The sequence below is a fragment of the Onychostruthus taczanowskii genome, unplaced genomic scaffold, assembly GCF_017590055.1.
Source record: "Onychostruthus taczanowskii isolate IOZ18803 unplaced genomic scaffold, ASM1759005v1 scaffold69, whole genome shotgun sequence".
In the NCBI taxonomy this organism is placed as follows: domain Eukaryota; kingdom Metazoa; phylum Chordata; class Aves; order Passeriformes; family Passeridae; genus Onychostruthus; species Onychostruthus taczanowskii.
In genome coordinates this window covers 2792415-3080772 of record NW_024504676.1, presented here as the reverse complement: position 1 = coordinate 3080772, position 288358 = coordinate 2792415, and the positions used below count along the sequence as shown (strand labels likewise).

The 288358-nt window shown below is 41.6% G+C and overlaps 3 protein-coding genes across 18 annotated transcripts; all 3 read left to right on the top strand.

Moving 5' to 3' along the window:
- Positions 1 to 22411: 22411 nt before the first annotated feature.
- CUNH11orf24 (chromosome unknown C11orf24 homolog) lies at positions 22412 to 43154 on the top strand. Of its 3 annotated transcripts, none has more exons than XM_041421198.1 (6): positions 22412 to 22557; positions 23299 to 23421; positions 26731 to 26827; positions 38851 to 39089; positions 40104 to 40220; positions 41357 to 43154. In XM_041421198.1, the coding sequence occupies exons 4-6, from the start codon at positions 38933 to 38935 to the stop codon at positions 42505 to 42507; spliced, it is 1425 nt and encodes a 474-aa protein (XP_041277132.1). In that variant the 5' UTR covers positions 22412 to 22557; positions 23299 to 23421; positions 26731 to 26827; positions 38851 to 38932; the 3' UTR covers positions 42508 to 43154. The 3 variants fall into 3 exon arrangements, with proteins under 3 accessions (XP_041277132.1, XP_041277134.1, XP_041277133.1); XM_041421199.1 differs by lacking the exon at positions 22412 to 22557 and adding an exon at positions 22596 to 22745; XM_041421200.1 differs by lacking the exon at positions 26731 to 26827.
- A 38001-nt stretch (positions 43155 to 81155) lies between these two features.
- On the top strand, positions 81156 to 216106 carry LRP5 (LDL receptor related protein 5). Of its 3 annotated transcripts, XM_041421113.1 has the most exons (24): positions 81156 to 81414; positions 112335 to 112731; positions 127524 to 127721; positions 131274 to 131470; positions 133135 to 133266; positions 148345 to 148741; positions 149228 to 149399; positions 183077 to 183293; positions 184767 to 185056; positions 187047 to 187273; positions 187586 to 187770; positions 190012 to 190335; positions 191158 to 191360; positions 191656 to 191867; positions 193746 to 193936; positions 197320 to 197529; positions 199641 to 199766; positions 202823 to 203059; positions 203614 to 203724; positions 206359 to 206595; positions 207838 to 207977; positions 210837 to 210934; positions 211418 to 211702; positions 215037 to 216106. In XM_041421113.1, the coding sequence occupies exons 1-23, from the start codon at positions 81321 to 81323 to the stop codon at positions 211677 to 211679; spliced, it is 4857 nt and encodes a 1618-aa protein (XP_041277047.1). In that variant the 5' UTR covers positions 81156 to 81320; the 3' UTR covers positions 211680 to 211702; positions 215037 to 216106. The 3 variants fall into 3 exon arrangements, with proteins under 3 accessions (XP_041277047.1, XP_041277048.1, XP_041277046.1); XM_041421114.1 differs by having other exon boundaries at positions 112335 to 112486; positions 211418 to 216106; XM_041421112.1 differs by having other exon boundaries at positions 211418 to 216106.
- A 20441-nt stretch (positions 216107 to 236547) lies between these two features.
- PPP6R3 (protein phosphatase 6 regulatory subunit 3) lies at positions 236548 to 287095 on the top strand. 12 transcript variants are annotated; one of them, XM_041421193.1, is made up of 25 exons: positions 236559 to 236695; positions 249845 to 250016; positions 255272 to 255399; positions 257396 to 257628; positions 258633 to 258819; positions 259636 to 259773; positions 260308 to 260373; positions 261259 to 261371; positions 261836 to 261949; positions 262598 to 262727; positions 263826 to 263978; positions 265895 to 266044; positions 266600 to 266664; positions 269095 to 269210; positions 269652 to 269737; positions 270924 to 271010; positions 272655 to 272701; positions 274640 to 274694; positions 275367 to 275497; positions 276318 to 276436; positions 277770 to 277923; positions 278985 to 279091; positions 280002 to 280152; positions 283378 to 283500; positions 285461 to 287095. In XM_041421193.1, the coding sequence occupies exons 3-25, from the start codon at positions 255388 to 255390 to the stop codon at positions 285510 to 285512; spliced, it is 2589 nt and encodes an 862-aa protein (XP_041277127.1). In that variant the 5' UTR covers positions 236559 to 236695; positions 249845 to 250016; positions 255272 to 255387; the 3' UTR covers positions 285513 to 287095. The 12 variants fall into 12 exon arrangements, with proteins under 12 accessions (XP_041277123.1, XP_041277127.1, XP_041277119.1 ...); XM_041421185.1 differs by having other exon boundaries at positions 272604 to 272701; XM_041421187.1 differs by having other exon boundaries at positions 236579 to 236695; positions 249934 to 250016; positions 272604 to 272701.
- The last annotated feature ends 1263 nt before the right edge of the window (positions 287096 to 288358 follow it).

Below are 288358 nucleotides of genomic sequence, written 5' to 3'. Positions count from 1 at the left end.
GTGTGACCCCTGGTTCCTGTGCGGATCCTGTGTCCACATTTCCCTGCTGTGGGCTCACTAACACAAGGTGTCTGGGCATACAAGTGTAGTCATGCTTCTGTGTCTTGCCTGAGCTGTGGGAAACAAAAACTTTGCTCTTTGCCATTCAGTTTGTCCTTCCTGAGGTGGCAGGGACCCTCTCAGACCCTGCTGAGGTGATGCACAGGGAAACAAGCAGGGCACAGGGAGGAGCTGAGCTTCCACATGTAAGGTGATGGTGGAAGGTGTGCCTTTCCTCTCATTCCTAATCTATGAGGGTCCTATTTGGTAGCACTGCCTTTTTTGCGGGAGGAGGTGAGGCCCTTTATGAAGCCTCTTCTGAAAAATTGCTCTATCTGTGAGGGGACAGCTTCTGCCTTGCAGTGAGGATCAAGGTACCTCAGTCACAGAGAGCTGATGTGTGACACCAGTCTGTTTGCATGCTGCTCATGAAGCAAGGAAGGTTTATCTGCTCTTGAAGCTGCTTTGTTACATTTAGATTTTTAGTTAAGTTTCCCTAAAATAAGAGGAAGCAGGGGAGGAAATACTGTCCTCTGCCTACAGCCTTTTTCCAGACACCAGGATGCCCCAAGGGGCTGAGATGCCCAGGGGAACAGGTTCTTCCAGCAAGCCAGGAGAAATCATCTTCCTAGTGATTCTAAATGGGTAGCATTCAGAATCTGGTCCTGATCTCCCTGCAAGCTCTTTGTGCATGTGCTCTGGGGAGAACTTTCCCTGTTCCCTTCCAGCTTTATAATCCCCTGGGCCTGTTAATAAAAAGAAGCCACAAGACATGCAGCTGTTGCAGTGAAACACAGCAAAAAACTTCCCCAAAAGACAATATTTATCCAAGGCAATAAGGAGGAGCTTCCTTATTTTGCAAAGCTATCAGTTTTGCACCTCTCTATCTTTTACACTTATTTCCAGGCTGCACAAGCTGTGTGACCTGTCATTGTTTGATTAGAGGGATTGTTTTGCCTTCCAGCAAAAATACCAGTTATTGCTAATTTTCTTTTACTGCTAAAGAGAGAACTTTGCTTGAGGGAAGCCTGATGTTGAAGGCTGTGAGACTCTCCCATCTCTCTGAGGAGCTTCCTCCTCACACCTATGGCTACACCAACCTCCTCCTTCCCTGGCTTCCATTCATCTGACCCAGAGTCTGTTTTCCTTCCCAAAGAACAATGGGATGTCATCCATAGAGAGGCAGTTACCCTACAGATGGGATGTCCTTATAAACCCCCTCCAGACCAGTCTTAGCCCATGTTGTCCTGCTAAGGTGACCAAGGTCTTGCCATGGCCTCTCTGCCAGGGTAGCATTGTTGACAGGTTTTGGGGTGAGATTTTTCCCACCACCTCTGAAATAATCCAGTGATCATGTGCTGGAGGATGACAGCAGAATGGCAGTGATGGCAAGACTGATCATGCTAGGTTGGATACACACACAAGCTGACAGCCCAGCCACAGGATCAGGGCAGGAAGATGGGATGGCTGTGGATTTGAGCACTTTGAGGGGTGTGAAAGGCATGAAAGGAAATGGTTACTGATTAGAGACCAGCTAGAAGCTGTGAGTGAGGCCTCCAGCTTCATGTTGCCCATCTTCATAATGGAAGTGCCTGCAGAATTCAACCTTTTTTGTGGGAGTGGAGCCAAGTAAGGAACCCCACCATTCCTTCTGGAGCAGTTCAGGGGTCTCTCCTCAGCAATATATCCTTGGCCAATGGCTACTCTATGAAAGCTGGGACAAGCCTGAATTTCATCTCTTGTTTATGCCAGGGCTCCCTTAGGATAAAGAAAGCTGCTGCATTTTCTCACCCTCTAAAGGCATTTCTGTGTATGGGGAAACAAGGGAGGAATCTGCATCCATGAGGCTGGGCAAACTGTGGTCCACTGATTGGGAAGGAAAATCCCAGGGAAATCTCTTCCAGCTGCTTTTGATCACTCATGGCTTCTAAACAAGACATTTTGTTCCTCAGGGCACGAGGGAGATTGGGTACATTCTCCTCAGAGCCCAACCCTACATCAAGCACAAGGAAGGTATTTCCCAATAGTGTCTCCCCCTTCCCAGCTGAATTCAAGGGCAGATCCGGAGTTTTTCCTCAGCCACTGAGGATGTGGCAAGGCTGCCTGCCTAGTAAGACACAAGGTCTCAGGCTGGTTGTCCCTGTTCCAAGCCCTATGGAGCTGCTGACATCCCTGCATTTCAGATTTTGGACTGAACAGCTCCAATCCACAGATTGTGAATGACTCAAATGCTCTTCATCAGCAGTTGTTGACTCCTTCCCTTTTACTTTCCAGGAAGGGGGAAGAGACTGATTTATTCACTTTGCTGGGGTGGCAAAGGACAGAAACAAACTGCAAAAAGGAACAGCATATTCCAAAATTATTCAAATCCTGAGGTTTACTGCATGCAATCTGCCCTTCCAGGATTTCAGCCCTCTCATGAGTGGTATCTTAATTTGCATCCAATTATGAATAAAGTGTGCACCATTTAACTCTGTAAGGCAATTCTCACAAACTGACATGTGAGATGCTCCTCATAGCTTAATGATAACTGGTTGCAGAAAGCTGCTGCAGCTCTGTGTGTGGTTGTAGCATTGCTTTTCAGAGAGCTCAGACTGCTCATCTTTGTCACATGTTCCATGCTGCAAACTTCTCAGGGAAATTTTTATTTTGAAGAGTGAAAAAAGAGGAAAGGAGAAAGTGAGAAGTCAATTTTTTTAAAGGCATGTCATGCAAACCCCCCTCACTGTGCTGCTGAAGTCCTCAGTGAAGTTTTATTGGTAATATTTCCTTTTACCATAATGATAATTAGAGGTATCAACGATTTTACTGTGCATGGTGCAAACATTATAAATTGCCTCTCCCAGACTCTCAAATTACCAATAATCTAACAGTCTGATGTTAGCAAATCTGAAACCACCAAGTAGCTAGGAATTTATCACCCCAGAGAGAAAGAGATCACTGATCACTTCCCCCACAGGCTCAAGCCTTTCACTCAGTCCCCTATGCAGTGTCTTCTTTTTCCTTTAAGAAAACAGAGCAAACCAAAATTCTATGCCATGACCCAGGATTCAACTCCAGGGACTGTTGGTAGGGAGCCGAGCCTGGACTGTGGAAATCTTGCAGCAAGTGGCATTTTGCAGCCAGGCAGCCTTCATTTTGGGGTGGGTGCATCTGTCCAGAGCTGTGTATACTGCCAGCCCAGCCTCTTAAAAGCTTTTATTAAACAAATTCCAAAGGAATGCTGCCAGGACACCACAATCAGCACTGCTAAGATTTTTTAAAAATCACTCCAATGCCATTATTTGAAGGATATTTTGTATTTCTGCCATTCTTTTTGCTGAGAGGTGGTGACAGCCATGGAGAGATGCATTTGTAAACCTTCATAATTCTCTCCTGGCTAAGGCCAAGACAATAGCCTGTCCTTATCTCAGAGAGCAGTTGAATTAATGGTGATGTCAGTCAATGGATTCTTGATTTTGTTGATTCCTCTCCAGCTCAGTCACCAGCCTCCAAGGAGGATATGGGGTTCAAACTGTCATGTCGCCAATAGTTTTTACAAAATTTTCGTGTGTCACGCTGATATGATTGAGTTTTGCAAACAGCCAATTTGCCAGTCCTCCAGTAAAAAAAGCCACAAGTCTCACTTCTTTCCTGCCTCAGATAATCCATATTTTAGCCTCTGGGGAGCTGGTAGGCCCAAATTCTGAAGCAAATGCTAATTAAACAGCTGTATTTCAGCCATACAGGACTCGTAACAAAAGGCAACAGCTGTGTGAAAAATTTTCCCCCTTCAGTGCTGAAGTTGGTGAGCTGAGCAAAACTTATTGCATCCTGCATTCCTTCCCTTTGCACAGTGCAGAGCACCACGTGGGCCTTGGGTTCTGACCATGCTGGAGCATGACAAGCAAGGGGGACTGGAGCTGCCCTTCTGACAAGTAAGAAAAGGTGCACCATCCTCAAACAACTCTATCCCCTCCTGAGAGGTCAGCTCCCCGTGGAAAAAGGGGATGTGCTCTTTTGGGTGATGGGGAAGGGTTAAATCAGTTGAAAAAATGAGGCTGAAATCTTGTCCTTTTTATTTTTGGGAATGAGGAATGGAGTGTTTTTTCCTCAGCTTGGTATTTTTTCATTACAAATAAAGCCAAGTACCACCAGGTTTTTCCTCTAAAGTGATGCAGAAATGGATGAGTTAATACCATTGTAACATGACAGATGCCAAGAGAATTCATTTGAAGAGGACTGATGAGAAAAAAGGCACAACCATATTTTCTTCTGTCAACACTTAATCAATTTGTATTTTCAATGAAGAACTGGGAGAATAAACTCTGAAAAGAGGTCACAAGTCATCCAGAACCATGGGGGATCTCCCACCCCTCTTGCTGTGCCTGTGGCTCCATGTGTCTTGGTTACTTGGTCATTTTATTTGGGTGCTGCAGCTGGATCATCTGACAGAGGTCTGAGCTGCCAGCCTCAAGGATGCCCTAGTGAAGCTAGAGCAATCAGTTCCAACCTCCTTGGCATTTCCAGCAGCCTACTTGAGTGCAGCAGGTACCTATAGCAAGGTTAGAGGCTCTGAGGTCAGAGCCTCTAAAACCATGCAGGCACCTTCTAACAAAACAGCATCTGTAGATGCAGATGAGGCCTCAGCTCAAAACAAAGCAGCAGTTTTTAGCTTCTGGTAAACACCATCCCTACAGGAGAAAGGCAATTTCATTTTCCTGCCTGGCTGAATGACCTAGTAAAGCAATCCAGCTCTTGTCAAGTGTCCCTTACCAATACAGAAGCAGTGTGGGCCCCCAGTGCCCAGTCCTTCTGCAGCAGTGCCTCATTTCTGACTGACAGACAAACCTTGCTGTAGTTTCAGCTGCAGGGCTCTCCTCCCCCTCGAGGGCCTTTTGCTCTCATAAACTACCCTCTCTTTGCTCTTGTGTCCTGTGCTTTGTGGTGTGAGTTTGACACTCCCTGGTTGATTTACAGCCTTCTGCCTGCTCCTACAAGGTATATCAGGACAGGACTGAAGGGCCAAGGATGAATGCAAATGGAGCTCCTGGGCCCGTGGGCAGAGGTTGTGTATGCTTGGATCAATTAAGATCTACAGCTGTCACTCCACAGCTACCTGAAAGGAGGCTGTAGGGAGCTGGTGGTCAGTCTCTTCTCCCTGGTAACCAGCAACAGGACGAGAGGAAATGCCCTCAAGTTGTGCAGGGAGGTTTAAATTAGGTATTAGGAAAATTTCTTCCCTGAAAGGGTGGTCAGGTGTTGAAAGAGACTGCTCAGGGAAGACTTGGAATCATTATCCCTGGAAGTGTTCAAAAGGCAACTGGGGATAGGGTTTAGTGGAGAACATGGCAGGTGCTGGGTGAATGGTTGGACTTTACAGTCTTAGATGTTTTCTCCAACCTTGATAATTCTGTGTCTCTGCTCCAAATGAGCAGTTGTAGAAGTTGTGAATTTTGGGTACAGTGAGAGCCTCCTGGCAGTGGGCAATTGCAGGCAGAGGAAGAAGAGCCCAAGAACAGATCAACAGAGTGTGAGGGTTTTCACAGCCTCCAAAAATGTATGGGTTTTGTATTTTATGTCCTGAATCTGTCCATCCTTTCCTGTCCAGAATCCAACACATTCTGCTGTGGGCAGTTCTGCAGTGTCACTACACATCATGGGAAAAGCTCCTGTTCTCCCTGAACATTATGAATCTGTTGTCTCTTGCCTTTGAGTTCTCTGAGATTTTTTTTTGAGAGGAGGCAGAAGTTAGTTATCTTTTCTAATTTCTTCCATACCATCTGAACTACTGATTTCATGATTTCAGTGGGCACAGAATGGCTGAAGGCTGCAAACTCTGTGTGCTCTGACTGGTCAGCAAACATGCAGTGGATTGGTAGCAGACTTCTCTCTGCCTTTGAATGAGGAAGTAATGAGGTGATTTTTGTAACTTGATGGCATGGAGGGAAAGGGATGGAGGTACCCAGACAGATGCCTCTCTCCATTATTGCAACTACTAGACTCTTTCAGACAAAAGAGAGCTAACAGCACTGTGAAACCATGGCCTCTCTTGCCTTATCCCAGCCTGGCTGGTTGCCAGGCCAGATAGGCAGATGAAGTCCCACTGCATCTCTTTGCTTGCTATGGCCTGATGCCGAAAAATGCACTTTTTCAGTCCATGTTCTTGCATGCAACTCATCTCCTGAGCCAGGGAAATTCAGTTTGAGACAGGGAGTGACATTCAGCTGTGTTCTTGTCTTCTCCACAAAAATGAGTACTTCTTTATATGTTTGCTTTTTAAAAAAAGTCAGGGCTTCAGGAAAACCATCTGTCCTCTCCCTAAAATACTGGGATTTACAAACACTGAGACTTTGGCCTCAGTGTTAAAGGTCACTGGAATAAGCTGCACCTCTCTGCTCTCTCTCCAGTTGCTTATTCTTTCAATTCTACCCTTCAACTCTGAATGTGTCCCTGGATATTATTCCTTCAGACAGCCAGTCCCCAGCAGCTTAGAGGATACTCCTGCTTGCACAAGAGCAGCTGGATCTTCTCTGCATGCCTGCAAGGCTAAAACCCGCTGATTATTTCATGGGAAAAGATGGGAGGGAGAGACCCGGAGAGCCAGAACAGAATAGCTTAACTCCTACACTGCTGGATCTCATACCCCACTGCTGTGCTGGGGACCTGGCAGAGTGTGTGCAGGTTGGGACACACCCAGGTGCTGCCTGGATGCCTCACTTTTCAAAGAATAGTTGGTGGAAGGGAAAGAGGTGAGTGGTACCAAGCAGCAGGGAAAGAAATGCAGCTTGAAAAAAGCACAGCACCTGCAGGTTTGAGAGGAGACAGCAGAGAGGAGCTGGGAGATGCTGCTGCATTTCTTTACAAGGGGAAAAACACCAGGGCTGGGTATCCTTTCTGAAAGGTTCCTGTTGTAGTCACACCGGACTTTTTCTCACCTGGAATAATTTTCTACTTTCAGAGGAAGCAACATTGTTGCTCTTAAAGGGTCAGGCTGGTATGGAGAGTGAGCCAAAGAACCAGTTCTTTGAGGAGGGCCCCTGGGTGCCCCGCAGATGGTGAGGACAACAAGCAAGTAGCCTGCAGTGGGTGAGCAGAAGTGGTCAGGTGGTGGCACAGTTCCTTAGAAGAAAAGCCCCTCTGTTCTCTCCCTCAAAGTCTCCTGCAGTATTTGGAACCTTCAGTCCTCTCCAGAGCTCTGCCTGATCCAGAGGCCTTCTGCCTTGCTTTGGTGAGCAGGAAAATCCCTCGGGGAGAATTTGCTCCTTTACTCCTTTAGCTTGGCTGTCTGCTGGGCTTCGTCCCGTCCTCAGCCCCAGGCACCGTGCAGCTCCAGGCTGGACCCCATTCCTTCGTTCCCCTCACCCCCTCCCTTGCAGCACTGCCCTCCAGCTGTGCCTTTGCCAGAGTGCCAGCGCAGGCTCTCCAAAACGGCCCTGACGCTCTGCAAGGAGACTCGGGGATTATTTGCAGTGCCCTCCCTGTCCAGATCGCTCTCGTGTTCGCCACCTCTTGAGTGCAGCCATGTGGGATGCGGCATGTGAGCTTTTTGGTGTCCCCCGAGTCGGGAGCAGCAGCCCTACACCCTATTTGCAAATGAGCGCCCTCCACCCGCTGCGCTTCTCTCCCTCCAGTGCCAGCCCTACTGCTCCTCCCATGCACGGAGGGAAGGCTGCTTTGCTGGGCACAGACGCGTCCCTGCAGGACAGGGGAGGATGAACTGCAGATCCCTCGGCAGTGTTCCCTCCTCCTCCCTGCCAGCAGCATCAGCCTGGCGGAACTTGGAGCCGAGCTGTCACAATGTGAGTGGGAAGTGGCAGCACAAAGGGACTCGCAGCCCGTATGGATCTGCCCACCGTGCTGCCTCCTCGCTCCCTTCATGCCCATGCTGTGCCTGGCTTCCATGGCAGGAGGAGAGGAGGGTGAGAGGAAGAGATGCAGATGGGGCAGTGCCCCGCAGTGAGTGCTGTGTGACCCCCACACCCGAGAGCCTCCGAGCCATCGACCACCAGCCTGTTTGATGGCTCTGGGTGCAAGCCAGCTCGGTATGGGGGTGTGCGTGAGGAGAAATGTGTCCTTGGGATGACACCCCACAGCGAATGTTACAACGCCACTTGCCCCTCCCAGAAGAGAAGTTCCAGCATGTCTCGCTCAGATCTCCCTGCCGGCCGCTTCATCCCGAGTTCACCGCACTTGGTGGAAGCAGTTCAGCCAGCTTTGGATTGCATCTGTGTCAGCGGGGAGCAGCAAAGCCTGCCAGCTGACGTGGGAGATGCCAGCAAACCAGTGGCGCCCTCTCCTGCCTTATCCTTCCTTTTCGGTTTGCAGCCGAGTCTTCGCTGTCTTTACAGGGTTTTGTGGGATAAAGTGCCGCCCCGGGAAAGCAAAACTTAGCGCATCCTCTTGGAGACCTCTTCTTTCACAGCAGTTTGCAAGCCACCACTCTTACGTACGGTTTGGCATCTTTTCCCCTTTTGCTTCTTATTTCCATCTAACAGTCTTTATAATCGTGCAGACTCATTTATTTCCTTTGTCGTGTGTTCCTGACGAGAGATTTCCTGGCTCCTAGCTTGGATTGAGGTCTGAGCAGATCCTGCGCGCACCTATCCTGCCCCAGCAGTCCTGATGGTGGCAGCTGAGCTCTTCCTACCTGCAGCGCACCCTGGGCTTTGTTTGGAGCTGCCTGGTGCGTGGAGCTGTACAAATCCACGCCGGTGTGCAGTGGGAAGGGAGAGGTCTGATTCCTTTGGTACGGGGCTTGCAATGACAGCTGTGGGGTCCTGCAGCAATGAACCAGTCCCAGCCTGACACAAATGGACCCTGCAAACTCAGGGGTAGGAAGTGAATTTGCAAGGGGATTTTTAATCTATATAAACACCATTTGAGATAGTATTATTTCATAGCAAGTGATCAGATTTAAAGGGGAGAGAGGACATTTTGTCATTGAGTGTAGTAGTTATAAAATGAGAATATGATGCAGGTTGGGAGGCCAAGGTTGTTTTATTTCCACCCAGATCTCATGTGTGAATACAGAACACTGCAGTGAAAAAAACATGCACGTTACTCTGCATATGATTCCCCTGTGAGGTGCCTCTCTGTTTAGGCAGAGTTTTCCAGCAGTCAGTTGTCCTTCATAACCTGAGCAGCTAATGCTGCAACCCAGATGCCCAGAAAGTTGTCTATTATTGTGGTTATTGCCATAAATGAAAACTTCCAGCTTAAGGAGGAGTGGCAATAGCTATTACATGGTACTAAAGGCAGTGGTTCCAGTAGCAAATGATGAAGCCTAAGAAAACTTGAGGCTTGAGATCATGGGAAATACAGGAACCTCTGACCTTGTATAGTCTGCACATTTTTTTTCTGCCAGCTGATGCTAAATCTACATCTGCTTTGAATAGCAGAGAGGGAAGAGGTTGGCTAACAAAGGGTGAAGTCAGGATGTCCACTGTTCTGTGTCCTTGCTCTGAAGTTTGGCAGTGCTGTTGGAGACCTTCAAGCCATTCTGTTTTCTTTTGGCAGCCACTGCAGTCCAGCCCTGAGGGAGGACCTTGCTAGCTGATTTGGGATGTGGTTTTATTGCATAGATGCTGACTCAGATGGTTTACAAGGGTAAATTCTGAACCTCATCTACCTGCTACTGTTTCCTTAGATGTCTGGGGAGTAAGAGCATGGGAGCAGACCATCTGTCATCCCCAAATCAAAAGAAATATTTGAAAAGTTCACTTGGAAACAGAAATGTTCATTGGCTAGGGGTGAAATGTGGGACTCTTACACTTGAATAAGCCCATATGGAATGGTATTGGCAGGAGCCAGCACTCTCTAGGGCATACAGACATGCTGCATTACACATCTGAAATGCATGGCCGTGCATGAAGACTGCCAGAGTCAGGAAGAAACAGCTGCAAAAGGAGCACCAGATTTTTGATGTAATATGTACTGCCTTCCATTGGATCAGAAACAAAACCTGTGGGGAAGAGGGAGAGCTGTCCATTCAGCATGGCTTTCCATGGTAAAATGGTCACTCCTCCTGCTAGCCTTCAGCAAGGGATTAGATTCCTCAGCAAAATGACACCTCACAACCTACACCCCAGGAACACCCACCCAGGACACAAGCTGCAAAGACAGAGTAAAATTTGTAAATCCCTGTTGGATTTGGGGCTTTCAGCCCTGCTATGTCACTGTGAACCCAGGAATTGCCAAGGAGTGCCAATATTTTCTAATATAAGTTGTGGATAACTGAGATGGTTAATTACATATCAATTCACTCTGCTTGACCATTGAAAGTTGTTAGATACAGACAGAGTGACAAAAGGCTGAGCTCAGCTGTCACTTGGTGGTGAAGCAGGGCTAGTGCCCTTTGGTAGTGGTAGTGGAACAAATAGGTTGGGAGGAGGTGTTCTACCTGCTCAGTGAGAATCTGGCTGGAGATTCAAGAAGTGGCTTTAAGGTTCAGGCTCCTCAAGGGAGAGTAAAGCTGGGGGATGGAGAGAGTGACCATGAGCATAATATGCACTAGCTCAACATTAAACATCTTGAAATACTATGGGTTTGTTTTTGCCTAAAACCACAGCACTCTACTTGTTACTGTAGGCTACAAGGTATGCTTGTTCTTAGGCTTTTTTCTCTGACCTTAAGAATTATAAATCTGTCTTATTGCTACTGGGTGAAAGCTCAGGTATCTAAATCACTATTATGAAACTGGGAATAATCTGAAAAAAAGCCCTATTTCATGACTGCAAAATAGCCAGAGCTGACAATGTTGCAGATAACTCAGGTCCAAAGCATCTCAGTTAATTTCCAAAGGTTCCTCTCCTGCATTTCCTCCTCCTAAAGGCTCCTGACTTCTCTGATGTGGGTGATCTTGATTAATAATGCAGAGATGTGTGAGAAGGCAAAAGCAGCATCAGTCCCTAGAGGCAGTTCAATAAAGCAACAAATGGTTTTCTCCCGAGGTGTGTATTTATCCTGACGGTGCTGTGATGAGACAGATAAAAAGCCAGGTAGGAAGGCTGGTTCCTGGTGACTCCTGGAGCAACAGCCATCAAATGGTTTTCTCCCGAGGTGTGTATTTATCCTGACGGTGCTGAGACAGATAAAAAGCTAGGTAGGAAGGCTGGTTCTGGTGACTCCTGGAGCAACAGCCATGTTTTATGGCTCCCTTCTGTCTCATGACAGATTATAGTTTTGCCATCTCCTCTTCCTCAGCAGAAGCACTGATGAGATCCTGGCTCCTTACAGTCTCAGCTCCTCAGAACTCAGCAGCAGAGAACACAAGCATTCTGTCCCACGGGCCCCAGCCACTCTGGAGAGTATGACTTTAAACTTCACTTTAAGGGGGAGCCAGAGCAGCAAATATGTAGTTGAAGACTAAAAAGAAATTATTGGAATGGGAACCTCTGTGTCAGTTCTGTGGCTGCTTAGCCATAGTAGCCGAACGTGCATGGATTAGCAGACATAGTCTAAATTCTCTTGCTGTGGTAATTTATACAAGATGCATGATATCCTACCGGATGAAATGATCCCTGATTAGCTCACTCCCCTGTTTTCTATTCACATTGCTCAGATGTGTTTCAGTGCTGGCAGAGGTAGCAGTGCAGTAATACAGGTTCTCAGTGTGGATAAAATGGCATTGCTCTGTTCCCTTCAGAAAACCAGCCCATCTTCTCACACCCAGGTCCAGACTAGGATTCTCCTGTTCCCTCCTGTTCTGAACAAACCCTTGATCCACCACCAATGTAACTCTGCTCTGTCTTCCTGCATCTCACTGGCAGGAGCTGGTCCAACCAGCCACCCCTCAACACCCCTCTGACTCTTGTACAGACAGTGTTGCTGCTCTTGGCTCCTCAGTACCATTATTAATGGGAGCTCATTATTCCAAGGCCTTTTTGACTCTGGGCTCTACCTCCAGCTTTAGGATTGCAGCACCTCCTGGGCTGGGAATCAAGGGGCTGAGAATGTGTTTGTCAGCGCTGGCTATGCGGCATCCAGCAATGCATGCAGGCAAAATGGAAATATGTGAGAAGCAACATTAGCAGAATGTGCAGAGGGACAGACTCTGATGGCATACATGAACCTTCACACCGTGACAAGTACTCTCAGTGCATGCAGTGGCAACCAGCTCAAATGAAACTTAACAGGAACCAAAAGGAAAAAAGCAGCTTGACAACTCAAACCCTTGGCAAAATGAAACCAATGTGAAAGCACATCTGCAAAAAATATGGCAAATTAACAACCTACTCATTAACAAATTCTCTTGTGATGAGTAATGTCTCCTGGCACCTAGCAAGCAGTCAACCTCAAGCTAGCAGAAGTCAGAAGGATGTTGAATAATCCTGTTTTTGTATCAGGTCATCCTCCTCATTCTGGAGGCGTGTGTCTCCCCGGCTCTTTTAGAGGCTCTAGCCCTTTCAAAGGGAAAGCTGCAAGCTGTGGTTGCAATCCATGAATATGATCCCTGAAATGTAGTTTATTTCTTTCAAGGGTGCTGGCACTTTTTTTGCAGGAACTCAAATTTTCACTTTCCCTTTTGCTCTCTACCGTATTGAACCAGAGTTAATACATTACTCTAGGTAAGTTAGAAACTAAAGGTGGTTTGTGATCTGCTAAAAACTTGGGAATTTTTTTCTGGCCTTTTGGGTAACTGTGTGAACTGCTCAAAGTATTGCCTAACTTGCTTGGACTGCTGAAGTTTGATGTGGCTTTAGGATGTAAGGAAAACCAGTGGCTGTGTGCAGCCATTAACAAATGGAGGGCCACTGAGCTCAGGGGCCAGCAAGGGCAGATTTTTTTCCACTGTGTTATGTAGTTGCTCAATGAGTTGTGCAACCACTCAGGGTTTAGAAGGACTGCACCCATTACCTTATTAATTCAAATAGCATGCTGGCAGCCTCAGATAAAGGGGAACTAACAACCTCCTGCAGTGTCAGGGATTTGTTTGCATTGTTTTCTATGCCAACAACTGTGAACATTTTCCCTGGAGTGAAGAAACTTCCTCTAGTTGGGTTCTTTCTGACAACCAGACGAGCAGAGGAGTGGCATGTGGCCATATTGCTTCATGCTGATAGGCAAAAAAGGCCTGTAAGTATATTCGTTTGCTCAAGAACTTTTCTGATGTGATTATGCTTTTTTTCCCTATGCATTTGCAGGATCAGGGATGTTGAGTCCTCTCTTTCTCACTTTTGATGAGACCAAGGAGGTGCCTAACACAGAGATATGACTCATGACTTTACATCTGATTGCCAGTTGCCAGCCCTGAATAATTCCCAGGTTCCTTTTCCTGCATTCCTCCTATAAACAGCTCTCCAGGGTACACAGATCTTTGAGACAAGCTTCCAAGCCACCTGCTCTCTTCTCACCTGCTGTTCTTTTTCTCTTGGCGTGAAATGTCTGGCTAAGGTTTCTGTCCTGAAGGATCTAACAGCTGCTGAACTGGGTTATCATCCACAGAGAAAGGAGCTGGGGAAGCACAGAGACCAGTGACTTAGCTCTAATTTTTTCGTCTCCAAGACAGGAACATTCATGAGACTAAAAGGCAAGAAAAGAAGCTTTGTTTGAATTGTCAACTTTGTGTTGTGTCTCCCCTTCCCTCAAGAGTGATCAATCTACCTGGCTTCTGCCAGCCCAAAATGAATTCTTAGTACCCAACAAAACAGAGTTTTCCCCCTGCACCAGCACAGACCTCCCGTTAACTCACCCTGACGTTGTATTAACTGGTTTTGCTAAGTCTTTTGCAAGGCACCATATATATGTGTTCAGCTTGTGTTTCTTCACATCCACCAAATCCCTATCCAAGATGCAGCCTGTACTTTTCTGTCCTCTACATCACCTCTTGTCAGCTTAGGATTAAACCCTTACTTCTTGGAGTTTGTCTTTCCACATTACTATATTAAAAGGTACTCAGACTGAATTACTTGCCTACGGCCAAGTAATCCAGCCCATGCTGTATGACTGATGGTGGAAGATATTTCTCTGGAGCCTGCTTGGAGTTGTGCAGAGTTAAACCACCTGGAAGTATTGTACTGCCCTTAGGTACAGCTGTCAGATGGTGGAGTGTGATAATTTCTATTATTTGTATCCTTTTCTTCCCTCTCTATCCTCTTTCTTCTTAAAAGAGCACCAGATTTATTCTGAGTACACTATGCACCCATTGCAATGAGACCTGGTGGAATTTGGTGTAAGACTGTTTCTCAGGGAGCCATTCAAGAGCTTCTGCTTAAACTCTATTTTTCCCTCCCCTTCCATAATAGAACACCTTTCCTTCTCTTTGTAGTGGATTCCATCTCTCATTAGCAAATACCCTTTGAGCCAATTTGTATTGCTGGAGAGCAAGCCTGGACCAAAGGAGTTTCCACACTTCTGATTTGGGAACTAGAGATTACAAAAGGGGTCAGTCCAGAGCAACAGGCAGGAAGGTTTAGCTGTTGACTAGATCAGTGGTCTCCCAATTGGGGTGTGTGTACACAGCTATTCAAAACTTTTCTACTGATAGTGGTATGCAAGATCAAAAATGTTTGGAGACCATGGATCTACATTTACTACAACACACCCCCTCCATGTTGTTCTGTCTGGAGGGTCTTAGCTCTACATGTCCAAGGAGCCTACAGGATTAGCCATTGCAAGAGCACTTTAATCTTGGTTATGAACAGAAAGACCGCAGAGACAGGATGGCCACATGAAAAAGACATCACCAGGGCAAGATCTCTGATGACTGAGTTTCTGCATATACACAAGACAGAGGCAATTATTTGCCCTGTGGACAAGCAGATTTCCAAGGGCTGGCATGAGTCAATGTTTGCCAAGTGGTTGTTTTCTGTTTTCAGGGTGATTCTCTGAAGACCTGAACATGAATGCTGACAGATGGTATAGTGAATGTGAGTGTTTTTAGCATAAGAACACACATTTTAGTACCATTTAGAAAGCAACACTTATGCTTATAAAGGGCAACAGATATCTTGCCCCATTAATATGGACATTTTTGCACACTTGTACTTGGCTGTTGTGTTAGGCAGCATTCTGCATTCACATCAAGTCTGTCATCTTAATGGAAGTAAAAGATGCGAGGCCAAAGAAGACATACATCTGTGCACTGATGATTTAGGGACATGGATGTACTTTAGTGCATATGTTTTTTGGAAACTTTTCTACTATTTCTACCATCATCTAGGTGTGTGGTTTCAGGGTAAGAAAATGGGTGCCACCTCTAAACAACTGACATTTTGAAGTGATTACCACTGGGTTTCAGAGTTAAATGACCTAGTTGTAAGGAGGGAGGCAGTGCACACTTTCTGTCAGTTTGAGAGAGGTAGAAGAGACACTGCTATGACCAGAGGATGTAGTGCAGCTGTAAGATCAAGCAGCTGGAAGTTCATTGAAAAGCACTTTGCTAGTTCTGAAGGTATCACTATGGAGCAAAGAGGAAGGACACACCAAACTGAAGGAAAGGTAACAGAAGCAGTAGCTGGTGACAGTCTCTTCTTCTGCACTGTTTGTGTGAAGTGGTCTTTGGCAGTGTAGGTAGCAATGGAGGCCCATTTTCTGTGTCTCCAGCAGCCTGGGGAAACTTGCAAGCAGCACAGGTTGCAATCTGAAACTCAGATTGCTTTGGAACTGTGTTGCAGAGAGTGGTGGGGCAGGCACAAAGCATCCCATCTTGCCTCAAAAATGTGCAGCAGTTGGTGGGGCACTGAGCAAGGCTCCCCTGCCAGCTTGCTCCCACATTACACTGGCCCCTTGGACAGCCTCCAAGTACTTATCAGCAGCTGCTCTCTTGAGATGTGCAGGAGATCTGGTGCAGCAGGAGGAGATGGTCTGTCACCAAAGTGGCACGAGGGTGGGCCTTTATCAAAGACATTCATTTTGTCTGACAGGATGGCAATAGGTTAATCAAGCAGAAAAAGCAGTGAGCAGAAGATACTTTAACCCTTTTCTGCTTCCTTGCAGGCTCTGGAAAGGGGCACCCTCATATGGCACCATTAGTGGTCAGCTCTCAGGTGACTAAGGAGATGATTATTTTGGAAAATAAGCACCAGAAAGTTTGCTAATGGCTAACTGCCCTCTCTTGCCCTATGTGTACCTGATCTCAGGAGGAGACTGGCACCATGCTCTGCTGTTCTCCAGCCCCTGTGGACACTCCATGGACTCCTATTTAAAAAATGTGAATGTTCATGCACGTGCTGTATCATTATGTTCTTCCATCAGTATTTCTACTATTTAGACTTTCTGTAGTTTGTTTGGGCTAAGTTTTTCTTTTTTTAGCAAAATCTACAGATACAGACTGTGATAGCTTGGTAATGCCTCTTTGTGTGCAGGGATGCCTCAGAATTTGTCTGAATCCAGTCAAAAGGCTTTATCTTAAAATAACCAGCTTTTTTCTTTTGTAGCACAACAAACCAAAACCACACCTGCTCCACACTGAGTTAATTTGTGCAGGCTCCTGGTCACCTCCTGTTTTAATATCGCAGCTATAAACCCTGGAGTGGAAAGGTGATGGTCAGAAATGGTGACTTGCAGAAATGCCACCAGACACAAGGCTGAAAGTAACACTGTAAAGCATTGCTTTAATGATCTTTGTTTCTTTGGGTTATGCAAATAGCTACAGCCTTTTCCTTCTGTGCCTGTCTAAGGCCAGAAGGCTGATGGCTCAATGGAGGCTGTTAACGTGGCAAGTAGAGAGAAAATGATGGAAAATTCATTGGCAAATCCACAGCTTGCAAACACACAGGCTGAAAATAAAGCAAACAAACACCAACAGCAACATTTGCAGAGTATTCATCCAGTTCTGACTTCACCTGTATATAATCTTCAGATGTTCTTGGCATCAGATCAAGATCCTGGTTTGTGTTGTGAGCAGGGAGGGAGGAGGACTGAAGCAGGAAGTCCAGTGTTTGACTTGAATATGTTGGACTCAAAATCAGGTGTGGTGCAGTCTGCCACCTATTCGATTGAGAAAGTAGCATTTGAGCTTGACTCGTTATTACTGATCATCTTTTAAAGCAAGAAAACCCCTGCTTTCGGCATAAAGGATATAGGCTCCAGTTCCAGATTATTCTTTTTATGCACTGCTAATCCCTCAAGCAAAAATCCCCCTGGCATAGCTCTAGGCGAAGATTTGGTAGCTACTGTCATTATTACATTTTTTTGTCTTTTCATAATGGCGGTTCCCTGTTCTCTGCCACTCCACCCAAACCCCCACTCTTTCCACTGTATGGATTCTTGCTTATGTTGCTTTTCCAGCATTACTTTCTGAAGGGGTTACCTCTTGATCCCAAATACATTCTTTCCACCAGCTTGGGCTGTTCTGCAAAAAAAGGAAGCAGCCGGTGCAAAGCATTCTAGCGTGAGTCAGAAATCCTTATGGATGAGCTGAAGAGAGCGGAGCAGAAACCAGGTCAACAGCAGCCCTCATGAGAATTTAGCTGTGTCCCTGGAGTGGCCATTCTGATCCATCCTCCAGCCCTTCTACTCCCTGTACAGTCACACCTACGCCAGGAAGGGTGTGCATAGAGTCTTGGTATGGACAAGGCAGGTTGTACTGACCAGCAACAGCATGTTTCACTTTTCCTTAGGAAAAATCCATAAATTCACTTACTGGAAGTGTTTTCCACGCACATTAGTGAAGCAAAGCCTGTCTGCCCCCTTTCAGAATCGTGTTTTGCATGTGAGGACCAGCTTTTGTGTGTGTCTGTACAATAAGCATGGGACAAGTCCCACATCTCTCTCAGCACGGACATTACAAACAGAAGCAGAAAACACCACATTCTCCCCCTTGTGGTGATGTCGGAGTCTCTGCGTCAGGAGAAATCCAAATGCTAGGAAAACCAACAACAATTCCCACAACAATCCCACAAAAGTGAATTTGGACACTTTGGAATTGGAATTCATCAGGCAAGCTCCAGTTCTGGTTTATTATATAACCCTCCAGGATGTATAGGTATATACAGGATCTATAGGTATAGGATGGCAGAAGTGTGTACCTGGCCACATAAATGGAGCACAGCTGCCAACTGCAGCCCAGAGGTGAGCTACAACAGCACTCCCATCCAGACTTCACAACGTCTTCCATGGATGAAGTGTTCATTTGTGCTTGCCAAAGAGATTTTCCTGGCTGCAGCGTGTTGGCAGGGCTGTGGTTAAAAACTTCTCAAGAGCAGCTTTCTGCCTTGTGCCATGACCCCAAAGCAATTTTAAGTTTTCTGATACCCCCTTTCTGCCATACCCCGTGTGCAATTCGTGGCTCTCTTTGGTCCCCAGGTTCTCTCCATTTTCAGCCAGACTTAGTTAAAAGTTGGAAGAGACAGAAAGACAGCTAAGTAAAGACAGGTGGGCGCAGGACATTGGAACACATTGCCCCGTGATGTCAGGTACAATACACATCTGACAATGCACTGCTAGAAATATCTTTTAGGCTGCTTCTGTGAGGAGGTAATGTATATTTAACTGTGCTTCAGAGATTCCCATGGCTTCTGAGAGGAAGGATTTCTGGCAGAGTGTGATATGCATTTTTCATGGCAAAGCTGCAGTAACATGATGCCAGTGGCACTGCTCTAGGAGATTGAACATAAACAGGAGCATCCTGATGGGTCCCAAGTAATGTTATAATGTTGTAAAGTGCTGTGGGGGCACAGAGAAGATAATTCATAGCTGTTTGCATGCATTTAATGCTTTATAGTAATTACAAATCCAGGCAATTCAACGGTCTCTACTTGTGACCAGTTCTTTAATTTGGTGTATATTTTAAAAATTAAATTACATGAGAGTTTTGGCTTTAAAGCAAGTTTAAAAAGAGGTTTTGGGATTTAATTACGAAATTTTTAAAGTGACTACTATCAGTGGATGGGAAATCCTCTGCTCAAATATGAGGAGTTAATCTCAGTGAAATTTAGATAAGTTTATGCACATTATCACTTCTAAGGGCACTTGTTTCACATTTCCATATGTTTTCTCACATACACCAAAACCAATTTAGAATGATAGTCAAGATTTGTATGCAGTATCTTGCTTGAGGAAGCCAAAATGCTCTGAAAAAGCTTAAAAATTAGAAGAGCTGGCCAGACTCATGATTTGGTGGGACTGGATTCAGGGCTGGGAAAGATGCAGGATCAGAAACAAATCCAGTTATCTTCATGATTATTGTACCAAAGCAAGCCATTGTACACTTGGCTGCTGGAGAACAAGGACTCTCTTTCCCCAGCTAAAATGTCTCTTTTGTCAGCCTAGGAAAACCAGTGCTCCTGCAGTCTGTGCTGCCTCAGTTGCACAGATGCCTATTCCAGCACTGGTATTTTGCAGAGAATGTAATTCCCAAGGAATGTATTTCCTTATCACACCACTGTCTTAAAAAATAAAGCTCCAAAGAATCATCATGGAAATTTTTTTTTCACAATGTGATTTTCATTAGTAATTTATTCAGTCTGGCAGATGCCAGCATGCAAACTGTGCAAAGAGCAAATCTCTTCCTCCAAGTGTAAATATTTATAGATCATATTAAATGGTATTTAGTACTATGCAAACATATTGTCAACAGTTCTAGCCAGATTCTTCCCTAATCGCAGCCTGGGAGTCGGCACAGGCATGTCCTCCATGAGAAGATGGTTATCAGAAAAAATAATAGCAGGCTAAATAGGTTCTTGGCTTAATTAAGACTGGAGTTTATACCAGAGGTGAATCTGGCCTACCCCAAGTTAAAACTGTTATAGCAGCTTGGATGTACCACACACAGAGCTGGAAAGATGATGCTTCCCCGGGGGAACAGCTTTCCCAAGCAGGCTGGGAACCTCTTTTGGCACTGGACAAAATGGGCCATTACAATGCAGGGCAGGGAGTTTCTACCTTTTATATGTTCTAATGTAGTTCCACATTTTCTTAGACATAATAGGAGATGTATAACTATTCCTCAATTTGCATTAACTGGCTACATTTATTTGAATAGTCCAGAAGAGAAAATATTCCCTATTCAAATCACCATCTGTTCTTAAAACAGAAAAGTGTTATTTCTCAAACACAGATCTGCCTTTTGGTTTCCAGCTCAGCCAGTGCAAAGTCCCTGAATGGGTTAATGTCTGGGACACAGCTGGACTATACTGTAGCCATTTGTGTTTAAACTAATGTCCTAAAATCTCCTTTCCTGCACCTCCAGCCCAAAACCTTTTGATAGCATTTTTTATATCCCATAATCTCTACTCTCCTGACAATCTGGAATAAATGCAAACCAACTGAAAGCTCATTTATATTCTATGAAAACCTGCTATTGCAAGCATGTCTTAGCACCCTGGCTTTTCACACAAGGCATGTAAAGTTGTAAAGATTCAAGACTGTTCTCTGGGTGTCCCAAATGAAACAGTCCAACTGACTTTCTCCATGCATTGCAGGGAGACAGGCGACTGAGGGCAGGTTCATGACATCCCATTCTCTTTGGCTGCACGATCACAGCTTCTCTATGGGCATTTTTTTTTTCTCCTGAGACTGTTTTTCCCAAAAATGTGCTTGTTTTCCACTGCACCAACCCTAAGGGCCACAAGTCCTTGTGCTTTGCTCGACAGCTTCACAATATTTCCTCCACCATTGTGCTTGGTCCTGCCAGATAATCTGTCCTACAGCAGACAGCCCCCCTCCCCCCTTCAACTGTCCCTTCTAATTCTCTTCCATTGCAGAGCTTCCTTCTCCCTTCCTCCTCCTCTGGAAAGGAGGGGAGGGAATATTTCAGTAAATGCTGGTATCCTACATGAATGATGGAATGATATATCTACACAATGTATACAGACAGACATGTTTTAAATGGACTACCTAATGCCAGCTTTGCATTTTGTCTATTTTTAATTAACTGATGGACCAGGGTTTCAGCTCTTCCGCCTCCTCCTCCTCACTGCTCATTTTGAAAAGCAAATTTTTATGTTCTAAAATTACATTGGAATGTGTGAATGATTTTGGCATCACCTTCATCTACGGCCAGATTAGCAGTAGCAGACAAATCCATACATGACTTGAAGGAACAAGGATTCCTTCCTCACCTGTTTAATGGTACAGTTGAATGTGAAGCAGCTCAGAGTCTGGACTGTCTCTGTGTGTGCACAAGGCTGGTTTTTGCATGTTTGTTTTTTTTTTTTTTTTTTTTTTTTTTTTTTTTTTTTTTATGGCTCTTTTTTCATGGCATCACAGAATGGTTTCAGCTGGAAGAGATTTTAAAGATCACCCAGTTCCCACCCCCATGCCATGGACAGGGACACCTTCCACTAGACCAAGTTGCTCAGGGCTCCATCCAGCCTGGCCTGGAACACTGACAGGGATGGGGCATCCACAGCTTCTCTGGGAGAACTGATCCAGTGACTCACCACGTCCACAGTAAAGAATTTTTTCCAGTGTCTAATGCCTCGCTGGGCAATCTGGGAATAACCCAAAGGAGCTGAATTCAGCTTGCTCAGAAATGGGCACCCGTGGTTTCTTGAGGTCTGCACCTGATGCCATCTCGTGGAGCCAGCTCCACACGTCAGAGTGCAGCTCAGATATTTATATCATGTATGTGTCTGTATGTACATGAGCAGTACATGGTCTATAAATATTCAAAGCTCTGCTGCTGGTAGGGTTTGCCCCAAGCAGCTGGGGCTGCTGATGTGCAAACTTTTGCCATAGACAGCAATACTCAAACAACAAAACAATTGTCAAAGAGCTGACTTCTGGTCTTTGATTTAGTATTTATTTCAGCAGCAATCTCTGTTTAGGCAATGCTGACGGCAGTGGACTGGTGTGTCCTTAAAGCAAAGACTTGCACAGTGTAGGGGTTCCATGGGAACAGGGATGTTTGGATTGTGGTGGAATGTGTTTCTCATACTCCAGGACAGCAAGACGCTGTTAGCCAGTACATTTTTTTTTTTTTTTTCTCCTGCTGGGTGATGAAAATGAACCATGCAATAGTTTGGGCTGGAAGGGGCTTTCAAGCTCATCCAGCTCCAGCCCCGCTGCCGCGGCAGGGACACCTCCCGCCAGCCCAGGCTGCCCAGAGCCGCGTCCAGCCCGGCGTCGGCACCGCGCACAACGGGCCGGCACCGACGGGAGCTCGCCGAGGCCGCTCCCGCTGCTGTGCCACCACCCGCAGCCGGAGCGCACGGCATGAAAACCCAGGAGGAGCAGGGAAACAGCGCGGTGTGAGCACAGCTTCTCGCCGCTGTGCCCTGGACAGAACTGCAAGGACACCATTCAGCGATAAGCCGCGGGTAGCTCACACCCAGCCGGGACCGCTCCGGGGCCGCGGTGCCCCGTCACTTCCGCGGGCAGCGCCCGCCCTGCCCCGGGCCTTTCCCGGGCGCTTCCCGGGGCCTTTCCGGGGCGACCGCCGAGGGGCGGGCCCCGCGCGGAGGGCGGGCTCGGGGAGCCGGGCCAATGGGCTCGGGCGAGGCGGGGCCGGGCCGTGGCATGTGGCGGGGCCGCGGGTCTCCGGCGTTTCTTCCTTTCCCTTCCTGGGCTCTTCCCTGTCCGACCCTGTCCGCGGGGCCGCGCCGGCGCCTCTCCCTCCCCGCGGCCGCCTCCTCCGCCGGACCCCGCCACGTCGTGAGTTACGGGCGGGCGGTGACTCCTGCTGGGCCTGGGGGGGCGCGGGCGGGCGGGACGCGGTGCCGGGCTCTCCGCGGGCGGGGAGCGCGGCCCGCGAGCGGCGAGCGGCGGCTCGGAGCCGTTCCCGTGAACCGCCACATAAGTTGCGAGTGCGTTTGTGGCACGAGTTGCGAACCGATGCTGCGGTGAGTTGCAGCCCTGCCCCCGCAGCAGGAGCGCTGCGGTCTGTGGACGCTTGTAGGTGTTTTGTTGGTGGGGAGGCGGGAGCGGGGAGAGCTGGGTCTCATTGCGGGGAAGAGGTGGTTGACTCAGCAAGTAACTCGCCGCCGGACTGTGGCATTTTTAGGCCCTATGGACCACCTCAAAGATCCGGTGTCTGTAGGAGTCGCCACCCTTAGGCACGGCATCACTGATATGTAAATATATCGTGTGTCCGAATAAATAATGTTGAGCGTGTGCAAGTGAGGTTAGGCTGGTAAGTGGCATCCTGTGGTATTGCACTGAAGTGTTTTTCAATTTATCCTAGCTGAAGGTTTTCAGAGGATTTAACTGTACCTGTGCAATGTTAGCAAGGTGTCAGCTGGAGTCCAAGAAATAGCAGGAGGAATAAACACCGTTCTTTGACCAAGCTCTGCAATATGGCATTCTGTGGGGATGTCCTCTTGCAGTGGATCTTTTTCTGGTGGATTCGGCAAATCCTTTAACTTTCCCCTCTGTCTCCAAAACTTTGTTTTCTAGGATTGGCAAAGAAAGCTCCCGTCACAGGACCGTGTCAAGTAATGTGCCTTGGTGCCCTGCACGTTAGCTGACTGAATCCCTGCCAGACTTGGTCATGCAACACCACTGCTCTTTCCTGCTAAAGTGAGTTATCTGACTGCTTGCTGGAGGGACAAACCCAAGAAATCCTCCCCACCTTAAGACAGATTGCCACGTAGTTTTGATGAGCAATGTAAACTTGCTGATAGGGAACATTTGGTGCCCTTTAGTCCTCAGAGGGTTTATGACTGAGCAGTAGCTTTGAAAACTAGCATGCAGGTTAATGCAATGTTTTTGTCTCAAAAGTGCATGTATTTTTGTATTATTCTAATCTATCTACCATAATCAACCACTACTGTGTATGTTAATGCAGTCCATTATGTGACAATGGATAGTTTAGAAGGAAACCATCAATTTTTATTAGCTTTCATGTCTGTAGTAGATTTGTGCATGTGTTGGGTGTGTTTGCTGCTTGATTCTGGCTTTTATGTGTATATGATGCATGCATACACGCATGTATTGTTTTAGTACTTTTTTGGAAGAAGTTCCAGGCTACACGTCTCTTAACGTGTTGGTGAGGACATCTTTATTTTTTGTTTTTAATTGCAAATTCCCTGCTGGATTTATAAACCCATCTGCCAGGAAACAGACTTTGCATCTGGTTAGCTATTATTGAAATCCTTATTGGCACATCCACACAACCTGAAGCCTCTGCTTTCTAAGGGAAGTCTCCTGGCACAGGCTTTTTGAAGGCTACATGAGTAATTTGCAAGCAAACTTTCAAGCTTTGGAGATGAAAAACTTCAATGCTGAAGACCTGGTGATGTATTTAAAATGTCTGGATTGCAGGAAATGTACTAGCAGACTTTTCACTTGTATGTTACCACCTAAATTTTCAAGTGAGAACGTTTCAGGGACATTAAGGAATGGAGATGTTTGTGCGTTGGAAAGCAGGAGGAAAAAGCAGTCAATTCACCAGGACTTGCAGGTAGTTGCTCAGCTGCTGTGCATTGCAGAGCAATGATGACCCACACCAGCTGGCCATTTGTCCTTGTTTCAGTTGGGATGGCATGCTTTTCTGAAGGAAATGTCTGTACCTATGTACACAGCTGGTTCAAAGTTCATTTGTGAGGTACATGAGATACCCTTCCCACCCCTGTCCAAGATAGTAATTGTAGGGTAAAACTCCACGGGTTGTGCTGAACCAGCAGCCAGACCAGTTGATCTTTATGACTTTTTCTTCCTCCTGCCCTTAAAAGGGCTGGGAGGGCTGTGTGTGCTTTTGCTGGATACCATCTGACACTGTGTGCTCTGGCTCAGCAAGGTTGTTCTGCAGGTGTAATCCTTTGTCATAGCCCACATGTCAATGACACCAGGCTGTCTGGGTGTGGGAAGGGCTCCCAGGGGGCTGTTGACTTGGTTGATAGCAGAGCCAAGAAGTCCTGTGAAATAAACTGCTGTTGAGCCCTCTGTTGCTTAATGGAGGCAAGCATTTGATGTGTTCATTCCTCCAGTCATTGCTAGTTTCCTTCCTACAGCTTAGACTGGGGGAGTTAGTGAAGGAGTTGTGAATTGGCAGCTGGAGTCTAAGGATGCTTCTGGCACTGCAGGGACAGTGACAGTGCTGAAAATTAGTGCAGGCAGCACCTGGTTGTGCATTTTGGGTTCACAGCTTTAGAATGCTGGCAATCCAAGAGAGCCCCCATGCAGGTGAGGTGCTCAGGGTGCTTGTGGGGCAGCAATTCATTCAGGAAAGGACAGCTTATCTCCTCCATGTTATGGATATTCCCTTCTTGAAGTAATGTCTGCACGGACATTTCTGCCTGGTTCTGTGAACAACGTACACAGTGAAAGTAAGTAGCAGAAGTGAGAACTGCAGAAGTGGGCTCTAATGCTCAGTGGAACTACATGATTGTCTTGCTGGTGTGTAAAGTAGCACTTGGCTGCTTGCTGTTTTGCTGTCTGGCTTGTGCATTGCTCTGGTTCTGTAGGTGAATACCTTGCATTTAGCTGAGGGGCTCTGCTTTGCTTTTCTTGTGATTTCACTGGAATGAAGTTTCCTCAGGGCAGTTTGGAATGTCCATCACCATAGATGCCAAAACATCTGAGACTGTTTCATTTCCTTTGCTGGCTTTATTTTTCTTTGCTGTTCTGGGCACAGCCTCCTCAAGGCTCAGATCTTGGGTTTTAGTGCTGAGAGGTAGGCGTGCTGCTGCCTGGTGCTGTCAGAGAGGATGGGACTGAAACCCTGTCTCCAGTGGTGGCATTGCCATGGTGGGAGGGCTAGTCTTTAAACAGCCTTTGCAGAACGTCAGGTCTGGAAGGACAGTGTGTGTGTGTCTGGATTCTTCATCACGTCCTTTCCTCCCGTTGCACAGAACTCATCAACCATTTGGAAAGCATGCTGAGTGCTTGTTTGGTTGGTTGCTTTCTTGCAGGACGATGTGCTGTAAAGAAAAGAACAGAAGGTAGAGAGCCAAGGATACAGATACTTGTTTATTTGCAGCCAGCTGCCCAGTCCCCCAGGGTGGCAGGACCCACAGTCCATTTGTACATCTTGCACCTGCTTGAGGAACCAGCTGGTCCCCCATTTGAGCAGGAAGTTTGGCCTGTGCTGGCAGAGTGGGTTGCAGGGGTGTGCCTGGATTCTCTGTGCATCATCACAGCTCCTGGCACCTTTGCTTGGGGAGACTCAATGAGTTTTGCCCCCTAAAGGACAGCTAAATTGTATTCTGCAGATGTGGCCATGGGGTGCCCAAGCCCCCACAGCTACCTCTGTTGTTCCCTAAGTACACAGAGAGGGAAGGAGAGGTGGTCTGTGTACAAGAGTCTTTTTATTAACTTATTGAGACATTCAGCAAGTGCCCTTCACTGCTTCTGCTAACAGTGACTGCCCAGGAGGGCATTAGGACTGCCTTCCCTGGCTCCACCTGACTCTGGCTTGGTGCCAAGCCCAGAGAACTACTTATGCAATAGTCCAGCAAAACATGTCAGTATATATTTCTCATGTGTCCTGGTTTCAGATTTTTTTTTTTAAAGAAGGGGTGAAGGAGAGTGGCTGATAAAATTTGTGTTGAATTTTACATGTATGTTTGTGTTGGATTTATATTTGTTTGGCTTGAAGAGACTTTGCGGCACTTTAACTAAATCTGTTTTTAAATCCACTTAAGTTAAACTCCTACTACAACTAGTGTGTGGAGACCAGGATGAAATCTCATTAATTTTAATAGGATTAAGCATGTTCTTTTGCTGAGTCTTCTGCTCTATCTTTTTTGTTTGGCTTTTCTATATAGAAACCAGGATAAACTTTTCCACTCTTCCACCTCTTTATGAAAATGCTTTGACAGGCTCACAGAAATGTCTCTCTGGTTGCATATAATAACATTTTACACTTTTTTTTCCCTATGCTTTCAGCTGTAGTCCTACTGTATCCAGGCTTTTATTGGCTTTTGCTTTCCCTAAAGGCGCAATAATTCCTGACAGCAAGAAAACAGTTACAAGTGTTTGCATGGTAAGTTTCTACACTCAAAATCATTATTTTTGCTTCTGGTCTCTCTGGATAGATTTGAAACTGCTGTAAAACAAGCCAATTAGTAGAGAGAAGCTCTGTAGGAGTCAGCAGGAACTGAGCATGTGCAGATGGATGAGGGCAAAATTAATTTCTGTTCTCCAACCAGGAATAAACTGAAGTACAGGAAATAAAGGTAGAAGTGGTCTGAATGCAAATTGGTTTGAAGGGTAATATTTGGGGTCTGTCTAAGATGAAACAACCATTAACTGGAGAGGAGGCTGCTTCATGCATTTGTGCTGCCTCTTTACTTCCACATTTCTCAGTGTACATCATGCCCTGAATATCAATATTGATATAGGAATTTGATTTGTTTGTAATTTATGTTATAGGAACACTCCTCTTCCCTCTCTCCATCTGAAAAGACAAATCCCCCAGCAGGTATTTCTGGATGTTCCTGAGGTGCTCCTAATGACACTACGTATGTGCTTTCATAGGAAAAGCTGACTGTCTTGTACCTGTGTATTAAGCTGGATTTCAAGAGACTTGATTTACATTTTCACTTCCAGCTCTGATCAGTTCCTCCTGTAGCTATACACAAATGACTCAGTCTTTTGACACCCCTTTTCCCACCCTGTGAGATAAGGGAGGGTTGATCTACCTTGCCTGTGCTCTGCTCTTTTGAGCTGATGCCCTGTTGTGCTGTGAACTAAAGCATATTGCAAAGGTTGGCTGGTGTTTTTGTGTCAGCAAAACTCCTCTAAACCATCAGTCCTTCTGATGAAACTTTACGTCATCAGTGTGTTGTCTTGCTGACAGTAGCATCTAGATTGAAGCTCCTGTATCTAATTAGAAAAGGAGAATGTGATGGGGAAAAAAAAGTGTTCTGGGTTGGCTTTTTTTTCCATAAGGTAAACAGAGATCAGCTTATTAATGGGGTTAAAGATGGGGAATTCTGACAGGTGAGAAATGCCCAGTGATACCTTGAAATTCTCTATGGACAAGCAAAGAGTATTTATTCCCCTCATAAAAGGGTTAGGCTTGGAAGGGACCTTAAATACCAACTAGTTCCAAACCCCCCTGTCATGGGCAGAGATGATCAGGCTGCTCAGGGCTCCCTCCAGCCTGGCCTTGAACACTTCCAGCGAAGGGATATCTACAATTTCTCTGAGCACCCTGTGCCAGTGCCTTAACACCCTCACAGTGAAGAACTTATGCCTAGCATCTAACCTCAATCTCTCCTTATCCTGTCACTATCTTCTCCTGTAAAATGTCCATCTTGCTCTTTTTTATATGCCCCCTTTAAGTACTGAAAGACCACAGTGAGGTCTCCCCAGAATCTTTTCTTCTCCAGGGTGAACAACCCCAGCTCTCAGCCTGTCTTCATAGGAGAGGTGCTGGGCACAGCACTCCAGGTGAGGTCTCACCAGAGCACAGGTGAGAGGCAGAATTCCTTCCTGTGACCTACTGGCCATGCTGCTCTTGATGCAGCCCAGGCTTTCTAGGCTGTAAGCATGCATTGCTGAGACATAAATAATATCTTCATCTATGATGATGGTTTTTTAAGGGAATGTCAGCAGTTTATATTTGCATTGTGGAAGTGGCAGGACCCATGTGTTGAGGCTGTAATGACCATCTCTGGGGGGGCTGGAGGAGATGTGTGCTATGGCTGAAATGCATCACTGACATTGTCTGGGATATCCCTGACTCCAGTGGGCTCATTTTGGGTGGTGAAGCCAGCAAAGGAATGCAATGTCATGAGCCTGCTGGTGGCTACACAACTAAATTCTGTGCAGGTCCCAGCTTCCACAGGTTCTCCTGGACTTATTCTCACATATGAAGTTAAGCATGGGCTTTGTGTGTTTGAAGAATTACTGCCTAAGACAGATATGCTAATGTGGAAACAGTTGAGGCTGTAATGACCACCTCTGGGGGGGCTGGAGGAGACGTGTGCTATGGCTGAAATGCATCACTGACACTGTCTGATAACATTCTTCAGGGACACTGCATGAGTTTGAGAAGCTCGTGGCCTGGTCTGAGCTCTAATGCAGATGGCTTTTGTTACCAGCTGACTTGGTTAGCAAAAGCAGGAACTTGTTTGTGTTTGCTGTTTAGGAAATAGCTTTTGAGTGAATCCCATGTATTCATAGATTCCTGTTTGTTGCTTTTCTGTCCATTGCAAAGGGAGGCAGGATTTCTAGGCTTTGAAAATCTTGTAATGTATAGAAGCTGGGTGTATATTAATGCAATGAAATATGAAATGTGTGAATTAACAGCTGTAACAGAGGTGGGTTTCCAGTGCTGATAATAAATCCTCTTACGGAATATCTGAATGAAAGTGTTTAAAAATAAAATAAAAGTTAAAAAAAAAAAATATACAGAAAATGCTGGTGAGCTGGGGGATTTTGGTTCCTTTTTTTTTTTTTTTCCCTGCAGGTTTTGGCAATATTAGTAAGCAGTTCTTTCTGGGTGGTATGTTCTGCACTTGGTCTTTGACCCCTCTGAAAGTGGAAACAGATGTAATGCAAACTGTGGAGTAGGCAACCTGTCCCCTGGGAGCTGACTGAAAACAAACCCCTCTACTGAATGAGTTCTTAAGTTATTGCATGTCTTGGGAGAAATTTGTTTGCAGTAAATCAGTAAGATAACACCTGCAGAGGTCCCTTCTGGAATTAAAATACATGCTCCAAAATTGTGATGAACAGCTGACTCAGGCGTTCACATTTACAGTTGCTTCTTAGCAAGATGCAGTGAATGCCATCCAGTGAACACAGGGCTGTAACATACAGGATTTCATACAGAGATTCATCTGCATAAAAGATGTCTGGGTGAAGGAGAGAATTTGTAAATAAAATATGTGAACAAATTTATTTCAGTATTTTTGTCTCCTCTCCAGGAATGTTACTGCTGGAGGGAAGTGCTCTAGAAAGCAAAGACTGAAATGGTGGGCATGCCATTTAAATGGTTAGAGATGGTTTGATTTTGTAGATGTTAATATTCATCTGCATAGGTGTAGAGAGTTTTCTGTCTTGGCCTATAGGTGCTAGAGGGTTTGTTAAGCAAGATCCTCTTCAAATAGCTGTCAGAAAAGAAAGGCATATAAACCCAGCACTAACCCCAAAATCCTCAACACATGATCCTCACTGCAGTGCAGTTTTTCTGCTCGGCTGTCAGCTTGGGCACATGTACCTTAAGATATATTCCAGGCAATTTAAGTGAAAGTGGCCTTCTCCATTATATCCCAAGAAGATGCTGGTTCTAAACTGCCCAAAGCAGAGAAGGAACCTGAAGAGAAGACTCTGGTCCTCTGACCCATTGCTCTCTGGAGTTTTCTCTGATCTCTTCTGGAAACTTTCAGATTTTTGGATGATTTTAAGAAGCAAACACACCTCAGCAGCTGACAGTTGTGGTGCCAAACATGCATTGTGTCACTCTGAGATTCCTGACATTCTTTAGGGATGACTGCTGCTTATAGGGCAGTTCTTGGTTTACTGCAAGCTGCAGCTTTTGAGGAAAGCAGCATTGGTGCCACTTCACCTTGTGTTCTGAGGCACTCTAGTGGTGGGATTTAACCCCTCTGCTTCATTACACTTGGACAGGAGCAAGAGCAGCTGAGAGGGCAGGGGCACGTTTGTGGGTTTGAGGTCCCTACAACCAACTGATGGGACTCTTCAGCCTTCAGCTTGGACTTGTTAGTCTGGTCTCTAGTTCTGAGGGTCCTAAACTTTGTTTAAAGGATGAGGCTGAAGAAGTGTTGTACCTCAGTGCTGGCTGCCTGGGTTCTCACTTTTCTGCATTTATAGCCATTTCTCATTCCAGTCTTGCAGAGTCTCTAGCAGCAAACAATTTGAAACAAAAGGTATTGTTTGATAGGTAGAAGTGCATGTTAATTCAAGTGTGAATTCTTTAATTCTTGGCACATCTTTTGTTTTGTATCTGATGTCATTCAGTCACAGACTGTTCCACCTGTTGATTCCTGACCTGCAATGGTGATCTGCTGATCTGATGATATTGGACAGGTTTGTACTGGAGTACACTGGAGCTGAAGTCTTCAGAACACCAGTCAGAAGCAAGCAGTGAGAGTTACTGCTGGGAATGTGGTTTTCCACCTGCTTGTCCTTTGCCTTATTTTTGTTGTCAGAGCTTGGACAACCTCTCCTGGGGAGACTTGGCCTAGATAATTAGTGTGTGGTGAGCTCATCTTTGAACCAGGATCTATCTTGTTGGTAGTTTGGCTTTTCTAGTTCACTGTTCCCCTTATTACAGGATTGGGGCATCTTTGGCATAAAATTAGTAGCCAGAAGTTTCTAATAGGTTCAGTCTTCCTGCTGCTTCTAGGTCACAGCTTCTGGAGGAGTAAGAATAACCTCTTGGTTTTGTTACAAGTTCGGGTGTTAAAATTTGAGAGAGAGATTTCAACTTTGGGGTTTTTTTCTATGTTTGTTGCTGTATTGCTGAGGAAAAATTGAAGAGTGATATTATCACAGAGGCATCTGAGATGGCTTCTGAAAATATCTGTATTTGTAACCCCCTCTGTCCAGTCAAATACAGAACACTTTGAACATTTGTGAATGGTAGAAGTTAAAAGTAGAAGTTAAACTCATGTTTGTGGTAGTTGTAATCTCTCTTGGTGAGCTGCTCTGCTCACTTTCTGTAGATGCCCATGACATTCAGGTGACCCCCAGCATAGCTTTGTTAGCCACATCAGCAGCAGACAGACAGATAGACAGCTTTTATATCGAGCTCAGAAAGGTCTGGAAGAACCTGCTGTTGCCTGTGCAGTCCCTCTTCCATGAGTGAGGGGCTCTGGGGTACTGGAAGAACTTTCAGAAGCTCAAACCAAGGTTATTTTACTTTGATTGAATAATCAGTTTTTGAGTATCGAGACTCAAAACAGTAATAAAGAGTTACTCTGAAATGGAAAAGAGGGAACCTAGAACAGGGTAAGGAGGCACAGCTGCTGCCCTGCTGGTTTGTAGGAGATGAGACCCAAGAGCTGGGCTGAAGGACTTCTGCAGATGCTGCCTTGGCAGCTCATGAGGGTCAGGAGAGGGAAGGATGTTTTTCCTTTAGGTTCTGATTACAGATGGGTTTAAATTCACATTGGAGCATGACCTGAAGGCTTGCTGGCTAAGAAGAACCTGCCACAGGGAAGACCAGCAAGGATGAGGAGAGCTGCTACTCCATTTGATTCTTTCTTTGTTTGCCAAAAAAAAATAGATTTGGCTAAGCTTTCCCACCCACCCTGCCCTGTGATTTCCACACCTTTCAAGCTGTCAAAATCACAAAGCAGGGGTGCATGTGCCAACAAACTTTATTTGGTATTGCTGTAAGTGTATTCCTGCCTTGGAGACTTTAGGAAGAATCTCTTCTTTGTCCTAACATATGTATGGTGAAAACCTCCCCAGTGCCATATTTCATTGAGATAAGCTGGAGTGTCTTTTTGCTGCATCTCACCTGGGAGAACTTCCATATGAAAATGCCTTTGTTTTTTAACTTGAGTTGCTTGCTTAAATAAGGGAAACGTCCTATAATCTAGGAGCCTTCAGGTTCTTTTGCTTCTAAAGATAACTGGAGGTGGAGCCACATGTGTTTGGATTTTTTAAAAATTTGTGTTTGTTTTCCATATTTCAGGATATGCACAAAGATCTGACTTCCTTGAAGAAGGGAGGAATAGCCAAGAAAGTTTCCCTTTCTTCCAGTTGTTTTAGGGCTGAGCAGACATTCCCTTTCAGTCATAGCACTGGGGTCATGTTTTAGCTGTTTCCAGGCTCTCTGAACTTAGGATTCTTGAGTTTCTGAGCTCCCACAGTTTTGCCTGATGCATTTGTAATGTAAGGTGGCATTTTTGCTGTGTGTAACCCTACTGAAAGCCATGCACAGACTTAAATTCCTGAGCAAAGATGCAGAAGCTTGTGTTCTGGATGGAGGTATGTCCTGTGTTCCCATGGGCCTAAAATTAATATTCAGCTACATGAGCCTGTAGAGGAGCTTAGTGAGTTTTCAGAAATATCTGGAGTGGAAGATAACATTTCAGTGAAACTTGAATTGATCTGGATTGCCAGGAATTTGCTGACTGTGGTAAAATTCTGCAGGGCAGGAGGTGGGTGGGTGACCAGACTTCAGCACATTGGCACTTGCTCCAGAAGTAACATTTGGTTATTTGTACCTTCAGGCTGAAGTCGCTGCTTGCTGAGTCTCTGTTAGCTCCACACTTGTCAGTTTTGGATTCAGTAGCACCTCAGGCTCAGTTTATTTCTGTGCATGTGGAATGTGCTGGTTCCATCCCTCAGCAAGCATGAAGCACCTGCACTGCAGAGTACCTGCTTCTGCAGGCACTTAGAGGAACCAACATCAGCAGCTGGCCTTTTACCCTTCGTGGTGAACTTTGCTCTGTGTTAGTTCAAGGGCTGCAGAGTTCATGTGGGAGCCCACTGGGATGGTTCCTTTGAGGGTCTTGTTGAAAGCTGGTTAATTTGAAACACATGGTGTGAACTGCCCTGCATATGATCTCCAGTTCCCATGAGACAGCAACAGTCTGAAAACTTCTATCTGCTTGGAGTGCAGACCAGATTAGGGAAGGTTGCAGTTGAGCCACAGTACACATTTTTATTGCTTAAAGGTATTTTTGTTGACAGATTTATTGTTCAGCCACAGCTTTATGCAGTTAGCTTTTGGCAGCTTGCTTTTCTGTATATTAAAACGAGATTGTTTCAGATATTTCAAAACAAGGCACATTTTCATAAATCAAATAGCTGTCTGATCATTTTTCACAGGAAAAATGTTTTGCTGAGTAGTTCTGCTCAGCATCAGAACTGCAGCACATGGCACTAATATGAGTGAGAAAGGATGATGGATGGGTGGTGCTGGTTTGGGAGTTTTAGACTTTAACATTTATTTCTTCAGAAGCAAAGTGTGATGACCATGAATAGTGGCAGTGTGGATTGTCCTCAGCTGTATGAGCTGTCTGCCTGGTGCCCTGAGAGAGGAACCAAGTGGGCAGTCAAGGAACAGAGAGATGGAGATGGGTAAAGCTGGCAGGAGCAGCTTTGCAGCTTGTCAATAACTTTGGTGGGCAGCCAAAGGAACATGGTGGCTCTAAAGCTGCTGTTCAGAGAATCATGTAACTTCACCTGGTCATACTCAGCTGACATTGGGTCAGCCTCATGTGCCTTGGTGTTGCCCCTTCTGACACCAAACCTATCTACACGTGTATCTTCAGTCTTGGAGAGAAGCTTGGGAAGTAAAATTCAGTGCAGAATTCCCTGTCTCCTGTATTCTTGCCTTGATTTACAAAATGAGATGTGCTTGTCTTGCCTTAGCAAAATCTGGTTTAATTCTGTTTTTCTAAAGAGAGAAATGTTGCACTTTTTCAGACAGCTGACATGTCAAGTGATTAGCAGCAAATGCAAGTGGGAAACAGGCCTTATGCCTTCTCAGTTTGGTGGGAGAGTAACATTGTTGTCTGCAAAAGGTATTCCACCCCTGTTTTCCTTGCTTTGTTGTTATACTGAAGATAGAATATTTCTTTGCAACTCCAACCTTATTTCATACCTAGTCTATGCACACTTGTGAGTATGAATTTTGAGCAGCACTTGGTCTTCAGTGATAGCTCAAAGGAGCATGTGTTGCCCTAAATTATTTGCATTGCACGCTTTGTACCTGTGATCTCTAACACCCACATTCCCTCTTTTTGTGGTTGGTTGTTTGGTGTTTTTTTTTTTTTTTTTTTTTTGTTTGTTTTGTCTAGTTCTATATCTCTCTTCACCCTGGTGCAGTCGCTGCATGCACCTTGCAGCTGCTTAACCAGGAACAGCTGAGGCTGCTGGTGGTGGGACATGGAGGCAAGGGATTTATATTCCAAGGGCTTCTGTCTGCTTTTGCAACATCATCCCAATCATTGTTCTTTGAAATAATGATTTTTTTTTTTATTATTTGTATAAATTCCTTGGCTTAAGCACTGTGAGATCAGCAAGAAGTGAGGCACTCTTCTGAAACCCAGCAGGCAGTGCCCTCTGGGTATGTGTGTGTATTGCAAAGTCATCAGTCATTCAGTTGTTGACTCGAAGTTATTCTGGTTTGCCAGCGTGCTTATTCCCTGCTGAGTTACAGCCACAGATAACAAAAGTGAACTTTGTATTTTTCAGTGTAGTCTTTTCCCAGATTTTATTTGTTGATGTCTTTTGTGGTTTGGTTTTGCTTTGGTTTGGCTTTGAATTTCCTTGGGGATGTTCTGTAGGCAGAGAAGGTAGTGCTTGAGAAATGAATTTTGCCCCAATTTCTCAAAATTCCTTCTGAGGGGATCAGTAGCATTCGTCCCTTGCACTGTGCTGTCCAGACAGCTCAACATGGTTTGGACGAGAAGGTTTAGTGAGTGTTGTTTTGGGATGCAGGTGCAGGGGGTGGGTGCTCGAAGGGTCTCTGAGTGCAGATGGAGCCATGTGGCACTGGCTGGAAGTGTGACAGGCAGTCAGAAGTACAGCTGATTGCTTGTGATAGCAGAGGGCAGTTGTTAAGCTGGGAAAGGTGATCTCCAACTAGTTGTAACTCCTGTTCTGGATGAATGGAATTGGCTAAGGTGGAAGAGGCCAAAAAAACCCATACCTCTAGATATTTAATACAGCATCCCAAGCCTCATCTGTAGTGCATTAAGGTATGGCTGCAACTGGTTATCCTCTCATTGGTCTTGGAAAGGAGCTGTTTCCTTGTCTGATACACTCACAGTCTCTGCATTGTGTTTGTCTGCTTCACACACTTGCTCTGCAGTCTGCAGAGGGATTTTTACAATTGGCTAAAGGATGTTGAAAAGTATTTTCAACTTATAATCTTGTATTGACTGCCTTCGGGGAGGTATTGCCAGTTGGTCCCTGAGGAGACTATGTTTAGTGAGAGGCAAAGTGGGGACAAATCTCTTGTTCATGAGCTTGGCATGTCCCCCTAAACCAATGCTGACCTAATCCAGAAAGGCTGCCAGGTACTTTGGAAGGGGTGAGAGTCCTTTTCTGGGGTTTAGTTTTGCTCTGCAGTTGTTGCAGTTAAGTGGAACCAAAGTCAGCTGTGATGGGAAGGACTTCTAGTGAATTGATGTGGTTGGGGATACAAAACATCTCTTTGCATAGGGGATGCATGTTAATGCAACAGCTTCTAGCTACTGGTGTGAACATTTGATCTTGCAAATATATGTAGTTCTTGAGTTGATTGAGATTAATATTTTATTTGTCCTAGGACTGAGATTTTAATGAAAATAATGATAGTATCTTTTATAGCTATAATCCTGTTATAGCTGCAGTTTCAAAATGCAGTGCAAGATGTTTAATCTTAGAAGGTGGTTATTAGAATTTAAAAATTATTACTTAAGGTATGAAAAACCTCCTACAATAAATGTTTAGTGTTAGGATTAACAGCAATGAATACATACTAGTTTATTTGAAACAGTGTATGCATACATTATTACATGGGTACTCATTCTCCGGGTTACTTCTTAAGTTGTAAAATGATGCTTCTTATAAACCCTGGACCTTGAAAAGGGATATAAGCTGCATTCTTTAAAATGTGAAATACATTAATGATGGGTTTTTTTCTTTTATGTTTGTGAGTTAAGTATTGCTTTCTGAATCCCTTCCTATGAACTATGTGAAGTTTTCAAAAAGTGCACACTTTGGCACCGTGTGGTGGGAGTGCAGGTTGCCAGACAGTGCTCTGAGGTGAAGTACCTGTAGTGTCTTTGAGGGAACCCAATTCACTTGCTTTAAGTTGAAGGATTTGGGGTTTAAAGGAAGTCCTTGCTGACTGCTCTAGGAAAATCTCTTGTGGGCAGAATATTTTTTCCCCCTTGCTCCCAGTCTTACCAACTGCAGCTTTCAATGGTTAATCTACAACATATGCAAGGAGTGACAGTAAGAGTGTGATAAAGGCTGAGCCAAACTTGTAGAAGTGCCCTGCAGTTTGGGGCAGTGGGAGAATTATTGGAAATTGGCTTGGCTGAACAACCCAAATTAGTATTGCCAATTCCCTGATGAGAATGTGGGGCTGCTTTCCTGAGAGGCCGATGCTGGTGTAGCATGTTGCAAAGGCTGTGCTGGTATTGCACAGGTCATTTCCTCTCCTCTCCTGATCCTTTCAACTTTGCTAAGGTGCACTTGGAAGAAGAAGTGATAAGGGAAGAGCAAAGTCAGTCTGTGCTGTGCTTGCCCAGTGTGTATTGGGAGAGAGGCCCCGGTGGAGCTGGGCACCGCGCATAGTCCCTGGTGCATAGGACTAGGCGGGGCTGCTGAGCTGCCTTTCCCTGCCAGGACTTCTGTTCCCAGGTCAGATCTAGAACTATTTCCAGCTGCCAGGTGAGATGACTCAGGCTTGAACTTCTGGCTGCCCTGAGAAACCTGCTCACACAAACTGAGCCTGATGCTGTGCACACTTGCTCCAGGGAGAAAGCTGCAGAGGGGTGCAAGGGCCCTACAGTCATTTTGGGCTTCCCATCTCTCTGGGAGAGCAGAAGATCTAAAAATGCTCCATCTGTTTTCAACAGGTAAAATAACTCTTTTTACTCAAATAAATAGGCAGGAAGGAGACTCTTGAGTTCCTCGGGGAACTTGAAAGTTGACTAGGAAAAGTGAATTTGAGGCACTGCATTTTAGTATCAAATTTTGTCCCCATCTTTGGCTCTTTGGTAGTCCAGTGTGGACCTGTATATTGTGTGTCCTCTGAGAAGTTTGAGGTAGCTCTTTATATTTAATCTTTTTTTAGATAAGGTGGTTTTGAAGCCAAAACTCTGTTGTCCTGTTTGGGGCTTTAGGATATAGCAGAAGAAAAATTGGAAGCAAAAGTTTAATGGTACAAAGCATCAAAATATTGCAATCTGAGTCACAGCTAACAAACGTTATTTGGGGCTTTTTTGGAGGAGAAATAGCTCTTAGATTCTTAAATTCACAAGCATGGTTGAAAATGGAGTTCTCACGGTTGAAACTGAGGCTTCTAGCCTGGATGGCTAAATTAGGGTCTTACGCACATTGCTGAGGGCTGTTGGGTGTTCTTCACTGAGGTATTTATACCATTCACACATGCTGCTCATCCTGTGTTGTGAACTGCCTTTGCAGTCATCGCATCCATCTCGGAGATGTCACACAAAGCTGAATCTCAGCACTCTCTGAAGGCTGTCACATTTCTCTTCATAACTTCAGGATGGCGACTAAAGCTTGCTTAAGTGAGAAGGAGGAGGATTGCCCTTAAAAATTACTTGGGGGAAGAGGCTTACAATAGGTCTAGTTCAGACTGAAGTGTTTGGAAGTTCAAACAAAGCTCTAAAAACCTCAGAACCAAGAGGGTAAATGCATATAGGAGCTGCTAATCTGCTCTGATGTCAGTGGGAGCTGTTTCAGTGTCTTCAGTGACAAAAGCCCCTCCACTGGGTCAAAGTCACATGTGTGCATTAATAGTGAAGGAAATACATTATCTGTTGTTTTATGTGGGGAAATGAAGGCTTACTGTGGGTGTGAATATTCTTCAGTAACAGCTGTGTCTGTGTGATGTCTTGGAAGACTGGAAGTAGTGGTTTTCAATAAAAATTTCTTTGGGCTTTTTGTAATGAGTAGGAAAGCCAAAGCACAAGTCAACCTTGGTTACTTGGTTTTGACTGACTTGGTGTAAAGGCAGGACCAGGACTGTAGTTCCCTTATTATCAGTGTGCTCAAACTGGTGAAAACTCTTCTGCTGAGCCTGGTCACAACATTAAGGGTCCCAGAATGAGTCCAAAGACATCATATCTGTGCTTCCACATGGTTCTGGGCTTTGAGATTGACTTTGTACACATGACTTTTGACTTAAGCTGTTCTCCATTGGGACATGAAGGAAGGAGAGCAAAGTACCTTTTCCAAAGAAAGAGCCTCTCTGGGAAGCTGGGAAAGGTCTATACTCCTCCTGCCTCTGAGCCCTTGCTTGTTTGTGATGCCTAATGATACTTGCCTGCCTTTTGTATGTTTTTATTTTCCGTTCCTGCTCATAGGGGTATAAATGGTTCTCTTTTTTTATAGGTAAATTGCAGTGGATCTGAAGTTGATATAAGAGAGAATTTCTTTGGGGAAGAGAAACTTCCCTGTAAGGCCAACCCTGAAGATGTGGACTGCTGTTGTGTTCTTCCTGCTGATTTCCATCTGTATATGTGAACACCGGTTTTCTGTCCTGAAAGGGAGAGGAGTCCATGTAGTGCAAATAAACAGGCTTACAAGTGAAGAGCAATGCAGGCAGGCCTGTCAGAGCCCAGGTGCTTCAGGTGAGGTTCTTGTCCCTTGGATGGAATTCCAGCTGCATTTTCTGCTCCTTGAAGGTCTCTGCTGCTCCTTTGACTTTCTTTTTTAATTCCAGTTGTTTACAGGCATTTACAGTTACAGCTGCTATGTGTGGTGCTGAATAACTTCTGACAGCTTTGGTTAAATTGAATCCAGGACAACTGCTTCCCAGGGCCCTTGGAGCTTCCATAGGAAACAGCATGTGCTGTTGGTGTGCACTGATGGCGTGCAAAGTGTTGGGTCACTTGAATTGAAGAAATTATTCCCTGCTGCCAGATGTTTGCAAGTGAGCAGTGCTGATGTAGACAGCTGCACTAGAATGAGTAATCTTTGCTCCCTGGTACTTGTGTGTGTTTTCTGCCTTAGAAGAAACCACTTTGTCCTGCAACCAAGCACAGGGTTAAATCTGTTGAGGTAAAAGCCTTCTCACTACCTCTGAGATATCTTCACAAAGAATTAAACTTCTAGAAGAGTCTTCTATTTGTCTTTATGAAGGTCCCAATCCTGTCTAGGCAGATGAGAAAGCTTGTAGCTCCTACAAAAGCTGGTGCTGCTGTGGTGAAGATGAGGCCTGGGCTTAGGTGGATGAATATCTGACACTTGAGATGGATAGGAACCTAATAAAGATGCTGGTTTTGATGCCACTAATGGTCATTTTCCTCATTAAGACATATAGATGAATTTACATGGGTCCTAGCTGTAGTGCCCTTTGTTTGTCTCTGTCTGGTGAGTGAATTGCTGTTGTCAGGAGATGCTGGTACCAGAAGACGAACAGGTGGGTAGGCTACATTGGCAGTGTTGGTTTCATTGGCTTTCTTTGTGTTTTTTCACTAAGGCTGAGTCAGGATCCTTTAAGGCCAGACCTTCTAGATATTGTGTGTTTTGGGGCTTTTTTTGGTTTAGTGTTTTTTTTGTCCTTTTTTTTCAAGTGTTTAGAGTGCCAGAGCAATGTCTGTGGTATCCTGTGTGCAGCAATCCATTTTCTCTGCTGTTTTCAGGGAGCCATCACTGTAATTGGTCTGTGCCCTACCAGAATCACTGCCTCCTCCTGCAGTGTCACCAGCTGAGTGTGTGCCAGAATGCTGGAGAAGAAGACATCAAAGACCTGCTTGCAGGTAAAGCTGTGTTTCAACCTTCTGGGAAATCTAGAATCCTGATTCTTTTGCTTTAAATGCCTACATTTAACCCTTGACAGGCTTTCAGCTGTGGAAGATGGGTTATGAAATGCCTGCAGGGTGATTCTGTAGGTACAGTTCACTGGAGTAACTGTTTCACTTTGTCCTGGGGACTCTGGCACTTGCAGGAGTGCAGGATGTGTCTTTGAATAGTTTTTGTAACGCTTAGTGAGTAACAGTTTGTCTCCATGTTGAAGACATCATTCATTCAAGCCATTTGCACGCCACATGCTGTCCTCGTGAAAATAAAGGCATAACAGATGTATTTATATCTTTTTTTCAGAGAAATGAAAATGTCCTGGCATTGTTTTTCTCTCAGATTGCCAGGATTTTGTTCCAGAGTCAACAGACTGCTTCTTTAATCAGAGCAGCAATTGCTCATGGTGACTTTGCAGTGCCAGGGTATTCAGTTTTAATAAAGTGACACAATAACAAAATGGAGCTTATTTATAATTGGGAAGTCAACCTTCTAAAGTTTGTTTCAAGAGTTCACTGTACCCAAGTTTGTTTGTGGTTCTTTTTGGTTGGCAAAGGTTTCTCTTCAATGTAACAACTGGATTTGTGATAAGCAGATGGGATTTATGTCACTATAAATCTAGCTTACTTAGTTGTGAAGGAAATTATCCTGATGTATGAAGGTGTAAGTAGAAATTTCTGTTCAGTTTTGACAAGTGAAAATCACGAATCTAGGCACAAAGGCTTTGTCGATGTGTAACTTTGAAAGCATGAATCCTCTTCTCAGGAACTGACATTTGTAAGGCTGCTGCTGTTGATACTTCTGCATTGTAGCTCTCTACTTCATTACTCCCCTTTTGTGAAATTAACTCCCTGGCTGGGCAAATATGAGAGGTCTGTGGCAGAAAAAAACAAACCAAAACCCTCAAAGGGATTATGTGCAATAAAGGCTAGGGGGTCTTGAGTTTTCATGTTATTACTGAATTCAGGACTGATTTATTCCACTTGTACTGTGTGTACTGCAGAATATGTGTTCTGGTTTGCATGTTGGGGGTTGAGGTTAGGTTTGAGCTTGAGAGTTTTTTATTCTTACAAAAGTAATTTGTTTTGTCTTTCGGAAGAAATTGTCAGCAGCAAACGGGAACCAGGCTTGTTTCACCACCAGAGCCATCCCCAGAAGAGGGAGAGGATGCTGAATGCACGGATTGACCAACACAGTGTGGAAAACACGTTTTCTTTAATTGCTCAGACTCACAATATTAGTTTGAGGCACTTGCCTGGGGTTGAGAAGAGAGACGTCACAAGTGCAAGCAATGTTACAAGCAATGCTACCACCACTGCCCCTGCCGTGACAGCAAGCATTACAAATGCAACTTTCTCTACCACTTACGAAGCAACTGCCAAAGCTTCAAACACCCCTGGAGGTTCTGATATCTCTACTACAGCCATATCATCCTCTGCCTTTTCTCCCCCTCATGATAACGTCTCTGCTCCCATTTCCAGCAGTGTCACCCAGATGGTGACGACCAGCCAAAAATTAGGTAGTAGTAGCTCTGTTCCAGTGTTGTCCCCCACTTCTGCTCCCCGTACTGTTCCTTCTGAAGCAGGTACTCAAGCACAGCAGCCTGGGTCAGGTACCACCAGCAGCAGTGCTCCTCACCCTGACAGCCTCCCCACTGCTGGAGCTGACCTGAAGATGCTGACCACAGCACTGACCACAGCACTGACCACCCCCATCCCACGGGATGCAGGAACATCTTCCAGCGCTTCCACGCATGCCACAGCACCCATCCCAACAGAGAGTTCTCACTCTGTGAATCCAGTGCATGCTGGCACGTCACCAGGTCTAAAGCCAGAGGCAACTACAGCCACAGCATCCTTGAATGAATCAGCTTCTCCTCTGGGCTCTACAACAGGTGCCATGGTTTTAACTACAACCTCTGCAGTAGCAACTACAACTGAACGTGGGCTAAAGTCAACATCTGATGTCTTTTCAACAGCCATGGCTCCAACAGATGCAGCCAAAACAACAGCTTCAGGCCTCACAGAAACTCAGGACACAGACAACGAGTATCTTCTCATTGCTGCCGAGCCCCTGACTCAGTACATAGTGGATAAAAGTTCACTACTTGCAGTGCTTTTAGTTGGTACGTTCTTTTTCTTAACTGTTTTAGTTCTTTTCCTCATGCAGGCCTATGAGAGCTACAAGAAGAAAGATTACACACAAGTGGATTACCTGATCAATGGAATGTATGCGGACTCAGAGATGTGAAGAGGTGGGGATAAATAGTAGGCAAGAGATGGAAAGGAGATTAAAGGTCTGCATGACTTGTTTTTCCTTTCTGTCTGCCTATAACACAAACTGAAAGTGCTTCCAAATTTCTAGTGCAATTGAGGAGAAATGCCATGTACTGTATTAAGAAAAAATAATAATTTTTTATTCAACTGTGCAACAGGTTGCTGTAAAACCATAAAAAAAGGAATAATTTTTAACATTTTCATAATGCACAGTAGCTTTGGCCATTATAATTCATTGCAAAACAAATCTAACAAGGTGTGAGTTGCCATCCTCTGAAAATGCTGTAGTGCTTTTCAGCTGTTTACAGTGCACGTTGTGTTTCATTTGTTTCACGTGTGCTCCTCTGAAAACAGAGCAAAGGATGCTGTCACCTTTTATGAAGTGCTCCCAAATAGCCAGATGAGAAGTGTGGAGTACTGTTGCAACAGGGGACTTCTAATCCAGTGTGCGTCATATTTCAGTGTGCTTCTTGCTTATGAAGAGGTCTGTTTACAAGGTATTGTAAACTCTGTTTACTGCTAACCCAAGGTATCTTTTCACCACGGAGTGGATTACTGTGCCTCTGCACTTAAATGATCTTATTTTTATATTCAGTTAATAAACGGAGCCCTGGAAGGGCAGATCTTCTTGTGTTCCTCGTTTCATTGCTGTTCCTCCCAGTCCCAAAGCAAGCAAATGGGCTTTTGGGGCTCAAGTAAATTATCTCCACTTCAGTATTCCAGGTGTGGAGGCTTTGAAGACCTTGCTGAAAGCATGGATATGTCACAGAAGATACTGATCATCTTCCCCAGTACTGCTTCTATAATTTAAAGCTATTATGCTGTCAGTCTCCCAGGTGTGCAGACCCACTTACTGCTTATTATCTTTCATACTTAGAGCATTGGCCTCTGTTTTGGTTTTTCTTTTAGGACCTGCACAGTGTTGTTAGTATTTTGGAAACTTAATTGCACATGCAGTTGCAACTTGGCTCCTAAGATCTGTAGCTGAGAGAATGAGTAGAAAACACTTGATTTTTAAGCAAGTATTCTTCAGTGATTAGTGCATCTTATTTGGATGACATGTAAATACCAATAGCAAAGTGCTGGACTGAGGTGTGTTGTGGTTTTTGTAATCATATTGGTAGTTTGTCTCTCACTTTGAATTAGTTGACTCTTCTTTAATCCAGCTTGCACGTAATCTTGAGTGAGAGTTGATAGTAACAAACCTCAGAATTTGAGCTGCTAAGTTCTAGTTTGATTATTTTTTCAAGTTTTTGGACTTTTAGAATTTGGGGGGAGCCTTTACCCTGGAAGAGGCTGCTTTGTAGCTGACTTCATTGTCAGTTGAGAATGCTGTGAAAACAGCTGCAGAGAGCACAAGCAGCAACACAGCCAAGGGGTTATTTGAACAAAATTGACTGGAGAGATTTTCCTCAATCTTACCCAACACAAATTTTGAGGGCAAAACTCCAGCAAGTAGAGTGTGTTGGGGAAAGAGACCGCTTTGGAAGCGAGATCCCTTGGTTTTCATCATCAGGTGGCATTTAGCAGTACTTTTGCAGGCACCTTGTCTGCATGCCAGTAGGCAACAGGTTAGAGCATCTCTCAGGGTAAAGGGGTAGTGTGGTTTGGGGAGTCTTCCTCCTTGGGAAGTTTGACGCATAAGCTACAAAATTTATTCCATGTTTCCCCGGGGGGGAGCAGAATTTTTGAGGGTCTCAGTTTTATTGTATTTTAAGATTACTATTAATTGGTTTGCCCTGAGCAGAAGGGAACTGAATTCCGATTTCTCCGTCTTCCAGGAACCACCCATGTAGAGCATCTGTGCAAACAAGGTGCTGGGAACATCCCCCAGCACAGCTGGGGAGTTGCAGCCTGTTGAGGTGCTTGGGATTGTGTTGAGCTGTTAGCATGTCTGGCAGATGCTGCTCTGCATCCACCAAGTCCAGAGATTTATCTTTACATAGTGATTTCAGGTTGTGCCTTAATTGCAGGTGAGTCACTAACCACAGACCTAAGCATGTGGTCTTGAGCTCTGCTCCAGATGCTGAGATAAGAGCTGTCTGCTGGCTCCCTGCCATCTCCCAAGTAGGAAGATGAGCTTTACCTCAGACTCAGCTCACTTCTTTTCCTTGTTTAGGCACCTTGGATAAATGCATTTTGATAGGACAAATCCAGGCAGTAGTGCTCTTCCTTCTCTGTCTGTGTAGTGAATTCCTGCCTTTAGGAAGTGCCTTCCTGCATAAAGGATCACTTCTTACAAAGTGTTGCTGCTTTTCTGCTGGTTCTCTGCAGTATTTTTGGGGTTTTTTTCTAAGTTGCCTGAGCCATTTCCACAAATACAAACTATAATCATCAGACTTGTGATTGCTTATCCTGCAAATGGGGAAATTTCTGATGAACTTTGCATCCACTGTGGCCTTTTGTCTTTTGGTCTCTCTGGATCTATTCACAGAGCTGAAGCTGGACACCAGATTTTGTGGACTGGAAATTTGTGAAGTTGCATTGGTATTTACTTTCCTCTTTGAAGAGATATTAGAATCTAGTACTGATTTCTTTGAGAGACTAGGAAGGGAAGGGAGAGGAAAGTGACATTACTTGAAAGAAACCCTTGAGTTTTTTCTAAAATTTGAAGATTGGTGTATTAAAAACAAATAAAACCCTTCAGGGATAATTTACATGGGAATGATATAATTACAAGAGTTGGAATTGAGTTACAGCTCTGTTTACAGGAGTCTTGGGGAGTTTCTCATGGACATAGTGAGAATATTACAAGTACATCATGGCTAAATGAAACCACCACTATAAAAATCTTTGTGGCATTTTAGCAGGTCCTTACAGGAAGGTAAGTATTCATCAGAATCTTGATGCAGTTCCCACAGCCGTGGTATGTTTACATCCAGGTCTCCTCATCAGATACTGGCACAGCCTGTCTTTTCTGTTCTTACTTGAGTTATTGCACTTCCAGGTCTGAATTACTTTCTCAATAGAAGCTGAGCCTTTTACTGTAAGGCTGAGCACCAGAATGAGTCTTACCTCAGTGCATTTCTGCATACAAGGGGAGATCTTTGTTTGCCATGGAGTCACAGAATGATTTGCGTTAGAAGGAACCTTTAAAACTTATCTAGTTTTAACCCCCCTGCTATGGCAGGGACATTTTCTACTAGACTAGGTTTCTCAGAGCCCTGTCTAACCTGACCATGAAGGTTTCCAGGGATAGAGCAACCACCACCTCTGAGCAACTTGTTGAAGTGTTTTACTACCCTCATAATGAAAAATTTCTTCTTTATATCTAGTGTGAATCTACCATTTTAATTTAAAACTATTACTGCTTGTCTTATCTCAATGGTGCTCAAATTGCAGTGCCAGCTGAAGTAGGTTTTTCTTTGCAGCCCAATGGTCTCATAATAGCTCAGTTTAGGCATTTAAAAACAAACAAACAAAAGAACCCCAAATCGTGAAAATCTGGGCTGGAGCCTTGGCTCTGAAAGGCTAGGCGTGTTTTCTGGCTTGTACATTGAGACCCAGTTGTAAAGATTTGTCAACTTCGATGTGTTGTGTCTAGCTACTTGTAAGCCTTGAAGAAGGAGAGCAGTGGGCAGTGAAAGGTGGGTTGCATGTGCAGTTTTCTAAAGGGCTCTTCTGTAGTGGTGACTTGATCTGCAAATCTAAAGCTATTAGGATTTCTTCCCTTCTGGCTCTGAGCTGGAGGGCACCAGCAGCAAACATCCACTTGGTTGTTTCTACCTCCATGCTGTTGTTTCTTTCTGGGCTAAAATCATCCTCCTGGAATGGCTTCCCTTGTTTTGCTTTTGATGCCCCACATGGTGGCCCATCTACTGCATTTCATGGTGTACTGTTGAAGTAGTTAATAGTATCTTGAGGGAGAATATGCAACATCTTTGGAAGTTTGCTTGCAGAATTCACAATATAACAATAGATAGGGTCCTACCAGGTTATCTAGAACACATCTGCCAAGGACGTGCCAAGAACAACATTCTGCTGGTTTGATGCATATTGGGATTCAACCTGTTGTATGGCCTAAAACAGGAACATCCTGGAATTAAATTTAGATTAGATTAATTCTAAATGCCACCTCCCTTTTGTTTAAGTACCTGTGCTAGAAGGATGTTGCTCTAGACAGAAGAGAAGAAAGGAAACAATGGAGTATTAAAACATTTAAAGGAATAGTAGGAAAGAAGAACTTTGCAATTGCAAATATGAGTTTGCAATATGCCATGAAGTGTCCAGAGAATTAAAGAGCATATGCAGAGCTCTTTAGCAGGACCTTTAAAGCAGCTATTGCATGTGCTTGGAAAATGCTCAGGAAGGTCTGGAAATTGAGGTATCATGGTGCTGGTTTCTCTGGATTTGTCTGGTGGCTGCTTATTTTTGGCATCAAAAAAGGAAACCTGAGCCCTTCTCTGCTGAAGCGTTTCTGAGGGCTTTTTCCACTGTGGGTTCTCTGGTATGCAGTAAAGGCAAGTGTCCTTAGTTCAGCTGGGTGAGAGTTAATTTTCCTTTAACTAACTGGTACAGTGCCATGTTTTGGATTTCATATGACAAAAACATTGACAATACTCTGATATTTTAGTTGTCGCAAGCCAGGGGCTGCTTGGTACTCAGTTGCCAGCTGGGGTTAAGCTGTGACAGCGAGTTCAGATTGCGACATCTCCCTGACCAGGGCAGCTCCAGCTGCCTCCTTTCCGTGGCCTCCGAGTCTCCTGAAACTTCATTTCCTTTGTTGTGCTTGGCTGAAGTTGGCCCGTGGGTTCAAAGGCAAATGCTTTCATCTTGCACGAAGTATGGGCTCGTAAGATGGTGTTTTTCCTAGAAGAAACCAGGCTGAAGAACAGCAAAGCCTAGAGCTGTATTGATTCCTGTCTGCTGGAAGGACTAGGTAGTTCAGGGTTAGGCATTGCTTAGACTTTTTGGGCTCGTTGGATCGCTGGTTATAGTGGGGAAAGCTGGTCTTTGCTCTACAGCGTTTGGGGTCGATGTCCTTGCAGTTTCACATCCTTGGATCTTGTGTTTCTGTGCAGCTGCTGGGCTGGGTGATGTGTTTAGAGCAGCCCTGCCTTGGCTGAGAAATGCCAGCAGGTTGTGCTGCGGGGCTCCACAAGAGCTGCTCTGTTCAGCCTCCCTCTGGCAGGGAAACCCCAGAGGATCTGGGAAAAAGTCTCTGCCTGATCCGGGGCTTCCTGGTTAGCCCTGGGTGATGTTCAGCTTGTGCTCTGGCTGGAGTTATGTTTGTACTGCGATGTTTGAAGGAGAGGTTCTGCAAGCACGCAGAACTTGCCCAGCATCCTGCTGGTCCAAATTAAATGGGCTAAAGCTGTTTGGACTGGATTACACCATCTGTTTGAAAAAGCAAACAAATAACTTGTCTTCACAAAAGTGGCTAAAATATTTTAACTCTTTCAAGCTGGGACAGGCGAAACCAATTACACTGTTTTTGAGGGTCATGGACTTATGCAACTTGTTTCTGTTCTTTACAGCAGATGATATAGCCAAAGCTTGTGAGTATGAATACTGCTACATCTTTCACATAACTCTTACAACATTGGGGAACTGAAAAGAAAGGAGGAGGGATTTATTCAGCTGGAAAAAGCTCACATTTATAAGTGACTATCATGGCTAGTTAAAACAAAAACAACCAATCAAGATTTAACCACATTCTAAAGTTTAAATTAATCTCTGCTCTCAAATGTTGAGATTGCAGTCACTGCTGCAGATTACAAAGTGGGAATTTTCAAAAGTATGTTATGATTTCTCACAAGTGCTGCACCCACTCTAGGCATTTTCCTGAGCAACTTTGCTCATCCTTGGTCACTGCAGTTAAGCTGAGCTCAGCACTAATGACCAACATGGGCTGTACCATGGGGCAGAAGTTCCCCTGCTCTTGCAAAACTGAAACCTTTTACTGCAGTAGAGGGGCGGGGATGTGCACAGTGGCTGCTAGCTTGTCCTGCATCCTCGTGGCATCAGGCAGTGACAAGACTGTCCTTAGCCTGGTGTGGTGCCTTGTGTGATCCAGGTGATGCCAGGGAGCAGATGAGCCTGTAAAGTACCAGAAGAGAGAGTTGGCTTTGCTGATATTGGTGCACAGGCAGTTCTGTTGGGGAGCAGCTGAAATCCTTGCTGATGACTTTTACCAGAACAAAGTGAAGCTTGTTATGTAGGGAGGTGCTAATACAGTTGTTCAAGGGCCAGAGGGTAAATGGGAGCGACTTTGGATGAGCTGTGGACTTCTGACCAGCTCAGCTATGGGCACTTGCTGCTGGCAGAAGACAGCTCTAGGCTGATTCCTCCTACAGGCATCCTGGTGAGTATTCCCAACAGTGAGAGAGCAGCAGCAGTGCTGTGTATGCTACAGCCAGTGCCTACAAGTTTCAGGCAAAAAGCTGTCTAATCAGCAGGAAAAAAAGCCAGCTGTCCAAACTCATTCTTCTGATTGCTGGGTCAAAGTATACTACAGAGATGTTGTAAGAGCTCAAGGCAAGTTGTTTTCAGCTTTTTTCCCCCCAATTTATTGATTTTTTTACATATACCTACATGTCTTCAGTATTTAGACTGAAGTAGTATGGGGCTAAAGATCTTCAGAACACCATGACCTTCCCTGCTAATGGCGCCCTGGAGTGGGTCAGTTTTCAATGGAGCTTTCCTTAGCTGGGGTTTTAAGTCCCCAGCATCTCACAGAGGGTCAGGCAGATTCCTGTGGTCCAAAACTGCCTTGGGAATTTTTGTGGAAACTTTTATATTTTTCATCCTACTTCAGTCTGCAAGGAGAAGTAGAGAGACTTATTGGAGTTGACCAATAAATCTCTCTACTTCTCCTTGCAGACGTCACACCACAACAGAGACTCTTCTGCAGGAAAGAGCAATCTGATACACCAGCAGTTTGTGACATGCAGTGAGCACCCATTTGGAAGGAAATGGTGAGCCTCATGAACACAGTCTCCATGCCTCTCCCAAATCACACAGTCCTGGGGCCTGTTTATAGCCAAACGTAAAACTTTTTCCAAATATGAACTCACCTGTTGAAAGTCACATCCATGTGAATCAAAGCAGGAAGGGGAGCAGTGGCTGAAAGGGATGGAGGGCTCCACGTGGGCAGCAGATGCACATGGCTTGCAGTAGGACAACCCATGTGGTTTTTTCCAGCTGTGAGCCTTGGTTCTGCCATCAGTGTGTGTGAGGCTCGGTAGAGTGTACTTTTTGTTGAATGTTTGCAGTTTTGTTTGACAGCGGGAAATGCTGGAAAATGTTAGTGAGAGCTGTTAAACCCTGTAATGATCTCCTAAGGGAAGGAGTAGCATCCCTACAGGAGTTTAAATCCTTACAGACCTTACGTAGCATAGGAAAAATCCCGGCAATGAAAGGATGACCTGAGAACTCTTCTGTGGAGAAACAATGAATGATGTGAGCTGGAGAGATCGGTGTGTGTGCTAAAGGTAAAGGAAGATCAGGAATTTCCATGAAGAACAATCCTTCCATAACTGGACTGGGCTATTATTCTTCATGCTTCTGGGTGTACATGATTGTTGGCCAGATAAAAGCAAAATATTCCTTTGAATGCATTTGTACAGAACTGTCTGCAGACGGAATGAAAAGCCAGAACAGAAACATTCTTTGAGGTACATGCTATTTGTGCTCAAGTCAATTGTCTCCCCATTGAGTTGCTGGCTAAAAACACTGGGTTGAGTGAGATCCAGAGTCACAGAGCCACAGGACTGGGTAAAGGTTTGCTACATTACCATGTCCTTCTCTCAACTTAACTTTAAAGCTATTCTGATGCCTGTCACTAAGGAGAGAGCGCTGCAGCAGTGAGGTGGGGCTGCCTCATGTCCCCTCCATGGTATGTGGGTGCCCACTGCGGCTGTTCCTTCCCACCCTCAAAGTGTGTGTTCATGTGGGCATGTCTTGGTCTAGGAATTGTCCCACAACAACTTTGAAGTATATATTCTTCAACTATTGCCAACACAGATGCCATGGCTCTTTTCAAAGGAAAGTGCAAGATCTCTCTTTCAAAGGAAAGTGCAAGATCTCTTGTCTCCTCCACATCTCTGAATCTGGCTCCAGCCCTGAGCTGTGAGGTTTAATATTCCTTCATGTCTTGTCATTTCCTGCCAAAAATGACCAGCAAGGTGCCAGAGGAAGGCTAATTCTTATTCTGAGATATATTACACTACAAATCCTTTATAATTAAGACTAAGCTCCACTTATCAAATGTCCATGTACCTTTTCCCAGGACTGCCATGTGGTATCTGTTCTCTCTCCATGGGTTTCCTGGGCATTCCAGTGGGATAAGGAGGCCATGATGTAGATGAGACTAATAATAAACCTGCACTAAAAGCAGCTGCATTGTGGAGGAACTTTAAGCCCAAAAGCAAAGCAGGCAGGGACAGTTTTAACTGCAATGTGCTCTTTAATTGAAACCTGGGCTGGAGCTGACCTGCCTGCCTTGTGATACTGTGTGGGCTGGGTGGAGATGTTGTTAACCTACTGCTATAATATTTACACAGATAAATTTAGCATCTGACATGGAGAAAATGATTTTCTGTACAACATTTTGGCTTGGACCACCTATGTACTCTGGGAGAGAGGAGATTGCATGAGTGCTTTTGCATGGGTCCTTTGCAAGTTTCCCACGCTCCTGACAGGTAAACTGGGTAAGAGTAAGCAGTACCGCTGGGGATGGTGCATTTTAAATCACTTTACCTTGTCTTTTGCTCATCCCCCAGCTAGAACAGCCTTGTTGAAGGCTTTTTTCCAGTGCAGATCCCTCTTGTTGGGTGCTTATGTAGGCTTCACAAGAGACCCTTACCACTAATAGCTGGCTTTGAATTGCACTGCTGGAACTCAGCAAGGGTGTGGGACAGAGAGAGCTACCTGTGCTGCAAGCTGAGGTGGGGCTGAGGTGCCAAGGCAGGCTGGAAGTGGAAGGCTGAGATGGACAGGTTTGTGTTTTTGGAGGGTTTTTTTTTGCAAGGTTTCCAATGTGCCTGCCCAATACATTTTATCTACAGCTGTCACTTACTGGGAAGTGCTGCAGCATCACCTTTTTGAGCCAGCAAAACTCAGAGAGAAAGGGGTGTCTTCAGAGAAAGACCCTGCTAGGAAGGCCTGTGGGCTGATTTGTTGGAACAGCTCAGGCAAATGAAGACTGGGTGCTGATTTCATTGGGACCTCCTGAGGTGCCTCCTTATTCATTGGATCTGGACCACAAGCTAAAGCAGAAGGTTTCTGGAGCACAGCTGCTGCTCAGCAGCAGGGGTGAGCAGTAGCTGCCCTACCAAGCACAGCTGGTTTGTGTTAGTGGGTCCTGATAACAACTTCCTCTTCCCCTGGTGGCCTGACACTTGTGGGGCCAGAGCTGCTGGCTGTCCTTGGCACTGCTTTCTGGGGATCTGTGTGTGCAGGCAGCAGAAGGGGGTCACTGGTATTTTAGCTTTAGTTACTGGTATTTTAGTTTTGGAAGCCTCAGGGGAGGCTTCCCCTGTTGAGTCAGAAGAGAAGGGGACAGGAGAACTGAAAATAAGCTGATGGGTGGCTGTTCTTTCTCTGTGGCTCTCGTGGCTTTATTCACCAGAATCAGGGAGGGCAGAAAAAGGGAGTGTTCAGCAAGCTGTGTAAAACAAGCTGTTTTGAAGTAGGGAACAGAAGGAAGAGGTCCTTGAAGTTTTGTGTCAAGCACCCCATCTGTTGAATTTTGGCTGCCTGCTCAGCAAGAGCGCTCCTTGCACGGACAGGCTGATGAAGAGCACCAGGTTCCCTTGCTTGTGAGACTGGCTGGAGATGTGGGCCTGGACAGCTGGAAAGCAGCAGCTGTGGGATGGGTGAGAGCATGGAGGGGTGAGTGGCTGTACCTTGTTCCTCCCAGATACAGGTGTCTGGAAATGAGTAATGTGAATTTCAGTGACAAGAGCCAGCCTTGCTGTTTGTGCTCTGAAACACTTACTGGTGGGGTCTGTCCTCCATCTTTCTGTGGCTGTCACACAAAGGCCAGAGGTATTTTACATCTGGGAACAAAGAAGTAAGAGATTCTTCCTTAATGTTGCACTTCCCAGATTAGCTGGCACAGAATTGTGCTACGGAGCATTTACCCTTCAAGTACATAAAAAGAAGAAAAGCTGACCAGCCCCTCCTATGCAATATGGGGTTTATTATTTGATGTTTAATTATTTAAAATATTTTAGCCATGGTCACCGCTGCATTAGGCTGGAACCATACATATATTGAGATGCTGCACGGCTTAAAGTGCTCATGACCTGTACAGCTTGGACAGCTTTGGGGTACAACAGAGCAGATGGGGAGAAATGGCAACTAACTTAGGGAGGCACAGGAGGAGAGTGGTGAAGTCAAGAGAATTGACTGGGCCTCTCATGTCCAGTTTCCTGCTTCCCACCCCATCCCTGACAATACAGTTTCTCCTGTTTTAACACAAGAAGGATCTGTGGTAAGGGGGAAAGGAAACAGAAGCTGTCCTGCTCTCAGTCTGGCACTGCAGCTTTCCACAAGGCACTGGCTCCCTGTCAGAGATGTCAACCCCAAACAAAACTGTTCAGGATGTTTGCTCAGTGTGCTGTGCCACAGCAGTCCATGTTGGCTATAAAGCTGAACAGACCACTCAGGGTGGCTTGGAAGAGAAACAAACTGCCTGCCAGGAAACACACCTTCATTTATTTAAACCTTTATTTATTGCCAGGCTAGGTGAAAATGTGTACAGGTTTTCCATTGCAAGAAACAATGGATACTTCACATAGCAGGAAAGCAAATATGGTACCAAGGCCCAGTGTGCCTTAGAAGGACAAGAGATGGTCTGCTGAGTACAAGCACCTAAAATCCATGGATTTTCATAAAGATCTGTTTCTAACCTTTTCTGGACTGGGGGTAGCCATTGCAAAACCAAGGGACTTTTCATTGTCTGATATGCCATCTCCTGCCAGCTGGATAAGAGCCTTGTGCTGAACCTGTGGCTCCATGCTGCTGTTCTGTCAGCTGCAGGCCCTTTTTGAGCTGGCAGCTCATCAGGTGTTTGTTCCCAGGTGTTGCTGCCTCATCTGCTGTGCACTGATTCAGCTGTTTCTGCTGCTCTACTCTGTACTGAATTAAGAGCAGGATTTTTTGGGCATAGGTGCTGATTGCTTTTCTACTTTTTTCAAACCAAAATCAGGAACAGGTTTTCTTCCAGCATCATCTTCCCCTCTTCAGGAGTTGGATGCAATATTTCCTTCAAATCACCTTTCTTTGAACTCAAGAACAGGCTCGGAAAAAGAGAGAGTCTTTTCTAGCATTCAAGGGCCATGACCTCTATCACCATTGCTGCTATTGAGTGGTTATTGCCTAAGACACTCATCTCTGGATTTATTCCTGGATTTTAAGTAGCAGATTCTGAGTAGGTTAGCTCAGTAGGCATTGATGTGATTCAGCTAATTTGAGATGTGTTTTTACTGGAAAACTAACAAGTTACATGTGTGAGCCAACATTAAGGTTCCCTTTTCTTGGTGAAGTGAGTGATTGCTCAAGACAAGGTGACAGAATATTTATTTTAACTTTTAAATCATAGCAACAGTTGTATTTTCCCCCGCCTACTTGCTGTCTTAAAACTAAAAAACAGCTGAACCAAACTTTCCAAAAAGTTTTCTGGCAGAAACCAGGAAGGGCAAAATTCCACCTGAAAAGGTTGAAATTGCTTATGACTGAAAAGAGCCACTTGGGAATAGAAGTGAGAGCAGTCCATATGTGCTTCTCTTTTAATATTAACAGTAATAAGAGTCCTAGATGGTCAAGGAGTGATTTATAGCTGCTTCAGCTACCTAAGAAGATGCCAAAAATCTGTCATATTGACAGACCTTGTCAGTATAAGACAGCATTGCACAACAGCTCTTCAGAAGTAGAGAAAACTGGTTTCTGGTGAAAATTGAATTAAGTAAAGGGAACCATAATTATTGCAGCTGGAATATGGCCTAGCCAGTAAGATTTTTAAAACTTTGCTTGCTGTGACCTCTGTCAAAAGTGGTCTATTCTCTACTTTGCATCTCACACAGAAATCTCTGAGAGCAGAGATTAGCTGGCACTGTGCAAAGGTACAGAGTTCAACCTGGGAAGGGAATCATCAAGTAAAATTCAAATGCCACCTTTGGCAGCACAAGGTATTTTATTGGCAGCTGTTTATTCAAGTGTTGACTCAGCCCAGTTTTTGAGATCTAACAAGATTGAGATCCCTAAGGGTTTATGGCCATGGGCATTAATAAGGCAATCTAATTAAGAGATAATTAAGTCACATTTATTAAATTCCTAATTAAGCAGCCAACTGTAAATTTGTTAAGTAAGGAATGCTCAGTTGGGATTATTCACTTTCCACACCCTAGCAAAAGGTTAAAATGGGGGGAAAGAACTCCAAAAAAAATCCTCCCCCTTCTGAAATATGATTTATAGTTTAGGTGTGGTGCTTGTGGAGGAAGCAAAGACTAAACATCTCTGCCCTGCTGAAGTAGAAGGAGAGCATTTCCAGAAAGATTCCCTCCTCCTAGCAGTGATAGCACAGTGAGAATGAATGTATCTGCATAGGTGCTGCTCCTTGGGAAGGAGAGAAATGCAAATCTGAAGATGGGATCACTGTTTGCCTCCCTTGGTGTTGGGTTAAGCTCAGCTCTACTATGAACTCATGGCCTCAAGTCTTAACTAAGACCACAACCAGTCCTGGACTTGTCCAGGATATGGTATCTGATGAGGAAAAAAAAAAAAAAAAGAGATGTAGAGAAATAAGAGTTTTCTATTCCTGTTTCACAGATAAGGAAAAATAGGATGTAAGAAGAACTGATGACATACCCAAGATGACTTCGGGAGCCCATAACTGAACACTCGACTGAAGGCCTCTGTGCAACCTCCCTGAAACAGCAGGTGCTACCTCTGTACTGAGGCCTGGCTTATCCTCTGTCTGTGATAGTTCTCTGCTCTAACTCTCCACTAGCTTCAGCTCTTTCCAGGAATCCCAAACAGGCCAGTTTTCCTCTGCTTAAACTCAACAGCAACAAAAAAAAGCCAGGTAAATTGGCATTTACGGACCTGGGAATCCAGAAGAAAAATGTGCCAGTATTATCTCAGGTCTTTTGTTTGCTGATGTGGAGAGGAGGATGACGGGAGAGGACTCCAGCAATGCCCATGAACCTTGCACAGAGCTGGCGAGGGCGCGGTGATTGCGCTGGGTTTGGCCACACCTTGGGGAGTGGATGGGAGGCAGCAGCATTTGGCCTGGGGCTCTGGGGCAGACTTCTAGGTGGAGCCTCGTAATCTTCCTTTCCTGCTCCTCCTAGCTACTGACAGCAGTCCTGGGAGCTCTTCTGGGTTACTAATTTGCCTCCCAAACTGTGTTTCTTTCCTGAAGACTCTTTTGGACCATAGCGCTAAGATAAATGTCTTGCCACAAGGTTTAGCTTCCCTCTCTCTGGTTTATGTTTGAAGGAGTGGACACACTCATAGCTGTAGACAGCTGGTGTGTTTGGACTGATTATAGCCATCTCTGAGATTTAGTTTCTCTTGTTTGTCTGTCTGGTTCAGTCTCCTCAGTTTTCCAGAAGAAGATGACAAAAATGCTGATGGACTTACAGGAATGGTTAATCGTCTAGGGCACTGGCACAGGTCCAGGTTTACCAACTGCTAAACTGTGGCTCTGTTTAACAGCCAAACTGGCAGCAAATTCCAGTTTCAAGCTATTTAAACACCTGGCCTGTCTGGGAGTTGTTTCCTTCAGCAGTCAGAGTCAGGAATATGTGATTTCCAGAACAAATGAGGATTATTTTCCTTTCTTGCACGCGCCATGGCTGGAGATCATATCCCAGGCTAGCATAGATCAAAACAGTAACTGAAGGATAAAAGTGTTAGACATATAAGCCTAACACAGCAATAACCAGTTTATGAATAGTTTTGTCCCTTCTGCCTTTCCTGGTGCCTCTGTCTTTGCCTTCTACTGTGTTATGGATTCCTCAGTCTATAACAGGACCTATAGCTGTAATAAAATTTTCAGGCAGAGCTGAGTCTGCTTCTTGCTGTCCTGAGTCCAATAAACTACAGTCATCAAGTTTCAGGCTTTCTTTGGCTTGCCTAATTTTGAGAGGCCCCTTGCTTCTCACAGGCTGGGCTTTAAGGACAGCTCGAGGTGCTCCAGGGCTCTCAAACTCTTAACAGCCCAAAGCAGAGAGCCAGTGCTGTGGATGGGCTTGTGTAAAGCAGGCTGAGCTCACAATGTAGGGGTTTAGATAAAGTTTCCAGTTAGTTTTATCATTTTTCGGTGTCTTTTGTCCTTCACCATTGCAGAGAATACAGGCCAAAGAGAACTGGCCATGCTGCTTTTCTTCACCTTCCCCAGCCTGGGCAGTCTCAAAGAAGATCCAGTGACAAGGTGAGTTGTGAAGATGATTGTTGGACACAATGATTCTAAAGGTCTTTTCCAAACGGAACAATTCCATCATTTAATGAATAAATCCTGAGGATGGAGCAGAAGCACTGTGGTGTGGACACAGTTTATGCTGCTTCATCACTTGCATCTAGTCCAGCTCTGGATTCACCTTCAGACCTTCTCTAAGGAAAGCTGGTCTGGTCAGATAGGCTGGGTGAGGGACAGAACATGGAATTAGGGACTGAGACTACAAGCTGGATGAATGCAGACAAGGAGCATGTTTTCTTTTGTCCTGTCCTTTTCCCCTTTCAAGTAGCAGGACCATCACTCAGAGTAGTATTTTCTTGGCAAAACTGACAGATCATTTTGCTGTCCTCTGTTGAGCTAGGTCCGTGGTTTTGTAGGAAGGGATGGTCCTGGGCAGCAGGCAGGGCTGTCTTTGAAACACCAGGAATGCTATCCAACACCGAAGCCTTCTTTCATATGAACTTGAATTTCTTTATATGAATTTGCACTTGCAGAAGCTGAGGGATTCTTGTCACTTTTGTAGATTTATATTCACAAACACATACTAAGAACACATTCTGCCCCACCCTTCCTTTTTGTTTTCTTTCTGTTAGCTTTCTCCATATGAATTCTGGTTTCTAATGATACTCTTTCTGGTTATCAAGCCTCCTTTTCTGTACACCCTTCCTCCTGCCTCTTTCATAGCCTAAGCCAAAAATATTTGTCTACCACAAGTGATCAATGCCAGATTTGTTGTGTGGGCAGGATTAACAGTGAGGGATAACAAAATAGAGGCAAGTTGATGCTTCACTAAAAATAGACCTGCTGCAGAAGGTAGAAACTGTTTCCTCATGTTGAAGCTAAAGGAAAATTAATAGAGCAATTGGGACGAATTTGGGAAATGATTCTTGGTGAACCACATCCTTCCTGCACTCAGTAGAGGAGGCAGAGGATGACACAGATTTGAAGCAAGCACAGCAGTGCTGAGAGGGTTGGTGTTTGCAGCCATTAATAACTGAACCTGCCTGTCATTTGGCTTTATTGTAAGTGGCTAGAGCACTACTGCCCACGACAAAGCTGGCAATTTTGGGCATCTTCCTTTCTGGATGAGCCAGAATCTATGTGGATCTCAGCCTCAAGTGGAGATGACAGATTGTGCAGAGAGAGGGACTGTGACAAGGTTTCTTTCTTGCATGCTTGTCTGTTTTACATGCAGTGTTTTACATTCTGGATCAAGCCCTGAGACTTAATCCAGCTATTTAATTGCATATAATTTAATCTGTTGTCCTGTAAATCATGTTCTCTCCTGTAAACCATCTGACCAAAATGATGTTTTCATCCTTTTAATACAGCAGGTTATAGCAGCCAATTCCCAAGGCAGCACCTGTTATGTAATTATAGCTAATAGATTATTACCTGCAAGCACCACTGTTGCCAGCATGGGGAAGAAACCTGTGCCAGAAATGAGACATTTCTGATGTCGGGAAACTGGAGGTGGCTGCAGGACAGGGAGAATGACTGGCGCATATTTCTTTGAAGGCAATTTGCAGTGAGAGCAAGAGAGAAATGATGATATAAAAAGTCCTGGGATAAAGTTAAAAATGTGCACTCCTTTGCTAGTCAGGTTACTGCATCAGGATATGGCCGTCTGGGGCCCCCAAAATAGGACCAACCTGCTGAAGTAGGTCCAGAGGAGGGCCACAAAAATGACAGAGGGCTGGAGCACCTCTCTTGTGGGGGAAGGCTGAGAGACCTGGGGTTGTTCAGCCTGGAGAAGAGAAGGCTCCAGGAGACCTTATTGTGGCCTTTCAATATTAAAAGGGGGCTTATAAGGGGGCCTGTTGCAAAATAGGACAAAAAGTTGTGGTTTTAAACTAAAAGACAGGGTAGGTTTAAATTACATATTAGGAAAACATTCTTTACTCTAAAGGTGGTGAGACACTGGGGGAGGTTGCTCAGAGAAGCCCCATCCCAGGCAGTGCTCAAGGCCAGGCTGGATGTGGCTTTGAGCAGCCTGGTGTAGTGGAAAGTGTCCCTGCACATGACAGAGGTGTTCAGTCTAAGATTAAGGCTCACCCAAACCATTCTAAGATATTAGTATGTGACAACTTGTGTTTATCATATCCTTGTCAGTGGCAATGGCAAGCCCTCTATTTTGAAAAGTAGGTTCATCTAAACTCTTGTCATATCACCCCTTAGTCTTCCATTTAACAGCTTAGAGGAAAACTGGATCCCACTGATGCTGGTAGATGAACCAATCACTACTTGAATAATTGATTTCCTATGATGATTCCAGTGATGCCCACTGATGATGAATTAGGCAGAGGACTTGTAATGAGGGGAGTAGTTGAATGTCTGTAAATGCAGTGAATCTCCTGGGTGGGCAGAAGCAAGAGTGCAGGTTTGTGCCCTGAGCAGGGAGGAGGCCAGCAAAACTCAGCTGTGACACTGCCCCAGAATCTGTTTTGCCAAACAAACATGATGTGGGCTGGCCAGCCTAGCACATGTGCTAGACAGATGGTCAGCCTACACTCAACTCTCAACTAGCAGCAAAGCAATATTTTTTGCCTGGTGGGCATGAAACAGGGGAGGTGAAGGATTTTTAACTGAAAGTATCACAGTGAACACTGAACATATATTACTGGAAAAAGAGTTGTATCAGTTCTGCTCTTATTAGAGCAGCTTATCATCACCAGTGCAGATTTCCCTCCTCTCCTACTGCTGAGTGTTTATCAAGTGAGGTGTAGCAGTTCTTTTGAACATTCTCAGGAGGCATTAGAAATGCCAACGTGATAAAACGTAACATTGTCTAAGGGCAGCTCTGACCCCCCTCGTGTATTGCCTCCTCTATACTTCTCATTCTTTAGTCTTTGCTGATTTCAGTCTTGGCTTCTTGAATCCATGGGAGTCCTAGACATGTAGCCTGGAAAAGACATGATAAATCATGCCATTCTCCCTATGAGCAGAGGTGGGATCAACATACCTGGACCACCCCGTAGACTTTATCAAGACATCTTGACAATGATTTGTTTACACCTGTTCCTGAAGATCCTACACGAAGAGGATTCTGCATCTGTTTCTACTATCATGCTTAAACTAACTTTACAATTAAGAAATTTTATTGGAATTATTAACTCAAGTCCTGCTTTTTATAAATGTAGCCTTTTATATTCTTCTCTGGGCAGAGAACAACTTGAACAATGTAATTTTGTTTTAAAAGTTTGTAGTTAAAGTGTTTTACCATATAGTCCTAATTTTCTTCCTGTGAGGCAAAACAAGTGTGTTCTTTCCAACTTTTTTCTTTGTCATAATTCCTCAGCTATCAATATTGTTCATTTTCCTTTAACTAGATCACATTTTGAGTGAGAGAGTTTTGAGAGAGGTTAAAACTCTGCTAAGGTAAAGATCTATAATTGTAGAAAGACCCTTTAATACCAACCCACACAAAACAGTGGTGGGTGTCTCATACATCCAGTAATGAATAGGGAAAATTTAAAAATTTGGATATGCTTCCTCCATAAGGCACACTCAGCTTTCAGCAATCAGTGGTTTAGAAACTTCCTGAACTGGGGGTTGCATTTCTACCACCACATTTAATAGACCCTGATGGGCTAATTTAATTGACTGGAAAAGAGATTAGACAAATTTTATGGTTAATCTTCAAAGCATCTGGTGACATTGAGTTCCTCAATTTACGTGCTATCCACACGAAAAACATATTTCCCACAGCTTGTCTCAGATGTGTTTGCCTGGAAGCTTAACCACTGCTCCCACCCCTTTTATTCCCCATCAGCTCTTGCATTCTGAGAAATAGCAAGTGTCCTCCATATCATGCATGTTTGCTTAGACCTGTGGCAGCACTGGTTTGTTTTTTTTTTTTTTTTCTAGAAACAAAAGTATATCACTGCTGAAATCCTAGAATAAAATGGACCTTCTCAAGAGAAACTATGACAATTGGTCAGCACTCCTGGCTCTCATCTCACAAGATATGCAACCAAAAGTTTGCTTTGGTGTTGTCCACTTCTGCTTTAGTAGTGCATTGTAAATCACTTAAATCCTTCTTTGCAGGGTCTCATAGGTGACTCCTTGGCATACGGGATGTTGGGTTCCAGAAGCTGTCTGGGAGTCGGATGATAATCTGTCTCCTGGTAGCACACTCAGCCTTGTGTCCCTGTGCTATGCTGTGACACCAGAGGAAGATGGAGGGAAAATTTCTTGGTGGATCTCATTTGGGCTCTCCTGTTTGTCTGCAAGCTTTCCAAGCCACTGCTGTAGGCTGAGGACTGCCCCTGCATGGTGCTCCAAGGATGGAGGGGTTCTGCTGCAGCTATTGCCTCTGTGTGTGTATTTGGACAGGTCAAGTTCTAAGACTAGATGCCCTAAAACTCTTACAGCTCCACAAGGTTCTCAGCAGAGGTTACCATAGTCTCTTGCCTCTCTTCCAAGCATGACTTGAATTCATGGCTTTGGGTGTGACCGTATAACTTCTAGCACCTTGTAAAAGGGAGTTCTTGCATCTCAACAAAGCAGCATGGCTGCTGGTGAGAGGAATGTAATAACCTCTTCTCTTTTCCCCTCCCCTTCCTGAAAATAGTGGGTCTTTCCTGTTCTTTATGTGTGTTTTATCATTCACTCTTACTTGCAAATATTGAATACATACACTTTTCTGAAACAGCAGAATGGCAAGACCTGGTCCAAGAGTTAGCAGGATGGCTCTGCATGATTGTGCCTGGACTGAAGTGACCTGTTGGTTTAACACTGCTCTGGAAGACTGAAGAGCTATGGTGTTCTGTGCCAGGACAAGTCCTGCTTCATGGACTGTTTCTGGAAGAGCACAGTAAATACCTGTTATGGGGTTTTATGAGGTTTTAGAAAAGAGGTTGCACATTTTTTAATTCTTGAGGGTAATGAAAGATCAAGAAGTATATTATGATTATAGCTTGAAATCACCAAACCTGTCTTTTTTTCCCCCATCTTGACTATTTCTTGACCCAATCTAAAACATCTTTCCTGCACAGAAGTGTCCCACACACTTTCCTCCCAAAGAGATCCACCCTGATTGTTCTGTTTCAGTAATGTTATAGGTCTGATTCAGTAAAAAAGGAATTTCTGTACAGATGTGTCTATAGATAACATGAAAATGGTTTTCTTCTCTTCCTTTTCCTACTTATTCTCCATAGCTTACTCAGGAAAATTATGAGGAATCTTCCAGAGAGAGCAGCTGGGTGCTGGAGCTGGTAAGTGTAGGGTGGTGTAGAAATCATACATCGGCCCTGCATCTCTACTAAAGGGTAATAAAGTTGTGTGTAAGACAGGAAATCATAGACCAAATATTGGCAACCACATCCTATGTAGATTTTGCCGAGATTGGCTTTGATTGCCAACTGGTGGCCAGAAGCTGTCTCTGATTCAGTTCTTCCCTAAGGCCACCCACCTGGTGGCTCAGAGGCACTGGAGCAGCCAGATTGGTTGTGGCCACAGCAATGCTCGAGCCAAAGGTCAAGTGAGCGTCTCCTGCCAACACAGAATGGGCTGATTCCTTCTTTTTGGTAGATTTGTATTAGGTAAGAAATTAGGAGTGCTGTGGGTAAAAGAGTTGGATATATTGATTTACCTCTTTCTGCTGGAAGAGTGCAGATATCAGGGTTTGCCGATAGTCTGTGAAAATCTGTTGTGAGGGTGGGTAGGAGCAAGTGTTTCCAAACCCCCCCTCTGGGGACTTCTGCTAACAGACTCATCAACTCCCTGCAGTAAATTGGCCAAGGACCTCACTGGGAGGTGGAATTTGAGATAGTGGCAGATGTGGCTGGGATTTCCCTGCTTAACAAAAATAAAGCTGCAGGTGCAAGCTCTAGAGAGTCCCATGAAGGCTGGTGTTTGCTACTAATGGCCTCTAGGTACTCTGGTGAGATGGAGCTTCCTGGGATATCTGAGTGATTTTCAGATCACCTAGAGCAAGGAGGAGGTGGCAAGGGAGTGATCTCTCCATAGTACATGATCTATCATGCTGCCTGTGTAGCAAAGTAGCTGGACTGAGAAGGAGAACCAGGTCGAAGTTAAAAAGCAGGAAAACTTGCTTTTGGCAGTCAGGCTGATAAAAAACTTTCTAAGCCTCCAGAATTCCAGTGTTATGGAAATTGTTGCCTGAAGATAGCTTGAAGGAGGACAAACCTTGTGGTGGTAGTCTTAATACATCCTGGCTATTCAAGAAATAGTGTTTTTAAAGCTCTGATGGGAGAAGAGGCTGCTTTTTGACCTTCCTCTGCTTGGCTTTGATTTCAGACTTCCCCTTGCTTGTTTGTATAATATTGGAGCAAACTTTGATAACTTAATTTGCTGGCTCGAAGCTCAAACAACTGGCAAAAAAGGTCAGGAAAGAAAGTACAGTGCTACTGCTTTCCCCTGGCTGGTGGCCACTCCTTCTCCTTATCACTGAGGCCATTGGTAGCCCAGATTGCCCTTGTTCTTGTAACAAAGGTTGCTGGGTAGGAGGAGAATTGAGCAGCAAAAGGCAGACAAGACCCCAGGAGCAATTTTCAGGAGTATGTATTAAAGCTCAGGCCAGACCAAGGGGTGAGCACAGCCTGCATAAGAAACCTTCTCTGTGAAGGGCTGCACAGACTATGCCTATATACATCCCTGTGCTCCCCTCACCATTTCCAGACTGCAGTCTGTGAGCGTGATATGTGGTGGAGTGGGATCCAGCTCGTGGGAGGCTTCCACTAACCTCCATCACCAGCCTCATCCTTGGCAGTGACTGAGAAGAGCTGGAGGAGAGAAAGAGGAGCAGAATGGTGGTGTGGGTACCAGTCATCATCCATGGAAAGGTACCCCATTGGATACCCTAGGACCTGTCTGGAACCCCTGTGTGGCAGCTGAGGGCTGTGTGGGAATCCATCTAGTTCATTCAGAGATCACTGTGGTACTTAAAGCCACTTCATTACAAAAGCACACATTGACAGGCACTGCTCGTGCCTGAACTCATCCTGTATGTCTTGGCTATGTCAGTGGCTGGCATAAAGTGGTTTTTTCCTCTTGTGAGTGGCAAGATTTACAGATGATCACTCAGTGGAGTTTGTAGAGTCGTTCAGGTGCTTGCATGTTTGTCTTCATGCTTTTCAGAGTGCAGTCTACAAAAATCTATTTAATTGCTTTTGTGTGTGCAAAGGCCAAGTTCAAGACCCAGCTTTTTGCAGTCAAACCAAAGGGATAAAATGTTCATTGGTTCACAGTACGGCCCCTATCCCTTTTCTTTTTATTGAAACTTAGGCTAAATTACCCAGACTGCTTCTCTTTGCAGAACCGGGCCTGAAATATCCAAAGTCCAGGCCTTCCCTCTGAATTTTGCCATACTAGTTTCTGGGAAAAGCTGTCAGAAAACAGAATGCAAAGTAAAACACAGGAGAGGAGAGTGTTTACCACCTGCCTGTTTTTAAACAGGGGTCCACCTGCTGCGAAGGTCCAGTACAGTTCAGAAGGATTCTTGTTGTGTCACGGTGATTTTCCTATCTCTACTTCAAACCACCCTCTGCAGTCTTTTTCAGAGAAGGGAAAATGTCCTACTCCGCTCCACAGAAGCTACTTATAGCAATGTTCATGGTGCTGGAGAGCTGTCAACTTTGCTAAGTGGTGAGGCAGGGGGGAAGCAGATACTTGAGATAAGAATAGTAAGTGAAATCTTAAATTTGACAGGCTTGTCAAGGAGGAAATTACAGCTTGGAGGAGGAAAAGTGGTTGTGTTTTGAATTTTCTGTAGTAAATATAAAGTCTGGGGGTTTTGGCGGTGAGGAGGCAGTTCCACCAGGAATGTGTAAAGCTTTGTTTTGGACATGCCTGCCACAGCTGTTTTTCATTATAACAGAGCAAGAGGAGCACTTGGTGACAAGGAAACCTTGTTTACTATGGTAGAACTGGTGTAGAAGATGCAGGAAAGTAGGTGGACATGAGTGTGGAGGGAGCCTGGAAGAAACTGGAAATCTCTTAAGTCCAGGTGGCATCTAAATTAATTTGGCAAAAGGTTACTCTTTCTTCCCCATCTCCACTGAAATAACGACTTGCTGACCTCACCTGGCAGTAACTGCAGTGCAGTTCCCAGCTGTGCCAGAGGCTGGGCGCTTGTTTTTCATGGGCTGTGATTAAGAATGTGATGCTTATTTTTTAAATTTTATTCTAAGTTCTGCTCTCAGGCCAGCTTGAACTTGTACTGTGGAAGTAGTGCTAGTATTTATGGCTGCTTTGCTGGGTTTCTATCAAGATTTCTGCCAGAAGGTGCGGAGGGTAAAAGGGGAGGTGAGGGATGTGCAGGAGAGCTCTGTGAACCTAGAAATGTGCCAGCACACAGGCATGTACTATCACCTGCTGCTCACAGGAGGCAGAGGTGTGAAATAATGTGTGCAGGGCCAGGCAACAGGCTGCAGTCAAAGCACGAGCAGCGCAGCCACGTCTCAGCCCTTCCTGCTGGACTCTGCACTGCTCTGCATAAGGTGTCCTACTCATTCCCTGCTCCTCCACATGGAGCATCAGCTTCTCTTTCTGTAGGATGTGTTCATGTAAACTGAATGGAATTTGCAATGGAAACAGAAGAGAGATAGACCTTACCCTCTTCTCCTGCCCCATCCAGAGTACTGAGAAGGTTTGGTACTGTACCAGTAATACCAATGATAAGTTTGGCAAAGGGAGGGTCTGAGCCACCAGAAATAACAGTATTGCAGGCACAGGATGTTCTGGTCTCAGTTTTGAGGAAAACTCTCAGTGCATTGTCCTAGTGTTGGAACACAGCTGTCCAGCAGGACTGACACTGAGACATTCTCTAACTGTGCTGTGCATTTCCTCCTGGATGGGGCCTCTTGGATGAGCTTCTGTGCAGCTGCTTCACTGGATTTCAGTAATGACCCAGATGTGAGCCATCCTCACCTCAGCAAAGCACCTCAAGCTGCTTTGGCTGTTGGAAAGACCTTCCCCAGGGGAAAAGGGGACACTTTCCTGTGCCCGAGTGAAGTGTGGTCAGCTGTCCTGATGTTACAAATGCAAAGCAGCTGGGCTCACATTTCTCAGGTGTGACCCCCAGGACCAATCTGTCCATACTTAGTGCACTCAGATGTTTAAGATACTCAGCCCTTTATTTTGATGCTTCTCTGATTGCCAGGCTAATTTAAATACCTGTCCTCAAGAAGAGAATGCTGAAGCACTTCTGAACATTGCTTGTTCAACTCGTAGCTAGCAGTTTGTAAGAGATTTAGCCTGTAGCTGCCTGGGCAGGTGTCAGAATGAATCTGTTCTCCTATGGATCAGCTGGAGCCTTCAGTGCCTAGTAAGAGAGAGGATCTGATTTGAAAAGTTACCTGGACATGGGAGTCCAGTAAAGGGTCTTGACCAGTAGAGATTCTCTGGTGTCTAAGAACAGTTTAGGTCTTGCCTCTCCCTTCCTCTTTGTGGGAATACAAGGCACCTATTTCTATGAACTCGTGCAATTTGGTATCTCTGAGCCCTCACTTCTTCTGTGGAGACTGACAAAGAGTTTTAAAATATTTCAGAAGGAAAAAGAAATTATGGGTAGCAGACAGGCACAACTGAACACACAATTCTGTTTCTGAGCACTTATGGCCATTTAAGAGGGCCATGATGCTCCTATAATTGTTTGTGTAAGATATCAGGATATTTCACTTTTCCTAATTGTACTGTTATTTAGACAGAAGGGGTGAATGACTTTTGCCACTTCTTGAAGTGACATTCTTAGCAATGATAATATCCGAACATACAGAGGTATCATGTTATTGAAAGCTGTTTGCTCCCACCTCTTCCAGAATGGATTGTGCCCACCATTTATAAGCTCTGCCAAAATCCTTTTGGATACTTTCTTATTGTTACAGAGCAAATAAAGGAGAGTTCCTAGTGCAGACAGCAGGGAAATAAGGTCAGAGCCAAAAGCTGTTCTGCTCCCTGTGGGCACGCTGGTGTGATAATGGGGAGCAGGGCAGCCAGTGGATAAGCCAGGTCAGTGCCAGAGAGCCAGCCTGATGACCACCTCTGCTACCAGGGGTCTGGTGCTGGATCCTTATGGTGCTATCACAGTGCCAAAAGCCTGGGTCAGGGGAGCCATGGAGCCAAAGTAAATATTTTAGCAAAGGCTGATGAGCACAGACTGCCTCTGTAACATCACGGGTTCTCAGAAATTTGAGTGCTAAGACCTTTAGCTCTTTTCATTTCTGCAATAACAAAAAAATCTGCTCAGGTGACCTTTTCTTTCCTCTCTCTTTTCCCTCATCCCTTTTCTTTCAATCTTTCTTTTTTTCCCCCTTAGCTCCCAAATCACGATTATTAATTACCTACAAGGGCTAAAAATAAAGGTGAGAAATTGGAAGAAGTTTTCTTGCTTCTTTTATTTTTCACATTCAGATTCACTTGAGGCTAGAGCACAAGGTAAGCAATGGGCTTTGTGTCCTTGCTCTTGCAGTCAGTCCAGAGGATGTACCATGGTGGCAGAGGAGAAGGTGGTGATAAAGCACTGCTCAATGAGCCTGGATGTTGCTTCTCTGGATATCTCTTCCTTTTGGCTCCCCAGCCTGCAATATTGCAAAGAAGAGTAGGTCTGGCTTCTGCTTCCCAGCCAGCTGAAATGCCACAGGATGTGGCTTCTCGTTTTTGCCTCTCTAGTCCTTTGGGAACAAAACCTTCATGTTCCAAATACAGGCACTTCAGAGAGGAGGCATAGGCAGATTTCTCCATGCTTGCCTCTCTGTTTTCCCCCTTTGACCAAGCAGCACTACACTGGATTATTTTCACAGATTCTTGCTTAAGTTAACTGCCACAGATTTACCCATCACTTGCCTTCTTTTCCTTTCAAATTATTCACAGACTAAGGCATACCTTTTAGTTCAAATCCCAGGAGTCCTCATATTTTATAGTAAGTAGACACATGGTTGTATTTCAGCCTGCAGTTTTTAGAGGTCTGGAAACAAACATTTGGCTTTTCTTAATGCCAAGCTGCTTAATAACCTGTTACAGCCTACACCTACTAATGCTCTCAGACGTTATGCCCCTTCATAGATGCTTTTTTCCCTGGCATGCCTTCTTGAGGTTGATTTTTAAAATTTTTTATTTTAGGCTTAGCAGATAAAGTGCAAGGTCTTTTTTTGCAAGTACCACTTGAAACTTTCCACTTTGGCTTGTTATTGCCCAATTGCTAAGAATCTTATTTCCTGCTGTGTTTTTCTCTTTATTGACATTTGGTTTTGGGTACTTCCTGAGTTATGGTGTCTCCTCACAATAGCAGCAGACGTCACCATGGCTTGTCTTGTGGCACAGACTGTATAGAGCAAAGCAGAATTGCCCACTGTGCCCATTCCTATGAGCTGGCAGTGCATCATGAAATTCCTTTAGTGCACAAAATGTAAAGACAGGCTGATTTTCATGAGAGGAGCTGATGGAACCTGTGTGTAGCTGTTGTGTAGTGGGCTTTACTGGCAGAATTGAGTGCACTTCAGAGATTGCAGCAAGATTAATTCCCACCCTTTTATAGGTAGGCAAACCAAAGCACATATAAAAGTTATTCAGCAGATCAGGTGCTGAACTGAGAATACAATCAGAATATAACTCTCCAGCCTCTCGGGCCTGCGGCTTCCTCCTTTCCCTGAGTGGAGAGGGTTCATGAACAAGCATGATCAAAAATGCCAAAAAACTATGCCTTGACTAGGCTATTTCATGGCAACTAATGTTGACATCTTCTGTTTTTTTGTTTTGGTGTTTTTTGGGTTTTTTTTGGTTGTTTTTTTGTTTGTTTGTTTGTTTGTTTGTTTTTTTTTCCCCAAGGCTCACACAGCAAATGGGAGAAAATAGAAAGGGTTGGAATGTGTAACACTGTAATATTTCTCATCTAAACCCCAGGCACCCATCTTACTGTGATTTGATGCCTGAGCTGTTCACCAAGGGCAGGGAGGGTAGGTTATTCTTCCCTTTACAGCAGCTAATACTGTTCTCACTTCTCCTCTCAGTCCTCCTTCCTTTTGGCTGCCAGTACTGCTAAACACTGCAGCTGCTGATTCAGTTTTTACAATAAATACCCCAATCACTCTGTAATATTTTCATCCAGACCATATTTTTTGCCAAGGTCACATGAAATACTGTTAAAGCCCTCAGCAGAGTCAGTGTATGTGGTTTTTTCTGCTTGCCTGGTCTCTCTACAAGGTCTTTGTCATAGAAAGAAGCACACTTCATTGGATCTGTTTGTGACGGATGAGGGTGGGATTTTAACTACCTCCCCAATACTGGGTAGATGCTCCCACACGGTTTGTCAGTTTTTCTCTGAGTTGAAGTTCAACAAAGCAACCCATAATTCTGACTCCTCCCTTTCCCCTTTTCTGAGATGGTCATTGTCTTTACAACTCTTCTGGAAGCATCCTCATCCTGCACAAACTGTCAGGTGCCACTTCAGATGGCTCTGAGGGTTCTTCTAAATTCCTCTAGATTAATTTCATCCAACAAAAAGCTATATAGCTTATCTATCTTGTTCTTTATGAATTCTAACTTGAGGTTAAATATTACTGATATTGCTGGTATTAATTTTGTTGACTGCCTGATCTGTATTGGTTTTTTAATAGACACTGAAGCAAAAAAAAAAAATCATTAAACACTTCCTTGCTTTTAGTAATGTTTAATAAGAGCTTGCAATGCCTCTTAATAGATCTGTTCATCATTTCTTCTCCTTTTCCTTTTACTAAGATTGTACAAATGCAAGGTTTAACATGGTTTTTCCTCTGTTAGTTGTATGTTACTTTCTGCCATGGCCTCTCTGATTTTCATCTCTGTACATCTGTACCATCATTGCTTGTAATTTTTATCTCTTTTTCCAGAATCTACATGCGTCCTCTCTGTGGAGGAGGTTGCTGAAGAACCATAAGATTTAGTCCCTTTGTCCATGCCATTTATGCATTAGGACAGTTTGTGAGTTGGATGTGCTTTGTTTAAGGACTGGAGGCTCCTATGAACTTTTTACCTCACAGGAGCTGAATCATTTTCATTTGATTTCATATTCAACAACTTATTTTGCTCTTCCCACTTTTTCTTCTCCTAAGGCTCTGAGACTTTATCGTTTGCTCCTTCTCTACCAATTTCTTTCCTTGCTTTTCTGTTTCACTGCCCTTTACTACTGTCAGCATCAAATACTCCTCTGAGTGATTTCAGACATTTTGCATTTGCAGTATTTCTTTTTGCATAGGGCTGAACAACCTGTGGAGCAGCCTGTGCTCTTGTGTCAGCTCATTCCTTGCTTCTCCTGATTACAACAGGTAACCACTGTCATGTTTCAGTTTGGCTAAAGTTTCATAATTTGGTTTCTAAATTGTTTTCTTATGGCCTGAATTCACCCCAACCTTCTCTGCCCTCTCCGTCAGATCTTATTCCAATTTACCAGCCACACTGAGGAGTTAAAATGCTTGTTTTACAAAATCCCTCAGGGAAGAGAGTAGCAAAGAAAACTCAGAAATGGTGGATGTGTGTGTGGTGGAGGGTTGTGAAAATCAGTATAGCAACATTAACTTCAAGGCTAGCCTGTTCCTGAAGTGAAGTCAGTAAACTGAAGATAGAGCTGGTAGAAGTTTCTTGTGAAGACCCCATTTTGCTCTTGAGTGAAGACGATGAAGACATTAACTCAGTCACATCCTCCTTGCCAGCAGAGTGTTCTGCTGCATTGGCTGAAACAATTGTTTTCATCTCATAGAAGTCCAAAAAGTAATGAAACTTTAATCCTTCTGTTTCCTAAGCAGAACATCATGTGTTCTTTATTTTAATTGGATTGAGGCCATGCTGATACTTCATTAGTACAACTATGAGCCTTACATAAATTCTTGTGCGTAAGTTCTGATCTCCTAAATGGTGTTTCAGCTTCATGTTCCTGTGGCTGTGCGTCCCTGCTGTATTATTCTGTCAAAAATCCTGCCTAACATGTATTTGTGTTAGGCAAATAGTGTATTTTTGACATGTACTTTTATTATCAGATGAAGATGGGTGGAGGAAAACTGTAAGGTCCACAATATGACCAGTATCTGATGATAGAATTATTTGGGTTGAAAGGGACGTTTTAAAGATCATAAAGTCTAATGCCCCTGCATTGAGCAGGGGCACCTTCATCGACATCAGGTTGCTCTGAGCCCTAGAAGGATCTGTTCCATGACCTTCCCTGGCACAGAGGTGAGGCTGACAGTTCACAGGATCTCCCTTTCTACAAGATGGGTGCAATGTTTCCTTTTTTCACCTGTGACTTCACCTGACTGCCATGATTTTTCAAATACCATGGGGAGTGGCTTGACAACCACATCCACCAAGTCCCTTGGGACTTTGGGATGCATTTTGTCAGGTCCCATGGACTTAGGCATGTTTCAGCTGATTCCTCAGGTGGCCTCAAACCTGATCCCCTCTTACAGTGGGAGGGACTTTGCTCCCTCAGTCCCTGCCTTGCCCTCTCAAGAGGTGTGGGAAGAGTGATAAGGCAAAAAATGGAGCACCTTGTCTGTTGGTCCCAGTTTGCCGGTGAAGTTCATCAGAAGTAGTAATTTTTTTTTATACCCTTTTCTGGCAGATATACCTGTGGAAGCCCTTCTTAGTATTCTTTGGGTCCCTTGACAAGTTCAGCTCCAGCCACACTTTAGCCTTGCTGACCCCATCTCTACACATACAAGCAATATCCCTCTATTCTTCCCAGGTTACCTCTCCCTGTTTCCACTGACTGTGCATTTCCTTCTTGCCCTTTTACTTTGACCACTAGGTCTTGAGTCATGGATGAGTCAAGACCTTTCTGATTTCTCATGTGTGGGGATCAAGAATTCTTGTGCTCTGTAGAGAGCGTTCTTAAAGACCTGCCAGCTCTGCTCTGCTCCGTTGTCCCCAAGGGCACTTTCCAGGGGATCTTATTCAACTTAGAAAGCAAAACTCAAGAAATTTGCTTTCCAAAAATTCAGTGGCCTGACTTTACTCTGCCTGACCCACATTTCTGAGAACTGTGAACTCCACCAATGCAGGATCACTGCAGTCCAGGCTGACTCCAGTCTTGATGTCACCGATTAGATCACTTGTGCTGGTGAATAACAGGTCTGGTATTGCATCTCCTTTGGCAGGGATTTATTACCTGGCTTGCCTGGCTTAAGGATTTACCCTCAATGCATTCCAAGACTTTCCTGGATCACCCACAGCTTGCTCTGCTATTTTTTCCAGCGGATGGCATTTGTTGAAGTCCCCCAGCAGGATGATAGCTCTGATCATGACACTAAGTTTCTCTTCTGGATGCTATAGGTTTGTAAGGTGCAAATTATTTGAAGAACTTAACAGATGCAGAAAATCCAGCCCCAAAACCGGTTTGTAAGAATTGATGCTTAGAGGGTAGAGAAGCTCACAGAAATAGTGTTGTTGTGTTTGCTTATCACAGTGCATACAGTTCATCCTGTTCAGTTCTGGTGTTTACAACAGAAATTCAACAGCCACCTGCTGGCACATAAGAGTTTGAAACTCAAATTAACTCTGAAGTGAGAACAGGTCTTGTAGTTCTCTACGAACAAAAGTTTGTTAATTTTATAATTAATCCTGGACTGTCTGAAAAAGAAAATTAACATTCTTTCACTAGCGCTGACAGACCAAAAGCAGCTCAGGTTTTCATCACCAGAATTATGACTCTTCCAGGAGCAGCAGCAATCCTTATTACAGCTGGATACTGCCCATTGCAGTGAGCTCCTTGTCACTGACCGGAGCTCCCTCCAGCTGCTGACACTGCTCTGCTTTGGTTCAATGGTCCAAAAAAAAAACAAAAAAAACAACCCAAAAAAAAGTGAAAAGCCAATTAATGATGCTAAAACCCTCTGTGTTCCCTAACGAAAAGCGCCACAAGCCCTGGCTGTGCCGTGGCAGGCGGCGGGGCTGTGCGAGGCCGCGGCTCCCACGGCGGCCGTCTGCAGGAGCTGGGCCCCGGGCCGGCCTCGGGACGCCTCACACCGCGGCACGCCGGGCTCAGCTGCCCTCGGCCCTGCCGACACAGCTCCGGCCGCCGGATGAGCCACACAGCACACCAAGGACAGGCAATGTGCACTCGCAGCCCGGAAAGCCGAACGTGCCCTGGGCTGCATCCAAAGCAGCGAGTGAGGGAGGTGATTGTGCCCCTCTGCTCCGCTGGGGTGAGAGCCCAGCTGCGGTGCCGTGTCCCCCTCTGGGGTCCCCAGGACGGACAGGACATCAGCCTGGTGGAGCAACTCCAGAGGAGGGTCACCAAGTCCATCAGGGTAATGGAGCACCTGTCCTGTGGGGAACGGCTGAGAGAATTGGGGTTTTTCAACCTGGAGAAGAGAAGGCTCTGAAGCGACTTAATTCTGGCCTTCCAATACAGGAGGGGAGCTCACAGGAAAGATGGAGAGCAATTTTTAGACAGCATATAGTAACAGGACAAGGGGGAATGGCTCCTAACTAAAAGAGAGTAGGTTTAGTTTAGATACTAGGAAAAAAAATTATTGTGAGGGTGGTGAGGCGCTGGCACAGGTTGCCCAGAGAAGCTGTGGATGCCACATCCCTGTCTGTGTTCAAGGCCAGGCTGGATGGGGCTCTGAGTAACCTGGTCTAGTGGAAGGTGTTCTTGACCATAACTCTTCTTTAAGGTCCTTTCCAACCCACATCATTCTAGGATTCTATATACTTTCATTTGTTTTGAAGTGCAGACCAGGTACTGTTTAAGATAATGTTAAATGCAATGAATTTTCATGTGTATTGACATCTAGGAACACATTAGTCTTATAGGAAACTTCATCAGGGATTTTTCCCCCTCTAGGTTACACTAGTCTGCAACTTTCCCCCACAGACCACTTTTCTCTTTTTTTTCCTCCCTTCTACTTTTGCCTGGTTTGGCAGTCATCAGGAGCATACCGTGCAATCCCAGAACTGCTCTTAGCATTGTCAGTGAGCAGATGGCAGGTAGAACTGATGTAACTGCATTCAAGGTTGGTTTCAACACCCACCATTTTAATATCTAAATAGTCATGGCACTGAGCCATATCATAAGGGCCTTTCCCACTGCATACAGTGGAAAGATTTCTATCTTGCTGGGACAGAGCAAGTCTTGCCTGGCATCTTAACCACCCACAAGGTAACTAGTTGAGCATGGTTTTACCCCTACTTCATAAGATTTTTTGTATTTCAGAAAGAGCAGCTTTCAAAAGTAAAAGAAACTTCTAATGCTGAAAATGTCAAAAAACCTACCTCAGTCTGTGACCTTGTCAGTAATCTATTTCAGGGAGCACATCACCACCAGGTTGTTCTGATACTCTTTCTACATCTTCTAGTCTTACTTGGCTGATGATTTTAATGGTGGAAATGAGCTTTGTCACTGAAGGTATGAATGGGTATGACAATCATGTATTCCTGTCATGCACTGCTATTTTACATGTGTGGATCAACCTCAGCTGGTTGGGATGTAAAGTGAGACAGAACATGACAGTTATAGGAATACAAATTGTGTTTATTATTCCTTCAAAAAAACCTCTTGTTGCTCTCCTCAGTACCCAGACACTTGTGAAGTACAGATGTATTTGGAGCAGTGCAGGGGCCTGTAAATATGCTACCCTAAATCACATCAATTTTCCATGACCCATTCAGCATCTGTTCTTGTATTCTCAAGGTGGTTCTGTGCGATGCCAACTGCATTTGGAGAAAGAGCAGCATGAGGAGCTTGTTCCCGTGCTGTGGTGAGACTCCACCTGGGGTACTGCATCCAGCTCTGGGCTTCCAGGCACAGGAAAGGCTGTTGGACCTGCTGGAGTGGCTCCAGAGGAGGGCTGCAAAAATTATTAAAGGACTGAAGCACCCATGCTATGAGGAAATGCTGAGAGAATTGGAGTTCAACCTGGAGAAGAAAAGACTGGGGGGACTTTGTTATAGTCTTTCTTTGTTATTAAAGGGGTCTTCTAAGAGAGATGGGGCCAGACTGTTTAGCAGGGCCTGCTGCAATAGGACAAGGTTTTAAACTAACAGAGGATAGATTCTGACTAGTTATAAGCATCCTGATTTCAGCTGGTATAGGGTTCATTTTCTTCCTAGTAGCTGGCACAGTGCTGTGTTTTGGATTTATTATGAGAACAGTGTGATGCCACTGATATTTTAGTTACTGCTAAATAGTGTGACTCTAACTAAAGGACTTGCTGGTTTCCCATGCTCTGCCAGCGAGGAAGCACACAAGAAAGGAGGGAGCATGGCCAGGACAGCTGATCCAAACTGGCCAAAGAGATGTTCCATATCTTAAAATGTCAGGCTCAGTATAAAAACTGGGAGAAGTTGGTCTGGAGCCACCAATCACTGCTGGAGGTCGGGCTGGGCATTGTTCAGCAGGTGATGGGCAGCAGTATTGTGCATCACCTGTGTTTCTTGGGCTTTACTCCTCTCTCCTTTTCATTGCTATTATTAGTGTTGTTATTGTTATTATAATTGTTATTGTTATTATGTTTTGTTTTAATTCACTTATTAAGCTGTTCTTATCTCAGTCCATGAGTTTTGTTTGTTTTCTGATTCTCTTCCCCACAGGGTGATGGGAGGGAATGAGCAAGCAGCTGCATGATACTAGTTTCAGGCTGGGATTAAACCACCACAATATAAGAAAGAAATGTTTTCTATTGAGAGTAATAAAACATTGGGACAGGTTGCCCAGAGAGGTGGTAGATACCCAATCACTGGAACATTCAAGGTCAGGTTGGAAAGGGCTCTGAGCAGCCTGGTTTAGTTGAAGGTATCCCTGCTTATTGCAGGGGTATTGGATTAAATAATTTTAAAAAGATCCCTTCCAACCCAAACAATTCTGTGATTAATTTAGCTCTTTTTTTTTTTATTGTTTCTTCAATATTTATCTGTGATGACTTCTTTAATATTTGCTATTGCTTTTGCTACAGAAATATTGATGTTGCTTTTAATAAAAGATAGTCCTTCACAATTTGCCTTTACAGGGCAAAGAAGAGGACTCCTGCTTTGGGACACTTGAAGATGGTCATCTTTTTCTCCCCCTGCAATCAATTTCCATGCCCCTTCACAATATTTCCTCTTTTTGATATAGAACTTTGATGACTAATAGTTAATTTTGCAAGCAGCTTTGCAAATGTTGTTGTCATAGGGGTTCTAAAGAAAAACTTTAGCTCATACAGTGCAGGGAAATGCAGTGACTGCTGTTCTGGTAGCTGTAGCAGGGAGTGTAGTTGTAACCAGAAAAGTATTCAGAGTCCAAGAATCACCACTGAAAAAACCCACTGAACTATTTTTGTGTTTTCAGAACTTTTTATGGTGACATGTTTCTCAGGCAGTGTCAGCCCCTCTGTTCCTGATGTTGCTAACCAGCATGAGGTTTTGGGAACTGGCTCTTTACACTCCCTGTCTCACTTACATGTTCTTTAAGTTAGATAGCAGTGGGGCTTCTGTCAGACTTTTTTTTAATATTAGTTTTCCTCTTGCAAACCTATGTGAGCCATCTCTCTCTGCATCTCTCATATCTGCCAGGAAGCTTCTGTCCTGAAGCCTCTGTTCCCTTGGCTTGCAGTGTCTCCTGATTTCCCTGTATTTGAGTTACTGGCATGTGTGTCCCATTTATCCCTCTTGGAGCAGAAACTGCTGGCAGATGGACCCTGGGTATTGCACAAAATCTCAAGCAGTGGCAAATGCTAAGAGAGTGCCATTCTCTGCCTTGTTTTTTCTGTGGTCCCACCTAGGTTGCTTGCAGCACTGTTTTCCCTTAAAAAAATGCCATAACTATTTGAGAAACGCCCCCCCCCTTTTTTTTTTTTTTTTTTTGTTGATCTGCCAGTCCTGTTTGTGACTCCATAACCGACCTCACTGGGGTCACCACACTGGAAACGCTGGGGTTGCAATTCAGGTGTGGCACTGGAGCCCTCTCTGTGCCAGAAAGTTTCCAGCTTGCACTGCTATAAGGTAAGATAATCATGTGCCTAATGCTCTCCAGTTATACCTATAATACACCTGTGCTCTGCCACATGGCTGCCTGAAAAGTGTCATTTTCTTCAATATTTAACCTTTCACTGCGGGTCCTAAGATTTTCAAGCTTTTTCAACCCTAAAGATTTCCCAACAAGCATAAATTCCTGTATAAAGATTTTAAATGCTATAAAGTTTGACTTCCTTTTCATAGTTTCTTTTAGGACTGCTTTAAAAGGGCCCTACAACCCACAGGCTGAAAGAGCATTGATTTTAATCTGTCTGCATGGCACACTGTGGTGGTTTAACTGTTAGTTCATGTCAGAGTTCATCTGGGGAGGGGGAAAAAAACTGTCACACAAAGCTGGGTTGCTGAAATAGGGAATAATTAGTTTGAAAAAATTGGGCTATTGTCCTTACACAATGCCAGGGAAACTGCATGATACAAACGAAGTTATTATTTTTCTTACTGTCATTTTCTTTATGGGTAAGAAGGTGGTAATGCTGACACTTTCCTGCCCTTTCAGTCAAATTAAGGAGTGGCAATGCAGTGATTTAGGTTTACATGTAAAGTATTATTTAGCACCTAAAAACCCACCTTTCCAAAGCAACACCTAAATGCCCCATGCAGCCTCAGAACCAAACTCACCCCTTACCAAGACTACTTCAGATTTCTGCTCAGGAGGGGTAATCTTAACTACAACTGAATGCATAGATATGTTTTTCTCAGTGTGTCTATTTCTTTGAGAAGATGAGGCAACTTGTATCCAGATAATACTTTTTGACTTGTTCTAGATTACCTGTAAACATTTTCTTTTCTGATACAGGGTGCTAGAGAATAGAGGTCCCTGCACATAATTAGGTGGAGACTGCTTTCTAGCTGGAAGCTGGGAGTGAAAGGGTGAAGAAGTGTATTTGAGATGCAGATAGAGGAAAATTATTTTGTCATATGGCCTTAGAAGTAAAGGAGTAAAATGCTTTGATGGTGTTGTTATTTTTCACTGATCACTTTACCTTTCCTTTGCAAAGCACCAAAGTCTATCCAGATCTAGTGACTTCATCTTCACTAAACTGCACTGTCCCAGAGGAATAAAGATGTGTGTCTTGGTACTGATATTCACCATGAAATAAACCTGGGTGTCAGTTGCAAAACACTTTAGGGCCTTCTGCAGTTGTCATTAAATGTTAGCTCCACAGGAGCTCAGACAGCTCTGGCAGCTGGGAGAGAAGGATACTGTAAACTGGGGTAGGAAGGAGAAATCCAGGAGGAGTAAACATGCAGAAACATCTGGAGCATTTCAGTCAAACCAAGTTTCCCAGCTGTGGTGCTCAGACACAGCTCTTTGTTTTCCCTCCTTTATCTCTATGTGTCCTTCCTTTCCCCACCAGGAATGGCAATGGAAGAATGCAGGAACTGACCTGCTTTTACACCTTGGCAGGGGAGGGCTGGGCTCCCACTCTGGATTTCCTCCCTTTCCTGCTTCCTACAATCGGGCTCCAAACTTGCTGCAGTTTCTGTCAAACTGTAAACAGAAATTATGAAAGTTAGGAAAACTATTCCCTCTGCTCCTTGTTGTAGGAAGAGAAATTGACAAAATGTTGTAGGAAGAGAAACTGACAAAATGTTAGACTGTGACTTGCCCAGAATCACACAAGAAATATTAGATTAAATGGGGCATTGGCTTTTTTGTTTTTGCATTCTTGGACACTGTGAGATGCAGCAGTATTAAAAGAGATCCCTCTTTCTTCAATTAAAATAAGGGATAGAATTATGCTTACACTAACCTGATATGTGTTTTTTGTTTATTTTTACACTGGTTTTTAATTTCTTGCAAAAATATGTACATTGGACATTTTGGGAATGTCACAGCTTTGCCTCCCCCAGTTTTGCTGGAGGGATTTGTGCAGGGCTGGAAGAGAGATGGAAGGCATCTTGCTCAGCTCATGACTTCAGATTTGCACAACTTTAACTGCCTCCAAATTCCTCTTGCAATATATTATCTAAACTTAAGATGGCATCTTCTGGATTGGAGAAAGACTGTGTTCCTGGCTGCTACTGCATTTGCCATCACTTTAAATGAATGTCTTTAATGTTTTTTAGCAGAGGTGTTATGGTCAAAGCCCCAAAGATGTGTTCTGCTAAGATTCTCTTCCCTAGTTGCCTGCCTCCATGGCCTGATCTCTCTTCTCATTTTGTTTTAGACTGTGAGTCAGTCTATTACTCAATCTGCTAATTGCTCACATGCTGCTATCTCTCCCTTTTGGTATAAACTGCTGCCATTCCTAACTTGACCATGCAGTTTGACAGGGTCAGGTAGGGGGATAATCATCTCTTGGATGGAGCAGGGATAACAGCAGGCTATTGCATCCTAGTATGGGACCTTAGGACCCAAGTTACCGAGTGCTGGAAGCAGCTGAAAGAGAACTTGCTGCCGCCCTCCAGGAGCCTGTGGGCAGATTCAGCTCACCCCCTCCACATGGCTTGGCACTGGCATTGGAGTGATGGATAGGTCATCTCAGCAGCTGACCTCTGATCCTGTTAGGGCCAGGGAACTCTGTTGCTCTGGTGCTGTTGAGGCCATCACAGGACAGCTGGGCTCTCCCTCCAGGCACACAAACCAGTTTTGTATATGGCCCCCAAGCTGTTAGGGTTTGGGATGGGAACCCCACTGTTCCCCACTGCCTGGTGCAAGTACAACTGCTTCATGTGGCCTTTCTTTGCCTCTAACTTCGATTAACCCCACTTACTGTGATGCCAGGACTGCTGGGTAATTTCCACAATGCAGGAGGTTAGAGCCATCAAAAGTAAAGTCCAATCACTGCCTTCAACAAAGAAATCTTTCTTCCAGTTATTTCTCTGGTCTTGGGCAATTTCTTTAAGCAGATGCAAAACAAAACCCTCATTCAGTTGGTGTTCACACAAAGTTTTTCCATTAATGATTTACAGCAGCCTAGATTTGGGTTCCAGTTTATTACAGATCTATCACCAAAGGCCAACTTCTGCTTTTTCTGCCTTCAAGGAAGCTGAGATTTTTCTAGGTTTTAAACGCCACTTAAATGAGCCCTCTTTAAAATACATGTTATCTGTATGTTAAACCAGAAACAAGAGAGAGAAGAAAACTTTTCTTCCCCCTTTACAGGTGATCTTTAATGTCAGCACTATAAGTCCTTTGTAACCTCTTGAATTTTTAAACTGCTTTCTGAGCTAAGTTGAATATTGCTGACTTTAGAAACAAACCAAATCAAAACACTCTGCCTTTTCCCTCACAGGGGAGGTCTGCAATGGAGTAACCAACAGGAATTAAACTAATTCTTGAATATTTGATCCTGGTATTTGAGTTGGGCAGGGGTCCATGGGGCACCAAGAAGAAATCTCAGCTGCTGCTCTAGCACCTACAGCAAAGCAGATAAATTAGTACGTGACAACAGGGCAACCTGGATATCACTAATCTCTGAAATGTAATGAAACTATTAAAATGTGACATCCATTTGCTAAGTGCTTGCTTGTGATTTATGGCTCTTGCTCTGAGACTTGCAAAAAACATTTAAAGTGGATGCTGGGTAGACCCTTGTGATTTCCACCTCTATACAAGGCCGTCTAGCAATCCTTTTTCTTATTGTCAAATCAGTGTCAGCACAAGGACGCTGATGCCCAAAAATGGACACTTAAATGAAAATTCTTGGCTTATGCCGTTTGGTTTCATCCCTGTGGGAGAGACGGGGGCAGTATCTGGTCTGTGAAAGGCGCGGGATGTCTCAGTGTGAGCCGGGTGCTTCTCAGCCCCCTGTACCTGCCCCGGCACAAACCAAGCCCCACGTCCAAGTGCAGTTTCTGCCTCTTTCCTGGTGCTAATGTGTTTATAGGAGCAGGTGGCATGCTTAACAGAGAGGGGGGGAAAGGCAACAAAAGACTGTTGTTGAATGCATTTTTCTTTGAAAACTAGTGTTTTGTGGAAGAGTGACTTAATAAAATGTTTGTTTTGGTGGGAGGAGAAAGACAAGAACGAACCTCCATTCGGGAAGAAAACAGCCACTCTTTTTCCTGGAGACAGAAAAAGGGGCGGGCGTCCCCGCTGTTAACTTCCAAATCCACCAGCGCAAGGTTGCTTTTTGCACACGCAGCGAGCCATCTTCTCCAGCCTTCCCGGCTGGTTCTGGAGTAATTGCTCCAGCAGGAACGAGTTAACAAGATAAGGCCCCGGAGCCCCACCTCCTCCCCGCGCGGCCAGGTGTTCCCACTCGTGGGACGCGCCGCGGCGGGACGGTGCGCCCCCACCCGCTCCCGGGATGCGGTGCGAGCCGGGATCCTCCATCCCAGCCCCCTCCCTGGCGGCGTGAGGAGGAGGAGGAGGGTCGGCTGCAGCGCCTCCCCCCTTCCCCGCCTCCCTCCTCGCCGAGCGCAGCGCCCCGAGCATGGAGCCTGCCTGAGACGCTCCGTGCGCTCGGCAGCTGCTGCGGCGGCACAACATGGAGGCGGCGGCGGCCGCGCCGCTCCCGCTGCTGCTGCTGCTGCGGCTCCTCGCCGCCTCGGTGCTGCGCTGCGAGCCGGGCTCGGCCGGGGGTAAGCTCGTCGGGGCGTCGCGGGGCCCGGGAGGGCCGGGAGGCGAGCGCCGCTGTCCCTTTTGTTGTCGGACTTGGGCAAACTTTCCCCCGCGCTCCGCCGGGAGTGCGGCGGGGAGGGGCGGGAGCGGGGCCAGGCTCCCGCGGAGGCGCAGGACGCGCACATGGGCGAGACGGGCCGGGAGGCTGCCTGCGCCGGTTCCCCCCCAAAACTATTGCTTCTTGCCACTCTTTCCTGCAAAAAGGGTGCGCAGGAAAAGGAGGCCTCTCCTCCCTGTTCCCTCGGGACGTATCCCGCTTGGGGGCGAGGCGGTTTTCCCTCAGGGGTGGCTCAGGTAAACGCGCACAGTTGCAAAAAGAGAGACAAAAGTCGCCCACCCCCCTCGCCCCCCCGACTCCTGTCCTTCCGCGGTCCCGGGCAGGGATTTCTGTGGAGTTCGGAGGGGTCGGTGTCGGGTGTCGCTCAAACTCTTGGCCGGGCCGGGGAGGGGGTGGGGGGAAGGCGAGTTTGGTGTGCGTGCCCCGTGTTCCCCCCTCGCCCCGGTCCGGTGTGAGGCTGCGGCGGAGGCACCGGCGGGACGCGGCGCGCGGGGGTCCGGCCCGGCCCGGCCCGGTACCGCGGGCCGTGCCGGAGCTGCAGTCCGGGTGCCCCGTCCCGGGCACGGAGCCTGCCCTCCGCTTTCCCTTGGCCGTCCCGTTTTTAAGTGAGTGTGCTAATCGTTTTAAATCACAAATAAACGGAGGCGGTGCTGTGCCTGCAGCATCCGTGGGGAGCGGGACGGTGTCCGTTCCTCCGTTCCTCCTGCGTGCGGCTTCGCTCCCGACTTTGTCTCGCCCGGGACGAGGAGTTCGGGCTGCATGTGCAAGGCTTCTGTTTTTTTGCTGCTGCATGTGGTCTGCCTGGATGCATCACCCCGGTGCTTGAGCAAGCCGAAGCCTGGTTGTTGCGATTTCCTAGGTAGTTTGGAAAACTCGGCAGTGTGGCCAAGGCTGTCAGAACATCACCTCAGGGCCTCTTTTTATTAGGCCACCCACCTTTTCAAACCTCCTGTAATTATTAGAACTGTCATTTGGAGCAAGAGAACAGACCATATTCTGCTGGCATCATCATTCTATATTTTTAGTTGGAGCTCTGTGTGGGTGTGTATTATGTATTGCTTATTCTGTCTGGATTATATCAAAAAGATACCCTTCATATCCCTTCATATCGCAGGGTCCACCTCCTCCATACACGCTGCCACCGTCTTTTAAAAATGTTTCTGAAAACCTGAAATGTGGTTTGTTCCTTTCTGAACACTTATGTTTGTGTGGAGATGGTCACATTCCTGCTTCACTGAATGAAGCTAATGTAGCTTTTGTGAGGGGTGGAGGGTGGAAATTGACTTCTAGGGCTCTTGTATGAAGACTCCTTAAAAGATTTCCTTACATTTACTTGAAAGGTTCTAATAGAAAAATCCCTTTTTAAAAAAGGGATAACTTTGCATTTGGAATTAGGAAAATAATAGTTCATGATAAAACTAAGGAGTAAGTTCTAACTTGGAGTTTGGTTTTCTTTCACCTCGTTTGAGAGACAGTGATTAATTTAATATTGTGTATGTTTGATATGAGCAGTCACCTTCCTTAACATGCATGGAAGAACTGGGCTACAAATGTACCATTTTTAATAATTAGTTAAGGAGTCTTAGTTACAGATCTTAATGACATTGCCTTTCTTCTGCCTATTTATTAGGAAGGTTTTGTTGTGTTGATGTGGACAGTACTTTTAAGGACAGTGCATCTGTCCTTTGAGAAGGAGCATGGATGCACTATGAGAGGCTCTGCATAGATTTAATTCCCGTTCTGAGAATCCCTCTGTAAGGAGATGCCTGACTTTTAGCTATTAAAAGTATTTTGATGTGCTTATCTTACAAATATGTAAATGCATCTGTGCACGATTGGGGATCTGCTGGGAGCTTCTGCAGCGCTGCAGCTTCACTGAAGTTTGGCATGTTGTAATAGATCTTGAATACTTTGGCTGTGAAATAATTTTGCTGCAGAGCTCTAAGTTCTTGCTCTGTATGTGGTGGTGTCAGGAGTGGTTTTATTTATGTGGCTTGAAATAATGATAAAACTGTTTTGGATATGGCTTGTACTTGACTCATTTCACTATGAAAAGACAAAATGATCCTTGCTTTGGTCCTTCCTTGAAGGGAGGAATTTCTTGCTCATGCAAAGTATTTAATGCTCTTTCATTTTTGTGAAAATACCGTAAGTTATGGATTCTTACTATTGCACAGTGGCTATTTCATGTGGGAGTCTTAAAATGCTCAAGTAAGTTGAGATAATTCTTGCTTAAGAGCTATCTCAAGCCAAAATTATTTTTACTTAAACTCACAAATGCTTGCTTAACTGTGTCTTGTCATGCACTTGAATGTTTCCCAAAATAGTGAGATTGTATCTTAGTTTTCTTTAATGTAACAACTATTTGCCTGATACCTGCAAACACAGGATACAGAGAGGTGAAGAGAGAAGTGTGACACAGGGAAGTGGGATGGTTGCAAATATTTGAAACTAGGGATGCAGCGTGAAATAAAAAATGCATTTGAGCACAACCAACCCTAAAATGACTTTCAATCCATACTGTTTACATGAGATGACCTATAGCTAGTGAAACCTGTTGCTGTGGTTAAATGTAGAAGGTAGCAGGAAAAATCACTTACTAATTTTATGATGGGGAAATGTGCTGTGTAGGAGTCCTCAAGTGCATTTCAGTGCCATTTCAGTCAGTCTGTCATTGATTTAGGGGGCTGGTCACTATTTTCTTAGTAACTATTACTAGCATGATGTGAGGGTCTGTCACAAATTATGGTCATAAATCCTCTTGAAATAGTGAGGAAATAATGAAAGTTCAGGTTGACTGTGAAGTTTAAGTTCATACTTTCAAAGCACTGAGTCTTCTTTCTCCAGGGAAAGTTAAATAGGTTTCACTGTCTTTAGGTATGGTATGTGAACTGATTTGTTACTGTTTAATTTTAAATTAAATTATATATATTTATTTTAAAGCACACAGAGAAGCTTTAAAATCACTCATACTATAGATGCCTGAAATACACAGATCAGCATGACACACAAAGTCGGTACTTAGCAGAACATGAATGTATTTCATCGATACCCCAGCATAAGTTCCACCCTTGCCTCTTGCTGCTTTAACTAAGAATTTTTATTTTAGTTGTTTATAATGTAGTTGTTGGTAAAACAGGCTTTGGGGTTTGTCCCAGCTGTAAATTTTCTCAGTCCTTCATGTTTCTCAAATAAGGCAAGCCAAGGTAACTTTTTAGCAAACAGATTGTTTCTGGGAACTTGTTATCCTTTAGTGTTAGGGTAAGATTTGGCAGCGTAACAAGAAATAAAGGTTACAAAACCTCTCCTGGAATATAGACACACCTGACTTACTATATAAGACTGTCTACTGCAACTCTGCTTCTAGTTAAAAATTAACCAGCCCTGTACATTTCAAAGCAATTCTCTCTCTTTTTGTCAAAACAGAAATAAATTGGTGAATTTCAATTGGTGGTGCTCAGAAACAGCTATAATAGCAAGGTTTAGTTTCATGTTAGAGTATTTCTTGTAAACTTACTGCATTGTGTGAAAGCAGCCTGCCATCTTGAGACTGAGGACAATAGTTAGGTTTAAATTCCTTCTTAGAATGAAGAGAAATAAAGTTACCTACAATACCATCTTTCTAAGAAATCCTCTTATTTTTTTCCTTATGTGTGTAACCCAAGGGCTATTAAACAGTCAAAATGTTTGACTTTTGCAAGTTCATAATTTCTATAGGGATTTGATGTGGCTGGAAAAAACCCCACAGCCCTGAGAGCCTTGAAAGAAATGGGTGTTATTTTCTGCTCAAGACCTCTGTGGAGAACTCAAATAAGTACCAACCTGAGCTTCAGGGGTGGAATGACAGTAGAACCATTATCCTCCCAAGTTGTGGCACAGGGCAGCAACGATGCAGCTATACTGTGCACAGTGGAAAACAGCATTTTCGTGAGATTTTGAGGCATGTGGAGTGTTCTCTTTTTTTTGGTACTCTTTCTGAAAGGATATGTCTAACAACACTGCAAGTTCACTTAGGACAAGAGCAAAGAAATAGGATGATGGCTAGGGGTGCTGGCTAGGCAACCCCATGTGCTGTTTGGACACACTTGAGGTCTTTGTGAAGAAGGCAAAGATGTGCCATCTCCTGATAGTTCACATCTGGGACATCCAAACTGGAAAAAGTACTTCTGGAGAGTCCTACTGCCATTAAGTTAGGCTATGGAAAAGCTCATGATAGAGTCAAAGGATATTTTTAGCAATTCTTGAGATTTTGTGTGATGAAACAGTTGTGGTGAGAGCAGGAAAGAAAATGGGAACTATGTCCCACAAAGTATTGTTCAGTACAGTTGTTTGTTTGGAGCTTACGGGCCAACAATTCTTCTGGTTTCTTCTCTCAGAAAAATTGAATGTGGAACTTAGCAGTGTCTGATCTTTGTGGTATCTGTTTACTAAAGATTTAAACTATCTGTTAAGCCACACAATTTGACTGAGAAGCTCCAAAGAGTGTAAGGAGTGGGTGATGGGCTGGTAAGGATGTTGAGTGTCTATGTAATAAACAAGATTTTTAATTTACCTGTTCTTTCCTTTATTCTTGTTTGGCTCACACTTTGCCTGCCAGCACAGACAGATGTAAGGTGTCATTTTGTATTGATGTTAAATTCATGGACAACTTTTGCAAGGATGCCAATAAATTGACACATACTTGATTTAAATTGGTGTGTTTGCTCTGGATGATAAAAGTGTTAAAGCAATTGAAACTGCTTTCAAACCAATAAATAATTTGTGGTGTGTTAGATTAACTTAATGGAAATAGCCTAGTGGGAAAAGAGCTTTCTTGACTGTAAATCAGCTACAGAATTGTCTTCATTTCACAGTATGAAGGCTTTTTGCTATTGCAATAAACAGCACTGGCAGCAGATGCAGTAGTAAGTTATTGGTGAGATTGTCAATGTTCTGAGAAGCTCGAATGTTGGCATGTGTGTTTAAAGTGTGCCTGGTTAATAATATAATAACTGTTGAATTCTGTTTGGCACTTTTACTTTTTGAAATGCTGTATGTATTTTTAGCTAATTCTGAATGTTCTGCAAGGATGGCATCTGTTATTTATCTATTATGCATAAGGAAATTGAGCTTCCCCAGTTAAAGTTCACTTACTTTAAACAGTAACAAAAGTTGTCTTTGTTAAGGTAGGCAGAATTTTTGAGCTCTGGTCTTCCTGTTGAGACTATGGATGTAAACCAGGTAATTGTTCAGTAAATCATGAGTGGTGTTCCTGAGCTGTCATGAAAGGTGATGCAACTGGAGAAATGAAGTTGCAAGTGTGTTAGGGTGTAACTCTCCCCTCTACTATGGAAAGTAGAAAAAGGGAAACTCTATTTCTGGTTTTTATTTGGTTACACAAAGGTCTTGATTTTCACGTTTTTCTCATGAATTATTGTTAAAGGGTGTATGGTGTTCTGTGAAAGTGCAGTTTTTTTGGTTTGGTAGTTCTGTCCTTACAGGACACCTGTTGGCCTGAGTTGTCTGAGAGGGAGATAAATGACTGAGTTACTTATCTTGACATATCTTCATGTGGCTTAGAATTTGATAACATTTTGTAATGGTGATTCCAGAGGTTCTCTCTTGCCCTTTCTTTAAATGCCATGACTACATTTTGTTTATTTCACCATGTTGTTGCATTAAATGTCATGAATGATACATTTTTTAATACAGGTTTTTGAAGTGACTTGGTGCAATGATTGCTAAGATGATAAATTAACCCTGGGGGATTCTTGATCCTCAGCCTTCAAGAATTAGATTGGAGGTAGGAGGGGGCAGTCAGTAGAGACAGAAGCTTGACTCCTCCTTTCTGTGGTGTTTTCAAGAGTAAAGCAAGGCCAGGGAGTGTGAGGGAGTGTTGTGTGCTTTGTGTTTCTGCACCTCTGGGCTGATGAGGAGCAGCAGTGGATTGAATGAACCTGCCTAGTGAACTTCTTGGCTTTGGGGCTTGTGAATCAAATACTGTTACTATAATGTGATTTTGCAGATGTTCATTTTCTTTTCTGCTGTTCAGTGCTGGTTTTAACTAAATAAAAAAAAAAGGAGTAGAGAATCTGAGAAGACTCAGATGATGAAAGTGTATAGTGCGGCTATAATCTATCGGTTGTTGATACATCATTTGAGAACTTCTCTGAAATTCTGTGTGTATTTATGGCTTAAGCCATATAGTCCAGGGCTTGAATTAGGCACAGATTATGCCTAACAGCTGTAATACACTTCAATCCTGGTCAATAATTTCAGCATGCCTTCTGTGGAAATTGTATTTGCAGTTTCATGGATGCTTTTTCCAGTCCTTGTACTATTTTTCATTACTTTTGCACAAACACATTATTTTCTGTTCTTCTAGACTGAAGTACTAGCTGGGATTAAGAAGGGGAAAAAAGTCTTTAGAACACAAAAAATGTAATTAAGTGGTGTGATTTGCTTTTGATTTTTTTTTTCTTGTTATCACAAAACATCATGCTGTAGAGTATGGCCATCAAGAAGGTCAAGTTGCTTCCTTTTGGGCTTGCTGTAGGAGATGAAATGCTTTTTTAGTGGACTTTCTATGATGGTGGTGATCAGAACTACCTTGTTTGTCCTTAGTATGTGCTGTGAAGCAAACAGCTGGGCTGTGCATGGGGTAGGTGAAGATTTCACAGGAATCCCACCACAATGCATCTCTGGGGGCTTTCTGGATTATGCCACCTGTATCTTGATTTCTTGTAGTTTTGATTTCTTTTCTCCTTGTTTCTCAGACTTCCTAAATAACATGTCCTTTAAATCTGTTCTTTCAGGTAAGCCTGAAGGGTATTTTTGGTGACATTAAGTGAGTGGTTTGCCAGCGGCATTATTGTTATGAGACTTTGCTGTTCCTTGCACCCACTGGGGTGCTTGGGCACTTTGTCATGTTGTTTTCCTTCAGCCCATCATTTCTGGGGTGTTGTGAAAGCTGTGGCATGTTCCTGTGTAACCAGACTTTGTCTGAAGAGGCTGTTGGGTGTTGAAATCTGTGTGTCAAGTTTAAGAAAGTCTTCTAAGCTGATTTCTCTAGTTTTAGTTCTAGAAGTGGAGCATAAACGATACTCAAGGCGATGTGAAAGGCCTTATCTCTTTACTGTAATTGTTATTGCTCAAGGGTTATTTTCAAATAACAAGGGACAGTTTCTGCAAGTTTTTGTGCAGATACAAAAATAAGATTTTTTGGGGCAAAAAGTGATTGCTTTAAAAGGACAGTTGAAAAGCTGTGGTATTTGGAAATGTTTCTGCTGCATATTTGTCTTCACAATACTGTTTTTAGTTCTGTGGTGGTTTGACCTTGTCTGGATGCCAGGTGCTCACCAAAGCTGCTCTATCTCCCCTTTTCGACTGGACAAGGGAGAGAAAGTTTAACAAAAGGCTCATGGATGGAGGTAAAGACAGGCAGAGATCACTCACCGATTACTGTTATGGGCAAAACAAACTCAGCTTGGGGAAATTAGTTGAATTTATTACCAATCAAATCAGAGTAGGATAATGAGAAGTAAAACAACATCTTAAAAATACCTATCCCTCACCTCTACTTTTCTGCCTGGCTTATTTAATTTTATTCCTGTTTTTCTCCCTCCTCACTGCCAGCAGTGCAGGGGGACAAGGAAAGAGGGCTGCAGTCAGTTCCATGTTGTTATCTACACAATAACTTGTTTTTCCTTGTTAATTTCCCCGGGAACTCTCCCACCATCACCCATGGGCCTGGCCTTGGCCAGCAGTGGGTCCATGCTGGAGTTGCCTGGCATTGGCTGTATGGGACATGGGGGAAACTTCCAGCAGCTTCTCACAGAAACCAGCCCTGTACCCCGTTCTGTCACCAAAACATTGCCACACCAACCCAGTACAGGCTCAGCCACTTAGACCAGAGTCTTGCTGATGTCAGGAAAATATATTCTGAAATAGAGCTGTCTTTTTATCTGTTTTCCATTTTTTTATAGAGAAAGAGAAAAAGCGAGAGTTTGCCTCTTGGATAACCGTTTGTCTCTGGTGATGACAGTGAATGACTTAAGGAAGAAAAGGAATGGGAGGTTATGAGATTTATTCTCTGCTGTAGTATAACTAGGCAATGTCTATATAACATACTTGGTATTCTTTCTTAGCACTTGAAGCTAATACAAAAGTCATTATGCTGTTTCTTGAACTTCTCAAACCAGCGGAACTTAAAACCCAAACCCCTAATGCTTTGTTTTGTAGAAGGTGTCACCTTTGGCCACTGAATCATAAATTACCCAGTGTTAGATGTGTATTGGTCCCTACTTACATTGTGCATATTGTTCCAAGAGCTTTGGAGGCTTTGTGTAACTAGTTCTTTCAAAGAAAGTGTCACTTTTGTATTCTGTCCCCTTTAAGGAAGTTTACTCATGACCACCAAGTTTCCTATTTTCTCTGTCACCTTTTGCATTGTTTTCAGTTATTGAAAACGTTCTGGTTTTAGAAAAAAGCTCAGAATAGAGTTGCCTGCCATATAGGAATTAATTTTGACACAAAATATTATATAAATGATACAAATAGTTTTGCTTTAGATTTTTCCCTGATTGCTTCCTCTGCTTGAAATTCAGCAGCTTGAAGTATGAGGTGTGTAAGCATCTATGGTTTTTTTTCCCCAAAGGGAAAGTGTTTTAACCTCAGAAATCTGTATTGCTGACTTACCTGGATGTGTCTATCCCAAAAAGTATAAAACCAAATTAAACTGCTGAGTTATTTGTGTTCCCAAGTGAGAGCTAAGAGGATGAAAATGCACATGGGTGGCATTTTCCACTTAGAAAGTCTGCCCAGCTGTGGATGATTAAAAAAAAATCTATACATTATCTGCGTCTTCAAAAGCTGAGTAAAAGAAATATGTAGTTAGGGGGAATTTTGGTCTGTCTGGGTTTTAACAGTATGTTTTTTACTGTCTGAATGTGGTAGACTATTACTTATGTTCTAAATCTCCAGTTTGCAGGTGTTCAGTGATAGAAAGGGCATACTCAGTTGCACATCTGGACTTACTTAGGCAAGCTACATAGTGAGAGTAGGTAGGGTGTGGCCGATGCAGTCAAAATTATTGTGCAGCCTCAATATATTGGAATTGAATAATTTGCAGTCCTTCCCTGCCCCTAAAAATGAATTTGGATTTTCATCTCATCTGGCCTACCTTCATCAGCCCTCCCATCCTGAGGTATGAAACCCCTGGCTCAATATCAGCTGTGGCTTTGGAATCTGAACAGGAGGAGGAGGTTTTCTATGATGCTGTTAAAAAGGTGCACTTTTCAATTGCAAAAGCACCTTTTGGTTCCTTCTGTTAGTCACCTTATGGTTACTAACAGAAGGAACCCTCCTTTAAAGAGCAAGGATGTATTCCTTGGGGCTTTTTGAATAGAGTAACTGAATTCTTAAGGGTCCCCATAACTTAGTTTCTGTGAGCATTGTAGCTAACGGTGAAATGTGGAGGAATGCACAGACACCAGCAGAAATGTGTTGGGTATACTTGCAGTGAATGAACCATGATCTGCAGGTGTTTGGTAAGAGTTGCAGACAGCTCGAGTGAGCCCTGTAGCTTGTGTGTAGCTACCAGACCATTCAGTTCTCCTGGAGCAGAGACAGAGTTGCCCCTAGTTCAGAAAAATGCTGACCTAGGCAGAAATAATATTCTGCAAGGTCCTGGCTAGTTTATGGTGAAGTATTTACTCAGGGAAGGGTGTGAGACTTTGGGGGCACAGGGTGGTGGTGGTGGGGAGGTTTTCCTCATATGTCTGTGTGTGAGCATGTGTGCAATAAGTATCTGTGTTCTCACATGCTCACACACTTGGTTAACCAGTTTCTCCTGCTCTGTTTTTTCCCCTTTCATTCTAATGGCTGTGTTATTGAATAACCTCCTGTTTCTGAAAAAAAAAGTCTCCATAAGCCAGAAAACCACAACCATACTTTTTGTGTAGACTTGAATGCTTGATGTTAGCTGTTGATACAGAATTTTAAAGAGGAGAGTTTCACAGTTACCAAGTTTGGGACTGGAATTCAGTATACCTGGATTTGGTTTTGGTTGGCATGCGTTACTAAAGCATGCCCTGACGTCTCTGAACTCTCAGCATTTTATCTGACAACAGGTGAGTGATACTGAAATGGTCTCTGAATGCATCTTGGAGTGTTTTACACATGAAGCACCTCAGAGTCTTCTCCTGTGCATATGGTTTTTAACTAACCATCTAGGAGTGAACCTGCTTTGTTTGACTCCATTGCAATGACTGTTGTTCCATTAGAGGCATGAAGCCTCAAACTAACAGGATGATGAGTAAAATATTCCTTAAAAGGCAGGGCAATGAGTATTTATTCATCAGAATTGTATGCTTTACAATTTCTGCATGCAGTATCACTTTCCTATATTGGTAGTATTTCTTCTTGACTTGAAAGCTCTTCTAGGCAGAGATCTTGTATATTGTTTTTAGAACTTCTGCTTCCTTCCTTTGTGTTGTTCCCCCCTCTCCCCCAACTGTGTGAAGAACCAAGGTTGCTAAAGGCTGAAATGTCTGTAGGTGAGTAATGTTTATTACCCAGTGGTCAAGAGAGCTCTTGGGAACTTGTTTAGGTTACTTCCCTAAGTAGGATGTTAAGGCAGCATCATTGAATGAAAGGCAGAAAACCAAACCCTAAAGAAAACAAAAAAGCAGCCCCAAACTACCCTTCTATTTCTGGCAGTTTGGAGAAGCTGCCTGCTGTCACTTTAGCATGTGGCTCCACTAACATTTTCTGCCCATGACAGAATTGTTAAAACTGGAGGAGCTGCAGCTGAGTGTGTGTTTGAGGATTGCTGCTTTTCATTCAGTCTAGGGCACAATGGAGAGAGGATGAGCATGTGGAAATACTTTGCTTGTGGCCTCTGTTGATGCTATCTCTCAGCTTGCATGGTCCAAGATTTTCATTGTTACCTGCAAAAGATGTAAGTGATCTAGGATTCATTTACCTTGGGTATTACCCACCTTGACACATCTGGTCCTTCACCATCTTGTGACAGTAATTAGTTAATGGAAAAGGACTCTGGTTGCTGATTCCCAGGTTGTGGAACTCCTGGCATATGGAAATAGAGCACATCTGGTGCTGGTCCTCAGAGGCAGAATACAGCCAGCCCAGAGATTATTGCATGTGGGGAATGATGCAAGTGACTTGTTTTCTCTGAACAATGGCTATGGGATCTTTGTGAGTGTTGGCCTCTTGCCTGTTGGGTGTTTTGGTTTTGTTTTTCTGGGTTTTTTTCCTGAGGAAGTCTGTGTGCAATGAGGGAGGATGTGGAGTACTGTAAAGTCTTGATACAGCTGACTTGGTCCACCAAGCAGTCTTTACTTCTTGACAATGGTGCTCTTATATATGCAAAATCCCTGCTTCTACCACTGTAGAAAACACTTGGTAGATACAGGTACAGGGGTCCTGTCTTTTGTGCTTTTCTGACTCCTGGGATTCTGTGCAGTCAGTGTTGCAGGGCCATAGCAGAAAGTTTTCTTTCTAAAGGAGATGTACTGAAGTGTTCAACTTTGAGGAACTTACTTGGGGCCTGTTAGAATCTCCCTCCTTGTACAGATTATAAGGCTTTTGTAGGGTAACAAAACTTGCTTTGTTTGAGGTAGAACATGAATTCAAAATCTAACAGCTATTCCACAATTACTTCCCCTGGGCTGCTTGTATTTTGGAATGGTTTCCCCACAAAGATTAGTTCTGGAATACTTTATTATGTTCTTATATTTGTCTTGGTCTTGGAACTCATTTCACACTGTGGGGATTGAGAGTGAGTTACAGGCTCATGTTACTGAATCTGAGCATCTGCTGGTCACATCTTGATGTAAACTTTTTCATTATCATGGTTGTTTATAACATGTCACATTTCCATTCACTTGTTGATAGCCTCTTAGGACTCTTTTGTCCACAAATGGTGGTTTCTGAGGAGGGAAGCCTTCCAAGAGTGTGTGGGAACACTTTGGGTCACATGGCAAGAGAATCCTTCAGGCACATTTGGCCCTTGATTGACAGTGAGGCAGAGGTGGGTGGGAGGAATTGTTTGAATGGACAACAGGAAAAATGTTGATTTGTTTGGGAAGCCACAGTGTAGGACAGGTACACTCAACCGGTGTACTAGTGTGGGGTAGGAATTCATTCTGTTACTTGTAAATTCTACTGTTCTGTTCTTTAATTACAGTTAAATTCTCCAGGTGTTTAGATCCCTGACCATTAGTTGTGAGGAAGCTGCTTTACATATTCTTTCCTGCTTATTTTGAATCTGTAACAGCAGGTTTGTTTGGTTTTTTGTTGTGTGGATTGGTGGTTTTTCTTTTTTTTTTTTTTCTTTTTTTGGTTGTTTTGGTTGAGTGGGTTTTTTTTGTTTTTTTTTTTTTACTCATTTAAATTTTATGAATAAAACCTTGGTCTGTGTTGGAAACTAAAATGATTCAGGTGTCTCTTTGCTGATGCACAAGTGCCACTGCTTTTGCAAACCCCTGTGTTGGTAGGAAGTGCTGAGTGGGTCAGTAAAGCTTCACAGCACTTGAGGGACGATGTTCCATTACTAATGAGAAGCTTTTGCATGGTTTCTCAAGTCTTGGGCATCAACTGGAGATTGTGGTGAGGTTGCAGGGATAAAAATATAACATGTCAGCTGTTGTGCTCTGAATTACAGCTGCATGCAGTGCTGTCTCCTGTGCAGCTTGTCTTCTGCTTTGTTGTGAGGCAGAAGCAGTACACCAAAATTCTACAAAAACCTCCAACTTTCTCCAGGAACTAATTTTGATAATTTTTTTTCTTTTTAAACTGAAATGCTTTGTATGCAAGAATAGAGCAGTCAAGCACAGTGGGGGATGTTTAAATGTTATGTGCACACACTTAAAACTGCAAAAAGACATTTTAGCACCAGTTTGTTATTCTAAAGTCTGAATTAATGTTGGCTGTTTATAAAAGGGAATGGACTTCACAGGGTTATTTTCGTATTTAAACTTCAGCAGGACACTGGGAACAGATTACTGTGAGTATTTGAGTAACTTGTGTTTGCTTAGTGTGCTTGGCAACATTTCTTTTAATGAAAGTTTAGCTTTTAAGCTATTCAAATTCAATTCCAAAACTTTGGCCTTCACTGGGAAGGTAAGATGACTGTGAAGAAAAATCAGTGAAGGTTTTTTTTTTTTTTGGTGTTTTTGTTTTTTTTTTTTTTTTGTTTTTTTTTTTTTTTTTTTTTTGTGGTTGTTTTTTTTTTTTTTTTTTTTTTGTGGTTGTTTTTTTTTTTTTTTTTTTTTGGGGGGGGGGGGGGATTTTTTTTTGCAGTTATTGATGTGTATGATGTCAGTTAAAATCTCTCTTGTGTATGTGGCCAGAAGTGACTGTGTTTTATTATCTTTTTTCAGAAAGACTTTGAAACATGGAATGTTAATTTATTCAAAGCCTTGTCATAAATATTGCTTAATCCTCAGAGGAAGATTTTGGCTGGGATGATCCCAAAAGACTGACAAATAGATGAGTGTACAGCAGATAGGCTGGCAGAGGATGCTTTCTCCCACATTTGGCTGAGCATGTGCCAAGTGGATGGTCAGACTCTGCTGGATCCTACAGATCTCCCAACTTCAGCTCCACCTGTTACCCTGGCCAAGCAGTAATGGTTTCAAAATTCTTCCCAGAGTCCGAAAAGGCACAAAACTTCCTAGTTCTGACAGCTGCAAGTTCATGTTAAAAAACCAAGATTTCCTGAAACTCATCTATTGGCTACCTCAAAGAACATCTCTCTCTATCTTTGTAAGATTGCCACTAGCAGAAAAAGCCTGAATTTTATTTATTTGCAGTTTATTCTTTAGATTGTAGTTATTTTTTACTCTTCCCCAGAGGCTTATTTGACACAGAACACAACAACCAATTCCCTTACTGCTTCTAAATCCTGGAGAATGGTTGTGTGGGTTTTGTTCCCCCCTCTAATACAATATATAGTCACAGATCATGCAAAAGAAGTTGCAGCAATGGAATACCATTCAGTGACTTTACTTATTTTATATATTTTAGAGCCTAATGGGAACTTTTGGTAACTGATGCTGTTACACTAAGCCAGAAGGAGCTTGTTGGCAATACCTGGTGTAGATTTGGACAAGGCTGTGTTTCAAATGGAGTGTTTTGCCCAGTGGTTTCAGTCGAAGCAGCATTCTGCTTCAATTCTGTGCTCCTTCTAGTGACAGCACAAAAATGTGTGGCCATGTAGTAAACTAGGCCTGAAAGTAACCTGCTTAGTTATCTTCTGTTTTGTGGGATGTCTTATCCTTACTCATTGTTTTAATTATTATTTTAACTTCCTTCTGTTCTTCTGACACCAGTCTCCCCCTTCATCAAACATATTATTAATAAATCCCTGCATCAGAGAGGAGAAAGAGGGAGACTGATCAATGACATAGGCTAAAATGGGACTTAAATCAAATTTTGTCTAGTCTAATAAAACTGTGATACTGAAAGATCAAGGATTTGATGGGTCTAACATATTCAGCTTTGAAGGAAGGATGGTGCCACATGTTTTTATGCAATTCACATGTTGCATAGCCTGTGACATTGGGGGTTCTTTTTAAAAAAAAAAATCTAAGCTCTGTGCGTTATTTGTGCAAGTCTTTTAATTGTTTGTGCTGCACCTCATTAGTGACAAGAATAGCATCTTGGAGAATCTTCTGAGCAATGCAGAAACGGAGCATGTGTTCGCATTTATAGTGTGATGTGATGTGAAGGAGGGTTAATTGTATGGATTAACTGTTCTCTGGAGTAGATAGATGTTTTCTCCTTTGATGTTGTGGTGTCCTTGGACAATTAATGCACGAGCTGAAGTTTTTGGTTTGAAAATTTTGCCTTAAGTAGCCTTTAGGAATGTTTAGTGTCATTTGATGTCAAGTCTTATTATCTCATTAGCATACATATATGTGAGTGTGTGTGTTATGTATGTGTATATCTATATAAAAATGTCCTCTGCATTATGAGGTTTTATAAAGGAAACAACTTAATGCTATAATCAGTGGAACACATTCTTGAGAGGTTTTAGATGCCCTAACTTCCTCCAAGTAAAACTTAAGAAAGCTGATGTTTCTCGTATGTTGATAATAACATTGGGGAAATAACGCATCTTCTCATTACAGAGAGCTTCTTGGTGCACAACAGTGAGTTGGTGATAATGACTTGTAGTTACTGGCCCCTGGGTGGCTTTTATAAAGTGAGTTGGTGGTTTTGAATCTCCTTGCTGCAGAGGTGATAACATGTATTGCACAGTACTGCTCTACATGGCAAGTACTGGTCACAGCAAAGGAGACAAAACCCTCTGAATTGTCCTCAAAAGTGAGTTACTTCCTTCACCCAAGTGAAGTCTCTTGATATCAAGGGTGACCCATATTGCCCATAGCAATTAATAGAAGACTGACACAAGTTTGGAGTTCTGGATTTTAGGTCCCCATTTTAGAGGAGAAAAAGTTTTAATTTTCAGTTCTGTACCAAATGAGCTTGGTAAAAGACTTTCCTATTTCCACTTGGTGCTACTATTGTTGCAATAGTACAGTATTTTCTGTAAGGACAAGGTGATGATTGCCTGAACTCTGAGCAATCACTTAGTTACAGGAGCTACCTAAGTTTAGTATAGAAGTGAAGAGGAACTGTGCTTTGAGTTAGTGTTTGTTTGATGTGGCTTGGGGTGTTTTGTTGTTGTTCATTTTGTTGGTAGGTGGGGTTTTTTTGCTATTTTTGAGGAGAAAGCAGTTTTTCTTAAAAAGTGAATGATTTTGTGGTCTAGTTTACTTCTAGTTTTTATAGAAGGTAGATTTTTCTCTAGTTTAACAATGCTCTGGCTGTTCAGCCTTCTCTTTCAGAGAGTACATCAAAGGTCAGATGAATGCAGATAACATGTTGAATTTTCTTGCATTTCACAATGAAATTTAAGGTGTCTTCTGTTTCTGTCTTTTGTTTTGAAACTATTCACATAAGCCTTACATTTGGAGCATAATATATTTTTAAGCAAATCTTCAATCTTCAGTATGTAGGGGAAAAAGCCGTTCGCTTTGCATGTAAATCTGTGGGTTAAATTTGGTTTATAAGCCCCTATTGTATTATAAGAGGGCAGATGTTTGTTTTGTATTTAGTCATTGTCATTCCTACCTGGAGGGAGTTAAATGCAAATGCTCATTTCTTGCATGCACTTCATGTTTATTAACAGTCTGCTGCACAGTTTTGGTTATAAAAAGTTAAAATGCAGTTGGTACTTGACAGTGTGCTGGTGTCTGACATTTCTGGATTGGAAACATGATTTTAGGCTGTGGGTCACACATAGCTTTCTGTATTAACAATTGTATTTTGTGGTGTTTTTAATAAGTAAAAGGATATGCACATATTTAATAGGGAGGATGGGATCCAGGACATTTTTACTCCAAAACAGTCTGCAACAGCTGGAAATAGAAGAGGTGTAAAACTGGTTGTAAGAAGCTTACTGTGCTAAAAGGCTTTCACCAGACAGAGGAAAGGCACTGCTCCTTAGTCCAGCTGTGTGTTCAGTGTTGGGCAGAGCATTGCTGTGGTGAGTGTGTTAGGTGTGCTCTGCCTCGGACTCCCAGTCTGAAGGACTGCAGTATTTGGTAGTTTGTCTCAACTAGTGTGTGTGGTTGAAATAGTTGTTTGGAATACCATTCTCTGAAATTCCCTGGATGTTTTCCAGACACCAAGAGAGAAATGTTCCTGCTGTGAAAGTCCTGGGTCATATCTTCATTGCTGAAACAGGTGTTATTACTACACTGATACTGCAATCTTGATGTGAAATTCCTGTAGAGTCAGTGCAATTCCGTGCAGCTGATGAAATCTTGGGTGAGGAGTGAAATAATGCCGCTGACTTTTTACTTGATGTAAAATTTCCAGTTCTCCTTGGGCACCTTTACATTAAAATAGCTATGTCAATGGAAAATTTACATCTTTCTCTTCAGCAATGAAGGCACAGCCAAGCAGTGCAAATGAAGGGTGGAAAAAGGCAATATGGTGCATGAGACAGGATGATCAGGTCACTCATGGCCATACATTGTTGGAGTTAGTTTTGCTACAGTATAAACAAATGCATTTTGTTCTGCCCTCCATGATGCTGCTTCCTTGTGTAATGCTAACAGGCTTGTGCCCTTCCTTCTGCAGAAATCCTGTTGTTGTTTATCAGAAATCCTGTTTCTTATTTGCAGTACACCTTGTTTAGCCTGCAAAGGAAGGGAGATTTGGGGTGGCTGAGATCATTCCTAAACCATCCATCGTAGTAAAATCCCTGCCTTTTTTACAAAAAGAATTGCAAGGTAGCTTGAGGTATGAAGAAATATAAGTTACTCTGCCTGGAGAAAAACCACTGGCTATGGTTCTACTGTGGTCCTGATTAGCATGCTGGGCTCTTGCCTTGGATGTGCTGTGGACTGCATGACCCTTAATCCTGGTCCTCTGTGGGTTTCCTTTCGTTCTTTGCCTTGTGTTTCTAGACAGCAGGTTTGTCAGCTGTGACAGTCCTTCCCAGTGTGTCCACATGGAGTCTTTCAGGGTGCAAATCACAATTCTGGCTTGTAGGTGTCTCCTAGTATGAATGACCACAGTTCATGTTGTGTAAAGTTTGTTGTTTCCTTTTTTTCCCCCACCTTGTTTCTCTGCAGGGACGAATTTTACTTTCTTCTGATCCCCCCTTTCCCCTGCTTTATAATGAATTTCAGGTTTTTTTAGACATTCATTTCCTTTCTTGTTTGGGAAAGGCAGATATGTGTTGGGTTAAAACAATAATTAGGCTTGCCTGTTTATACAGGTGCGGAAATCATGTAGAAGAAAAAGGAAGAATTAAGTCTTGAAATGATCTGGGAAGAAAGAAATAAATTTTTTCTTTTTATTTCGTAGCTCTTTTTGCAGTTGACCTGCTGTGGAAGTCTAAGTGCACTGTGCTTGTCTGGTACCTCTCCTACCTTGTGTTTCTGTAATATGAGAGTATTCTACAACATTGTGACAGCTTCTCTTGCCTATGCAGTGCAGGCAGTTAATTTCTTATGCCACTTAGATGTTATTGAGACTCACATGAAAATTTCAAGAGGCAAATAAGGCTAACTTGAAAATAGTTTGTTGTAGCTCTACATGGAAATATTTAAAAATCTTTAGCATGGGAGTTTGTGCATGGCTAGGTTTGTGCCTAAAGCATAGCAGACCTGTGCATACCAATGTATTCTTTTTTTTTAAGCACAAAACCTCTTCTAAAGCTCCTTCCCCTGAGCACTGTGTGGACAAGACGGGAGAAGGTGCTCTGCAGGTCTGTCTGCAATATTCTGTCTGCAGCTGAGCTGGGCAAAGTTGCCTTATTGCTTTTTATGAAATGTATATGCCTTTTAAAACCAAGATCCTTTTGACAGGATCAGCTCAAGGAAAGCAACTGTGTGTGCAGTCAAATGGGCAGATTTCAGGACACCAAAACATCTGAGGGCTAATGGGAGTCTGGGGGATGGGGAGTAACTGGGAAGGGGCAGGAATGGGTGACCAGTTCAATCAGAACAAAACCCATCTGACCCAGCCCAATGCAAAGGGCATATTTAAATCAAGATCCCTCGTAACACAGTGTAGCTGCAGTTTGATTTGCACAGTTTCTGGGGTTTTGCAATTTTACAGCTTTCTCTTGGGGCACCATGCCAGCACTTCTTTAATATTGTTTTTAGTATCTTTTGTGTTCTTCATCCTTGATTTTGTCGTAACACAGTGTAGCTGCAGTTTGATTTGCACAGTTTCTGGGGTTTTGCAATTTTACAGCTTTCTCTTGGGGCACCATGCCAGCACTTAATATTGTTTTTAGTATCTTTTTTTGTGTTCTTCATCCTTCATTTTACACCACAGTATCAATAGATGCACATCACACAATTCTGCAGACACCAAGGAGAGCAACCAGTTGATAATCTTGAGATGATACAGAGTAGTAATTAACTGTAAAGACAACAAAACAAAAAAGTTAAACAGCTCCTGTGTAATTTACCTTTTAAGGCCCCAAATTTTCATTGCCTCTCAGGTTTTCTTAATTTTTAAATAATTATCTAGACTCAAAACCTTTTCCAAAGTCCAAATAAGGTATTCTGGGGCTGAATTCTAAAACATGTTTCCCATCTTGCACACACTAACTACCTGTCTATAAATTTAGGTATGAACTAATGCAGTCTCCTTTCTTTTGAATTTTATCAACACTTCTCAAAATGTGGAGGCTCTTTTATTCTGGAGGATTTGAGCTGACAACTGTATTTTCTGGAAATGTCCTTAAATTCTATGTTGTGGAGAGACAAATAACACAGATTATTATTTTATGTTTCTTCAGCTAAGCTACCAGAAGATCTTTTTTGTAGTTCCATCACTACAAACACTGCAGAAAACTTGCATGACAAATGCTGACCTTAAAAAGATAAAAGGAGCCATAAGGAATTGATTTGGTTGCATCAATGTTCTTGGCTAAAGCAGAGTCGTCCTCTGCAAGGAGTGATCTGCAAAGCTTGGAACAGGTTGTTCTGTTTATTTGCTGCTGTCAAGGTGGTAAATTAGGTATTACCAGTCATATAAGTACAAGCACAAGGTTACAGATTTCATTATCTGAAATAACCTTTTTCACCTCATCCTCTTTTTTCCTCCTTCCTAACAAGCTCTCACAAAACCTAAATCTTGAATATTTGACTGGAACGTAGTATGCACAAAATACAGAAGTTGTGTCTACAACTTGGCACTAAAAACTTCTCTTAACTTTACACCCTCTAAAGCTCAGTATCATGTAGCAGGTTCCATTTAACAAGGTGGTTTTATTTGGGAATATTCTCAAGTGTTAGAAGAAAACCATGACAAATTGTGGAACCTACATTTGAGACTTTACTGCATTTTTGTTCCAATGAGTAACATTTGTCAGCAGCTGAATCCAGTACATGCTATTTCTGAGTCTCTTTTTCTGCAATTTGCAAATACAGTACATATTGTACCTTTGGTGGAAATAGAAATAAAATATCTTTTTTTTCAGCTTTTTAAAGATTTGTGTCTTTTGGAGTTAACATCTGGAACTGGAACTAAAACTTGGAAACAATTCAGATCAGAAACAAGCATACCTTTGTCAAGCCTGTATTTGTTTAAGTCCTGGATAAAATTTGCAAGCCAAATTTTCCAAATTATATAGAACCACTATTTTATCCATTAAAAGTTTGGAACCCTCATCACTGTGTAATCTACTATTATTGGCCAGACAGCTGTCTGCCAAACCAAGGAGGAATACTGAAAAAGAAAAAACAACAGAAAAGAACCTTGCTCCCATTGACATCCAGAATCTAAAAAGGGGACAGTGCAGGGTTATTTTCCATTCATGGATTGACCTGAACTGTTGTTCCCAGAAAAAGTCATGTTTAGATGTTCAAGGAAGTCACCCTTTTGTCCTCATTCTTCTAAACCAGTTTATGCAGAAGTAGGACAAATCTTCAGTTTCCTCTGCAGTTTTAAAATTGTGGAGCATATCATGGGGGTAGGGGGAAATCCACGCCTATTGCATTTAGAATAACAACAGGAAAATTGTTGCCATGTACTCTGCATCACAGAATGTGAAACATCCGAGTATATTTTTTTCCTGTCACATCCCCCAACCCTATTTTTAAGCACTGCCTTCGGCACTTACCCATTTTGGAAAGCCCAACAGCAGTATCGTGTAAGACACTACTTCAGTGCCACTTCTGCTTATTCTAAAATCAGAAAATACCAGAAATCTCAGTGGACAGGCTGTATCCCACTTTTGTGGGTACAAGCAGAGTGCCATATTAATTCTCACAAAGAAAACTGTCGTGAGTCCTGTGTGGAATATGGTGAACATTGTTATGGAATTGGAGCTATTGTTGGTGAAGCTAATGGCATTAGGCAAAATGCAGGTTTGTACTTTAAAGAATCCTTAAGCAAAATGTGAAACCTCACTGACAAAACAATGAACGTGCTGTTGAAGTGAATGTGCCTGTGATAAGAATCTCTCTCTCTATGATGATTGCTTCTCAGTGACTTGTTGAGTGATTGGCCTCAGAACATGGTTGTCAGAGACTTCTGAACTGAGCTTCTGGCAGAGGTAGGGACACTATGGGCTTTAGCATGAGAAACGCTATAAAGCAATACTCCTCTTCCTTCAATGTAAGTAATTTGTTGTTAAAGGTTCCCATACCATTAGTTTTCTTGGCCCGGTGTTATAAACTGTAAATGCTCACAGCATCTTCCACTCTTCGGGGCAGCAGCACATAGGCCATAGCTTTGCACAGCTGGAGGAGGTGAACATCCAGAGCAGTAATCTGTGATGGCTCTGTAGATGTTGCTTGGTACATCTTGAAATAGCAGGTGGTGTGTGGGAACTGTGACAGCCTTCCTTGTGCCACACTGTTCTTTATTTAACACCGAGGAGGGCTGGAGGCTGGCTGTGGTGCCAGCGCATCACCCACGTGTGTGCAATGGGTCTCTGCTTTCCAGTTCCTCTGTTTCAACACTGTGTTGGACTCAAACATCCCCGTGCAGACCTGTGAAGTACTGCTGCCTACTTGTCCTTAGAGAAGGGAAGTTTTCACCTTTCTTGTGGGGTTTACTGACTTCATTTAGAGTGAGATTTTTGGTGGAGCTTTGACCATCATCACTGAAGTTTGATGGAAATTGTCAGTTTACGCTCCCTTGGAGTTCAGTGCAGGTTCTAATCTCCAACCAGCACCGAACTCAAAAGCTGACTTGTAAGATTGCTCAGTTTAGCAGCCATTTTCAAAGTACTAGTTTCCAGGGCTCGTTGGTGGTGTCTGTCTGAAGCCAATTCCCTAATCCCCAGTAGATGGTATATTTGTTATATACTTATATATAACATATATATAATATATATAATATATATATAACTTATATATATATATACTTAAATACAAAGCTGTCATGTGTGTTGTGGTTCTTGAATAGCAAATTGCAGCAGAAGCCTCAGAAGAACAAACGAGTGGTTGTGAACAGTATACTGCTTTTGGGAAAATCTCATGTATATTTTAACCTCTGTAAAAAGCTCAGGTGAGAACTTTCCTGAGGTCAGGAAGATGTGGGGGTTCAGACTGCAGAGATTTTATCTGCTTAACCTTAGCTAGTCAGGATTGCATGAGGCTGCAATGCTCAGAACTGTTTGGCTGAACACCAGTTGTGCATTGCGCAGAGGGATGTTGCCAAGAACCAGTTTTGTAATAATGTTTAGAAATTTCCTCTAACAATACAGACCAAATAAAAATTGCTTTATGATCTAGTGAATCATGTTCTCTAAATGTTTAAAGGGCTTGCAAGGCTTATCTGATGAGTATCTCATTGTAAGTTGATGTGTCCCCAAATCACAGCTGATATTTTGGGTTTTGTTTAGTTTTTCAGTAGATCTTTAAATATGTTCTGTATGCTGCTTGGTGGTCCTTGTAGTGTTGTCAGCTCACATGGGCTTGGCTGTCGTCCTTTCCAGCTGCTAAAGCTGCGTTAGAAGATGAAATATGCTGTCCTATGTAACCAATTTCAGTATTTGCTACACCAGTACTGAGGGCAGTCTGCGAGAGCCATTGCCTGGTGCACCAGGAGAGGCATTTCTGTGGTGTGCTTAATGGGTGGTCCTGGGAAAAGAGAGAGAGCTTGAGAAACCTTCCTTTAAAGTAATGTGTCCACATAAAAGTGGTCTTGAACACATGTAGCTTGCTTCCAGGATCTGCAGAGATGCAAGTGTACTGAGGTATGCCCACTGAATTCACTAACTTGGCTGCTTTGACATGTGAATTTCTTTTTTACTTGAAGTAGGTTATATAACTAGAAACAGGACAGGAGAATAATGAATAAGTTCAGAGCATGTTGTTGGATATTTTAAAAATGTTTAATTGCCACCCAGCTAAGTAGAACAAATCCTAAATTTCATAATTTGCATAGAACACCTTTGCTGGACTTCTTCAGAGCATGCTCTTCAGGGGCATACTTTGGCATCTCTTGATCAAGAGAAATGAACTAATTTTGGCCAGTGGAGATGAAATGGTATATAGTCAGTGCTATATTTTGTTGTTACTGCTAACATTATTATTTAAAAAGTAGGCTGCCAAACAAAACTAGTGGTCTGAAGTAACTCTCATCCTCCTAAAACCCTGTCATTATTGTGTGTGTGGGAACCCTATGCAATGTGAAAAATATAACAAGATCTTCAAAAGACTTGCTGCTTGTTTGTTTCTAAAATAAAACAAAAGTAGCTCAAAGGTTATTTAACATTATTTTAACATTACTGTTTGATAAAGGTACTAAATTAATCTGTTTCGGGATGGCAACAGAAACAGTGATGTGAGTTTCTGGGAAGTTCAAAAGTATTTTGTGTAAAATCTGGCATAAACACAATCAATCCCAGACCCCCTTAATCAAGATTTTCAGTGAAGCAGTATGGGGAGTGCAGTCCACTGAGCTATTTTTAATTTTTGTAAAAAAATTTTGTACATTAATTTTTGATTCCAAGATCCAAAAAAGAAACTGCTTTCCTGAGGCAGGAATTAACTGTACAAAAACTGTACCTGAGGAGTGGCTATCCAACTGCTGTTAAAATTCACCTTTTGCAAGCAGTTTTGACTTCAGTATCTTCAGAGCATGTTCCTTTCTACATTGTGTCTGCATTCTATTCCCCATCAATGAATGCCACAAAAGCCTAACCTGATCTAGTTTCTTCAGTGTGTCCTTTCTCCACTGGCTAAGAAAAAATGAACTTCAGCCTCTTGTAAAAGTGTTTGCTGATTGGTCTGTTTTACTATATTTTTATCTCACACCCTTCCCAGCTCCTCTTCTTGATGAGAGCAAGCTTCATATGTTTTCTAAACCCACTTAAACCTTTTTTTATATACTTTCTGTGGACCCTTTCCAGCTTTCTGCTGCTAAACCAGATGTCCTTTAAACTTGCGTAATTTATTTACATAACCCACTTCCAAATATATTTGTGGCTAAAGCCATGTCACTTCTTGTAGGTACATTAGTGGATGTACAGCCCTGCTTCTACCTTAGCCTGATAGCAAACAGATCTGAGCTCTGAGATCCTGTCTTGTGGTATTCAAGATAATACTTAGCATAAAAAACCAAAATATGTTTTATAGTATGGGGTACTAGCATGGACTGGATTACTGCACACCATTGTATGCCTGACCATTTGAATAATTTAAAATGTAGGCTGGTAAAGAGGAAAGCTTACAAAAATTTCCTGCTGTACACAACATGTGTAAATGTATGATATTCTTAGTGGTCTCATCCTGAACTTTGGACCTTGATTCTAAGTAAAATCCGATAAAATGGAAATGAATCCTCCTTATTTGATAACCAGAACATCTCATGGTTTGGAAAGCAAAATTCCTATCAAATGGATTGATCAGTAAGGGTTAGAGGAATGGGATGTAATTTGGAGAAGGAGTGTATTTGGCTCTTCAAGTAGTGCTATAAACCAGCCATCACTGAGAGGATCAGCTCACAGAAAGAAGTCTTAGCCATTCAGGAATGAAAAGCTGAGTGCATCACTGAGCCTTTTGTTGGAATATCTTCAAGTGTCTTACTTGAGCATGAGTGGCTTCACTGCAGCCCTTTGAGATAATTAATAGCAGAAGGAAGGGCACGTTTGTAGCAGGAGGAATGAGTTTTACAAATTGTTGGCGTGAGATTCCTGTTCAAGTTCTTTGCTAAAGGGGAAGAAATGTGTGGGAGTGAAACCAAGGAGTCCTGATTTTTTTTTTTTAGTCTTGTGCCCTAAAACTGCTGCCACCACCTTGAAGCAAGAATGTTCTGTAATTTAGTTATTACTGGGAATTCACTTTATTTTCGATAATGTGTTTTGAGGATGACAGCCATAGCCCTGTGTTCTTCAGAGGACTCTGCCTGTCAAGCTGAAACTTGGATTGAGTACGTGCAGTTAGGACAGGAAGATCAACATTCAGTCTTATCTTCTGACGTTGATGATTTCCCAGCACAGGAAGGACATTGACCTGCTGCAGAGTCCAGAGATGATTAGAGGGATGGAGGACCACTCCTACAAGGACAGGTAGTGAGAATTGGGGTTGTTCAACATGGAGAAAAGAAGGTATTGAAGAAGATCTAGCTGTGCCTGAAGAGGCCTACAAGCAAGATGGAGAGAGACTTTTTATGAGAACATGTAGTGACAGGCCAAAGAGGAATGGCTTCAAACTGAAAGAGAGTGGGCTTAGATTGGATATTAAGCAGAAATTTCTTTACTGTGAGGGTGGTGAGGCACAGGAACAGGTTGCCAGAGAAGCTGTGGGTGCCCCATCCCTATCAGTGTTCAAGGCCAGGCTGGATGAGGCTTTGAGAGACCTATTCAAAAGGTCTCCCCGCCCATGGCAGGGGGAGTTAAAAATGGGTGATCTTTAAGGTCTCTTCCAACACAAACCTTTCTGTGATTCTATGACATCCAAGGTCTAAGCCTCCATATGCTCCAGGGGGTTAGAGCTGGACAAGAGGCATCACTATGTGTTGTAGAAGTGGTTTCTCCAATTAATTTATGGATTAGGACCCTACTTACACAGTCTTGTTTCTGCATAGCAGCTATTTTTAAGTGTAGAGAGCTGATGCATGCTAATTCCATATCCTGCCTAAGAGTTTCCATAACATGGTGCAGCCTTGGGTGCAAAAGTTTTCACATGTTTGTTTTTTACCATCTTGCATGCCTGTGGTAGGGGTGTGTGGGGTTTTTTTTCTCTTTGGTAATAAATGTTTTTGTGGTTTGGGACATTGACTGCTGCAAGAATTATGCTATTCTCTCTGTCCAGCCGTACAGATGGCTTAACCACAGAGATCTCCATTGCAATTGTCCTGTTAAGGTTTGAAATAATATTTAAAATATAAGTTGGTGCGCATGCTGTAATTTTGGATGGCTATTTTCGCTTGTATGGTTATTAAAATGAGACCCTTGTTTTGTTTTGTGTTGTGTGCCAGGTTCCCAAGATCCTCAGTTGCTTTTCTTAAAATCACAGTTAAACCTTTCCATGAACTTCAGCCTAGTTAACCAGTTAAAGAACTGGTAAGATAGGCTTTTCTCCTGTGCTATACATAGGATTTGTGTTTGTTCTGTGCTTCTGGTGCTTTCAAGGGTAGAAGTCATGCATGTGCCTCAGTATTCTGATGTCTTTCTATTTTGGCTTTAAGGGGAAGGAGACAAAATGTAGGCATGTCAACAAGTATGAAGCAGTAGTATAAATATAACTTTTTAAAACTATTGCTTAACTTGTCTTAGAAGTGTTGCAGCTTTGCAAAAAAAACAACAACTGATGACAAATACACTGTTGATTATCATCCATGATCATCTTAGTCTTAATATGTATGTTGAGCCCTGTCAAACTGATTTTTAGAAAGTTATTACTAAAACTAATAGTAAAGACCATATAGTGCACTTTTTAGTTGTTTATTCCATGTCAGTTTACTGATGCTAACGGGTACCCCTGAAGCATTTAGTAAAATTGAAGTGCTCTAAATGGGCACAGGAAGATGATGACTGAATTCAGAAACTGATACTGTTTATGGTGATCAACCAAATAAATTATACAAAAGTGTACAAATCCTCCAGTCTTATTATGTCTTCACAAAACAACTTTCCTGATGCAGGTGAAACAATTAAAATTTAGTAAATGGCCACAGACAAGGAATGAGCATTTAAAGGATCAAAGGCAAAGCTGGAAATTGAACCCTTGCTTGATTCCTACCCTGCCTGATCAGGAGTGTTTCCTTTTCTGCAGTTAATGGACTGATGAGAAGCTCTGTTTTCACACAGTTGTACAATAGGCTTCTGTGTAGATAGTTCACTACATTGTCAAGTCAAGGGTGTTTTCCACTTAGCAGAAAACCACAGGAAAATTGGTGGGTTTTTGCACAGAAATAATATGTCTTTCTAGAATGAAGTGGTTTTGATCAAGTACTGCACAATCCAAATAAGATTGTAGAATTGCTGCAAGATGAAATTCTGTAACTTTGTGTAGTTCAGGCTGTTATCTGTTTAGTTTATTCGAAAATTTGTGGGATTTCAGGTTTTTTCCTTTTGTTTTGTCCAAAGACCGGGAGCTGCAGCTATGTACAGAGGTTTTAAATATTGCCTATTATGGAAAAATATGAACTGTTCTAATTTTACTGAAAAAGAATACTTTTTTTTGTGACTACATTAAAATGTCATTTCAATTGGGTGGTAATAGACTGGATATAAACAGTTTATCCTCCACATTCAGCATTCATCCTTTCACTGTTTATTCTTCTATTTTTTCAAAATAGAAATGGTGTTTCCCTTTTCAAGCAATTTGCAGTTACCAAGAATATTGCTGATCAAAATAGAGCATAACATTCAGTGTTCCTTTGAGTGTCTTGACCTTCTGAACGTGGAATACCTTCTCAAGGAAGGGATATTTCCTCCTGTGAAACAAATAAGCTCATTTGAAGGTTAATGGTAGTCAGTTATTGCTGCTTTTTGGGTCTCCCCCATCCCTCTCCTCAGAAACTCCTGTTAACTTGCTTTCCAGTTGGCTTTGCTTTCTCAAGAGTTGTGCAGTAAAGAACTAAATGCATCAAGGATAAGAATGTTCTGTGGACCATCAAGCCTAGTTCAGGACTGAGAAGACAGCATGATTTAGAAGGAGATTAGTCTTCGTAACCTCATGAAGTTTTGATTCTACTTTCCTGTGGGATTCAAAATAAACTTGTACCATGTATGGATGGGATGACCTGGAATCTCTAGCATGGTTTATTGATGGCACAGCAAATCCAGTGTTTTGTCAATGCCATTTGTTTTGATGCTTTTTGACCTTTGTTTCTCATTCTCGTGCCTTAAAAACCCTGTTGGTTGTCATTTTGTAGAGTATGAATATATCTTGTGAATTGCTAAACTGTTGAGCTTAGTAACTTTATGAAATGGAATGCTATGTGTCTATCTAGAAACACATTTGTTGTCTTAGCTGCCTCTTTCAGATTTACTGCTTATTAACTGGGAAAGATGAAAATTTGAAAAGTTCTGTGAACTTTTCTTGGGACATCTTGGAAATTGTGTTTCCAAGCTGCAAAGTTACTAGAAGCTGCAGAGTTACTAGAACTGACTTTGCCTGCTAATGAGCCATCACATTCTGACCTGAAGTGATACATACAAGACAGTGAAAGCAGAGCATTTAAGTACTTTTCTGACTTTTGCTTTATTTTTTTTTATTTATATGAGTGACATGGGCTTTCTTCAGCAGCATGTCAAGCAAGAATTGCTGTACAGAAGCAGATCACTTGTTTTTGTTGGCGTTTTTGTCTTTTTCTTGTTTGTTTGTGTGTTTATTTTCCTAACCAGTATTGCTCTAAAAGGGTTCTGTAACCATTTAAAAAATAAAAGTAATTTAAGTAAGAATAAGTACAATACAATTTTAAATAATAATAAATTTAATAACATTTAATAAAATAGGCTGGTGGGGAGGAGCAGAGAAGTGAATATAGTTTTCAGAATCAGAGTTCTGCCTTCTCTTTTTGTCTCTCCCAAAGGAAGTGGACTCCTTACTTGTTCTTAAAGGGGATCAAGCCTGGTCATTTTCAATAATCAATCAGTTTACAGGAGTGTATAGTGCAGTGAAGTTGTGACACAGTTGCAAGCAGGGCAGTGTGATTTCCCTGCTGGGTGCCCATGGCCAGCACAGTGTGGCTGCACTTCAATCAGGACATCTCTGAAGGACAGAAGTGACAGAGAGCACAGCAGTTAATGCCTTATCTGCCTGCTGCTGCCCTGCTGTGTACATCAGCAGGGAAGAAATCTGTTGAAAGGGATGGGGAGCTGGGATAATGTTGATACTGATTGGATTAGACATTTTTCATGTCTGATCTTTAGTTAAGAAGCTGTTGAGTTCCTCTGCTGTTGATTGGACTTGATATTTCAGGATAGTTTTTCTTTTGTAGTAGCATTAATAATGCCTTCAGCCTGGAAATGTCTAGATGAAAATCCATCTATTCAGATTCCTCTAAACATGTTTTTGGGACAATATTTTAAAAAAATTGTACATGGACTTTTTACAGCTTCGATCTTTGACTGGATGTGGGGCTGGTTTTGTGAGGCAGTGTGCATAACTTGAGAAGGTCTCTGCCCCAAAGAATTTGTGACTTAGAGCCCTCTAACATGAAACTTCCCAAGTGTTCAAATGGTTTTATACAGTGCCACTTAAAACAGATGTGGCTATGGGGAACCAGTGATCTGCAGAGAAGAAAACAAGCCCTTGGTATTTTAGACTTTTCTTGTCTGTTTGCAATAACTAACCTGTCAGATTTTCCTGATACTATTCCTAGTATTTTTAAAGATGACGGAGAGAAGGACTTGGCAAGCCAGCAAAATTAAATAGGAGGGATACTTAGACATCATTTCTTAACAAGTAATTCTCCTCAAGCTGTATAAACTTTCTTGGGTTAAATATTGTAGAGAAAAAAGATACTCCATCTTCAGTGAAACATTAATGATAAAAGTTGGTCCTCTTTGCTGTCCAGGACCCTCACTTAAACCACCAGGTGATGTAAATTACATCAGCAAACTCTTCCTTCAAAAAGCAAAATAAAACAATCTCTTTCCTGGCTTGGGGGGGGGGGGAAGGCCATGGAGAATAATAATAAAAACTCTGAATTTTTATGCATGGTTTTGAGTTAATCTGAAGTTGAGTTGTTTATTCTGACTGAGGTCCTTGGCCTGCACATAAACGTGTTAGCTGTTGTCAAGGATGTGCAGAGGCATACACTCTCCAGTGAGAATGTAGTCAGAGCCAGAATTCACGAGACTGGCAACAGCATCTGACAGGGCTGCCAGCATTGCAGACCTGCAATTCAGACACTGTATAAACTGTCTTATTTTTTTAAATGTGCAGGAGAAATTGAATCTGAAAGACAATATCAAGAAATAACTCTTACACATTACATACAGTAACATGAATTTAAAACTGAAACTATTTATATGACAGGCTTGAACCATAGAAGATATAATATATGCTGCTCTATTTTATGTGTTGTTCCTTGAGTAGCAAGTGATGGGACCTGTGCTGACTGTGCATTGGAGGCAGCACGTCGGATGCAGTGGTTGCATGTGGAGCTGGGAGTCAGCAGGTGACTGCTGTGGAGCTCCAGCAGCTACTGCTTGAGTTAGAAAAATTGGGGAAGCTGGGAAACCTTTGTCCTTTTGCTCTCGCTGCCTCTTTCAGCTAACAGCAGTTTTCACAAACACCCCCAACCCATGCCATTGTCTGCCTTCAAACTCTGTGTTGAATTTCTCTTGCTGTGGTGCAGGAGAGAAGACAGGAGTTCTGAAACTCTTTCACGGTGTTTGCTGTTTGGGAGGGTGCTTGGTAGGAGCATTTCAGGGTGCTGTGTCTAGTGCTGCTGGCTTTCAGCCTGCTGCTAAAAGGCAGCAGAGCTTGCTTTCTGTGTGTTTTTACTTATTCAACTGGTTGAACCAAGCTTTTAAACCATGAACACTTAATTTGTTCTCATTTGTCTGTTGTTAGAGCAACAGGCAGAAGGTGTTGTTGAAGGTAGTGTTGAAAGGTCTTGATGTGAACTCCTAACTATGTGGAAGATGCTTCTCACATCCCCTAGATAAAGAATTGGGCCTGCTCTTCCATCTCTGTTTTACACCCCTGTCTGACATACGGAAGGAAGAGGTTTTTAGATACAGTGACACTTCTGTACTCCCTGCCCTGCTGGTCTGGGAGAAGAAATCCTCCTGAGCCACATCCATAGTCAGCTGTTGAACATCTGTAGGTGCCTACAGTGCTAACATGTTTTCATTTTTCCCTTCTGCAGCGTCTCCCTTTCTGCTGTTTGCCAACCGGCGGGATGTGCGGCTGGTGGATGCTGGAGGCACGAAGCTGGAGTCCACGGTGGTGGTCAGTGGTTTAGAGGATGCTGCTGCGGTCGACTTCCAGTACTCACAAGGCATCGTTTTCTGGACAGATGTGAGTGAAGAAGCCATCAAGCAAACTTACATTAACCAAACTGGGAATGTGGTGCAGAATGTCATCATTTCTGGTCTGGTTTCCCCGGACGGCCTGGCGTGTGATTGGATTGGGAAAAAACTTTACTGGACGGATTCAGAAACCAATAGGATAGAAGTAGCTAATCTCAATGGAACATCTAGAAAAGTCCTCTTCTGGCAAGATCTTGATCAGCCCAGGGCAATAGCTTTGGATCCGGCTCATGGGTAAATATTAATTTGACTTAAATGCTTAAATGAATACTGTGGTGATTTATGTTGAGTTTTTAGTTTTGAAAAGAAAAGGAACAACACATAGCCTTTTGTTTCACTTAACATTTTCTTGAGGTGTTCTTCTCAAGATCTGTAACTGAACATATGTTTGAGCTTAAATATTTTGTGGCAAGAAATGGCAACCCAGACCTTGAGCCAAAAAGAAAAATACAGCTGGTTCTTAGGTGCCAAGCCAAATATTCAACCAGTATAATTACCTGGCTTATCCTGTTGCACTTTGGAAAAATAATTAATTTTCCAAGCATTTTATTATTATTATTTTCTCAGTTATCTTGTTTAGTAAGTTAAATTTGATTTTATATGTGATGTCTATTTACAAGATGTGCAAGTCTGCATGTGATGAAACAGGAATTCTCACTTGCTATGCCCTGGTAAACAAAATCAGGATATTTTTTAAGTGATGATGTTGATTAATAATGTTTGTGCCAGCAAGGGAAAGAATCCAGGTGAAACTGGATTCTCAATGCTGTAAAGTGAACATGCTAAGAAGTGGTAAGAGTGCAGGCTGCATGTGTCAGTTCTAGTGCTCCTAAAAATACTTGTGTATGTGCATGATTCCTCCCTCTCTCTTCAGTCCTCTCCAGGGTTTCACATGTGCTGTTTGCTCTCCCAGTGCACAAGCAGTGCTGGTGTTGTGTCCTTTGGGCCTGGCATTTATGGCAGTGATGACTGAAGATGTGCTGTGCTAGATGGACCCTCATGAAAACCAGGAAAGAGAACTCAAGTGCATTTCTCTTGTATGCAGGGATCCACACAAATGGGCTGGTTTGCCTCTGATCTGCTGCCATTTTCACTATACTTTCTCAGAGATCACTTTATCTTCCTCTAGGGTATACATAGTAGGTTTCTTATCTGTAGGAAAATCTGGTGTTAACTGATATTTTCACAAAATTCACAGGATGACCAGGTTTGAAGAGACCTTTAAGGTCATCAACCCATGCCCTAACACCTCAACTAAACCATGGCATCGAGAGCCACATCCAGTCTTTTTTTAAACACATCCAGGGATGGTGACTCCACCACCTCCCCAGGCAGGCATTCCAGTAGTTTATCACTCTTTGTTTCAAAGGAAGTATATGTTGGATATTAGGAAAAAGTGAAAAACTTTTTCCTATTATCAGACCTAACTTTCCCTTGACACAGCCTGAGACTGTGTCCTCTGGTTCTGTCAGTTGCTGCTTGGAGAAAAAGACCAACACCAACCTGACTACAGCCACCTTTTAGGAGACTGAGTCTGTTCTCTTTGCAAAATGATGCTGAGCAAGGGCTTAGTATAAACCATAAAAATAAAGTATTTGGTGGTTTATCCTGCTCTGGGAGCTGGACAATGTCTTGAGAAACTACCTGCTTCAAGTGTGCGAGTAGTGAAGATGGAAACGAGGCAACAGAGGCCAATTTAAGATCACCATGTCAGCACCTTCCATGCCACAGACTGGAACTGTGGTTGTCTTTGCAGTGTTTCCTGCATAAGATTTTCCAGATGAATGTGAGGTGTTACAGGTACATTTATGATTAATACATAAAGGGCACACAAAGGCTAAATGAAACGGTGTGTACCCAAAGAAACAAAATCCTTAGTTTTGTTGACATGTCAAATGCTGGAGTGCCTGTATCCTTCAGATAATGGCTGGAAAGGTACAGCCATTACCAGTGGAAGGGGAACTGGAGTGACTTTGTTGGGCCAAAGGACTTTTCAAGAGGGGTCCTAATCCTCCTAACCCTGCCTTCCTTACAGATGCCTTTAGGTGAAAGGAATTCTCCCCACAGCAAATTATTCTGTAGAGGGGTTTTAAATAAATTAACAGGAATCCTGTTGTATCCTGACAGCAAGTATTCTATGCAGAATTAATTAATTAATGTTGATTAATTAGATGTAGAGTTCATTAGTATATTTAAAGAGAGAATATGATGTTAAATTGAGTATTTCATGGTGAGGTGGATTACAGAGTGTGGTATGGCACTTTGCATGAAATGCCAGTGCCAGGTTTACTTTTCCTAAGTGGATGCAGTTCCTTGCCTTTTGACTGATTCTTTAAGTGTTGAATCAAAGACAGGTTTGCCTGAAAAACTAATATATTAAACTTGAAAGAAAATTTTAAAAATCAGACATCACATATATTTGTGGAATAAAACATTCAGGTTTGCTTTTACAATCACTTCATTTCAGCTGGTAGTTCTGAAATATTTCCTAGGTGCATCTGTGAAATGGTGATTTTGGCACAGCAGGCTCTGGGGTTGAGCTCACACAGAACCATGTGTTCCTTGTTCCAGGTATTCTCAGGGGAAGAAGAGTGGGTGACAGTAGGAGAAAAGAACCATTTAGTAATACCTTTTTGTCTTTTTTTAATAAGCTTTTGAAATCAGGTGGCTAATACTGTTCCTACAACTGTCAGAACAGTATTAGATCAGAGCACCTGAGTAAGTTTGTGGGGTTTTTTCCTGGATCATGAAATGTGAAGCAGTTCAGACTAGGATTCTTAAAACTGGTTGTGGCTAGTCATTTGCTTTCAGTTTGGAAGAATTTCTATTCCACAGAGGTAATTTTGTCCCTTTAGAAGTTTCTACTAAAAAATTGAGGGTGGGAAGCTTAGAAAATGAGGAAGAAAATTTCATTAGTCTACTTTGGTTTCCAGAAGCAAAATGAGACAAATAAGCAGATTGCAAATGCTTAGTTGATACTATTAGTACCCAAACATGGGTTTGTCTAGAATGCTGCAAGTCAAACAAATCTAATCTCTCTTGAGACAATAACATGTTGTCATGCAGAATGGTGACACCTTCTCTTGTCTTTTAGCCTTAGTAAGGCTGTTCTGCAGAGGCGGATTAAGGACTGTGTGTTGGGGTGTTTACAGTGGGGTGTTATGCCCAGAGTGGTGTTTGCTTAATAAGCAGATTTTATTCCATTTTGAGCATGATTCTTCAAGACCTAGACTAGTTTGAGAGAATAGAGAAGAACATACTGAATATACAGTCATCATCTCTCAGGAACACCAGAAGTGTAATGGCCAAGCCTTAGGAGATGGGAGAGGGGCTAAGTTGACTTCTGGAGTTTCCTTTTGAAGCCTGATTTTCTGTGATTTCCAATTGACATTCATTGATTTTTCAGATGTTCTGATGGGCTTCCTAAGTAGTATGTCAGATGGTTGTGGTGTAGTGACATTTTTAAAGAGAACTGCATCTTTTGCACACTCAGCCTGTCTTCCTTCTTTAAAGGCAGTGATTATCTCACGGTTATGAAAGAGAGATTCCTCTCCCCTAATGATCATTCAGTGCATTCCTAAAATTTCATTTTTTAAGGCAAGCTGTGGGACACTTAAAGCTTATGTGTGGGTCTGTCTTCTTCCCAGAGCTAGTGAAAATTATTCATTGTACCAGGTCTTCTGACACTCTGAAAGAGTATCATAATTAACAAGAGTTGGCTTAATATGTAACATCATTCTTTTCCATACACAATAAAACTTTCTTGCTGAACCCACTGTATATTCTTGGAATTAGAGGAAGCAGAATATGTGATAATCCAATTATTCTTCCCTGACATGAAGGATAAACTAAGAAAACAGAGGACAGTACGACACATTTTTCTATAAATTTGCTGGTGCTTTGTTTTGAACATTTAGATCCCAGTCATGCTGTAGGCTTTGTTAAGCTAAGTTTATATAATGGAGGACTTTAGGCTAAATTCTTGGTATTGTTTGTAGAACATTAGCATTTATGTACATTGTTGATAGGTAGACTGCCGATGGGGGATTCAGTAGTGTTGGTATTATTAATTTTGAGTTTGGCACCATTGCCTAAGTCTTTATATGTTTTCAGGATAGCAACTTCTAACAAATCTGAACTTAGTGAACATAAAGATTTTACTCAAGCCCAGCTGAAAGAGCTAGCTCAAATTCCCTGCGATGCCATGCAAAAAACTTAAAGTGTCATGAACACTGTCTGAAGAAGGAGGAATGTATTTAAAAAACAAGTTTTTATCATGTGTTGTGGCAAGCAAACTTCAGTTTCCTGAAATCTTCAAAAGAATGCATGAATGAGTAGCCAAAACAAATGATTTAATTCTCAGTCCTGTAGTGAAGGTCTTAGATCTGAACACCCTAGAATGTGTGTTGATAAGGGTCATTGAATCTATGGCATAAAAATCTCAATTCTTGCTACCCTCTCCATTTTACACAGGGCTCTGATTCTGAAGATCTGTAGCATATCCATAATCCTCATACCTAATATTCACTAAATGCTTAATGAAGTAGTTAGTTCACATTATGAAAGTCTTCAATGTGTTAGAGATACTTACTTTGGTATATATAAATCTTGAATTTGTTCCTACATCACCTACTGTGATGGCTGCTGTATTGCCTTCTGGAGTGAGCTTATTGCCCAAGTCCAGGCTGTATTTTCTATAGCTTGCCTTGCTCAGCAGACGGTAATGCTTGAGAAATTTCTGCCCCCTCTGTTTGCTGAAAGCACAAAGAGGTAAATGAGACATCTGTGAAATGTTTGTGAAATCGTTATTTTAAGGAAAGATGAAAATTGCTTGCCTCAAGAAAAGGTGTGCTGTCTTGTGGGTTTTTTGGTGTGGGCATAACCACAGTCATTGCTTGGTGTAGTCACTGGGGTTGTTCAATTTGCCATACCTGAGCTGGCCTGCTGACTCTGGTGGGATCTGTAGGAATGGTGTTTGTGAAAGAGGAGAGTAAGGACCTTTGACTGGTTTGACTGAAGAAAAACTGCAAACTGCTGTCTACATTTCCTCCCTCATTTTAATTCTTAAAAACTCTTCCATGGCATAGTGTGGGGCTGTTGGGCCGAGGGAGTGCTGGTGTCAGTGGACCACCCCAGAAGCTGACTTCATTTATGGAGCAATCTTCTTTTGAAATAGCAAAGCTTCGGGGGAAGGAAGTAAGATACAATTTGGAATGCAGCAATAAGAAAAAAATTACTGAGTACTAAAAATAAATCATCTGTTTTGGCATTCTGCAGAATGGCTATTAGTTCAGAGATTTAAACAAGCCTAATCATGTCTGAACAGCATTAAGGGATTGTATGCCATAGCCTGGCTTAGCCATTGCCTCAGGTTGTTTATGGCAAATTAGCCAAAATCTGCAATCAGTGCCTGTTATTGACCTGAAGTATATTTGGCACCAAAGAAAGGATTAGATGGTAAGTGCACCAAATGGGATACTAAAAAATGGGTATATAGAAGGGACAGCTATCACAATTAGAAAGCTTCCAGTTCAGAGTCCAAACCTAAAAGCCTCAGACATGCCTAGCTGTTGATCCACTGTTTCCTCAGTGTCACAGCAAAGCCATGAACAAGACCTGGAGCTGTTCTAACTCACAACTGTGTTTATGTCAGCACTGCAGACTGCAGTGGTGTGTGCTGATGATTCACCAGGCCCTGGGTCCCACACAGCAGCATGGCAGGTACTAAAGGTTAAGCATGTTGGCCTGATGGGTTGGAATTATTGAGATCTGTATGAGCTGCAGTCGACTGAGGCTTCTGATACAAATAAGCGTGAATGATGACATCTTTTAAGCAGTGTGTCTTCTGGTCTTAATCTCCTTTGGAATAGTTGAGAGGAGAGAGAATACTGAAGAAAAACTTTTGACTGTTGCAAGTGGTGGAGAAGAAAAGCAAGAAACATCCTCTGAGTAAAGACTGTGCTTTTAAGAAACCCTAACTCGTGGCTGCTTGGTTAAAATGCAGAAGATGCCCGGGTTTTGAGTGAAACATGCTTATTGCTGCCTGAAAGCTAGAGATTACTTTATATCCTGTGTGCTTCTAGTTAGTAATTAATTGCAAGTATAAAATTATTTTGAAGCTTTTGGTTAGTTATTTGAAACTCTGTAATATATGAGTAGCAGAATTATTATCTTAAAATGAAAGAAAAGTACTCAACTGTAAAATTGGTTCACAGTCATATCCAGTATCTTGGTATGGCAGTAATTTCTGGGACTTGGAAAGCTTTTGATATGCGTCTCCAAATAGCTGCAAATAGTCTCATGCATAAGAAACTTGAGGTTTTTGTGGGAATTGTTTTTTACTCTAAATTTCAGATGATTGTCCTTGATGGTGACAGCCTTTCTTTAAATAGTTTATTAGTCTCCTCTGCTTATTTCTCCCTTTTCCTGCTCATAGATATAACTAAAGGGCATATATTGTTCAAAACGTTTTGCTTCATTTGAGGGCAGACCTGCCTGTTCAGAGATGATGGAAAAAAAGTCATTTACTTCTTCCCGTAGCCCTCAAAATTGCATGGGAAAGAAGTGGAAATGTGTAGATTTCTTTAAAACTCCCACTGAACTCCCTCCCCTGTTTGCTCTCTTCTATTGCTGCAGTTTCTGTGACTCCTCGTGTCCTGGGTCCTGGAGACTGATACTTCTTTGCCCTGTACACATTAAGTTTGGGAATTATATTCTTCTAAATTTCTACACCATTTCTTGAGGGAACAGAATCACAGAATAATGAGGTTGGAAGAGACCTCTAAGATTATCGAGTCCAACCTATGCCCTAACACCTCAACTAGACTGTAGCATCAAGTGCCATGTCCAATCTTTTTTTAAACACATCCAGAGATTATGATTCTGCCACTTCCCTGGGAAGAGCATTCCAGTGCTTTATTATTCTTTCAGTGAAAAATTTTTTCCTAATATCCAACCTGTACCTTCCCGGATGTAGTTCGAGACTGTGTCCTCTTGTTCTGTCAGTTCCTGCCCTATGGAAGAGACTGACCCTTACTTGTCTACAACCTCCCTTCAGGAAGTTGTAGAGAGCAATAAGGTCACCTCTAAGCCTCCTCTTCTCCAGGCTAAACAACCCCAGCTCCTTGAAACATTCCTCACTGGGCTTGTGTTCCAAGCCCCTCACCAGCCTTGCTGCCCTCCTCTGGACACGCTCAAGCATCCCAACATCCTTCCTAAACTGAGGGGCCCAGAACTGGACACAGAAGGAACAGTAGGATGGCTTTAGTTGTCACAGTGCCAGTGTGTGTTGCAGTGGTTTCTTGGGTGAAGTCAGGAATGCACTGGTACCAAAGAGGTGATGGAAGCTCTTTGATTAGATGATGTAATTGTGTGCATTTTATAGCTGTATAGTGTGGAGATCATGGCATATGCAACATGTTGGTCTGGCTGGACTGGCACTGTTCTGTTCGTCATGAATGAGTTGCTTTGGTTTAACTCAAAATACGTTTCTAATTTTTTTTTCATGTAAAATTAAGCATTAGTATAAGCTGAAGGAAGAATTTTTCCACGTAACCTGCTGAGGGTGTTCTCAGGGTTTTGTTTGTTACTGTGTTTGAAATTACAAGGGTGCAAGTGAACATGCTTAAGTTCCATGCCTTGACAATTTCCTGTCTTTAGATGGAGTGTACCTTTCACAAAACATTGAGTTAAAGTGCATCAGCACAGTAAAACATAAGATGCCTTGGTTTGAGCTAAACATTTGAGCAGTTGTGAGATCTGTGGATTAGAGAGCCACCAGCACCTGATTTACACAGTTGGATTACTGTTGCTCAATACATTTGCTGCACCCCATCTTCCATTAAGTCAGTCCAATGTGTAGATACAATTTTTTTACTGTCCCAATATGTTTTAATTCAGTGTTTCATTATGGAGAGAGGAAGAAATGTAGGTTTAACTTCAGGTGGATGTAGTGAAGTAATGACTGGGTCTAGCTCACAAGATGATGGAGAGTTCAGCAGTTCATTCTGCACTTTTTCCTGTGAGGATACCCTGAATTTTGAGTGTCTGCAGTGTGTCTGAAAATGGGTTGAATGTTAGATTTGGACTGTTTTTTCCATTCCTAAAATAAATCACATTTTGTGAAAGAAGAAAGGCACCTGGGGTCAATCCACTGACCATGGGACAGCCCTTGCTGTCAGGAAAGCCAAGAGCACTCCTGGGCTTCCTCAGGAGGAGTGCTGTCATCAGGTCAAGAGCCTCCCTCTCTGCTCAGAGCTGGTGAAACGACTCTTGGAGTGCTGTGCCCAGTTCTGGCTCCTCAGCAGGAGAGAGATGTGGACATGCTGCTGTGAGCTGGTCAGAGGGCCACAGAGATCAAGGACACCTTACCCCACTGTGTGTTTTCAAAGAATAAATCAGAATAAAAGACATTGTAGGAAAACTGTAGTGGAGAAGACTGGTCCTCAAGGGTTTTGTTTGCTTTGTACACATTTTTCAATACAATGTGATTAGTTGTAATGATTACCTGCTGTGGCATATCTTTGGGTTTGATGGAATGATTTTGTTGAGGAGATCCAGGTCTCAAAATTCAGTGCCTGAAACAAAGAAACAAAAAATTGAAAAAAAGTGATTTGCAGCTTAATACTATGCGAGGTAGACATTCTTTTCTTCTGTAAACAGTTGGGGATATTTAATTTCACAGTGGAGTTTTTGTAGCTTTAAAGGTGGGATGGGGGAAGTAAGTTTTAAATGTGCAGGAATCTAAACTTCATAGCAATTTCCTGTAAACTCCTGTTTTGTGCCACGGGCTTGTGTAAGTTCAAGAGCATTGTTGAAATTGGAGAAGTTTGTACTGATTTATATCATCTGTACAACTGGCCCCTTTTGTGTAAGCAGGTTATGTAAGGTTTGGCAACTGTTCTGCATTTTGGGAGATGGAAAAAGTGTTTGGGCAATGTTGGCTGCTTTTTATTATGTCTGTGATACCTTCCAGCTCAGATGGCTGATTGGCTGCTCTTGGAGGGCACAGCCCTGATTTCTAATCTTTGTGAAAATGATGACAAGAGACATGAAACTCTGGCTAATACGAAATGAAGAAATGACCTGCAGCTTTAAGACTGAGGGGAAGTATGGTCTTCATCCTGGTTTTGCTCCTGCACCTGAAATTTTAAAATGAGTTAAGCGGGGGAAAGAAAAAAAAAAAAACCCACCCAAAAACAAAGCCAACAAAAACCCCCACTGGGGTGCAGTTTGCCAACTTCAAAATCTGTTTGTTTTTGCAAGGTGGTTTACAGTCCCATTCTTCTGATAGGAGGGAAGCACCATTTAAGCCCTGCTTTACTGTGGTAATTTATATGCCAAAACCCAGGGACTTGTTGGCTGCAATTGAATTGCATTTAATAAAGTTCTGACTAGAAAGCTTGGTTGTGAAGCTTGCAGCTTACATATAGATCTACATATTTGTAATATATGTTACATATTTGTAATACATGTAACACATTACATGTACGTGCTTACATATAGAGCAGTAACTGAGTTTTATGTACTCTCTTGGGTCTGGTGCTTCTGGCTACTGGACTGGATGGACTTTTGGTGGCTGTGTGTTCAGAAGAAAGTGTACATTTACACTATGGCTTTGATGGAGCTTTGGCTCTTGCTCTGCTTTGTTCCAGCTCGTTTCTTTGGTGTAGCAAAGTGGTGTAGCAGATCAGTTCAGTGACAGTATTGGTGCAAGTGCTGTGAGATTATTATTTGATGTCAGTCTCTTTTTCACCCTGCTTCTCTTCCTTTCTGCCTTGGAAGTCTGGAATTAAGGTTTAAAACCAGTGATGGGGGGAGACACTTAAGCATCTCTGAAGAACTAGATAAAGTAACCCACAAATTTGTCCAAGGTCTGCTTTTTGTTTAGAGCTTCTGTCGTGCTGTTTAGTTACTTTCTTTTTTTCCTAAAGGGTATTGATTTGCAATAGCTGCTTAGCAGTGAATTTTGCTCACAAGGCCTTTTTTTTTTTTTCCCCCCCTCTCATTAGCTCTTTAGGAATTCATGTTTTCATTTTCTTTGACAGCCTCAGTGCTGTTAGACTTTTGTTGACCTGTTGCCGTGCAGGGAGGATATAAAACTCCTCAGATGCCAGTCCTAAAATGTGATCGATCTAATGTGTACAAAGATACTGGTTTTGATAATTTTAGTTTCTTACGATTGTTATTGCATGCCCTGTCCCAGGGGTATTTAAAACTCTGGAATTTACATTTTAAAACACCACCACCACCATCAAGAAATCAACCAAACAAAAAAACTACCCAAATGCTTGCCTTAGGCTCTTCATTGTTATTCAGTGTGCATCTTTTCAGCTGGCTTCAAAAACTGGGAGGCATAATAGCACAGGTAGTGCCAGACTGAGATTCTTTGCTTAGTCTGCTTATTTTTCTGAAATGTTATCTGGGCTAAATACAGGGTTTCTTTTTTAAATGATAGGGATTGTTAATATGCTGGACACCTGGAAAATAGGTTCTATTTGAAAAACAAAAAATCCAGTCCTGAACCATCATTTGTCCCAGAAACATTGATGATGTCTTGACTGTTTGAAAGTGCTTGTTTTATATTGAGTTCAATAAGAGATATGGACTCTTGAGCATTCTTTAAAAAATAAGTTCAGGAGAGCCTTTTTTTCCTCTCTACGAAAATAATATGTCAGTTATCACTCCAGGCTCCTGAATGAAGGTTAATTTAAATGAGGATGAATCAAAATCAGTTCCTGCATATAAACTGTTAAAGCATGCAGATTGATTTCTTTCTCTGAGAAGCCACTTGGAGCTTTTTGCCATATTCTTCCCCTGCCCATAAAGCCCAACTAAAAGTGTCTGCTTTTGTGTAAGAATTGATCCTGGAGTCTGGAGGCATTTGAAAGATGCAAGCTGTAAGGCCTAATTATGACTTCAGGACATTACTATGTCCAAAATCTTTAATTTCTCCACTGTTTTTCCTGTAGTTCTTTTTCTCTGAACCAGTTAGTGCAAGCAGATTTCAGGACTTTTGACTTTTGACAGGAGACTAATATTTTTAATGAGATCCATGGGTTATTTCAAGGATAGCTAGCCTTTGTCTTTTTCTTCATCACAAATCATAGCAAGGAGGCTTTCCCCCTGCCCCAAAAATTTCTCTTATTACTGTTCCAGTTAAGTTTGCAGTGCTGGTTTAGCTAAGCTTGTAGGATTTACAACTTGGGTAATAAAACTTCTGTCTTCAGGTGACTCTGTGTTCCAGCCAGAACAGTGTATTTTTGACTTAGCTTGAACTAGCTTTGTCACTCAAAATAGAAGAGGGCAAGAAAAGGGAAAACTTGACACTTTGTGCATTCTTGGAAGTCCCTCACAGGCATGCAGTTAAAACATGACATTTTATGGCCTGTTAGAGTCTCATGTCCCGTGCTCTGTTGTGCCTTGTGCTGCAAAAAAAAAGTCAAAAGAGCCAGGATGTTAGGCTAGAGAAAGGTGGAAGAGGAGGGATGGAAATAACTGCCCTAGCTAAGACTCAAAGGTGACTTGGCATGGGGGAGTTGATGAGAAGTGCCTTTCTCTGGGCAAGTTTCACAGGAGGCTTCAGATGGCTGATTGCTGCTGTTGTTTGCTTCTTCTGTTTAAGCACCACTGCTGCAGAAACTTTGGGAAGACTGATTATTTGCTAAGGTAACTGAAAGGTTTTGAGTTTTCTTGGTTTTTTCCTTGTAGAATACTAATGTCAACACCAGGGGTGGGCACCAGGGAAGATGTGCTTCATTTGGCAGTGGTATGGTTTTAAACGGGCTCGCTTAGACCAGAGAAGATCCGTCCTGCTGTAGGAGCAGCTTCTTACATTGATTTCTAAACTCCCAGTTCAGGGTCTTGATGAGCTAAGAGATCTGCAAACCAGAGCAAATTTCCTAGAATACTTGGCAATTCAGCACCTGCTGCCTGATGGAAGGATGGAAACCTCTTTGAAAAGGATGCAAAAATTGTTTGCCATTCCGTGGCTTGGTGTGTGCTCTTGTGATGGACCATGGGATTCTGTAGAGCACACAGAGGGAAGAAAACTTTTACCTCCTTAGGAGTTTGATTAGTGCAGAGATTCAATACACTCTGAAAAGTTCACTGAGCAGATCAGCTTTATGGTACCTGAGGGATTGCAGAGACAGCCTGCTGTCAGGACAAGGTGGTGGCAGGGTATGTTGCTTTAGAAAAGCCCACCTGAGAGAGAAGTGCTTTGAAGGAAGGCTGCCTGTATTCTGATTGTTCTCCATGTTGTCTAAGTGCATCTTCATCCTGCTGACCCTTTGTGGTGCAGTTATTTTGCTAATACCACATAGTATTAAACCTTTGAGTAACACTGAGCTCGGTCCCTGCTAATGAGCTGAAATTTAGAGATGTAATTTTCCCGTGCCAAGTTTGTGTGTGAATTTGAAAGTACTACATTTGTACAGCGGTCTCTGTGGGGCCAAGGGTAAACACACATCACCTGTGAAATTAAACAACATTATTTTGTGGGAAGTGGCTCTTCAACTGGAGCTCCTTTAATATCATAGAAAAGCCATGAGGGCCCTTTGGTTTACAGATTTATTTTTTTTCCTTCATCTGAATGCATTGAGAGTTCAGGCTAAAATTTTAACGTAAGGCCTGAGGAGAGGAATTTTGTTCCATGATAATTTAGGGGATCTATTTTCATTCTTTTAACCTGCTCTAAGGGTTTAACAGGACTTAGCTAGTTTTGTCTCCTTTGTTTTTTCTTTTAGGTAACTTGATGGGATTTTTCATTTTGGTCTAAGCTCCTTTTTAGTCTGCACTTACTCATTTCAATGGTACACATGATATGGCCCAAAGTCACTTCTAATAGCCACATTTTTCTTCATTCAACAGTCTTTTGTCTGTCTTTATTCCTGTGGAGTTGGATGCTGGTGGTGCAAGCTAGCGCAGATGAGCTGGATCAGACAACTGATTTGACCTGACCAAAACCGGGTATCTGGCCATATCAGTTTCACTGTGTGATTCAGCAGCTGGTTGTACAAACAGGTTTTTTATGTCTGCTTTTCTCTGTCTTTAGTTGTTTGTCAATAGCTGCTTCCCCACACAGTCTGAGTTGCCACAAATTACAGCCTGACTTGTTAAGGAAAACCAAAATGAATGGCAATTTACATTCATAGGTTGTCCTCTGAACTGGGGCAGCTCTCAGCTACTGCTGCTGCTTTTTCAGGAGCTGTCAGTCTATCCTGGTTGCTGGAGCTGAGGAAGCTTTGGGAAGGTATCTGGGGATGTGATTGTGCCTCAGCCACTCTAATGTGAGCTGTCTCAGAAACCTTCAGACTCACCTGCATGGAAGTCTTTTATTTCAGCTAGAAACCTGGTTTGACCTCACACTGAGGTTTATGTGTATTGTGATACAAGTGAGCAATTTCTATCTGTCTCTATCTGCATGGTTATCTGTATTCCCTCTTTAGTGGGGTAAACTGCTCATGATTATATGTGCTGCGGTGTAGGTGCTGTGACTGCCCTGGAACTGGAGAGCTGCCTTAATTGGGGTGGAGGATGCACATGGAGATCAGGGCATTTTAAGGTTAAGTGCTGTAAGGGACATTCGGTGGTGGTGACTGTAGAGCTGCCTGTTCCTCCTTGGCTGAAATGATGGCCCAGCTGCAGCTAAAGCAGCTCCAGAGCCTCTGCAGTTTTCAGGGGGATCTTGCTCTGCGAAGGGGAGAGCAAGATCCCCCTGCAGAGGAACATGACAGCAATTACAAATGTTGTCCCTACATCATCCCTGAAGTGTGGACAGGATTCCCTCTCATAAACTAAAGCCTAAAGCTTTTTTTGTATAAGTGTGTTTTCTCAATTCACATTCATTGACTTCCTTCGTGGCTCCTACTGTGATTGCACAGCGAGTGCTGTCTTCTCAGGGGAGCTAAGGGTCTGAGATAAGCCAGGCTGTGAAACATCTGGCTAAGCATTGTGCAGGACTGAATAGATGTCTCTTTACCATGCTTCTCTGGAGCTCCAGTGTTAGGACGTCTCAGCTCAGATGCAACTCAATGCTCTTGCCCAGCTGGTGCCCGTCTGCTGCTCCTGTTGATCTAATACTGTGTGCGGAACCTGGGGAGGTGATGGGTCCTGTGCACAGATCCCTGGTTATGTTTGAGAGCTTCCTCAGGGCAAAGGCTTTCTCACACAGACCCGTGGCCCAAAAGGCTGTCATGGCATTGGGAGTTTCTCTGTGTGTTTCTCTGAGCACCCTGAGGCAGCTGGGCTAGGAGCTGGCTGTTGTGTTTGCATGTGGAATTGCAGGCTGGATGTGTGGTGCTGGGTGATGTTTACCAGCTGTGAGCTGGCTGTCCTCTTCTTGCCAGACCATTTCTCTTGTAGCTGGACAATCTCAGCTTTTCATACAGATGTTGTGTGATTTGTCACACTTTGATCTGGTCTTTTCCAACTGGTACACGCTGTTAATCTATTGTGAGTCTGTTCAGGCTACTTACATTGCCCGTAGGTGGAGTGACAGGGAAACTGGAACATGAATGGGAATGGGGAAAAAAATTCCAAAAATTTAATGTCTTTGTAAGTCTTCACAGATTTGTGATTTATTTTTTGACAGAAACAAATTTCAGGACGCTTGATTTTTTATTTTTTTTTTTTCTCTATGGATTTGCAAAAGGAGGTTAAGCTGTGGTCATTACCTGCTTGGATAGGTAATTAGTTGCTTCAGAATGTGATATAGGATATTAACTTGTAGTAACTGACCACACAGGGATGATACTCAGTTGTAAATGCTTATAACAGTCAGGTACTGCTCAGCATTGGAAGACAATGGTAAATACACAGAGGCAAAACTTGTGAGATGGTTTAATGAAGGACTTGCTTTGTGCCCTGTGGGCCTGCAGTTTGATTTGCTTTAATAAGTGTGTGAAAGTTTTGGGAGTAAACAGTGGTGTCTATACCCTGCTGTACGTATGTGCCATTAGAGGCTTTGCAAAGAGCTGCTATCCCAGTGTGTCTTGTGGCCTCATTTGTGTGTGTGTCTCTTTCAGATACATGTACTGGACTGACTGGGGTGAAACCCCCCGAATAGAACGGGCAGGAATGGACAGCAGCATGCGGAAGATAATTGTTGATTCTGACATTTACTGGCCAAATGGACTCACAATAGATCTCGACGAACAGAAACTTTACTGGGCTGATGCAAAACTGAGTTTCATTCATAGGGCAAATCTGGATGGTTCCTTTAGGTAAGCTTCCTTTGGTCTATAATAAGGTGTACGTTATTTTTCACTTTCTGTGTTCATTTTGAAATGAAACTTTTTTCCCCAGTAGTCTAGAATAATGCCAATACCTTATTGGTTTTTTTTAATGCAGTTCTTAATAGGCTTGCAATAAATAACCTCACATAATATAAAACTGGTTTTAAGTGTAAGACTATTTGTATCAATATTTCACTATAAACTGTTCACAGCCTTCTTGTACAGCAGGATTCTTCTTTTTTTAGGTTCTTACTTGTCTTGAAAATAGTTGGAGATGCTTATTCTTGACCCTAGACAATATAACATTTAACTTGTGACTGGGATTTTACAGTATTGTCAATGGTTTGGGTTTTTTTTACCAACAAGAAATACACATTGAGACACTCGGCCATAGCCCCATCCAGAGATGTCCTTATGTTATGCCTATTAATTAACTAATTTGGGGATGTTTCAAACAACAAACAGTTAGGAAGCAGATTTTCCTAAAGCTTGCTGGAAAGCACAGTGGTGCTGCTGTCCATGTGTGCTGTTAGGTTTTGGCTTCTGTAGACATGGAGAAGTGACACTTCAGGCAGGGCAGACTTAGGCATTTGAGACTGCATCTTCAGTTCTGTGCAGTGCTCAATGGGCAGGTTGTGTTGGTCCTGAAGGGTGAGTGTCACATGCAGTAAAGTGTCCTGCCAAAATAATCTCTGCTTTGTTGTCTGGCTTTGGTCTTCAGGTAGTTTTAAATGACATTTTCATTTTCATGATTTCATAACATTTTAAATGCCTGTGTCAATAAAATTGTTTTGCCTTGGTGAAAAGTTGGAGGAGTTCTATTTTACGCATTTCTGTGTAATAGAATAATATGCCTTCCCTCCCCAAAAAAAAATTTTCCATGGTGTTTTTCATTTTTTTTTTACTGAGTTGCATTCTATGCCTGATTTTCACAGTCATAAAAGAGCAATAACAATATTGACATCCTTTATAAAACACTCTCAAGTTCCTTTGAGAGCGCTGTGTAAGAGCTGGATAATGGTGGCATTGTAGTAAGTGACAAGTATTGACTGACAGTCCAGAGCAGAGATGAGGGAAAAGGCCTTTGTGGAAGGCAGTGGTAGCTCCAAGTCTGGCTGCAGGTTCATAGACAGAAAGAAAGATTTTCATATGATTCAGCATGAATATGTTTGTCTGGTTTGGGGGTGAGTGGCAGATTTTAAGGTTTCCAGGCTGTTTCTGAGGTTTTCATGCACATACAAATTGTACAGACTTTACTTGCATGTGTGTGAATGTTGAAGTTGTAATTGGCAAGTAAAATCTATTCTGCTCATTTTAAGGTAGAGAAAAGCCACCTGAAAGGGAGCAAAACTTTGAATACACTAATTCCAGCAATCTATCCAAATTGCTTTGTGATAGATCAATGCCTCACCTCCCAAACAGATTTCTGTTGGACCATAAATCAAATAGTGTTTTAGAAAAAAAAAGTGTTTTGCATTAAGAAAAACTTGACTCACTCTTGCATATTTTACTGAGCTGCTAGAGCATGTAAATGCACACTTGAGGTCAGAATATCCCTGTGCAGGGTGCATTCTGGAAGTTCCTGATGTCTGACTGTGTGTGAACTTTTAGGTGTTGTCCAGCATAATAGCTCTGAAAGTGTTATGGATATTAATAAAATGCCATGAAGATTGATCTTAATCATAACTCCTTTTAAATGAAATTTTAAATGAAATTTTTATTTATTCCCTTTTCCATTCCACTCATCAATGTTGAAACAGACGTATGTGAAGTTGGGACTCCTGGATTCTGGTGTTAAGGAATACTTCAGCAAGGGCTTAGACATGATGGTAACTTTTGAAGTTGTTTCTGTTCCTTAAACATGGAGCAAGTTTCACTCATCCATGACAATAAAGAAATCTGTGATGTTTCAAATGCTTCCACCCCTCCCATCCCAGAATCCATTCAGGATTACCTCAAAATCTAAATAAAAAGGAAATTTGCATTCTGTGTGGTGGATTAATGTTACTGGAGCAATCTGCCTCTTAGCAAGCTGCAGTTTGCACCCACATTTTCTGGAACTGTTTCAAGGGATGTAATTACAGGAGAAAGGGAGACTTGATATCTAAGAATGATGGAAATAGGGACAATATGTAGTGGAAAGCAGCTGTTACAATATTAGGATACAGCCACTGCTGTTATTAGTTAAGAGAGAACAGCAATGGTGAGAGTGGAGAGAGAAAGTGAAATTAGTGGTTTTGTTTGTTCTGTTGTGTTTTCTGGTAAGAAGTAGGGGTGATTAGACAAAATTTTTAGAACAGTTTCAATTTTTTCTCTAGAAGAGAAAGATTATTAATAAGTTTGTTTTCTCATGTATTTGCTGGTAGTTTGTGCATGTGTCAGTCTGTTTTAAACCTTTCCATGTCTGAATATATACCAAGAATTTTGGGAGTGTTTTTTATTCCCTTCTACCCTGGAAAATGCAGATAATTACCTATGCTGCTTAAAATGAAACAGTCCTTTCCCTGCCAAATGTTAGTTGGTTTTTGTTTTTCCTTAAACATCTTCAGTGGAAAAACCCCCACTAAATGCAGATTTAATAGAGGTATAAGAAAATTAAGTTCCTCATTTTCCTTCAGGATGACACTGAGACTTCAGCTTTCTTCAAGTCATATGATGAAAATTTTGAATAATGCTTTGCTGTGTCACAGCACTGGTTTGAAAGGTGTGTGCATACCTTGTGTATACATAAAATGCTTGGGTTTTGTGAAAACTGAGTACCTCGTGTTTTGACTGAGAAATTGTCCAGGGTCTTTTCTCTGACTTAATAAATATCTTCAAAACTACTGAATCTAAATTATTTACATTTATTGCAACAGGTATAAATTTTGGGATCCTGTGAAAGCATGTTAGAAATGTCATGTGTTTTGTGGCTTCCAGTTCATCTAATTCTCAGAGGTGTGGCTGTATGTCATTGAAAAAACATCTCAAATGTTCCTGATTTGTATTAATTATAAGCATTTTGTTTTAGGAAAAGTATAACTACCTTTGCTTTACATTAAAAATCAATCTGAAAAATACTTACTTCTGCTGCAAAGTTAAGAGGGGGTCATTTAATAAGACTTATAGGACGTTTCTGCCTTTTTCTGCTAGGAGAAAATACTGAGTGCAGCTGAAGTTCTGGGCAAAGATGTCATATACTGCTGTAATCAGAGAAGCACTCTGTGGACCTAAGTTTCCTTGAGAAGTCACTTGTGTTTGGGTATTTGCACAGCTCCTGAAGTTAAGGAACTTAAGGTGTCAGTGTAGAGCCTGAATCAGATACTTTGATGCTCTGAAGCCCAGTGTATTTGTATCCTTATTGCTGTGAAGGGGTAAAACCTTATTTTACATTTTCCAGTCTGCTTGTCGCTTTATCACCAGGTGAATCTCTTGGTCCCGTGAATTTGTTGAAAGACAGCACTTCCTACATGAGTTTCTACAGAGCCAATTTTTTTCATGTGTGCGTGGTAAAAAGTGGAAGCAATCCATGTTTTAATCCTTACTCTTTCTCCCAAAAAGGCAAAAGGTTGTTGAAGGTAGCCTTACTCATCCCTTTGCCCTGACGCTGTCTGGGGACACGCTGTACTGGACGGACTGGCAGACACGCTCCATCCACGCCTGCAACAAAAGGACGGGAGAGAAGAGGAGGGAGATCCTGTCTGCCCTCTACTCGCCTATGGACATCCAGGTCCTGAGCCCTGACCGGCAGCCCTACTGTACGTCCTGCTTCCCCTCAAACCCTGCTTGCCTGGTGCTTCTCTGTCAGGGAGAATGTCAGGGCAGTGTGGAGTTTCAAAGTTCTGCACGCTTCTCGAAGGGTTGGTTGCTGAAGGTAGAAGTGCCTGAATCCTGTTCCTTGCTTTGAGTATTCCAGCCTGAATGGGTGTGAACTCACCATCCCACATGGTAGCAAAATCCAGTGCAGTACTTCAGTGAGTTCTTTTGGTTTGGAATATTTGAACAGGGATGGTATCAACTTACCTGGCATATTTTTAATGGTATTGCTTTAAAGACTTCTGTCAGAAATAATTACTTTTTTTAATAAATAAAATTGCTCCAAAAAATATAATGTTCATATTGTACTTATAAGTGCCATTTTTGCAGTCCAAACTTGATCATGGTTATCTTCAATACATATTAAACAGCTTGTGCATGTCTTAGTATGGAAGGGTTTTAGTTTTGAGCTTTCACATGGGCAGACACGTGCCTCTGTTTTTCTATACATTCTCTGGTGCTACTTCAAAGGAAGTAGAGTATTGAAATTGAGTAGAGCTGCATGTATTTTGTATGTTCATGTGATTCCATGTGGCAGGAGGTTTTGGAGTTTTTTTAGGATTGTGAGAATGGGACTTAAAATCAGTGTTGCAAAATGTATATAATTGAGTAGCTCTGGGAAGAATCAACTCTTGTCCAGAGGAAATACTCTTGCCGTTTGGACTGGCTTCTTTCTTTATGCCAGCTGTAAAATCTGCTTCCCTAAAGATAACATTTGTTATTCTGGTGAAGTTAATAGGATGTCAGTAAACAGGCCTGAAAGTAATCAAAAGGAGTTTGGAGATCATCTTGGGGATGGAACATGTGCAAGTTTTCCTTGAGGTTGCTGGGTATGCACAGCACCCTGGTCTATCTCACAGCTCCAGATAAGAGTTTGTCTGTGCTGAATTCTTGTCATTGCTTTTAGCTCCAGGAATGTCCCAGCCTTGGGTCTTAGCATTTGAGTCAGTCACAAAGAAAATACAGCACACAGAGAAAGAAGCATATGCTGAAAATAGCTCAGATGCCATTGACTTCATTAAGATCAGGCTTGGAAACCTTCCTCACCATTTTTTTTTTTTTTTTTGCTATGTGAGTGTCAGTGGAAGTAACAAAAGTCAAATTAGCCAGACATTTTGTGCTTTTATATTAAAGTGGTAGTAAAGTAGTTCAGATGATGATTCAAACAACGGTTTTGCAGAAATCTTGCAAAAGTTGCAAGTAGTTTTTATAAATGGCAATTTTTGCCAATAATTACTCATTAATACACTTTCATTTCTTTTTTTCCCCATCTAAAGGAGAAAGGAGTGTTCAGTTGTCATATGTCCATCCCTGTCCTGTACATGCAACAGTACTGTAATGCAGGAATTGTACAAATTGTTGTTTTCTTTTCTTTCCTTGAACTGGTCATCCCATTAGTTGCATACATCTCAATTTAGGTGCCCCTAGAGTTAAGATGGTGGGGACGGGGAGGGGATGGAATCAAGCATTTTATATTGTGATTTCTCTGGTTTTTAGCACTAAAGCTTATGCCAGTCATTTGGGATGTGTAATTTCTTCCTCGTGGAGAAAACAGAGCTTATGGTCTTCTAGAAAAATTAGAATAAATCTGCTTTGTTTCTTGAAGTTCACACTCCATGTGAAGAAAACAACGGTGGTTGCTCCCATCTTTGCCTGCTGTCTCCAAGGGACCCCTTCTACAGCTGTGCCTGTCCCACTGGTGTGCAGCTGGAAGACGATGGCAGGACGTGCAAAGCAGGTAGGAGCTTGGCTTTTTTTCTGCAGTCACAGGGTTGGTGTGGTTTGGGTTCCCTGACCAGAGCTGATCCTTGAAGAACTGAGTTGAGAGGAGCTGCCTGATAAACTGAAATGTCATTTTGCGTACAGACCTCCCACCAAGCTACCAAAGAGAGTGGTTTTTATGAACTAAAGTAATCCCTTGTAGTAGAAATGAGAGAATTTTGTCTGTGTTTAGGGCTGACAGTTCTCTGTAGGAATGAAGTAGTATGTGGAACCCATTTCTGAAGGATTTTATTAGAAGTAAGTTAAAGTAGGACATCTTTCCATTTGGACAGTGGAGAAATTTCTGCTCCCTCCCGTTCATTCTCCAGAACAGGTCTATGATAAAGTAGTGGTGGCTGAGTTGTTATCAAAAAATACTGTTCTAGGTGATGTCCCTGAGAAGTGGGAAAGGGTTGTGTATCACCAGTAAAAAGCTGTTTAGAGAATAATAGCTGGAGTATACCTTTTAATTAGAAAGTGTAACTAGATGCATATTTTGTATCCACAGGTTGAATGAGCCCTGTGGTATACTTTAAAAAATTGGTTTTTTCATTGATTGAGAAGTCTTTTTTAAAGATGCATCTTACAAATACAGGCAACTAACACTGAAATGGTGATAGAAGACCAGGAGGCAAGATTTTGGAGAGTGTTCTGCTGACTCTGCTGCCTGTCTCCAGTGTGCTTCTGAGCCTAGTTTAATAATATAACCATTTTCTGATGTGGCTTGATTCCTCTGTGTACTAGAGCACGCATAAGAGATGCCTTTCATTTGTGAACCAGAAGCACGATTTAAAAACTGAATCTCCAGGGTTTAAGGTCTGGTTTTATTAGCTCATCCTACTCTAATTGAAAGGCTTATAAGGTAGTTTTGCAGCTGCTAAGAGACTTTTCCCTTTACTCCTTCCAACTTTGGAAAGTTTTCCTTTCACAGCTTTTAAAAACCGCTCACTGAATGCTTAGGACAATCTTTTTAGACGTTCATATTGACCTCATGTTTCTGGCAGTGGGAATGAAGGTCAGCCTGCTTTTGGCAGATAGCACAAGCAGGACTGACTGCTTATACTGTGCTTTCACCTTTCCATTGTCAGGCCAGACAGTCTGCCAAGGGTTTTCTGTCAAAGGAGGGCAAAAAAGTGGGATGAGAACAGGAAATCTGGTTTTGCATAAGAATGTAGCTTTTTTGTTCAGTTTTATGGATTATTTCTTTCCCAAGCTCCACATCTTTTGTTGCCCTGTCTGCCTTATGCCAATATCCATGTGCTTCTCTTTCCCATCTTGCTAATTAACTCCTTGGTTGCAAGGAACTGACTTTTTGTTCTCCACACGAGCCCTTTGTAGTGGTGTTGTAGCAGGAGCTGCAGACCCACGGGTGTTGACCACCTCTTCATTTTGTTCCCTGTTGGCTTGGGCAGAGGAGCAAAAGCACACAGTCACTAGGGCATATGAGCTTCTTTGATTTCAGGCTGTTCAGTGAATCTCACAAAAGCTGCTGGGGATTTATCTGCAGAAGGGAAAAGCATTCTGTTCTCAAAATCCCTGTCCACATGGGGAGTTTACTGGTGCAAATATAACTATAGAATGTTACTGTATATATCTGTCAGAATGAATTCTTGAACAGAAAAGCCCTGAGGTACTTAGGTGATTTAGCTCTCTTGAATATTGAAGTGTGCATTAATAATGTTCAGATGAGAGCACTCTGTAGCTCTTACAAATGGTTAAAGGCCTAGGTAATTAACAAAAAGTATGAATTCATGGGCAGGCTGTGCCAGTATTTCCCTTGCTGAGTTACACCTGTATGTAATAAAACTCTGAAACTCTAGATTTTTATGCTTTGACTGAACTAATCATTGATATGCTGGAACCTTAAGTATTTTGCCTACGTTAAAATAATAGTTCATTTTCCAAAGTTTTAGCATTTTGTGTTCATTCTTGCTTTCTCTCTGGTTTTAAAGAATTGCTCTCAATAATTTTTTTTAAATTACCTTTTTACAGTAATAATGGATGACAGATAGATAGCAAGCAACTGGCATCAAGTGCATGTTCTCCTCTGGGAATGTGTATGTGTTTTGTGCAGGTGAATAGGTAAATTTATTGTTTTGCAGACTTGTGGTGCTAGGTCTGTTTTCCTCTGTTGGCTTGAAAATGTTCTGCACTACCTTGAAGTTCCCATATCAACAAGCAAGGGAATTATAACTTTGGAAAGTAAATCAGCTGCTCCTGACCATGTACTCCTAGCAAACATTCAAGCTCTGGTCTTTGAAATGACTTAGGAGGCTGTGTTGGACCACTGTTGTCTTGTTGGATGTGTCAAATACATGATTTTAGATGGGTGTCTGAACCTAATCTTGCTGGCATAGAAGGTAATGAAGTCACAGTTGGTAAAGCCTATCAGAGTCTGATGTGTTCTGATGTCAGGTTCTGGTTGTGCCTGTGGAGAGTGGCCTGCTCAGTGGGAACTGGTAACACCTTGTGACTTAAGAATAACTGACTAGTGAAATTTCACATCTCCAAATGGAGCTTCAGTTCTTAGACTAGGTAGTTTTCTGGATTTGTGTTTTGTTTGTTTGTTTTGTTAATTTGTTTGAAAGCCGTTCCTAAGCTGACTTGAGCAATCGCCTGAATATTTGAGAAAGAAACCAAAATTTGGTTGCAGTCTTTTAGAAGGGTTGTGTAATTCTTCCAGCAAATAGGCCAGTTAAAAGCAGAGCAAGAGGGTGGAAGTTTCACAAGCTTGGGGACCTTCTTTTAGTAATTTTGCTGACTTAGGACTATCCTGAATTTTTTCCTGCTTTCATTGCTTAACGATCACATTGATTTTCTTTATGAACAGAATTATTTTGATTCATGAGTCTTCTGTTTGTGTGCAATATCTCCTTTCAAGAGCTTGTTCTTTCTCCTTCTCTCCTGGGGTTCCGTTCCTAGGATTTAATGAGTTCTGTTGTTGGGCATGTGGTAGCTTGTAGTGTTGTGAGAAAGACAAATGTATTAATAGGTACTGTCTTGTCTCTAACAGGAAATGATTTGCTCCATTTTTACCCAGCAGGGCAGATACTTCAGGTGATACCTGTTACCTCTTTTGAGCAGATTGACCTTCCTCATGCTCCTCATTGTGCACCGTGAATGACATGAGTTTATCTGTTTCTCCAGCTCTGGTGCACCTTTGGTGCAATTTGTACCACTTGAAGTTCGTGTTTCCAGATGAAATGGAGCTGGATCTTTGCACCCTGCTCTGCCTTTGTGGAGCAGGTTTGTTTTGCTTTGCTGGGCAAAGCTGCAGTCTCAAAATATTGGATGATTCCCCCTGCTTTTTGCTTCCTTCTGTGGCTTGACCATATGGTTCAGGTCAGTCACATTCAGGGAAGTCTAGATGTTTTTTGTGCATTGTGCCTGCTGTGATTCAACCCTGATCCCAGTCTCTTATACAGCAGCTATGTGTCTGCATCCTTCCCAAGACTGAGCTGCTTTTGTAAACAGCATTCAGCAGCATGTTTCTCTTATATTTCTGGAAAATGTATAATTTCTTTCTGCTATGTTCAGTGTCACTGGCATACAGCTATCACTGCAGGCCTTCTAAAGGAATGACAAAAGCCACATCTTTTTTCTTAGTGGATATATTTCCTGTAAGCAGTCACTCTGACTTCCTAAATTCCCTCTGCCTGTCAGAGTTGCATTCCCAAAGGTTCTTACTCTCATTGCACATAATTTTCTGATATTGTAGTATCAAGTTAGTCAAAGTAGATGAACTAGAATTAGTTGGATAGCATTTTAAAACCTATTATCCATGGCTGATGCCTGCAAAATATTTTCAGTATTCCACACCTTGCTCTCCCAAGTCTTTACTAGCTTGGCTCTATTGTGATGAAGCTGTAATAGGTAGGATAAACTGGGACTTCAGCTAATGTTCTTTTTTATTCTATTTTTTTAACTTCAGCAAGGCCACTCAGAGCTACACAATGTCAGAATTAGTCCAGCTCCATGCAGCTTCTGGAAGCTTCTGGACCCCTAGTTTTAAAAAAAATATTTCTCAGGATTTTATTTTGCTTCTCATTAAATATGTAATGCTTGCTGCAGTATATAGATAAAATATTTCAGTAAGTGCTACAGAATTTTACTTTACTCATTATGCAAATTCATTGCAGCATTTTCACATGGCCTGGATATCATTAATTCTTGATCCATTTTACATATATAAATTCCTCTCTTACCAAATTTAAATCTGTATTAAGAGGAACCTTTTTTTACTTCCACATAAAAATGTAAACCAAAACAAGCCAAGCCTTTCTGTGACACTGGAATCTCTTGGAGATTTCATTTTATTCTTATATATTCTGTTTGTGTTGGGAAAGGTCATGATTCTGTTGCCTTTCTTGTGTTTGAAAGCAATGAGAGAGGCCTCTTGGTAAGAAGGCATAAGGGTGGTTGAGGTATAGATGTATTTGCATGCCATGCAAAGAGTAGATGATAAATGCAACATCCAAGTTTGCCATAGTTTTGGAGAAATGCTTTTGATATTTTGAATTTTGCAGAAAGAAGTGATGCCTGGAAGTAAGGGCAGTGCTAACTAAAGTATGTTGCTTTAGTACACTAGGCATTGGCTCAGTATAGATCTAAACAGGGGGTGTCTGGACAATGTTCTTGATCAGAAGGTTTAGTTTTAGGTGGTCCTGCAAAGAGCAGGCAGCTGGACTCAGTAGTCCTTTACAGCTTGAGGTATTCTGTGATTTTACTTAGACCCAAGCAAAACTGTCTCCAGGAAGGGCTATAAAACCATAAATGATCCTCTGCCATAGGTGAAGACAAAGAATTTGGCTGCAAAAGCAACCATATCAAAATGGTACTTTAGCTTCTGCTCACACTGATATTATTACTGAACTCAGAAAAAGTGAATGCCCATGTGCTGGGGCACAGATTTGTGAGCTGATGCTATCATATGGTAATGGAGCAATCAATTAACAATGCTGTGCTTGGTAATGGATTGCTCCTGTAAGGGGTCTTCTCCTAAAGGGAGATTAGGGATAAATATCCACGATTGCATTGAATCCTGCTACTGACTCGCCTTAATGCTGAGGTGGCTGGCAAGTTTCACAGTGAATCTACCCTTACAGAAAAGGGGGTTTGCACTGCTTGAGATGTGGAAATTAAACTCTTGCTGTGCATCAGCATGAGCATTCCTTAAAGCCAGCATGAGAACTGCTGCTGTATATTGAGCTTTAAGCATAATGTGAGTCAAATGAATAAGTTACTTATTTTTAGAACCTTTTATATATTCAGTGGCAGGAGTTTGGTTGTTTTAAAGTGGTAACAGGGAGAATTTCTTGCCTCTTCTGCTCCCACTCCTCAAATATACCTCAGTTGATAGGTACTTTGTAGAAATCTGGCTCCTTTTAGATGTCTCAGTCTAGATGTTGTAACTAGCCAGCTGCTTTTTGCAATAATATTGTCCCTGCTATGTCAGAATGTAAGTGGCCATTTGAGACATGGTACATTGACCTCAACTCGCCAGAGGCATTTCTCCAGTGGAAGGCAACTGTTCTTTGCTTGAAAATGGGAGAGTTTGGATGTGAGTTAGTCTTGTGTGGTCTTAGAAGTTGTAGGGCTTCTGCCAGGAAGGTGTGACAGTTTCTCAAATAAATGAAGAAATTCTGCTCTCCCAAATGAAAACCAGAAAAAAGCATGCACATTTTCATAACTGGAAAAGAAAGTACTTGCTCCAGGTGTTTGAAGAGTCAGCTATGCTTTTCTGTCCTTGATCCTGTTGTTGAGGCAGTTGATCAGGGTTGGCTACTGTTCCCAGGGTCTTATTTCTCTTTGCCATTCTGCATGTTGTGAAATAGAAAACTGTTTTTGGAACCTGCTGGCTAATACTGCATAATACGTATAGTGTTTTTTTAATATGCAGGAGATAGAAGAGTATGAAAGAAGAAATGCTAAGGCAGTTTCTTCTCATCTCCTGTGGATTTCTGGTGCACATCATGTTTTAAAAGTTTTGTCTGCGGTTCCTTGGTGAGCAATCATGAATTTATTACAGCAGCTAAGCCTCCAAGCAAGACAAGCTGGCAGACAAATACCTTCATGGTGAAGTACTTACTTCATACCATTTAACCACCAAAGATTTCTTTGCTAGCATGTCTTCCTGATAAATAAGAGGAATGGTATGGATTAATCCAGACTTTCTGATGAAGTAGATCAACCACTAATTTGAGAGAAACAGCCTTTTTGAGAAAGAGAAGGGTCAGGAAGATATTTGTTACTTGGGATAACTGCTGTATATTCAGTTCTTTCGAATACCCGATAAAGCTTCTGCTGGCATTGTGTGAATAACTGTCTGTAGTATTTAGCACTTGGAAGAGAAACCTGGTGTATCAGTAGATAAACTCTGATTACATTCTATCACTGATTTGTAGCTGTATTGGGAAGCAGCACTCATGTCCTGATCTGTTTGTCATGAGATAAAAAAGCAAGAAGAAAACTGTATTTTACCTTATTTCCTACAAGCTTGACGGCCAGCTGCATATCTGTCTCTCCCTGTTGACACCTCTGTGATTGAAATGCAGCTGTGGAGAACCATGGGCTTGGTTGCAAGGTGCTTTGATTTCTTAGGTGTCTTCTGCCCTGTGCTTGGTGTTTGACTACTGTAGGTTGACGTTATCCAGAAGCTGGATGACTTTTTCTTCACTCCCTCTCTCCCTATTGCACTCCCAGAGGTGTGTTGTACTTCCTTTGCTTATCCAGGAAGTGTTGAAACTGAAAGTTTATAATTAAAAACTGTTCAGTAATGGGTACCTGAGAGTCTGGGAAATCTAGAGGAAAGTATACCTCTTCTACTTCATTTCGTGAGTGGATTTTTCGCTTTCATTCATGTGTAGATCTTTGTTTTGAGTCTGTTTTCCCCTTGCTTTATTTAGTGTGTTATGTTGATGAGTTTATTTGATTTACATTAAAAGATTACATTATTTTCTATTCATAGCAACTTCTATGCTTCTCAATGGGGACTACTTTGTGTAGTGACAAAATGAAATAGCCTCATATGGAAGTGGCCTTATTTATAATTTCACTGGATAAAAGCCATTAGAAACATGCCATAAGGAACAAACCTGGAGGGAGTGAGGAGCATTCTTGAAGGTCTGCCACATCATCTTCTGTTGCCGGTGGTTTTCACATAGCTCTGTTGTCGGTGGTTTTCCTGGGCTATGGTGAATGAAACTTTCTTTTCAAGCTTTGTTGGTGCATGTTTCAAATTGATGACTACTTTCCAGGACTCTGAAACACTGTCTAGTTAGAGCTTATTTTTGTGGTTAGGGGTTTTTTATTTTGGTTTTTTTTTTTTGGGGTGTGCGTATAAAGGAAATAGCGAAGCTCTCCCTTTTCAGCTCTGTTGAGTCTCTGGATTGAATCTGGTTTTATGCTGCAAAAGAACCACACCCTGGGTCTGCACTGAAAAGGTTTGCATGTAAACTTTGTTATCTTGCATTCCCTTTGTGCTGGGAACATAGAGAGGCAAAGTCACCAAGACCCAGTGATAACTGCCTAAGCTGCTGTGGCTTGACTGCTTCTTGCAGCATTGGGTGGCTGTCTCTCTGTTTTACTGCATCAGTGTGAGATTGAGACTCTCCCTAGATTTTCAAACCCTAATTTGCAGCTGTTTGCATCTTTTTTTTGTCTGTTTTATTTTGCTGTTTTGCTTTTTTCTTGATTGTGTCAGCTCAGAATTGAATTTTCTGGGCCTCCATCAGACTTGGCACATAGTAAATAATGCTTAAATTTCAAAGCACTGCACAGTTTTCAGCCTCAGAGAGGGCTCATGGGGTGTAAATATTTATTTCTGTTTGTATAAAGGATGACAGCAGTGCAAAGAAACTTAATATGTTCAAGGTCTCTCTGAATGGGAAACATCTGCAATTAGAAGTCAATAGAAGTGGGATTGTAGAAAACCTATTGTATTTCTGTTCATTTTTAAAACATATCAATTATGTATTTTGTTGAGTGGTAATGAATTTTTGATTATTGTCTCTGTGCATTTGAGGTGCTAGTGCCAAAACTCTGTTTAACAGAAACTAGATGGTAAAATGATGTCAGTTCCAAAGTCAGTGATTTCTTATTCTGAGGCAGTGGAATTGTGTATCTCCAGCAGAGAGCAGGTACACATAAACTTTTAAAACCTTGCTTTGTGAGGAAACACCACAATCCAAAGCATACCCTTTTTTCTAGTTGTAGGGATTTTTGGTAGACTTTTTCTTGGCCCATCCTTCTTCCTAGGGCTTGCAGTGTGCTGTTATTAAGAATTCTGTGCAAAGGGATGTTAATTTTTTTTGTTGTTAATAAAGAATAGAAGCTGGGAGTATGATATCCATAAGGTAATAGATTTACCACTTAACGTTTCCAACTTTCTCTTCTCTTTTTTTAAAGCACACAGAGACTATGCAGACCCCAGGGCAGGTTAAGACTTAATTGTTCAAGTGGCTTGAGCTCTTTGGATGAAACCTGGATGAAAGGGCAGCTTCTTTGCTTGGTATGGCAGTAGCCAGATGGCTGTGCTGACCTTTTATTCTGGCTAATACCAATGCATTTATGACTTATATTAATGCTGTTTTGAGTAAAGCTTCCTAAGTGTTGTCTACTCTGTCAGTAGTAACTTCCCAAACCTTTGTGCTCACAAGTATAGTACTGGGCATGTAAAACTGAACGTGTCTCACAGAAGCTTTGTCCTAAACTAGAACATTTGATTTCTGTCTTGCAACAGCTTTTTCTGGAAGAAACATTACTTTTGTCCCAGTCAGCTGCTTTGTGCTAATGATCTTATCAGCTGTGCAGTTTAACTAATATTCCATTTGTGGGATTTCATTTTGGTGGCTGCGTGAATGTGTCAAAACTCTGATTTGTAGGTGTTTTTTCTGGTTCAGGCAAAGTTAGCAGTCTGCTGCAATGATAGTGGAAGAAACAGGAGACAACAGCTTTTCCCTGTACCATGCAGACAGAAATGATGTAATTTATGAGTTACGTAAGTGCTCTGGTATTTCCGTTCTTTGTCACAATTGTTAGTTTTCCTTATGCTTACTTACCTTTCAATTAAATCAAGTCCTGTCTGAATGTGGACACTCAAAACATTCTTTGAAAGAAACCTTTCCTGTCTCTATTTTGCTGGTTGCACACTCCCACTGCATGCGGGCCTTGGTTTAAAATTGCACTGCAGTGTCCACTTGGAGAGGGCATGGCCAGCCTTTCCCAGCCCACCACGGTCACACAGTAAGAAGAAGCAGTCCTGTCTTCCTCTCGGACTGAAAGATAAATAAAGGCCTGGACTGGAATGCATAGTGCTGTTCATGTTGCAACTGGCTCTAGTAAGGCAACCAAGGAGAAGGTATAAAAAGATTTTCAGTTTATTTCTAGGTATTGCTAAAGTTTCTTTCAACTCCTTAAATATTACTGTTTTCTGAGGAGGCTGAGGAACAAGAAGGGGGTTTTACAGAGTTTTGTTGATTTGTATCCTGTCAGTTTGATTACATAATTTTTCTTTTGGTGTGAAGAGTGACTAATGTTAAACCCTTGTGCAAGGTGTCGTAGTTGTTTTGAATATTGGAAAGATTAAACAGCATGGCAGTGTTACCTGTATTCATTTGCTCCATGTTTTCTCCCAAGACCATACTCTGGCCCCCTTTTGCCATACGCTGGAAGTTTGCTGGATAATTCAGTGTATTGCAGCAACCAACAAAATCCCTTGCTTTTTTGATAAATCTTTTTTGTTTATCATGAGTTCTGAGGTAGCTGTGCTCAAGCAGTTTGTAAGGGAGTTGCCTGCAGTCAAAGTACTTCCAACACACTCTTTTCAAAAAGCACTTAAACCGTTTTGTTCTTTGGAGCAGAGCTAAAACCTTTCCTGTTTTTGGAGTGTATCTGATTTTCTTCCCACAAGTCTAGAGATTTCCAGAGTTGTTTGTAATGAGACTGAGTCTGTACATGCAGGTGCATGCTCATGCATATACATAAAACTGGGGGATGAGTCCTACAATAGGTCATTGTTCTAGCCTAATTAGCAGACAGACAAATGGGAAAGGAATAGCGTGGCCTTTTCTGGCAAAGATTAACAGAGGCAGCCACTGCAGTCCACATGTTTAGGTTGGGTGAATAAATTGGAGCATTTGTTACTGTGTTATAGATGTCTTGTTACTTGTCAAATGTGAAGTGGGCCAAGGGAAGAATAAAAAAGGGTCTTGTCAAGCTGGTGAGATGGCCTGTTTTGCTGCTGTCAGCTCTGATTGCAGTTAGTTTTGCAAACAGAATACAGTTGCCATTTCCAGCAGTGAAGCATGAATTTTTAATAACAAAAGCACAAACCAACCAAATCAAGGCAAGAATGATATCCTACCATAGATATTAAAAGTACTGATTTCTGGGTATGGCAGGAAAGCATCTTGTGTAAGTGATCAAAAAAAAAAGGTCTCCTAACTGGTTTCTCTAAGATTTATTAATTGCAAATAGAGTTTAGAGTATTTTTTTTCTTTTTTTTTTCTTTGTTTTCTTTATTTTCTTTGGTTTTTTTTCCCTGTAAACTCAGATGTTGTTCTGATGCCCCATCCCTGGAAGAGTTCAGGGCCAGGTTGGGTGGGACTCTGAGCAACCTGATCTAGAGGGTGACATCCCTGCCTCTGACAGAAGGGGTTGGAATTAGATGATCTTCAAGGTCCCTTCCAACCCAAACCTTTCTGTGGCTCATCAGCTCTTATGGTTATTAGATCTACTAAAAATTTCTCTTGAAGATCTGCAGAAAGCTTGAGATGAATAGAATAGAGAAAAATAAGCGGTTCAAAATTTAAACCAGTTGAAAAAGTAAAACAATTTGAATTTGGGTATTTTAAAATGCTTTCTAATTGGAAATTTTAGATTGTTCTAGTTCCTCCTGGGTTTGCATAGCAGACTTCTCATAAACTTCTGCTGAAGTGTTTGGTTGCTGCAGTTGTGATGTTGGAATAGCTTGCATTTCCCGCTCCCCTCCAAAACGCTTTTGTTCATTGTGTGGTGTTATAAATGACCATGTTGTAACAGTTAGCAGTTCTGTTGGAAATCTCTTGATCATGTGGTTAGAGAAGTGACTGCAGCGAGAGAGGTTTTGAAGATGAAGTTAATTAAATGTCTGTTATAGCACTTTAGCACTAGGTAAATAGCTGGCTGTAATGTGTTAAGCAGATTCTAGGGTATCTAGGATAACCCTGGGCAAGTCACAGCACAACACTTCTGCAGCCTTGAAAACATTCCTACCAACATTAATAATCAAAATACCTCCATGATACAGATAAAACTAATGAGCCAGACAAGCGTGTTTGTCCAGGTTTTTAGAGAGAACCAGTGTCAAGTTCTCGTCTCTTGGTGTTGTGCTCAGAGCCCCCTGCCAACTCTTTCTCTCTAGCAGAAATTTGTTAATGGAGTCAAATACAGTTATAACCAACTGTAATTTTAAAGTGTGTTGTAATAAAAGACAGGATTTTTTGCACCTATCAAAAACTGTCTCCGATAACAATCTATACAGGCTTTCAACTGGGGGGTATAATGTCATGGTACATGCTGTGGTTACATTTTCTCTGTTCACTTGTTTTTTCATGTTCAAGGATGTAGGTGCATTTCTATAAAGAGTCTTTTTGTGTAATATTTCACTTGATTTTAAGCATCCCTACGGAATTAGCCAGGTAGCCCATTCCCTTTACTATTTCTTTTTCCTCACAGGCCTCAGTAAAGGTATGTTAGAAAATAGAAGAAATTACCAAGAGGCATCTCATTCAACTACCAACAAAATGTCCCAATTGTCAATGGAAGATTTTCTTCTTGTTTGCTAGGTCAGCAGGGAGAAGTTTTCCTGTTTATTTTTAGCGTATATGTCCATGGGACAGAACTGAGGTTGGGAATGTATCTGCAGTACTGTTTGCTTGGAGAAAAAGAGCAGCTGAATGTGTCAGAAACAAATAGTTTCTTTTGAATTGCAAGAAGATTCTAGTCATGTAGTTGTTTCAATGTGGCTGGGCTGTCCTGTTCCTGGTCAAAACAGTGCTCTGCGTGCAGATAAGGACGTGGTCTTATGCAGAGGTGAGTCTAATAGATCTGAGTCTAATTATTGCTGCTGTGAGGAAGTGAAGGCTGTTTTGGTACTGCTTGTGAGTTTTAGGGAGTGTTAACAGTGTCTTTCAGCCTGTTGTCTAGTCAGCATTTCTAGACACAATCTGGGCCTTAGACTGATGGTTCCTTCCTCTGAACTTGTTTATAGTGAACCAAGGTGACCCTGCAATCCCTTGTGTGAAGAGGCAAAACATATGCATTTGATTCTTATCTGGTTGTTCCCATGCAATGAGGCTTGTAGTGTTGGTTATCCTAGAAATACATGTAATATTGGTAATTGTTGTGTTATCACTTGCTAGGCGTGTATTTGATGGTCCTCTGCTTCGCAGTACTTGTACTTCAGTGTTAAGGTTATGATTGCAGACACATTTATGTAGTAGAAATTCAGAGGCTAAGATGGATATAAACTTGAGTGCTCTTGGTATATGAGCAGCTTCCATGCTGTTCCTTGAGTATTAGCCACCTCTCTTGGACTCCTCTTCCCTCTAAGGCATGTTCCCACAAGATTGTTTCAAGAAGATGCCTGAAGAGATCAGTTATCTCTTCAGGACCTGACTCAGGACGCTGTTTCTTTGCAGGATCCTTTGCTGCACCGTGTCATGGTCACTGCAGCCAAGGCTGCCCCCCACATTCACAACCCAGCCAGTTCTTTGTTCTTGGTTAGTGCAAGGTCCAGCAGCACATCTTTCCTCACTGGCCTCTCCACCACCTGTGTTAGAAAGTTGACATCAGTGCTCTGCAGGAGCCTCATGCACTGTGTGTGCTCAGCTCCCCCAGCAGAGATGGGGGGCTGAAGTCACCCATAAGAACCAGGGTGTGTGACTGTGAGGCTCCTTCCAGCTGTCTGTAAAAACCTCATCCACTTGCTCCTCCTGATCTGGTGTCCTGTAACAAACACCCACAGCACTGTCACCCTGCCTGCTCTGCTCTTTAATCCTAACTCCTAAGCTCTTGACTCGCTCATCATCCTCCCTGAGACAGAGGGCCATATGTTGTTCCAGGTGTTCTCTTAAATAAAAAGTGACTCCAACACCTCGACTGTCCTTTAAAATGTGTAATTGAAAACCCTTCTGTGTCTCTACAACTCTTAAATGACCAGATACGTCACCCTTTCCCATGTTGAGTTCTGAGGCCTGAATTTTTACTTAACTTTCACTAAACAGTTTTTATTTTGATTCCCATAATGAAATATTTCAGAAGCATACAAGCTAGACATAAAACTTTGTTACTTGATGTATTTGGTTCTGCTGTAGATGCTGTGTATCTCTTGCTTTGCTGTCATGAATGCATAGGCTTTCATTCCTCCCTTTTCTCCAGGGTTTTTTTCAGCTCTGAGTTGTTGTTTCTCTCTTCTACCTAAGCCTTGCCTCAAAGTGATGCTGTCCTTACCAGACCTTGTCAGCTGATGCTGATTGGGAGCAGCATTCTTGCTGGAGCCCCTCACTGTGCCAGCACAAGTGTTTGTGGAGCTCTGCAGGTCTGGTTGTTAACTTAGGCTGATGGCTTCATTTCTACTGAGTTAGTTTTTGTTTGGATCAGGTCTTTGGTGTGGTTTGCAGCACACAGCCATGGTACAAGGCCATGCTGTGCTTGCACGTGAGACCAGGTGATACAGAAGTGAGAACGAGCAGCCCATGGCAAGGAGGAGAGCAGCACTGCTTCATCTGAGAGTTGTGATGGTTTGAGGTAGTTTGAAGTGCTTAAATGATATTAAAATATTACTCTTTTAGATCCTTTCTGTCATTGTACACTTGTGCCTTGAGTGCTATTTCTTTCCAGAGCTTCTGAGATATGTGGAGGCTAAACCCTGATTTCCAAACTCAAAGCCAAATCCAGCACCCATAGTGAATGTAAATTTGGTTGTGTTGTGCAATAGATTCAATTTCTCTGTCTCCAGAACTACATAGGAATGCCTAGGTATGAAATATTTCAGAATAAGAAGAATGTTCTCATTAGGATTTGAATTTCTGTTATTCTTAGTGGGCTCAAAAGATATGTCCCCATGTTGGCCATTTTCATTCAATCTCAGCTGTTGGGGGAAACTGGAAATTGCCAGCTCCTAGTGGTGTTTGCTGGTCTGGATGAAATAAAACAAATTACTTTTATTTAGGTTTCCAGTTTTAGAGTATTGCTAAACAATAAAATTTCCTTGTCAGTTTTCAAAATTCCCAGCATAAACTTGGTAACAGAAATAGGAAAAGCCCCACATACTTCTCTTTTTGTACTGAAGAAGGCATGGGTGGATGTGGGGAAACTTTATGAAGCAACTGCACATTTTGCTGTCTGTCCTTGTTTTTGCACTAATAAAAGAAGTTTCCACTTCAGTGTCAGACAACACTGAAGATGCCATTTGTCCTTGAAATGTACTCCAAGTTGTTGTTTGGCACCCTTTCCACAAGCAGGAAAACTTTGCAGTGGGGAAAAAGAATAGAGGAGAGAAAAGAGCAACAATCCTATTGCCTTAAAATTGTTTTGCGTCATCTGTGGCCAAATGATAAATACTTGCTGTGGTTGTGACTTGTTTTCTTGTTGGACTGTCTGGAGTAAATCATTAATGGAATTTGTTTACAAAATACTCCAGTCTTCTGTTAGCCCCTGTCATTTACTGCGTAGGGCATGTGTGAAAACTTGTCTGGTGCACTGATGGAGCTAGTGAGACATTTGACTGAGCAAGTCTCTATAATGTGATGAAATATGTGGACCTACACCCACCAAATTTTATTTTTTTTAGCTTCTAGAGACAGATTGCTATCGTCTGTGTTAGTTTAGAAGGCTGGGAGAAATTGTCGTCTAAAATACAAGCAAGTCTGTATTTTCATGAAAGCTTGATGTCCTTATTTAAGGAAATCTCTTCTTGTTACAGCAACAGTAGCAGTACACAGCCTGCTGTGCTCTACTGAAATCTTCGCATCAGTACCAAGGGAAATGATGCCATGAGTGCTTTTCTCCCCAGGTGCTGAGGAAGTCCTGCTGCTCGCCAGAAGAACTGACTTGAGGAGGATTTCCCTGGACATGCCGGATTTCACTGACATTATTCTGCAGATAGACAACATCAGACACGCGATCGCCATCGACTATGACCCTGTGGAAGGCTACATCTACTGGACTGATGATGATGTCCGGGCCATTCGTCGGGCCTATCTCGATGGCACTGGAGCCCAGACTCTGGTGACCACGGAGATCAACCATCCAGATGGGATTGCTGTGGACTGGGTGGCCAGGAACCTCTACTGGACTGACACTGGCACAGACCGCATCGAAGTGACGCGGCTGAACGGGACGTCGAGGAAGATTCTTATCTCAGAAAACCTAGATGAACCTCGAGCCATAGTGCTCAATCCTGTAATGGGGTAAGTTTGGTGCTTAGTGGGAGCCCTGGGGTAGGTCTTGGCATCCAGCTTATGGTCTCCTGAAAGCGAAAGCATGCAAATTGCAGGATGATGCCTGTACCGTTTGTCAGATATTCAGGAAATGACTGGTTTTCCCTTGATTCATCCCTTCAATAACTGTGTGCATAAAAGGTGACGTCTAAATATAATGTTCTTCAATGAACCTATTCATTGGGTGTTTGGTTGCATTTTCTTTTCTCTGCATCTTCAGTGTTATCCTAACTATGAAGGAATTGGGCCACTGCATATTTTCAGTAGTTTAATTTATTTACTGCTCAAACTTTATATTGTCTTCACTGATTACTGTTTAAGCTGGCTTGTTTGCTGCTGCTGGGGAAGCAAAAAGCAAATTCTTTCAAAAGCAACCCAGACCTTAACTCTTGTCTTGCCTGTTGCATGCATTAACTGTTCCCTTTTTAAAAAAAAATTTATTATTTTTATTTACAGTTACATGTATTGGACAGACTGGGGTGAAAGTCCAAAGATAGAATGTGCTTATTTGGATGGCTCAGAAAGGCGAGTTCTGGTGAATACTTCTCTTGGGTGGCCTAATGGCTTGGCACTGGATCTTGAGAAAAACAAGCTTTACTGGGGAGATGCAAAAACAGATAAAATAGAGGTGAGTAACAGAGCCATACTTGGGTGCATTTGTAGGAAACAAGTGCAGTTCTTATATGCAGCTTTGTCTTGGGTATGTTTACCCATTTTTGGAGTAGTCTGTTGTTTCATTAATATTAAAATGATACTTAGCATAACAAGACATATTTGAGAAGAAAGGAAGTACATTCATGTGGTTCAGAAAATTTCTGCAAGAAATGGTATGTTTGTTATGCCTACATTGCTCCAAGTGTAATTTAATTGCTTGAAATCTCAGGTTTTACCTGAGGCTTTTGCAACAAATTGGGACAATCAGGTAAAATTTGTATAAAAGATGTTTTGGCTTGTCTGTGGTGCTTGGAACTGCTATCTAAAATTGCTGGATGCAGAAGACACTGCAAGGTTCTTGTACAGGAGCCAGTGGATATGGAGGCCCTGGAAAGCCATATTTCAGGATGTTAATGATTATGTGATGTCTGGATTTGTGGACAGGAAGTAAATTTTAATGTGCCCACTGCTTTGAAAACAATATAGGCAGTCCGTGCCTGAATTTGAGGAGGGAAATTTCTACCTTGGTCACAGCCTGAGAAATCAATTGAGTTTTAATGTTGTTTGGGGTAGTAGCATATGCAACATTTTTTGATAAATAATTTAGATAAATAGACTTTGAGGAATGACTCCTTTCTAAAGATTTTGCCATCAGGAAGAGAGGAAACTAGAATGTCTGCTAGCTCCAGAAATTTAATTTCAGTGTTTGGCAGTAGCTAATACTGGGTTTGACGACTGCCAGAAAGATCCTGTCTCCCCTTACCTTTCAGCTTGCAGGATGGGGAACATTCCAGATGCCACCTTTTATAGCTGGGGCTGCCTTGTGTTTCCAGGGGTTAAGCATTCTTTTCAGTCTGTCTTACTTCACTGTCAGGCAGCAAATCCAGCAATCCTGTTTGGTTTGACTTCAAAGTCTAAGAAAACCAGAGAAACCAATGTAAGGGCTTTTTATTCTCTCAGTTTTTCTTTCATGCTACTCTACTGGCCCTAATACGCACGAAACTTCACTCTATGTCATTTGAGGTGGGGCATTTCCAGTTTCACTTGCTGCTGCAGTCATTCAGCATAAACTCATTTTCCCGTGCTTGTGTGTTGTTGCCAAGAGCATGCCATTTTAGCAGCAGCCACTGTGTCTCAGTGATTTGTTCTGTATGTATGCATGTTGCATCCACAGCTTGTCAGAAACAAAAATCAGCTGACTTCAAGTTGAGGATACATATTTATATTTTATACTGTAGTTGACCCAGCTGGGTATTGGGATTTCTCTTTTTTCCCAACAGACACCTAAAACTAGCTTGAAGCATGTTACTGGATAAATTTAGTTTCTGTTATCACCTAAAATCAGCATAAATGGGATGGCAGATAGTAAACTTAACTATTTTGTAGCTCATTAGGTAGCAAAAGGAAAAAAAAAGATTATGATGTTTTAGGTGGTTTACTCTCTTGCTACACTTCAAGGAGGGAGTTCTTGCTTCATCTTAAATGACGTTCAGATTTATGCTGAGTGCTCCTGAAGAAGGAAGTCTTGCAACCAAGTATTTTGTCCCTACACAGTTCAGAAAGTTTCACTCTGCAGCTGCGTTGTACTGCAGAAGGCAAAGAAGGTTCTGCCTTGTCTGTGCTGAAGATGGGATCCCAAATTGCTGTTAGATGGTAATTGAGAATTGCTTTCATCACATGGCATGCCTTCAGCTGCTTTCTACAGAGAACAAAACACGACAGTGAATGTAGCTTGTGCATATTTGTCTGTGTCTCTGCTTGGTATTCTGCTCTGGCTTCTGGTATTCTAGATCTCCAGGGAGTCATCTTACTCTCACTGGGAAGGCCTGTTTGAATTTAAAGTTCTTAAACAGTGAATGAACTTTGTACAGCTTGGAAATTCGATAAGCTGAAGGCATCTGTCCTGTTTTTCCTGGACCTCTGGTCTGAAGTGCCCTGTGAATGTCCCTGGGTGGGTGGGTTGGTTTCAGGGGTGGTTTTGTTCAGTTCTGGTAACAGACTGTGACATTACTTTTGGGTGCACTCTTCCTCAGTTAGAAGATGATCTCTGCAGAGCTGTTGAAGTTACACCAAGCATCACTCTAGACCAGGAGACTGTTTTATTTGTGCATGGAGAACTTCACAGGGTGAAAGCAGCAGTTTACCCTTTCCTGTCAAAACCCTTTGCTAACCTTCCCATCTGCAACATTCAACTGCAACACAAAGGGCCCAGTCACTTTGCAAGCTGTTTGCATCCTGGAGAAACCACTTGGCAGGGCTTGTCAAAATTTTGTGTGACAGGAGCCTACGGGGCTTTCGCTGCAAATTTGGCACCCTGTGGCAACACTGTTCCCAGGTTTTATTTTTTAAAATTACTTTGACAAAGAGTATGGCAAATAGAAAACAGATAGCAAATTTTGAGTCGTGTCTGTCAAAATCATGTGTTTGTCCACACAGCTTCAGCTACAAGTAAAGGGCATGGATTAATCCAACTGAACTTTGGATTTTACTGCCGGAGAAAAGTTACTTTCCAGGAACAAACAGCAGATTAATAAGGATTACAGGATTCCAGCAGAGAGAGAAGCAAAGGCCCACGTGTATAGTTTCCTAATTCTTCTTTTAAAAAATTTATGGCAAGCCAGGTTTTCCCATGTATTATTTCTTCAGTATTTGCTTAAAGTGCCTAAGGTATAGTTGCATAATGAGCAATTATGAAATTTTCAGCTGCCTGTCATTATGTATGCATTTTAGTTGAGCTTGTGCAATATTCTTGGAATAAGCATTCAGCAGACTATCCCTTCTGGCAGCTTCCCCTCGTCGCCCTCTTCCCTTTCCCCTTACTTGACAAATGTCCTTCATTTGTTTTTTTTGTGTGGGAGATCCATAGTCACATAACTATCACATACACAATAACATATCACAGACAGTAAGTCTTTGCAAGTTTATAGGGTGTTTTAAGTCAGCACTAGATGATGATCAATGGAGCTCACTGGAATTTCTTTCCCAGGTGCAGTTGTGTGGGCTGCCCTTGAGTTTTCAGGAAACAAGCTTTATAATTAGTGTTTTGTTGATCACATTCTACATAAATAATGTAAAAGGCTATTTGGAACAATTTGCAACTTAAATATAGGAGTAGAATTTGTAGAAGTCAGTTGTACTGGGGAGAAAAAAATAATAATTAAACTAACTTAAAGCTACTTTTTCAAAACAAGTCGAAGTATACTTCACATGTTACACTTTATTTTCCAGTTATTTGACCTAAAAGATGCAGTATTTAGTTTATACATGAAACATTTTCTCATAACTGATATATTTTGTGTGTGTGTGTTTCATTTTTCAGCAAAGGATTAGAATAACCTATGCAATGTAATAAACTACTTGGAAGATATTCTATACTGGTTTACTGAAACAGGCAAATCTTATAGGGAGAAATCTAATTTAAACTTATTGCCACATGCTAATTAGCTGTAAAAAAATCTCAAAGCGTTGTTTTCTATAAATATAAATGCATTTCAGAAGACCTAGTTTATACTTCTATTAATGTAAATAATTCCCACACTGCATATTTCTATTAATATATGAGAACAGAAAAGTTAAATGAATATAGAATTAAGGAATGCAGGATCTCTGTAACTGAAAGAGCAGATCTTCAATCTTAGATGAGTCTAAATAGGCAGGTGCATTAATAAAATGACTTTGATTTATAATAGTGAGGGAGCCTTAATTTCAGTGGGGTTTTTTGAAACTTTTCAGTGACATTCCATTTAATTTAAAACTCTGGCAAAGAAATGTTACGAATTGAAGCTTACACTGTGGTCCTTAGATGAATGAGATATGTATCTCCTATACTTTTTACTGCATTCTATATTTTTTACTTCTGATAAATTGGTAGATAACATTCTTTCCAGCTGCAAGTGCTACATATGTGAAGTGATATACAGCACACGATGTTGACATACAGTGTGTTAATGTTGAATAGCATATGTAGGAATTGGGCTGGCAAACCTGGTGCTCATCCCCGCAGTTCTTAGAGCTCTGTTCAGCTCTGTATTCCTGCAGCTCCTTTGGATGCTGCCACTTCTGGTTTTCTGTTTGCAATGCACTGCTCTTCTGACTGGCATTAAGCTCTGCTGTTGGAGAAGTGGCATGCTTGTGGCTGTTGGATATGGTTTTTTGTTGGGGATTGTCTTTGTGGTTTGTAAGCATTATAAACCTCTCTGCTGTTATTAATCTGAAGTAGCTGTCAGGTGTAAAAGCCATAATGAGAGATGCAGGACTCCAGGCAGCTCTTCCAAATGCAGTTTATTGCATCCAAGACGTTACAGCAGTCCAGGGTCGTGGGCGACAGAGCCTGTGCCTACAGCTGTCAGCTCCAGCTGCGTGCAGGCCTGGAGACCCTTAGTTTAGGTTACAAATGCATTATATACTTTTCTTTGCTGAGCATCTTAATACAGTAGAATCCATCTATACCTTAACCTTTATCTGTAGCTAACTACTGTAATTACCATATTCATGTTACTATTCTCCAACCACTAAAAGTTAGTACTTTACAGTTTAAGCTAGAAGTTGTTTTTCAGTTTTCTTGCAGTGGAAAATTCTGAGACCTTTTTTCTACTTGCAACATTGGCAGGCTTGTTTGCCTGTGCTATCTTTCTGCTTGGTAAAAACATCATCTTGTTTGAGGTGGGTTTATCCTTTGCTCTAAGCCATAAAACCCCTTCTAACTAACATACCCTTTGCCTCCTTGGTTATCCAGTAAGACTGGCTCAGCAATTCTTTTCTTCTATATCAAAACTTGCTTTCATTTCTATTCCTTCTTCAGATTCTACATTCAAAAATCTTTCTGCCAAGCATCCATATCTGTGAAACTCTTGTCAAGCTCTCATCCTTCCCAACAGTCAGGCCTCCGTATCGCTCTGTGTTTAGCTTGAGGAACCATGAATGCTGTTGTAGGTGGATGGGGGATTTTTTTGTTTCACTTGAAGGGCGCTGCTCAACCAACTTTTATCACATGAGAGCTCTGTTTGTAGCAGCGTCCAAGATCTGGTATTTAACCAACTATCTTTTAAGCTTCTGGAGGGGTATAATCTATACTGGTGAGCTTGAGACCAGATTTAGACCAGGAGCCATGTAGCCATTATAGAATGGATAGAAGGAGTCATTTGGAGGAAGGACTACATTAAACTGTTGTTACAGGGTTCTTTTTTTACTGAAAGAGTTAAAGTAATGCAATTGTCTGCCTGGGGAGGTAGTGGAGTCACCATCCCTGGATGTGTTTAAAAAAAAGATTGGATGTGCCACTTGGTGCCGTGGTTTTGTTGAGGTTTTAGCGCATGGGTTGGACTCAATAGTCTTGAAAGTTTCTCCCAGCCTAGTGATTCTGTGGATTCTGTGATAGTTCTTAGACTTTGTTAAGACTGATGATAAATCAGTTATGTTTGCTTTTCCCAGAGGGACTTTTCTGGGGTGGAACACAGGCTTTCAGAGAGGGAAGAGAGCTGTATCTTCGACTAAAATAAACTCTATCTCTGCAAAATTATGTACAGCCTCACAGCGGTGTGCACCTGTAGGAAGAAGAAGGAAACCTGGCAGCCAGGGGAAGAGGATCTTTATTCTCTCTTATTTAAGAATCCCCATTCTCTCATCTGTCTGTTGGCTGTGCTCTCCTTGCAACAACAGACTCCTCACCAGATTTGGGGTCAGGAGTGAGCACCTGAGTTCAGACTCCCAGGGATGTCTCAACTTCCTCTGCAAGGAAGAATTTTCTGCTCATGCATATTTGGAATGATCTTGACTGCTTTGCTGTCATAGAAATGATGTTGCAGTTTGTCCAGCCCTATACACTCCAGGCTGTAGTGTGGAACAGACTGGTGAGATGTCACACAATGATCTGCAATGTTCAGCAGGTCAGACTGGTGAGTGATTTCAGATCTTAATGGCTTTTACTGAATTTAAACTCTTCTGAGTCTGTTACATGTTTCTAAACCCTGAACTGTGGTTCAGGATTTCCTGATGTGATACTACCTCTTTCTGGAACACAGAAATAATGCCAGTCTCTATCTGCCAACAAACAACGCACATATCCTGTTCAGGAGCACAGAGCCTTCTAGCTCCACTCTTCTAATTACAAGATAAGTTTGTGTTTTGCTTACTGCTTAATTAGGCATTTCAATATGTTATTTTATACCTTGCACCACATGAACTTTGTTTACTTCTAAGAGGATTTTTGCCAAGTATGTGAGCCGTTGAAGAAAGTCAGATCCAGTTTCACAGAATTAGATGTTTTAGCTCAGAAGAGAAGGGTGACACATTTCTGCTCTAAGCTAAGTAGAAAGAAAGTGTTCACAGAGCAGAAGACTCATTGACCAAAGGGAAGAAGATAAACTTATGAAAGTGAATTTCCTCCTGTTCCTTTTCAGTGTTAGCTGCCAGGTGAACTTGCATCTGAGCCCTGAGCAAGTGAAAGGTATGACAGTGTTGAAGAAGAAAGTGTTTATTGTAAGGAACACACACAAGCTGTGGCTGGTTCCATCCTGTGTTTGGCAGTGTTGCTCTTGTAGATACATAAAACTTTTCATTCTTCAGCAAAATTTTCTTGAGAAAATTTTTTTTCTGCTGTTCTGGGTGGGATAGGATGGGGAGGGATGGTGGAGTGCCTCTGCAGGTGAGTGATGACCTAGACTCAGTTAGTTTGGTCTTTATCACCTTTTGGCTGAAATGCAGCAGCCCAGTTGACAGGGGTATGGGGGCTTCAGTCCTCAAGGTATGTACCATGTCTCCTTGGCAGCATGAGGTGCCATGAGCACATTCTTAATTCTTTAAGCTGGCATTTCCCAGATAACTAACTACAAATCAAATTCAAGATGCCAGTTCTTTTCTTCACAGCCTAGGCCATACATATGGAAAAGGCAGCTACGTGTCTGAAGTGAAGACTGTTGTCTGGGCTACTGTTGAGCATAAATGGATTTTCCATAATAAAGGCAAATCTTTTCTGTAGTAAAAAGAATTTTTTCTTAGAGGTTGTGCTGAGATACTGGATTAGCCTTCTCTCTTTCCCCCTTCCCCAATTTTCAGGAACTGAGAAAACATCAAGGGGTTCTGTTTCTCTGTTCGAAGTGCAAGGTTCATATTAGTTGACCTTGCCTTCAGCATCATAAATAACCAGAAATTCTCATCTGCAAAGAAGTAGAGCAAAACCAGCCTTGCAGCAATACCCCATTGTGTAGAAGCAGTTGCAGCAGGGACTTCTTGTCCCACCTCGATACAGGAGATGATGTGGCCTGTGTTAGTCATGTCACTTAATGCACTAGCAGAAAACTCTCAAATAATGTTTTGATTGAATGAGATCCCTTCATAGGATGGTTTTGATCAAACATTCTCTTCAACTTTTATATGCCCTGTTTGGTACTGTATCAAATAGCTTCAAAGTGAAAAAAATACGCAGTTTAAATATTCCTTTGAGTCTTTCCACTCTCAAATTTCTACCAGTATGAACTTACATTAATCTATAATGATTTGTGATTTATTAGAGCTGCTGTATTGCCATAAAACCCTCTAAATCTTGTGTAATTATCCAGGAACTCTTTTGTTTTGTACTCTTTTAAAGGGACAACTTAAAAAAGAAGCAACTGACAGGCAGTTTCTAAATTTGGTCTTTGTGGAGTGCTCAGAAATTACTTCTGTATGTGCAGCTTTTGCCATATTTATTGAGAGGAAATCCTGAGGATGTATTAAACTACAAAGTTGAAGAATTACTTGAATTTTACATGTTTGGGGCTCTCCTTTCTCCCTGAAGAATTATTTTAGGCTATCTGATTTCAAATCACCCTTTTCCTCTTGCTAGGGAGAGAATTCTGCTTTACTTCCACTGCTGGGATCAGCTTCCTGTATTTAAAAGAGGGATTTTGTATGTAGTAGTACAAAGGCTTCTGTACCTGTGGAGTGTGGAAATGAGCCCTCCTTTAAGAGAACCTGATGTATATTCTAGCACAGAACAAGTATGTGTTTTTCCAATTGCTGAGAAAAAGTTGGCTTCTGTGGGACTTGGAGTAACTTTGAGTTTGTCAGACTAGCAGGTAGGGTAGTTGAGAGAGGTTTTAACTTGGTAACCTTCTTGAACTTACTGGCTATATTGTTTGCCAATAGCTATGAGTGATTTCCTTTAAATGCTGTTACCTTTTATGATTTCATTTTCCTACTTTCTTCTGTATTTTCCCAAGAAAAATGCTCAATTTGCCATAGAGCTTACCTCTGACCTGAGGTAAGGTGATTTTTACTGCCCAGGAGTTGTGATCTCATGAATAATGTCTTATACCAGTGTTGGAAGAGACTTGTTTCTCTGATGTTTTGAAGATAGGTGATTGCCAATGTGCCGTAGTTTGGAAATTAACTTTTCACTGGGAAAAAAGTTCTCCCCCTGCTCTTGTTTGAACCCTTTCTTGGTGTTTAGTGACGTTAGGTGTGAAGTTCTTAAATGAAGAATACAGAAATATTTTTGCCACAAACACAAATTCCAGCCTCCTGTTTCAGCTTTGTTCATTTTTTTAAGGCCATCTGCATTAGTGACGGTATTTCACAACACCACAGAACATCATATTGGAATGTTCCAGATGGGTTGTCTTGAGCAACGCTGGGAGGGCAGGTGATGGTACCACAGGTGCCTGTCAGCACAAATTTCTGCAATTTTTGCTTGGGAAACACATGAAACGTGGATGCTGTAAAGAAACAGGTAACCTGGCTGGGCTGGCCTGGTAAGGCTCCCATGCTGCTGGAGAGCTCACACTACAAATAAAAGTCTGGAACTTGCTTTTCATGCCACATCTTATTAGTGAAATTTTGAAAGCTGTCAGTACCATTTTTAGACTCATATCATCCAGGCCTAAGGAGAGAGAAATCTAACAGACACAGATGACAGCCACCAGCAGCCTACCCTAGTTCTCCCAAGGTTGCCTGCAGTGGTGGGAAATTTTTCTGATAAATGTCGGTAGTGTGGATGAGACCAAAGGTTTTTGTGTCTATTTATCCTTTCTAAAAATTCTTCAGTGCACTGATGGGATAGCAGTCACTCAAAGGAAGACTTCCTTTGCTTGGCTTGATTGACCAGAGTCATTCTGTGGGAAAGGATGCTAACTTATTCTAAACTGGAGGTGACCCTGGCCTTTTTGTGAGCAATAAAGACATAATAGAGGCCCAGTTAGGGTTCAGCGGAACCCCCACAGCCATCTGCACACTTCATTGGCAGAAGTGGCTTTCACTTGAACTTGCATTTGACAAGTGTTTTCTGTCTCTTTCTCATTCAGAAGGGTCCTTCAAAGCCAAGTAATTGAAATGCTTTCACCCCTCACTCCTTTTTCTCCTTCCCCCAGACTTGCTTAAATTGCAGGGCAACTGGCATTTTACTCAGTGTTAAATGAGTAAAAATGCATACACTTCCAAAGCTCCCACTTTCTTTCCCTTCCCATAGGGAAGTTTCTAAATAAAAATCCACCCTCTTTTCCATACTCTCCAGCACCAGCTTCATAAAGGAAAAGTGGGGGGGAAAAAGTTTCTGTTGCAAGATGCGTACCGTTTTTCTCCCTCCCTCCCTCCCTCTTTTTTTTTTTTCCCCTGTGGGTTTTTTTTTTCCTCCTCATCAGGCTGGACTTTTTGAAATGAAACACAAATCAGGTCTCTGGAATAAAAGGTTGTGAGTATGCCTTGTGGCATTTGGAATGAGGCTATTCACTGCCTGAATGACTATAAATAGAAAGCAAGGAGCTGCGTATTTCTCAGTTCAGACTCCCTGCAAAGAAGCGCCCTTCCCAGTTAAAGGGTGACTTTTTGAAAGAAGCCTTGTTCCTTGAGCTGAATTGAATTGCTCCAGGAATTCTTCTCCTTGCAGCTTGCATAAAAGGCGTTAATCTCTAATTTATTTCTCCTTTTAAAAGGCAGTGTACTCCATCATAAATGTATATTCTTAGCCATGTTGCCAGATATGCCTGTCATGTCTGTACAGAGTTGCACGTAAAAAAATTCTGAGTGCAGAACATTGTTCTGGGCAATTTTTGTGCCTGAAAGCCTTCTTTTTGGCTCTGGGCCAGCTGTCGGCTCCCTTTTTATCTGGTATTCATTCTTTAGTGGGAAGGCTAAATTAGCAGCACTCAGGTTTTTGTGGCTTTTTTTTTTTAAGGGATCGAGGAACAGAATGGGAATTGTGATTGATTTTTATAATAAAAGATTTGATTCTCCCCGCACACTTGTGATGTTGCCGATGGTAAGAGCTCCCATAGGTTACTGTTGCAGCTCTGCAGACAATTTGTTTGGCTGATTTGGCTGTTAAAAAATGCTGATAAATATCCCGTGTTGCGCAGTTATGTAAATGTAATGCAATCATTTTTCTTCTGCACCCCTTTTCAGAAAGACTGTAGTGTTGAAGAAAGACACATAGTAGATGGGAGGAAAATGTTTGACAGGTTTGTGAGTTGGCAGTGTTAAAGATCCTAGCACTCAAGCTGTTGGATTGGCTTTTTTTCTCTTTTTCCCCCCTTTTTTCTCCCCCCCCCCCTTTTTTTTTCTTTTTCTCCTCCTCTTTTTTCTTCCACCCTTTCCCCTTTTTTTATCCTAACACAGTGGTGTTTTGTGTGGTGTTATTTTGAAAGCTGCTTCTTATTTTCTCCTCAGACCTTTTGTTTCACATTTTTTTCTACTTTCAAAAACTAGCAAGGGCAGCCTTTCTCATAGTCTTCTTTTCCCTGTTCATAGTTTTTAGAGAATGGGTCTATAGATTCTTTGCATTGCTCTTTCCATTACTTACGGAAACCTAGCTGTGTGAGTGGTTTTTCTCTTCCTTTGTTTAACAGAGGAATTAAAAGGTTGACAAATACCTTGGTTTTTTTAAAGCCCAGCTTGTCCATGGTTTCCAGTGGTTTTTGCATTAGTGCTAATGTAAAAATGAGAGCAACAGCAGACAGGAAATAAGGGGAGCAGTATGTCAGTGCTATTCACATTTCTAGTAGAAGGGAGGAAAAGCAGAAAAAGAAATGTGCTCTTCAGCAAGACCAGAAAAGCAGTTTTTAAGCACTTGCCAATTAGACTAAGGAGATAAGAGATTCTATCATATTTAATTTCTTTGTAGTTTTCTAAATTGTAAATTTCTTAGCTTAAAACTGATGGTCAATGCCAATTGATTTTTTCATAGCTGGACAAATGAATAACAAACTTTGTAGACAAATACTGTCAAGTTGGTAGTTTCCTCCTCTTGATTCCGACTATTGGGACATCTTGATCCTTGTCATTTCATCATTGTAATTTTACCTTTATAAATCCCCTTGAGCAGAGCTCTTAGTTTAGAAAGACAAGTGATTGCTCAGGTTATATTTTATATTATACTTTCCAGATAAAAAAACCATGCATTTTTCCTAGATTAGCTATTGCATTGGTTTATTTTTAATTATGTTGTCCACTAGTTCGTGGTTATATGAAAATTTGGATTATGTGTTTTTAAATTTATTGATAAGAATATTTTATGTGTTTAAAAGTAAAACATCATGATTTGTAAAATGGGTGGTAAGGACAGAGTGCATTTTTTTCCTAGTTATGGATCTGGTTTTATTCCTTGTTAAAATATGAAACTTTTTTGGCAAATTTAAGGCAAGATGAAACTTTCCAGGAAGCACTTCATTAGAACCAAGACAGTTGTTTCTAAAGTAAAACTGGCCTCCTTTTTGTCAAAGATATTAATATTTTAGTCTTATTTTGAAAACTCCAATGCTGTCACCTAGCAGGTGAAGCACTGGAGAGGCCCTAGTGACAAAAGCTGTGTCCTTGGAGAGAAGTCAGGTGAGATCTGTCTCTAGGAAAGTAGCAGTGGTTTTTTGTTCCTCTTCCCTGGGGTTCCTCCTTTCCAGGCTGGTTCAGGCAGTGAGGTTGTGGGCCCAGCTACCCTGCTGTCACCTTCCATTCCTGTAGCCTGGCCATCTGTTCAAGGCCCCAGCCCCAGTTCTGCATGAGCAAAGTCCCCACTCAAGCCCCATGCCTCTTGAGACCATCTCAGAATGGATCTTTGTTTTATCAGATAATCAGAATTGACAAACTCCATGCCTCAATTTCACCAATGTCTGTGATGAAAGATCTGGTTTGGTTTCAGGTCTCGCTTCCCTTAGTAGTTAGAAGGGTTTTACAAATTGTGCTCAAACCATGTGGATGGTCAGTCCTCTAATTCACCTTCTGGCCCTCGCTGCTCTCATATCTGAGTGCTTCTTAACCCAGAAACCATGGCTGTTTGTCTCAACCAAATTCTTTGCTACCTGTGAACAATAAAAGTGATGTAATTGCCTTTCCCAGTGAGGTAAGATATAAATAAAAATGTTTCTTTTATTTTAACACTGTTTTTACTGAATCCTTCTGTGTTCCTTTGGTTTTGTCTTTGCTTTACTTTTCTCCAGTCTGACCATGTGAGGCAGCAGTATTGTTAGCTCCCGTGGCTCCAGCTGCGTTCCTGTAGGAGTCAGGAGGTTTCTGTGTCTTGTGTGAAACCAAGAAAACATATTCACCTTGGCCACATCTGGAGGCATGGCACTGTTGTCTGAGGTGATACAGAAAATCCTTTCTTAAGAGGTACTTGATGTGCCTTGTATGTGTCCGCAGACTCAGAAGGATCTGGGGTTAGGAAGGAATATTCCCTGTAATTTGCTGTCCAGCCTGATGCATGGTCCTGTTCCTGTTAGCATGGTGTAGAAGTGGGAGCTGTGCATCTGTGTGGCAGTGTAGGTGTCATCCACTTTGCCTGTGGCATGAGGATGGGTGACATTCAGTGCCACTAGAGGGACCTCAGTGTGGAGCAGTGTATGACTTTACCTGGACTCCATGTTCTTAAATGGTTTGGAGATGGACATCTGTGAACCATTTGATGAATTGGTGATTTGGCAGGTGTCAGGTTTTTTTGTTGGAAGGGAAAACAAGTTGTGTTTCTTTTTTGAAAAAGAGCTCTGTGCTTTCCACTGATAAATGCTCTTGTCATACAGCAGCATAGGATAATCTACATAGATCTTGTTCTAGCTGTATAACCCTTTCTGAACTCTTAAATCTCTGGTGCAGGCTCATCCTCAGTGGGAATAATAGAACTACCCAAGTCTGTTGTTAGATCAGAATATTAATGGGTGGCATATTACTAAATCAAAGCAGCAAAAATGGTTTAAAGAGAAGCTGCAACCAGCAGCTGAATGTAGAGCCAGTACTCCCTGCATGTAGCAACATGAAGCAGGACCTGGACTGAAAGCACAGAAATGTGTCTTTGATAAAATGCAAGTGAAATATTTGCCATGAGCATTAAAAAGATAATTGTTTCGGTTTGTTTGCACAGCTCCCACAAAAACAACTTAAGCAAATTTTCAACACCTAGATTGTCAGTGCCTGGACAGCTTGTGTAGAAACCACTGCAGCTGGGAAATCTTGTGCCTGTGAATTTATGCTTAGAATGGAAATTACTCTTGAAGGCTGTGTTGTGCTTTGGAAATTTCTGTTAGTCCAGACTGAAAAAAAAGTACAAGAAATGTACATTGCCCTGCTGAATTCCTACTTAAAAATGGAAAGACCAGCCTAAGGTGTGACATTACCTTGGCAATTCAGAAAAGTTGGGCACAGAAGAATGAGCAATTAATGCCAGATTCCCTGGGGAATCTTGGAGGTGACAGAGATCAGAACCAGAACTTTCTGAAGATTCTCCCAGAGGAGTGATTGCAAGACTCCTGGGTTTGGGGTTTGGTTTTGTTGTTTGTTTTGGTTTTTTTTTCCTTACAGGCAGGTTGTGTTTAGCAGAAGTTTAATAAGGTCCAGCCTTGGATTTTTTCCCCCTAGGGAGAGATTGTATTTTGCAGCAACTTTCCAGAGCATCTTGTGAGGCGGTGAAACATAAGTACTTCCCATTTAGAGAAGGATTAAAGTTTGTACCACCCAGTTCTGCAAAGCTGAAGAGCTCTTGTGAAGGGCAGTGATGTTCCTTGCTTGACTTCACAGATTATTAAATTGAGACCTTTAGTGAACTGCTGGGAGATGGTCAGATTTGGGTCTTGGGCCAGGTCTAGGAGTTGGGCAGGTTAGGAGTTTGGAAGAAGTGTCCCTCAGCCGGTGTGAGGGCCAGGGAGGTCATTTGCTCAGAGCACTTGTGTTATCCTGAGAGCACCATCACTCCTCCTTCCTTCAGCATGAGATGTTCCTCTGCTAGTGGGTGTTTCTGGCAGAGCTGCGCTGGGGAAATCTTCCAGCATAAAGTAGATCCCCAGGGGACAAAAGTAGGTGGTACTTGTTCTGACTTGCTGCAAGACCTTTGGCTGAGTGTTTCAGCATCTTGTGCCCCTGTGGTGGAAGAAGGATAGTGTTTTTCAGCTTGTTAAAGCCTTACTCATTCAAGGTCTATGAAATGCTACATAAATGCAAACTTGCTGTTGCCAGCAGATGAGATTTAAGGCATCTTTGCAGAGTGCCACTGCCTCTCCTCTGGTCTCTGCTCTCTCTTCTGTATGGTTTGACTTATGCTTTGAATGTTCTGATCTTGTGAATCCACCTTAGAGGACCCAGCACCAGACCAAATGTCAAAATTGTTCTCAGTGGGAGCATTTGCCTTTCGCTTCTGGCATGGCCATACAGGCAAGCAAAGCAACACTGTGTGCTCCTTGTCTTGGATATTTTGTAGTCATGCCATTATGGAATGTGGGTCTGTGGATTTTGTGTGGTGCTTATGCATGGGCGGGGTTTTGTTTTGGTGTGAAGGTAACACCCTTGGGACAGTTCTACCTTGTCTGTCTCCTGTTTGTTCCCACTATGGGGGCAGTTCACAGGGAGGAGGAATCTCATGTGTCCCACAGAACCAGTGCACCTGATGTCATCCCTGTGTGGTCAAGAGCTTCTCATCCATGGTTTTTATTGTCTTCTACTTCTGACATCCACAAGACAACTGTCCTTTTTTTCCCCCTTCCCTTCATTTTCATAGTTATCAGTTGCCTGTTGATTGTGCTACAATGTATGAAAGTCAGTGCTGGCCGTTCTCATTTTTAAGAACACAGGTCGTATCAGTCTGTGCCTTCATTATCTATTTCCTGGCTTTTGAAAGTTTGGATTTCTGACTGTAATAAAGCACCCAGTAGCACAGGACAGCTTTGTCAGTGCAAAGTTCAAGTTGGTTTTGTTGGTGGATATCCCATCTTGACAAAGAAGTTGAAAACACATAACAAATTATTCTGAAAAGATGAAAGATTGCCAGTGAGGTTTTGGAAGGGGAAGATGGCTGAGGTCAAAGATAATTTGCTGCTATAGATTGATGATGAAACACAAACCATTTAGTGGTGGGGCAGCAGACAGATTCTTAAATATGTCTTGTCTCCAAAGTGGGATACTCATGCTGTGAGTTAATTTCTTTTTCTCCAGATTAAACTTGGTACAAATGCACATTTTTCTGTGCCAAAACAAGCAGTTGTACAAGAGGATGATGAGGCCCTTTGCATCTGTACGCTGTTAACATCTGACAGGTTTGTGTCAGCACATGAGATTCCAGCAGTTAATTCCAATAACATCCAGGGTCTTGCTTGTCTTTGAGTTCTTGAGCAACAAATCCATTGGTGAATCAACTTGAGAACCACTGTCTTTTTTAGCCTTGGTGATTTAAAGTAAATTGACTTGAGCTTTTCCATTAGAGACCCCAGCAGAGAGTAAAATGAAATTAATTTCAATAAGTTCTCAGATATCTTCTGCTTTGGAGAGGTGAGTACAGACAAGCCAAAAGCATCTCGCTTGTCAACTTCTCACCCTGGTACCTTTCCAAATAAGTGGGTTAAACTTTTCACCCTAGCTTTTTGCAATTACTTTTGTGTTCATGTTGCAGCTTCTTTTGACAGCTCCTTAGAGAACCAATGGAGTAGGCAGTGCCAGCTGTTCACAGTCAGGGCATAAAAAAAGAGTCTCATGTGTTGAATATAGAGATGGAACTCCGACATAGGCATTAAGATACAGGCAGTGGAAGGTCATGGGAAGTCTCCTATCTATGATCAAACCAGCTTCACCTTCCTTTTTGAGAGGAATTTCCTCTAAATATCTAATAGTTTACTTCATAACGGCTGCATAGTCCAAGCATTTCCAAAATTTGAAATATTATTTGTGTGTAAATGGCCAATTCTTTTATAAAAAAAAAAAAGAATTGGGGTTGGATGTACTGAACAAATTCACCACAGGCAGTCTTTGAGCAAATTACTTGATTTTTTTACTCACAATTGACATGAAATTGGCAAACATAAACACTGTGATCCAAGTCAGGAAACTGTGTTATCCTTAATCTAAACAAACAAACCAACCTTCCCTATATCCAGAGAAACTTCTCAGATGATAAGCCATCAAGTCTAAATACAGTCCCAGCTTTAAACAGGAAACTGATATTTTTGTAGTCACAGTGGCTGCCTCCTCCCATGTCCTCGTCCTCAAAACCCCCAAACGTTTCCAATAGATGTGTGGAATGCTTGTTAAAGATGCTGTTCTTTTAAGTCAACTTGGTATCTAGGGGTAAAAATTTCATTATTTTGGTCTGTTTCAATGCTCTGTCTTGCTTTCAGCCACATTTACTAAAACCAGGGGAAGAGGTTCTCCATGAGCCTGTACCTCTGCTGACACACAGGGTGCTCTGTGCATCCCTGGCTTGTCATCTTTGCATCTGTGACCTGGCTTGTCATCCTTGCTGCCAGTGAGCTGGGAACTGAGGCTCAGACATGGCCTTGAGCCATTTTCTGTAGCAGGTAAAATGTGTTTGATGTGTTCAGCTGGGGCTGTCGCAGTGCCAGGCACACGGGACTGGGGGTGTCTGTCTGTCCTTACCCTCTGCTCCGGAGAGGCGCTGTGCCTCTTCACTGTGGTCACTTGGGTGGTGGGAGAATTACACAGATGAGTCCTGTCACCCCACAGGGCTGTGAGGTTTTGTTCAGGTGGTGTTTGCAGTCCCTAAATAAAGCAGCAATTGCAGGAACTTTCTTAGTGAGTGATTCCAATGTGCTGCTCACTGGGCAGAGGAAAAGGCTTTCTCACACAGCCGTGAGTGCAGAGCACAGTTCTGGTACCCAGGGGCATCCAGGTTCTCCATGCATTGTCCATGAACCCTCTTCCTCCCATAGTTCTGCAGTGTATCTGCCTGGGTGCTGAGAGATTGGTAAAAGTGCCTTTTCTACCTGATCTGGAGCATTGTCACACCATTGCTCTCTCTCCCCTCTACTTTCACCCTCATAACTTCTTTCCACCAGAATATTTTAAGTAACTAAACTGGTAAAAACTTAGTATTGAATAAATACGAAAAGACAAAGCTATACCCCAAGCAGATCTGCTCTGAAAAGGAAGTTCTAGAGAGTCCACGAAGTATTCTGAAAAGGTCTTCTCCCCTTGTAAATAGTGTAATTTTAAAACATCCCCATGTTAAAAGTAAATGGTAAAATGACACTAAGAGGAATTTGTGAAGCTGAAATGATAAAAGCCCCTGAAGCTGAAGCAAAACTCAGTTTAGCAAGACAGATTTCTCTTCCAGGCTTTTGTACAGTAAGACCTGGTACATGGTTATGCTTAAATTTACATGGGAGTGAGCTGTGTCAGAAACTTCATTTAGTGGTGAGTTTGTTTTTATTTTCCAGAACAGCTATCTCTATTTTGGGTACTAAGTACTTGACCCTGGTGACTAGCACTGAGCTATCATTTTTCTATATTGTGGAGATGCAGTTTCATTTTTGCCTCTGGCATAAATGCCTCATTTCAAGATTAAATAATTGCAATAATTTGTACGTTGACTTTGAGCTTCTGAAGGGAGAAAATAGTAGTGCAGCAGTTTTGTGGTCTCAGCATTTGGAATAAGAAGGAGTAACAGGAACCATACATAGTTCCTTGATGAAATATTTTGTATTCCTTTTAAAAACATGTTCAGCTGACCCTTCCCTTCAACTTTATCCTTTCTACCCTCTTATCCACCGTCTGTCAAGGATGTAAAACTTACATCCTTATTTTTGGTAGTTCCTGTGTGGTTTTTTAAAAATGTGTGCATGGCAGTGTCAATGTGGAGGCAGCAGTGGCTCCTGTGACTTCACTAATGCTGCATTAACCACCCATGTGAGCTAGAGCGGTGTGTGCTGCTGTCCTGACTGTTCCTTGCATGCAGCGTGGAGATAACTGATAGCTTTACAAAGTGTTTGGATCCGCGCATGGAAAGAGCTGAGAGAGAGGCTAAGCACTGTAGTTTGTGAGTGGAAAATTGACCTCTAGTTAGCCTCCCCCTTCTTCTAAGTATACACTGTGTTTTGTTTGATAGTGGAAATCTAATCCTTTGGGAAGCACAAATTCCTATAACAGCTCTGATATGTATAAATAAACCCATATTCCTCATTACAAACAACATCAAAGCAATCACAGTATGGATTAAAATACACAACCCACCCTCCTCCATACTAATATGCAGCAATGCAGAGTTCAAATGAAGCCATTAGCAGTATCTCCAAGTATTTGGCAAAAGCAACCACACTTGTGTAGCTACAGGCGATGAAAGTCCCTACTACAAAAAGGGAGGGACAGGGGGAGTAGCCTGCATTGATCTAATTAGTCAATGAAGCACAAAGAATGTAAAATCTCATTATATATCACCAGGAAAATTTGGCTTGAGAAGTAAAGAATATGAAACTGATTTGTCCATGGGTGGGTTATTAGTGTCTTTGAGTCTTCCAACAGGAAACAGGATTTGTGAAAACATCTTAGAAACACACACACGCACATACATGCACGCACAGAGGAATATATATAATATATCTGTGTGGATACATAGGCACATGCATACATATAGCCAGATCCTGAAACTTCTCAGCCCTTACCCAAGGTGTGTTTCCATGAGATACTTCCTGATAGGGAGAAGTTGAAGATTTTGAATTTTTTTTCTTTTTTTTTTTTTTAATTTGGATTGCTGATGCCAGTCACGGCCTGAAAGCACAGTGTGTGGGTGTTCCAGTGTTACTAAACCCAGACCCATTGCCCCTGGCAGTGCAGCTCATGCACGTAACAGCTCTTCGTCCTAAAGATGTGCTTAAAAATGGAGACCTAAAATAACTTTTTGTAGCTTGCTTTTTGCCCTTATCTTTGAAGCCTTTCAGGGATTCATGTTACATTTTTGGAATTTCTCTGAAACCCAGGGTAACTTAAAACATTTATATTTCAATTTAGGCCAAGTTTCTGTCCCAGTCAGTGTCTCCCAAAAGCTGAAGATATAAGAAAAGTGCCAAGTAAAAACTACAACACATCCCCCCCATCACCAAAGATTTAAAAATCAGCCAAGACAACCCCAAAAAACCACAAACCTAGCACAATACACAAGCAGCCACCCACAAAGCCCCAAAGCTAAATAGCTAAATAAAAGGGGAGAGGAAGAGACACAAGCACTGAGATGAAGAGACTAGTTCAGTCTTGCAGGTGGCCAGTAGCAGGAACAAAGGAAGAAGTCATCCTACTTCTTCCTCACAGAGTAAATCAAAAGGTTTCTGAGTCTCCAGAAGTTTGTAGAATCAGGAGGGATGGCATTTGGAGAAAATGAGTGCTAATACTGCAGATGCAATTAGTGATTTGGCTTTCAATTGCTTATTTTCTAATAAATATTTAATGTTGGCTGTGTTCCAGCTGCATTCTGCTCTGTCCCAGCCAGACTAGTATAGGCTCATTTTTGTTGGCCACTTCTGCTTCTGTCCACCCTGGTTCTGCCTTGCTCCATTCCCTTGAGCTCTGCTGTGACAAAAGTTCCCTACCTAACTCATCTTCTGACAAAAGTTCCCTGCCTAACTCATCTTCTACTCTGGTTGAGGGTGTAATGTGGATTGTGGTCATATCAGCAGTGACTTGATGAAGAGGAGGAAGATCTTGTGACTCTCAGCAGTCAAGGTGAGCACAGTCAGATCCCACAGTTCTGACTGGGTGCTGCATGCAGTAAACTGGCAAAAAGATCTTCCTTTCTCCCCAAAACAAGAAGCACATATCTGCTGATCCCTCTCAGATAATGCTAACCCTCCAAGTCCCATCCTGAGCTATTTCTGAGCAGTGACCACATTTGCCATGTTCAAATAGAGTCTAAAACCAGCAAAACTTTGTGTTTAAGTCCAGATCTGCACAAAGAAAAAATGTGCATCTCTACTGCTGACAGTGGCATTGAACTACCCAGGGGTTGTTGATGCTTCACAGCTGCTTGGAGAGTTCTCTGCTCAGTGGGGAAGGACGCACTGGAACACAGAGCAGCTCCAGTGCAAGGTATTTTCTCTTTTCTGGAACTAAATCCCTGGTTGCCATTGCCCTGTGCCTGTCCACAGCTCATTTATTTCTGAACATACAAGTCTGCTTCCTCTTTCCAAAAGTCAGGTGATTGGAATTCACTCCCAGAGTTGAAAGAGTGCTGGTTTTTCAGTCTGTGCCAGAGTTGGAAGTCTGTTAGGTGGTTTTTGGCTTGCAGCTCCCCATTGCCATTGTTCTCTCAGCAATGGTGAAGGCACTGGGAGTGCCTCAGTGGGAGATACTGCACAAGGGAAACTGATGAATTGGTATGTAGAAATTAATTATTTTCACCAAGTTGTAAATAAATAAAAATAAAACATGAGGAGACGGGAAAACACATGGTGCAGGTGGACATCCCAAGGACCAGGCTTTTGATGAGGCAAGTGTCATCCCTGAAACACACCCTTTCATTCGGTGCTTTCCATAAAGCCAGGACTGCTGTGCAAGGTGTAAGATTAAAAGGATAGCTAGAGCTAAAGCAGGAATGCTGAGCCCTTTTTGGAACAGGACTAGAATGTTTCACAAGTGTGGGGGCCCTGCTATTTGAACCAAAGGCTAAATCTAACTTCAGAAAAGAAGTTAAATATTTGTGTCCATTTGCAAGCCTGCAGGCTTGGTGGAGATTATCATGAAAATAAAAATCATTGGCAGTTACTGAGGTTGCTAAATGAGAAATTACTTAAGTACCATGCAGAGTTGGCAGAGGTCTGTGATAAAGGGTAGAGGGGGTACCTCTGCAGCCCAATCATGTTTTAGCTGGTACTGGGAGATTAATACCTAGACCCCTGCAGGTGCCACGTTTTCAAGACCTGGATCTCAGCCATCATTCTCTGAAGCTGGACTTGACCCTTAAGTGAGAGGCTGGAGGGAATGGTTTCTACTCATAAGCTATGAATGCAGCACAGTGTCTCATTCTGAGTATCTGCTGTACTCTTGCAGCAGACTTCTTAAATGAAAAGGCAGAAGGTAGCTAAAATAGACTGTCTAGCCTTTTTATGAGCTGCTTTGTTTTAAAGTTGGCTGTAGGAGTGAGTGGAATATTAGCTGTGGTATGTTGAGGTAGCCTGCATCTTGACCACACCACCAAAAAAGTGTGCTCAAATACTTAGTACAGTTTGCAAAGAGAAGACAGTGACTGCAACACCAAAATCAGATGTTACACTTCTTTTTTTGTTGTTTATTCCATTGCAAGGAGTGACCTCTTAGAGGAGAAGCACTTTTGCATTGCCCATGTGTGCACTCGTAGAGGAGGTGTGTGAGCCTGCAGACACTGGGGGAAGTAAGAAGTGCCATGAACAGGGCACTGCGAGCCACTGAAACCATGGCTTTGGTTAGGAAGCTCTCCCTTGCCCCGAGCTGTGTGCTTTTTCAAGAACTCAAATGACAAGGCAGCTAAGTAATTTGCTTTCATTAACCACAAGCTCTAGGAAGAACAAATTTAAAGAATACAAAATTTCCTAAAATTAATGTAAAATAAGAGAAGGGTAATAATATATCTGGGGAATATTTGTTAACTGGTAGTCTCTTCTCCTGATATTCCAAAAGCTGGGTCTGATACCCATGTCTCAAACTATGATCACAAGAATTTCCTGAACCCGTGTAGTACTGAGTGAGGGAAATATATTTGTTTTTCTCTTTGGTAACAGTCTGTTGTTGTCAAGATGTTTTTTTCATTACTGTGTCAAAATGACTTTTAGATCCTGGACATGCCTGGTGTGAAGTCTCGTGCTAGTCTGACATGTGGCATGCAGGTTTGCCCAACTACAACAATTCCTCAGATTTTTCTAATGTGTTACAGTGAAGTTTTTTAATTGAATGAAACCACATAGATATGACAAAAAGTCTTCTGTAGTCTGTGATGATACTGCAGATGCTCTTCCTCTTCTACTACTAAATATTTTGTCAAGTGTATGAAAAGGTGTGGTGCTATGAAGAAAAACAAGATTTTGGAGTGGGTTGTCACCTATTTTTACTTCAGAATATGCTTACAAAGACTATCTAGAAAGATGCAGCTTTAGGCTACATGTGGGAGACTGTACTCCTGTGGAGTAGTAATTACCTTTAGATAGCAAAACCAGACAGAAATTTTACATTGTTAACTATTCATAACCTTTAAAAAACACTTGGAAATATATCTGAAATCTAAATTTACCCTGTTAGTCTAAGTTCTGAAGTACTTATTTTTAATCTGGAAAAGAAATTAGAAGTTCTGTAATTTGCCATGGTGCAGCTTTTTTTTCTTCTTAATCTAATTATATCAATCTTAACAAAAAAATTTAAAATTTTTAAAAGGCTTTTTTTTTTTCCTCTCATGGTTATGTTTGAGACTTACTAACATAATTGTGCCAAAACCAGGGTTGAAGTTTCTTGTTTTATAACAGCGTTGCTGTTTTCAGGGCTGGCAGATTGTCCGTTCACAATGGATTCCATATGTGCTGGAGACCACAACGTGAAGGGATTTACAGAGTGCAAGCTGGAGTGCAGCTAGTGGAGGTGGGAAGCCCTCATCTCCTTGTTTTTTAGTTTAAAAGGGTTTCATTGAACAGCAGTCACAAGGATCCCAGAACGGTTGATGCAGGAAGGGACCTCTGGAGGTCATGTCCAGCCCCCACACTCAAGCAGGGCCACCTAGAACTGGCTGCCCAGACCACAGAACTTGTGATTATCTCCAAGGATGGAGACTCCCCAGCCTCCCTGAGCAACCTGTGCTGTGGCTGGGTCAGCCTCACAGTGAGAAAGCTTTTCCTGATGTTCAGAGGGTATCACCTGGGGTGGCGTCTGGGTTTGTTGCTGCTGGTGCTGTCACTGGGTACTACTGAGAGAGAAGTGCTGTGGCTTTTTTACTCCTTTCCTGCAGATATTTACATACATTCAGGAGATTTCCCCCCGAGCCTTCCCCAGGCTAAACAGATGCATCTCCTTCAGCTTTTCTTTTTCATAAGAAAGATGTTAATCACCTTTGTAGCCTTTTGCTGTACTCACACCAGCACATCCCCATCTTTTTGTGCTGAGGAGCGTGGAACTGGACACAGCACTCCAGGGGAAAGCTCATCAGTGCTGAGTAGAGGAGGATTGGCTCCCTTGCCCTGCTGGCAGCCCTCCTTCTGATGCAGCCCAGATAACCATCACCTTCCTTGCAGCGAGGGCACATGTTCAGCTTGGTCTCCACCAGGACCCCCAGATCCTTCTCTGCCAAGCTGCTTTCCAGCTGGGTGGCACCCAGCATGTGCGGGTGCCTTGGCATTGTTCCTCCCCCACTGCAGGACATTTGGTACAATCTGCGTAGATTGTCATTGACCTTGCCACAGAAAAAGTTAAATGAAAAAGTAGTGTTCTGTGGGCCTCGAATTCTGTGCAAATGCTTTGTCCAAGGGTAATCAAGCTGCCTGTATTCATAGGATGTAGTGTGCATTACACCCACAAAAATAAATGAATGACCAATAGAGGTAGTTTTTTACCATATTTCTGTCATTTTAAGCAGTTCACACCTTTCAATTGTTTTGGAAGTCTGAAACTGGAATGCAGGAGAAGAATATGCTGTTCTTGTGTTTCAGAGTGGCTCAGTCTTAGGTTGCTTTGCTTCACCTGGACTTTATTCACACAGCACTATAGCTGAGAGAGGACAGGACAAGTTTCAGGTTTTACACTGAATCAAATTCTTAGTCTGTCTGGCAGTACAGCCACAGAAAGGCATGTGCTGGCAGAGGAGGAAATGAGAGCAAGCTGCAAGTTTGATGTGTAGGAAAGGTTCTTGAACTGTCTCTTCCAGTGGCTGAAAATGATCATGAAGTTGCTGGGCTATTGTGTAATAAATTTATAACCTCAGCTGTGTTAAGAGAGGCGAACAAGCATCCTAAACCTTTACTGCTGGCTTCAGTTTTCTCAAGTGGAGCCAAGCATCCACCTGGGGAAAAGGAGATTTAACACTTCTTTTAGATACCTGTGGAACAACACTGACTTTTGTAGCTTTTAATCCAAAGCAAGAGGAGAATCAAATTTAAGAACTTTTTCCTAGGCATAACAAAAATAGTGTTGCACTGTTTGCAGTGAAATCCAGGAGAACCAGTTTCTTGTATTCTCATACCCCTCGAGAAGCAAGCAAAGAGAGCTGGAAGTCTTCATATGCATTTCTAGATGTACTAACTTGAGAAGAAATAATACTGTTCGAATTACTGTACTTCAGTTTTTCTTGGCTGAAAAATCCTAAGATTCCTTTTTCTTTTTGCACAAATGTCTTTTCAGGAAACATTCTTTGATTATGTAACTGTTTTCACAGAAACAGTTTTAGACTAATTTTCCAGTAGGATATTATTTCTAATATTGGGTATCTGACTCCTGAGGAAACTGCTGTGAATACCCTTGCAACATCTTCATTTCTGACACTGGCTTCTTCTAAGCTGAGAATAGACTTGTCTCTTAATTCCTTAAGAAATGAGAAAAAAGTTTGCATTGCCTTCATTCTGTGTTACTGAGATGAACTGCTTTTTTTTGGTTGTTTTGTTTTGTTTAAGTCTTAGTTCAGGATTTCAGGAATTTCATGCAGAATTTTATAAATTTTTTGTGTGTTCTTATAGGCAGCTTACTGGTGATTCCTTAAAGCTTTTTTGTTGTCAGAAGGTCCATCAGTTTTAAATAAAGCTTAAGTATGTGTTTCTGATTAATTAAAAACTTTCTGTACAAGTATTTGCAAGTAGACTGATAACATGACTGCAAGCGGTTTTGTTTAATTTTGAATACGTGATTTTATACTGCTAAAAAAAAAAAAAATCAGCAGTGTTATGCCATATATTCCTAAAGGTAATGGCATGAACAAGTGCATGGTAGGGTTATGTCTTTATGTTCCAACCCTTAACATTCTATTGAGTTGCTTTAAGAGATGAAAGTTGCATCCAGGCTGGATGCTGTTGTGCTCACTGCTGCACATGGATGTCATATTTGGTGGAGTTCCTTCAAAGCCTGGAGTATTGGACAGCATTGGCTTGGCCTTTTCACCTCTTATTTCTCTATCTATTGAAAGTATTATGAACTGAAAAATGTCATGTCCAGTCTAGAAGCAAACTCTGTCTACTGCTAATGTGAGTTTTGGGTTGGCATGAATCAGTTCAAGCTTTCTCTCCTCTTGCACTTGAGAGTTGTATTGCTTGAAGAGACATTTGTAAGACCTCAGCAAGGAGCAGTGGGTGTAGCTGCTGATCTCCTGTGATCCCTCTCTTTCCTATAAGAGCCTGAGTATCTGCTAAAATCATATTTGACCTCAGGGGCCTTGAGGATTCCAATTTGGAGATTTTTCTCCTCCTAATTAGTATCAGAAGGTAGGAAATAGTTTCCTCAGATGATCATTTCTAGCCTTCCTTTCTAAGTTAGCTTTGCTTCTTACTCCTTTCAGGACTTCCTATTAAATTACTGAGCTAGAACTTTGAAAGGGCATGTGGGCTGAGGCCAAATTCCATCTGGTCCTGGCTTCTAACTCGAACAGTGAACCAAACCAGGTATCTATAGGAGAAGCTGGATGTGCATATGCTATTTACCTGAATAGCTCTCTCATCTTTCAATTATTTTTAAGCTCAGGGGCTTTCCCTTGATGTGGCAGGGCAGCAACTGGTCCATATAGTTTGGGTGCCTGGGAGATACAAGTTGACTCATCAGCATTTCTGTCTTTGCCCTTTACCTATTTAAAATACACTGTTAGAGGAGTGTGTTGTGGCTCACATGAAATGCTTTATTGGTTTCATCTATTACTCCATCACTCTTGCTCTAGCCTGAACTGCCATGGGAGCAGCTGCTTGTCTGCTACAGAAAGAACTCCTTTAGAAATAAACATCCTTGAAAAAAACAAGCCCTCCAATCCAAAATAGAAAAATGTTACTGTTTTCAGTTACTGGTGCTTCATTGTCCTTCTCTTGTAAATCCAGTCTCCTATAGTAGCAGGTTTCCAGTTGTGCTGCCCTTCAGGGAGGGAAATCCTGCCATTAATTAATTATTTTTAAAATGTAGATTTCCCATCCCCACCTCTTTAAAACTGAATCCTGGTTTTCTGCTGATAGGTTGTTAAATGAGGATAAAAGCATCCATTCTTGCAGGTGTAGTGCCATAAATGGACATACCAGCTAATCTAGTGTCGTTGTTTAACCTTTGTCTTCCAGTGGAATTTCTGTGCATTACACTTGTGGTGACCTAGGGCATAAGGGATCATTACTGTGCTCTTTGAAGCACTGTACGTGCCTAGCATGGTGTGAAGAGCTACAAGTGACTTCAGATAATTGCAGTGTGGTGAGGCTGAGAAAAAGAATATGTTATGATTCTCCAGGGCAGTGCTAAGAAGTTGAGTTCTGAGCAAGAGGTCCCACTGTGCTGGACAAAACACCAACAGCTGAATCTCAGTTTGCTGTGGACGGAGGCTGGCTGCAGGAGACCTGGCATTGTAAGGCCTCTGGAGGGGGGCATGACTCCACCAGTGTTTCTCAATCAATTGTTCAGAAGCCTCTCATTGGCTGTGACATAAAAGATTATTTTTGAAAAAACCACTAAAATCCACTTATTTTGGGGTAAGGAAACAAAAAGGATTAAAATAGCAGTAGTACATACTACATTTATCTTACTTTGTATTTCGATGCAAGTTAATGGTAGCGTTGGACAGGAGACAGGTTTTTTCTCTGGAAAGAATTGACCACTATTGGTGCCACTTTCTGTGTCAAGATCTATTGTATCTGCTATTTTTGGCATCCTTTTGACTTTTTAAGAAATTCCAGTTGGCTGCTGAAATTGCTGATTGTTTTTTTGGACTCAGTAGTTTACCACAAATTTTTTTTCGTATCAACCTCATTGTGTTTCTTTTCATGTCTTTCCTCCATGTTGTACGTATACATCATAGATGGCCTTGCAGTCCCAGTGTCACCAGCAGAAGAACAATGTGGTAGATATTTACATGGTGTGCTATTTCCACAGACTTCTAGTGATCTGTTGAGTTGAGAAAATGTTTGCATTTGGAAAGGAGAGATGATGTTACTGGATTATTCCAGTCCCTTGGAAGAAATGGGAAATCAGGAGAGAAGCTGGAAAAAATTAAGATACATGAGTTTAAAACTTATTATTGTGAAAAGTTTAAATTCTTCTTCACCTTTCCCAGACTAGTTATCTAGAATTTGGAAAGGCATATTGTTTTCATAATGGGTGTTAGCTAAATTTCAGAGTTGTTGCATGCCCCTTTAAACTCACAGTGGTCAGAATTTGAGAAGGAAAAAGTATTTCCAGAAGGTAAAATTTCTCTCAGGTGCATTAAATAAGCAGCTTCTACCTAAAAATAAAACTGGAATACTAATTCAGTAGTTTCTGCTTGCTTTAGGGGCTAGCCACCAGTTGCCATAAATTATTTTTGTGTTTTAACTTTTTCCCCTTTTAAGTAGTTTTTAAGCATGTGATCATGTTCCTGCCTATGAGAGGTAAGTTACAGAGTTGACCAGCTGCACCCTTAATCCTCTGATATCCTGTAAGCAGAAAAAAGTTCTGGAAATGTCAGGCTGATGTAACTCATGGAGAGCATTAGCTACTCCTAGAAGAGGCTTATAAAACATAAGCAGATTCAAAATCACAATCATGTTAACACAGCCTTTCCAACAAGGAGTTCATCCAGCTATCAGTGTCTGCTAGAGCCTGTTTCATGTGCTTGCATTTAGGAAAGTCTGTCTGAAAATGCAATATGCCCTGTGGAGCTAAAAAGATGTTGTGAAGTCCTAAGAGAACACTAGGTGTGATGGTGATTTGATGTGGAAAAATATGAACAGATCAACACTGCAAATAAATAACTTCTTCACATGGTGATAATATGCGCACAAGGATAAGAATGTTTTTTTTATGTTATTCCCAGAGAAAATGGGACATTACTATAAAGTACCACTTTTTATTCTGTTGCATTTGTCATATTTGTAGGTGGTTGGGTTGGTTTGTGGGTTATTAACAAGTCACTACTTAACTAGTCACTACTTAACTATCTTACATTCATTTAAAAGTGTAGATTTTATTTTGCATGAGTCAGAACAAAGTAATAAAGAAAATATGTTGGAGTTGTTGCCTTGGGAGCAAAGTTTTAGAGTATTCTGTCAAGAAGTTGACATTGCTAGATTATAGAGAATTTTGTAAGGCTGTCAGAAAAATGTTTGAGTGTGGGCTCTTTTACCAATGGCTATAATTTGGTATTTCACACCACCTCCTTTGCCTGTCTAAGCACTGGCACATCTGCCCTGACTGCTGTGGCAGGCCACTGCCACAGCTTCAAATGAGAGCCAAGCATCGGGGATGGTTTGCCACCACTGCTGTGCTTTACTTTAGGAGACTGCAAAGGTACTTCTGAAGGAAGATTAAAAAAATAAAAAAGAAAGAGTATTGACATACTCTTTGGAATTTTCTTTGCTGTGCATCTCCAAGTGGCTTTTGTATTATGAGTGAAAATACAGCCCATCTGTGTAGCCATAGAGAATGATGTCGAGATGCTGTGTCTTCAGCAAGGTAAAATGACAACTGAGACATGTCTCTTAAAGAAAGGAAAAGAATATGAGAGAAAAGGGTAGTGATGAGCCACTATGTGTATTTGCAAACAATAAATGGTTATTCACAGTTCAACAGGGGTGTTGCACTCACAGTATTGTAGGGATTCATTCTCTGTGTTCTCTTGTTCGGAGCTTGCGCTGAATGTAGGTGGGTGATGATAGTTTGAGGCTGCATCCAACCAAGCAATGTAAGAATTCAGAAAAAAATGAAATAAATCTATGCCATCATCAAAACTTGTCTGAAAGAAGAGCTACAATAGTACATGTAGGACTAATCCATGAAATGTAGTAGCAATAGAAACCTGATGAGGGTTTATGAGACACCTTTGTGTTGTTTATGAGGCAGCTTTTACCAGGTAGCCAAAATACTGTGAAGTGGGACAGAACTATGGACAATGATGAGGAACTGCTTTACATATTCTTGAGTATACTGAAGTGTTGGAGGCAAAAGTTTGCTAAGAGACTCAAGCAGCCCATCTTTGTGGAAAATGACCAGATATGTCTGTTGTCCATCCATCTCTTTTCTTTTGATATATGGGTTCTGCTACTGTTTGGTTGAATGTTATTCCCTTCTCTGCCTGCCAGTATCTGCCAATACATGCCTTCATATCTGACATGAAGCCCCTTCAGACATTAAAAAAAAAAAAAAAAAAAAAAGTTCCCTTTTATCCCAAAGCATTGATGAAAGGTGGCTGTGTTTCAGCTGTTGGAAATATTAATGAATGGCTTACACTCAGCTGAATATAGACTGGGGTATAGACTGCTCACAGCTGCTTCACTCTTCTCTTTTTGGGGCAGGCTTCTGTACCCATAGGAGTTTTCTATGTCATTCCATTTTTCTTTGTCTTTTTCTTTCCCTGCTGACTTTCCTGTTTTCTTTTCCGTGCTACCTACCCGATGTGTCTCACAAGTTCCTTCTTCAGCTAGTGAAGGCTGGGTATGTTCACTTGAGCTGCCATTCCAGAGTCTGCTGGTGAAAATCCTTGGAAGCCCTTCAGAGAAGGGTTGAGGTTGGAAGGGAGCTCTGGAGCTCAGCTGGCCCAAGCCCTGGTCAAGCAGGGTCACCTGGAGGTGGGTGCTCAGGGCCATGACCAGATCACTTTTGAATAGCTCCAGTGGTGGAGACTCCACAACCTCCTTGAGCAGCCTGTTCCAGTTCTCAGGCATCCTCACAGCAAAGTGCAGCTTTCCACAAGATCTGCCAGACTCACAGAGCTACAAGCCCACCACGAGTCTCCTGAACGTGCCAGTCGTGTCATTTTACTGTTGCCAACCTGCTATGTCTGCTCACGTAGTGATTTAGCTCAGCCCAAGAATTGATTTCCATTTGATTACATCTTTGTCTTTAGCAATCAAATAAATTTTGTTTTATCTTAGTGACTGAAATAGAGGGGTAAGGTCTTAGAGGTCTCTTTGTTGTTCTGTCAAAAGATGTCCTGTATCTATGCTGAATAGCTGTTTTTTTTTCATAGGTGCACCTGAAATACAGCTTGACTACATGAATCATGCTGATGTGTAGAATTTAATTGCATTGTTTTACTTTAATCTTCTTCAAAGAGCCAAGAGCTTTTGAGTGTTATATTTAGAAATATTTGTAAAATCATTTTGCATACATTGCAGCAGCATCTAAAAAAAAAAATCACACCTTACCACCTTCTTGTGGTTTTGTGTAATTCAGTTCATTAAGGCGTTTGATGTTGATTTCACTTTGCCCACAACTGATTTTAGCTGAGCTTGGCAGGGCCTCATTAGGACATTTGTCATTGAAGTCTTGAGACTAATCAGGGGCTTTCAGTGTGTGACGCTGTTCAAGGGGAGCTTTCAGTGTTTCATGTGTAAAGAACAACACATTTAGTGTTTCATTTATCCTTTGAGATCCATTTATCACTTACAGAGAAGGAAAGAAAACCCTGAGTAGAGTAAAGCCTATTCTAGTCAATTTATGCTAAATTATAAGGATTGCACCTTAAAGTCTTCCCTTTTGTATGCAGGCAGCAGATCTTAGATGTCAGATATGAAAAGATGAGTTAATATGGTATTTTATTATCTTTCTTGTCTTTCCTCCATGTTGTACGTGTACATTACAAAGGTTCTTGCAGTCCCAATATCACCAGCAGAAGAACAACATGGTAAATACTTACATGAGCTATTTCCACAGACTTGTAGTGGTCTGTTGAGTTGAGAAGCTATTTGAATTTGGAAAGGAGACGGTAAAGATCTTACAGGATTATTCCAGTCCCTTTGAAGAAATGGGAAGTACTGATTGAATAGCAGGAGTTGTGCTTTTGGCCTATTGTGAGGCCTGTTTGTAGATTTTTACTTTGAATCCTTGTGGTTTTTTTTGGTATGCTAGAATGGAGCTGGATCTCTGGGAAGGTGGATGGCAGCAAAATTTGGAATAAAGACTGTGTACATGTACCTGTATTGACCTGCATGTGACACCTCCCTGTTTAAGCTTTGCCCTGGCTCCTACTAAAGATCATCTCAGGGAGAGAATTAGCATTTCCTGCTTGTTGCCCTGAGCTAACTACCACTTAGAGGGCTTGATTGCTCTCAGCACAGAAAAATCCTCCAAGTCAGAGCGGCCCTTTCTGCATCCAAGGGAAGCCTGCTTGGATTTGTAGGTGTTCTGCCTGTAGTATTGGAGAGGAATGTTTGGGAGAGGGAGACAGCAAACATTTATTCCCTCATTTTCTTAGCCAAAATATAAGCTATTAAACATTTTATTGCTGTCTGATTCCACATTTTGGACCTCCTTTCCCACTATGTCGAATAGTGTGTAATTTGGGAGTGCTGCAGTACAGTCTCACCATTAAGGTCTCTCTTCTCTTCCCCAGGCTGAGCAACACCAACTCACTCAGCCTTTCTTCATAGCAGAAGTCTTGCAGCCTCCTGATGATTTCTGTGGCCCTCTTCTGGGCTGGCTCTCCGTCTCTCCTGTTCTGGGACCCCCGGGCTGGCTGCAGCACTCAGGTGGAGCCTCCCCAGAGCAGAGCAGAGGGGGAGAATCACCTCTGTCCACTGCTGGCCATGCTGCTTTGATCCAGCCCAGGGTATGAGTGACTTCCCAGGCCGTGAGCACACGTGGCTGGCCTATGGAGATTTTTTCACCCACCAGCATGCCCACATCTTCAGCAGGGCTGCTTTCGATCCCATTGTACCCCAGCCTGTATCAATACCAGGGTTTGCCCTGACCCAGGTGCAGCATCTTGCACTTGGCCTTGTTGAACCTCATGAGATTCCTGAAGTTCCACAGCTTGGTGTTGTCTGCAGCATCCACAGATGTGCATGGGTTTCAATAAATGTGTCTGCATCCTTGGATTCAATCTTCACTTGTACATGTTAGTCAGCAGCTCTGGTATTTGAATTATACTTCTACTGTCCACTTCTGTAAAAGTAGCTGGAAATGTGGAAGCTTCATCCTCCTCCTGCTGTTGCACTGTTGTGAGGGAAATGCTGTCCTGTTTACTAAGTGTGGCACCAGTTTGGCTCCAACACCTGAGTATGTGTGACGAACTTTTGAACCTGCAGTATTGCCTGTGGGACTGATAGTGTTCTAAATAAGTGAGCATTTGGGGTTTGCCTGGACATGATGTAATGACATAATTGCAGAACCATTTGGCTTTTAACCACCAATACAGCTTTTTTTTTTTTTTTTAATGTACTCTATTTAGCTTAACAGAATAAAAAGATATTAATCTTCAGTCTCTGCTATTCCATCAAGTAAGTTGATGGGCAGATACAAAGCTCCCTTGAAAGTTAGTTTGCAGGAATGCCAGTGTTATTTTTAACTGTCTCCAGCAGGAGGCTTTTTGTCTGGAAGGAGTCCAGAGGTGTACATTTTAGCCTCTGTTCAAATTCAGGGCTGTTACAGGGATGATTTTTGTGCAGGGCATAGGTGGGTGCAGTTGTAGCAGTAGCTCACTGCTCACCTCTGCTGTTTGGCTGGTGGTAGCTGGAAAATCCACTGCATGTCCCTCGTGTGGGTTGGCCTCAGCTGGATGCCAGGTGCCCACCTAAGCAAGCAGCTTTGTCACGCCACTCCCCAGCAGGACAGGGGAGAGAAAATGCAATGAAAGGCTTGTGGATCAAGATAAGGACAGGGAGAGATCACTCAGCAGTTATAGGCACTTATTTGTCATAGGCAAAACAGGCTGGGGGCAATTACTTTCATTTATGGCCAATCAAATCAAAATGCATATTTTTTTCACAAATCTGTAGAGTATTGTAAGGTTTTAAAGTGGAGATTTCATTCTTAAATTTATTTGGATTTAAAATAAGCTTACTGAAATGTGTGCATGAACATACTGAAATTCACATGCTAGTTTAGAAAGATGTGGTAATTGTCATTGGTTAAAAAAAATTTTACGTGCTTCTGCTGTTTATTGTATATGAACAGTGCCTTACATTTCTATTAAAATTGTGGTAAAAGTGAGGGTTGATTTTGACTGACAGCATTTAGGCATTTAATGGTTTAATATTACACTACAATAGAATTACACATATTTGTAATTAAAAACAATTCTTGCTCAAACACTTAGAAATTTAAAAGTTAGATCCTTAAATCACAAAAAAATAGAAGCACTGCACGGTGAAGGGAGCATAATCACCTTCAAGGTATAGGTTTAATATGAGTCTGAATAAACAATTTCCAAATAATAGCAAAGAGGAGGCTATTTAAAATCTCAGTCGCAGATCATGGAAAAGACATGCTGGGAATATTAAGAGCTACTTGCATAGCAGTAGCTATTCAAAACCCCATTGATATTGCTATTTTAATTGTACCCCATTAGAGAAGATTATTTTTTCCTTTTTTTTTTTTTTGGGCATCCTGCAGGTCATAAACGTTGATGGAACAATGAGGAAAACCCTCTTAGAAGACAAGCTTCCACACATATTTGGGTTCACACTGCTGGGAGACTACATCTACTGGACTGACTGGCAGAGACGAAGCATCGAAAGAGTGCACAAGATAAAGGCCAGCAGAGACATCATTATTGATCAGCTGCCAGATTTAATGGGCCTTAAGGCAACGAGTGTCACCAAGGCATTTGGTAAGCATGGGCAACATAGCATGGGTCTGTAGGAGTCTTTATATGGCCTTGCTTTCATTAAGCAGCTGTTGATCACTTGTAATTGGAATAACTGTGATCTGATGTGTTTGAAAGGAAAATGACACCTATTGTTTCTAAAGTTGGGGAAATGCAGTGTTGCAAAAGAAGTTGCTTCCCGTTTTTAGTGATGTAAATATTCCAGAGCTTTCACTACACTCTTTGAATTTTTATGACGATTTTATTGCTCTGTGCTACAGGAATCATTATTCTCCCAGAAATGCTCTATTCCCTGCTGCTCTTTCCTTCCAGAGCAAAGTCCCATGATGTCAGCAGAATGCTTTTCACTTTTGGGTGGTATAGGCACAGTCAGTCACCATTGCAACGCTGCCCCAAAGCATGTGGCACTTATATATTAACTCTTAACACCTCAGTTGTATCTAAATCTCAACAACTAAAACTTGCAAAGTATCAGCAGCTGGATCTCCATGTCCTTCCATTGCATCTCTGAAAGGTGGAGCTGGTATTTGAGGTCCTCTGCTGCACTGTGCAGCAAGTATGTCACAGGACCTACTGGCTTCAGTGCACCACAGATTTTCCAGGTACCTGAAACACCACAATTTGGGCATAACAATAAACAGATTCATTAGTCAGCTGTTAAAATTACGGAGAAGAGTCACAACGGAGAAATGGCATCAGTCTGAAATACGTATGCCCTAAAATAGGGAAAATTAAAAGAATCCTGGTTGAGACTGATCTTTGAGAATTTCTTTTTTGTGTATGGTAACATTCTTAGAATACCTAAATCCTTGGTTCCAGCAGATGGAGAGAGGCACTCATTTATGTGTTGGTCCTTACTTTCCCCTACACATTCCATCCCCATCACATGAAAAAATAAGTGTGACATTGTGGTGATCTTGTTGGAACTGCTTCTGCTAATGACTCTTCTCAGCTTTAAATTAAACAGGTGGGAAAGAACTGCGATTATCCAGCTCTTTTCTCACCCTTTTGTATCACTGAACATTTGTAAAAGCTGGTGGTTTCTAAGAGGTACAAAGATGGAGTACTTGGTGAAAAGTAGCTAATTAATTATCTGTCTTCAGTGAATGAATTTCATCTCTGGGGAGACAAGAAAGATCTGTTTGTAGATGGTATTTGTACAATAGGAGGGATAGATCCACCTTTGTAATCCTGGGTAGACAGGAAGAATCCACTTGGAGTGCCTTTTTTTTTAAATTTTTTTTTGTTTGTTTGTTTAAAGAATTCCCTGCTGACAACTCATAGTGTTAACTTATTTTGGAAAATTATACTGTGTTTTTGCTCAACCTGCTGTGCTACCCTCTCCCTTTTACCTTCACAATGTACTAATATGTCTTTTCTTTTAGTTGTTGGGTTTTTTTGGTTTTTTTTAAGGAACTAATTCAATGCACTAATATCTGTTCTGGTTTGTTGTTTTGTTTATTTATTTTTTCAAAGGAACTAATTCATGCGCAGAGAACAATGGAGGCTGCAGCCATCTGTGTTTCTTTACACCCCAGGAGGCCAGGTGTGCCTGTCCCATCGGCCTTGAGCTGTTGAGTGACATGAAGACTTGCATCATTCCTGAAGCCTTCTTAGTTTTCACAAGCAGAGCAGCAATTCATAGGATTTCCCTTGAAACCAATAATAATGATGTTGCTATTCCTCTTACTGGAGTCAAGGAAGCATCTGCTCTGGATTTTGATGTCTCTGATAACAGAATCTATTGGACTGATGTTAGTTTGAAGGTATTACTGACGTGTGAATTCCTTGAATATAAAGCCACAGAGCAGTTACTTTGATCTAACAAAGGTCTCTGTTACATGATCTGTCCTGCAGTTGCCAGTGTTGTCATTGAATTGCATCCAAGGAGACCCTTGGAGATGAAGACAGTTGCGTTGCTGAATGCACAGCAGGGTGGCAGGCACCTTCCTGCTTCAAATAAAAATCCAGAGTGGTGTCTGCTCCTACCAAATGCCTAAATCTTGGATGCTGGATGTGTTGCATCCATATATGTATCTGCTGTAGAAAAGCTGAGTTTATGTCAGAGTACAGTAATTTAAACATTGAGCTCAGCAGCCCCCTGAGTTTTCTATCCTCTTCCAGTTTTGACTTGGAAGACAATTGTACTCAGTATTAACATTTGACAAGTGAACTTTGGATTGTTTGCTGTTAGTCTGTGGCTTCAGCTTGGCACAGAAAAAGCCGGGGAACTTGTCCAGTCTCCTCCACACTGTGTTAAGGGCCCACCTGCCCCCAGTTCTGTCTCAGTGTGTTCCCCAGAACACATCCTGTGATGTTTGGTACACATCCAGGTGCATGCTAAAGTCAGGGTTGTGCTCTTCATCAGTGTTACTTGGCCTTTTGAAGTGAACTAAGTATTTGGTAGAAAATAAGAGATTCACTTCACTGGAATGAAATTATTCCATTCAGACTCTTAATAGGTTTTCCAAGAGCAATCAGAGTTTCCTTGCCCTTGTGCCCAAGCCATAACATGGCAAAGCTCACTTCTGGAGCCTGCAGGGCTCGGGCACTTTCCATAGCCTCTCTGTGAGTGCCAATGAAGGCTGTGCTTCAGAGTGAGCAGTGCTGCTTGGGCTTTGGATCCCGTTCCTTCAGGAAGAGTGCCAGTGTAATAAATTAGTGAAGGGTAGACACAGTTACTAAATAAATCTCACACAAGCACGTGGAGAGCAGGAGTTATGGGCATCTTAACCATTTGTACTGGAAAGCACATCAGCTGCATCACTAAATCTCAGTCTCACTCTGTGCAGGAGTGGAAAGCATTTTACTTGTTTGTTGCCTCCCGAATTTTCCAGCATACTGTATTTTCATATACATACCAGGTAACTTCCAGCACCTCTGGGTTGTCATTCCCCTTGTCCCCCACATCTAGCTGCTATGGGGCAGGTATTATAACTTCAGAGCTCACAGTGATCTCCCTTTCCTTCAGTGCCCACCACTTCCCTGCTCTCTGCATGCCTTTGGTTATAGGAGGACACATTTTCAAAAACTACACAATGTGATTTCAAGGTTTGACATGTACCTTCAAAAGTGTAAAATGTCTCTGACCCTTACACATCTATGTACCAAACTATTAAGAAATCAATAGCTGAAATATTGCCAGGCACGTAGAGTGGTAGCTCAGTGTTGATAAGCAAGAGTGGGTATTTGGTCCTGGAAGTTACTCTTTACCTGGGGGTTGTTTCTGTGCTGTTAGCAGTGACTTACCCTGTGTACAGTCCTTGCCCTGTGACTTATTTTGATGAGTGTGCATAACTAAAATGTAAATGGGATCGGTAGATGTGCTCTGTTGTAGACGTGCTCCAGGTGGCTGATTATGAGAAACAATTTAATTTAGATGCCACTGAGAATGTGTTTCTGAGACTTAAAACATGACAGGGAATTAAATAATTTTTTAAACCAGCTTCTTGTGTGCAGATAGAAGAGAGGGAGAGGTGTCAAGAAGAATCTGCAGCTACATACTGCTTTCTGAAAATCATGTCCTTTTCAGATGCCTTGGCCATCAGAAACCACTAGCTTTCTGAAAATTCAGGTGTTTTTCTCCTGAGAATTTCTGTACTTTTGACAACAGGAATTAGTTGTTTAAAAAGTAACAATGACTGGGGTTTTTTGTACTAATTTCGTTTTGTTCACCGAACTTCATGATAATTATTCCTTTTTATTTCACTGGGGTATCCATAAGTACTGTAACATTTTTACACCATTGTTTTCCAGACCATAAGTCGAGCTTTCATGAATGGGAGCTCTGTTGAGCATGTGATTGAGTTTGGGCTAGATTATCCTGAGGGAATGGCTGTGGACTGGATGGGCAAGAACCTCTACTGGGCAGACACTGGAACCAATCGCATCGAAGTCGCCCGCCTGGATGGACAGTACAGGCAGGTCCTTGTGTGGAAGGACTTGGACAACCCAAGGTCTCTGGCTCTTGATCCCACCAAAGGGTAAGGGACTCTGCTGCTTTTCAAAGCTTTATGTTGGTGTTCTTGTACGTAACAAGTTATTTGCACAACTCTGTTTCTTCAGAGTCTTTGAAAAGGTAATAAACCTTCCACAATCCTATGGGTTACAATGAAAAATTAATAACTGTCGAAAATACTATTCTGCCTTTGTGTTAAAAAAGGAATATTGTGATGTTGCACATAACCATGTGGGTTTTTTGGGTTTCTTTTCAAGTGCTGCAAAGAAATTTAGAAAGGCAAAGCATGCAGCTATACCTGGCTGATGTCCTGTTTTTGTTGCACTTCTCACTGCAGATACATGTACTGGACTGAGTGGGGAGGCAAACCCAGGATTGTTCGAGCCTACATGGATGGGACAAACAGCATCACTTTGGTGGACAAAGTGGGGCGTGCCAATGACCTCACTATTGATTATGTGGACCAAAGGCTCTACTGGACTGACTTAGACACAAGCATGATTGAGTCATCAAATATGCTGGGTAATCTAATGTTATATTACACCAGCCAGTACAGAAATGTGCACTGGTCATAGTAAAATAATTGAATAATAAGACATTTGAGCAATATAACTGATAGTAAATCTGTGTGTATATTTTCTTATAAAAGGAAATGGAGAGTTAAGTGTTTGAGAAAATTTTTAAAACCTTCATAAATTAATAACCATATGATGATTTATAATGGTGGTGAGATAAGATGTCATTTCTCTCTGTTGGTGTGAAACTGTCTGTGTTGTATGAAAGCAGAGATGGCCTCTGAGTTCTCAAAGTGAGGACAACTTACATTACATTATAATCATTACAACTTACAACTCATTATAAATCATCCCTGACATTTTACCTGAACACTAATATTCTGTTGAAGTACTATTTCTTATTTCTGGCTTCAGACCAGTTGTATTAGTTCTAAACCAAAATACTTCTTGTGTGTCTTGTAGGCTGAAAGGTTATGCAGCTACTACTGCAGTGTGTTTCAGGTACAACCTCACACATTCTCATGTGTTCCATTGGAATTTCATTTATACATACAAGGGGTGTGCCCTGATTGCCAATATACATAATTTCACTGCAACTAGGTTGTTTGTTTGTTTGTTTTATTCCATGAAAAGATACTTTTAGAGAGTGGGTTATATTTAAGGTGTGATTGTGTGTGCATATCTTCAGAATTCTGAGTTTCTGAAGTCACTCCACCAGAGAATGCCACCAGGGTGGTCAGCCTCAATTTTCCCTTAGTGAAGCTGTGCTGGCTGTGTCAGATCATCCTTTGTCTTGTATGTGCCTTAGCATTACTTCTAGGAGGATCTGTTCCATGATCTTCCCAACCACAGAGGTGAGGCTCACCTCTGTGAGGATCTCTAGTCCTCTGGGCCCTCTTTTTAAAAATAGCAGTGAGGTTTCCCTTTTTTCATCACTTTCAACTTCATTGCTTTTCAAATACAATGGACAGTGGCTTGCCAGCCTCATCAGCCAGTTGCCTCCTGACCCTGGGATGCATCCCATCAGGCCCCGTAGACTTGTGCCCATTCACTTTCATGTTGCACAATGTCTTTGTAGTCAGCAGATGATAAAGACTCAGGGAGACTTGCAACAAGTGGGCTCATCAGTTAAGGGATGAGCAAAGCACTCTGAAGTGGATGAGTGAATGCTGCTCCAGCCTAATCTTGGACATTATAAACAGCAGGGGAAAAAAGAAAATCACACTTTTGGGAGCTTTTCTTCCACCTATTATGAAAATTCAATTATACAACTTATCTACTTCCTTCAAAAGAGTATTTATCCTGAATTCATCACTACGGATCAGAATTGCTCTAAGTACCTGAGAGCATGCAGGTTATCTGTACCCCTAACTTGGAGGATTTAGATGCCTGAAAGTTACATGGAAAGGTTGCCTCTGTATTTAGATCTGATGACCTCATGTTCTGGTTCATGGTTATTTCATTCTTTCTCAAGTCTTGGTGAAATGGAAAGTGAGGTGTTCTGTAGAGTCTTGCACGGGATGTTTGAGACAGGAGGAGATGGTGCTGCTAAAGGCTACATCTTCATTTGATGGCAGAGATTCGTAGAGGTTTATGCTTGAAAATGTTCAGGAAGGTGGTTTGCAGTAAGACTTTATCTTCTTCAGTAATGTATCTCTGTCAGAGACCATGCTCTAGAAGGTGTTCAATCTAATGTAAATGTTGCTAACTGAGCTGCTGAATGTGGGAGTATTGAGATTTCTGCCAAACGTTTCCTAAACTCCTCTCCTGGGGGGATAGCTGTATGTTAAATTGCACTGTGAAAGATTTGTTTCTTGAGTGAAGCACCATTATTTCTTATAGCAGTTTCTCTGTGAATCTCAAGTTTGTTGTTGCTTTCATGCATATTAATGAGCTTTTTTATTAGCCTAAATGATTACTGGAGCTGGTAGTATTCTTGGATATATTTTTCAGTGTCTGTTTGGGTTGATAAGCATGAGACATATGAAGTAGTATTTATTTAGATTACAGTATGCTGGAATAATTTCAAATTGCTCTGTAGGCAAGAGGGTATCCTGGTAGGGCTTTGGAATGCAACTATTTATGTTACATTTTGAGCAGATACTACTTAATAAAGAATCCCGTGATGCTGATTTGGAAAATGAGGTTTGGTTTTAAAAAGAAGAAAAATATTTTTCTGCATGCCAGTCACACTCTTCATTTTATGCCGTGGGAATTGTCCTTTAGTTGGTTATCCTTGTTTATGCAGGACAAGAACGAGAAATCATAGCAGATGATCTACCTCATCCATTTGGATTAACCCAGTACAGTGACTACATCTACTGGACAGACTGGAATCTTCACAGCATAGAGAGAGCAGACAAGACCAGTGGGAAGAACAGGACCCTTATTCAGGGCCATCTGGATTTTGTGATGGACATACTGGTCTTCCATTCTTCTCGTCAGGACGGCTTGAATGATTGTGTGCAGAATAATGGCCATTGTGGTCACTTGTGCCTTGCCATCCCAAATGGATTTAGGTGTGGCTGTGCTGCTCATTACACCTTGGATCCCAACAGCAGGAACTGTAGTTGTAAGCCTTTTTATTTGCTATTGTGTTCTGCAGTGCTTGTGGCTCCCAGGTGCTAAAGGAAAGGGGTCCCAAGTATGTTTCAAAGGTTCTGATTTTAAAAGTGATCTTTGAATATGAGGACAGAGTATGGAATTTTATATCCGTTTTTGTGACATGTGCTAGGCATGAAGATTTGTATTTCAAGTCTTAGAAATGACAGTGCTGTCAAGTCTGGTCTTTCTTGTTTTACCAGAAGTGCTTTCTAGGTGATTCAGCTGTGTGAGTGAAGCTTTCCCACTCCTTACCTAAGTGTGTAGGTGGTAGAAAAGAAATTACCAACAAAAAATGTCTTTTTCTCTTACGTGCTTGATAAAGTCAGCTAAAATAGCACTCAGTAAAGCAGTCTAACTTCCTAAGTAGTCTGCCCAATTTGCAGACGCACTTGAAATACATAGAAGTTTGTGTTCTCCCTGCATGTGATATTATATTATATGTGATATTATAAGCCTGCCACTTGACTGGTTGTTCAATAGGAACTTAAGTTTCCAGTTTCCAAATGGCACATGAATAGAAAATGGGTGCATAGTAGCATATAAGGCAATTTTGACTGAATGAAAGGGTGAATTTTTGAAAGGCAGGTCCTGCAGATTTAACCTGATTTCCTTTAACTATAGAAAGAAACATTTCAACTTTATAGCAAAAATCTCCAGTTATGAGTTATTTAATTTTCATTGTGGATATTAGTGTCTCTTTGTGACTTTGTTCTAAATATTCCCTTTCTTCTGTGGGGATATGTTTTTGGGAATTGTACTTTCTCATGCATTCTGTTTTGGCTTGTTTCAGCCCCAGCCAGTTTCCTGCTGTTTAGCCAGAAATCTGCCATCAGCAGGATGATACCTGATGATCAGCAAAGCCCAGATATCATCCTACCCATGCATGGTCTGAGGAATGTCAAGGCTATTGATTACGATCCCTTAGATAAATTGATCTACTGGGTGGATGGACGCCAGAATATTATAAAAAGAGCCAAAGATGATGGCACCCAGGCAAGTGTACATGGTGTATATAGTTTTGTATCAGTCTTTTTGTGTGCTTTTACTTTGTGCTTGACCTTCCTCTTCTATCTGCCACACCAAGGGATCATCACTGACAACTGCTCTTGTCAGCACTTACTGATGGATATTCTATTTATATATGAGAATTACTGAAGATCTTTAGGATTGTGGTTTTAGGGGTTTCTAAACCATGGGGTATGTAAACCATGCTTTCTGTGCAATCAATGTTCTTCAGTCAATCATCAGAGTAATGGCTGGAAATGGTTGCCCGTGTGTTGTCTTGCAGCCTTTCACTGTAATGAGTACCCCAAACCAAAGTCAGAACCCGGAGAAGCAGCCCCACGACCTCAGCATCGATATCTACAGCCACACCTTGTACTGGACCTGTGAGGCCACAAATTCCGTCAACGTGCACCGGCTGAACGGGGAATCCATCGGGATGGTGCTGCGGGGGGACCACGACAGGCCCAGAGCCATCGTGGTGAACGCAGAGCGCGGGTGAGCGTCCGTCCGGCTCCTTGCGCAGAGCGCTCCTGGGCGCGTGCCAGCTCCGTGCCTGGGAACCCTGTGCTGCCTCGGTCTGTTTGTGCAAAGAGAAGTTCTGAGTTTTGTTCAGGGTGTAGGTGACTGCTGATCCACTTCTGGGTTCTGGAGGTATCCAGGTTTCTCTTCCTGTTCTCTCATTTGCCTCTGTTCTCACAGCCATGCGTGAGGCACTAACCCAGGTGGTGACAGCAAAGTAAAACCACCTTGTACTGTTCTCTGTGTGGATGCACGGCCCTGCCACCTGATAGCAAAAACAAGAGAGTCTGTATCACCTCAGAATCTGGCTCTTAAGTGTTTAGTCATCATAAAACAAATGTTTCCAGGGTAAAGAAAGGAGCCTCGAATTTGGTAAAACTATTCCTGCTAATGCAGTAGTATAAAGCTTAAACAATTGAACCCCTTGTGTTCTATACATTCTTAAATTAGTTCTGATGTAATGAGTATCTTAAAACCCTCTGAAATGAATTGAAGCAGGTGGGATACACTAGAGTAATTTCCAACAGGAGGAAAATGTATTGTTTTGCTGCAAAGCAGCTTTGGTTAGATTCAACAGACACTCTCTCTGCTTCTGGTAGTTAGTAGCTTTCTTCTTAGATGTCAAAGATGGATGGTGCTTTACTGTTCTCTTGAATAAGTGAGATGCTTAAATCGCAGTTTACTGCTAAATGGCTTACCATGTGCTTGACAGATGTTGAATGACAATATTTCACAAATGTGTGGATACAGTAGTACCCAGAGACTCTGTCTGGAGTGTTTATAGGACTGGTGTTTTATACCAGTGTACTCTGCACTGTTCAAAAGCTGTTGTGGGGAGAGGAGGATTAGAGGAAAGATTCTAATCTTACTGGGACTAAGTCCCTTGGATATAGCTTGTATTTATAAAAGCTTATCTGCTTTCTCTGTTGAAATGGGAGTTTGGGTTTGTTGATCTCTAAAACTCTCAACTTTTCTGGTCAGGCTTTCAAGTGATTTAATGCTAAATCCATTTCAAAAGTAAAGGAGGAAAAATGAGGAAGACAGTATGTTAAGAACACTGTGACTGTCTGGTAGAGCTGAATGAGTGATTTTCAATGGCTTCTGCCATAATTACAGAAACTCCTTCCTCCGCCTCTCCCTTGGGTGCATGTTCTGATTGCTGCCTCCCCTCCTTGTTCCATAAGGAAAGCCTGTGCAGCAATGCAGCTCAAGCTGTTGGAGAGTTTGCCCATGTTGCTCAGCACTGAAAAAATAGTGGACTTTTCCTTTCAAGAGGTCTCAGTTCATTGTGGGGGTGCACAAACCCTTTTTTCTCTATGCATCAGGAGGACAGAGGCTGCTTTTGTTTGCAACTGAACTGGCTTAGGCAGATATAAAGAATTCGTAGAACTAAGATGTCAGGAACATGCCATCCTCAGTTGTTCTTCTGTAATCTTTTATCAAGTTTGGTAGGAAATTGTACTTGCTGAGGAGGAGAAGTTACCTAGAAGGAGAGGAGGTGGTGGTTAATGTTTTGGTTTTTTTTGTCAGAAAGAACTTGGGGACTTCAATTTGTAAGTGGGGACAGCTTTACCCAGGGAGAGTTGCAGAAGGTCTGTGCTAGTCTCTTACAACACCCAGCTCCATGCAGGAGCAGTGCTGCTGGTGCAGCAGTGCTGAGGCACTTTATGGCCTGGAGATAAATCCTGTTAATTTCAGGCTGTGTGTCAGTTAGCAGATGTTTTGTTCTGGATCTTTGCACCTGGGAGCAGTCATGGCAGCCATGCCTGTGAAACCATTCCCGCTTGCAAGGTGGGCAGAGGGGAATTCCCTGTCCCTGGAGCTCCCGTTCAGCGGTGCTGTCTCTGTTCTCAGGTACATGTACTTCACCAACATGCAGGAGAGAGCTCCCAAGATTGAGCGTGCAGCCCTGGATGGCACAGAGAGAGAAGTGCTTTTTACAACTGGCTTGATCCGACCGGTAGCGCTGGTGGTTGACAACAAACTTGGAAAGCTTTTCTGGGTGGATGCGGATCTGAAGCGCATCGAGAGCTGTGACCTGTCAGGTATGTGGTATGAAGTTAAACACTTGCAGCACAGTGCTAGCATGTAAAGGACATTGTTCCCTCTTTGATGCTGAGCCTAGTGACTTTCATCTCCACCGCTGCCAGTTCTGTGTAGGCAGTCACAGACAGCAATTGCTGGTGGGCTCCCATCTTTGATGTAATTAGAATAGACATGACTGTAATGATTGACACCCTCCAAGACAGCCATTTGACTTTTGATGTGTTCTGAAAGCGTTGTTAGTCATGGAACCCCTAAATAACCTCCTCTGTGCCCCTTTTTTTTTCTTAGTGGTTGAAAAGTTTGCATACTTTTCAATTTTTCTTTCTCTGGAGCTTACAGCTTAGTAAATCAAGGTAGCTTGAAAAAAAACAGAAAAAAGGGCAATGTTTGGGTTTTTTCTAATCTGGGTGATAAGACAGCTCGTCTGAAACAGCATTGTTGCAACGCAGTGGAGAGTCGCCAACTCATCACAATTTGAGCACATTAGTAATATAAAGCATTACTCCATATGCAAAGCAATAGCACTCATGGATCTTAGAGAGCACAGTTCATCATTGACTTCAAAGCACTTGACAGTGCTGAAGAAGTGGAGAAATTTGCTCTGGTGGGCAGTGTAGAGCAGAGGATGCAATGGCCCTACTTTCTGTCTCATGATTAATCTGTCATCATCATCCATGTATCAAGAAGTGAAGCCCATAAAGGAAGTGCAGAGAGAAGCGAACAAGTGTGAAGGAATAGAAGCTGGGCTGTTGTAGTGATTGGTACATGCCATGGAGAATTGAATCTCCAGTTTTGGTGACTCCTCTTGCCATGTGGTCACATCCTTCCCTTGTGTTGCAGTGAAGCAATGAACTAAAACGGCAGGTTGTTCTTTACCTTCTTACAAGGATAGTTTGCTTTTGAGCACCTAAAACTGACTCAAGGTCAGACTCTTCCAAAGAGGGGATGAAAACAATGGAGCTGCAGATGGGAAGGTAGAGCAGCCCATGTCTTTCATCAGTGACCAGGCTGAATAGGGGAGTGTTGTCAAACTGCCTGAGCAGCCACAAAACACTCATCCAGGACAGGCATCAGGGAACCTACAAAAATGCATAGGAGAAAAAAAGATAAGAGGAAGACAAGATTTTGGCTTATGAAACAAACCACATTTGAGAAGAAAAGGTGACTGGGTGGGATACATAACACAAAACGCATCAGAGACATTGAGAGGGGCTTCTCTAGTGATAAAAGTGCTCTGAGAAGACATTTAAAAGTAAAATGACAAGATGGCAAGGCTTCATGTTATGCAGGTGTGCTGGAGTGGTATTCAAGATAAGATGGAAGAGGCACCAGGTAAAATTATATAGAAACCACATCCAGTCACAGCCAAAGAATCTAAGTAATATAAAAGCAGAGGGAAGCTACAGGATTAAAAGAAAATGATGTTTATGAACTGGAGAAAGATGTATCTGTAGTCAGAAAACTGTGGTTATATTTGATCCAGTTGAGCTCACTGTAATTTGATTCACTGAGATGTTGATTTTTAAATGAGTTAGCAGCATATTTTTATTTTTACAATGCTTTTCAGTCTTGCATCACAACTTCAGAAGAAATTTGAGAGCCAAAGTGATGTTAATATGAATTGCCTCTTCTAAATAGTATTTTCTGAGCAAAATGCTTTTGAAAAAAATATTTTTGAGAAAATACTTCTCTGAGAAAATGGGCATATGTTAGGAAGAAGTTTTAGCATAAACTAAGGCTGTTGAATAAAAGGGACCAAAATTGTGTATAGCATCCTTCATGCCAATTAAACTGGTCTAGATATTCTGGTAGTTAGTGGCTTTATTATTCCATTGTAGACTTGTAGAGGTGACATGGTTATGGAAACTCCTGATTACTCTGATTGAAACAGCATCCTGCTAAATCAGGGAATAGCCTCAGATGTCCAGTGCTTAACTTTCAGAGAGGGATAAAAGAACTATAAACCAATCTTACAGTTTTCATTGCAAGGTTCTGGAATTTTTCACTTGGAGTTAGACCAAAAGTTGCTTTTAAACTCCTTTAGTTTAAAACCATTCCCCCTTGTCCTATCACTATCTGCCCATACAAAAAGTCCCTCCCCCTCTTTTTTATAAGCTCCCTTTAAGTATCATGAAAGGCTCCTTTAAGGTCTTCCCAGAGCCTTCTCTTCTCCAGGCTGAACAACCCCAGCTCTCTTTGCCTGTTCTCATAGGAGAGGTGCTCCAGTTCTCTGGTCATCTTCATGACCCTCCTCTGGAGCTGTTCTAACAGCAAAACTAATGGTCATGCTCGGCTGAGTTCTGCATAATTCATGCAGCAAATTAATTGAATCTGGTTCTCATAGCATTTTTATTATGTGGATTCTATAATCTTGTTTTGTGTAGATACTAAAAACTTACATTTTTTATATACAAGCAGACATAAGGTCATAATCCAGAATTAATTATGAGAGAAGCAGCAGCACCAAGTTATTTTGTTTTAAATTTTAATTTTTTTAATCAAATATATCCAGTTATGTAGGTATACACAGGGTCTGAATGGTTTCAGTGAATTAATAGAATAATTTGGAATATCTTCACCCTAGAAAAGAATAATAAAAGCAATAACTAAATTACTCTAAGTACGCAGTAGAATGCTTAAGAAGACACAAGTAATTAGAGTGAAAACTGATAACAAATGCATTTTTACTTGACCTGTTTTTTACTCACTGGCTTAAAGCAGATTTTCACATATTTTTATAAAGAGAGAGCCTGAGCAATTGACAGTGTTCCTATTTAGGAGCATATTGAGTCATGTAAAGTTTGGGTTTTCTGGTGGGTTACTAAATAAAAAAAGTTGGGTTTCTTTTAAGAGCTTTCCTTTTTCGATCATATATCTGTGGTTGTCGCATAGGCTGTGACAAGGTTTGGTACTTGCCTCTTGCTTTGCATGATGAATATGTTCTAGTTGAGTAACAGCAGTGAAACTGAACGGGTTGTATTTTGCTCTTGCTTATAAATTCCAGAAAAAATGTACAGCTCCGTGTGTGAGCCCACTGTAAAACCTTTGGCCCAAGAGCTGAGTCTGTATCAGCTTTTGGGAGCGCTCCCAGCTGCCCATCACGGAGCTGTCAGTGTGGGGCTGGGCATGGCTGGCTGACCAGCCAGGGATGAGCTGGGTTTCGTGTTCTATCTGCTTGCCCTCCAGACGTGGCACTGGTAGCGTTTGCCTGAGATGGGACTGAACAAGCAGAGACAGATTAAGTCAATGACCTTGTAGCTCACTGTCTCCAAGGTTTGCTTTGGTTTGGTTTTAGCTGGGACGTTGCTTTATGATGTTTTTTTTAAGGAATAACTTAGAAGTTGACTGGTGTAAAACTAGTCTTTGTTTATGTTGCTCTCAGGTGCCAACCGTGTGACCCTGGAGGACTCCAACATTCTTCAGCCCATGGGACTCACTGTGCTGGGAAATCACCTGTATTGGATTGATCGTCAGCAGCAGATGATTGAGAGAGTGGAGAAAGTGAATGGGTACAAAAGGACTAGAATTCAAGGCAGGATTGCTCACCTAACGGGCATTCATGCTGTGGAAGAGCTTGATATGGAAGAATTCTGTGAGTTTCAGTATCTGATGTCTTGGTCATTGTATCTCAAAGTCCTCATCCAGCTGGATATTGCAATAATGTTGCTTCAAATAAGCCACAAAATGCTTTCAACTTGACCAGTCAGGGTTGCACGAGAGTCGAAACAAATTTCTCCTTCTTGTCCAGGGGACTATTGCTGCCCAGCTAGAACATGTGATATCATGGCACTGAGTTACCTGCTTTGTGCAAGCTCACATGACACTGAATTCAGTCAAAAAGCTATTTGAAATTCTGGTTGTTAATTTTCTAAGTACAATCAAGTAATATGTCTTGGAAAAAATTCTAATAAGAGCCAAAAGGGTTGTACTTGCCTTGTCTCCAGGTGCTTCAGTCTCCCATGTAAAGCTATGTCTGATTTGGCTCAGCACAGTGGATGATGTAAAAGCCTGCAGTGAGGGAGGCAAAATCGGGAGGAAGCTCCTACAGTGAGTTGTACTGTGGATGTGGAATTTGTTTCCCAACAAAGGTGGAGCATTTTAGGTGCTCACATCTGAAAGGGGTTGTGCATGCAGGATGTTCTTTTTCTGGAGTAGTGGTCCACATTACTGTGGTTTGGTGGAGTGTGCTGTGAAACCTCTTCAAACAGTCTCTCCTCAAAGTGACAATCTACAGCTCCTCCTGATTAACAGGATTGTAAAAGAGAATACAAAACCCAAACAAAATGTGAGAAACAGAGGTCTCTCTTGCCTGTGATGAGTTGCCTTATATAGGGAGAGTACATTGGTGTATAATGCTTTAATTTTCAGAAGAAATTATTCAACTTCACAACAAACATTGTGTCACATACATTAGTGTCTGTGATGGCTGGAAGTATTTTTGAACTTGTATGTGTGGGTAAGCTGTTACAAATCAGGTAACATAAGCATTTAAACTGTAATAGATTCTATAGGGTAATTATGACTTAGAGGTTCTTTCTTTCACAATACCCAGTTCTTCTTTGCCACTTCACACATTTCACATATATTGATATATTTCAAAGGTAATACTGACTGAAGCAAAAAGATTTTGTTTCTTTAATTCTCAACAGTATTAAAAAAGAGGTTTGCTTGTTTCCCCACATGTTTATTTAAGATAGGGAAAGAGAATCCTCTGTTGCAGCTGAAAAATTTCTACATAGGTGATTTCTGTTACAACAGGGAGTAAACATATGTATGCACATGCAGGTATATATGCATGCACTTCTGTGAGCAAATCATGCCTGAAACACTGTATAAACAAATTATATAAACAAATTAATTTCTTAAAGGTAGAAAGCAGGTTGCTGAGAAGACTGGACAGTTGGAAAACAACTTTGACAGAGAAATTATGATATCTAAACAATTTCTTCGCTGTGTAAATTCTTGATGCTGAGCAGTAGGAAAGAATGCACTGTCCAGCAGCATGACAAATAATACAGGCTCAGGTTGCTGCAGCAGAAGCTCAGCTATCAGCCTGAATAAGCAGGCAAGAGAGTGAGTCTCTCCTGACTCTTTGGGCTGGGGTCATCAGACAGTAACCTCCTATCTCTGTGCCTGTTTCTTATCCACCTAATGTTCATTAAAAATCCTTCTTTTAGGACCTCTCAGTGCTTCTGGGTAACTGATGGGGAACACAAACACGTAGCTTCCTCTCTTTAAACAAAGACATACATTGTTTCTTGATGCCTACCCTAGAAATGCAGGGGCGGTATCTAGGTAAGACATAAATGCAGCCTTCCCAAATCTGTCTCTTCAGTTCTCTTCACCTCAGCTCCCATATTCTTTTTAGACGTTCTCAAAAGGTCTCCATGTGATAGAATCATAGAATGGTTTGGGTTGGAAGAGACTTTTTGAAGGTCATCCAGTTCCAGCCTCCTGCAATGGGCTGGGCAGCTTGATCAGGTTGCTCTATTACTATGACTGGGAGAAATTTAGTCCTTATGGAGTAATAAATCATCTTTCAAGCATTGAACTGAAAAATCCTGCATGTATCCTTCTAATATTTTTAGTGAAATCTTGTTACTCAGACAGAAGTGGTTTGTGAGTAGTTTTTTATTTTGCCCTATTGAGGAATAGTTATAATTTCTTTTACGCTACATGATATTATTTTTTGTGTTTCACCAGCTGTGCATCCATGCTCCCGTGACAATGGTGGGTGTTCGCACATCTGCATTGCCAAAGGGGATGGAACTCCAAGATGTTCATGCCCTGAGCACCTTGTGCTTCTGCAGAATCTCTTAACCTGTGGAGGTGAGTTACATTTAACAGCACTGCTAATCAATTTGTATCAAAAATGTGTCTGCTGAGGTTGCATTCCAATCCAAAATGTGGATTTACACACAGTTTTTCTGTACATGTTGTGCTGCATCGTGTGTTAAATTAGTCTTTGGTAGTTCTACCAGCTGTTTTCTGCTTGAGGTTTTGGGTGCTCATTCTGAGCAGAATATTTTGACCTTAAAATACTTGCATCTTCTACTGAGATTTTTATGATTGTATGATGTGACAGTTTTGTGCTTTTAACAAGTGTTTTGAAGATGATGTTGCATCAACTTGTGATGACCTGAGCAGAAATTGTGCCTGTGCTTCCCAGAGTGTGAGACTCCAGTCTTTGAAATTAATTTGGCCATGTAATGTGAAACACTGTACTGGCTACTTATCAAATGTAGGCTTTATTGAGATTCTTTTTAATTAAGATAGCACTCCTCTGTCCACGTGGTAGACTTTTCCTTTAGCCTTCCCTTTTACCATCCTAGTATTTTTAAAAACTTAACATTACACTTGCAGAGAAGATTCAAAACAAAATATTGTTTCTTTTTGGGAGGAATTATGTCTTAACTTGTTTGGCTCTGCTGGTCCTCTTGACTTCTCATGTATTTATTTTGCTGTGGATTTCATTTTCTGGCTAAACTCTGAACTCCCATGGGACAGTCATTTCCCTGATAAACTGTTTTCTTTCCCATGGCCACAACAAGTTATGTGGCTTTAGAGTAGTGGTGGTTACATGGGGAGGTCAGGGTGGATCAATCTAATTATACTTCTTGCTGTAGTGTTGTTGCACAATGTGGATAGGGAGGGAGTCTCACATTCCACTCCTTTGGATCTTCAGCTATAAATCTAAAAATTCAGGGGCCTCCATTTCAGGGTCTTATGGTTTTTTTTATTCTAATCTTTCACTAAGCCTGCAACAGGTTTTTAACCCATATTGTCTGTCCTAGTAACAGCCACTACCCAGTGTTTCAAAATAGCATAGTTGTCTGGAGAACCTTTGTCCATACTCTGGACATTCTTACGAATGCTTTTGTCAAGTTTTTTAATGCAAGCTTGTTCTTGCTGAAGTGCAACCACAGTGCAACATTAAATGTGCCTTTAAATGCAGAAGTAGTGATCTGTCTGTTTAATTATCCAAACAGCACACTTGTTTCAAAATATAATTCACCTTAATGTGTGTGTCTGGCATCTTTATCTTATCTACAGCTGTCAGGTCACTGGCTACATTTGTAATTCTCATATTGCTCCTCCAAATAATCATAAATGAGGAACTTTAAAAAATCATAATTTTTTCAAGACCCAAGCACATTTAGACTTTTATTTACATTTTGTTTTTCAAGCTCTTCATTATACTTTTGTCTCATTCTTGATCTTTTTCTCCCTAATGAAGAAAGGACAGCAGCACTTTAAAAACTGTTTGCATGTAATTCTAGAATTTTTAGCACCACCCTCAGGAGAAAAAAATACTCATACAGCTAAGAAACTTTCCTTATGCTGGGTTCTTTGTGAAGTCCATGCCTGAACCTGAATCTTAAGAAAAGCCCACTGGGCTTCCAGAGGAGTGTTACCATGCAGTGCCAGAGCACACCTCTAGCTTGATCATGCTCTTGTTATAGTAGGGTATGATGTGGTTCTCTCTTAATCCAAGTGGTGAATATCAGCTCAGAGCATTACTGGGCAGCAGCAGCTGTGGGGAGGAGTGGCTGCCTATGCTAAATGAGGCCATTATGTCACAGGGTTTTGACCCAGCAACTTTTCAAATCAGTGGAAGTGTATGTGATTGCCGCAGGGCTGTTTTGAGATGGCCCCCACTTTTTTGACTGTAACTAATTGCTACTGATAACAACTTGAGTGGGTTTGCCCATTGTCTGTTTCTTTCATTGATAACAATGGTGGAAAATTGTGTGCTAACTTGTTGTAGGTAAGAATTTGGAGCATTTTTTGCAATAGATTCTTGATCTGGATTGTTTGTCTCCTGACATTCTGAAGAAAGCAACTATGGATGCCTTTTAAGAGCATAATTGTTGCATCTCTATATGGGGTTGTAGCTGCTGTCTAATGCTAGTAGTGCCTCACTGCAACTTGAACAGTATGGACGTGAAAAGGAGTCATACCAGAGTCTTGGGGTCCATGAAAACTCAAACTTGAAGGAAGTCCCAGCTTTTTTGGGTCCAACAAATATAAAAGTGGCCGTGCACAAGTTAAAGTGGTCTGTGTCTGTAGTGAGAGAATATAAGATTAGGGCAGGTCTGCAGTGCTCTTTACACTGCTCTCTGAACCTTCACTGACCTGCAGCCCGAAGACTTTCCAGCAAGAGAACTTAGCTTAATGCTGACCAGTCCTATAAAGATTTTTTTTTCTCCACTCATATTTTTCATTTCATAACTGACTCAGAATTTTTTTTGTGGAAAAACCGCTGGAAAAGTAATAAAACAGATACTGTAGAAGCTACATGTTGTATGTTTTAGATATATTAATTGCCAATTAACTTGATGTATCAGATTTTTTAATGAAGAATTGGTCCAGGCTAATATAATTGCAGGGATTAGAAGCTACATGTTGTATGTTTTAGATATATTAATTGCCAATTAACTTGATGTGTCAGATTTTTTAATGAAGAATGAAGAATTGGTCCAGGCTAATAATTGCAGGGACTAGAATTGTTTAGAATCTGGTTTGCAATCAGATATTGAGTATTCTTTTGAATTTATGTATATGACAGTGACTTCCAAAAGGTGGCTGTTAGAGACAAAGCAAGTATTTGTAGAGTAAGTATTTGCAGCTCCTGTCCCTAGTTCAGTGCTTGACTGCTAAAGCAAACTTCTTCTATCAGCATGCATCCAGTTTTTGTCATGAAGTTGGTAAAATTTCATTGCCTATGCAAAATCATGTTTTCCTCTAAGCTGGAATCTTAGTGTAGTCACAGAAGAACTCCAGGGAAAGAATAAGTGCTTTTCTTGACAAACTCTGTCATATTTTACTCTGTTGAAAGGGATAAAGTTGAGTATACAAATCTGATCTGTTTTCTCTTTCTCCAGAACCTCCAACTTGTTCCCCAGACCAGTTTACCTGTGCAACTGGAGAGATTGACTGCATCCCAATGGCATGGAGGTGTGATGGGTTTCCTGAATGTGATGACCAGAGTGATGAAGACAGCTGCCCCATATGCTCTGCATCCCAGTTCCAGTGTGAGAAGGGACAGTGCATCGATGCTCACTTGCGGTGTAATGGAGAAATTGACTGTCAAGATAAATCTGATGAAGCAGATTGTGATAGTAAGATCAGTTTTCCTGAACTCATGGTTCTAACACAAGCATCCCTTTGGGATTCTAACTGTTCTTGAAATGTATAGATACAAGTCCTTTGTGTTAAGTAAGAAGTTCCTGAATACAGATGAGAAATCTAGCAGTTACTTAGCAAGGATATATTATACATAATATGTCTATTATGTATACATAATATAGGTATGGAGTACATAAGGTTTTATAATGAGCCACATTACTACATTTTGTTAACATGTCAGGTGATCAACTACACTTTGTTAGGTAATGTAAGAGACTCTTGCTGATTTGATCTTAGTTTTGCCCCAGCAGGACTGATTTGACAAAGGATTGGGAGTTACTGGGGCCAGAATTTTATTTTAGCTCCACTGAGTAAGTGGTATAACAGCAAGGGGGAAGAACCAGAGATATTGCAGGCTTGCAGTTTACCCACAGCAGTGTTCTGGCACCTACCTGATCATAATATGAAGCTCACTTGTTTCAGTTTGCTCAAGAGGCTCGAATGCTGGTGTGCTGTCAGTACTTGATTTCCCTTTCTTTCTGTGCAGCAATTTGTCTGCCCAACCAGTTCCGATGCGCGAGCGGGCAGTGCATCCTCCTGAAGCAGCAGTGTGACTCCTTTCCGGACTGCATCGACGGCTCTGACGAGCTCATGTGTGGTGAGATGGCTTTTCTTGACATTCAGGTGCTGTGTTTGGGCATGTTCTGCACCCCTGTGCAGAGCCCTGGTCTTTGCAGAGCAAATTTCTTTCAGGGAAGAATATTGCAGAAGGGCCTTCAGAAGTATCCTTAGGGAAACCTGATTTGACTGTGCTCAGTACCTTGGAACTTGCAGAGCTGCTGCTAAACCCAGAGTGGCTTTTAAAAACGTGCAGCCCTATCCACTGCAGTAACAGGGCCAAGCTGGAGGCTAATTATGTGGAGGAGCTAACATGCAATGAGCAAGTGTCCGCAAGAGACCACAAACCGGTCTCTTACAGTGCAGGTGTGGAAAGAATATATGGAGAGATGTTGATTTTTCTGGGAAAAATGTAACTGAATTCTCATGGCAGTAGGTATATGCAAGTTACAGAGATGCTGATGGCAGCAGTTGAGTTAGTCCTTAGAGAGTCTGTTACTTTGTAGTCCAAAATGGACAGTAAAATTCACTTACTTTTGCTCTTCTTGCAATTTCTGTTGTTTGTTGTTGGGGTGACTAGAGCATGAAATATTCAAGAATGGGGCAGATGGAGGGAGAGTTTAGAATCACACAAGTGGTTTAGCAACATAGTTGAAACAAAGCATTTTAGAATAAAAGCAGATAGATGTGCTGCTCTGTCTGTAGTTCATTCTGAACAAATAGCTTGCACTGGATTTGTGTAGAGAAATGCTGTGCTTACATTGCCTGTAGGACCAACCTTACTGGATTGTGAAGTTTTTAATATCTTAGATTTGTCATGTTTTGAAGCACCAGTTGTCAGAAGCTGTGCCGCTGCTGGGATGAGAGGAGAGTTTGCCAGGTTTGGTCCAAGGTAGCCTTGTTTCTTCCTTCCTTCCTTCTTCATGGTGGATACTGCAAGGAAAAGTGTATTCATGAGTAAGAATGGTGAAAGGTAGATAGAAAAAAAGGCTGAAAGAATGGAGACAGAAACTGTTGGAAATTTCAGACTGAACATGCTTCTCCCATATCTTCCATTTAGCTCTTCCATCCAGTTCCTCAATTTCCTGGATAATATAAGGCCACTTCTTCCTTTTTTTTTTTCCACTCAGTTTCTTCATGCACTTGGCAAACTTTCTTGCTGCCAAGTTAATGCAGCTGTTTCCTGTTTGCACTTTGGGTCCAGTCCTGCAATTAGGTCTTAACTGATTTAAATGTGTCTTTATGTAGACATAGGACTGTCTCCTCTGGAGCTCTTTGTGGAACACAGCATTCTGTGGTTTCCCACTTGACTGAGGGAAAGAACTCAAGGAGGGAATAAAAATGATTGCTACCTTTAGATAAGGATCTTGCATTCAAAAGAAGCTAGGTTTGACCAAAATGAGAATTGTGTGTTTTAAAATAGCTTATTTGGGAACATATTTTAATTTTGGCTTTGCTTTTTTTCTGGTATCATGCCTGAACTAATCTGACTATTTGAAAATTAGGACCTTAGCTGACATAAAAGTTGTCATGCACTAGTAAGTGTGAAAAAAACAGAATTTAAGACATTAAGAAATGAGTTTTGGATGCTGAGCTGTTAAGAGTTTATTGCTAGATATTTGTATTTCCTTTATCTTCCTTCTCCAACTTCAGTTGTTTTTCATTCCCTTCCTCTGAAGTGGAAACCAGAACCACTGGAGAAAAATTTTATGAAGTAAAGGCCTGAATCTTATATGAACCCTTTCACTTCTTCATCAAGGGGGAAGGGGTCTATAGTTAGAAAAGAGTATGTAAAATTTGGACAAGTTTATTTTGATTTCTTCACTTTTTGAATGTATCTATTAGTGTATGTTAAAGAATAAAATTATAAATGTGTGAATCACATGGAAAAAATTGCTTTCCCTGAAGACCATTGCATGTGTGAAAAACAGAGAGGTGTCACGTTCATCTGGCAAGAATTTTGAATGCGTTACCCATAATCAGGGAGAGATGTGAGGTGTAGCTCATCTCAAATACTGCAGCACCTTTTATTATTTAACATTTAGCTACATAAGGGGAAAAAAATAATGAGTAGAAAGTATTTGAGATACTTTGGATTGTGTTTTTCTTCCAATTTGTAAGGTGGGGTTTCTTTGAAAGCAAGTCATATTTTAGGAAGGAAAAGTATTCTGTTTTAAGACCTGTATTAGCTAAGAAGACATCCACTGCTTAGTATATATGGTACATTCCCTACTGGTGAATTTTCTTGATTTTTCATGTTATTGCTTGCCCAAATGGCTTTTGAGAGAGCAGTCCTCTCTGATTAAGGGCTTAATATTTATAAGTATATAAATTTCTCTTTGACCCATTGACTTTGGAGGACAGGGAAGAAAAGGAAACTTTCTAGACTGTTGTTCTATCAAGATATGCGATCCTGTTACAAGATAAATTGCTAGACAGAAAGAAGAGTACTTTGCTCATACTGCTTTATGGAGGGGAAGAGGAAGCATGAAGTCTTGTGTACTGAATCAGAATATCTGGAGTCACAGATGCCTGAGTGTGATGCAGATGCTTTTAAAGGCACTGTGTGAATGGCTGTGTGCTGCCTGATCTGCCGGATGAGCTCCGGGACAGCAGCAAGCACACTGCTCGGTGTTTAATGACCATGTTTAATTTTCTTCTCCTCTCTTTGCAGAAAAATCGAAGCCAGCCTCAGACGAGTCCCAGCCACACAGCAGTGCCATTGGTCCTGTCATTGGGATAATACTGTCCCTTTTTGTCATGGGAGGAATGTACTTCGTGTGCCAGCGCGTGGTGTGCCAGCGCTACGCTGGGCCCAACAGTCCCTTTCCACACGAGTATGTCAGTGGTACCCCCCACGTCCCTCTCAATTTCATCGCTCCAGGAAGTTCTCAGCATGGCACTTTTACTGGTAAGGGTGCTTGCATCTAATCAGCACCATTCCATTGTCTGGATTTCGAGTTTTACACATGATAAAGGCTGCTGGATGTGGAGTTTTCAAAGAGCAGAAATTAGATGTTGGTCTGCTCGGTGGTTTTGGGATGAATCTGTCATTTGAATCAAATATGTAAAATCTATTAGCTTTTCTTGCACTTTAATGGCTATGGTCAGCTATTCCTGCTTAAATTATGTTACTATGGTTATCAAGAGGTTTTTGTGCTAGGAAATAAAATTAGAGGATGAAATAATTGCAGGTGAAATCTTCACAGGGATGTTTTAAATTTGAGTTCACACTAAAGCTTTTCTAATTAAAGGAAGTATCAGTGGTTTTCATCTGTACTTCTGTAGGTGCTAAACCAAGCTGTCATTCTGATTCTCATCCATATTTGTTAGCTTTTTCTAATCCATATTGTTGTGACAAGTTACAACAGCTGAAAACCTTATTATTTATGCTAATTCTAAAGAAAAGACAGGTTTCTAATACCATAGCATTTCTGAGAAGGATATATAATCATGAATGATGATTACAAATACTTACTCTGCTTGTAATAAATATTTCCTGCATTTGGAAAAAAAAAGTTCTGAAAACTTCCCAAACTCTTACATTAGCACTGAATAGTCTGACAGGAAGAAGCTGAAAATGAATTGTCTGAGTTAAGAACATATTGTAGTAAAACAGATTGGAGAATGATGTCTTCTATTTTCCTCTAACTCAGGTTTCCTTCCTTTTGTCTCTGCTGATTTTCAGTTTCTGCTGTGATTATTTTTAATAAAAATATTTGGGTTTTGCAGTTATTCATTTACTTGCAATTTAATTTCTTGCAATGGAAAATGAAACTTTGGAGGTCTCAAGCTTGGTGGTTTTTTTGGCCTTGTATAATGGGGTTTTTTTGCAATTGCCTACGTTTATTTAATTGGAAAATTTCTTCGTTAATTTGGGTGAGCAGTTTGGATCAGCTGTTCTGAAGATTCCATTCTCAGCAGTGTGATAGGTTGTGAGTTCAGTGCTGCAGTGAGACAAGAAGTGGTCTGAGGGTGAAATGTTTTCTTTACAAGAAGTGTCTGTTCCTTGTAATCCTGAAGTTTTTACATAAAGCACTCTTCCCAAAGTGTGACAACCGTTATCATTGCATGGGTTTGCAAAGCTAGGGATTTGGTTTCTGTTTGGCTCTGTGGTTTATCTAACCTTGTCTTCCTCTCTGTTTCAATGCAGGCATCTCTTGTGGAAAGTCCATGATTAGCTCCATGAGCCTCATGGGAGGAAGCAGTGGTGCCCCATTGTATGACAGAAACCATGTCACTGGAGCATCTTCAAGCAGCTCATCCAGCACTAAAGCCACTTTCTATCCACAGGTATGTCTGGGAGATACACCTGTGAGTTAGGTATCTCCTGCCTCTGAAGAAAGGAGAGGTGAAACTTTATGCTTACTAAGTAGATGTTACCAACTCTTAACAACTCTTGGGTGTTACTGTTTATAATATTCAGGCTCATTTTGACACTCTTCACAAAGGGGCTTTGTTGTAGTCCATCAGGATTATACAGTGCTCTGTGATGTCAAAAATGTTTTGTTATCAGAGTGATACTCAGCTGGTTTGTTCCTGGATACTTCTGTTCTTCCCTTGGAGATGCCACCTCGTTAACTCTGATGGCAGTGGCCCAATGACATTTTGCACTGCCTAATGCTGCAGGCACACATGGAATAACAAGGCAAGCAAAATGAAAGAGGACTGGAATACAAACGTGTATGAAATAAGATTGACTTGCTGTTTAGATCAAGCGTCGATTGTTGATTCAGAAAACTAAGTGCATGTACTGGTACAGCAGGGTGAGGCAGAGGTTACTTTGCTTGCATTTTTTCAGCTATAATTTAGCTCCATTTCTCACTTTTGAGTGTTAGAAGTGGCAAAATTCTCATCCCCATATCACAGTTTCACAAATTCCAACATGTAAATTCTGAATGGAAAGAGTCCTCTTTGAATATGTAGGAGAGACATACAAAGGTTCCTGTTTGCCAGCATATTTTGTCATGACAGTTGTTTTCCATTGTGCTTCTGAGCAATACATCCATTGGATTTTAGGCACACATAACAAGCTGCCAAAGCTGATCTGCCAGTTACGGAGGGGATTTTTGTGTAGTATTGAATCAGGAGCCCACATACTGTGTGGGTATACACCCATTTGTGTTTACACGTCGGCTGTTATGCTCTGTGTGGGCAGTTTGACAGATAGCATTTTGGCCAGTTACAAAGGTACTTTCTCTCCCTTTAAGAAGGGCAAAACTGGAAAAGAGAGGTTTTTGAGCTTATCTGTTGGTAAGGTAAAATTGGGTATGTACTTCTTGCATTGTGAAGCCATCCATAAGCAGATGAACTCAGGAACTCAGCAGCCCTCCTAATTTAGCTTGTCTCATGCATCACCAGTGTCTCTGTAATGTGCTGAACAATTTCATGCTAGACCTGATTGATGTGTCAGTACCATGCTAAAAAGGATGAACAGAACAAACACTTACTTAAATAAAGCTTGAAAGAGAAAAGAAGCCCAAGAGCTGATCTGCCTGTGTGATTCTATGGGATCTCTGTCGGCCAAAAGATCAACTCTTCCGTTTGACTTCTGGCCTAAGTTAATCTGACTGTTGCTGGGAATTCTTTTTCCACACTTTGCTATGTCAGCCAGGGCCTGCATGGGTGATACCAGCATTTCCTTCATGAAAAACACTCTTGAGTTCTTAGAAGGAAGCTATTGCAAGGGCTTTGTTACATTAAGGCACTGCTTAACGCAAACATTTATGTGAGTTCTGCCTGGCCACTAATTACCCAGCTTTATGATAATAATCAAAAGGACAGATCTGAGCATCTTAGTTTTCCTGCCTTTTTTGGTTTGTTTAACACATTTTAGTGGTACTGAGAGGTGCTCCAGTGAATAGAGACTGGGAAAGAAACAGTGTCAATGAATTTATGTCAGTTTATATACCTGAGAACCTGGCTACAGGTATCCTGGCTGACACTGTTTGCTGTATTTAATCTCCACATGAAGTGGTACTGATGCAGCTCAGGGTGTCAATAGGAGTGAATCCACAAGTAGCATGCAGTGCTCCTCCAAGGAAGAAGATTTCTGAAAGATGGCCTTGGGGGAGTTACTCATCACTCCCCACAGCTGGCAAAGGTTGTCTCCCTTCACATGAATCTGGGGGCAGGGCTTGTCAGTATAAATAACAGCGAGCTCAACTCAAAGGCCAGGAATCACTTTGCTGAACGCTGCACAGTGAAGACCCAAACAATGATCTCCACTCAGTGATTTTAGAGTGTTTTTGTGGGAGAGGAGTAGAGGCAGAGGACGGATGGTCAGCGGGGCAGAGCATGAGTTGGTGGAATGCCCAGGGCAGGCGGTGTACAAGATGTGCACATCAGTAGCAAGGCTCAATCAGCAGCAATGGTGTAATTTTCCACACTGGAAGAGATAAGATCTTTTTAGCTCTTCTTAGGGTTAGGCCAATGCCCTAATGGCTGTGTCAAAGGTTCAACTTCCTGATGGTGGAAGAATCCTAAATAATTTTGAAGCCTGCTAAACTTTTTCCTGTGTGGAGTCTACCAGTAACTGTGTGTAAGCACTCATAGCTGAGCCATATGTGTGTATGCTGTCTATATGCACACACAGACAGGCTATAAATATTCTTTAGCTCATAGGCTTTTTGCATTGTGAATTCTGCCGAAATGACATGTTTACAGAACAAGAGTAAAAATGAAGTGTTCAGGGAAGGATGGGGTTTTATTAGTTATAGTAAAGGAACTCGGCTTCCTGACCCTACTATGGACTGGGGACATGTTTAGGGTCTGGGAGTAGAGCACACTTTATTTCCAATAGCATCTGCTGAGGATGCTATCAGTCCTTAATGTCCAAGGAATTGCACTCAGATTCAGCCAAACTGGGTCTCATTTCCAGCTTTATTCCAGCCTTCCAGCATAATAACAGATGTGGCAAGGAAGAAAATTCCCTGTAGTGAGAACTTTGAAGGCCTGCACAGTACCTAAGTCCAAAGTAAAGTCTTGTAATGAACATCTGTGATCTTTAAAAATGCATTAACACATCCAAGCTAGAAGATCAAACTAGAGTAAGGGTGAATGACAGGGTGAAGGCATAAATACTATTTTCAATCTAAGTAAAACTGTATAATTAACCCAAAATTTCACACTTCTTTTTCCTGTTGTTTCTAGATTTTGAACCCTCCTCCTTCCCCTGCTACCGATCGCTCCTTATACAATGCAGAGATGTTTTATTCCTCAAACATTCCTTCAAACACAAGATCTTACAGGTACAGTTCAGATAAAAAGGTTTGCTAAACCTTCTATTTATCTGCCTTTAGTTCTGGATCTTTTTCAGACTTCATTTAAAAATCTTTTCCTCTCTTAATAAATGACGATTCAAATTATGTACATTATATTGCTATGCAACAGTCCCCGAGCATCCCTGTTGGTGTTTTCTGCTCATTCCCTTAAGCTTGTCTTAAAACTCTTTCATGAGTAAATCTGTTTGTTAGTGACTGGGTTAAGTGGTCAGAGTGGTCTCCTCTGGTAGGTTAGGGGCTGGAAGAATGTGCTGCTGGCCGAGGGTAGTTGCGCCATTCAAAATTGACACAGTTCAGGTACTTCTTGTTTCTCTGAGAGTCTGAATTAAGGCTCACATAGTGAGCATCTTGACTGAACACACAGAGCTGTTCAATCTCCTCATTTTTTCCTTCTTTTCTCCCCAGATTGCAGCTAATGCGTGTGCTTTGTTCTTTTTTGTTTTCGTGCAGGCCGTACCTGATACGAGGGATAGCTCCACCCACAACCCCGTGCAGCACAGATGTCTGTGACAGTGACTATACCACGAGTCGATGGAAGGCCAACAAATACTATATAGATTTAAATTCAGACTCAGACCCTTATCCCCCTCCACCCACACCTCGCAGTCAGTACATGTCGGCAGAGGAAAGTTGCCCTCCATCTCCTGCCACCGAACGAAGCTATTTTCACCTCTACCCCCCTCCACCCTCTCCTTGTACAGACTCTTCATGACCTCAACAGAAGGAACATTTCCTGTAAATATTTTAAAATATGAACAGATTTAAAATATATATTTTATGATTTAAAAATAAATCTGGGTGGGAATTAAACAAAACTAAATGTGAATAAAAATGGGTGGGAGGGGTGGGGCTGTGAAAAATTGTACAGAGGAAGAATATTTATAAAATTGATTTTTTTAACTTAATTTCCATTCTTTTGTGCCATATTTGCCTTTTTGAAGTCATGTAACTGACTCAGTCTCCAAAAGATTTGGGGAGGGATTGTTGAAACTTTCTGCATTTTTAAGTCACCTTTTTACATGCAAAAAGTGTATGTGGTTCTTTTTGTTAATGTGAGACAAGAAAACTAAGTGGCTTGTGGGAGGGGGTCATCTAAAGAAACATGCAGGCTTATTCCTAGAGAAAAAAATCCATTTAGATACAATTGTCAGTACCATCCCTGCCTCACCACTGGAAGAAAAGGTGCAGGATCACAACCCTTAGATGCTGCTGTTTGCAAGTGAGCTGAATGCTTCCCAGCAGAACTTCAATGTCAAGACCTGAATTTCAAACCTCCCTTTCCATAAGCTTAGCATTGAACTGAAAGAACACTTCTCTTGGCCAAACCTTCCAGGTTAACCAAACCCACAGGCATCACGTCCTACCTCATGGCAGTGGCACTCTGCTTATGGCCAATTCTGTAACTGATCCAGGCTAAATAAGATCAGTCCTAAAAAACTTGGTTTAGGCCCAACCAGTTCCCCGCCTGACTGGGTGAATGGTAGCAGAAGCAGTTGTACTGACCTGTGGGTGACAGCAAGGGTCAAGTTTGAAGTTGTATTTAAGCTAAGAGAAAGGCCCAACAAACTGCAGATTTGGTCAGACTCACCATTTTAATAGTGATGCAACCAAGCTCCTTCATCCTTCCTTGTGAAGCTTTGGTGACTGAGAAGAAGCTGTAATAGTCAGCTGCTTCTTAAAACACAGTGCTAGTTTTTTCTCAGAGGTCCTGTAATCACTGTGCCAGGTTTCTGAGGTGTTCACCCGTGTTGACTTGGTCAGAGAATTGCTTCATCTCTTAATATTCATTTTCCAAAGTGGAACAAAATGGTCACTTGTATTCAAATGAGGAAAGTTCTTTGGGTTTTAACTGGTGTTTGTAGAAAAATGGTATCCACATAGCTCAAATCAAAAATCAGTTTAGTCATATCTCATAAAAATTTGCCACATGATTCAGATTTAAAAATAGGTAGAAAAAAGAACAGAAGAGGGAGAAAAGAAAAATACTTCTTTTCTATTAATGTTGATATAAAAATGATTAACTCGTACAAACTGCTGTAACCTCAGGAAATCAAGATCAACAAAGTGCTTGTTCCCATTCCTACAAAAAAAAAAAATTTAGGGAATGGGAGAGCTAGAATCAGTCCCTTTCAAATTCAGAAGACAATTTTTTTGCTTTAATTGCTCTTTTTCTGTAGCAAAAGGGATTGGGTATTGTATGGCACTTTATAAATTCAGCACTGGTGATGATAATGTGAGTGCCTGCTTGGGACATCTGAGGGCAGTCCTGAATATGCAAACTTGCACCTGTTTCTGCAGCTGCTCAGTAACAGATGTGCGGGGCCTTCAACAGCTTTAATATTGATGGCAACAATGAACATTTTTTTCTTGTTTGAACTAAAATTGTACTTGGCTCTGGGTCTTTTTAGCAAGTTATTTGAGAGCACATCAGAGGAACCCTACAACTCCAGGAGAGAGGTCTTTGTTGTGGTGGTGGAAGGGCTGGGACCACAGTGTTCTGATCCACTTTGTGTTTTCAGACTTATTAGTCCAGATCTGTTCTTCCTGTCCTCATAGTTCAAGGATAGGATTTGTGCTGTCACTGGTGTGTTACTAAAACTCCTAAAGTAGCTTTTGCTACCTTCATGTCTAAATTGGGTGATCTAAGTACATTTTTATTTCAGTTGAACATTCATAGCGTCTTGCTGTTGATATTTGCTGAGGAATTGGCTTCTCTGAGGCACTTGAAGTTTGGTGATGGAAATCAAAGCCCCATGCTGCTCCATATTACTGACATTAAAAGCCTTTTCCAAAAAAAGATTTGTGTACAAATTTAGCATCTTAACAATTAAATACAAATATTATTTTTGATTGCTGTAGACTATATACTTTAAAAGGATTACTGCACTCCAGGTGTTAAAAAAGACCAGGAAGAAAATCTGAGCAACAGGAACTACTTCTTTACAGAATATCCCCACTGTGTTCTTAGTGGTTTCCATCCTGTGAACTTGCATGCTAAAACATAGAAAATTGGTCCTATTTTCTTCTAGATAAGGATGAGAAGAGGACTTGCAGGGAATTAGAGATTGCATATGAGAAATGCTGGCCGTTCAGGGATGAATAGGAAATATGTGGGGGAAAATTGCCTTTTGGTGAGGCTTAAGCATGGTTTTAATAACTCAGAACTTCTCTGTGAGAAAGCTGACGGAAACATTTTAAAAGTTCTACCCTAATAACCTGCAGAGGGGTAGATGTGATTCAGCTAGTGTGTGAGCTTGTGAGTACTTGAATCCCTGTTTTCAACCACTACTTTCCAAGCCCATTGTGACTGCATATTAGCACTTGAAACAACTCAGGGTGTGACAAGGAATGGTGTCTGGAGAGCAGCCAGTAATGGGCAGATGATCTGGCAGATTCTGTGTTAGATGTAAAGGACAGATGGCCCAGCAGAGAGCAGCTTACCTGTCCTGCAGTGCTGCCATGAAAGCAGCCACTTGGGTCTTCCCTCCTGTAGAATTTTCCCATCTGCAGGGCAGGTGCAGCAGCAGTGTGAGGCTGTAAGGTAAATGGACAAGTAATCATCTTTGACAGTCAAGGATTCCTTCATTTCAAGGAACAGTTCATGCAAATTATAGCTTGACTTGAGCTAGATTGGTCTATAGCCACTGCACCTTTAAATTTTAGTAAGTAGGGATAGTGAATGTGCTCTGGATGAATCTGAGGAGACTTCATGAGCATTATCCCAGCTGCCTTACTTAGATTTCTTACTCAGATTTCTTCTGTCTGGACAGATCACTAGAGAGCACCTAGGCTAAGATTAAGCTAAATCCATATGTATGACAAATAATCATTTCTTCAGGATAGTGTTATAGTACAAAATGCTCTGTGTCTAATTATGCCATTATCAGCATATTCTAAAAAGGAAGGCAGAAACAAATGGAAAACAAAATTCTTCTGGAATAATGGAATTGATTTTCAGTAATAAGCCTTCATTGCTGCGGTTTGCAAATATACAGGCACTTCCCTAAAAGCTCTGATTCTTTTCAAAGTAACAACAAAATGATCTGTTCTCTCAATACCTGTTTTACAGACCTAGGATGGGCTTCCTGGAAATCCCCAGGCTTGTTTACCCTAGATCTGTTTTCTACCTGATATCTAGAACGTCATGTGCAAGGTCCAGGGCTCATGATGTTCTCACCATTTTTATGCCAACTGGTGCCTTTGGATTCTGAGGATTTTGACATTCTGACGCTGTGTGCACAGCAGTGGAAAAGGATTTGGAAGCAGGAGCACTCAAGTAAGAGGTGGTCACACTGGGCTGCTGTCACTTCTCTGTGGTCTGCAGGGTCAGATCCCTTTGCTGGGGAGGGCTCTTGTGCTGCCCTTCCTCAGAGCCTCTCCAGCATGTTGTGCTACTTCACAAGTGTGCTCAGTTAAACATCACAAAAGTTGTGGTCCTGTTGGCCTCAAGCATTTTTGGAAGCAGATCTCTTCTGTCATTTTGTTGGGGTTTATGTTGAGTCAGTCCAAATGAGTAACTGTGCTTACAATTGTACTACAAATTATATCCATTAGTGTCGGGAAATGAAAACAGAAGGCAGGCACATTCCCAGTAATTAATACCATGCACTCCATGCCTGGCACAGAGCCTGCATTGGAAGCAGCATATTTGCTGTTAAAGTGCTGAAGGACGTTTTATAAAGGTCCATGCTTGGACAGAGCTCGGACAAGCCACAGTCAAAGATAACTGTTTACAGCTCAGTCATTTGGTGGTTGTTGTGTGTTGTGACTAAATTATGAATTATAAGTTGTCCTTGTAAATTTGCCTTGTCTATAAGAGGTTCATGGAAGGCTGAATCCTGAAGTCTGCTGTTTCTGCTGCTGTTCCCTTAGATACTGCAACACTTCCTGTTCATTGTTGTGTATAAGACTGCCTTTCTACAGAAGGTGTAAGTTTAGCTATTTGCTACACAATAAAACAAATATTTAATAGGCATAGATATTTTCAATCCTGCTAGGTCTTCTACCTCTCCTTCCTAAGAACTTACTCTAGATTTTCTAAAGGGTGATTTTCTTTCATTTGTTTATTTTGAGGTTGGCCAGCTATGTTGTGGGGCTTTTTCACATTAAATCATACTCCCTGTAAGGGAAAAAAAAAAACCCAAAAGGAAAAATTTATTTCAAATCCATGTTAAGCCTGCTGATAGGAATGATGGAAACCAGTCTGATATGTCTTCTGCATTCCACAACAAAATCCTTCAAAATGCCATGTCCTGACATGCTGACAGTGCTCCCAACCACCTGAGACAAGCTGCAACATCCTGGCTGTTCCCAGCAAGAAACACAGCCCTTGTGCAGCCCACCTCTGGAGTCAGGGCTAGGTCCTCACCAGCCAACACAGAATCCTGGTGGATAGAAGATCACAATGACAATTCCTAAACGGGTTGGTTTATGTTGACGAAATACATGCAGAGAATGTGCTTAGAAGGACTTGTCAGAGGAGAAAAGCAAGTTGGACAGCTCCAGTGACACCTCTGGAAAGCCAGTGCTCCCACTGATGCACCTTGCTGTAAATAAGAATGAGGCCGCTCTGGTGACAGCATTCCTGAGCTGGCTGCTTGACAAAGGGAGCCACATTCCCGTTTGATTTGTACAGAGATCCTGCAGCCTGTAAATAGTTGTACATGGAATTCATCAGCCTGTGGAGGTAAAACAAAGTGTTGAAAGCGGGAGGACAGCTGTGTGAAATTTGGGGGGTATCATAAACACAAGTCTAACCCAGACCGCTTTCCTACTCACCTACTCGTATCGCAATTGCTGCTATTGTAAATGTACAGGAATATACAAAGAGTACCAAGAATTTTTATATAACCCACACGTAATCTTTTTATATTTATATTAAAATGTGTATTCTGCAAACAGCCTAATAATTACAGCTTTATATGTGTATCATTTTGTAGCATTTCTTACCTCAAAAGACAACCAAACGCAATACTTCAGTGCCTTGTGTATTTTAAACAGATTAACATATAAACTGGGGGAAAAAAAATGTTGTACTCTGCTGGTTTTAACAAAGCTTTGTATTATTGTTAGGGTTCTCTTCAGTTAAGATACATACAGCCACAAGTTGTGGAACTAACTGAAAGCTTACAGTTTTGGAGGTTTTTTTAGAGCATGCATGTTTTGAATTTGTAATATATTGGAGTTTCTCTCAAATGCATTCTTTTAAGTTAACTTTGATTTATATATTCATACCTATTTCAACAAACATCCCAATACCTGTCAAAAATACACAGCATTAAAAAAAAATGCCAGTAACTGATATTTACATGTTTGGGGATTAAATTAACGCTGTTTTCAGCATGTCACAATTTTCATTGCTGCCATAAAACCTTTATTATGTTACAGAAAGTCTTTATCAATTATTTTGCCAAGCATGGCCTTCTAACACACAAATGACTTGGTAATACTGTTGTGAAAAAAATCTTTGAGGCTGTCACCACTTCAGACCATTGTATGCTAACAATTTTCTGGTCACGAAACTGCAACGTTTCTTTATGTTAACAAAACCAAAGGCTTGTTTGAAGTAACTGGTATTTTGTATAAATATTTGTACAGATAACAGACTCTGCTTTTGTACTATAGATTATGTGGATTTTGTTTTATAATAAATGCTTTAAAAAGAAATGCTTAGAAGTCATTTTATGAGCAAAGCTGTTTCATTACCTACAGTAGAGACAACCAGCCAGTATCACAACTGTTTTAGAGACTATTTAAGATAAGGATAGTGCTGTCTCCTTGGTTTTAATTTTAAAATGTGCAACAACAGTGACAGCTGGAAAGCAAATCACCTTTAGAATTAAGAGTTGTTAGCTACAGAACCTACCACAATTTTGTCAGCATCATGACCTTACAAATATTGTTACACTATATAGGAACAATCTCAATTGTTCTGACTAGGCCACATTTGATCTGTGTTTCTTTTATGATTGTATTATATCTTTTAAACAGGTGCTACAGGATGTCAAAGTAAACTTTTTAAATAATGACTTCTTTTTTTTTTATGGTGAACATACTTGAACACTAGTTCTATTGAGTCTAGTTTTGTCTTGATTTGTGCAGTCGATATTGGTGGTCTCAGATTTGTGAGATTTAACCTAGAAGTCAAAATGATTTTCAGTGGAGATACCCCTTTCCCTGCTTGCTGGCCAGATGGGACTTCAGACTGAAGTGTTCCTGAGCAGTCATCAGCAGTCGTGGTGAAGTCCAGTACTGTTTCTTCTGATTTTTCCAGGCTAGAGAAAAAATAGAGCATACACATTCAGAGATTGTTTGTTTCCTACAAAGTTCTTCCAAGTTTTGTATTATACTGAACCAGAAAATGTTAAAAGATTTTTCTTCTTAGTCACATTATCCTTGCTAATAATGCTTAATACAGATACTAAGCATTATTACCCTGGAGCAGCCATATGATGACAGCCTACACTTAGTGATTTATACTATCACTGATTAGGATGGATTTGTAGCTTAAAGGAAAATGACAAATCTGAACTTCTGGTGCTCTGCTCAGCCTGGAACAGGCCTTCCATCATCCTATTGTGTCAGAAAAGTTGCACCAAATTACCCAGAAGTACAGAAGGATTTGTAGGATTTCTAGGATTTCATATGGCATGAAGCAGAAGAGCCCTACTCTTCTTTCTGGAGCTCCTGGCCGTAGCTAGGCTTTCTCTCCTGTAGGATGCACAAGGTCCTGTTGGAGTGGACTCTGTCTGGCACTGGCTGGTTGCAGGGAGGTGTCTGATACACACAACAACATTCCGACTCCTCCAGTGCCCTTAATCCCGGATGTTTCTTGAAACCAGAGGACACAGTATTTTCTTTTTGCTCCAGAAAAGCTTGCTCACCTGTTTGGATGGTGAGCTTACACTCCCACCTTACACTCCCACAGTTTACAGATTACTTAATATTGTAACTGAGAAGCTCTGATACATCATTTGTCTGAATGGAATCTGAACACATTCTCAGGGCTGAACCTGTGGTCACAGGGAAGGGTGCCTAATTTCAAATCCACCTGATTTTTTATGAAATTGCCCCAGCTGTTACTGTCCTTGGCAGGGCAGAGCAAAGTGTTTGGCTGATTTTGTGCAGCATCACTGAGGATTGAACTGAATAACTGTGTCTGGATGTGCTGGGAAGTGGCTAAAGTGGTAGAAATGCATTCTGCCACAGCATGGGTGGCTCACAGCTGCGCTCAAGAACAGCCTGGTCCTAAACTGTTCAGCTCCATGGATCTCCTTCCATGCTTTATGCCAGCCTCAAAGCTTCCATACATATGGTGGCTGCTCCAAAGGCAAGCCATCATAATTAACTAATGCCCTTCCTTTCTCCTCCTTTCTCCCGGCTTTTATTGCTGAGCAGACATCATGTCACATGGCACATATGCCTTTGGTGGGGGATGTCCCCTCCCAAGATCCTGCCCACCCCCAGCCTACTGGTGAGGGGTCACTGCTGGAGAGACAGCACTGGTGCCGTGGGAGCGCCGCTCAGGAGCAGCCAAAACACCGGGGTGTTACCAACAATGCAAAGCACAGCACCGAGGGCTGACCGGGAACGTGAGCTCCGTGCCGGGCACACCCAGTACAGCGAGCCAGCTGTGCCCACGGGCTGCCAAAAAGCCCATGTAGAGTTATGGGGAGGAGTTTGTGTGAAGCTAGTTCTTTTTAGGACAGATATGGTTGTTTTTCACCCGCCTGTGCTCTGAGGGGTTTAATGCAGGTTGTCCTTTGAGTGAACAGCTAGGGAATGGTGGGGCAGCCCTTGAGGCCGTGGGTGGTGCTGTGGAGAGCAGGGTGGAGGGAAGGCAGTGCATGCATGCTGTGTGGTTTCTGCAGCAGCAGCACTGCAGCAGGCTGCCCACGTCCCTGCTGACAGCACAGAGCTGCACACAGCCTTCCCCTGAGGAGGGCAGGTGGCTGCTGGAGTCTGCTCAGAAAGTACAGGCAGAAAGAGGGTTGGTGTGCACAGCAGCCAATGCTGTTGTGGTTTTAGGCATCACAAAAAGGCACTTGTCTATAATTAAGACTGGAGACAAAGGCAGCATCTGAGAAATGGAGGCTTGATGAGGCAGGCTAATTGCTGCACGCTGAGTATATTGAAGAAATGAAGCAAGGATCTTAACTGCAAGGGGTACTGCCAGATCAGCTGGCTAAGATCACAGCTACAGTGAAGATTAGGACAAGCAATTTACTTGGGTCTGCCCCAAGTAAAGTTTGGGTTTTGATGGATTCTTCACAGAACACAACAGTTGGAAGAGGCATGGCAAGGGCAGGATAAGGTCTTGAATTTCCTCTTGCAATTAGAGACTAGTCTCTTTTCTGTAATTAACATGAACAGTAAATAAGCTTGAAGCTGGAGTGGTTTTTGGAATAGAAAAATATCAACAGTTTACATATATTCTGGATAGCCTGCAAAGACAGGATCTGGGCTTGCCCTAATTGGGATTAATGCCTTTTGTTACAGTTTCCCAAAGGCAAAGCTACTTTGTCCATAAATCTGATTTAATGGCTAGCAACAGCTTTGACAATCTTGAGGAGCGCTGTTTGTTACTGAACTTTGCATGGCCTAGAAGGGTATGAGAAAGACTCATGAGAACAAGGACAATGCTTTCCATTGTATTTTAATTTGGCTTACCAGGCTATTGTTACAGGTTTAATTAGGAATTAATCCTTAGGCAATTTCTCTCCTAGCTGTCTGAATTTCTTCTAGGTTGTAAGGATACAGATTTAGTGCTTATGCTCATTTTACTGTAGTCTTTGTACATAGGCAGTCACTAAAAATGAGAATAGAATTTGGGCATCAGGCTTCAAAGGCTTGTCAATTCTGATGCCATGCATAGCCTGCAGAATTTGGAAGGGTTGATATCTTCAGATTCTCTTTCCTGTTGTAGGTGGTTGCACCAAAAGCCCAGGTGCTGGGAACAACAGGTGGTAAGTGTTCAGTAGCTGGATTCCCTGGATCCAGACTGGACAGAAATGCTCAGGTAGGGGGGAGCTCACGAGCTGAGGTGCTGCCCTGGTTTAGGAATGGTACTCTCCAACTCAGTGCCCCCACCAAGACAGCAACAATAGAGTAACAAAAGTGTAATAAAGTGGACAAAGAGGGAGTGATTTACATGCACAATGCTCGCCAATGATGGTGGAAGGCTTCCTTCTGCCTGCCACCCTTTTCCCGGACTGGAAAAGAAACCCTTTCTTCTCAAAAGTGAGGGAAAAAGGGAAAAAGGTTCCCCTCCCATTCAGTTCCCAATCATTCTTGTTAATGCTTAATATGCTGCAGGAGCCAGCAATAAACTGAAGCCCAGGTGTTTTACATTTCTCAGCCTGAATATTAAGCTTAGCCCTTACAGGAAGGTTAATAAGGAATCCTGGCAGGTATGTGAGTATTTCATGGATTTTAGTCCTAGTTCTTAGCTCTTTCCTCTGCAGTTTTGGCTGCTCTATCCACGAAACACTGAAGTCTCAAGTTAGAGGCAAGGTAAGCAAGTGGTCAGAGGACCTGTTTGTCACACCCAGTTCCTGGGGAACAGTGTTACCTGGGGGGTGAATGCTGTGTGTGAACAAACTCAGGAGGAATTAAACAGGGTTCAGGGAAATTCCAAGTTTGGGAATGTAAAATGTAGAAAGCTGACTGCTGAATCTGTATAGGATGAAACAGCACACATCCATTGAAAACTGAATGGGAACCCACTTGTCTTTGTAAACTTGCTTGGAGGACCAGACCTGAAAAATCAGGAATTGGTGATGACTGAGATTGAGGAATATGTGAATCCTATCCTAAATTTGGCCTTGTGAGAGATACTGTATTTTGTCTCATTTTATAAGCTGGTATCTTGTTTCCACCTAGAACTGGGTAGCTTTTGTGAATTGAGCACTTGAAGAATCTAGGTTTTTTCCAGATCCTGCTGGATTTCTAAAGATGCAGCCAACAAGGAAACATTTAGAATCCCATCTTCAGTCTTGTTCCAGAAGTACTTCTCAGAGGTTAGGCCTTGTAAAGACAGTAGCAGGTGTAGAGACAAAATCTTCTCAGTCTTACAACAGAAGATTGGGTTTCATTGCCATGAGTGCATTTAAGGTTGGGGAAGAAATACCTGAAGAAGCACAGCATGGCTTTTCAGCTTGCTCAAAAAAAAAAAAAAAAAAGGAGAGAGCAGATGTCAAAGGAACAGTATCTTTTCTTCCAATTTTTCTAAAAGGTTATTTTTTCCTCTGGCTAGAGAAAAATAAATGACAGTCATTTTTAAAGGAATTTTCACTTCCTTCATACGTTTTGTGTCATTTTAGGTTGCTTAAAACACTTTAAATTACAGTATATTTTGAAGGTGGATTAGTGTTTTCAAATTTATTTATTTTAACTGGAGTGGCATGTTCTACCCTCACATTTTTATGTCAACCACTTCTGGTTTTTGGAGCCTGCCAAATTATATGCAGCCTCCCCAGTGCCCAATACAGGGGGACAATCACTGCTCTAATCCTCCTGGCCACATCTGACATTTATGGTGAGATCTATGTTAAAATATACATAAATACTTCAGAGCTTGGTACTAAGCAAAGCCACAAGGTGGCACAGTCACCTGCTCTGAAGAGTTGTTCACCAAACTTCATTTCCCAAAGTAAACACAGCCCCAGAGCTCCCCTTTCCAAGGGGGAATCACCCAGCCTCTCTCCGCCCCTGCATTCGATTTCACTGAGTAAACACTGGTGGTGGGTGTAGCTTTCCTGACAGGGAGATTTTTATTGCATCATAAAACCCTACAATGGAAATACATACATGGCAATATTTTGCTGCTGCTAATTTTTCTCAGCCCTAGAAAATCTGTAACAGTAAACCCCCATTTTTGCTGGTGGAAGTAGCATCTCTGCTAGGCAAGTCTGTTTGGTGCCTGATTTCAGCATTAATGTGAGGCTTATGCAGGTTTTCAGAAAAAGTTAATCTATTTATCTATCCCCTCATTTTCTTCTTTGGAGGTATGGAAATTCTGAGATGAAAATCTGGGAAAGGCAAATGCCCAGAGGGAACAAATGATCTTTTGGGGGAGAAAAAGAAAATAATGTCCTTATAGCACTTGTTTGCAGAAACACCTGCATTTGTCAAGGGCATAAGGAGGATTTAGCATCACCAGGAAAAGCAGAGCAGTAAAGGGAATCGTCTGTCATTTTGTCTTTTCTTCTTGTCTACCACGGAGTAAGTGCAGACACTTGGAGCTACTTCTGTTTGCTGAGTGTTGTTTGACAGTAGGTGGAAATAATTTCTCTCATGTAGACTGTTTTGTTTGTCTTTGTCCTGGTTTAGGGTAAGTTTGGGAGACAACAAGAAATAACTTGTCTCTAATAAGAAATATGCCAGTGCCCAACCTGTGCACAGACATCCTGGTCCTTTGGGCTGGAAGAGCCAGTGTTTTGCTGTTTACTTCTGAAAGGAAAGACACCCAGCAATGATGCACCTCTGCTTGGTGTTAAAAAGTTCTGACAACTGATCCTTTTGGTGTTGTTGAAAATAGTTATTTGTCTATACACATATATATACACATTTTCTTCCCTGTCCTTCACTTCTGTACTGTTCCTTTTTGGAAGTTATGCATATAAAATTTCTATGTGTATTATATCTCTCTAGGTATATATTTATAATTTCTACATATGTTTAGATATGAGTGCTTGGGAATCCTGAGGAATTAACTATCTATTGTCGACTCTGTTGAATTGAAATCAACTCCTGTGTATATCCCAAGTCAAGCCAGATTCCCATGTAGAAAATGTACATTTATTCCCCTGTTCATCATTTCTCTATTATCCCTTCTTTGAGCTTTGCTCCATGCCACAGGCTTAAATGGCTGTGCTGAGCCTCCAGTCCTTTGTGAAGGCTTTGTTCATGGGGCAGATCAAACCTCAGGGACACAAGTACGATTCTCTACGGTCCCAAGGCTGCTGCAGGAGCTGGCACAGCTGGAAAGAGCCAGACTCAGGGCTGGGTGCTTGTAAATAATGTGTCCAAGCAAAGCCTGCTCCAAACTGTGCTATTTACCAGTTGCAGAAGTCTGGAGTTTAATTCAACAAGAATGAGATCAAACTTCTAGAACTTTGCTTTTCCTGTCCAGAGGGCAGAGTTTTAATTTGGGTGGCCTTTCTCTCTGTAGTTGATGAAATACCTGAAGACCTCCTCCTCCTTGCATGGGAAATCAGAAGGTTGACATGTCTGAACTCACACCCTGTACGTGAGGCATATGGGAGTGCAGCAACTGATGACCTAAAAGAGAACATGTAAGTAGAACTGAATGTCTACTCCTGGCCCCTGCTGTGAATTCCTCCTGTACATTGTGTGGGCTGGCACCACTGAACTTCACCAAATGTCTAAAATGCAGCAGCAGTGTGTCAGCGTGGGCATATGATATTCTCAGTCCCTCCCACAGGCTGAGGTGCCTGAGCACCTTCATCTGGGCTGCTGCAAGGGGAAACACTTCCCCTCCTGTAGGACCATCACTAGCAAGAAGAGGTAGGACTCCCCAGCAGAATGGATCTTTTTTGTGGCAACTTGAAGTTAAGACGAAAAATTAGTGGAAGGGCATCTCCACTGCATTTTTTTCCCCAATCACTGTGCACCTTCCCTGCCAGAGTCTGACAGAGCAATTATATTCTTGATCAAAACATGCCACCTGCTGTTTGTCAGAAGGGAGACATGTATAGTCAATAAAGCCAGTGCATAAACTAACCAAACTGGAAATGTATTGCATTGCAAAACCAGTCAAAAGTCCTGAGTTAGAGTCCTAGGTTAGAGTCTGATCTTGGCCACCATACAAAAATCACCTGGCAACACTGCACTCTTAGAATCACAAAATCATTAAGGTTGGAAATGACCTACAAGTAATAGACTTTAACCATTAGCATAGAACTACTGTGTTCACCACTAAACCTTATCCCAAATCGCTGCATCCTCACGTCTTCTGACCACTTCCAGGGATGGTGATTCCAGCACTTGCCTGGGCAGCTTGTTTCAATGCCTGGCAACTCTTTCAGTGAAGACATTTTCCCCAACATTCATCTAAACCTTCCCTGCTGCAACTTGAAGCAGTTTCCTCTTCTCCTATTACTTGTTACTTGGGAGAAGACATCAACTCCCACCTTGTGACAACCTCTCTAGACTGATAAGATCCTCCTGATCCTCCTTTTCTCCAGGCTGATCATTCTCATTCCCCTTTGCTGCTCCTCGAAGACTTGTGTTCCAGACCCTTCTCCAGCTTTGTTGCCCTTCTCTGGACTCACTCCAGCACCTCAAGGTCTTTCTTGGAGTGAGGGGCCCAAAACTGAACTCAGGATTCAAGGTGTGACCTCACCAGTGCCGAGTGCAGATCTTTCCCTAGTCCTGCAGGCCACACTATTTCTGATGGCCAGGATGCCATTGGCCTTCTTGGCCACCTGGGCACTGCTGGCTCATGTTCAGCTGCTGTCAACCCAGGTGCTTTTCTTACCTGACAGCTTTTCAGCCAGTTTCCCCCTAGCTTGTAGCATTACATGGGTTTTTTGTCACCCAAGGGCTGGGCCTGGCACTTCACCTTGAGCCTCATGTGATTGGCTTTGTCCCATTGATCCAGCCTGTCCAGATTCCTCTGCAGAGCCTTGCCACCCTCTAGGAGGTCAATGCTCCCATGCAGCCTGGTGTGATCTTTAGACTGACTCGGTCCCCTCATCCAGATCAGTGACAAAGATATTAAACAGGATTGGCCCCAACACTGAGCCTTGGGGAACACCCCCTCTGAACAGCCACCATCTGGACTTAACTTCAGTCACAACCATCTCTGGGCCCAGCCATCCAACAAATCTTCTATGGAGCAAAGAGTGCACTCTTCCAAGCCGTGAGCAGCCAGTCTGTTCAGGCAATGCTGAGGAAAATGCTGTTGAAGGCTTTATTAAAGTCCAGGCAGACAACACCCACAGCTCTTCCCTCATCCACTAAGTGGGTCACCTGGTCACAGAGGCAGATCAGGTTGGTCAAGCAGAAAAAGGGGTTTTACAAACCCATCCTGGCTGGGCCTGATCCCCTGGTTGTCCAGTGCCACATGCTGGCACTCAAGACAATGTGCTCCATGAGCTTCCCTGGCACCAAGGCCAGGCTGACAGGTCTGTAGTTCCCCAAATCCTCCCTCTGACCCTTCTGTAGATGGGCATTACAGTTACTGACTTCAGTCAGCTGGGAGCCCCCTGGTTCACCAGGACAGCTGACAAATGTTTGGAAGTGGCTTGGCAAACTCTTCCAGCAGCTCCCTGAGTGCCCTTGGGTGGATCCAGTCAGGGCCTGTAGCCCTGTGTATGTCTAGATGTGTAGCAGGTCACTGACCTGTTCTGAATTAGAGGGCTTCATTCTGCTCCCCATCTCTGCCTTCCAGCTCAGAGGGCTGGGCTGGAGAACAACTGATCTTGTTATTAAAGACTGAGGCAAAGAAGGCATAAAGTAGAACAGTCTTTCCCACATCCTTTGTCACTATTGATCTGCAAATCTGCAAATGCTGTGGGCCAGCAAGGCCAGAGCCTGGAAAACCTTTCAGATTACTGCCTTCCATCCAGAGCCAAAGCACGCAATTGGCACTGCCTAAAAAAGCCAGTGCAAGCAAACACCCCTGCTGCCTCCAGCTCAAAGTTCCTAACACAGGGCAAGGAAGAGTCTAGCCAGGACAGCAAAACTGCTGCTGAAGCAGATTACAAGGCAACGCCCAATATCTGCTCCATAAGAGCAGCGATAACAGAGGAGGCCCCTGGGAGGAACCACTGCCTCTGTGAAGGGAAAATTCCCAATGGAGACACCATAATATGCTTTAACTTTTGGTCAGCCCTGAAGTGGTTTGGTGGCTGTGAGAAGGAGGTGAGGTGTCCTGGGACTTTTCAGCTGGTACCTGGGCCTGGATGACTTTCGGGATGCTGTTGGGATGACATTCTGCAGCACAGAGGCAGAGCTGCAGCCCTCTTTGGTGTTGTGTATGCAGTCCTGCCCCAGCACTGCCTCCTCGACTGTCTGCCTGGTGCTGCAGAGCCATCCCCACCGTCCTGAAGGAGTCTGCAGGACAGCCACAGGTCCCTGGAAGGGCTGGGAGACACCATATGCTCTGCAGAGAGGGAGGGAGGGAAGAAGGGGTTAAAGGACAGAGGGAGGGACGGCTGCATTAGCAGATGTCCAGGGCTGAAAAGTAGGTCACCTATTTCTGCCTCGGGGTGGGGGGGTGATTGAAAATCGACACTACATCAATGCACAAACAAAGCCAGCAATACAGCAAGGAATGAGACTGAGAAGCCTGACAGAAATCCTACAAGAACACGCACAGCTCTTCTAACACGCCATACAGAGCTATTAATTGAGACTAATTTTAAAAATGTATTTTTACCCACATAAACATATATACAATCATAAGAGGAGGGACTAATGAAAATGAGAAAAATTGAACGAAAAACACCCAATAAAAGCAGAATTTATCTTATTATCCATGTGCAAGGCTTGGACAAATGTTCCAGGTTTTTCTCAGCAGCCTTATGCACATTATTTAGGCCTAGACTCTCAAGGCTAAGTACTAACTCCGACTGATGCCTTTGTGAGTCCTTGTAAGACAGACACTTGCAAATACTTCTGAGCTGGTGGTCCTCAGTGTGCCCGTGTCTCTCTAGCATGAGAAGTTTCCATAGCACGACTGAAGCAGGTCAGGCGGTCTCTGCAAGGCACTCCCTTCCTCAGATGCTGAAATTACACAAACAGTTAATTGCACTTACACTCACCTACACTTTTCAGGACATGCTGTGAGGACAAGAAGGTCAGGACAGATGGGATGAGAAGGAGATGAGATACAGGAAATTAGGTGGGTTTCTCCAGTCAGGTCAGGGTAGAGTTATTCCGTATTTATATTCTCTAATTGATTAAAAAAAAAAAAAGGGGCTTTTATTATTTTATATAATTTGTTCAGAAAACAGAATATTTCTGAACTTCTATAGATTTTTAAATTAAGCCTTAATGAGAAACTTCTGAAACACTTTAAATGCTGCAGAAAACCTATGGGTGGGGGGTTTATCTGTTTGGGGTATCACAGTTACCAGGCAGTCTTCAGCGCTCTCTGGTGTGGGATGTTCCAAGCACAGCTTAAAAACTCTTATTCATTGATGTCCTATTTCTTTCACACCAACAGTGAAATAACTTTTCAGAAAGAAGCTGTCAGATGAAATCCTCAAACACGAGCAATTAAATCAGCTATCTAAAATCCAGACTTGGAGGGAGACTCAAGGAGTGTTACACATTTGCTAGAGTCAAGTCCTTGGTGAGATTAATTGAGTTTGAAGATATTTGTTCTCAAGCAAGGGCTGAAGAATGACCCTTGCATTCTGGCATCTGTCTTGACACATCCTAAGGTTAGTTCAAGCTCTGTTCAGCCTGGACATGGCATCCTTAGTGTGCCTGTGCCACGCTTCTAATTTAAAAAGGCTTAAAAAGCATTGTCAAGTGGGTCATAAGGTCTCTGCAAGGCATTTCCTATCTTAGAGATGGGAACTACCTGCAGAGGTAATTGCACTCAGACTTTTTAGGAGCCTAATCCCTTTGACAGGCACTCCTCATCTTTGCATACATGTTCCACACCATGAGGGCAGGAGGTCAGGACAGATAGGAAGAGAATGGGGCTGAGATAAAGAAAGCATCTTAATTTTCCTTGAAGTACTGTGAAGGCTATTTTTCCACCTTGTTTTTTCTTTGCTCATTTAGTCATCATAGTTCTCAAAAGATGGGTCAGCTGAACATAGTGGTCCTTCCTGGCATCGAGACAGGGAAACATCTTCCTTTGTTGCTTCCTACCTAGTGGAATAATGGGTTAAACCCAGAATTTGGCTCTGTATTTCAAGGTTGCAGTACTTAAACTATGTACAAGTTTTCATCTTGACCAGTTTGGGGGAATGACACACCCTTTCTGGTGGTGGAGTTGAAGAGGAAGAAAGAAAAGAGAAAGGAAAAGCCTAAAGCAAAAATAACCTGCAACTGCTGCTTGTGACAAGCACCTGATTAGATGACTGTGTTCACAAGTTTGCCTGGGTAATCCAGCCTGTTTCTATCACCTCTTTTGGTCTCCTGCTACCATTTCACAGAAACTCAGCAGTTACTAGGCAGCTGTATCATGGCTGGTTGGGAAATGACACAATATATGTACTTTGCATGCTTGAAAAGCACCTCAATTTTCCTAGGAGAAGTACCATTAAAGTAATTTCTCTAACTTGTTTTTCCTCTGTGCTAGTTTAATCAGCTTAGCTATTAAAAGATAACACGGGCTTAGGACTATCATTAGACCAGAGTGGTCATGTGGTTATGCTGGTAATTAGCACTGTTGCTGAACAGTGTGACATTTTTTTAATAGGTAACTACATAATAAAACCAGTACCTAGTGCACATCTAATGAAGCAAAAGAAAAATGAACGTTCCCTCTCCTGGGATCTGTGTTCAAGTACTTGTCTAGCAGCTTTCTTCTCTCTTTTCTCCTCTGTCATATTAGTATCTCTACCAAAAGCATTTAAGTGCTTGAAATGGGATTAAGACACTGCAGTCTAAAATTGCAATCCTGCAATCCTCCTGCTCAGCTGCTCTGTAAGCTTTAAGGTATCAAAAAATCCCTGGGAGGGCCCTGAGAGGGTCAGACAGGTGACATCTGAATCATGGTGCAGAAGCTCTCTATCATTTGGCCTGAGTCCCCAGGAGTTCAGTTTGGTCAGCATCCCAAATCCTAGCCCTACTTCCAGGACACTGGACTCTTTACAGCTCAAGAGTCCTTAGGTATGTTTTCTTTTGAAGGATAGCCAGAGGGAAAAGAAATGGAGATGGGTGCTCCTTTTATATAACAGTCTTAACTGAGACTATGATATGGCTCCCTTTGCCATGGAAATTTCAACCTGCACCTCCCAAATGTACCCATAATCACCAGATTACAAGCTCTCCTGGGGTGAGAAGGTGCTGCCAGGCTCCTGCCAGGTCAGTTAGGACCAGAGAAGGATTAGCAGTGCTGTACGCCAGTCATCCAAGATAATTTCTCTGTACCTGCCCTGGGTGCTGCACGTGTATGTTGTTTAATGGATATTAAATTAAGTTCTGTTCACCTTTATACCTGGACTTGTGTTTCAGCCTCAGATGTTTGTTGGAAACTATACATTATTTCTTCTGCTTACAGTACACACTCTGTTTTATTACTAGAGCATAATTTGCTTCTGATGTTAATAACTGACGTACCCAGGTCTTCCCCTGTTCCCCACGTTTCCTAAGTGTTATGTTTGGATGGGAGACAACCTCCAACCCTTTTATCTGGACAAAACAACCAAAAGGCTCAAGGGAAACCACCCTGCATATATATGGGGACAGTGGTAGCACCAGGACCTAATGTCTAGGATCATTAGGTTTCCATTTCTTCACCCATTTTCCCATTTAATAAGGTCTATGGAGTTTCCAACAAATTGTGTCAAATTGCCTTTTGACCTCTGCTCTTTTAGAAAATGGATGGGAAGAAATTGGTTCTTTGCCCATACTGCTGGCACACCTTGCCAGCCTTCAGCATCCTCCTCGAAAAAGAGAGGATCCCAAGAGGGATGGTTTTGATTAGTCAGGACAGCTTTCCTGTGCAGCCACCCAGCAAGCTCCCATGCCTGCATGCTGGGCCCACACTGTGCACTTTGCTGGCAGGTCAGCAAAGTTAATAGCAAAGTTAAGGTTGTGTCTGCTTTTTGCTCCCAGGTGTTATGCCATTGATTGCTAGTGCTGGGCAGGTGGGAGAAAAAGATGACCAATACTCATATATGGTCTCCCATGGAAGGGGGATGGCCAAAGCTCTCAAGTGAAAACAAAATGGGTTGGTGCCAAAACCTCCCTCCATGCCTACGTTCTTTCCAGCAGGGCCACAGGCACGGTATGGAGGTCCAACCCTACTCCCCAGCAGCTTTGCCTATGCTAATAGGATCAATGCTTGAAATGAGATTAGAAAACTGAACTTGAACATTTTGTTTCAACTAAATGGATTAACCTGTGGGTCTGGTGCAGTCAAACATCCATGTTCACCCTCAGGAGCATAACCATGAAGTTATTGTTCAGAAATGCTCCTTCTCTCTTCTTAAAGCTACTTAGTTTTCGCAATTTTAATAAGATGTTGAGCTAAACATTAAATCATTAAAATTCTTTAATAGGCTTTATTCTCTCCTGAACTATAAGATGAACAATGGATTTTGTAAGGGCTATGTTTAAACCAGAGGTGTTTCTGTCTTGGCTGACCTTACTCTATAAATATTCTTTCAGTGTTAACTGGTGCAAGGCACCCAGTAGTCCCTCCTTTTCTGTGTCTGTTTCCTACATGTAACTGTCAGTGCTCAGAAGAGTAAACCTCAACCAGATTATAAGAGGTTAAGCTATGTCTTCATTTTATGCCTGAGTTGATTGAACAGCCAGATATCACCACTGGGAGGTTTAGCTCCAGACCTGTGTGCAGGTGTTCCCACTGCCTTGCAGGCACTGGTGCTTCCCTGTGCATGTGGGAAACCAAAGTCTGCAATCTGGGTAAACTGGAAACAAATAAGCCCTCATAGGGTCCCTCAGCTGCCCTGGGGAGACAGAGGGAAGACAACATATTGGTAGGGACAGGACTATGGTTGTCTTGGCAGAGCTGAAGCAGAAACACACCTCACATGCTCATGGTCTGACATTATGGTAAGAGCAGCAGCAATTAATGGTGAAATGCTGCTGAAAGGCTTCAGTCCTGCCTGCCCTCCTCTGCTGTCATATCCAGCAATTGCAGAGCCACAGGACAAGCTGGCTTGGCAGGCTGTGCCACTCTTGGGAAGACAAGTTTGTTCTCCCAGGTGTGGCAGAGCTGCTGAGTCACAGCAAGCCCTAAGAAATGGTTCCCCTGGCACCTGCAGGGAGCCCACCTGAGCCCACCAGCTCCTGGAGGGAGCACAGCTGTGGCTGAGGGGTTAAAGGTGCACACTGGGGAAACACACTCAGCATCCTTTGAGGGGGTGACAGTGGCTGAGCAGGCTGATTATTTGTGATTTTTTAATTTGCCTATCACTTTATGCTAAGGAAGTGGCTTCCTTGAGGGAGTACAGGAATTCGTCAGCAGTGCTGTCTCAAAGAGCCACAGGCAGCAGCCATCACCAAGTTAAGATACTGACACTTGAAACCCTGGTCTAGTGATTTAGTAAAATACCATCAAGCTTCCATTGCCTAAAAGTTAGAGTTCTCCTGCCAGCAATAAAATACTACAGTCACCTGAAGCAGGCCAGGTTTTTGTTTCTGATTTGCCTGTAATCACAGGCACAGGAATGGTGCAGAGATCTTCAGATTTGCACATAACTCCCAGGGATAAAGGAATGGGATTTCACTCTTTTGCCTCTGGTTCAGCTTACTGTGTGATGTTGGGCAAGCCACATAACCTCCCCATTTCCCCCAGCTGTTCAGTAGTGTTTTGAGACCCTCTTTGTAGACATGAAGAGTTTCTACCTTGAGGTAGTAGTGCCCTGGCATTAGCAACTTACGTGGGTCATGGCAGCTCCACCTGGACAACTGTAGTTTTAAAAAATAATTGCACAAAATCAAGATTTAGAAATATATTGATAGGAAATCTCTAAGACAAAAACAGGGCCTATGAAGTCCCAAACTTTTCTGGAATTGTGATGGTGGTGATAGGACCCTTGAAAATCAGATATGTGCCAGTGCAAATATTATCCTGCCTCTTCTGAGTTGAGATGCATCCCTTACTGCCAGGGCACATTTGCTCATGATATAGCAGCACAGTTTACACTTAGTTATCTGTGAGGACAAGCTTAATGTTTACAGGAACTACACTAGGTACCTAACTATTTTACTGTTATAGCTGTTCTACACTCAAGCTATTAATCCCCCCTCCAGATACCACTTCTAGTGTTGTTGTATTATATATTATATATATGCATATATATATAAATATATATTATAATCTCATTATCCTTTTAACAACCTACCTGCTTGTCCTGGGGATGCCATTTAACATGGTACACTCATCCATCCATTGTTTAGACCCATTCTTTCCTGTTAAGTCTCTACTCACAATTTCCAGCATCTTTCCTACACGCTGTCATTGACAACAGAACTAAAACTGCCTCTACATACTTTATATTGTGAAATCTCCATTTGTTTTAGGTAGTAATAGTAGGTACTCTTTGCTGGAACATACAAGTGGCAGGACATAAACAAAACCACCCCACAAAAAAAGCCAGTCACAGTGAAAGGAAAAAAAAAAAAAAAAACAAAAAGAAGACAGCTAAAATACATGTGGAACAAATACAGTCTAGAGAGCTTTCTGGACTGACCACCAGCTGAAATGAAATGATGAATAAAGAAACAATGTCCCATTTCATGTTGATTGTTTTGAGGATAATCCTTTTTTTTTTTTTTTTGTTACATTTTACTAAATAAATCTGCTTGCATGAAAAAGAATGCAAAAACCAGGCTGTACACTCAGAGACCTAATTGTCTAACTCTGTTCAGTAGATATCAGCAAATACATTTCATGCTGCTGAGTTTTTACCATGAGTTTGTGACACATTAAGATCACATGTATCCATAACTGCTGCAGCTCCACTGACTTATTCAGGCAGAATGAGACGATCATGTGTCTGTGCTGGCAGCCAGCAATATCCTATTAACAGAAACAACCCACCAGGCTCACAGCTTGGGAGGGCTTCTGTTCACAGGGGTTGTGTAAAACAGGGATGTTTCACTGAGCAGAAATATACTGATATACTGAAGGGGGGCAAGCACAAGCACAGCTCTTAGTAGGATAATGCACACTGCAACTCAGTCTTTGGGAGAAGCAGTAATGCCTGAAGAGGGGACAGGAGCCAAAGCTTGGTCAACTAGTAGGAAAGATACAGGAACACAAAGAAAGCTGATATTTTGGCCAGCTTTTTATGCAATAAGCATTATGAAACCAAGCACCTGAGCAGCTGGCAAGAGTTTCCTGGACAAAGCACAAAGGCCAGGCCACATTAGCCTGTTTGCAGCTTTTGTAAATCCGGTAGCTACTTTTTCCTTAGAAACAAGTGAATTAACCTTTCTGTATTTAGAGAAACCCCAAGCAGCCTATATCTTGTTTTGAAATTCTTGAACAGAATTGTGAAGGAGAAGATTGGAGTCCCTCTGATCTGACAAGGACACACACAGAAAGGTAAGCAAAGGCTGTAAATTGTTTACACTGCTATTACACTGTCCATTTGTCCAAACCCCAAGATGTTTTATGTAGAGACATGCTCCCGCTCCCATTAGCACCTTATTCTTGTAGACCAAGGTTTGAGCCCATTTCTAGCTTGGACCACTGAAAAAGGTGCTGCTTTCTGCAGCAGCACCCTCAATATTTGTCTCTTTGTAATATCACTCCTTTGTCTTAATGGGAGCAGACCTGCTGATTGTTTTCCAGTAGGATGTGAGTACGGCTATACTGAGCGTAACTTTGTCAGATGAGCATGTGAGAGATGTGAAGATACATTATTCACAGTGGAGTTGCTTTATCCTAGACTGCTGATTCATAATGAAGTTAAAGAAATATATTGTTTTCCCCTCCCTTTGGTACACGAAATAAACACAGTGCTACCCTTTAGTTTTCATGTCCTCTACACGAAAGGCCTTCAAGAACTACCCTAATGCTAAACTATCATTTCAGTTCTGTTGTTTCTTTCTCCAGTGTAACTAAATAAATTGATGAGTCCTTGCCTTGAGTAGCCCATGCCCTCTTAACAAGAAACCAGCCAAAACCACATTGAAACCTGACAAAACCCCGTTGAAGCCAGGCAAAAGCCCACCAAAACCAGACAAAGCCTGTGGACACCAGGCAAGGCAGGTACCTGATGGTAACCTGCTGCCCACAGGCGATGTGCCGCTGACCACAGCCGGGTGGTGTCCAACAGGGACACGGATGTCATCCTGACAGTGACATTCTGAAACCTGAGGGGCCAAGGGGCTGGAGCCAGAGGGTCACCACCTTTTTGGGCAGGGGTGATTTGGGAGGCTTTGTGAGTGCAGGTCAAAAGCATCCTGGCTGGCCAGAATTTGTTCATGCCTGTAAGACACGGGGCGCTCAACACGCACCGTGGGTGTCCTGTGTCACCTGTGGGGCACAGGGGGCTGCCTGTTCAGGTGTGTGTGTGCCACCTGAGCCTTCCAGCGGAGGCCCTTGCCCGCCGTGCTCAGCCAAGCCGGGCTGCAGGCAGCAGCCACACCAGCGGCTCCGCAGGCGGCACACGGGGAGGTTTGCCAAGGCTGAGGCACAGCATCTCACACAGTTCATTCCGGAGCACTTCGGGCTCTGTCGGGAATTGTGTGGCCACAGAACCAGGGCAGTGATTGTCCTCCTGTACTGGGCACTGGTGAGGCCACACCTTGAGGGCTGTGTCCAGTTCTGGACCCCTCAGTGCAGGAAAGACATTGAGGGGCTGCAGTGAATCCAGAGAAGGGCAATGGAGAAGGGTCTGGAGCACAAGTCCTGTGAGGTGTGGCTGAGGGAGCCGGGGGTGTTCAGCCTGGGGAAAAGAAGGCTCAAGGGTGACACTATTGCTCTCTACAACTGCCTGAAAGGAGGCTGGAGCCAGGTGGGGGTTGGCATCTTCTCCCAGCCAACAAGCAGGATAGGAGGAAATGACCTGAAGTTGCACCACTGGATATTAGGAAAAATGTCTTCACTGAAGAAATTGCCATGAATTAAGAACAGGCTTCCCAAGAAGTGGTGCAATCAACATCCCTGCAAGTGTTCAAAAGGCAGGTGGAACTTGGGGACATGGTTTAGTGATAAGCAAGGCGGTGTTGCTGGTTGACACCTGGACTTGATCACCTTCAAGTAGGTCATTTCGAACCTTAACGAACCTATGGTTTTATAAAACACACTCTGCCGCGTCTTAGGCGGCGTTGGAGGCCTCACGGGCACCTGCACGGCGGCAGGCCCAGGAGAAGGCGAGTCCCGCAGGTGCAGAAGGCGGGCAAAGGCACCGTCACCGTCACCGTCACCGTCACCGCCGCCGCGCCCCCGGCGGGCGCTCTGACACCGGGCCCCCCCCCCACGGCCCCTCGCGCGCCGCCGCCCTGTTGTCAGGCAGTTTGGCGCCCGCGCGCGCCCCGAGGGCGTGGCCCCGGCCGCTGGCCAATGGCGAGGCGCGGCGGGTGAAGCTGCGGGACGGACGCCACCGCTGGCTCCCGCCTCACCCCGCCGCGGCCTCCGAGCGCCTCGGCTCCGGATTGGACAGAACGGGTTTATTTTTGAAAGGAATCTGCTTTCTCTATTGGCCGAGAGAGACGCCTGTCAGCGTGACGTTGCCTTGTTGCTAGGCTGGGAAGGTGGGAATCGAGGTGCACCCGCCCCGTGCGCTGATTGGCCAACGGGAAGCCGAGAGCCCGCCGCCATCCGCGTCCCACCCTGTCGCAGTCGCGCAGGCGGGTGACTGACATTGGCCAGACGGCCAGTGAGAGGCAGAGCTTCGCACAGCGCCCAATAAGATGGGGCGAACCGGGGAGAAGGGCGGTGCCGGGGCGAGGTGATTGGCAGGTGGGCGGAGGCAGAGGAGGGCTCGCCGGAGCTGCCATGTCCGCCATCTTGGAGCGTCGGTGATGGTGGCGAGCGGAGGTTTTCCCGCCTGAGCGGAGGCACCCGGGGCCTGTGGCGGGGGACGCGCTGCCGAGGTACGGCCGGGACGGCGCCGCGATCTCCGCTCCGCCGCTTCCAGGGGAGCGGCGCTCCGGCGGCGGCTCCTCCGCGGCGGCGCGGGCCTGGCGCCNGGAGGCCGGGCCCCGCGGCGGAGCCTCCCTGCCCGCCGCCGCCGGCCCGGGCTGCCGCGGGGGGTTCTCCGCCGGGACGCTTGGGCTGCTCGGGGCCGTAACGAGGCGGCTTCTTGGAAATGTGGAGGTTTAAGAGCGTGGCGGTGTTTGGGTAAGGTTTAGCCGCTGTTAAATGCGTTTGGCAAAATCTCGCTTAGAACCTGCCAGGTTTTCTGGTTTTGTTTTTTGTTGGTTGCTAAGAACTTTCCGAAGTGTGAGAGGGAATTGGTGTTGTAGTCTATTTAGTGTCATACGAGACTATCTTGTGTGACATAAGTGCGATTGAGGCTAAAGATCATTTCTGTCAGCAGAAATGTTGTTTAAGTCAGAGCAGTGGGATACTTTAAATGGGTGTGTTGCTATTTTAAAAAAGTGTTCTGAGTGGAGAAGACTTAGGAGTAGGTGGATAGCTTTTGAAAGGAATCCTTTGAGATGTTGACAACTTAAAAATGAAAGCTTGTGTTACTTGCTGGTGATGGTATTACTTAGGTTTTGAACGTTCTTCAGTGGAATGAGTCTAAGTGTACTCTTAACAGTGCAGTGTGTTTTTGGATTGCACAAATACCTGTGTAGTTTTTTTCTGGGATGCTGAAAGATGGGAAGTCTCTCTGTTTCAGTGTTCCAGAAAGATTGCTGAAGTTATTTGAACTGAATGGTCTATTTCCAGTGCAGCAGACATTCAAATAAAACTCTGATTACTTAGCTCTGTGTTATTTATGTTTTCAGTAGCAAGCCATGGACTAACTGAAGCTTGCAAAAGTTTCTTTATTATACAAGCAGAAAATAACACTGCAGAATTACCTTTCAATACATAAATTGTTAATGAGACGCCATGCAAAAGTGATATCCAGGTTACATGTTTTTCTTGACAGTTTGTATTTTTAAGTACTTGTTTAGGTTCACATAAATTACTTGTTGTGTCCATCTGTGATATTACTTGAACATAAGGGATTCTTCTTATTTGCTTTCTGTTTGAAAAGCAGAATGTATAGGCATCGAATCCTGCACTGTCTGGAGTTACTAAAGAAATTTATTTTCTAAAGCTACTTGGAAATACAGTTTTGGCCAGAAAAACTGTTGATGAGGTCTGCTTACAATGACCAAGGAAAGCATTGAATGAATTGAAAGGTGTAGTTTAGAAATTCCAGAAAACCAACCTGTTTAACAGGAATGCCTTTAAGTAGGGTAGTGCATCACAGCTTCTTTACAAGCCAGATAGATTTGTGTGTAAACTGCTGTAAGCATCCCAGCTTTGGATTTTTTAAAAATACAGTTCAAGTAGCTGTTATTCCCTTATGGAATTAAAGATAGTGAGTAGTTTGTGTGTCTCTTCACAGTACTGCCTGCAAACTGCTCCCTTCTGCTGAGTTGCTGAAGTGAGCAAAAGTGACTTTTTCCTGTGGAATGTTTCTGCCTTGCACTTAAGGGAGGTGATGCTATAGCCTCTGTACCACTCAGAGAATCAGATTGTGTTCCAAGAGTGAAATTCAAGTGAATTAGTACATGGAACCTGAATTTAGCAGAATTAGAGCAGAAGTTTGTGTACGTAGCTTTATTATTGACAGATGTTTATGGAGTGAACTCTGTTGTTATGGCTCAACATCTTTGCTTATTTACTCAGCTTAAGCCTGATGTGCATGTACTGTGAAATGCTAAAGAGCTGGCTCCAAACCAACCAGTCAGGAGGTTGGGAAAGTCAGAAGGGAGAAATGTGTTGAAAAAGTATCTGATCCCCTTTCCCTTCTGTCCATTAATATCCTGTTTTGTCCAAGTGCTTAAAAGCCTTGAAGTATGTACTTAACTCCACAGTTAAAGATGGAAGCTAAAAAATGGCTTATTGCAATATGGTTGCAAAGAGCAGTGTTTCAGCATAGTGCACAACATCTTTGTAGGTGGGAGGCTTTTGTATTCACTTTTCTTGGGTAACTGAGTTGATTTTTGGCCTTTGGGACCATGGTGGAAACCATGGCTTTTGTGCTTGGGCAGAAGAGGTGCTGCTGTGTGCATGGTGATCTCTTTCTGTGGTGAGGTAGGATGGCTTCAGCACATTGTGTGCCCTCTAGATTAGTTTTTTGTAGTAGCACCTTCACCTGTGGTCCCTAAACTTGCTGTGTACTCCACTGTGTCCAGGTTTAGGAGTACTGTGTTAGCTCAGGTTAATATCTCACACCCAGATGTCTGGTTGGGTTGTCCTAAGAGCAAGATGTAGAGCCATTGTTTCTGGCAAAACTTTTCACAATAATAAAACAAGTATGGGTAAATGAGAAATAATATCTTGCTTGTGTCTTCTTATTTTGGTAAGTTGGAGGAAGAGAGCAAAGAACTTGAGAAACTAGTGATCCTGATATTTTTGGAGTGCGAAGCAAGTCTGAAAGATCAAGGAGAAGATGCACAGAGAACATGAACATCATGTTGAAGGCTCTGCATAGCATGTTTAATTGTTTCTGTAGCGTGTCAGGGTGCCAGCATCTGTTTTAGAAACCATATGCTACTAAGCAACTGAAGTAAAATATTTTTCTACTCTTGGATATTGTGTGTAGCTTTATAGCTAGTTTGGGACACTTCTCAGGAAGTGGAATAGACTGACTTGAAAAGATTGGGAGGACATGTGGTTGAAGCTTGCCTGTTTATGGAATAGCTTTTCACATAATATTGGCAAAAAAATTGTTGGTATGAAATACAAGACTTTTTGTGACCCTTGATTATTCAATAGCTTACATAACATGCCAAGAAGCACGTTTGAAATGGTATATGTGATTTGGAATAGGTGAAAAAGTTCCTGCCTAACCCTTTGACTTTTTTTTTTTTCTTGCTGTTCATATGGTCATCCCTTAATTCTGTTAAATGGATGTTTCTTTTCCTCTTAAATTTGAAATGCTCAGTGTCAAATCTGTGGAATATGTTGCATGCCAGCTGTGGAAAAGAATAGCAAAAGCACCTTAGCATACAACTTTACAGACCAGTGAAGCTGTAACACTCCACTGGAGGGGAGATTTATGTTTAGGCCTGTAGGCAGAATGGCAGACAAGAGTGCCTGGGAAATGCCAAGTGGGGATTTGATTAATGAAGGGAAGGAGAGTGAAAAAGGAAAATAAAAAATGTATGTGTGCACAAGCAGAAACTGCCCAGTGGTGAGATTTGAGGATGGATTAGTTTCCTTGAAAGGTTCTTAAAACTTTAGCCAATTTCATTTTGAACGAGATGGTTCCAAACATTTATGCTTAAGTGTATGTCTGTGAGGAGGTGGAGTGCACGGCCTGGTGGTCTCTTGCCTGTTTCCACTGGCCCTTCTTCAAAATGAGCGCAGGAACACCATAAGCCATCCCTTGTCACCTGTGCCAAAAGATGCTTTTAAACGTGAAAAAACCTCTAAAGCCCTTTTAGGATGCCCAGGCCTGTCCTAGGTGAGGCTTGAGAGATGGCCATTTGGTTTCCAGTTTGGTAATAAAGTAATAAAGTTGGGATGGGGAATGAAATCTTCAAAATTTTTTTGGTAAAAAGTAGTTTGTTACCAAACTAAAGTTAATTAAATATGCTCTAGAATAGCTATTTCAGTACTAAAAGCATTCTGATTGTTAATTGCAGAAGTGAATCCCAGGCTTCCCACCCTTTACACGGTGGGAGAGTGTCCTTCTTGAGTGACCATTGGCAGGATTTCTAACTGGATACCAGTATATAAAATGAGATTTTGTTGTACAAATTTAACTTCTCCTGTGGGTTTTTGAAGTGAATCCCATTATTTCCTAAACTATTCTGCAAACGTACATGATGCCCCTTTAGAAGGGCAAAGCCCAAGACTAATCCTCAGTTGTGCTGCACATTTCTCTCTTGTGGGAGTAACCTAACTGATAGATTAAAAGCTTCAAGTAGTGCTTTATGCAGTGGCTGTAGGCAATGCTAGTGCAGGTGTGATTGCATTTTCCCTTGTGTTGTGGCTGGTTTGAGCCTTTGTTAGAGCAGAAAACAAGGGAGTAGCAGATACTCTCAAGGCTTGCCTTGCTACAAGTTATTATTTCAGTTCTGTTTGCCTTGTGAAAGGGGTGTAAGCCACTGCCTCTGCTGGGTGGATTTCTGCATCTTTGTAGCAGAGTGCTAATACAATTAGTGATACTCATAGAAACGGTGAAAATACGATGCTGTTTGCTTTTTTTATAAGTGTAGAGGAAACCAATTCTTGTGTTTCCAATATATTTAGTGCAGGGGAAAAAAGGGGTCTTGTGTGGGGTGGTTTTTTGTGTGTGGGTTTTTTTTTTTTCAATGACTCTAAGTTTCATTAAGGCAAAAATCATAGGTTAGGTATTGGTGACAAAACTCATTCCTTCTGTGATTTGCAGAAATAGGGCTTTCCATATTCTGTTCTTGCTTACCATGTACCTACTACTTGGACCAGTTACCAATCTTAAGATTCAGCTGTAAACTTTAGGTCTGGTTTGAACTGCATAATTTGAATTCATGTTATTTCTTCTGCTACTGTCTTGACGGACTTGCTGGATGTCCATGTAACTGAAAGCTAAGTCTTCTAGAAAATAAAAAGTAGTAGGTTGCTTTTGACAACTTTAGCTGTTGTCACCAAACTTACTGGAAAAGGATGGGAAATTTAGAGACAGCTAAAACAAGGCTGTGGCGGTGGCAGGAACAGATCCACTTTTCAAGTAAGGGGGGCTCCTACTGATGTAAGCCTCTCCTTCCCCGAGGAGACTCAAGGTCCATGGCATGTCACTGTTGGTCAGTCTGGATGGAAGTGCACCTAGAAGTTGCAGTAGCTCAGGGGTTTTGTTCCCGTCGGCCATGTTTGTCTTTCTCTGCTCTTTCTGGCTCTTACAAAGGAGGAGTTTGTCACTGCTCATGGCAGCTTGAGGGGTGATGACATGTAGAGGTCTTTTCCTGTCCGTGAGGGACAGCTGTAGAAGGTACAGTGACCTGGCTGTGAAGTGTCAGTTCTTCCTTTTGGCTGTGACAAGCAAACACCCATCAAAGGATCCTTCTCTGTGTGTCCTTGATGCTGATGATAGGCTCTTTGTTACAGCTTTAATCCATATCTAAATAGCAAAAAATTGTTCACTGAGCACTGTATTTGGTGAGATCTGTTTGATAAAGGAGATGGTAAAAGTAACATTAATGAGAGATCTGCATTTCTTAATGATCAACATAAAAAAAACTAAATGTGGCTTTTCAGGCTGCTTGCTTGTGCTCTCAGGGCTAATGCTCTCTTCTAGAGTCACAATATGAAAGTTTATACATTTTTTTTGATACGAGTAATATGTGATTGAAGATTGAACTTACAACTTCTCAACCCATTAATCCTTGATTGCTTTAGTTACTCAGTAGTTGTGCCAGGTGCAGTTGTCTTAATAAGACTTCAGTCATAGATTGGCACATACTTTTTTCCCTGGGCCTGCTTCATCCAGCATGCCCTCCTGCTGTACTTAAATATGACTTATTTTGAGAACAAAAACCAAAGAACTTTAACATAGCTGGAGTGAATACCAGCTACACTTGGCTTTGATGCTCTACTTCAAAAATGCAAATTTATAATTTGCAAAAATGCAAGATATAAGTATAAATTAATCCCTAATGCCTTAGTTATTGACTAGGGAATTTACTTGCCCAGATTGGAATTGGAGAGATGGGATATTGAAGGCAGACAAGAATAATTCTGAATCTTTTATGTATGAGAATGTCTGTGGAAAAAGATTCAAAGTGAGAAAAACCCATGGGGTTTATGTATTTACTTATTTATATATTTATTTATTATAGGAAACACCTGCAGATGTTTTTCACTATGGGAAACTGGATGCCTTTTAGGTCATAACAGAAAGCAATGGTGTTAATACTTGTACAAGATTTTTTTTCTTTGTAGTGCCCTGATCGGTCTTCCCGTCTTCTGGATTTGGGAATTTTGAAGTTTAGCTTGTAATCCTAGCTGTAAGGCTGGAGATTAGAATGCAGTGGGGTTGGGTTTTTTTCCCTCCCATGTTGAAGTTGTAGCCCCATGCAGCCAGGAATGAAATTATTTACAGAGGCAGTAAAAGGTTGTAATGTGGTGCTGATCTCATTCTCATAAGAAGGGTTTATAGGTTATCCAAATGTGTAACTTAAATAAAAAAACTATTGTAGTTGGTGAACATTGAGTGAAACCACCTAAGAAGTCTTGTTATAGACTTCAAGGCATTTCAGAATTAATTAATTTCTGTGCCACTTGGCATAGCAGTAACTTGACTTTTTGGAATGATAATAAGACTGTCTTGACAAAAGTCTGTGTGGAACCCTAAATGTTACTGGAAAGAATAGAAGACTTAAGTTCAGGTCTTAAGTAAATTGATTTCTAAGTCTTTGGCTCAGCAGGGTATTTCTCTTTAGGGCTTTATCATGTAATGCTGTAATAAATACCATTTTAAATTCTGAGCTTGCATTTTAAATAGCTTGGTTTCTTTGAAACTTTATGCTTTAAATCCCTTGAGTAGGCGTAGGGCAGAGAAGTGTCACTGTAGTTTTGTGTAACTATAACCTATCAGTGCTGTTTTCAGTCTTGCTTTGGGATTAGTTTTAACAGTGTGTGTTCAGTAATTCTTAGTAAAGTAACACTTAGTGAGAGTTGAGGCTCTTCTTGCAGCAGGAGAAAACTGTTGGCAGATAGATTGGTAGCTAAGAGAAAACTTGTAGGAAGGAACGGCTGCTGAAAGTACGGTGGTGAGTTAACTGTGTGGTAGCCCTCTCTTGAAAGGGCACAAAGAAAATGAAAGAGAAAACAGTTGGAGGAAGGGTCATTTCAGAAGGACACTGTGTCCCTTAACTGTGTCATGTTGCTTGAATGGGTTTTTTAATTTTGGATTTTATTATTTTGAAGATTGCAGAGAAAATAGTAGTTTTGGCTTTTTTTTTAATGGAACTTGAGGGTTTTTTTTCATTAAACTAGGGTGAGTGTTGCACTTGGAAGAAGTGTCTTCTTCTGTTAGGCAGTCTTGATTTTTGTACTGTTGTCCAGCAAAATAGAAGTTCCATGGGAAGGGCATTACTTCTGTTCAGTGGAGACACCAGAGGCACCTGTGCCTAAAAAAAGTGTGATTGCTCTGTGTGTGAGGTTTGTAAAAGGACAGCATGGCAAAACTCAGTTACTGGAGCCTCCAAAATAGAAATTGCCTGTGGGAGGAGGGAATGGGAAAGAAAAATAGCATTAGCTTATTAGCCACTTCAAGCTTCACTGGGAAGGCTTTTTGCACTCAAGTTTCATGATTTTGCTGGGTTTCTGTTTTCTTTTCTGAAACATATTTTTGCACATACATAAATAAAAATGACGGCAATTCATTAAACTTATGTAGGTGAGAATTGGTGAAATTTTCCCATTCAAAACATTATTTTCTTAGTTTTCTAAGATGAGTGTCAGAAAAGTCAAGCTGGTCATGCTTTTTTAAAGCTTATTGTTTAAGTTACTGGACAGTTGTCTTTGTAGCACTCTGTATTATGGAAGGAGGATATTCAGTCACTTTTCAGCTGTCTTAGTCTTTGATAAGTTAATCTGACTGTTCAGCATCAAGTTCTTAATTGACATTTCATGTGTATTAGAATATTTTTCTTTTCTAAGTACATACCTTCATCTTCAGGATGCCTGCAGAGGTGGGGAAGCTGTTGTGTAGGCTGCTTTTCCTGGATATTTAGAGTTTGTTCTGTGAAGGAAAGTAGTGTTCTTGTTTGGTTAAAGGCTCAAATAAAGCTGTAAGATTGGCACCAGGCTGGGGAAGATTCCAGGTGGCACTAAAGCATTTTGGTAAATGCAGATACCAAAACCTAGAAAAGTGAATATGCTAAAGTAGCATCACTCTGCCTGTATCTAGGTGCTGCTTCTGTGTTTTATTTCTCATGCTTTATTTCTCTTTGTTCTCTACTTTTGTCCTAGGGGTTGTATTGTTAAACTTGAAAATGCTGGTATTGTAGAAAAAAGTATAGATGGGACTTAAGCTCTTTGGTAAATCAAGTCAATTTAGTAGTCTTTGCCCATGAGCAAATCAAAATAAAAGATGCTTTAACTTGCTTAAATTAAAGATTAAAAGAAGAAATATCTTCAACTTTTCTGTTCATGGTGTTGGATTTGAACACACTTTGAAGTGTTAAGGATTCTAACTTTCATTCTCAAAAGCAAAATATGCTTATGATACTGTCATTAAGGGAATATTTAGCTTATATGTGCATTTGGGGGGGTTGAATAGTTCTGTCAGTTTTTTCAGTATATGGTAGCATTTCTTGATATCTTAATAAAAAGAACTTGAGAGCTTGCAACTGTGAAAACTTATTTTAATGGCTTTGTAAAGCTTAGTATGAGGAAAACCAGGAATATGCTCTTACCCACAACCTTTAACTAGTACAGGTCATGTAAATTACAATGAAAATTCAGGCTACCTGAACAACAGGTCCCAGAAACTTGAATTGAAGTGTTAAGCAAGAAGTTACAAATTGCTTTGGTTTTAATTCTGAAGTTGCTGTTTTCATGCCAGAGTCCACTGCCGTTCTGGCAGCAGCTGTAGCTGACTGAAACTTCAGGAGGCAAAACACTGATGTGCTCCTGGAAGCTGCTGACTTCCATTTCTAGACCGCAAATGGTCTTTAAGTTTTCTTTTTAACAAGACTGGCATTTTACATGAAAAAAAAATAAAGCAAATAATAGACATGAATGCACTGTCTATACAGAAAGAACAGTGGTGTCCTGGTTAGAAGTTGCTGAAGTAGCTTTCTTTTGCCTCCATGTATTTTTCATGTGCCTCAAAATCTGATTTATGTCCAACTTTCAAGGCCTAATCCACAAGGGGAATAGGAGGATGAACTTGAGAAAAAAAAAATCCAAACTCATGCTGTCTTTGAACTAATACAGTGAACAGAATAAAACACATGCTTATAAAAGAAACCTCTGGTAAAATTCATGCCTTTCAACTTAAGGCTGTGACTTTAAGTTACAGTAATTGTTTCTAAAACATTCAAACAAAAAAGTTAAATTTACTGCTAAAACAGTCAGTGTTTCTGGGGTTTTTTGCATTTCCAGAGTAGCAGTATGGGAATTCAGAACTCATTTACACTTGCAAATTATCAGCTGGTTGAGAACTGATGCTGAATTGTCCAAATTCAGCATCACCCATCTTATTTATCTGATTCAGGAGAGCTTTTACTCTTGTCATCCTGAGCAGGCTTGTGGTGATATAATTTAGGGCAAAGATGGAGGAGTCAGATCCTGGTTGTGCTGTCCCTAATGGTATGTTCCCTCTTCCTTGGCTGCACTGGCCCTGGTGATTGGTAGACCCTTTGAGTTGTTCCATCCCATGGCCATGGCAGAAAAACTCTTCTCTCCCTTCTTCCTCATGCATTTGCCACTTCTGGAGTAGGTTTTTTCATTTAGAAATGTCTTGGCAGAAGTTTCATCACTGTTGGGGAGCCAACAGAGGGTGACTGCACAGCAAGGGGTAGAACAAAGCTGCTTTGCATAAGCTAATTTAGCATCCTAAAAGACCTGTGAGAGACCATGGGGATTTTCAGTCCTTATCCTCATTCTCACTGTGGATGGTGACATTGCAGCATACAAATGTATCCTCTAAGCAAGGTGTTGAGAACTGATAGCCAAAGCATTTGAAGTTTAAGTCCTGACCTAAGTGAGATGCTTCGTAGTGTTTAAAAATTGCCTTGGTTGTCATGATGATTTTTCTGTCAACTTAATTAGCTCACAAATGAGAATTCTAGACTAGTTCAGATGCACCAATGTCTTGGCCCTTCAGCTCTCACCACTACCAAATTGATGGTTTTGGACAACACTTTCAGGTCAAGTTTCTTTGAGAATCAACTGTCCAAGGGGTTACTTAAAAGTTTTTGGGAGGAGATGTTCCTGATTGTGTGGTAACACATGCGTGTTCCAAGGAGTGCACATTTCTCACCTGACATTTGGAGAGGTGTGGTAGGGAACAATGCTGAGTCTTAAACTACGAATGCACAGTGCTCTGCCAAAATGTTACATTAAACAGTTTTGTGTTGCTAGCCTGTCATTTCACTGGGGGGTCTTTCTGGGCCAGTAAGCCAGTGGAAGAAGGGAAAATATTCTCCTGTTTGTGCTTCAGCTGTTTTTCGCGTGTGTTGCATAAAAATTTTTGTACTTGTTCTGGCCTAGAGAGGTGATAGAACTAAACCATCCCATGTCCTGTGCTTCCCTTTACTAATTGTATCCAGGTCCTTACATTCGAGAAGAGAGGCTGGTGTTCTGCTAGTGGTTTTGTCAAGCTTATGTAACAACTATTTCTGATATATGAAGTTATATAAGTTAAGGCATGCAGAGAATTACTGTAAGAGCAGCACTATTCAGGAGCTTGCAGTTCTTGCACTTTTTTACCAGGGTGGACAAATGTTACATTGGTTTCCATTAGTAGTAGAGACACTTGTTTAATTTCAGTGTTTGGCCCGATAGAGATGCATGGGAATGGTTTTAGAAACAGACATGGCCCAGTTCATGCAGCATTGATAAAATTAGTTTAGTCCTCTTCATGGCAATTGGTCACATAGTGGGTAACTTTTCTTATCTAAAATTGTGTGAATAAAGTTTGTTAGGTAATACTTAAAACAGACTTTGCCGTGCTTTTGCATTTCATGTGAAGATGGATCCTACCCTGGGTGGTTTGTCTTGCTTTATTTTCTGGGTATATCACATAAACATGAACATGGGTGTGGTCCTGGTTGTGATGAGTCTTCATAGTTCTGTGTTGGAATGTAATCCATCTGTACACATGCCAATACTTCCATCCTGCCTTGGCGTGTTACCTTCAGGTCTAAGGTTTTAACCCTCCATCATTGGGTACTTCTTCATGTCAGGACTGTTTTAACTTGGCTGAACTATTGCTGAATGTAAGCCATCCATGGATGTAGAAAAGTCAGATTTAAATAGACTTGAATCTCATCCAGTCAGATGATTCTTTTTTCACATTATTTTGTAGAAATAACTCCTGTGGGTTTTTGGGGGTAGGGGTTTGTCCCTTTTTTCATAATGCAGTACCTAATCTGTCCTGCAGAGAGGAACAGTCTGAGTTAATAAACCATATGTACCACTTAGTGTAAGTCAGTCTTTAGACCAGCCTCTGTACTCTTGTAGATTGAGGTGGACTGAAAAAGCCCTGATTGACCAGAGCAGGGTTCTGGTGGAACAACCTTCACAGGGTATGCTACAACACATGTACTCCAAGTATCTTGCTAATTTTAATTATATTGGTGTCTCTGATTTACTGTGTCATCCTACTGTGTTGAATTCAGAAGCTAACTGTTCTGGTGCTAGACAATGGTATTTAGACACTGAAGTCTTCAGGCAGAAAGCAGAGTAGAGGAAAAACACAGGCATCCTTGTAATAAGGGGAGTAAGAATAGTGGTTTTCATTTGGAGAGTTCCACTAGCAATTGAAATCTGTGGATCTTAAGAATGTGTAAACTCTTCTGAAAGTGCATTAAGCTAAGCAGGTTTCTTACTTTGTTTCCACGTGACGTAACTGAAGAAGTGATGGTCTCTCTCTTTTTGGAGCTCTGCTTTGGAACATAGGTACCCTTTTAAAATGCAGAAACAATAACCTAGAAAACTATAGTGAAGTGAACTGAGTCCAGAAAATTTGTTTGCTTTTTCTGCTCTAGTTCATCACTTGCCTCACAGGGTGTTGGCAGGTCTGTCAGGCATGGAGACCTGAAGGTCTGCAGGTGAAAAAACAGACCTATAAGAGAATTATCATTTTAAGGTCCTGTCCAACCCAAGGTATTCTTTGAATCTATGATCTTTAGGTTGACACCTGTTCCATTAAACAGACCATCTGTTAAATCACCTGCAAAGATCAAAAACCAGCTTTGAAGACACAGGTCCTTATCTTTAACATGGAAGGTGTAAAATCATTCTTCTCTTTGGCAGAATACTTGAAATGCTATTGAGGTGAATAGTTTGGGTTTTTTAGCTGAAGATGCCAAATACTGGGGAGTCACTGACCTGAGTTAATAAACATGTCACTAATTTTGCTACCCTTCTTAGTTGCTAGTACTTTTATTTTCCAGAAACTGTATTACCCATGTTCCCCAAAGAAACCAAGGTATTGTGTTGCTTGAAACCTGTGGTAAAAAGCAAAATCAAAAAGCCCTTCAAAGTGCTGGAAAGTGAAGGTGAATTTTTGTTTCAGAAATTCTTCCTGCAACTACTACAAACAGCTAATTGGAAAGAAAAATCAATTTGTAGGGTGCTTTTTCTGACTAGAGCACAGACAGGTAAGTGTCAGTCTGAAGCCAGTTAAGGATACCTAATAGAGCTCGTTAATTCTTCCTTTGTAAAGCAAAGTAATATTAAACTATCAAAAGTGGAGATTTTCATAGTGGTGACTGAAGGCTGTCTTAATTCAGCTTGTTACTTTGGAAGCCTGGATGTGGTCTGTGTTGGTTTTTTTGAAGTTGGCCTGTTTTCAGGTTGAAATTGGCTGAATTCTTTTTTATAGACTTGTGCCAACATAACAGGCATTCTTAATGCTTCTTAGTTTATTTCTGTGCAGGTGTGTGGATAAATGACATTAATATGAGAGAATAGTTATGAAGATAGGAAAAAAACCTACTGCAGAAAAGCTCTAGTAATGGGTATTTCAGGTCTTCCGGATCTGAAGATGTTATTTTATGGGAAATTGCTAATAGTTTGCTTTTTTTGAAGTGTAGATTTGTGTTAGGTTTCAGTGAATTGCAGATTATAAAGGCAGTTTCATTTCAGTAAGACTTTCATCCTTTGCCTCCCAAAAACAGAGGGAAATGTTAAAATTGGTTTAAAAGTAAATAGATATTTCAGAAGACGTGCTGCTTTTCATTTTGTTTACAGTGTATGTTCCGCTGAACTGACACTTTTCTTCCTAGCAAGTTGTTTCTTTCCTCTGTTCACGTGTTATATTTGTTGCAAAACAGTCCTTAGTGTTTATGCAGTTGTCAAGCTATTGAATAGAACCTATTAACAATATTAAATGATACCATTTTTTTTTGTCGTTGTAGGAAGAAATCTGCTTCATCTAATTCAATGCTAATTCAGTGCTGCTAATCTGCTAGTACTGTAGATTGAAAGATTTTTTTGCTGTTGCCAGGATACCCTGTAATGGGCAAGAAGCCTGAGAGAATACAAAACGTTCTGATTTTTTAACTTTTAAAAACTTTTGTGTTTTAACAGGTAAGAAACTATTAAACTTCACCTACAGCAGTAGATTTAGCTTCTGCATCTATAAAGCCTAAAGCATTCAGAAACCACTTAAATTTTAAGCTTTTCATGTCCCTGATGTCCACTAAAGTCACCTGATTTTATAGGTTCACGTTTATCACTTTCTAAGCTGCAGTTCCTTCTTCAGTTCAGGCTTTGTGGCCGTGCCTTCCCTTTTCTTGCAGCTTTTTTCTGATTACTTTCTAGCTGGCTGATTCTAACTTTGTCTTTTAACCTACCCTGCTCTTGCACTATCTTTTTTCACACTGCTTTGGGGGAGAAATCAATCAGGGGTGTTCCCGACACACAGTTGTGGATATTCTGTTTGTTTTACTGTGTTTTGTTTTTGTGCCAGGAAATGTCTGCTTCCTGGCACAAAACCTTTTTGAAAGAGTTTCAAAGGAAATCTGTTCATGAACTGACATACAGTAGATATGAGTGATGTTTCTAGATTATTATACTGAAGTATACTGTCTTCTGCAACTGAATTTTTTGGTACTAAACATCATGTTTCAGTGCAGAAGTGTCTTCTGGGTAACTACGCATTGTTGAGCTTGCACTTTATATTATTATGGAATCATGTGCATTTCTCAGTGTAATGATATCTTCATTTTCATTTTGAAGCTAATTTGAAGAATTCATAATAGGAAAAAGTCTAATTGAATTCTGTGACCAGTGGATATTTTAAATTTGTAATTGAAAGTTGATGTGAAATGACTAGAAAGTGATTCATCTTTACTTGGGCAGGAGAGATTAGTGTCTTCATTTGTTTATTGCAGGTAATTAAGATCTTTTTATTTATTATAAACACTTAGTTACTGTGGTTTGAGATGTTGTAGGAATTGATGAGGATATAGTTGTTGCTTGGTATGCAATTGCTCTTGTAAATTCAGTGCAGACTGTAGATTTCACCTGATTTTTGTACTTCTGTTGAACAGTTATGACCTCTTGAATTTTGGGGTATCGGTGTCTTGGAGTAAACTTGAACTAGTTTGGATTTATTTACATACTTAGTGTCAAAGCTATAGATTATTGGGACATTCACTTATAAGGGGGGGTGTATATGCACATGATATGTGTGTGTGTATATATATAATGTGTTATGTAAAAAATCATAGGATGACAGAGTAGTTAGGGTTGGAAGGAGCCTCTGGAGATCATCTGGTTCACTCTCCTGCAAGGCAGGGTCACCTAGAGCAGGTGACACAGGAGCATTCTCAGGTGGGGTTTGATTGTCTCCAGACCTCCCTGGGCAGCCTGCTCCAGTGCTCTGCCACCCTCAGTGCAAAGAAGTTCTTCCTCCTGTTGAGGTGGAATTTCTTATCATTTAGTTTATGGCCATGCTCCTTATCCTGTTGCTGGGCACTGTGGAAAAGAGTCCAGCACCATCATCTTGGCACCCAGCTTAGATATTTGTATTCAAGAATGAGATGGATACCCATTGTTCCTCCTGGCCACAAGGGTACACTGCTGACTCATCCACAGATGTGTTTTATAGTTCTCACCTAGATAGGTGTGCAGCTGGGATTGATAAATAAGGGTAAAAGTGATTTCAGTTCACTTCTTAACTGTTCTGTACCAATAGCAGGCTCCTCCTTCTCATGTCTGGTAGGGGAGTAGAAGTCCCTGCTTAATAATAACTTGCCTCAGCAGGAGGTGGCACCTTGTTCAAGAGCATGTTAGGAGATCGCTGTCTTCATCCAGTTTTCTGGCATGTTTCTCTCACAGTCAGGGCAAGACTGCCGCATGGCATCTCTTGCATTTCTCTCAGGAGGCTGTAGTTACCCTCTGAAAGTATAGTAGTAGTTAGCAGAGGAGCATATGTGCTGTGAATGAGTACAGTGTCTGGAAGGAATCCTGTCATGGCATCATGAGGCCACTGTGGCAGCAGTGTATGTGGTCAGCTATGGCTGTCCTGGGAGCTGGGGAGGCTGTGGCTTGAGAGATCTGCTCATGTAGGAGGAGGAGGCTTCGGTAGACTGAGGTCCCCTTTTTGGGGATCACTCCCCTGTTCTGCTGCTCCTTGGGCACAGGCACTGTCCTTGGCCTCCCCTCTTGTGCCTGAGCTTCAGCCTGCTCTTCATGCTGTGTGTGGGCTCTCCTGCACGAGACAGTGGCAGCAGTTTTGCAGGAAGGTCAGAGATCCTTGGTAACCTCCCGCTCTGTGTCCCCTGTGCCCAGCAGTGGCTGAGAAGAGGGTGAAGCATCCAGAAATCCTGCTGTGAGGAATGAAGTGCAGCCAGCCTGCACAAGATCTCCCAGCCTTCCATGAAGGAATTGTTGGTTGGTTTTGTTTCCTTTTTAGCATCTCTTCTAGTTTGTTACACCTGTGGACTAGGAAGGAGTGTGAATGGTATTAGAAGTATGTATTAAACTGTTGAGGTAGAGGTTTTTCTATTTTCTCTTCTATTTAATTCCTATTAATTTCAAACCATTTATTTGTTCCTTTCTCCATAGAGTTTCTTCACTAGCTTTATAATAAGTAATGAAGTATTTCTTTTCAACTAGGTTTCAGGCTTGTGACATGAATAGGCTGTTCTGACACTGAAGAAACAGCTACTTGTTTTTTTGTATTCACTTGAGAGTTCTATGCCAAATTGATCTTACATTTTGTTCAAGAAATGTAACAACTGTATCATGAAAGTTTATTACTGCTGCTTTTTTTTTTTTTTTTTATGATTGCTGGGTGTAATTGTAAAGTGCTGTTAATTAAATCTAGGGCTTTTGAACACCAGCTTACATCTTTCTACTTAATAGTACTCAGTGAACCTCACTGCTCTGATTGAAAAGAAATTTATTCCAAATGGGTTAGGACAGGCAGTTGTAGACAGCAAGTTTACAATGGGTGATGCTCTGCTGAGTACAACAGGCAATTTAAAAAGTAGCAACTGGAGTGCCTTCTGTCATTTTTGTTCACTGGTAATTCTCTTCAGCTCTAAATTTTTTTCAGAGGTGCATTCATGCTTACTTTTGTTTTGAACAGATTTGACACTTTTCAGTGTCAAAATAAGCACTTTATAAATGCTAGGACAGTGTTCATTGACTGCAGAAAGGGGACCCCCTGCCCTAAGCTGGAATCTCACTAAACATACCTAGATAGTAACTAGGTGAGGTTATGTGAGGCTGGCTGAAGGGCATGCTTGGCATCTGAAATAAATCTCTTAATGTGTTTAAAAGTCTTAGAAGATAATCTACCAAAATTTTTCATGATAAAACCTTAATAAATTATCTTCATCATTACTTTATCCTTCCTTAAACTTACCTACCTACTTGGTTTTTAGGATCAAGGGATTCTTTGCATTGGAAATGCTTTTATAATAAAGAAGTGCAAGACCGTCCTAAAATCAAGGACTCCTTTGGTGGTTGCTCTCCTTGCATTCAACATCTAGGTTGGCTTTTGCTGGTTGCTGCACAGAAATTATAAATCCTGTTTTGCTGAAGTAAGGCTGCATCACTTAAGATGTATCGTGTTTCAATTGTAGAAATGTGTGTTGGTGCAAAAGTAACTAATTTTCTTTTCCATGTGTGTGCTTGAGCTCTATAGTAAGAAAATACAGTAGTGCACAAAGGAAAGTGACAGATTCTGAGGTTTTTTTATAATGCAGTAATTGTTACAACTCTATATGTAGCATTTCTCAGAATTTGACATACTATAGAATCCTCTGCTTGACCCTCAAAGTTTCTCTTGCTTGAAAAATGAAACTGGGCATTGCAGTAAAATCTGTGAAATTCCTACCTGAAGCTCTGTGCATATGCCTATGTAGTTATCAGGTAAAGAGCCTTGAACTGGCTACTGAAATCCTTCTGGTTTTCCTTCTGTGCTGGTCTAGATGCCCATGTCTGCTTAGTCTGAGGTACTGAGTCAGAAGGAACTCAGCGTAAAAGCCCCTTTTCATGTTTGTTTAACCTAAGTATGATGCTTCAAAGTTCAACTCAAAGGAGCAGCTTACTTCAGTTTTCTTATTTACTGAAGGCTTCTGGATGCTTTCAACACTTGTTGGTCTCTTTTGTAAAAGGTTCAGTATAGGAGGCGTTGTCCAAAATTAAACTGTATGCTTCTCTGACAGGAATTCACATCTTAGTGTGGTAGCTTGAAAACAGGAAGGTGTTCAGGAAAGGTGTGTGACAGCTACCATCACTTGAAGCTATGGAGAGACTTTGTGATACAACTGTTACCAACTTCTTTTGATAGAAATGCCACTTAAGCACTTAACCTCCAGAAAGAAATGCTGATTAGTTACTGTTTAAAATACTTGCGTGGTTTTCTTTCCCTGTAACAGACAACGATTTAATTTTTCTTCTCGGTTTGAAAGGTTCTAAACATTATTTCTTCCATTTAGCACATGATAAAACCTGTATGCCAGCAATTGAAAGCAGGCTTTCTTTGCTTTGCTGAACTTTTTTTCTTTTCAGATTTAAGTCAAGTGTTTGTTACGTGGGATGATATTCAGCATTCATTCAGAGAAGAATCTGTTAACAATATTAATTAAGAAAACAAAGGAATATTTTTATAGATATTAGATGTTACTCAGAATCTTGAATTGTCATAAGTTGAACTTGCTGATCAAGTTCATGTAAACTTTTGTAAGTACTGTTTAATGAACTGGATGTCAGTCTTGCTTACTGGAAACTTTCAGAGATTATAGAAAACTAATATGTTACAAAAGACAGTCAAGTACATGCAGCATCTTTACCAACTTTAACACATTTTGTCTTTCCACATGTAAGTTTTTAACATCATCCTGGATTATTTTGCTTCTTGTAGTTTCTAACCTTGAGCATGTCTCGTATTTGGAAGTCTTTTGTATCTTGTATTAAGTCCAAATGTCTTTTTCTGCTCTGGGTGAAAGTGAAGTAACATTGGGAGTAACACAACCCATCTGATCCATTGAGTTTTCTCTAAATTTGCAGGTAGTGAAGTTTTGGAAGGAGCACACTTGTGGGTTTTGGACAGAAGGCCTAATGCTGACTCTGTTAATGGGACTGAAATTTGCAAAAAGCATGATGGTGATTCAGAATTAGTAGATTTTTGGGAGGGAGGGTAGAACAGTAGGCTTTGAGAAAAATAGCAATAACATGTTTTGATTTTAAAACTTCCAATCAAAACCATGCTAGGCTGGTTCTAGATTACTGTCAGTAATAATGCCTGAGAAAATTCTCTTCTCTTCAGGGTTCCTTGACTTTCCCTTTGGCACAGTTTATGTTGTTTATTTTTCCTTATTTCAAAGGACCTGGGCTCCTGTTGAGAAGTGATGGAATAATCTGTGGCCGGCACCTGACATATTGAGAGAGCAGCCCCTAAAGGAGCTTGCCTGGGAGACAGTTTGTGAAATAACACAGTAACATGTTTGCAGTAGTACGCCTCTTTTTTTGTTATTGCTCTTTTCAATTGTTGAATTTCTCTTGAAATAACTGACTGAGAAATACACTGAAGCCTCTAAAATGAGCATTAATCACTACAGAGGTATTTGCATCTCGACTTAGCATTGATCATGGTTACTTATGAGCATGGTACTTCCACTAATTGGGGCAAGGGGAGGGATTTAATTACTTTCTAGAGGTTTAAAAATCCCAATGAAAAAATATCCTCTGGCTTTAATAATGCACTGTTTTCACTTCCTTACAGTTAGTCTGTGTGTAGCTTGCATTACCCACAAGCTAGTGTTTTGCATAACTGTATAAATTGATTTAAGCTAATTTGTAAGATCAGGTGTGTTAAACCCTGCTTGAAAGTTTACTAATACTTCCAGTACAATATAGTTTTTTTTCTGCTTCCTAATCATTTAATACTTGCATGGGATGTTAGATTAGTACCAGTACTGCAGTCAAATAAATCTGTACATTGCCTGATAGGTTTTGTTTGAACCCCATATCTTTATAAACAGAAAGCTATGTAATCTAGGGCCAGTTATGAATGTTACAACTTCTGAAAAAAGGTCAAGCAGAGTAAGGTGATCAGTATTTTGTGATTAAAGCAACAATTAAAACCCTCAAAGCAATTAAAATGTCTCCATAGTGAATATACCAAGTGTTATAATATTTAGACTGAATACTGAAAGTCTTGCTAGTGGAAGGATTGTGGACACAAAGGTTTTGCTAGATCCTTGAGGTTGTTTCTGTTTCCAAACTGCTCAATTACTAAATTTGACACAATGCTGTTCTGAGTAGCTCTAGTGTGCATGCTAAATCAATTTCAACTTGGAAGTAAGTGCTTAAATGCTGCCTTTTAGTTGCAAAAGAATTGGGTATTTCTAGTCTATATTTATGGGGTGTTTTGAGTGTATGACAACAGCATAGTTGGATTATTGCCTTTAAGCTTGCTCCTGTATACAGCCTACAGTTTACAGAAGTGTCCTTGCCAAAATAATACTGTTCACTGAAATTCCCTGCCTTAACTACATGTCCTCACAGTGGATATTGCTAATGCATAGCAGTAACTAATACACTGATTTAATCTTTCACATTTTGAAAATATTTACTAAAGGAGGAAAAGGAGCCTGTCTTTCTTTCTTTAAGTGTGCTGCTCAAAACTGCTGCTTTCAATTGTAAGGAAAGGAAAGTTTTTCTTAGCATGTTCTAGTATCTCTTTTCAGTCGACTTAACATCTGCATTCATATAAGGCCAGTTAATACCATGTCAGAGGTCAAGTGTCATGTAAAAGCCCTGTTTTCAGGGCTGGCTGGAAATGAAGTGTTTGTGTGGAGCTTAATGAGGGGTGAAAGCAAGAATTTATTGGATATATTGTAGACTGAAATATTCTTTTCTGATAGCACAGTTGTCTCAGTAGCAACTGTTCAAAAGGTGTCTTGGAGAAACAGAATTAATACAGAGGTGCCAAAGCATTTTATAGGAAAAGGTGAAGTTGTTCGTTCTTACAGATCTGTTACAGCCTCTTAGAATGTTTCAGTGCTTGGGGCCACTGCCCTTGACATGTTTGTGTAACACACCTTGGCCTTTGATATTCCTCCTCTGTCAAGTTTGTGGAGGCAGGGACAATTAGTGTAGTGTTGAAATTAGCTCCTGCACTCTGAAGTGTGCTCCCTGCAAGCTGAAATTCTTTTAATTCCTCTACCTCTATAGAGGTTTTCTTCAGTGGTGGGGGTGATATTTCAGTGCAGTTATTCTCTGTCCATTTCATCTTCACCCAGCTTGATTAATTGCTGAGCAAATTGTTCTGAATCTCTGACTCAATGTGTAGATTAAAAACAAGGAATGGGAAAAGCAAATTTCATACCTTTTTCATTAATGCAAATTAGCATGTTCCTTTCATGTAAGTAAAACCCTGCCTAACTCTTACCTTTGGATGTTAGAATAATGGCTACTGCTGATATACTGCTATTCTTCTTACACAGACCAGCATGTTTTGGAAATTTGATCTCCATTCGTCATCACACATAGATACACTTCTAGAGAGAGAAGATGTAACACTGAAGGAGTTGATGGATGAAGAGGATGTTCTACAGGAGTGCAAGGCTCAGAATCGCAAACTTATAGAGTTTCTGCTGAAGTCAGAATGTTTGGAAGACTTAGTTTCATTTATTATTGAAGAGCCACCTCAAGACATGGATGAAAAAATTCGATATAAGTAGGAAAACTTTTGGGGTTGGGGGAGATTTGGAAGGTGGAAAGAGGACTAAGTAAATCTAGTTAATTTGATAGTGTGAATCCCTGTGTGCTAGTGTATAGTACAGTATTGGTGTGTTTTAGATCATGTTTTCAAAAGGCTTCATGGAACTTCTAAGTAAATCGTTCTAATATATGCATCATTTTCAAATGGAAACTTCTTATCCACAAATGCTTCCAAAACCTGTTCATATCCCAAGGAGTTGCTAAAAAAAGGTCCAACCAGGACTCACATTAAGATTCCTGTAGTTGTATTTAAGAAAATAGTAGAATGAAAAACCTTTCTCGGGTAGTATAACTGAATGGCTAGCTTTGTTTTGTTTATTTGTAAGATGTTTTGAAGATGCCTTTTAGAAGACTCGTGATACTCCTTGGAACAATGTCCTTAGAGTCCCAGTGCTGATGTTTTCCTTTGCAGAGTATGGCCATGACTTCTGGCTTGCTGAGAAGGTTCAAGCTCAAAATCCATGTAGCAGTTTGTAGAAAAGCACTTCTACTGCTTTTGGCCTATCTTAGTGTCTGTACAGAAAGGTGCTTTTTTTCTTAAAATGGTGTGTTAAAATAACGTGAAATAAGTTACACTCTTAGTTACAGAACTTCACCATTTCTGAAAAACCAAGCCTCCTCTGAATGTTTCTAGTAGAGTTAGAAATTGAAGAAAATAACAAGTCAGTACTTGAAGAGATGGATTTAACAATAGATCTTGAAAAGAAAGCTTGCTCTTTCCTTTGTCAACTTCCCTACTGGTGTTCTGTTGCTACTGAAAATTGAAGTAGTGCCCTTCTTAAATGAAAACAGAGCTTATAGGCTGAATGTGCAGTTTTATTATTTTGTGTTAGTTTGCTACTTTAGTATAGACCAACCCTGCTTGAAAATTTAGTCAGATGCTTTACCAGGTTCTGAATTCAGAGCATGAAGTATGAGAGTTCCAAGGTATGAGCGATGGATAATTTTTTCTTTTCCCAGATACCCAAACATATCATGTGAGCTGCTTACATCAGATGTCTCACAGATCAATGATAGGTTGGGAGAAGAAGAATCCTTACTCCTGAAACTGTACAGCTTCCTCTTAAATGAATCTCCTCTAAACCCTCTACTGGCCAGTTTCTTCAGCAAGGTGTTAAGTATTCTTATCAGCAGAAAACCAGAACAGGTAACTGTTTGCAAACTCACCAATTTTACAAGTGCTCTGATAAAGCTGTGATACTCAGCAGTTCTGCTTTAAGATACACAGTTGAGGGATAGCAGCAGAGTCAAAAGAGGGCGTTCAGGTTCCACCCTAGCTGAAGACACCTCTTCATTATGCACATGATTAAAAAATACACTTGGATGAGTAGGATGTATTTGATTCAGATTTGCCTGAGCTATTTATGCAATCTGTGTGTGAGTGCCTACCTTTTGGCTTAACTCAATGTTTTATATGATCATATTTGCATTTATTGCTGTTAAAAGCAAACATAAATTACTTGAGTCAGTGATAGTGATCCTGACTTGGTGTGAAGAATTATTTAGAACAAGGAGAGAAACATTTGGAGTCCTTGCTCAGAAATGCTCTTGTACTCAGTGCATGTGATCCAGTCACTGCAAACAGCTGCAATGACCTGACTCTCAAACCTGAGATACTGTTTGTGTTAAGAGTTTTGCTGTGTTGAGCTTTGCCCACTAAACAGAGATGAGACTGATTCATATCAAAAAGAAAACCTGACTCTGCTTTGGATTATAAGTAGTTTATGGTCAGCAAGTTGGGTTTGAGAGGAGACCCCAGGACACACTGTATGTAGTATGGATCTGCCCTGTGCCTGGGTTTTATTTTGTCTTGTCTTGTACTGCAGGCTTTAAGTGGCAGAAGTGTTTAAGAAAGTTTTCATCTATTTTATCAGTTTGATAGGAGAGTGAAATGAAAAGTGGTTGGTGTAATTTATCATGAAAAATATATGAAGCAAATATAAGTTTACATTTTCGTTTCCAGATTGTAGATTTTTTAAAGAGGAAGCATGATTTTGTAGACCTCATTATTAAGCACATAGGGACCTCTGCTATCATGGACTTGTTGCTCAGGCTACTGACTTGCATAGAACCTCCACAGCCCCGGCAAGAAGTGCTGAATGTAAGTAAAATATTGCAGAACTTCTGTCTGACATGTGTGAACTCTAAGCTGGCTTAACTTTTGCTGGCTTTACTAAGTTTATTTCTTGAATATGCTGAAATTAGATGTGTGGGTGTTTGTTTGTTTGTGGTTTTTGTTTGTTTGTTCTTGGTTTTGTTTTTATTTCTGAGCTGCCAATATTTTTCCAGTAAAACCCTACTGCTGCTGGAGACAATTTAGAACCTGAGTGGCTGGTCTCTTCCCCAGTCTTTGATATCTAACATACACCTGATGCAATTTTTAAATTGTTTTGAACATTGCCAAACACACTTTGGCATCAAAGTTTGTTGAAATTAACGTAAGATTTTCTTTTCTGCTGTGGCTCAAAATGCTGATCTTACTTTTTCTTTTTTCTGAAATACTGTTAATCCTTATTTAGAAGTATTGACATTATGGCTTGTGGCAGTTGTCAAAAGGCTACTTTCAATTTTTTGAGTTCATTTAATTAATTCACTTGGGAAAACTTCTTAGTAACATCCACAAACATTTTTACAGTGGCTGAATGAGGAGAAAATTATCCAGCGGCTTGTGGAAATCGTACACCCATCTCAAGATGAGGATGTAAGTATTGGTGTGCTGGTGCCTTGGACTGGCTACCTAAAACAGAGGCTAGACAGAGTTAGAGAGCCAAGTGGGTGTTTATTAAAGGCCTTTAACAGCTACATCTTGGGCAGTGCAGGAGCCTCGCAGACGCTACACCCAAGATGGACAGTGGACATGAGTTTTCTCAGACAGATGTCAGTTTGGTCTATTTGCATATCAGAGGTTAATTGTCCAGTTATAGCTTCAGGTAATGAAGTCACGTTGCCCCAGTTTGCTTCTCCCCCCAGTTCACTTTAGTTGATACTTTTCAGGCCTGAGGCTGTGATGGTGACATTGGTTCTCAGGCCTGGAAGGATTTTGTGTGGCAAACTGAAGAGAGCTTACTAACACTCTATGAAGCTCCCTTACACACTAACACAGGATGCAATACAGGATCTGAAAAATATAAAAGCTAAAACTTAAGGCATCGCTGGCACTCCCCTGGGTCTATCTGTTCAGCTGTACAACATTGCGTTATAACTTTTAATTTTACTGCTTTCTGCTTGCTTTTTTCAGTTAGCTGCTTTCTATATTGAGTGTGGTTATTTGAAGAAGGTTATGTGGTTTTGTTCACCTGCCTGCCCTCTTTTTGAGATCCATATCAAAGCCTTTGGCATACTTCAAGTTGTTGGAAGATTCAGCTCTTGTGTTTTGCCACCTTAATGTTGGAAATAGATTCCTGCCTCACGCTTCAAGGGTTGTTTTTGTTTTGTTAAGGGTTAGTTATGGCATAAAGCTACTGCCTGAATGTTTTTTGGGTAGGAGAGCTCTTGTTCATGTTGAAACTGTCACCTTTTTTAACTGAAGAATTAGAGTCCATCATGTTACTATTCTTGTAGTGCAAAGGCTGTTTTTCTGTTTCAGAGGCATTCAAATGCATCACAGTCACTCTGTGAAATTATTCGTCTAAGCAGAGACCAGATGCTACAAGTACAGAACAGTTCAGAACCAGACCCACTGCTTGCAAGTTTAGAGAAGTAAGTTGGTTTGAATTTTTGATTTTATTCTCACTTCATAAGAAACTATAGAAAGAAACTTTTAAAACCTTCAGAAATGACAAGCTCTTTTCAGGGTAATTTTCTTGGCTATCCATCTTTTGTTTGTGTGATGAAAAAATAACTTGGCAAGTAAGCAGAGGACACCTGGAGGATTTTCTAGTGGGGAATGTGGGAGAGAAGTTCTCTCATTAAATTATTTCCTGTGCTGCTCAATTGTATGGTATCTTACATGTGGAGGTCAGCTTGATACTGTGCAAACTAAATATGGGACACTTCAGCTATGTTCTGTTACTTGTTTTAAGTTAATCTAAGTGTATATTTCTGTCAGAAAAGATTCTCCTGTATTCCATTTTCCCTTTTTTTATGTGGGCAAGTGGGAGTTACTTCTGCTAACAGCTGTATCCTGAAGTGCTTTCGTCTGTTACCAATGCTTTTCTTTTCAGACAAGAAATCATAGAGCAGCTTCTGTCTAATATTTTTCATAAAGAAAAAAATGAATCTGCAATTGTCAGTGCAATCCAAATCCTATTGACCTTACTTGAGACAAGACGACAGACGTAAGTGTTATTATTTCACTTGGTTTATGCCTGCAGTAGCAAATGCCTTCCTTGTGCTTGTGACCAAACCAATTCTGTGACCTGTTGTTGCTGAAGGAGTAAAAATGCAAATCAAGTCATTGTGGTTGGCATTACTGCACTTTCACCAAATGACTGATCTTTCTGCAGCTTTTTCTAATGTGAGTACCAACAGACAGATCAGACTAAATACATTTCATCAGTTTGTTCCTGGATACAGGGAATAGAGTAAATGGGTGTGTGCAGTGACTGAATATTGACTTTTAAAAAGTTACTTGTAATACTCTTGCGATTTAATTTGGAGAAACTGCTGAACAGATCTCTCTGGTACATTCAACTTACGTTGTTTCAGATAGACAAACAAGGCTCTTTATTTGCTTCAGTAAAAGAAATTAAATCTCAAAACTATTTTGGGGGTTTCAAGCACAATAAACCTAGAAATACTAGAGCTTATATTTGGGAAAAATCTTTTTTCAACCATCACACTTAATTTTTATGTGTGTGTAACCCTAGGTTTTTGTATTTTTTACCTCCTTGTTATTTTCACATCCTTTGAGAACTGTTACATACCTCAGAGATGTTTTACTATTAGTTTTGGTACTAATTAAATTCTGCTTATGTACATTTTAGATTTGAAGGTCATATAGAGATCTGTCCTCCAGGCATGAGCAATTCCACATATTCTGTCAACAAAAGTGTTTTAGAAGCCATAAAAGCACGACTTTCATCCTTCCATGAGCTCCTACTTGAGCCTCCAAAAGTAAGTGAAATCTTGTGTTAACAAATTAATTGAAGCAAAACTCACCATGTGTCTGTTTTAGGCAGATTATAATAAACAAAACCCAGTCTGACAACTTTCAGGCAAGCACCCAGGCTACTTCCTAGCCTGTTGTGAGCTTTGGCTCAGGCAGACAGTAATAATGAACAGCAGTGCTTTGTGCTTTTCCAGCACAAACTTGGTTTAATTAGCATGGTAACCTTGGAGCAGTTACTTCTTTCTAAAAACAACAAAAAGAGATTTGCTCTATAGTCTCAAGGGAGGTCCTATTTTCTCCTTGGAAATCCAGTCTGGATAGGAAACATGGACTGTAGATGCTGCAGTTGTTTGGAACCTTGTAATGGCCCACATTAGGCTCGTGCAATTCTCTTGACTTTTCCCAGGACCCAAGTAGATTAGCTCCATGGCATATCTCTGCACCCTAGGCATGTTAAATTCCTTGGGCTTTTTACCTGATTTAAGCAACTTACCTCTGTCATGCTCTTGCCAAAAATTAAAAAAATGTATAACTAGGGGGTTTACCTGTGATCCATTTGTATCTTCCACTCACATTTTCAGTGGCAGAATTTCAGTTGGAGCACTGCACCCTGAACTGGGTGCTGCAGATTTTAACAGAGAAATGAACGTGATTTTTTTTTGAAGTGTATGAAGTTAGGGTTGCTGAGGCATTATAATATATTGAGACTGTCCACCTAGCTGTTCTGTGTACATTGTAGTAATGTAGAATATAGCTGGATTGAGTGAGAATTATTTCTGAGGAGCTGTCTTGTAATTCCTGTCAAGGTTGAGTAGACTTCATCTACTCTGAGATCCTGTCTGTAGTTAGCAATCTTTTTTTTTTTTACCAAGTTGTAGCTTTCATGTGACTGGTTTTAGTGCTTCCTGTCTGTGGAATTAAAATAAGCTACCACATTTGAAATTAAAAATGGGGCTTTTTTGCAAGATGAAGATAAGACAGTTGCTCAAGGACTAAGTGTATCTATTTTTAAGCACGATTCAATTATTTTATGTAGAAATGATAAGCTGAATTTTTAAAATATATTTTAATAGGTTTATGTATTAAACTTTTTTATTTTTCAGAAAAGTGTCATGAAGACAACCTGGGGTGTACTGGATCCACCTGTAGGAAACACACGTTTAAATGTGATTAGATTAATATCTAGCCTTTTACAAACAAATACAAGCAGTGTGAATCAGGAGCTTATAGAACTTAACAGCATAGGAGTCATACTGGTAAGAACTTTATGCAGTCTTGATTTTATGGATTGCTGTTAAGATCTTGTCTGCTTTTCTGACTCTGCAGATAATTTTCCAGGCTAACTTATTTTCCAGCCTAACTTTTCGGCACCTTTTTATTGTGATGTCTATTGCTTGGTTTAAGAACTTTTAATACTGGATTTTACTGTTAATCTGTCTGAGGGAATTGTTTGCTTCTGACCACTTGAATGGTTCTTACTTGCTACGCCTTCATAAATACATGAAGTGGTTTTCTTAATAAGCTTGTTTTCAACTGGATGTTCTCGAGTCTTCAGCCATGTTCAAGTCTTCATTGCTATTTTCATTTTTTATCTCTTAAGTTGTTCCCTCAATACCCCTTTTTTCTCAATATATGGCCTACGAAATAGTGTCTCAGCAGTGTCCTGTAAAGGAGCAGTTATTCTTGGGAGCTTGTACTCCTTCAAACCTCAAAGCAAGGTGGTGTCCAACAAACTCGGTTACCTAACTCATTGCTCTTTGCTGATGTGAACACATATTTTGGGTACTTCCTACCTCATACTTCCACTATAGCAGATGTACTCTGTGTTTCGGTTCACCCAAGAAATCCAAATGTTGGTTGATTAAAAAATAACTTGAAATAATGTAGAACTTAAGCTAGTTACTGAATAACAATATGTAAACTTATAAGTTGGCAGTTGCAAGCTTAAAGTGTAAATACCTTCTCTTCCCTGATTTTAGTCCAAAACCCCTTTTTCCTGTGACTGATTATTACAGTGTGATTGAAATGTTTCCATCTCAAATTTTCTTCACAATTAGGTTTGCGGACAGGTACTAACTGTTATACAAATAGCTGACTTCACTGTAGCTGCAGTTTTTCCTAGATCCACTGTCTCAGGGAGCATACAGACTATGAATGCTTGCATGTTCTTGTAAATAGATTGTTTTGTGAACTGTGTTCAATGAGGTTTGAACACACTTTTCTGTTGCAGGTTTTACATAAGGAAAAAAGGAATTGTAGCCATGGAAACCTTAGTGCTTCATGCTGTTTGCTGAAACAGTACATGTTTTACTGGGCAGACTTGACTTCAGAAAAGTTATGGGTGAATGTCATTAGTTTAGGAGGACTGAAGATAGATTGAAGACCTTTAGCTGTACTTTGAATGAGACTAAAATTGTTCAATACTGTTCCAATCACTGCACATATTTCCAGAACTCACTACATTTTCCCAGTGACAACAATCATTTGAATTTTCCAATGAATAGCCTAAAATAACTAGGCTTAACAAAAATCTTACTTGTATTTAAGAGAAAAAATGTGGAGAAGCAGGAACTTGACTAAATGGAATCTGTTTATTGTATTTCAACTTCGGTATTTGTCTTGGACTTTGCTAATAATTTTAAACTGCTTCTAGATTATCTGAGGTGGTGGATGATGTGTTTGAAACCAGTAGATACAGTTTTATAAGGAATCTCACTGAAGTGAGGAGCACATTTATAGAAGGATATTAGAGATACTGGGAAGGTCAAGTGAACTCAAAAAAGTCAAGGACTTCTAAGGTCATAAATAACACTTTTGACTGTGGAGCTTTCTGGGCTGCAGCTGACAGAAGGAATATAAATAGGGAGCATTATTTCTGTTTTACTATGTTTTCATAGTTGGCAAGTGCATTACTTGTGACCCCTGCAATAAATCCAGTTAGTTGCATTCTTGTTCTGATCCAGGATAGTATTCCTTGCATTCAGAAAATGGCGAGCACAAAAGTTAACTGGTTTTGTGGGTCACAAATTTTCTCTTGTACAATAACACTCAGTGTAAAACTTAAAAGATTTCTTCGAGTGTAGTCATTCAAATAATTAGGTGGTTGAGACTGTTGTTTGTGTTTAATGAAAAGATCTTGGCTTGTGTAAACCTCTGTGAATTTGTTTTTCAGGACATGTTTTTTAAGTATACGTGGAATAACTTTTTGCATACTCAAGTAGAAATCTGTATTGCATTGATTCTTGCAAGTCCTCTTGAAAACACGGAAAATGGCACAATTACAGATCAGGATTCCAGTGGGGACAATCTTTTACTGAAGCATGTAAGTTGTGTTTTGCAAATCTCTTGAATTTTACTGTTTTCATGCAGTTATTTTTACATAAAAAAATATGCCTCTTTCTACTTAATATATAGAATGAGAAAAAGGTCTTTCTGGTTTTACTTAAAATGTTAGTTCAGGGTGTTAAACCTGACACTGCCATAGAGTAGATTTTTTTTTTTTGTTGTTGCTTCAGATGGTGAAGAGCTGCAAGTATTCATTTTCCCTGAAGTTATTCCCATTTTTATGGCTTAAAATCACTATTTCAGTAGCTTTATGCTACTACAACAACACAGCACTTAGAAAGAGAAGTGGAATTAATAACTATTTCAGTAGCTTTATGCTACTACAACAACACAGCACTTAGAGAAGTGGAATTAATGCAGGTTTATGTTTCAGGTTTCTGGCTGTGATTTGACTACTGAAGTTTCAACTCTTTAATGAAAGTGTATATCCTGAATGTGAAATTAATAGTCTTGCAGACTTTAGTATCAACTGTAAAATGCATAAATAGTGTTCCATTTTACTGCTACTAAGCATATTTTGCTTTTTTGACAGCTCTTCCTTAAGTGCCAATTAATAGAAAGAATACTTGAAGCATGGGAGATGAATGAGAAGAAACAGTGAGTAATTAGTTTCTTCATTCCCTGCAATTGTCTAAATAAGACTTGAGTTGTGAAATGAATGTATAACCAATTCAGAAGTGATCTAGCCAGTTCTAAAATCACCTGTATGGTAATAGCTTTAATTAAAGCTTTCTCTTGTACTTTTCAGTAGCATTCTAATTCTTTTTCCTGTGACCATTTGAGAGCACGAGAGTTGTCATTCTTGCCATGTATGAGATATTACTCTGATCTTGAAGGTTTACCCATGTTTGAGTACATAAACATACTGTAAGTTTTTAGCGGTCAGGAGTTACTTTTCCCCAGTAAGCAGTTGGGAATTACTTGTGAACGCATCAAAGCATATCGCATACTGGGAAACATCAGACTCCTAAACAGTAAAAGCAAATTTCCTCAGCAATAGACTTCTAAAATTGGGTTTGAAAGGATGTAAGCTTCAAGTAGCTAACACTGTCTGAAACTGGTTTTGTAGCAGTAGAAAAAATCCTCAGTTGCCACCTGAGATGCTAAAATGTTCTCATGAAGGCTAAATAATTTTTGCTCTGGAGGTACTGAACAGTAAATGTTAGTTCTGACCTGTCAAAATACTGAATTGGCTAACTGGGGTAGTGCTGCTGGTTTGATGGAATGTTGAGACTGTTGCACTCACGAAAACATTGGTATCTTAAGTGAATCTAATAGTAAATATATGGCTAATGTAACTGACCTGGAAATGAGGATGGTGAAGAGGAGCGTAATAGAAAAAGGAATGTGCTAAATTTAACTGTAGAAAACATGCTCTCCTGAATGTCATTTTACATCAGTTCTCCTGAGGTTATAGAGAATTGCCTACTTTACTGGCAGATTCTCGTAGGAGAGAAATATGAAAAGTTTTCTCTGTAATTCCAACGTAAAACTTAAGTTTTACTTGGATAAGACTGTTCTTGATCCAGTGCTTACTATATGAATGATTTAATTAAATATTTAGTCTTACATTTGGGAATACTAATGAAGAAAATAGTGTTTCATATCTTAGGTAGTGCTTTTATCTGGAAACAGACTTACAATAAATTCACTCTGTTATCCAGTTTTGTAGAGGTGTGGCTCCAGCTGTAAAAGATAAAGCTTTAAGGGTACTTTTAGCTTAGCTGTTTCAGGAAATAGGTATTTTTTTAGTCCATTTGTATTCTGTCACTTAATGTTATTTGAAGCAGCTCTAGAAGCTTAAGGGTGACTGCTTTCTGCTGGTAAAAATCGGGCATAGTAAAAGTGGTTTGGTTCACTGGGATTAATAAGCATTTGCTAGCAAAAGATACAGTTGTATTCCAGACTTTCTGGCTAGGCAATGTCAAGTCAGTCTAGTTTGTCAAATAGAAGTGCTCGGGGTCATATCCTGTATTAGAAACTGTAACCTGATAACAGCTATTATCATGTGCTGCTTATTTTGAATGTGCTTGCTACCTAAGCAAGCTGTAAACACTGTGGTAGTTTATTCATGATATCTTGCATAGACATAACATCATTTCAGTTACCTCATATGTTAGAGGATGGTGGAAAATAAAATCATGTGATCTGTGTTTACATAACATAAGGTACTTCATGAGCTGCTGTCACTTTACAAAGATTGCAGTCATGGGAGGTTTTTCTAGCTGGGTGAGAGGGTCTTTCTTGGGTTTTTTTCAAACACAAAACCTTAAACTGATGCAGCAGAAGTTTGGTTGGCTTGCAGCCAAATGGTAGAGAATCAGTTCAAGCTGGACCTCTCATGATCTCTGTTTGGTCAGATTTAGAGTGGTTCCTACTGGCAGTAGGTGTTCAGAGCACTACTCGAACAGGTAATTCCTGTTTCTGCAGAGCAGTTCTATGTGAGTTATTTAAATGGCTTTGTAATTTTAGCTTTGGTAAGCATATAAATGTTGTTCCTAAATTTCAGGAAAGCAATGACCCTAACTTAAATGGGTATGCTACATATAATGCTAAGAAGCCTTGAAATACTAAAGCATACTTAAGAATGCTTTTCCCTTTTGATCATAGGCTGAAAGGTCTGAGGGAATATTTGGTGGTTTTGGGTTTTGCAAAATATTCTCAGCAACAGGAATTTCCTAGAAGCTCTGAATCAGTTGCTAATTCTGTCACTATTTTGCTAATGCATTTTGATTATTTTGTGTGCATTTTGCTTTCTACACACACACAAGCAGTACAAACACTTGTATGTCTTTCTTGGTACTTCATGTTCTTGTTAAGTCTCCTAAACTGGCTCAGTGAGGTCAAACCAGTTGATGCCTTAAATTGTTAAATATTTTTGTGAACCTGTAGTTTTAGGATGCAAGTCTAACTTAAGAGCCCCAGTCCATTGTCTTGTGTACCATCTTGACTCTGGCAGTGTTCTACAACAACATACAGTGTCGGAGTCGCTCCGAGTGCAGCCGATGAACTCTTGGTCTCTTGCAGGGCTGAAGGAGGAAGAAGGCACGGCTACATGGGTCACCTGACAAGGATAGCAAACTGCATTGTGCACAGTACAGATAAGGGGCCAAACAGCACACTAGTCCAGCAGCTCATCAAAGGTATTCATTCATGGTGCTACCTTTATCTTCAGGGCTTTCATTATCAAATGCTGAGGATATTAAGCAAACTTAAATTAGAAGGCAGCTGTTGGATTAAATTAAAAAAGAACTGGATTACTTCCGAAGTATTCAATTTAAAGCAGTCATCCTTAAACAAATGCTTAAGTATTTTCATTGCAAAGAGTGTTAATGCTCCCTGAAATAGATGCAAAGTGGTGCTGTCCTGCTTAATTTGGACTTGTTTTCTAGATGGATTTACATTTATGGGTTTAGGAGGTTGTATATTTATTTATGGGTTTAGGAGGTTTTAGGTCAAGGTTTAGGAGGATGTATATTTTCGTACCAGTATTTTTGGTAGAACAGAAAAAAATATTTGAAAATCAAGTCATGCTTCATTGTCAATAGTTTCTAATTGGTTTGGTGTTTTGTTTCCTGTGCTAGAGCTTCCAGAGGAGGTGAGAGAGCGATGGGAAACATTCTGCACAAGCTCTTTAGGAGAAACCAACAAGAGGAATACAGTGGATCTGGTAAGTAGTGATGGGTAAGGTATGAAAATTGCTGCTGCTTTACTTGGACAGTTTCTTTTTGTAAGCAGCACTGTCAGTCTTCCAAATATAGTGTACTTTTTAGGAGTCCCTCTAGTTGCTGAGTTATGGAGCTGATAATTCTTTAGTTTACTTTTCAACTAAAGCCATATCATTAATATTTGTGCAGGCATAATGCAGACAATCAGCTTGTAATAGCTAACTGGCTCATTACCTAGTGTAGCTAATCCCAGGCAAGGAGGAGGATTTCTTTACCTCTTCAAGGTCATGTCCTTGAAAACTCCACTCTGCTTGAGAGAACAAACTAAAAGTGCAGGAGCTGGTGCTGATTGCTTTCTCTACAGGATGTAAATGACCCAGTAGAAGTTTAACAGAAGACTGCTCCCTGCATTCCGCTGCCTGTGTTACTGACCTTGCTTAAGTAACTTTGCTTACTGTTGTGCACCTGCCACGTTTCTTCTGCATGCAGTTGCAGCAATTAAAACACTTAAGTACAAGAAGTTTGTGTAACCATGTTAAAAATACAGTCTAAGAGCAATCACTTGGAGACTTTAATAAGCAGAGGCAGTTTCTGATGTCAGCAGATGAATTAGTGAATTTTATTTTCCTGACTTCTCCAGGAATGCATGCTTTGCATGTGGCTTCATTAACTTCTGCTAGTGTTCTGTTATTTGGACTATAATTAATTGTTGAAATCACTATTTCAACATAAATATTAACTAGAGCATAATGTTAGCAGGTGTCAATAGAAACAGTAGGAAATTCATCTGAAACTGCAACTTGTGAACAGGGCTAAAAGATGTACAATGTACATAAGGCATTTTTTCTTGAGCCTGTGAATGCAAAGAAGTGTGTAGGGCTTGCAGAAGAATGTAATTTTTCCTCTTGGTAGAAATGATGTCTTGGTTAAGACCAAAAGAAGGATCATGTAAAGAGGAAGAATTTTAGGCTTGTGAAAAATGGCACTAATTGGCTCTTTAGATGCTTAATCATGTGCTTGGAGGTACTTGATGTAAAAACAGTAAAACTTAATTGAAAACTTACTTCCAAATTCTGCAGTTTTCAGTAGGATAGAAAGACAAAGCATTAAAACAATTTATTTTATTTGACTTTGACATCAAAACCAATGCATTATCTACCATGCCAATGACCCAATTTACTTGTCTAGGTTACTACCTGCCATATTCACTCTTCTAGTGATGATGAAATAGACTTTAAAGAAACTGGGTTCTCACAGGATTCTTCTTTACAGCAGGTGAGTTGAATTCTTTTAACAGCTTAAGTTGCTTTTTCTGTAAAAGTAAATTAAGTATTTTTTTAAAAAGCAGTGGGACTTTTATTTTCTCTCACAAACAAATATAAATCTAGAAAATTTAAATGAAAACCTAGGCATGTGTGCATGCACACAACTGTGTCTTACCAGACTCATAAGCATCTCTTTGAATTCTTTTGCTGGTAGTGAAAGAGTGGGAGCCTTGTGGCAGAAGATTACCAATAGATCACTTAGATGGAATCAGATGCTTTAGATGCATTATTTGTCGGGGTTACTAACCAAAATCTTTCAGATCACACTAACAGCTGTGTAGTAACTACCTAATCTAATATTGGCTTTGGTATTTTGTGCATTTTCTGTAGTTTTTATAATAAGTAATTGCTTGTCTAAGTTTGAATTGTGGGGGGTGGCTCAATCTTAAAGAATCTGATGCATATTTATCTGATTAAGTGCTTTTGTACCTATAAGGTGCACCTGTACAAAAACTTCATAAGTTGGGTGCTATCTTTAGCAGCTTTAGTGAGAAAGTAAGATCTTCTAATGTCTCTGTGCTTTTCATGCATCCCCTTAGTGACCTGCTGTGCCTAGGCAATCCCAGCAGTTCCAGGTAGTTAATCTGGAGAAATGCAGATGGTCCAGTGCTGCTTCTTTCAAGTTTGTCTTGCTGTATACCTCCTCCTTTTATATATATTTTCTTTTTCCTTCAATTTTCATAATGCCTTAATCTAAACTTGGGGTTTTTTGATTGTTCTTTTGTTTTCTTTCCATATTCACTTTGTTCAACTTTACCACCATACTGTGTCCCCTCAGCTACCTGGGCAAGAAACCAAGAGTTGACATGACAGCTTAATTTCCTAGAATATCTTAGCATTGGCTGACTTTACACATGGAAATAACATTACTAAAAGTCCCTAGAGGAAGTGTAGTAATTTATAATTTAATTACAGTCCTGGGAAATACGAGACAAGAGCTCTTGTTAGGGATAGATGCTGCCCACATGTACCTTAGTGTATATACCAATCTGCTGGCAGTTGACACTCATCTTTATTTAAAAAACCAGCAGAGTTGTGTCAGTGACACTGCACTGAGATGTAAAATGTTCAATGGTTTCATTCTGCTGATATTTAATAGATGCTGCTGGTGTGTGTGCCTGAGACTGATTTTGCTAGTGATACCTGCATAATAAATATGTAACTGTGCTTTAGTATCTATATATAGTTTACTTTTCTGGTTCTTACTATTTATAACTTCATGTTATTTTGAGCAAAGACAGCTTTTTCTTCTATATAGTGTTCTTTCTCTGTTTATTTGGGGTGCATTTGGAAAGGTGCTGGTTAATGTTAACAGATTTAACTTCTTTATTGAAAGCTGTTAGATTGGCTTTCAAATCAGTTGATGTGAGTAGGGTTGTAGTTGATGCTACCTTTCAAAATTCAGAGGTTAAGACAAATCCTTTTCCTGTCCTTTTATGTTTAGTTTAGATAGACTTTTATTTCTTTGAAGCAAAATGGGCAAATAGATTTTAGAGTATTAGTAGAATCATTATATCACTGTCGTTGATCCTGGGGTTGCCAGGCCTTTTCTGATTATCAGATGCAACAAATGACGTCCAATTTTATTGACCAGTTTGGCTTCAACGATGAGAAGTTTGCTGATCAAGATGACATTGGCAAGTGAGTATAATATTACACTGAGTTGGGCTATAGTCTTGTGAGTTTTCTTTCTGACTGTGTTTTTGACTGTGGTTTTGGTGGTGATAAGTACAAGCATTTACTGATGTGAAGCAGTTGCCAATCAGTCCTGTCCTTTTGTGCCATCTGTGTGCATTGATAGAAGCCTCCCTGAACAGAGGGAAGCAAAAGCTTCTCTTCCTTTTTTTAATCTTGTGGTTGTGCTAATGTTGAGAACACTGTGCTTGTGAACAAAAAACTGAATTATAACACTGCTTTTTAACAGAGTCTTTTTAACAGACAGCTATGGCTCTCTGTTGACCTAATATTGTTTGGGTCACTTTCACTTTCTCTCTGTCTCAAAGTGGATTTTTTCCTCTGTTGATGACCAGATGAATAGTTCTACTTCTGAGTTTTCCTGGAAAGGATGAGAGGAACAGCATGTCTCTGAGTGTACTTTTCTGTAGGGGAGAGTAAGGAAGGGCATTGTAAATCTACTTTTGTTTATAAGGTCGAGGCAGTTAAGACTGATTTCTACAAATAGTGTTAGGTGAAAGATGAGGAAATGAGAGCAGTCTTGGTCAGGTTAAAAATCCCCAAACAAAACAAAAACCAGCACACAACAGAAAACGCCCCTCAGAAAAGCTGGTATATTTCTTTGTAAGTGGATGCATTAAAGGGGAAGGGGGAGAATAGGGGTTCTTGGAGATGGTAAAGTTCATCATTGTTTTTGTAAGATTTCATGGCTTAGGATGCCAGAACATGCAGATAGGAATAAAAAGCATTACTTCAAGATGGTTTTTAGAAGGGTGTTTTTATAATAATCTCAGTGCTCTTCTATAAGACATGTTTAGTGAGTGGTTCTGACTGAAGCTTGTGTCTTCCATCCAAGAAGCATTGCTGCTTTTTTACACCACAGAACCTGCTGAGATTAGAGATTAAGATACGATAGATGAAGTAACACAGGATGCTCCTTAACTTTGTTAGAAGCAAGTGGATTTTGGGAAGGGTAGGAATTGGAATTCCTTTAAGTTCATGCCTTTGGAAGTCTGTTCTCTTGGTAGAAAGAAGATGACTACTTACATAAAGAGGTCTCAAGACTTACGACAGGTACACTGATGATGTACTCATGAGTTGAATTAAGCTGTAGGTGAAGTTACTTTGAAGTTATGTCTTCTGTGCAAGAATGAATCACACTCTTAAGTTACCTGCATAGCATCATGCAGTGATACAGTCACACTCACAGCTTAGATTCCTTCAGACCCCTTACCTATTCCCTACTTTGGAATGCAATGAATATTAGAGGAGGAGTCATGTGTGCTCTCCTGAATGCACTCATGACTAGACAAAGAGCATATGAACTCTTCTGATATGTAAAGATGTGTCAAGCCTAATAGATACTGTTATGCTCAGGAAAATATTTCAGTGATTGGTTAAAAAACTATTTCTGGGGTTTTTTTGTTAAGAAACAGAACTTGATACTATTTTTTATTTGTTCCTTCTTGTTGAAAAGGTCCTTTGATAGAAGGGTGAAATCAGTTAAAATATATAAAAACTGCAGACACAGATATTTGCAGGATTTTGAGGTATATCATGGTAGAGCGTAGTCAGGTTAGGCACCTTTAGGCCTAGGTTTTTTCCAGTGCATAGCAGTACAGTATTTGAGATTTGGGTATATAATTTCAGTTATGCTTGTTGCATACACCTAACTGTAGATGGCAATGTTCTGTGTTTTTGTTAAAAGTATTTAATGGTTAAAAAAAAAATCACAGGAATGACAGGTCTCCTTGGTGTGTAATTTTGAGTGTTTTGTGTTGGAGACTGTCTTTTATCTTCTATGTTTAGATTATTGGAATATAAGAAACCAAACAGAAATTAAATGTCTTTATGTCACAATAGAAAGTCCTGTTTTATTGAGTACATTTCTTTTTTTTCTTGTAGTGTTTCTTTTGATCGGGTTTCAGACATCAACTTTACCCTCAATACAAATGAAAGTGTAAGTATGTGTTCCGCTATTATCAGAAAAATTACTGTCTTTTAAGCTTTGGCATGACTTCAAAGTTTTGGCAGTGGTTATATTTACTCCTTTTATGTGGAAATCACTGGAAAATACTTACCCTGCCTGATTCCCATATAATGAGATTTGCTAATTGGAAGGCACTCTTGTTCTTTCTGATCAGTATTAAGCAGAATTGCTTCTAATTTGTATAACTGGGTTTACGATTGGACTTAGATCTGATTTGTGCATATTGCACACTTGTACTTTATGATTAGAAGCTATTTAAATCTTTAGTAAGATTGTAGTGATAGGAAAGTAAGGACACAGTCTCTGAACCTCAGTATTATTTGTTGGTTGAACTAAAAGGACCCACTATAGAAAATAATGCTGGAGTACTTTGTGCCCTGGTTGTCTGGAAAGCTCTTTGGGGTCACTCCCACATCCCATTTTTAAACATGATAGAAGCTCCTAAGTGTTCTTTGGTCCACTCATCTTGTTAGTAGCCAAGTAAAACAAGCAGCACTGTGTATTTTCCTGACAGGCTTTAAATTAAGACATTCTGGATTTCTGCTGCATTTAGATAAATGCTTAAGATTTTCTTCAGAATAGTCATGTATTTTCAAGATGTTTGCTAAAGTAATATGGATTTTATACTTTTGCTGTATTTAGGGCAATATAGCCTTGTTTGAGGCATGCTGTAAGGAGCGGATACAGCAGTTTGATGATGGTGGCTCTGATGAAGAAGACATTTGGGAAGAAAAACATATTGCATTTGCACCAGAGTCCCAGAGGCGTTCCAGGTGAGAAGGGTGTTTCTTGTCCAAACAGCAGTGTAGTGAGCCTGCAGTAATACACCTGTCCTCTGGTTCAGTGTGTCTGTTAGTACAGACTGTCCAGCATAACTAGGTATTTCCATTCTGTGGAGAAATTAGTGGACATGTGGCTCTAGTGCTTTGTTTTCCAGCCATAATTTGCAGAAGATGCACTTTGGGTTTTGTAGCTTGTTTGTTTTGGTTTTTTTCCCTGCTGTACCTGCAGTAATACACCTGTCCTCTGGTTCAGTGTGTCTGTTAGTACAGACTGTCCAGCATAACTAGGTATTTCCATTCGTGGAGCAATTAGTGGAGATGTGGCTCTAGTGCTTCGTTTTCCAGCCATAATTTGCAGAAGATCCACTTTGGGTTTTGTAGCATGTTTGTTTTGTTTTTTTTCCCTGCTGTGTGTTCTTTCCTTCTGCTTCTAAACTGGCCCTGCTGTCCTTGCTTTGGACAAGGCAGCCCAACTCCACACCTCTGTTAGACCTTGCTGTCCTCACAGTACCAGTATGGCTGTGAACAAAGGAAAATGCATTGAGTGGAAGGAGCATCTAGTCCCCAAAACTCAGGGGTGTGCAGCCTCCCTCAAAATCTTCTGAAAGCCTCTTCATGTGATCAAGTGCAAAATCTTAAACCTTGTTTCTTTGAGCGGTAAATGAGGGGATTACTTAGAGCTGAAAATTATACCTCAAGTAATCTGTCAGAAATAATTGTAATTCTCTCTAGCCTGAAAATCTGCAGTATTGCATTGTGTTCAGGGTGTTATACTAAAACCAGAATGTCAACTCTCTCTTTGCATTTGAAGCTCGGGCAGTACAGACAGTGAAGAAAGTACAGATTCTGAAGAAGAGGATGGAACTAAACAGGACTTGTTCGAATCCCACACCAATACAGAGGACAAAATGGAAGTAGACTTAAGTGAACGTACGTAGCTTTTTTCCCTGGTGCTTTGGGTTATAGGCAATTGCTAGATCTAGCAGCCTGATTTTGTATGAGTTTCCTTGTTGACTGCTTTTATTCCAACTGTCTTAGTCTTTCCCATTTGCCACAGAGCATGCACATATTGGGAAGTTTGAATTCCTTACATGTCTTAAATTACTTATTGTCTCTAAAATTCGTGATTCTACTCTTCAAGAGTTAAAAAAGGAGGAGTAGTCAGAAAGGGGAGGATTAAATGCTCATTGATAAATACTGAGTGCCTACAAAAACCTGATATGTTACTATCCAAACCCAAAAGATTAGTATTTTTATTGGAAGCCCTTCAGACCAGCTTTTTGTCTAACAATGCTCTTTTAGAAGACTTCCTACAGAAGCTCAGTGAACTTGCATTGTTCTGGTTTCAAGTGTGAGTGAAAGATACACATCAGGAGACTCATATGTGGAATCTTAACTGATGTAATAGGTTGAAAAGTTTTCACATTCAAGTCAGACTAAACTGGCTTTTGGTAAACTGGCAATGTCTGTAAGTAAAAGCCCTGTGTTTATCTAGACTGTAAGGAATTAAATTAGAAGGAAAAGTTAAGGGTTTTCTTTTCTTTTGTCAGATTGGTGTCGTTGGCATCTGTGTGTCAAACAAGTTTTGATCCATGTGGGTCTCCTCCCATATCTGCCTGGGTTGGAATTTCTAATTGCTAGTCAGAGCTTCCTTTTCAGCCTGTTTTTTTGTATGTAAGTGTTAATGAAAAACATGTTTCCCTTGGGTAGGTGAAGTTTTTTGAATTGACCTATCCTAAATTAGATGCTATTCACAGTTGCTCCCAAATTTACAATATCAATAAATATTTTAAGTTGTAAAAAGCCTTAAACTTTTCTGAAATTTAGCAGTGGTGTTAGTGCATGAGAAATTATTTGAAAAAACTAAAAAAGGGATAAAAACGTTTGTGATTTTCATTATTGTAGAAATTAGTATGAAAAATGGTAACAAATATTGAGGTTAATTTAAAGGATAAAGCAGTATGTACTTGTGATTTAATATGTTTTATTAGTTTTGTTCTTCAGATAAACTTTTTTTTTTTTTTAGCAGAGTACTCTGAATTACTGATCTTAAAATTCTGCCTTACTAGCAGAATTTTCCTTTTAGGGAATACATTAATTTTTTAACAGGATGTACAGGATTTTTCTGCATGTGCTTTCAAGTGTAGTTATGAATCTTGCTTCTCTTTATGAAATGTACATAGAGGGAATCAGTGTTAGGCATATGTACACTCATGTTCTTTATAGAAACTTGTTCCTAATGACTCTGGTGTTGGTTTTCCAGCACCTAACTGGTCAGCAAACTTTGATGTTCCCATGGAGACTGCACATGGTGCCAGTCTGGATTCTGTTGGCTCTGCTGTGTGGAGTACTGAAGCAACTGTGCCAGCTAAAGAAACTGGCTGGGCTTCCTTTTCTGACTTCACATCCTCTTTGAGGTAAGAATGTCAGTTACTCAGGGTGAGTTTCCTTTTCTTGGGGTGTCCATCTCTACACAAGCCTGTGTTGCTGGTGTATGTGAAGTGTCTGAAGAGCGTTGTGTGTTGCAGCAGCATGTGTCTGTATGATCTCCCTTTCCAGGGTGGGTGGGTACTAGTGTTGTGGGTTTTTTAAAATTTTGTATTGTTATGCAGCTGTGATAACTAGGTTAAGTAGTTCTGCATGATTTTGCGAACACCCAAGATAATGCTGTTCTTTTTTGGATTGAACTTTACACTCTACTGAAGTCTTGTGTATGTACCTAAATAAATAGATGTAAATTTTGAGTTGCCAAATACTGGCAGTCAAGAACTAATTCCTTCTCATATTGGAAGACTTTGCTTTTATATATTTGGCTTTTGACTTTCTGTCTGGGCATTAAAACAGCTCAGATATAAAAGTATGATTTTTTTTCCCAACTTAAAACTGTGTTGTTTCATGATTGTGGCAGGTAAATAGATAATCAAAATAAGAAAGTGAAGACTTGAAGTTGCCACATTACTGGATAGAAGAGACATTCTGTAAATGGTGATATGTTTTTCAAGTGGCCAAATCTTGTCATCTGAGTTCCTTTAAAATGAAAAACTTGTAGCTGTACTGTATATAAAATAAAGTAGTGAAATCACTTTTTTAGTGGTTCATGACTCCATTGGCAGTCTCAACAGAGAACTGTCAAATTGGAAAAATGCATTTAGCAAAACAGTTAAAAATACTTGGAGACACTGCAAGGAGCTGGTAATACCTGTATGCCTTAGTTACCAGGGATATGTCCACTCGTGCTTGTAATATTACAAAATCAAGTGAAAAGAAGATTACCATCTTAACACTCTCAGCTCAGTTCTGTTGCATTTTGCATTACTAAACTTCTATTTAGCACTTCCAGCACTCTTAGAGGAAACTTGCTTAATTCAGTTCCAATGGTTCTAGACCTTACAGCTTTCATAGAGAACTAATACTGTTTTAAGAACATTTTATTTTGCTATTCAGAAATGTGTCTAAAGTTCTTTTATTCTACTTGAAGCTCAAAAGACTCCTTAAGAAGTAATTCTCCTGTGGAAATGGAAACAAACACAGATCCAGGTGATCCCTTGAGTGCAAATGCAACTACTCTTACAACACAACTGGAGAGTAAGTAAAGTGCACTGCATTTCCAAATGCTAATGTCATGACTGTAGGAGTTGTACATAAGAAAAATCTCCATGGACTTTAAAATTTTAGGTTTAGACTCCCCTCTGGCTCTGCTGCTGTTCTGGCAGTTATTAAAAGTGACTTTTCAAAGAATTTATGAACTATTTAAAATAGTTTCCAGTCTAAAACAAGAGCCAGTGTTACTGATCCCTCTAAAAAGTTTGCACATCATGATCAGAAAAGCATTACAAAGAAACTAAGTTTGTAAATTTGTTTTGTTAGAGAATCTTCTCACTTGTGTCAGCATTTAGCTCAGCTGATGCCCAAAAAGAATGGTAGCCTCCAGTCTTGACCTGTGTGGCAATAGGCCAGTAACCTCAATGTGTTCAAATTTCTCCTTCCTGCTTATTCCTTTCTAAAGCTGCCTTCACTATGCATGCCCTAATTGTTTGTTCCACGTGTCTGAAATGATAAAAGGACAAAAATATTTTGATGAGCTTTTTTTGTGTCTGTCATTACCAGAGAGAGCAAGAAGTGCAGGTGAGAAATCCAGGCACACTGGACATCCCAAAGATTTGTCAGTACTCAGAAGCTTAAAGTCAGATTTGACTGTACAGAAAAATAGTTGGTCACCATAATCCTACTAAGGTCTTGTTTAGGCAAAGCTGTTGCAGTAAGCACTGTCAGTCAAAATGAAAAAAGCTACACACTGTGGCTTTTCCTTAAACCAGCTGTAAGTAATAGTCATGCTCTCTATGCAGCACTTGCAGAAAGGTGACATTCTCTGTAAGGAAGAATTCAAGAAGTGTGCAAAGCTGCCAAAATACCATTCTTGATATATTGGCTTATGTGCTTGCGCATGAAATAGAAACATAACCAGCCATATGCTAAATTGTTTCTATTCCTACAGCCCCAGGAAGTGTTGCTATGGAGGCCAGCTCAGATGGGGAGGATGATGTGGAAAATGCAGACAAGGTAACCGAGACAGTCATGAATGGCAGCATGAAGGAGACACTGAGCCTAACTGTAGATGCTAAAACTGAAACCGCCGTTTTCAAAAGGTAAGAATGCCTGTTTGTCTTCCCATCATGTAAATAGAGCACTGTTGATGGAACACTGTATCATCAAAGAGAGTTTAGGTGATAATTCCTGAGGCATACTAGAAACCTTTCCAAGTAATTGTTTTGAAATTTGACTTCTAGTTAGTTACTGTAACATGCGACTTTACTTATCAAGCCTTAGTTTCAGTGCAAGGTTATTAGCAGGGGACTGACTCAGCTTTTGTCCCTGTTGCACATTATTCTGCATTTTTCATGTACAGTTCTTTTAACATTGCGCGTCAAAACTAAGCTTTTAAATTTTGCACGGAATTCTTAGATTTGGATTGGAATTTCATTCTTCTCATCCAGGAGGATGGAAGGCAGAAGTTGAGGGCCAGCCAGGCACTGCTTTTGAGTGTAGCTCAGCAGACACTTGGGGTGATCATTGTAGGTGGTATGCACAATGGTGTTAAATCTGTTCTGGACTACAGGTGGCATATGGAATTCTAGAATAACTGGAAGAAGAACTTCTTAATTTTGCTGTCTTCTGATACAAAGATTCAGGAATAAGTGTCTTACAACATGGTCAAGTTGTATATTACATCAACACTGTGGTCCTTTTATGAGAATAAAGCACATTTCAGTGTTGTCTACTCCATCTCATCTACTAAGATGTTGTGATCTCAGATTTAATGATGAAGTGCTTTTTGTTTAGTATCAAATATATATGTAGGGAAACAGAGGCTACAAACAGTATGACATGCAAAAAAATTTTGCCTTTATTGAGGCTGATGTTTTCTGGCTCCACCCTGATGCTGACAAATTGGAACACACTGCTAGAGCATTTCAACATGCAGCCCTCTTCTCGTTCTTCTAGAACAACTTCCTAGTATCTGTCCCTGTTCTAGCTTTAAATGCTAACAAGAAATTGTCAGTATGTCTTGGAAATCGCTTAAAAAAACCAACCCCAAGTCAATTCCAGTATAAGAAACTTTCCCAGTGTTACTCCTTACACTGCTGGTTGTTTAAATTAATTTTCTTCATTAGGAGAAGTGGTAGGAGATAATTCCTGAGCTATCCAAAATGAATAGCCCTTGAAAACCAAACAGCTTTCCGTCACTTTGATTCCATCCTTTCGGTTATCTGAGTGACTCAACTTCTGTTGGTTTTTCAGCTCAGAGGAGGGAAAATTTGTGACTGCACAGTGCTTCTAAATCAAATGGCATTCATACAGGAATGAACCACAGTACTTCAGAGAGGTGTTGGGACTCCTTGCAGATCAATGTCACGTGAAGCCATCCATAGTGCATTGCTGATGTAGTAAATGATGTGTCTGCTCTCCAGTTTGCTGTCTTTTGCACAATGCTTTTACATGGTCTTCACTCTTAGATGTTCACAAATTTGGGTTAGTTATCCATGGTGTCTTTAAACTTCTACTTAAACTAGTTTAGCTCACATGCACTTTAAGGTTGTGTGACTTGTGATACTGGTGCAAAAACTAACATGAGGAGGCAGCATCTGGTGATAGTTCCTGCCTCCTTTCATGGAATTACCTGCTAGACCTGTAGTTAAAAGGAAATAAAGGTGCAAAGGAAGCAGTATAATAGTATTGCCCCAGTCAGAAGGGACCTTGAAAGTTTATCTGGTCCAATCTTTTATGGGAAACAGAGCCCAGATGAGTTTACACAGCACTCTGGCCTATTGTGTATTGAAAACGTATTGGATCTTGATTTGGAAGGTAAATGTCAGAGGAACATACAAGGGGGCTCAAAGATGAGGTCTTAAATGCAGAGACTGTTCTACTCTGATAGACCTGTGCAGCTTCATATGGAGTCAATGCTCAAGTAGCATTTTTTTAAACCAGCTTGCTGGGGAAAGGTCTAAAGTAAGGGACAGTTAGAGTAGTGAGGGGAAGTCCTACTCTGGCCTGTTTGCCTTTCAAAATGGATGCTTTCAGACTTCAGCTTTATCTAGGTTTCTGTCAATAGAAAATTGATGGTGCTGAAGTCAACATTGAGGGGATTTATAAGTGCGGTAGTTAATTTGTGGAAAGCTGCAAAGGACAAAAATGTGATTTCTAAACTTAGTTTAGAGTGGAGAACAAGTAGGAAGAATGCCAGCAGAGACTGCGTCTTTAAAAAACAAAAAAACTTAGGACATCACTTTCAATGGTGATTGTGACAAGTATTTTATTTGGAAGGAATGCTAAGAGTATCAAGGCAAATGAGATGGGGAGATTAGATGGGGAAAACTTCATGAGAGATTGCAATGCAAAAGACAGTATTTTTGCAGGCTCTGCAGGATAGAAGGAGAAAAGAGAAGGATTCATTGAAATTTAAAGGATCCATGGAAAGGAGAACTGTGAGAATAGGAAGAAAACCAGCAGAGGAGATTGGCACTTCTTGAATAAATAGATTTGTTGCTACAGAGGTATAAGATTGATGTTTGTCTACTTCAGAGCTACTTTATAACTATCTCTTGCAGGTATATATGCTCAAATTTGTATTTTAGTTCGCTCATAATGGTGTGATTGAGGTGGAAGAGGGTGGAATAGAGAGGCAGAAAAGTTTGGGTTTAGAGGCGAACCAGAAGATTTGTTCACTAATGACTTTTGAGGCTGCCTGATTACATGGTACTGTCTTACATAGTGAGTGCACAGCTTTATCGCTGAACTTTGTTTGCTTTTGTCTACAAGAGGAAGTTTGTGAAGTACGGCTGCAGTCTTTGTACCCCACACATGGCATTCACTGTGGAGTTACTAGGGAGTTTATTATGTAAAATAGTGATGAGTTAATGATTTTGCTGGTATGTTTCATGGACAGACTTTATTAATGCCGGTTTCTGAGGGAATCTTGAATTTCTTTTATACTTTCTTCCATTCTTGCATTCTTCTGGCTTCAGAGTGTTGAAATCCTATCGGTATGTATAGTAAAGGCTCGTGATTGTTACCACTTCAGGCATCACATACATTCCTTTTTTCCTTTCTGGTCTTATTTGCAATCACTGTGTTTCCTGCCCTTTTATCCGGTCAAGTTTTAATGGATGTAAACACCAGTGCATCATTAGGTGTTCGTGAAGTCTAGAGCCATGTGCTTGATCTTCATATTGCAGTCATAACTTAAAATCCATTTGCATGTGAAATATGGACCCGTCTCAGTTTTCTCCTGTTGCCTGAAATTCCCTATAAATAAACTTCAACGTTAAATACATTAAATAAGGACTTGCTTTTGTTTTGTTTTGTTTAAGTGAGGAAGGAAAATTGACTACCTCGCAGGATCCTTCTTGTAAATATGTAGTAGAAGAGAATACAGAGGTTGCAGAAGAGGTCCCTTCAGGTCTTCAGCCTACTAACAGCAGTCCAGAACAGAGGTAACTGTATTCAAGGATGCTTTCAATTCTCTAAATAGCAGTTTGTGTGCTTTTCTAATAGGATTGATCTAAAGAGATTGAGTTTAGCTCAGTCTAAAAATGTGCTTGCTTTTATATTGTTAAATTCTCACAAGTTGAATTTTCAGTTGTTTCTAAGACTCTTGAGTCATCAAAGGTGTGTTTTTCTTGCGGGGAGTTGTAAATATCCCCATTCTGTTTTGTGACAATGTTACAAGTTAGAATAGTGAATGGATGCACAGAGCTCTACTGCATGTTCTGATTGTACTCTGTATAGATTAAAGAGATGTAAGCATGTTTGACAAATTTAGATTCTGGTTTTTAAGACTTGTTTATGAGCCAGTATTTAACTAGCTCCTTTCTTCTTCAGCTCTGCATGAATCGCAAAATTGATCAAGAAGGGGATTCTAATCAGAAAAAACAACCCTGTATACTTCAAGTGGGAAACCCAAAAACTCTTCCATAGTGTCTCCTAGAGATGCTGTCTTTATCACTATGACAGTATTTTTTAACATTGATAAGCATTACATTGTAGGGAAAAAGTCCTTGGGTACTAGGTGATTATCTTTTGAGCAAAGATGTTTGTCTGAACCAACAGAGGGTTCTCAGAGCTAGCAGTTTGCTAGATTGCCTTTAGGTTGTGGAAAATCTCAAGGACCTCCTTCCACTTAATCCTGCTGACTTCAGCAAAGCTCAGAACTTTCTCTAAAGGTGGCTGTTGCAGTAGATCCTCATAAGCACAGGATAGATACCAAGATAAACCTAATGGTGCTTTTGGGGCTCCATGTATGTATGACTAGTGGAAGGAGTCCCCTAGGTAGGTCTCTGGCTGGTGGATAGCAGGAGTAATCTTGGCTAGGAGCCCTTTACTTTTTTCTAGTTAATAAGTGAGCGATGGTTGTGCAGACTGTCACACTTCCTGTCCATGCAGCATTTGTTTCTTACCTTCCAGGTTTCTCTAAAAAGTATTTGCTTTTGTCTAGTGCTGTCTGTCTTTTCTCTAATGTTTACATATGTTTTTTAAAAAGTGTTTTTGGAGCTTAGCAGCCAAAGACTTAGCTAGGGGGCTTCTGCTGGTCATGTGCATGTAGAGCACGGACCCCAGAGTGGCTTCTCTGTGATGTCCACCATCAGAGAACAGGAGTTACAGGTAACTTTCCTCATCTGTAGTTTGAAGCAGTATTTGCATTCTTTTAGAGAATCTTCAAATGTATTCCATATACTTGCACTGAATGGAAGTTGAGATTTTTTTTTGCCTCTGTTGCTTGCATATTTTTGATGTCCTCATGTATTAGTTTGATCTCTGTGTGCCAGTCCAGAGGAACTGAGCGCATGTTTACACTAAACTTTTATCTAGAAATGTGTCTACTGCTACTGTTTTCACTCTTGTAGGTTTGCTGTCCATTTTCCTCCATGCTTCATGAGCGTTTCATCCTAATGGACTGACATTCAAAGTGTTTGTGAAAGGCTGTTTGTAGATTAGATTGATAACTAAAACAATTTTTTAAGATGCTGTTGTTTTTTCCTGTTGTGTCTTAGCTGCTGGCATTCCAATGCAATCTTAAATACTCCTGGTATCATATTTTGCCTCAGAATAAGATTGGGATAAGTATCAGAAATGTGCTCTTTATTAGTAATTCTGAGATACCACATCTCTGGAGATCACTTATTGTATCAGTTAATGAAAACCACACATTCTTCAGTGCTGTGCTCAGTTAATTGAGTGCTGTGCCTAATTAGGAAATTAGGACTCCAGAAATGCAGGACTGCAGAAGATAATTGGGATGAGCATGTTATTAGCACACAAGTTTCCTTCCTTGACTTGACGGGTTTTGCTACACAGGATCCAGGATTGTCAGTATTTGATTTAGTTTTTATTGCACCTACTTGAATTTGCCTTGATCTTTTTTGTATACTTACATCTCTTTTTTTGGCCTCTTAGGACTGATCAACACACCCATTTAGGAGAGGCATCTGTTAATGGCCCTGTATGATATGTGGTGTCTACTGCCTTGGCTGAAGAGAAAGAACTGATGTCCAGGTGTTCGAGTGTTTCTTGAGGATATCATCTAGACCCTGTTGAAGCCAGTCACTGCTGCACTAATTTCGCAAGGAATCAGGACCAGCAACATTTATATTCTAGATTTTAAGACATTGTACAGAAATTCATAAGTGTAAAAATATTGCACATTGAGAAATACCAATAATTTTTGCGTATGTTTATATTGTATTGTTCTAAATTACGGGGGGCCTGTGAAATAAGATCTTGCTACCCATGTAATGATGACAGTAGTGTTACTATAGTTAAAATGGCTGTAAGAATAGTTTTATAAAAAAGTGAATACAAAAATCTAATGTATTTGAGACATAACTATTTGACGATTAGTGTGACCAAAGTATTTAGCAGTTTTCTTACATTTTTCACCTTGTAAAAAAGAAAAAGAAAATTCATGTTTTTTCTGAAACTGAAATGCCCTATAAATGTTATTTTGGTTGGTTTAGCTTACAAAAGTGATTTAAATAAGAATTTTTTGGTGTTCAACATTTTACAACAGGTTTTTTAATTGGTAATTGTTTTCTGTATTGTTCTAAACAGATCAAAAAATGTAAGTCTATTGGTAGAGATTTTAAGTATTTATTGCAACAGCTTAGTTGACAAATTGATGTTACTGTAAAGCCATATGTTCTGTTAAGTCTAGTTTGCTTGAAACAATACCTTCCAGGTGAAACACTAGAATATTTGGAGTGCACATGGCTTGTTGTGTTTAAGTGGTTCACCTGCCTTTAAACAGTTCACCAAGATTTAGTTTAATACCAAGCATTATACAATGGAACATTTCAGAACAATCTGCGTATTTAAAACGCTATAATCCTTTTAGACAAGTCAAGTAAAAGAAATGCTCATGCTGCTAATGTAATTACAGTACCTGCATTTTAAAAGTAAATAGTGTTTTTAATACAAATTTTGGCAGCAGAGCATGTTAATTGGTAATTTCACTGTACTGATCTGTGTGAGGCTTTCATTTGTATGTTCTGAACCAGTTTTTTCACAGCTGGTTTGTGTATATATATAGTGATTATGGAAACTAATTCTGTGTAATTTATAATTTTCTATGTCAGTGTAAAATTCCAACAGCCTTCTCAAACAAACAGAAGCAATATACTGTATATTGCCACATTGTCTGGTGAAAGGGTTAAAATACTCCTGCACTTTTAGACGCAAAACCATTTTTGTTTCTGTAGTAGTCATACTCATTTATTTTTTACATCATTTGTTTTCCTGACCAGTATTTAAAGCCAAAAGGATATTCAAAACAATGGCCAATGATTTATTTTAGAAGGCGTCCCAAACAACGTGCCTAAACATTACATTGCGTACAGAAATAAAAAACCCACATGTATGTCACTGCCCTTATTGCTTTCTCTTTTGCATTTTTGGCAAGGTTCAGTGCACTTGTCCTGGGAAGTTTTTGCAAAGTGATCAGTTGCGTGAAAATGAAGGGGTAAAATCACAATATCATAAGTGGAATTGGTAACTATGGTTGCCCTTTTATTTGTACTTTATAAATTATGGAATCCAGGCCGTTTCTAAATTTTCTTTATCAGTTCAGAATTACTTTCAGATCAGCTTGACCAAAATCATTTTGTGTGTTACCTTTAAGGTTGGCGGATCTCCTCTTGTCACTTTGATCTGTCACCGAACAAGTAGCTTTGGAAACAAAACTGCTTATTTTGACACATGAATTGGAGTCAAGCAGAAATTCCAAATACAGGCAAGCAGCAAGTCGCTTTGTGTAAGTTTGATGCTTGTAAGGAGAAAAACTTGTGTCCTTTCCAGTGGAACTACTTGCCCCTTGCTGAAAAGTTGATTTATTTAGCTCTGTAGCCATGAAGCCTGGAGAACACAGTAGATGAAGTTGAATCTGGGCCCTGTTGCCTTCAGTTCAGCAGTCTTGTCCTTCTGTTCACAAATGGTCATATCAGTCCACTGTTCTGAGGAAGTGTGTGTGCTTTACCCAGTCAATTGCTTGCACAAGGAATCTGGAACTTGAAAGCATTGGAGGTGTGTTTTTGGAGGGGAGGGGAGGGTCTGTGGGTGGGTAAACACACCTCTTCTGCCATCCTTCTCTCTACCCTGCTGCTGATCTGTTGCTCACATAGCCTTACAAAGCTTTGAACGTACTGCAAGAATCCTGAATGGCTGTTACCCAGCCTGTTTAATCAGATTGGACTTGCATACCATGGAATTTGAGTCTTTTTTAAGAGGTATTTTAATGCATTTGCAGCATGGACTGAAGTCTCTAATACCTTTGTACAGGTTTGAATTTCTACAGTGTTTTTAGCAGCAATTGGGATGAAATGAACTTGCTTTGAAAGGCTTGTCCGCTGCCACATTCCACAGTGCTCTTTGAAATGGCTCAAGGCTCAGTCACTTGAAACTGAGGAATAATGATGTCGGTTGATATCAATGGGCAGTGGATTTAACCTTTAGGATTTCTCTGGTAAAGGATTTTTACTCAAGCAAGAGTATGTTTCAGAAGTGGCTAGACCAGTAATATCTGTAGTACCACATTGCCTCTTCCCGTCTGACAGAGTGGATTAATTATGCCTTCTTGACCAGTGAAACCATTATTTTTAAGTGTAAGCCCTGAATTAGTTTTATAGCAAGATTGTTCCATTTAAGTAAAAGCATAAGTCATCATCTTGACTAACATTACTATTAATTCACTGAAAAGATAACAGGATAGTGGAAACAATCTCATCATGTCATTGTACATGGAATCCCGTGTGACCATGCTCTTGAGTGAAGTCTACATTTTTGCACCTATTAAACCTTGTA

Excerpts from the sequence above, each read along its gene's own strand:
- PPP6R3 (XM_041421185.1), top strand. Across the intron at positions 261,950-262,597 it reads CTTGAGACAAGACGACAGAC|ATTTGAAGGTCATATAGAGA; the intron begins GTAAGTGTTATT and ends TGTACATTTTAG. Across the intron at positions 269,211-269,651 it reads AGTCCAGCAGCTCATCAAAG|AGCTTCCAGAGGAGGTGAGA; the intron begins GTATTCATTCAT and ends TTCCTGTGCTAG.
- LRP5 (XM_041421113.1), top strand. The coding sequence starts at position 81,321 with ATGGAGGCGGCGGCGGCCGCGCCGCTCCCGCTGCTGCTGCTGCTGCGG. Across the intron at positions 133,267-148,344 it reads TGGCAGGACGTGCAAAGCAG|GTGCTGAGGAAGTCCTGCTG; the intron begins GTAGGAGCTTGG and ends TTTTCTCCCCAG. Across the intron at positions 187,274-187,585 it reads GCTCTTGATCCCACCAAAGG|ATACATGTACTGGACTGAGT; the intron begins GTAAGGGACTCT and ends TTCTCACTGCAG.
- CUNH11orf24 (XM_041421200.1), top strand. The coding sequence starts at position 38,933 with ATGTGGACTGCTGTTGTGTTCTTCCTGCTGATTTCCATCTGTATATGT. Across the intron at positions 39,090-40,103 it reads TCAGAGCCCAGGTGCTTCAG|GGAGCCATCACTGTAATTGG; the intron begins GTGAGGTTCTTG and ends TGCTGTTTTCAG. Across the intron at positions 40,221-41,356 it reads CATCAAAGACCTGCTTGCAG|AAATTGTCAGCAGCAAACGG; the intron begins GTAAAGCTGTGT and ends GTCTTTCGGAAG.